Source organism: Cetorhinus maximus, chromosome 17 (genome assembly GCF_964194155.1).
Source record: "Cetorhinus maximus chromosome 17, sCetMax3.hap1.1, whole genome shotgun sequence".
In the NCBI taxonomy this organism is placed as follows: Eukaryota; Metazoa; Chordata; class Chondrichthyes; order Lamniformes; family Cetorhinidae; genus Cetorhinus; species Cetorhinus maximus.
In genome coordinates, this window is record NC_135895.1 from 23,615,914 (window position 1) to 23,885,960 (window position 270,047).

At 43.5% G+C, this 270,047-nt stretch overlaps 1 protein-coding gene across 1 annotated transcript; it reads right to left on the reverse strand.

Moving 5' to 3' along the window:
* Positions 1 to 53,126: 53,126 nt before the first annotated feature.
* On the reverse strand, positions 53,127 to 171,937 carry LOC144692735 (phospholipid phosphatase-related protein type 5-like). The gene is made up of 6 exons (XM_078561818.1): positions 171,734 to 171,937; positions 116,925 to 117,057; positions 94,605 to 94,858; positions 85,885 to 86,061; positions 58,959 to 59,093; positions 53,127 to 53,201 (listed from the first exon to the last, which is right to left on the reverse strand). Exons 1-6 carry the CDS (start codon positions 171,935 to 171,937, stop codon positions 53,127 to 53,129), a joined length of 978 nt encoding a protein of 325 aa, XP_078417944.1.
* Between the last annotated feature and the right edge of the window lie 98,110 nt (positions 171,938 to 270,047).

Below are 270,047 nucleotides of genomic sequence, written 5' to 3' on the forward strand. Positions count from 1 at the left end.
GGTAACTTACCAGAGGAAATGACCAGGATGAAGAGAGTAAAGGTTTTACCAGTGAGAAAGGCACCAAGAGTGGAAGTGAGAGAATGGCTGAGAAAATCAACAACTACAACAGTAGTATGATGAATGGAGGGCAAAAGACAGTGGGGAGTTTCATAGTGCAGTCACAAGTAACTTGGGGAAGGGTTATTTTCAGAGATGGATGGAGAGCGATTGGGTGTGAATGGTAAGCAAATTGAGGAAGAGGTCAAAGATGACCCTGTCAGCGATTGAGGCGATGGGACTAGAGGCCACGGGAAATGGCAAGATAGCCGTGAATATGAAGAAGAAAGTTTCCATGGAGGGAGAGGTTTAGTCAGGATAGGATTCTGAGGAGAGAGACCAAGAAGAGATGAGATTGAAATTGAAATCACTGAGGATTTTTTTTTATTCATTCATGGGATGTGAGCTTCACTGGCTGAGCCAGCATTTATTGCCCATCCTTGGTTGTCATTGATAAGGAGGTGGTGAGCTGCCTTCTTGAACCATTGCATTCCATGTGGTGTAGGTACACCCACAGTGCTGTTAGGAAGGGAGCTCCAGAATTTTGACCCAGCAACGTGAAGGAATGGTGATATATTTCCAAGCCAGGATGGTGAGTGGCTTGGAGAGGAACTTCCAGGTGGTGGTGGTGTTCCCATATATCTGCTGCCCTTGTCCTTCCAGATGATAGTGGTCTGGGTTTGGAAGGTGCTGCCTAAGGAGCCTTGGTGAATTCCTGCAGTGCATCTTGTAGATGGTACACACTGCTGCTACTGTGCATTGGTGGTGGAGGGAATGAATGTTTGTGAATGGGTTGCCAATCAAGCGGGCTGCTTTGTCCTGGATGGTATCAAGCTTCTTGAGCATTGTGGGAGCTGCACTCTTCCAGGCAAATGGGGAGTACTCCATCACACTCCTGACTTGTGCCTTGCAGATGGTGGACAGGCTTTGGGGAGTTAGGAGATGAGTTACTCGTCGCACGATTCCTAGCTTCTGACCTACTCTTGTAGCCATAGTATATATATGGCTAATATAGTTCAGTTTCTGGTCAATTGTAACCCCCAGGATGTTGATAGTGGGGGACTCAATGTTGGTATTGCCACTGAACCTCAAGGGGCAATGGTTGGATTCTCTCTTGTTGGAGATGGTTGATGGTCATTGCCTGGCACGAATATTTTTTTGCTACTTGTCAGTCCAAGCCTGGATATGTCCGGGTCTTGCTGCATTTGGACATGGACTGCTTCAGTATCTGAGGAGTTGCAAATGGTGCTAAACGTTGTGTAATCATCAGCAAACATCCCCACTTCTGGCCTTATGATGGAAGGAAGGTCATTGACAAAGCAGTTGAAGATAGTTGGGCCTAGGACATTACACTGAGGAACTCCTGTAGTGATGTCCTGGAACTGAGATGATTGATTGACCTCCAACAAACAACATTTGTGCTAGGTATGATTTTTGTTTATTCATTCATGGGATGTGGGCATCCATGTGTTCCCTGAAGGGCATTAGTGAACCAAATGGGTTTTTACAACAATCATTTCATGGCTATCATCAGACTTTTTTAATTTCAGATTTTTATTGAATTCAAATTTCACCATCTGCCGTGCTGGGATTTGAACCCAGGTCCCTGGAATACCAGTTCAGTGACAATACCACTATGCCGCAACCTCCCCGAATCAGTAGAGAGTTTTCCCCCTGATTTTCATTAAACCCAGTGTTGCTAGGGCTCCTTGATACCATACTTGGTCAAATGTGGCCTTGCTGTCAAGGGCAGTCACTCTCACCTCACCTCGAGAGTTCAGCTCTTTTGTCCACGTTTGAACCAAGGCTGTAATGAGGTCAGGAACTGAGTGGCCCTGGCAGAACCCAAACTGGGTGTCAGTGAGCAGGTTATTGCTAAGCAAGTGCCGCTTGATAGCACTGTTGATGACCCCTTCCATTACTTCACTGATGATCATGAGTAGACTGATGGAGCAGTAATTGGCCGGGTTGGATTTGTCCTACTTTTTGTGTACAGGACATATCTGGGCAATTTTCCACATAGCTGGGTAGATACCAGTGTTGTAGCTGTATTGGAACAGCTTGGCTCGGGGTGCCGCAAGTTCTGGAGCACAGGTCTTCAGTACTATTGCTGGAATATTGTCAGGGCCCATAACCTTTGCAGTATCCAGTGTCTTCAGCCATTTCTTGATATCACATGGAGTACATTGAATTGGCTGAAGACTGGCATATGTGATGCTGGGGAACTCCAGAGGATCCCAAGATGGATCATCCACTTGGCACTTCTGGCTGAAAATTGTTGTGAATGCTTCAACCTTATCTTTTGCCCCGTTGTGCTGAGCTGTTCCATCATTGCGGATGGGGATATTTGTGGAGCCTCCTCCTCCAGTGAGTTGTTTAATTTTCCACCACCATTCACAAGTAATGGTAGAGTGGGGATATGCCGGGTCATGAGGTTACAGACTGTGTTCGTGTACAATTCTGCTGATGTCCCACAGCGCCTCTTGGTTGCCCTGTCTTGAATTGCTAGATCTGTTTGAAATCTATCCCATTAGTACAGTAGTAGTGTCACACAACACGATGGAGGGAATCCTCAATGTGAAGGCGGGACTTCATCTCCACAATGTGCAGTGGTCACTCCTACCGATTCTGTCATGGACAGATGCATCTGCGGCAGGCAGGTTAGTGAGGATGAGGTCAAGTATGTTTTTCCCTCACCACCTGACACAGGCCCTGTCTAGCAATTATGTCCTTTAGGATTTGGCAATAGTGGTGCTACTGAGCCACTCTTGGTGATGGACATTGAAGTCCCCCACCCAGAGTACATTCTGCACCCTTGCCACCCTCAGTGCTTCCTCCAAATGATGTTCAACATGGAGGTGCACTGATTCATCAGCTGAGGGAGGGTGGTACTTGGTAATCAGCAGGAGGTTTTTTTGCCCTTGTTTGACTTGATGCCGTGAGACTTCATGGGGTCTGGAGTCGATGTTCAGCACTCTAAGGACAACTCCCTCCAGACTGTATACTATTGTGCCACCACCTCTGCTCGGTCTGTCCTGCCGGTAGGACAGGCCATACACAGGAATGGTGATGGTGCTGTCTGGGAACGGTATGATCCCATGAAGATGACTACGTAGGGTGTTGCTTGACAGCTCTCCCAATTTTGGCACTAGCCCCCAGATGTTAGTAACGTGGACTTTGCAGGGTCAACAGGGCAGAGTTTGCCATTGTCATTTCTGGTGCCTAAGTTGATGCCAGGTGGTCTGTCCAGTTTCATTACTTTTTTGAGACTTTGTAGTGGTTTGATACAACTGAATGGCTTGGTAGGCCATTTCAGAGAGCATTGAAGACTCTCTGGAGTCACTTGTAAGGCAGACCAGTAGAATTCCTTCCCTAAAGGGCATTAGTGAACCAGATGGGTTTTTACAACAATTTCATGGTCATCATTAGACATTTAATTCCAGATTTTTATTAAATTCAATGGCAGGATTCGAACCTGGGTCCCCAGAGCATTACTCTGAGTGTTTGGATTACTAATCCAGCAACAATACCACTACGCCATCACCTCATAAGAGAACAAAGAAGGAAGGGAGATAGAACATCTCAGTGGGAGACCTGGAGTGGGGTTTGAGGGATTGGTAGATACTGAGAATTTTAAAAGAGAATTCACGGGGTAGAAAAAGCTATGGTGAATAAAGGAGGAGAATATGTCAGATAGACTTGATAAATCGAATAAAAATGAGGTAGTTCTTCACCGAGAAAGGCGAAATTTACAATCCTGCTGTCCTAACCTTCTTACAGGTTAGTTACAGAGTTGCATTGATAAACACCAGATTATCCTTCAAAGGAAGATAACGATAACTGTGTTATAAAGGAGGCTTATATCATAAATCAAATATAATTAAAACATTCTTTAAAGAAAATATGGTTCAAAAATCTCGATAGTGTAAATTCTAAGAACAATAATTACCTTTAACTATGCTGAAGTGAATTAGATATCAAAGCTAAGGCTTAGCAACTTGAGGGGCGTAGCATCTGTGAGTGCAGATTTTTGTTCCTTGTTGCTATGGCAACTCATTTTTATTGTTGTCTTGGAAGTTTTACACATGTACTGAGGCTTGCAGTTTTCGATTAATGCTGGCACATTTTATTCCAATGTGACTAGAGATTTAAAGTACGAATTCTTAATATTGTTTAAGGTATATTGAAACCATCAATTTTGATGGTGGAAAAATTAAGCTTATTTGTTGTTTACTTAAGCAATTTTTTTTGATTGCGTATACAAATCCATAGTTTATCTCCTTATCAATTTGCCTTTTATGGCCAGTTGATGAAAACAGTCATGACACAGCTGTTTTCTGGTAATGAATTATATTGGTTAGTACTTGCACATCATTTGTCCCATGGGCTTATTTATGTGAATGGGTCAGTAGTCGTCTGAAATAAAAATAGCACACAACACAATTTCTGGATGTTAAACGTTGATGAAAACTGTGATTAAAAAGTCTATCAATATTTAAAAATGTCAGTTCAGCAGAAGATTGCTATTGTTCAAAAGCAATTGTGATTACTCAGGATTAATGCACGGAAATTTGCCAAGTTTCCAAATGCCAAGTACTAGGCATTCCTCAAGCAATGGCCTGTAAAGTGATCAAGAAACGCACTAAAATTGTTATAGGATGTGGAGCTAATATGAACAAAATGTGAAAACGTAAGTTAATGAAGCTTTGTTTGAATTAGCCTAAGCAATTGGGCTATGGGGAAAACAGCATTCTAAGCGAGCATGTTGGAAAGATAGACGCAACGTTGATTTTAAAACAGCTTATAACATTGCTCGAATTACACTCTGTCAGGGCCAATGATTTATTGTTATCATGGCAAAAAGGGGCAAAATCATGAATTCCATTTCCAAAACACTAGTAATAATGCTGCAATTCCATGTATTAAAAAGATGTAATTTGATTTGACCTCACTTGCCTAGGTCCTAAGCTCTGTAATTTCCTCCCTACTCCTTCGCCTCACTATCTTGCTTTCCTCCTTTAAGGCGCTCTTTAAACCTACCTCTTTGACCAAGATTTTAATTATCTACCTTAATATCTCACATGGCTCAGTGTCATATTTTTGTTTTATAATGCCCCTGTGAAGCCTCTTAGGATGTATTATTATGCTAAAGGCACCATATAAATATAAGTTGTTGTTGATGATATACTTGTAAATTGATTAGATAGTCCTTGAAACACCAGGAATCATATATGAGAAATTGGACTGACTCGAAAATTGTTAATTGACCTTTCCTACATTGGCTTTCAAATTAGGACAAATTTTGATGATTTGGCCTGTTTTCAATGTACCTAAACGCATTTCAAGACAGCTGAAACTGTCATTTTTTATCAATTATAAGTTGAAGGAACACATGACTGCCTGACTTGACCCAGTAAATAGGATCAGTAGGCCCTTCAACCCTCAGACCTGCTCTGCTGATCACAGATCATCTGTACCTCATTTCCATTTATCCACCTTTGCTCACTATCCCTTGAAACCCTTACCCAACAAACTTTATATCAAATCTTACACCAGATAAACCGGCTATTTGGTATAAAAGCAAAAAACTACGGATGCTGGAAATCCAAAACAAAAACAAAAATACCTGGAAAAACTCAGCAAGTCTGGCAGCATCTGCGGAGAGGAACACAGTTAACGTTTCGAGTCCGAATGATCCTTCAACAGAACTAAGTAAAAATAGAAGAGAAGTGAACTATAAGCTGGTTTAAGGGGGGGGTGGGACAAGTAGAGCCAGTGATAGGTGGAGATAACCAAAAGATGTCACAGACAAAAGGGCAAAGAGGTGTTGAAGGTGGTGATATTATCTAAGGAATGTGCTAATTAAGGGTAGAAAGCAGGACAAGCAAGATACAGATAGCCCTAGTGGGGGTGGGGTGGGGTGAAGGAATCGAAAAAGGCTAAAAGGTAGAGATAAAACAATGGATGGAAATATACTTAAAAATAATGGAAATAGGTGGGAAAAGGAAAATCTATTTAAATTATTGGAAAAAAAAGGTGGGAATCGGATGGAGGACAGAGTTCATGATCTAAAATTGTTGAATTCAATATTCAGTCCAGAAGGCTGTAAAGTGCCTAGTCGGAAGATGAGGTGCTGTTCCTCCAGTTTGCGTTGAGCTTCACTGGAACAATGCAGCAGGCCAAGGACAGACATGTGGGCATGAGAGCAGGGTGGAGTGTTGAAATGGCAAGCGACAGGGAGGTTTGGGTAATGCTTGCGGACAGACTGAAGGTGTTCTGCAAAGCGGTCACCCAGTTTGCGTTTGGTCTCTCCAATGTAGAGGAAACCGCATTGGGAGCAACAAATGCAGTAGACTAAATTGAGGGAAGTGCAAGTGAAATGCTGCTTCACTTGAAAGGAGTATTTGGGCCTTTGGACAGTGAGGAGAGGGGAAGTGAAGGGGCAGGTGTTGCACCTTCTGCGGTTGCATGGGAAGGTGCCGTGGGAGGGGGTTGAGGTGTAGGGGGTGATGGAGGAGTTGACCAGGGTGTCCCGGAGGGAACGATCCCTGCGGAATGCTGCCGGGGGGGGTGAAGGGAAGATGTGTTTGGTGGTGGCATCATGCTGAAGTTGGCAGAAATGGCGGAGGATGATCCTTTGAATGCGGAGGCTGGAGGGGACCCTATCATGTTTCTGGGAGGGAGAGGTATGTGCGAGGGCGGATGCGCGGGAGATGGGCCGAACACAGTTGAGGGCCCTGTCAACCACCGTGGGTGGAAAACCTCAGTTAAGGAAGAATAAAGACATGTCAGAGGAACTGTTTTTGAAAGTGGCATCATCAGAACAGATGCGACGGAGGCGAAGGAAATGAGAGAATGGGATGGAGTCTTTACAGGAAGCGGGGTGTGAGGAGCTGTAGTCGAGGTAGCTGTGGGAGTCGGTAGGCTTGTAATGGATATTGGTGGACAGTCTATCACCAGAAATTGAGACAGGGAGGTCAAGGAAGGGAAGGGAAGTGTCAGAGATGGACCATGTGAAGATGATGGAGGGGTGGAGATTGGAAGCAAAATTAATAAATTTTTCCAGGTCCCGACGAGAGCATGAAGCAGCACCGAAGTAATCATCGATGTACCGGAGAAAGAGTTGTGGGAGGGGGCCGGAGTAGAACTGGAACAAGGGATGTTCCACATACCCCATAAAGAGACAGGCATAGCTGGGGCCCATGCGGGTACCCATAGCCACACCTTTTATTTGGAGGAAGTGAGAGGAATTTAAGGAGAAATTGTTCAGTGTGAGAACAAGTTCAGCCAGACGGAGGAGAGTAGTGGTGGATGGGGATTGTTCGGGCCTCTGTTCGAGGAAGAAGTGGAGAGCCATCAGACCATCCCAGTGGGGGGTGGAGGTGTAGAGGGATTGGACATCCATGGTGAAGAGGAGGCGGTTGGGGCCAGGGAACTGGAAACTGTTGATATGATGTAGGGTGTCAGAGGAATCACAGATGTAGGTGGGAAGGGACTGGACAAGGGGAGAGAGAATGGAGTCAATATAGCAAGAAATGAGTTCCGTGGGACAGGAACAGGCTGACATGATCGGTCTGCTGGGACAGTCCTGTTTGTGGATTTTGGGTAGGAGGTAGAAGCGGGCCATCCGAGGTTGGGAGACTATCAGGTTGGAAGCTGTGGAAGGAAGATCTCCAGAGGAGATGAGGTCAGTGACAGTCCTGGAAACAATGGCTTGATGTTCAGTGGTGGGATTATGGTCCAGGGGGAGGTAGGAGGAAGTGTCTGCGAGTTGACGCTGAGCCTCTGCGAGGTAAAGGTCAGTGCGCCAGACAACAACAGCACCACCCTTGTTAGCAGGTTTGATGACAATGTCAGGGTTGGACCTGAGTGAACAGCAAGTTCAGAGAGAGACAGGTTAGACTGAGTGAGAGGAGCAAAGAAATTGAGACGACTAATGTCACGCCGACAGTTCTCAATGAAAAGATCAAGAGAAGGTAAGAATCCAGAGGGACGGGTCCAGGTGGAGGGAGAATATTGGTGGTGGGTAAAAGGATTCATTGAACAGGGAGAGGACTCCTGCCCAAAGAAGTGGGCACCAATTACTTCGCTGCTGCTTCATGCTCTCGTCTGGACCTGGAAAAATTTATTAATTTTGCTTCCAATTTCCACTCCTCCATCATTTTCACATGGTCCATCTCTGACACTTCCCTTCCCTTCCTTGACCTCTCTGTCCCAATTTCTGGTGATGGACTGTCCACCAATGTTCATTACAAGCCTGCCGTCTCCCACAGCTACCTCGACTGCAGCTCCTCATTCCCCGCTTCCTGTAAGGACTCCATCCCATTCTCTCATTTCCTTCGCCTCCGTCGCATCTGTTCTGATGATGCCACTTTCAAAAACAGTTCCTTTGACATGTCCTCCTTAAGACATAAGACATAGGAGCAGAAATTAGGCCATTCGGCCCATCAAGTCTGCTCCGCCATTCAATCATGGCTGATAAGTTTCTCAACCCCATTCTCCTGCCTTCTCCCCGTAACCTTTGATCCCCTTACCAATCAAGAACCTATCTATCTCTGTCTTAAGTACACTCAATGACCTGGCCTCCACAGCCTTCTGTGGCAATGAATTCCATAGATTCACCACTCTCTGGCTAAAGAAGTTTCTCCTCATCTCTGTTCAAAGGTCTTCCCTTTACTCTGAGGCTGTGCCCTCGGGTCCTAGTCTCTCCTACTAATGGAAACATCTTCCCCACGTTCACTCTATCCAGGTCTTTCAGTATTCTGTAAGTTTCAATCAGATCCCCCCTCATCCTTCTAAACTCCATCGAGTATAGACCCAGATTCCTCAAACGTTCCTCATATGTTAAGCCTTTCATTCCTGGGATCATTCTCGTGAACCTCCTCTGGACCCTCTCCAGGGCCAGCACAACCTTCTAAGATACGGGGCCCAAAATTGCTCACAATATTCTAAATGTGGTCTGACCAGAGCCTTATAAAGCCTTAGCAGCACATCCCTGCTTTTATATTCTAGTCCTCTCGAAATAAATGCCAACATTACATTTGCCTTCCTAACTACTGACTCAACCTGCAAGTTAACCTTAAGAGAATCCTGGACTAGGACTCCCAAGTCCCTTTGCACTCCAGACTTCTGAATTCTCTCCCCATTTAGAAAATATTCTATGCCTCTATTCTTCCTACCAAAGTGCATGACCTCACACTTGCCCACGTTGTATTCCATCTGCCACTTCTCTGCCCATTCTCCTAACCTGTCCAAATCCTTCTGCAGCCTCCCCGCCTCTTCAATACTACCTGTCCCTCCACCTATCTTTGTATCATCTGCAAACTTAGCCAGGATGCCCTCAGTTCCTTCATCTAGATCATTAATGTATAAAGTGAAAAGTTGTGGTCCCAACACTGACTCTTGCGGAACTCCACTAGTCACTGGCCGCCATCCTGAGAAGGACCCCCTTATCCCCACTCTCTGCCTCCTGCTATACAGCCAATCTTCTATCCATGCTAGTACCTTGCCTCTAACACCATGGGCTCTTATCTTACTGAGCAGCCTCCTGTGCAGCACCTTGTCAAAGGCCTTCTGGAAGTCCAGGTAGATAACATCCATTGGCTCTCCTTTGTCTAACCTACTCGTTACCTCCTCAAAGAATTCTAACAGATTTGTCAGGCATGACCTCCCCTTGATGAAACCATGCTGACTTTGCCCTATTTTACCATGCACTTCCAAGTATTCTGAAATCTCATCCTTAATAATGGACTCTAAAATCTTACCAATGACCGAGGTCAGGCTAATCGGCCTGTAATTTCCCATCTTTTGCCTCACTCCCTTCTTAAGCAGGGGGTTTACATTAGCGATTTTCAGGGCTCTCAACCGTGTCCGGGCCCATCTCCTGCGCATCAGCCCTCACACCTTCCTCTCCCTTCCAGAAACATGATAGGCGCCCCCTTGTCCTCACTTATCACCCCACCAGCCTCCACATTCAAAGGATCATCCTCCGCCATTTCTGCCAACTCCAGCATGATGCCACCACCAAACACATCTTCCCTTCACCCCCCCGGCAGCATTCTGTAGGGATCGTTCCCTCCGGGACACCCTGGTCCACTCCTCCATCACCCCCTACACCTCAACCCCCTCCCACGGCACCTTCCCATGCAACCGCAGAAGGTGCAACACCTGCCCCTTCATTTCCCCTCTCCTCATTGTCCATGGGCCCAAATACTCCTTTCAAGTGAAGCAGCATTTCACTTGCACTTCCCTCAATTTAGTCTACTGCATTTGTTGCTCCCAATGCGGTTTCCTCTACATTGGAGAGACCAAACGCAAACTGGGTGACCGCTTTGCAGAACACCTTCAGTCTGTCCGCAAGCATTACCCAGACCTCCCTGTCGCTTGCCATTTCAACACTCCACCATGCTCTCATGCCCACATGTCCGTCCTTGGCCTGCTGCAATATTCCAGTGAAGCTCAATGCAAACTGGAGGAACAGCACCTCATCTTCCGACTAGGCACTTTACAGCCTTCCGGACTGAATATTGAGTTCAACAATTTTAGATCATGAACTCTCTGCTCCATCCCCACCCCCTTTCCGATCCCCACCTTTTTTTTCCAATAATTTATATAGATTTTTCTTTTCCCACCTATTTCCATTATTTTTAAATGTATTTCCATCCATTGTTTTATCTCTACCTTTTAGCCTTTTTCGATTCCTTCACCCCACCCCACCCCCACTAGGGCTATCTGTCCCTTGCTTGTCCTGCTTTCTACCCTTAATTAGCACATTCCTTAGATAATATCACCACCTTCAACACCTCTTTGCCCTTTTGTCTGTGACATCTTTTGGTTATCTCCACCTATCACTGGCTCTACTTGTCCCACCCCCCCTTAAACCAACTTATATTTCACCTCTCTTCTATTTTTACTTAGTTCTGTTGAAGGGTCATTCGGACTCGAAATGTTAACAGTGTTCCTCTCCGCAGATGCTGCCAGACCTGCTGAGTTTTTCCAGGCTATTTGGTATAACAGGTTTGTGCCGCTACTAATGTTCCACATCCATCTCTTCCCACTTTACTTTACCTGGCCCTATCAAAATGTATTCCATTTTCCCAAATCTCGCTCTCTTAAAAAGAACCTATGCTATTTGCGTCAACCTTCTTGTGGTGAGTTCCACATTCTCATCACTCTCTGAATTTCTCCTGAATGCCTTTTTGGATTTATTAGTGAATCGTGTTTACAACTCCCCAACAAGTGGAAACATCTTGGAAAAATTAATCATAGTGTTGAAAATTTTCATTGACCCAGTATCTACTTCTTTTAGCATGTATCGGTGTATTCTAATCAAAATGTTTAAAATGATAAAATGATTCAGCAGGGTAGCTCTGGAAAAACTATTTCCTCCGGTGGGGAAATCCAATGCTGTAAATCCAGTTACATAATCTTAAAATTAGATCTCGGCTGTTTAGGAGTTAGGGTTGGGGTCATAATGGTTGACTGATGGTGCCCATTTTATATCATCATCCAAAGTTGAAATTCTCCCTCTGGATTCTTAGGCCAGGCTTTTAGTGCCAGAGCCAAGCAATGCAAAAATAGTCATCTATACATGTGGTGAATAAAATGCAAACAAACAGTACATTCACTACTGTCCATGGGCTACCACTCCTTTCCCGTGCTACCATTTTATACAGCTTTAACCACAATCAAATTTTGGATACAATTCCAGTTGATTTAATTTTATTTGCCCTGAGGAGTGTGGAGCTTTTGCCCTCGATATTTCTTAACCTGGTCTTTCCACTTTATGAAAACGGAACTATGTGTTTCTTCTAAAAATTGCAAAGATGTACAAGTGGTGCCCCTGAAAGGCAGCATTGATGCACTTACCAAAGCATTTTTTTATCTGAAGGAGTGAAGGCTGATCCAGATCTCCAAAGCTTTGGCCACGCTCCTGGTCAGGAGCTTACAGAGTAAGACTTCTAACTAAATAGCCTCAAGTAGATCAACCCAGTTCTTTCCTCTCATTGTTGCCTTTCTTGATATTCACCTGAATAAACTGTTGCCACAGCAACAATTTAAAGAAACAGTAACTCACTGGTTAACCCATGCATTGTTCTGGGAACATCACTTGTACAGTAGGCAGTGTGTGCAGGAAACATCTTACTACTTGGCTAACTTACTTGACCGTTGCAAATTCCCAGAAAGCCACGTTTGATAATGGCACACAGCATGCGAGAGGAGCAGTGATATAGAATATCGAGGAACTGGCCTCACCCTTGGTTGTGGGATCCTACTCTCTGGAATCCCCTCTCCGAACTTCTCTGCCTCTCCACTGCAAATCAAGCTCTTTAACATAAGCAAAATACTGTGGATGCTAGAAATCTGAAATAAAAACAGAAAAGGCTGCAAGCACCCATCAGATCAGGCAGCATCTGTGGAGAGAGAATCATTACCATTTCAGGTCACTGACATTTCATTAGAAATGAAAGACGCTAAAGACTAACTTAAAAGATATTCATCTCTGTGCATCTTCTGGTTATGATGAGAAAAGTCATCAAACCTGAAACCTATTTCTCCCTCCACATATTCTACCTGAACAACTGAATGTTTCTGGTCTTTTCTGTTTTATTCCATATGTTCTTTATATTATTAAAAGCAAAGTTGAAAATGTGTAAAAATAAATTAAAATCCATAGATTATATTTAATGTCAACTTCGTGCACAGAAAGCTATGGGAAAAGATTAAAGTGAACACCATTCTATCAGCTCAAAAATTTGCTCGAAACCCTTCAAATAGATGTTATCACACCCTTCTGGTCATTGTTTCAGCAATTGCATGGATCACTGACCATACCATCGTTCCCTCGGTATGTTTAAACACATATTACAGTTGCTACATGAAGGCTTTGCCAAACAGTTAACACCTTCTGGACAATGATTTATCCTGAATGCCATAATCAGGCTGTGTTTATATTGAAATAAAAACAGAAAATGCGGGTAGCACAATGGATTGAGCGAGATTCACTCCGGGTCCAGAACGTTGTCTTAAACTGATTTGATTTTCTCAATTAAAAAGAATTCTGAACCTGCTTCTAAGACATTTTTTTAAAAACTCTGAGCCTGTTCCCCTGAGAGTCCCACAGCTGGAATCGTCTGGCACTTCCAGCTGCCGTAGTTAATGAAAGGGGCATTAAAACACCTTTAGGAGCCTGGTTACTCCCTGTTTTAATCCTCTATTTAGCAGGGCAACAGGAAACAATGTAAAACGGAAAACCCCGCAAAGCAACCACATCCGTAAGAAAAGGCTTTAGGAGACAGAGGGGAGCAATGTGGACGAATCGGCAGCAAGTTAGTGGGAAAATAAGGACTCGCAGGTACTGGGACCCTACTTTCTGTATTTTAACTGGGGAACTCAGGCTGAATTACACGCCGAGCTGAAGTGAGCTGTAACAGGGACGCTGGTCGACAGATTTGAACAATTGCAAGTAGATAGGGTTGGTTGTTTGAACGTTTTCCCCAAACGCATGTGAAAGAATACAAGCTTCCTTTTTGTAATGTCGATGCTGGTCTGGTTTGCTTTCTCAATCTGCAATGTAAACACTGGGTGTGAAGCCAATTATTGTAATGTCCTGGCTCACCGGCAGAATTTTGTCAGCGGTTTATTTGGCTTATACTGAACGAGCAGTACGAGCGTCCTTCTTAGTCCATTAGTCTATTAATGCCAAAGTGCAAATCTATTTTATTAGAAATGTGTTATTTACAAAACAATAAATATCCAAGAGTTTACAAACAAGTCCGTTTAGAGCAGCAGCAATTATGTCAGGCGTTAACGGAATAATAATGCGAGTAAAACGTTATCGAAATGTAGAGTAATTAATCAGTTATCCGCTAAAAGATTTTTCGTGTAATTTAATTTAATGATTTAAAACGGCCACACAGTGAAGATTAGATGGGATCTGGGTATCTGAATACTTGGGTAAATGCGATTCGAGTTGTTTTCTCATGTGGGGAGTGAAGAGGTTGTTTGGGTCCATTCGGAAGTTTAATGTAAAACGCTTAGTGGAATTTAGAGTGCTAGAAATGAACTACAATGGAAGTTCTATAGTTTAAATTTAGACTCTTGGCCAAAGTATTCTAGAGGAAAGTAGAGAGATGTTCATAGAATTACTTTTAGAATATACAGCACAGAAACAAACCATTCGACCCAAGTACTCGGGGTCTGTGAGTCTCCTCCCATTTAATTTACCTCACGTCAGCCTTTCAGCATATTTTTTTTACTCCTTTTTCTCTCATGTACACATCTAGTTTCCTTTGGGGAGCATCCTAACTACTTGCTTCAACCACTTCTGCCACATTTTAACCACTCTGCCAGTACAGGAATTATCTGTATTTCTTTATTCGATGTCTTAGTGACTATTGTGTATTTCTGACAAGTTTTTGGTTTCTTCCACAAGTGGAAACAATGGGCAGGGTTTTTTCCCCAATTGAGAACAAGTCCCAATGCTGGAGTCGAATTCATGTTGCATCGGTGGCAGGCCATCCTTGGGGATTTTCCTGTTTGTAGCTGATAAGGGCTGGAAGGTAGCAGGAAGTTCTGTCCAAAGGAGGGTGCCATATTTAAAGACCAGTCTGCAGGCATCATACAGGCTGAACACATGGAGAACATTGGAGGGGATACTGATGAAAGCTGTGCAGGAATGACTGGAGTCAGAGGAAGGGTGGTTCTAATGTTTAGTGACACTCCTCTGGAGGTGCTCCTGTAGGCAGCAAGGGGAATGAGAGGTGCTTTTCCTCATGGGTGGGAGGAGGAGGCCAGTGAGCCTCATGAAGAAGGCAAGGCTGGAGGTGGCTGAGGAAGTCAGCAGCCCTGGGATGGTTGCACAAACATGACTGCAGTGCTGGAAGCATTTCAATAACCTGGTAAGGCCTGGCAAGGTGAACGGCATTCATAATAGCAAATTTGCAATTGTGCATGTCATAAATAGTGCCCATGAAATGTGAAGCAAGATGGCTGACCCATGCAACAGGCACGGCCAGGGATCAGCACCCACAGTGAGATGCAGGGCTGAATTTTTCCATGATGGCTGAAGTCCTGCCTTCAGTTCCAAAAGACCGCTCTTTGGCCGCAATCTGGACCAAGGAGGTATATTCCCAGCAGTGGTCAAATAAAATGGCCATCACCAGGATTCCCATCCCAAGTAAGGATAGCAGTCCACCCCTGCATGAGCTGCTGGCTCAATCAGAGAGTCAGCAGTTCAGCAACACCACTATTAGCAATGGCCATTGCTGGGATGGCAGCTACAAGGAGAGGGCGCCTCAATCGAAGAACAGTAAGTGCGATTGGGGGGTGGTGGGTCCAGGCAGGCAGGCCCTGGGGATTGAGGGAAGGGGATTGTGAAGTATAGGTGATGCCTTTGCCATGGGTGGCCATTTATTTTTATTCATTCACAGGATGTGGGCTCTGCGAGCTAGACCAGCATTTATTGTCCGTTCCTAGTTGCCCTTGAGAAGGTGGTGGTGAACTGCCTTCCATGTGATGTAGGTACACCCACAGTGCTGTTAGGAAGGGAGGTCCAGGATTTTGACAGTGAAGGAATGGCGATTTATTTCCAAGTCAAGATGGTGAGTGGCTTGGAGGGGAACTTGCAGGTGCTGGTGTTCCCATATATCTGCTGCCCTTGTCCTATTGGAAGTATTCATGAGTTTGGACGGTGCTGTCCAAGGAGCCTTGGTGTGTTTCTGCAGTGCATCTTGTAGATGGTACACACTGCTGCTACTGTGCATCGGTGGTGGAGGGAGTGAATGTTTGTGGGTGTGGTGCCAATCAAGGGGGCTGCTTTGTCTTGGCTTTGTCCTGGCTTCTTGAGTGTTGTGGGAGCTGCACTCATCCAGGTAGGTGGGGAGTATTCCATCACATTCCTGACTTGAGCCTTGTAGATGGAGGACAGGTTTTGGGGAGTTATGAGGTGAGTTATTCGACACAGGATTCCTAGCCTCTGACCTGCACTTGTAGCCACAGTACTTATATGGCTAGTCCAGTTCAGTTCCTGGTCAATGGTAACCCCCCAGGATATTGATAGTAGGGGATACAGTGATGGTAATGCCATTGAACATAAAGGGGTGATGGTTAGATTCTCTCTTTTTTGAGATGGTCATTGCCTGGCACTTGTGTGGCATGAATGTTACTTGCCACTTGTCATCCCAAGCCTGTGTATTGTCCAGGTCTTGCTGCATTTGGACATGGACTGCTTCAATATCTGAGGAGCTGTGAATGGTGCAGAACATTATGCAATCATCAGCCTTATGGAAGGAAGGTCATTGATGAAGCAGCTGAAGATGCTTGGGCCTAGGACACTACCCTGAGGAACCCCTGCAGTGATGTCCTGGAGCTGAGATGACTGACACCCAACAACCACAACCGTCATCTTTTGTGCTAGGTATGACTCCAACCAGCGGAGAGCTTTCCCCCTTATTCCTATTAACTCCAGTTTTGCTAGGCTCCTTGATGCTACACTCTGTCAAATGTGGCCTTAACGTCAAGGGCTGCTGGGGTACCTCAGCTGTTCATTGGGAGGCCCATAAAGGAGGGAACAATCTTCCCCCTCCACCATAGCCCCTTAGGTGTACCCATGCTGTAATCTGACCTGCCCCATGCCCACCCCCCCACCTCCCACCTGGTGTGGACAAAATGCCCATGAAGGTGAGAAGTCTTAATTGGCCACTTAAGTGCTTCAGTTGGTCTCCTGGTAGGTGGCATGTTTGCCAACTTTCTTGCTGCTGGCAAAATGGCATGGCAGCAGGAAGATGTTGGCTAGGCCCCCAACCATTTGCCTTCCCAAGCTATTTTGCCAGTCTTCCTGCCTCCACTGTGGCTATTATCAAAGGCCTGGTAAGATTTCAGCTGCAGAGTTGAGTCACACTGAAGGCCCTTGGTCAGTCAGAGGTGACTGATGCATTGACAAGGCTGAATGGCCACTTGCAGCAGACCCCCAGTAGCATGATCCTGGATGTGGGAACTGGCATGGGCTGATGAGTGCGGCTGGACTATGAGGCAAGAGCAACACTGTATGTACGTGCTTGCAAGAGAAATGTGCTCAAAATACCAGGGAACGGAGAACTGGAGGTGCTACACTGTCGGAACTCCAATGTAGGAGGCGATGGATATAGCTTCGGCTGCAGCATGACAACCTGTCACTGAGGACTAGGCCAGTATGGAACCCATAGAGAGTGTATAATATGATGGATGTGGGCATCAAGCCTTCTGACTTGTGGCCTTTGAATACAGGAAGCTCCAGATCAAAGACAGGCAGCAGCAGTTGTTTTGAAAGTGCTACATCCTAACATCACTCCTGTCTCTCCAGCAAGTCCAATAGTGGATGAGCAAAAGACAAATTCTTTGGTACCATGGACACTGAGGAGGAGGATCCACCATCTGAGGAGACAGTGTCACGTCATCCTAGTGCACCCTGCACCAGTGCAGATACTCTCATGTTGATAGGCATTAAGCCACAGTTAGAACAGGTCTAGGTATGGGTCCCATTCTCAGGGAACAATGAATAAAGGCCAATGGGAGAACCAATGAATTTTGAGTGACAATGCCAGAGGAGCTGCAACCTTAAGGGTCAAGGGCTGCATAAAAGTAGAGGATCCTTCATGAAGAGGGCTTGTATTTCCTCTAAGCACACAGGAGGAAGGCAACGGAAAACCACCTCATGTATTCTTATCCTATTCATATTACTCATTTCTCATTGAAGTGGAAAATGGGAGGTCCTTACAAGTAACAAGAGGAAAGCGCAAGAAGCACTAGACATGGAGAAATGTCCTTTGGCAGATCATCATGACATAGCAGGTGGTACCAGCTGGTGAGTTTGTCACAGATATGCACAAACAGCTAACGGAGGCAGTGACAGCTACTCCCTGTCAGAGGATTGAGCATGAGCTCAGCAATGCTCAGCTTCACACAGGTGCTGAGCTTTGGGAGTCATCAACAAAGCAGCAGACGCAGGAGCAGCATAAAACACTGAACATCTGTCAGAATTATGAGGCTGTTTGCTCCCTTGCGTGTACGATGGAAGTGTCCATGCCATGAGTGGCACCATGTCTCTGGTGTTTAAGCATCTGGCCTCCTCCATTAAGAGAGTGGCGACCCTCATGGAGAGCCACATATAGCAAACCACACAGTGGATGCAGAAGGTGTGCACCAACCTCCATAGTTTGGCCTCATCCAGTTGTGTTGAGTGATGGGTAGGCAAGATGGCCCTGAGACGCCTGAACCTGTTGCAAGGTGCTCAGCCACTTCAAGTAAGCAGGAAAGGGCAGGTCAACCTTGAAAGGTCGAGGAGCCTGAAGCCTGTGGGAGCACATCTCAAGGCATGCCTTGATTTCTTAGTAGATCTTCAGCCCCTTTGGCGATATGAACACTGCATGCACCAGTGATGATAGAGGTAGCCCCTGCACAGATGCAGATTGCTCTGAATGTGCGAGGCTCTCGCGGGCTCAGGCAACCAAAGGCCGTCTCTGTGCTCATTTCACACACTGGAGCAGCATGGGTAGCAACCTGCCTCCACATCAACTGCAGGTACCAGGAGAGCACGATGTAGGAGCACCTGGCAGTGTTTGCATAAATCCACCGAGTTTGTGCAAGTTTAAAGATATTGTGCATTCTATAGCAATTCATCTGTTCATTTTTATAGCAGTGGGCTATTACCAGATGTTGAGCTCTTGAGATGAAAGGATTGAAAAGATGTGCCCAGAATGAGGCCAATGATTAATATAGTCCTTGCAATGATTTAACAATGGGATCACCAAGATGGTCAGCGTGTTTAATGAAAGGCCCCAAAGACTACCTCGGGGAGAAAACTGAATCATCGCTAGGGCTGTTTAATGGTCATTTGGGAGAAATGAGTGAGTCACCTATCTCTCTGGCATGGATGTCAATGATTATTGACATCAGACCCATGGGTGCGTTTCCATTGGTCGCTTGGTTTTGACCCCCCTCCAACTCCAATGTGGTCATCATTCGCCAATACTATTCCCCTTGGGAGAGCACAGCAGACCTTCGTGATAGATGAGATCCTTGATGGGGCATATTACAGGACTCCCCCAGATCTCTCCAGCCATTGGAAGCTCATTTTCAAAAAGGCTTGTTCAGTGGTGGCCCTTGTAGTCACATGGCAGTGGTTGTAGTTGTCCTCTAGCTTGGTGGTGAAGTTCCACACAGATGTAAGCTGCCATATTTTTAGTGCATACCCCTTGTCACCCAGTATCCATCCTCAAAGGCTTTTGGGTGGCCTGAAGAGATGAAGTACCTGGGACAGTTAAAGGATGAACCAGTCATGGCAGCTTTCGGGGAACAGTGCACACAGCTGCAGGATTCTTTTGCGGTAGTCGCAGAATAAGTGAACGTTCAAAGGGTGGAACCCCTTCCTGTTATTGAAGGCTCCTTGCTGCTCTGCAGGAGTCTTGATGGCCACGTACATGCAGTCGATTTACCCCCTTCACCGGGGGAATCCAGCAATGGCGGCAATTCCTATCATCCTCTTGGCCTGATCGGTGCAATACCTGATGTATTGCCCTGCCCTCTGATACATGACATCCATCACATACTTGATGCAGTGACTGGCTGACTGGGAAATCCCACAGATGTCTCCTCTGACGATCCCTGGTATGAGCCTGAGGTGTAAAGGTTGAGCCCCATGGTCACCTTCACTGCCACAGGCAATGGATGACCATCAGATCCCATTGGCACCAACTCCTCCTCCAGCAGCCACACAGGTCTGCTACCACCTGCCTGGCTCGATGGCTGCCACTTCCAGCTAACACTCACCTGCCACTGATCTCTCCCCTCCTGTCAGCAGGTGGGGTAGTGGTGCTCCTGTGCACCTCAGGGAAAATATTTCAATCCACTTCACTTCAAATTGCTGTCACTTGGCCACTTAACAACCTCAGTTGTCTGCCCGCTGCCTTCTTGTGCCTTCACGATCCCACTGCTCGACTATCCCGGGTTTCCTGGCAGCTTGAAGACATCGGAGTTCCGCTCCAAAGTGTACCCTGCCATTTTACTGACACCCCCGCTAACTCTGGGACCGTCGCCATGGGGCTGGTAAAATGTCGCCCTTTGCCTCAGCACCTACTCTATCTAACCCATTCATAATTTTAAAGATCTCTATTGGGTCACTTCCAAGTCATCCCTCAGCCAAACGCTTCTCTGCCAGGCATTTATCTTTCCACTGCTGTGCAAAAGCACCATTAGATTTAAGTCAATCCTTTCATTCTGTTATATCTGCTGAATTGAAGAGAAACAAAGGGCTGGGTTTTACTGGGATGGCTGATGTTCTGCCACTGAGCTGAATGCCGTCAGCTACCCCACTCAGGAATGCAGCGGGACCTGGGGAAGCATATTCGTTGCGATGGTCAATTAAGAGGCCAGCGCTGGGCCATCGTCCCATTGAAGTACAGAAGTCCTGTCCCCAAGAACTGCCAGCCCAGTCAGAAGGCTGATAGCTCAGCAGACTCAACAGCATCACCGTTACCGGTGGCCATTGCTGAGACTAGAGCCGCAAAATGTCCGGGCACCTTTTGAAGAGGGGCAAGTGGGGTCTGGGGAGGCCAAGGCCAGGCAGGCAGGCCCTGGTGAATGGGATGGGAGAAGGTGGGGGAGGGGAGGTATTTCTCGGTGGACAAGTGATGCTATTACCGTAGAGGTGGCTGGTTCTGCTGGGGGGTGTGGGGGTAAGGGGGCGGGGGTGTGCTCTCTCTGATGGGCCATGGGATGCCCAAAATTGAGGGGCCCGCTGGGAGGTTATTAGGTTTCACTAGGCGGTCTCCCCAATGTGGACAAATTGCCCACAGAAGTGGGAAGTGTTCAATTGGGTTCCCAGCAGGTGGCTCGTCTGCTGTCTTTCCCGCTACTGGCAAAATGGCAGAACTCCCTTCCCAACAGCACTGTGGGTGTACCCACACCACATGGACTGCAGCGGTTCAAGAAGGCAGCTCACCGCCACCTTCTCAAGGGCAATTAGGGATGGGCAATAAATGCTGGCCCAACCAGTGATGCCCACATCCCATGAATGAATTAAAAAAAATATCGGGCATGCCCTTGCCAGCACCTTTCCCCACCATTTTGCCAGCCTTCCTGCCTACCATCCTGTCACCAAATGCCTGGTAAAATTCTGGCCGCAGGCTCCTATGGTATAAGCCACATTTTCCTTTAAAGCTGGCAGGGTTGAAGTTGGTCACCACTGGTAACGCATGATTGGCTGAGAATAATTCAGCAGCCCTTTTCATACTGTACCACGTTCTCTTTACCTTTGAACATTGTACTTTAAATATTTCCTTACAGATGGGACAGCAAACCTTTTTCTTATTCTCGATGGGAAGCAAATGACTATGTCAATGATGAAGGTAGGACAGAAATTTCCATTTTCATGTCATTATAAATTCCAACGACATTAATCTTCTAGCCCCTCCACTGGGCTACCTCCTCCCCAGAAGGAAAAAAACAGTAAAAACTGGGTCTGAACTGTTATTTGCTTCTGGGTCGCAAATGTCCAACTCTGTACTGGACGCTGTCTTGGACATGAGCTGACCCTAGAAATTCTCTTGTGTTTTATCAGATTGACTCACTCTTCCCTCTGGTCATTAGATTATAGTTTCAAACTCTTTCAAGTTATCAACAGTCACAGATTGCAACTCTTTTGAGTACAATCACAGTTCTTGGTTTTCCAGGAGTGGGACATGAACCCACAACCCTCTGATTCAAAGGCGAGGGTGCTATGAACTGAGCCACAGCTGACACCTCCTGATTATAGTTTCAAGGTGCACTCTATTACTTGAGCACATAATCTAGTTGACACTTTAGCAATGAAGAAGCACCACATTGCCAGAATTGCTGTCTTTCAGGTGCGATACTACAGAGGTGCTATCTACTTCTTGCTTAGGTAGATGTAAGAGATTCAATGGGCTGGATTATACACACCCCTGACAGCGAGTTTGAAGACAGGGGGCACATAAAATCCAGTGGACGGCCTTCCTATCTCCTACTTGACCCTCCTTCCCCCGCCCCTACAATTATACCAGCGGTGGGGGTGGCGTCAGCAACTGAGGCCCTTAAGTGAATAATTAATGCCCACTTAAGGGCCTCATCCCACTGTCACAAGATTTAACTGGAAGCAGGGGAGGCCCATGCCAGGCACCCAGCCTGGCAGGTTTCCCTGCATGGGCTGGTGGTGGGCGGGGTTGTCCCTCCTTAATTGGCCCCCTGAGAGTTACCAAGGAGTTACCCCTAAGGTTACCTCACTCCCACCCACACCTGGCCTCTCAAACCACGGCCTGCTGGGACCTGCCAGCTTGGCACTATGGAGACCCTAACTCAGCTGCTGGGCTGGAGCCAAGGCAGTTCGCCTCCTCGAGCCCCGAGTGTAGCACAGGCAGTGGCCACCCCTCCCAGTAGTGCTGCTGGTACTGGAGTGCTGCCGGCCTCTGATTGGCTGGCAGCTGTCTGAGGTGAGACTTCCAGTCAACTGGCTGGTAAATGGCTGAGGGGCAGCCAGTGTTCCCCTTGGCGGGCTCTTCCCTAACTTTTTAGCTGGGGTTTGCGGGGAATCCGGCACCCCATGACACTGTTTAAAGTGGATCAGGGAGTTCCCTTGGTGTCTGGACAGCATTGACCCCTCAACCCACACCATCAAAACAAATTAACTGGTCTCTGAGTTCATTTGCGGTTAAAGTGACCTTGCTGTGTGACCACTATGTTTGCCAACAAAACAACAGTGACTGCATTTCAAAAGTAATTCACAGAATTTTAATGGCACAGAAGGTGGCCATTCGGCCCATCGTGTCTGCACCAGCTCTACGAATGAGCATTATGACCGGGTGCCATTGCCCTGCCTTTTCCCTGTATCCCTGCACATTGTTTCTAACCAAATAATTATCTAATGCCCTCCTGAATGCCTCGATTGAACCTGCCTCCACCACACTTCCAGGTGGTGCATACCAGACCCGAACCACTCATTGTGTGAAAAAGTTGACTATGAAGCACTTTTGAAATATTTTGAGGAAGTGAAAGATGTTATAAAAATGCAAGTCGTTTAGTACTGTTTTGGCCATTCGTACAACTGTTCCGAGCCAGTTTGGATTGAATTATGGCAGTAGATGAAAATCAGCCTTGTGTCTTTACTATTTAAAATTCATCAACGAGATGATTTGTTTTGGCAGCAGGGTTCAAATGTCTCAATTAGAGTCAATTCTCTAATAGATGGGTATGGATTCTCTGTGAAGGGTGACTGTATGATATAAATTAAAACAAGCATTCTTTACACGACTCTTTCCTAATATTCCTTCATGCCCTACTGCTTGTTATTGTTAAGGAAATCAATACAAACTGGAATAGAAAGGGTGGCAGTTATGTTAGAGCTGTACCGAACTCTAGTTAAGACTCCATTTTGTGTACTGTGCTCAGTCTGGATGCTGTGCCTCAGCAAGAATATATTGACCTTGGATGGGGTGTGACACAGACTCATTAGAATGACACTGGGGCTAAAAGGGTTAAATAATAAGGCCAGAGTGCCACAGACTGAGCTTGTATTTCATTGATTATAGAAGGTTAAGGGATAATCTAATAAAGATGTTTGTGATCAAGTGAGTTGATAGGGCAGATGGAGAGACATTGTTTTTTTTTGATAGGAGAGTCTAGACCAAAGGGGAGCACTTTAAAATTCAAGCTAGGACCTTCAGGGTGTTGTCAGAAATCACTTCTTCACACAAAGGATAATTGAAATTTAGAGTTCTTTTCCCCCAAAATGTGTTGAGGTTAGGACTATGATTGATAGGTTTTTGTTAGAAATTAAGGGTTACAGAACCAAAATGGGTAAATGGAGTTAAGATACAGATCGTCCATGATCTAATTGGAAGGCAGAACAGCTTTGAGAGGCTGAATGATCTACCTCTGCTCCTATATTCATCTTTAGGTGACTATAAGTCAGAAAGAACTGGGCTATTATGCAAGTTTGAGATTTTTACGAACATATGAATTAGGAGGAGGAATAGGCCATTCGGCCCTTTGAGCCTGCTGCACCATTTAATAAGATCATTGTTGATCTGATTGTGGTCTCAATGCCCATCTGCTCAATATCCTTTGATTCCCTTGTTAGTCAAGAATCTATCTCCCTCTGCCTCAAAAATATTCAATGACCCTACCTCTGCTATTCCCTGGTGAGGAGAGTTCCACAGACTTATGACCCTCTGAGAGAAAAAAAATTCTCCTCATCTCTGTATTAAATGGGGGAACCCCTTATTTTTAAACTGGTCTCTCTCACAAGGAGAAACACCCTTTCACTGCCCACTCTGTCAGGCACTCTTGGGATCTTTACATGTTATAGGAGCACAGGCTTGTATGGGAGTGGTCCCAAAGACGCTATAAAAAGAAAATCTGTTTTCCTAGAAGTAAACAAGATTGGAAATGTTCATCTGGTATGTGAAGAGTGCTTCCATTTGAATAATGATGATGACCCTACAGAGTGGGCAATGTTATGTTTTGGCTCTTAAAAATTAATTTCTCTCTACGCACTAAAGTGGCACGAACAATGGTGTAGTTACGGACATCTGCTCAGAACAATAGGCATTGCTCTGCCAGTGTATGAAACAATTGCCAGTCTATTTTCTTCATTGTTTATCTTTGGCTCTCCTTCTTTTCTCTTGAAAACAGCAGAAATTCCTGGATTGTAGAGGAACTGGAATAGCAACATTTGGCCAACCCATCAGCATTACAATATCTGCTGTTTTACTCGTCAGCAGTGTTGATGAAGTGGAATTACTCCAGCTAATCATAGGCAGCAAATGTTTTCTGTTTGACTCAGCTGCATTCATACATGCACCAAGGAAACACTTGTCTAGTTGTTGTGTTTTATGCAGGAAGCAGATTCTTGTGTGAAATAATATGCTGTTGTGCATTAATAGCTAGTTACAAGTAAGTAATCCTATTGGTTGACTTACAGATGCTAATTCCTGCTGGAATCTTGTGTCTTAGATACTATCACTGTTGTTATGTAGGCAAACATTGCTTGACTATCTTAGGGACATTATGAGATTGTGAAATATGTTTTATAAATGCTGGTGTGCTCTTTTCTTCACTTGGATGGGTGGAGCCACACCACTCAAGAAGCTCAACACCATTCAGAATGGAGTAATGATTAACGCTAACCTACTAGGGTTGCTTCAACAGGCCCTGTAATATCTTCCACCAGGTTCTTTGGGCAATAAATATAGCTTAGCCAGTGTCACACACATCCTAAGAACAGATTTTAAAATATGGAGCAAGCAATATACACATTGAAAATCAACAGACAGCAAATGAAAATGAATGACCACTTAATATATTTTGGTGCTTCTTGAGGTGTATATCTTTCTGTTTGACTCAGCTGAGTTTACATATAAATGTCATGAGGTTGTTGACACATTATGTATAAAAAGAGACCTTGGTTTAGCATCTCGTCTGAGGGAAAGTGACCCTGATTTTTTTTTTATGTGGAAGAAGGAGAGGGTGCAGCACCCAGCATGTCTGAGGACACTGAGGTACTGCCAAACTTGACAATAAGACATCATTAGCACATTCTGGATGTCTTCCCCACCCGCCAATTGGACAGCATGGCCACTGCCCAGAAAGGAAGACCAGCAGCAGGATGCACCTGTCATGGAGCCTTGCGGGGACAGTCCCAGGCAATGATTAGGAGGGGGAGTGGTCAGCGATCATGGCTTGTGGGGAGCTGGAAAAGAGTGGTGGGCTGAGGAGGAGAGAGAGGATCTTGGGTCTGGAGAGAGGGGAGATTGCCAATCGGTCAGGGAAAAGATCAGCAGTGGGCACAGCAAAAGGCTTCCTTTAGGTGTTGAGGTGGTTGGAGGGAGAGGGGTTTGCAGGTAGAGCACTCCTCTTCTTCCCGGCCCAGGAGGAGAGCTGGAAAAGTTATCACCTCATGAAGTAGACAACTCCCTCCTCCCTTTTCTTGACTAGTTTCCTGACCCCTGAGACACCAGCAGCAGTGAATTTTAAATCGACTCTGCTTTGTAGTGTGGGAGCCCGGTTTAAATATGTTAATTAAATATCCCGCCTCTCCATGGCAGGATACTTGGATGTGACAAAATCCTTGGAAAAATGGTAACAGGCGTGATCGTGGTGGGTTAGAGTCACATTTCGCACATTTAATCATTTAATAGTTTAACCTTTCCCTTGACCCTCTTCCACCTGTTGTGGGTGATGGAGTGTTTGGGAAGGGACCATTAATATTGAGGCCACTACCTCCAAAAATACAGCACTCCCTCTGTACTACACAGAAATATGTTCCTAGAATAAATTCTGAAGTCCCAGAACATGTCTTCAACCCATAACCACCTGATCCCGAAGGGAGTGATACCAGTTGAGCCAAGGTGACAATATATGTGGAGATTTATCCAGGATTTTGTGTCGTTCCAGGAATATCAGCATTTAGTCCTATGTCATGACATATAAAATCATAGAACCATAGAAAAGTTACAGTACAGAAGGAGGCCATTTGGCCCATCTTGTCCATGCCAGCCCGAGGACACCCAGGTGCCCTTTCTAATCCCACCTTCCTGCACTCGGCCCATAGCCCTGCAGCTTACAGCACTTTAGGTGCAGATCCAGGTGCTTTTTAAAAGAGTTTAGAGTTTCTGCCTCTACCACCAACTTGGGCAGCGAATTCCAGACACCCACTACCCTCTGCGTAAAAAAGTTCTTCCTCATGTCCCCCCTACACCTTCTGCCACTTATCTTGAATCTATGTCCCCTGGTTCTAGAATTCTCCATCAAGGGAAACAATTTTATCCTGTCCACTCTATCTATTCCCCTCATAATTTTGTACACCTCAAACAAGTCACCTCTCAGCCTTCTTTGTCCTAAGGAAAATAACCCCAACCTATCCAATCTCTCCTCGTAGCTACACTTTTCTAACCCTGGCAACATTCTTGTAAACCTCCTCTGCACTCTCTCCAGAGCTATTACATCCTTCTTGTAATGTGGTGACCAGAACTGCACACAATACTCCAGTTGTGGCCTCACCAGTGTTTTATACAATTCCAACATTATATCCTTACTTTTATATTCTATGCCTCTGCCAATGAAGGAGAGCATTCCATATGCCTTCTTTACAACCTTGTCTACTTGAACTGCTGCCTTCAGGGACCTGTGTACTTGTACGCCAAGATCTCTCACTTCATCTACCCCTCTTAGTGTATTACCATTTATTTTGTAATCCCTGTAACTGTTTGACCTCCCTGAATGTATGACCTCACACTTCTCTATGTTAAAATCCATCTGCCCACTCCACCAACCCATCTATGTTGTTTTGGAGCCCAGGGTGCTTGCATTTTTCCAAGGTCTGCGAACAGTCTCAGGGTTAAAAATATCCTTTCTCATTCCTAGTCTATTGTCTGGTGTAAAAGGCAGTGCAGAATTTCTGGACAGTGAATCCTGCATGGTATGACGTTTTCATTGGAAAGTAGTTAAAATGACCTTTTGCGCCTCTTGTCAGTTTGAGTCTATACATAAGATGCTTTCAGCTTTGCCTAGGGTTGATGGCAACTAGCCTTGTAACAAAGCACATCTAATGCATGCCTCGCTCCCCGCCTGCTTACCACCTCATAAAGCTCCTCCATGCTTCTTGACTCAAAGTCGGGAAACCTGTCTTACAAATCATAGTTGCCAAGGCCTTACCATCATCGGCAGTGAGATTTAATGAGGTAAAGTAGCAAAGCAGTTTGTAAACCCATTTCAATTAACCGTTTGACTGCCAGGAGTGAAGTGACAGCATTCATGGCCAGCCATTTTTCTTTCAAAAAAGCTTTCAGCTTACACTGTGATAGTGAAACAAAGACTATTGTTTCTTCATTACCTTAATATAAACCATAACTATATTAGAAAATATTAATAAACAAAGTATGAAAAGTTAAATTAAAAGCAAAATACTGCAGATGCTGGAAATCTGAAAGAAAAACAGTAAATGCTGGAAAAACACAGCAGGTCTAACAGCATCTGTGGAGAGAAAGACAGAGTTAACGTTTTGAGTCCGTATGACTCTTCAGAGCTAAAGAAAATTAGAATAAAATTTAAAATTTAGAAAATTAGAGGATTTTTAGCTCTGAAGAAGAGTCATACCGTCTCGAAACATTAACTCTATCTTTCTCTCCACAGATGCTGTTAGACCTGCTGAGTTTTACCAGCATTTTCTGTTTTTGTTTATGAAAAATTAAACATTATTTTCAATATCCCGTATTTCCTTTATCCCCATTTCTGTTCTTCTCCCATCCTTCTATTTATATTTTACCTTTGACGCTTGTCTAATATTACCTGATTTTTTTTAATGGAAGGAGCTTTTTTTCTGTCTTCTTGGATGGGAGTTTAAAAACAAAACATTATTCTTTGATTTGCTGAAACTTGGCTTCAAAGGCTATTTGCTGTACCTGCAAATTGAATGCCAATAATCTCGAGAATCACCTTGTCATGTCACGTTAGTTAGTTAAAGGATCCCTATCACTGGATCAGCTATCTTATTAGTGGTCGTGGGAATTTTATAGTTAGTTCTTTTGCTAATTATTAAACAGCAGATAACTTTTCAGTGGTTAAATAGTCCTATTACAAAAAATAGCATACATCTTACATTTTTTTTTTATTCATTCATGTGATGGGGGCGTCGCTGACTAGGCCAGCATTTATTGCCCATCCCTAATTGCCCTTGGGAACTGAATGGTTTGTTAGGCCATTTCAGAGGGCATGTAAGAGTCAATCACATTGCTGTGGGCCTGGAGTCACATGTAGGCCAGACCAAGTACAGACAGCAGATTTCCTTTCCTAAACAGCATTAGTGAACCAGATGGGTTGTTATGACAATCAACAATGGTTTCACGATCATCATTAGACTTTTAATTCCAGATTTTTTATTGAATTCAAATTTCACCATCTGCTGTGGTGGGATTCAAACCCAGGTCTCCAGAGGATTACCCTGGGTCTCTGGATTAATAGTCTAGTGATAATACCATGACACCACCGCCTCCAGTGTAGGGCCTAGTTACTAAAGGCACAGCTGTCAATGGTGAGGAAAAGAGGCTGTGAAGAATGGACAAGGGACAAAAGTTGCAGGAACATAGAATTTTATAGGAGTTGTAGGTTTGGTTCAGGTTCTAGAAATAGGGAGGGGAAAGGCCACAAAGTCATTTAAACAAGAGGATGAGAATTAGAAGCATTTGAGGACAGGGAGCAAATGTAGGTCAGTAAGGAGTGGAGAGAGGTGAGCGGGACTTGGTGCAGGACAGGACACAGGCAGGAGATTTGGAAGAATTGAAGTTTACAAAGTGCAGAGGCTAGCAGGGTGCATCATTGGCTGTAAACTGCTTCTGGATATATGAAAGCAAGTTTGTTCTTTTCTAATTTGCATCTTTTCTCCCCCAAACAATAGTGTGGAGGTTTTTGGTTTGAATTTCATTAGCATTTGCTTATCACTTCAATGAATTGTGATTGTATTAAGTTTCCATTGTACATTTAATTGTAGAATCAATCCAGAAAAAGCTTTGAAATGGACACACCTTCATGTTTTGTTTCCACTGAACACATAATATATTGGAAACAAAACAAAAACAGAATTACCTGGAAAAACTCAGCAAGTCTGGCAGCATCGGCGGAGAAGAAATCAGTCAACGTTTCGAGCCTCCATGGCCCTTCGGCAGAACTGCAACATAGTTTCAACAAGGGAGAAATATAAATTGGTTTAAGGTGGGTGGGGGGCGGGGGGGAAGAGACACATTGAGGGTGTGGTGTGAGCAGATAATCAAAAGATGTCAGAGACAAAAGGGTCAAAGAGGTGTTGAAGGTGGTGGTCTTTGTCTGAGAAAAGTGCTAATTAAGAATGGAATACAGGATATTCAAAGTACGGCTCTAGTGGGGGTGGGGTGGAAAGACTAAAGGTTTTAGTTTTAGATTTAAAAATAATGGAAATAGGTGGGGAAAGAAGAATCTATATAAATTATTGAAAAAAAAGCGGGTGGGGGGGGAAAGAAACGGGGTGGGGATGGGGGGAGGGGGAGTTTAAGATCTAAAGTTGTTGAATTCAATATTCAGCCCAGAGGGCTGTAAAGTGCCTAGTCGGAAGATGAGGTGCTGTTCCTCCAGTTTGCGTTGGGCTTCACTGGAACAATGCAGCAAGCCAAGGACAGACATGTTGGCAAGAGAACAGGGTGGAGTGTTAAAATGGCAAGCGACAGGGAGGTTTGGGTCTTTCTTGCGGACAGACCGCAGGTGTTCCGCAAAACGGTCGCCCAGTTTGCGTTTGGTCTCTCCAATGTAGAGGAGACCGCATTGGGAGCAACGAATGCAGTAGACTAAGTTAGGGGAAATGCAAGTGAAATGCTGCTTCACTTGAAAGGAGTGTTTGGGCCCTTGGACGGTGAGGAGAGAGGAAGTGAAGGGGCAGGTGTTGCATCTTCAGCGTGGGCATGGGGAGGTGCCATAAGTGGGGGTTGAGGAGTAGGGGGTGATGGAGGAGTGGACCAGGGTGTCCCGGAGGGAACGATCCCTACGGAATGCCGTCAAGGGGGGTGAAGGGAAGATGTGTTTGGTGGTGGCATCATGCTGGAGTTGGCGGAAATGGCGGAGGATGATCCTTTGAATGCGGAGGCTGGTGGGGTGATAAGTGAGGACAAGGGGGACCCTATCATGTTTCTGGGAAGGAGGAGAAGGCGTGAGGGAGGATGCGCGGGATATGGGCCGGACACGGTTGAGGGCCCTGTCAACGACCGTGGATGGAAAATCTCGGTTAAGGAAGAAGGACGACATGTCAGAGGAGCTGTTTTTGAAGGTAGCGTCATCAGAACAGATGCGACGGAGGCGAAGGAACTGAGAGAATGGTATGGAGTCTTTACAGGAAGCGGGGTGTGAGGAGCTGTAGTCGAGGTAGCTGTGGGAGTCGGTAGGCTTGTAATGGATATTGGTGGACAGTCTATCATCAGAAATTGAGACAGAGAGGTCAAGGAAGGGAAGAGAAGTGTCAGAGATGGACCATGTGAAGATGATGGAGGGGTGGAGATTGGAAGCAAAATTAATAAATTTTTCCAGGTCCCGACGAGAGCATGAAGCAGCACCGAAGTAATCATCGATGTACCGGAGAAAGAGTTGTGGGAGGGGGCCGGAGTAGGACTGGAACAAGGAATGTTCCACATACCCCATAAAGAGACAGGCATAGCTGGGGCCCATGCGGGTACCCATAGCCACACCTTTTATTTGGAGGAAGTGAAAGGAGTTAAAGGAGAAATTGTTCAGTGTGAGAACAAGTTCAGCCAGACGGAGGAGAGTAGTGGTGGATGGGGATTGTTGGGGCCTCTGTTCAAGGAAGAAGCTAAGGGCCCTCAGACCATCCTGGTGGGGGATGGAGGTGTAGAGGGATTGGACGTCCATGGTGAAGAGGAAGCGGTTGGGGCCAGGGAACTGGAAATTGTTGATGTGACGTAAGGTGTCAGAGGAATCACGGATGTAGGTGGGAAGGGACTGGACAAGGGGAGAGAGAAGGGAGTCAAGATAACGAGAAATGAGTTCCGTGGGGCAGGAACAGGCTGACACGATCGGTCTGCCAGGACAGTTCTGTTTGTGGATTTTGGGTAGGAGGTAGAAGCGGGCCGTCCGAGGTTGGGCGACTATCAAGTTGGAAGCTGTGGGAGGAAGATCTCCAGAGGAGATGAGGTCAGTGACAGTCCTGGAAACAATGGCTTGATGTTCAGTGGTGGGGTCATGGTCCAGGGAGAGGTAGGAGGAAACGTCTGCGAGTGATTACTTCGGTGCTGCTTCATGCTCTCGTCCCCCCCGCCCCCCACCCACCTTAAACCAATTTATATTTCTCCCTTGTTGAAACTATGCTGCAGTTCTGCCGAAGGGCCATGGAGGCTCGAAACGTTGACTGATTTCTTCTCCACCGATGCTGCCAGACTTGCTGAGTTTTTCCAGGTAATTCTGTTTTTGTTTTGTTTTGGATTTCCAGCATCCGCAGTAGCTTTTAGCTTTTTGTTTTTACATAATATATTGGAACTGGATTCCATAGTGAGGTGTACATACTTTCATGTTTGACCTTAAGTTTGGTGACTTCAGAACCCTGACAGACTATAAATTCACTGTGCAGCTATATGTCAACATGAAATAGGGACCAATGAAAAAGACGGATCCTTCAGCTGGGACTGGTGATTGCTGAACTTACATCAAAGTCTCCAGCCACAATGTAATGCAATTAAAAAGGACAGGACTGTCAGCCAGTTTTAATTCAATCTGGCTGAAAAGCTGACTGACATCTGTAGGAAGTTAATCAAGTTAATTTCTAACCTGTGTATGTCAAGTTCAGTAATATAACTAATGATTCAAACAAAAAGTGAGCCTTATTACTCTATATAATGTTTATACATTAGTTCCTGTTCAAAGAGATTCTGTTGGCTTTTTTTAGTAGAATCAAAGAACCTAGTTTTATGATCGGTCAGTATGAAAAAAGCAAGTTACATATTTTGGCATCAATACTGATATTTTAAAAGAGGCATTCATAGCTATTCCTGTTGATTTATACAGTTTAAATCTATTAAGGTATGTGAGAATCAATCCTAGCCTTGGTCTTGAATATCAAAACTGTGCATTTCCAGAAGATGCTTATACAATTTGAACCAGAATGTTTATTTCTAAATGAAGATCCAACAACTGCAACCAATGAAATTCACTGATAATAGAAAACAACCTGAAGGTTATTTGGGAATAGCATCACAGGGAGTCTTTCACAATTACTATAATTGTAATCTTTCCCAAGAGCTCAGTGATTTTATCCTGTAAGTAGCTGCACAACGCAGACCAGGAAAGTCCTAGCTTTGATCCCTAATCATTCTATATATCGCTGTATTCAAGAGGGGTGACAGTAAGGGCTCTGCAATTCACCTCAGTGCTCCAACTTCAAGATTGGAAAATAGCCAGGATTCCTGGTTGTGAGCAGTTGCTGGTAATCCTTATGTGTGGTCATTGGTGAGGAGAGGATTGGGTTTGATGCCCCCCTGCCTCCTGTTAGAACACCTGACAACACTGACTGCCAGACTTGCACTTAAATTATGAGCACTTGCGCAAGGTAATGGAGGCTGCCAGTGCCTGTGAAACGGTACCCCAGCAAGGTGTCCACCTACCCACCGCGCCCCCGCCCCCATCAGCATTGGAATCTTTCTCTATGATTTTGTTACCTTCAAACTTGCTTTATTCAAAACTTTCCTCATTGACCTTGTGAGCTTCATCATTCAGTCCAATTCATCAATGCTCCTCTGCAAATATCCTGCCCTGCAATAGGTCTCTACTCGCCCATCATCCCTGCATTTGACAACATGGAATGACTCCATTTAGACCCCTAAAAAAATCATCATTGTTTTTGTTTGCTTATAAACTGCGCCCCCCCATTCTTAATTCAAACTTCTTCTTAAACTTCTCTGCCTTTTCACTCACTTTGCATTCCAAAGTTTTCTCCTTTAGTCACCTCTCCGTTTATTTCATCGCTGTTTGACATCTGTTTCTTCCTCTGTGAAATGTCAGAGGAAATTTTTCCCCCTTAAAGGTATTGGCCGGGATTTTCCGGCCCCAACGCAGGCTGGACCCGTCGTGGGCGAGGCAGCGCACCAGCCAGAAGCCCATTGACTTGCGGCGGGACCAGAGAATTGTGGGGGCGGGCAGGTGCGGAAAATCCCACCCGTTATTTAAATATAAGAAATTATTATTTCACTTGTTAAGAATTCTTTCCTTTTTAGGTTATTACCAACTGCAACCACGTCAACCACGTACACATCTGAAATGCAAAAACCTTGATGTGGAAACAATTATTATTTCATCACACTTGTTAAATACTACACATGGTTCAAGTAAGGAAATTATGCCGTGTATGAATGAGGAGCATTTCGGTAGCCCAGAAGGTAAGCGTTCTCCTTTACAACAAATTGCAGCCAAAGATCTGAGCAAGTGTGCTAATGATACTCTGAATACAACTGAACCGTTATCCAGAAGATGCACATCTGCATCTTCAATGAGAAAACACACAAATGGACAGCAAAACAGCAACATTCAAAGTGCATCTTGTTCCCACAATAAATGTGCAAAGCATGTGTTATCCATGCCAAGCCATTGGCTACTTGGCAGCCATTTGAAAGGTCAGGTATTGATGGATCAGGCGCAAGTAATGCAGTCAGGGTCAGCGGTTTCTGAGTGTGGTGATCATTGCAATAACAGCCACTGTAAAATCTCTTGCCAAGCTTGTGAACTATCAACAGCAAAGCAACTTGTGTTTAAATTGGAAAGGAGACCACCCAACTATTCAAAAATTGAAAGGAAAAATAAATGTTTGGAGGTCTGCAGTGAAGGGAAGACCAATTGGAAAGAAGAGCCCTTTCAAGTCAAAGGAACTGTTAGTAAAAAAAGGATATTAAACAAAGCAAATTATGGCATTGCATGTGGCACGACAGATAAAAAAAATAAAGATGGCAGTTATATAAGGGGAAGTTCTATCGACAAACAAATCAACAGTAAGAGCATTCAGGATTCATATAACTCTACTGCAGGTTTATCAGCAAGGTGCCTTACAGAATGTCCTCTACAGCCAACACTTGACTTGGCAAGAGACAAAATGAGTAGGCACTCATTTAAACTTGGCTGTGGCAAACACAATCAGACAAATTACATTCTTCAAAGCTTACCCAAAGAAGGAATGCAATGGAAACGTCAAAATTATCAGCTTCCTACAATCACCCTGATGGAAGATAAGAATCCATTAGCAGAATCACCACAATACATTGCATTGCCTGATCGACAGAGCTTTGGAGGAGCAAAATCAGTGGTAAACACATTTTCTTATTAATTTACAGCACAAATTGTGAAATGCCTCATCACAAGTGATCAATTCCTAGTCACTGACAAATCTCACAACTTATTTTTTACCTATTGTCTTTCTCTGACCTAAGGGCAGAATTTTTTAGTCAGCGAGCAGGAGTGGGACCCGCATGCTGATGTGTAAAACAACGCGGGGTAACGTTGGGTGGAACTCCCGGTGTCATCCCACGTCATTTACATTTTCAGCTCAGCGGGTGTGCAGCTGAGTCGGCTGCGCGCCTGCCAACGGCCTATTAAGGCCATTAAGAAACCAATTCAGCTCATTAGTGGACCTGTCCGCCCAACTGTAAGGTTGGCGGGCAGGCCGGGAGCCCAGGCGGGCTTGTGAAAAAACATGAAACCTCATCCACTGGTGGGATGAGGCTTCATGAAGGTTTTTAAATTTTAATGAAAGGTTGCAATAAAAGTTATGGACATGTCCCAACTCAGTGACAACGTCACATGAGGGGACATGTCAGGGAAATTTTTTTATTACCTTTCTGTCAACTCTTTATTTGGAGCCGATCTCCCTGAGGCAGCACTTAGCCTCAGGGAGGTCTGTGCGCTCCATTGTGCGCATGCACAAAAGAGCACACTCCCGGCTGAGGGAATCACCCCCCCGCCACCCCCCGCCCATACAGGGAGCGCATAGCGCTTCCTGGTGGATGTCATGCTGGGCGGGCCTTAAAGTGGCGCCCCCCACCCCCTCGACTGGGGGCGCTGATCGGGAGCCCACCCCCTCGTGCTCGCTCCCACTCTTCCAATGGGGGGGAATCTTTTCCCTATATATTTATATATATATATTATATATATATATATAGCATTAGCCTATATATCATAATTCTTTCAAAACACTGGTACCGCACTGGCACGGTGTGTTGAATGGCCTTTTTTTCTGTATATTTTACGATTCTATGCAGCATGGTGGACTATTTTAAGTATCTGCAACACACAGTGAATGCTGTTTTAATGGGAAAAATTCCCCCCACCCTGTGCGGGAGCGGGCGCGCCTCCGATTGGCGCCCACAATTGTTGGCGCATCACCATTTTACATGGACGGGCCAATTAAGGCCCACCCAGTGTGACGTCCGCCATGAAGCGTTATGCGCTTCCTGTGCGAGCGGGGGTGGGGGGGGGTGGATTCCCGCGAAAGAGCGCACAGATCTCCTTGAGGCTAAGTGCTGCCTCAGAGAGATCGGCTCGGAATTAAAATTTTTAATAGAAATGATAAAAAATATTTCCCTGGGACATGTCCATAACTTTTATTGAAAGATTTGATAAAACTTTAAATGCCCTCAGGAAACCTCATCCCGCCCGTGGGTGAGGTTTCATGCTTTTTCCGAAGCCCACCAGGGCTCCCAGCCTGTCCGTCAACCTTAAGGCTTGCCGACCGGAAGATCCTTCCCAATGACCTGCAATGCACAATGTAAAGCCTCAGTGCAGCAATCTGCATGGAATCAACTTTTATAAAACCTATTGAGGTTCCACGACCATGTGCAAACACTGAAGATTTCATGTTGCCATTTGTTATGCAAATCCTATTTCTTCCATGTCCATAATAGGATTCATAAGATATTAGATTTTTCTAAGAACACCATAATGTATAATTTTATCTACAAAATTTCCCAGGTTCTGATTGATAGCTGAAAGTGATGTACCTAATTAATTTTCACAAATGTGCACAAAGGTCAAACAAATTGATGACTATGACTAACAAATATAAAGCATCTCAAAAAGAGATGATATATTCTTTGTATTCTTTTTATGACTGCTTATCTGACATCCAGTACTGGACAAGCAGAAATTTCCTCGAATTAAATATTGGGAAGACAGAAGCCACTGTTTTTGGTCCCCAATCCAAACTCCGTTTCCTTACTCCATCCATCGCCCTGGCAACAGTCTTGGATTAAGCCAGTCTGTTCATAACCTCGATGTCACATTTGATCCCGAGATGAGCTTCTGACCTTGTATGCCATTACTAAGGCTCCCCATTTTTACCTCTGTTGTGGCGACGGACTTCAGCTCATCTGCTGCCAACTCCTTTGTTCATGCATTGGTTACTTCTAGACTCATCTATTCCAATGCACTCCTGGCTGGTCTCCCACATTCTACTCTCCATAAACTTGAGGTCATTCAAAACACTGCTGTCTGTGTCTTAACTCACAGCACTTCCCATTCCCTTGTGTTTGCTGACCTACATTGGTATCCAGTCAAGCAACGCTTTGATTTTAAAATTCCTATCCTTTTTTCTCAAATCCCTCCATGACCTCGGCCCTCCCTATCTCAGTAATCTCCTCCAGCCCCACAACCTGCCAAGATGTCTGCACTCCTCTAATTCTGGCCTCTTCCCAATTTTAATTGCTCCACCATTGGCAGCCATGCCTTCAGTTGCCTAGGCCCCAAGATCTGAAATTCCCTCCGTAAACTTTTCCGCCTCTCTTGTTTTCCTCCTTTAAGACACCCCTTAAACCCTACCACTTTGACCAAGCTTTTGATCGTCTGACCAAATATCTCCTTATGTGGCTCGATGTCATATTTTGTTTTATAATGCTCCTTTGAAACACCTTGGGATGTTTCATTTCGTTAATGCTGCTATATAAGTTGTTGTTGTTGTGGCAGTGTATAGGACCTTAGTTACTGCATTTAATGGTAAATGTCCATGCTCACATTTTGAAGCAGGTTAGTAGTGGCATTTCTGTGGCCATATAAAGGGGATACTGCACAAATGTTTTCCACTGCACAGTTACACTTTGCATGGTATACAGACTGTCGGTTGGTTTCCTTCTAATGTTGACTCCCCTGCTTTTAACAATTAGATGTTACATTACAATAACAGCAGTGCTTCTTTTGCATTTTATAAACAGGCTACAGCAGCGTTTCTTCCAGCATTCCGGCCGCATCCTTTTAAAAAACCACTTCAGCGAAATGAGGGGACCACAAAGTTTCAAAATCAGGCAAAATGCTTTCAAGTAATGCACATTAAAGTCCAGTTTATTAATTTGTATCAAAATTTCAAAAGCATATTTATGTCATGATTTTAATCAATTTTGTTCTGCTTTTGAATTAAAATGATGTATGTTCATTATTTCTTTCATTTGTGGACTATTTTGTTTCAGATTTCTATTGGAATATTTTTCTGTTTTGACGATAAATTTAAAACTGGTTAACTTCCAAATAAGAAAATGAAACAAAATATTATTTTAAAAAAAGAATTGTACATGGGTATCACATTTCTAAAGTATTTTAAACAAATATTATGCATGTATCTATTCTATAGAATGGAACCATATTAATTGAACTTAAACCATGGAAAATGCATCTTCATGTTGAATGTCTGGTAAAAGTGTTGTTTCTTAAAATTTGATTGACATTTAGATGCAGTTATGAGATCCACTTAATATCATATTAGAATTTTATAAATCATAGTTAAGTTTATAAATACAGAATGTAATGCAACATTGTGCATTGTTCGCTGATACGGAAGATTTATAGTTAATTTAATATCTAAATATTGCATTTTTATCTTGCAGGAAAATAATTCTATTAAATCGTGCCATTGCACTTCACACACACCAGATGGGCAGTCAGTTCAAAACATAGAGGTGGTACCACCTGAAAATCATATTACTACAGCTCAATTATTGCACACTTTCAGAGATGGAATGCATCAAAATCAGGATACAATCCAAATAAACAGGTATTTCTTTCAACTGTTTCAAACATTAGTCCATATATACAAATCTGTTGAATATCTATGTTGTCAACACGGCTGACTTGTTTTATTATCAAACTCTGTTGTTACATTTGTAGCCTTTTAAAGGAAAACCACAAGACAAAAGGAATAAACAGCAAACATCTCAAAGAAGCCTTATTTCTGTACTTAGAAAAGGCAAAGAAAATGCATTAAGCTGTAAACTGATAACTTTTAAAAAGAAAAATTGTATAATTGCCATAACCTTTTTTTTAGTGTCCAATAGTTATAACTTTTTATTTCAGTTCTTTTAAGAATTCCTTGGTGTATATGTATGTGTATTTGCATGATTTACTAGGTGAGATGTGATTGTAACATTAATACAAAGAAACATAAATAACACTTAAAAATGCAGACTTTACCTAGGAATTTGGGAGGAATATGAATTTTACAAGACTTGTGCATTACTATTCTGCATACCTGTCTCTCTTGCTGTATAGAACCCTGCTTTACTGTATATGTATGTGCAGGTTTGACTTTTCTTGTCAACATCTCCATTGATTTCTTTGTTTGACCTTAATAAAATCACTGTCAAGTGAACCACACAGAAATAAAAAGTTGCTTCAACAAATGTCACTATTGCAACTTTGAGAATGGCAGTAATCAAGATGGTGAAGCCCATGAAAATATAATGAGTTCCAACATAATTTGAATATATATTATGTAGCCAATAATAATTTTCAATCCTGCTGGTAAATTACAGTCAAGTGTAATTGGTTTTTGGAATAATTACTACATTGTAGTATGTTAAAATCATAATTTTATAAAATATAAAAATCTGTACCAAATCATACAAACAGTGGTTAAAGGATAGTGCATCAGTATAGTTTAACCATGCCCTGACTGTTCTCTTCTAAAGGCAGTGACATATGCTGGGGTTATTTTACCATGGGTATTGGTGGAACTCCTGTCCATCATTGATCTTTTGTCAACCTGGATAATGATGCTCAATGGAAAGTTAATGGGATGGAGGCATCAAAGCTGAGCCAAATCCTACTCTTTTCTAATGTCCACACACTAACATTATTTGAGATAGTCACTGGATAGCAGACAGAGCTCGGAGTCCTTTGCTGGTTTCCCTCTTCACCCCCAACCCCACATGCTAAGGTTAATTGTATCATTCTGTATCACTACCTCGCTAAGATCAGGGACTGAAGTGGGAATTGGTAGCACATCACCCAATTCATTACCGACTGAGTTGTTGATGGAGCTCATAATTATGATTCTTGAATGGTTATATATTCAATAGTTATGGAAATTCCAGGAAGGTATTTTAATATAACTTGTTTATCAACCCATATTGTTGAATGTTGTTAAGAGGACACATTGAAAGCAGAATGTAATTTAAATCGCAGTTACTTTTGTAATTGTTTTGGATAGCAAAACAATCCATCTCATTATGCTACTTATAAAGTTGTATTAACTATAAAATTTGATAAATAATTGCAGCCTTATTTATGTTTTAATGGGACAGAAGAGTGACTGATAGTTTCTACCAAAGTGGAAATTCAAATAAGGCAGTATCTTGCACAAGGAATTGTACAGTAAAAAAGATCCAACATATTTGCAGAATTAAAGTAAAGCCTTATTGTGTTGTTGTCCAGCTTTGAGTTACTTTTGCACACTTGCTGTAGTAACAGAAATAAAATTTACTGACATCCATAAGGACAAAGAATAATGAGAATTATATAAATCACAATGCTTTTCATGCAGTATTGCTTAACAAATATTCATTATTTCTTGCAGCACAAAGAATACAAAATAGGCATTTCTTTCAAAAAGATTCCTGTATATATTTTGTTTTTTTTTAAAAAAAGCATTAATTGCACCTGAAAGTTTAGGACAGCTTATGTGTTGCATGGTTTAGCAATAACCAGAAAGAATTGGAACATTAGTCTGTGCAAGGGAAAAAAACAAACACAGAAAATGCCAAATGTATACTTTCTGTCCCTCCAAAATGGTGCAATGTGCTTGAATTACTACAAATGCCCTGTTTACTACCAAAATCACTTTTAACTTGTGAAGGAATAACCAGTACGCTGAATATGTCATATTAAGTGAGATTGTATCTTGGATTTCATCCCAAATGTGAGCATTGAAAGGTAAATAATGAAGATGCCCAATGTGCAGACCAAGCTTCTGGTTGAGGATCATGTGACTTCTGCAAATGCGTGATTCTGAAAAATGGAAAATAGCGAACTTAATTCCATTATTACTGAGTCCAATGACACTTGTTTGATAGTTAGTTACTAAACAAGTTAACAGTCGCATCTTGCATTTAACCTACTTGCCATTTTTTAAAAAAGCATTTATAAAACATAAGTTACATATTTAGATCTGCTATATCAACCCACGCATTGCTTTTCAATGTGCTACTTCCAACGTTGATATAAATTCATTTGCTTGGAGACCTGATTCATAAATGAAAATTTTAATTTAATAAATGCATCTATAAATTTGCAGTCTACATGTAGCAGAAGGTAATACTGCTGTCTTTTTAACCTTTCATTTTTCAAATAAATAGGTTATCAAATATGTTTAAGTAACAAACAAAATTCTGCTGAATGTATTGACCAGTTTGTTAAAAATAGTGCATGAGAAATGTCTCCCTGGCTATGAGAACTATAGGTACAGATAATCTCTGTAAAATTTCTATTCCCATTTGGCACCGAAATTAGAGCAGTCTAGAGAATATCAAAGTGCTTCATAATTCCGATATGAAAACTTCAGATGGTCAAAAACAGAAGAGAAAATTAAGTAGCAGATTCAAAGGTTCCTAATTCTTGCAAGAATGCACTATAGATAGGGTGCCCACACAAGTTTCTGAGCTTCTTAATATCAAATATTAAATCAGATTATTGTGGGGGATTACTAGCCGAAGAATAATTCAGTCCAATGGATATTGTAAGGTCACCATTTTCATAGAAAATCCTTCTGCCTGTCATTCAAATGCTCTATACGCTTTGTCATTGAGGTTGCATAACCTGCCTGGTTCAATCTCCAATCAGTCCAGCTGCCATATGCCTGCTGAATGGCAATCTTATGCAATACATTCACCTTCCCACTTGAGGCTACTTCCATCAAAGTTTAAAATACCTATGTAAGGTAGAGGCGGAACTTGATGACAAGAATTCCAGGAAGTAGCTGAAGATTTGAGGTTTATGGTCATGATTATGATAAGCAACAACAAAATTGATTTCAGTTATAGTAGACCAGTTTTGGACTACTAGATTTATATTTCTTTAGATTCTTAATCTGTCCCATACAATAGACCATTTGTTTCAGGCTGGGTAATCTGCATTAGAATTTGTTTTAGGCTATTGACAGGAAGGAAAGAAGGCCGCACTATTAACTTCAGCACGATGTTATAATTCTGTCTATCTTTGCCAGATTCTCTGAATTTTAGAGATTGGAGGAGGATGTTAACATACTCCCTCCCCATCCTATGAAATGGCAAAATAAACAGATTTTGAAATTCAGGACCAAAATATGGCAGCTCTCTGTATTTGCTCCCTTTGATGACTTTACTGCTAAAGACTAAGATCACTAGTTCCATGCACAATTTGCTGATGAAACTGGACCATGTTCCAACTGAGTCAATTTTCTATCTAGCTGACAACTTGAGGCAGATATTGGAGCAGGCAACATGGGTTTGTACACTTGGACCTTCCGTCCATTTGCTTGAGGTACTAGATCACTAGTATAATATGTGCCAATCAGAACCTACTGAACTTTTCGGTGGAAAATTGCAATATTACTCTTGAATACCAACAGGTGCAATACTGAGTTCTGGTGGCTCTGTGGCCTAGGTGCATTAGATGCATAATTGAGCACGCTAACAAGGAGAGCATCTGTCATGGAAAGTATTTGTGATGATACACGTCTGCTATTATGTATTTCTAATTGTGTCACCATTGGGAGGTTTCAACAGATGAAGTACTTTGTACTGCCCATTTATTTCCCATCCTTAATTGTCCTTGAGAAGGTGGTGGTGAGCCAGATTCTTGAACTGCTGTAGTCCATGTGGTGTAGGTAACCCACAGTGCTGGTAGGAACGGAGTTCCAAGATTTTGATCCAGTGACAGTGAAGGAACAGTGATATAGCTCCAAGTTAGAACAGTGTGTGGCTTGGAGGGGAACTTGAAATGGTGGCTGGCTCCCATCTGGCAACACCTCAATTTTCAAATTCTCATCCTTGTATTCAAAATCCTCCATGGCCTCACACCTCCACATCTCTGTAACCTTCTTCGCCCAACATCAGGTAAATTTGCTGTCAAAATAACAGTGAGTCTAATAGTGCTCTCTGTTGTTTGTGTAAATGGTACAGCAGTTGAAACAAATGCATGTTAAAATGTCAATATCCAAAGGTTGCTGTCTGAGTTGCACCACTCTGACATTAGCTTTCAGAAAAGAGCACTTTGCTGTCTGCCTTACTATTGACCTGCATTGCATGGCATGAAGTTGTGTGTTTTATGCTAGATACCAACTAAACTTGCCACAGCAAGTTAAATTTCATAATTTCATGTGCAAGTGCCCTTTTCTCAATGTGATCATTGTTAATTACTACCCTCTCTGGTTGTGAAAATGAACTATTAGATGTGTGGAGTCTCATTTCTTCAGGTATTAATTGTTGTTGGAGATCTTAAAAAATGTCACGTTTAAAATTTGTTTTTTATCTTTCCTTTCTGTCTTTTTCCCTTTTAATGCAATCTTTATTTTCATCTCTTTCTGTGTCTGATTTGAAATTGAATTTCACTTGCTTTAACTTGCATTTCTTTCTCAGTTTTTGCACTGTTAATTTTGCAATGTTTCAATTTGATTGGCTAAAGAGATAGCCTATTCTCTCAGGTCCCATATGCCCAGTGTCCCTCACAGTACCATTTTCACCTTGCACTTTCAGCAACTTGTCAGACTAAAAAAACAAAATAAACTAAACATGCAAGAGTAAGTTTAACCGCCAGCAGGTGTCTTTAGATGCATTGCTTCAGCAAAATGGGAGCCTAAGAGTGTTTCAAATAAGAACACTGCTTATACTTTGTGCATTTCAAATAGTAAATGGGAAAGCTTATTGCGTGTAGCAATTTTGTACCTTAAGCAGGAAGAGGGACACTTTTGTTGATCATATTTTAAATTAAGTGGCCACTAATCATCAATATTCCATGTTAATTAACATAATGTTTTCTCCATTGTAGTGTAACTGAAACAGGCATTATGTAAGCCTGTCATTGACTTAAAATATGTTTGCAAATCTCCTTATAAAAATATCAAGATTAATTACTAAAATTAAAAGGCTACATTAGAACCAAAAGTTATATTTGCTTCTGTTAGCAATGAGCTTCAATTATTCTTGATAGCTGGTTTTGTGGAGGCCTGGACAATTTCATCATTCCCATTACCAATTCGCAATTAGTGCAATAAAAGGTTAGGGATGGCTGATTTACTTATCGCAGTAATAAAATTAATAAGCTGACTGTCCATAAAACATTAATAGGGTTCAGATAAATAAAACAGACCATGAGCACTCTTTTTAGGTAAATATCATATTTTATTAGTGTCACAATGGTTAACCTATTCATTGTTCTATTGTATCAAATATGACTTCTACCAACTCTTGTTTGTATGGTTGCCTTTTTGAAACACACACAACCAAAATCTCTTAAGTTACTTAGCTAGCAAATCAGCACTGTTCTTTCTGGCATTATTAAACTTAAAAAAAACTCAAACATATATAATTCTTTACTATCCTTTGTGCACAATACAAAAATGGAAGTGAACTAATAAAGCAAAACCTAAAGTACTTCACTGTACAACATTCATTGTTCCAAGATAAGGAGGCTGAACAAATGGAAACAAAAATGCCCTTGCTAATCGCACCTCAACTCATGCAGAATTCTTGATGTAAAATAACACTGGAAGGCAAAGATAATAAAGTAGAAATTCTGAAATACCATTACAGTTAGCATCAAGATCAAAATACTTTTCATAAGAGATTGGTGAAGATCATTGTTAAAGAGGAAGTTCCATCTGGCAATAATAATATCTATAGTGAATCTATATTTGTTTACAAATAATTAAAGAAAACATTTTTAAAAATCTTTCTTTTTATCATCTTTCCCCCATCAAACCTTTCAGGATAATCAAATGTGCAACTTAATCTGGAACTCTGAGAGCTGTTCTGGTCTATTAATTTTCAATATTTGAATGGTTTGCTTAAATTCATGCTACTTGTTTACATTGCAATCCAAGCGCTATGAATCATTCCCTATAGTAACCAATAGTATGGGTTAGACATCAGACTTGGATCAATATTATTATCGATCCCAGAACTGGTGTGCTCATGTTACCCAGGCTAGATATTATTGTCCATCTCAAGTATCAAGATCATATTAAGGTTAATTATAAATTGGGAGCGTGTCTTTGATGAGAAAGGTATGACACATTTCTGTAGATAATCCAGTTGGAAATTACAATAATTCATCAGCTGTAAAGCTATCAACTGCCGACTCCTATCACATGTATGCTGCATCATGGAAACCCATCAGATAGTAATCAGTTTTGGACTGATTTAATGACTCTGGAGGAAACAGTTCCTAATATATCTTCAATAATGGCTTCAAGATCAACTTCACTGTGAGAAATCTGATCTTTTTACTAAAACGATCAGTATTTCCTAGGAGGACTATAGAAAATCTATTCCAAAGTATTGCTGAAAAAGAGACATGTCTAAGCTTTTCATCTTGCACTCATCAGGACACTTGCAAGAATACCAATATAAGGGGGAAAACAACAATTTATACTGTATGTGAAGAGCATGTTGATTGGTTGGCAAGTGACGTTGCAATGGAGAATGCGCCACTGATGGTGATTGACAGTTAACTGCGAAGCATTGTTTGAAATTGTTTTGAAATTTAAACCAGCCACCAGAAGCATGGTGGCTTTTCAGTGGTTGAGGCACATTATCATTAATGTGACCAATTAAAAGCCAACAGTAACACCAATCATAATGTGCACAATTTATTTAATTCTTATTTAGTTCAAAGCAATTAATGGTCCATTCATAAAGATAAAACAGTAATATGATACATTCTAAATAGAATTTACTGTAGGCAGAGAATTAGCAGCTTTAGTTATGTAGAAAGTTTGGGGAATTTTGGACCATCTTCCTTGGAGAGGAGAAGGTTGAGAGGAGATTTGATAAAGGTGTTCAAAATCATGAGGGGTTTGGACAGAGTAAAAAGGGAGAAATTGTTCCCATTGGTGGGAGAAGCGAGAACCAAAAGATACAGATTTAAGGTAATTTTTTCTTATTCTTTCATGCGATGTGGATGTGGTTGGGAAGGCCATCATTTTTGCACATTCTAAATTGAACGAGTAGCTTGCCAGGCCATTTCTGAGGGCAGTTAAGAGTCAACCACATTGCTGTGGATCTGGGTCATATATGGGCTGGACTGGGTAACAATTGATGTCAGTTTCATGGTCACCATAATTGAGACTAGCTTTCAATTCTAGATTTTTTTATTAATTGAATGTAAATTCCACCAGTTACATGAACCCATGTCCTCAGAGCATTAGCCTGGGCCTCTGGCTCTCTAGTCCAGTGACATTACCACTACGCCACCATCCCCCCTGTTAATTATTAAAAGAAGCAATGGCAAATGCGGAAAACCTTTCACACAGTGAGTAGTTAGGATATAGAATGCAATGGTAGAGAGTATGCTGGAGGCAGGTTTGAGGTTTTCAAAAGGGAATTGGATCATTGAAAAGGAAAATATTGTAGGGCTATGGGGAAAAGGCAGGGGTCTAGCACTAGGTGAATTACTCTTTCAGAGGGCCAGTACAGAAATGACAGGCTGAATGGCCTCCTTCTGTGCTGTACCCTTTCTATGATTCTATGACTTGTCCTTGTACTTTAATAGATAAGATCTGGTACTGAAGGTTGCCGGAAGTGTGAGATGGGGATCTGAGTCAACAGGGCAAGCAATTTTATGGCGGGTGGGGGGGGATGTTTAACTACAAAATACAAGGTAGGTTTTTATGGGGGTGGTTCAGCCTTAAAAATTAGAATCCTGGCACTAACCCACCCGCTAATAGAGATAGGACGGTGGGTAGGCAACAAACCCACTCCAAAGAACTGGGTTGGCACTTTATTATTCTAATGAGACTGCAAGCCTCTTTGTCATTCAGCTTTTTGAATTTAACTGTTGAGCCTTGGGAAAGGACTGTCAGATCCAGGAGGTAAATGCCTTTACATCTTCCTGTTGGATCGAACATACAGCCTCTTGGACCTTACCCATGTGTCCTCTGACCTTCCCATAACCCCAGGCCTCTGACCTCCCCATGATCATCGATTCCCTCCCCTGACCTCTGAACTCCCCCCAACTTCCCCTCACCGAGGCCATCTACAGCTCCCATTTTATCCAAGGCTCCCCTGAGAACAACATTGCCCCCCAGGATCTGCAGTTCCACCCACTCCAGGTTTGAAACCTCCCTGCTGAGATTGCCCGCTCTCTCCTCCCAGGAATGACTCACACTACTGTGATCAGATCCCCCAGCTCATGCCCCCCAACCCCCCCAACTGATCAAGACTCCCCCGCTGGGACCTCTGGGCACAAACTTTCCTGGTCTTCCAGTCTCCAGCGACTCGAAGCCAAGCCTGTCAATAGAGCTGGCTTTTAGGTAGAGAACCAGTCAGTGATGTCACAGTTAAAACTCCCAGCATGCAAGGGAATCCCAACTTCCAGGTTCCTGCACCCACCTGCCCTCCAACACCATCCCAACCATCGCCCCACCCAATATGCAACAATTACAACCTGACCAATGATTCTCCACACTTGTTAACTTCCAGTACCAGAAGGGTTGTTTGGCAGTAATTAACACTGACACCATTTTAAAAAAAGGTGTTTAGACTGAAATGGGCAAGCCTCAACCTTTTGTGGTGAGTTTAGTTCATATCAAGCACAAGAACTTCATGCCATTCACTGCAATTGAATGTTGGGTTAGATAGTGAGATAGTGTTTTTGCTAGGCTGGAGCAGTGCATCTTGGAGACAAACTTCAGATTCATACATTTAAATAAGCACCTACCCTCACTTGAAGCCGCTGTGCAATTTGAGCATAAATAATAGTGAGTGCTGTTAACCTTGTAGTTTTGACAGGAAGTTCTGGATCAACACTTGTAGAGGGAAGTTGCTTCCTTATTTGAATTTATCTGCCTGCCTGGCACCACTATTAATGAAGGGAAAATGTTCATCTTCATTTCTTGGGTGGTAATGTGGCTTACCCATTATTTACCTGCACCAATTTTAATTTAATGGATCCACTCCCAAGTGATGAAGGTGAAATGTATCCCATATAGAACCACTAATTCAATATCAATATTGTTATAACTAGTTATATTAATAACTAGTTTTAACTTCCATTTAATTCTAATATCACTACAACAGAGCTAGGAATATAGTCTATATTATTTGTTACCATCCCTGTGGGGGAACCGTAGACCACAATAACCAAATTTACTAAATAACCCACAAAGAAGAAATTACCAACAAGGTTCCACTTTTGTTGTTTTTACTTAAACATGAATCAGTACAAATGCAAATTAAACATGAATTAACAGGCAAATGATATTTCAAATAAAAAGGTCAATGCCACTTTAAATAGTCGATACAACAAAGATACGTCTTATGCAACCACAAGCACCCACATCACTCCCCGCACGAATGTGTCACTATTTAGCTACACAGTTCCATAATTCTTTATTAGGCAGGGTCAGTCAGGAGTCCTATCCAACAACTGCTTTCACCTTCAAGTTTCATGGGTGTGATTATAATCAGCAAGGTACACTTCTACAAAACCCCTCTGCCTCAGGTCATGACCGTCCTGATCATGTAGCTTTCCAGAGTTCATTTTCAACTGACCAACCAATAACATCCCAGTTCACGGTTTGGCGACTTCTGGAAAACATCAGGCTCTTTAGTGTTTTTGAGCTATTTGCACAGCCTTTCATGGTTTTGACCTTTTTTAACCAGTTCGTACATTGCCTCTAAGCGCTCCTGTTTCCTTTTCTGTCAAACAGAAAAACGGACCTCTTCCTGAGAGTGATTTGCTTCTTAACCCTTGTAAGAGTTTGGCATGTCCTCTTTCTGTCTTTGTCTGCTTTCTCTTTGTGGCTGCATCTGGGCCTTCGCCCTCCACCTCCTCTGTTCGTAGCTCTGCTTTGTGTCTGGCCACATGGTATCTGTATCTTGACTTCCTTCCTGTGGTACTGCTTCCAGATCAAGGGTCGCCAGGTCACATGGACCAATATTTATTATCCAAGAAGGGTACAATTGATCCCTTTACAATTGATGCAAACTTGTAGAAGCCCTTTTCAAACACTTTTTAAAAATTACTGATTCTACAGACAATTTAAAGTAATTACAAATTTTCCTTAGTGTATTGCTTCTGGGTCAAAGGTCAACACATGGTCAAGAAATAGAACACTGCATGTAAATAAATTGAATGCAAATTGTAGAATTTTATAACACAGAAGATGGCCAACTGGCCTATGGTGTCTGAATACTAATTTACCATTTAACAATTTACAAATTTCTATATCTGCATTGTCGTTACACATACCAATAAAGGGGCTGTCGATATAGGCTGGGATTTTCTGGCCCCATTGCAGGTGGGACCCGCCGCGGGCGAGGCGACGCCCCAGCCAGAAGCCCATTGACTTACGGCGGGACCAGAAGATCCCAACGGCGGGCGCGTGCGGAAAATCCTGCCCATAGTCACTTATGCCCTGAAGTTATGCCATTGGATATTGGTTTACATATGCATACATAATGTGTTCATCTGGAATTCATCCTTTGCCTATTGTAGAAAATGTTAACTCATTTAATTTAAACAGGCTAACCCCTCTGCTAAATAGCACAGGCAAATGTTTCGGACAAACGTGTTGTGGTCATCCATTAGTATCCCACTGCATAATTTCAAGGCTTTAAATTATTCTGTACATATCCATGCTGTGATTATACATTTAATACCTATTCTTGCAAAATTTAGGAATATCCAACAGGTCAAAGAAGAATCCATCATTAATCAAAGATTTAAAAAAATGTGAAAACTTAAGAGGAAACTTATTGCTGTTGGCAGATAGTAGAAGGCGACCATTTAATGTGTTTGTATGGCATCCCTGTGTACTATTTTAGTGGAGGCAGTAACTCATCCAATACAAAAAAGGAACAAAAGCCCAGGAGCCTGTGTGAACATAGCATTGGAGTTTTCATAAATCCAATAGCCTGCAGCATTTTTATGTCAACAGTCTTTTTGTCTCGAGAAAAGGCAAGTCATGTGTACATGGTTTTCCAAATGCACTTATCATCTTTTTTGTGTCTTTAATTTTTCAGTAATTTCTGTCTGGGTGTTTATCTCTTGAACTGTGTTGGCTCTTGTGTCATATGTCTTCTCATCATCTCATTCATGCTTGTTACAAGGTTCATTGATAGTTCTGCAGTTGTAAAAATAAATGATCACAAAATCCCATAATCCTAAAAAAGGGTACTCTACCTTCCGTGTTTCGAATCATTCAAAGTCAAAGGTCTGCTCCCTTCTCCTCACTTCATCTCTCTGTGGTCCAGCAGTTGGATTTTTCTGCATGAGCGGTAGATTCAAAATGACGGTTTCTTTACTAGCTATCAGCACCAGAGGCAGTTAGCACAACCATTTCATTAACAGGGGGAGACAGCTCTCCAAATGGTGAAGCTGAAGAGATGCTCAATGGGAGTGTCAATTGCTATCACTAGCACCTGTGAAGCAATATCCAAAGTAAACCCAGGGACACATTTGCATTCAGGCATCAGCTGTCCTCTCAAAAGGACACTCCAGAAGGTGTAGCTACTTCAGTCTGTCAGGACTCCAGAGATGGAGAGAGAGACCACTGAGTGTTGTTAGTTATTGCATGAATTGCTTCTTCCAGTCCACCTGTTTATTGTGTTAATCCTTCAGCTGTTATGATTATCAATTTGAATCCATTTTATGCACAGATTGCTTGAATTTTCACTTTTTAAAATCAGTTTATCTACTCTCAGTGAAAATTATATATCTTTTAAATCTGTTGTCACATAATAGAAAAATATTCAACACCCAATCTCAACCCTTCTCAACCACTGTATCAGGATTCAGGGAATGAGATCCAGCCTTAACAATACTGTGATTCCGCCTCCCCCCCTCTCCCCAACTGACTGAAAGAACCCCTTGGTACCTTTAAAAGTGGATGTTAAGAAAAGTCAGTGGCAAACAATGGAAAGTAGTTCCATTTGCAAGGATAGTACCCTTGTAGGAGAAACTATTAAAAGGAATATATCTGGCTTCCTTTCAGAGCTGGAGCAGTGTTTGGAAGCTGTCGTCACATTAGAAATGGTCGCCTTCTAAATTCAAAGAGAAATGGTGACATTAATGACAGTTAGCTTGCAATTTCTAGAGCATTAGGCCTTTCCTGCCCTCATTGCAGTCAAAATATTGGCATAGTGTAGGCCCAAACCTCCATTCCGATGCTTCTTCTATTATGTTATCAGCCCTGGAACCTCTGCGAGCACCTTAGGCAAGTTTTCCATCTTAGAGTAATGAAAGGAGTGAATGCATTTCCCAATTTAGACCAGCTGGAATTATTTACCGAATGAACAGGAACCTTTCTGAACTTATGCCATCCTCAGGCCTGGGAAGGATAAGAAATTTACTTTTTTCCAGATTATACACAGGAAAGCCTAAACAAACTTAGAGACCATAAGACCATAAGACATAGGAGCAGAAATTAGGCCATTCAGCCCATCGAGTCTGCTCCGCCATTCAATCATGGCTGATAAGTTTTTCAACCCTATTCTCCCGCCTTCTCCCTGTAACCTTTGATCCCCTTACCAATCAAGAACCTATCTATCTCGGTCTTAAATACACTCAATGACCTGGCCTCCACAGCCTTCTGTGGCAATTAATTCCATAGATTCACCACTCTCTGGCTAAAGAAGTTTCTCCTCATCTCTATTCTAAAAGGTCTTCCCTTTACTCTGAGGCTGTGCCCTCGGGTCCTAGTCTCTCCTACTAATGGAAACATCTTCCCCACGTCCACTCTATCCAGGTCTTTCAGTATTCTGTAAGTTTCAATCAGATCCCCCCTCATCCTTCTAAACTCCATCGAGTATAGACCCAGAGTCCTCAAACGTTCCTCATATGTTAAGCCTTTCATTCCTGGGATCATTCTCGTGAACCTCCTCTGGACCCTCTCCAGGGCCAGCACATCCTTCCTGAGATACGGGGCCCAAAATTGCTCACAATATTCTAAATGTGGTCTGACCAGAGCCTTATAAAGCCTCAGCAGCACATCCCTGCTTTTATATTCTAGTCCTCTCGAAATAAATGCCAACATTGCACTTGCCTTCCTAACTACCGACTCAACCTGCAAGTTAACCTTAAGAGAATTCTGGACTAGGACTCCCAAGTCCCTTTGCACTCAAGATTTCTGAATTCTCTCCCCATTTAGAAAATAGTCTATGCCTCTATTCTTCCTACCAAAGTGCATGACCTCACACTTGCCCACGTTGTATTCCATCTGCCACTTCTTTGCCCATTCTCCTAACCTGTCCAAATCCTTCTGCAGCCTCCCCGCCTCCTCAATACTACCTGTCCCTCCACCTATCTTTGTATCATCTGCAAACTTAGCCAGGATGCCCTCAGTTCCTTCATCTAGATCATTAATGTGTAAAGTGAAAAGTTGAAATATCTGTATTTAACTCTATGCTTGTGGATAAACTGAAGCAGCCAGATGACATAATTTGCAAAATAGGAAATAGAGCTTCTGAGGAAGATATACGGGCTACGATAAAGAAACATGTTAAAGTGTCTCCCTATCAATAGGCCATAATCTTTTGTGATACACTGTCACACTTGATTGTATAGACAAGAATGTGGAAATCACAGATGGAGCTTTTGTGTCATTGTTGCTTTGTGTATATTCTGCTTGCACAACAACGCAACAGCAGAAGATCTTATGATACATTTGCCTTGTGACTGTGTCACAGATCATAGCTCTGAGTTTGACGGCAGCACTGTAAGACAGACTGACCAGAAGAAGAGGACAAAGCAGTCCACTTGATCGGCACTTTGCCCACTAGTCTAAACATCCACCACTGGCATACCATGTGTACTATCTACAGGATGCACTGCAGCAACTCGCCGAGGCTTCTTCGACAGCATTTCCCAAACTGTGACCTCCACCATCTTGAAGGACAAGGGCAGCCGATGCATGGTAACATCATCACCTTCAAGTTACACACCATCCCGACTTCATCATTCCTTCATCGTTGTTGGATCACAATCCTGGAACTCCATATTTAACAGCGTTGTAGAAATACCTTCACCATATGGACTGCAGCGATTCAAGGGCCACCACCACTTTCTCATAATCAACTAGGGATGTGTAATAAATGCTGGTCTTGCGATGTCAATATCTTAAATGAATATAAAAAAAGAGATCTGTTCTGAATCGTTCCTACCTGAATCCTGCATCTAATAATATGTTTGGCTCCCTTACCATAGTTGCCGACTATATATGCAGAGGAATAGTTACTATATATTACATAGGATGTACCATGTTTACTTTCAAAATTACCTCAAGTCTACCTTATTTATTTTACACAACACAAAAATGTTATATGACCAGAACATCTGCTCTGAAGGTTTCCATCTGCAGTCATTTTTTATTATTATTTTATATGATTTCAAAGGGGCCATGTCTTATAAATAATAAGTCCTAACCTACTGTATGGATGCCCAGGCTTGCTGTCAGGCATATTCAAAAATCAAGCAAGTGTAAGCACTAACATATGCTTCAGTCTACAAGCTAGTAATTTTCGTCAGTGGAGAGGTGATGGATATAGAATACCTAAATTGAAGCCCTCCACAAAGACCTGCGACAAAAATTAATACAAGGCATTTCAAGAAAATATACTGTTTATTTGTAAATTTAGTACTTACCCTGTCTTTATATTAATCTTTTCTTTAGTATATCACAAATTTTATTTCAAATAGTAAGTCTAACCAAAATGATCACCAGAAGAAAAGGAGTTTCAAAAGTAGTGAGTGACTCCCAAGCTCCCTTTATTCCACATCCAATACTATTGCGGGATGACTGTCGCTACAAAGAATACAACAGGTCAAGGAAAAGGCTGACTACCATCTTCGTAAGGCAACTAGGGTTGACCAATAAATAGCATGGTTCAGATCCCATGCCAAAATAAAAAAATATGAATTTATATGTTTGTGCTGGGAATCTGGCAGGGGTATCTTCTTGAATTAATTAATTTATTGTGTAAGCATGATTCTAACCCACTTCAGACATCACAGTGTATCGCTAGAATAAACTTCAATTTAAATTAACTTCTGTTTTGTGGTTATTTCAGTAGACCTTCATAATAGGGCTCTCAATGTTTACTTAGGACTGGCCAATACAAGCCAGCAGTACAGAAGATGACAACAGCATTGGTAGAATAACAGGAATGGACTGCAAAGGAATATAGTTTATCACCCTATTGGGAGGTTAGTCCCTATTATATCTAAACGGCCTATTCCTTATTGCTTTAGTTCGTGCATGAAATGGGATGTTCGCAAGCAGCACACACCAGGGGAGGTCAGCTTGAGGACGACATGAAATAGGTTCTCAAGCCCAATCTTAACGGCCTGAATTTTACCCTTGGCCCATGACCAGTTGGGAAATGGGCCCCTATCCACGATCAGCCCCCAGCCTCGATTTCACACTGGCTGGCCAATTAAGTCCCGCCCAGCGTGAACCGTGTCTTCTCAAAGGTCGGGAAGGGGCGGGCGGGGGCTTGTCAGCTGCCGCGTCCAATGGTGATCTGGCAGCCTGTTTAAAAGCGGCACAGGCAGCTCTTTGAAGGCTGCCAGGGAAGAACATATCTTCTGCAGTGTGAACACTTGCCCCCAGAGATGGAAGGAGGAGGCCACCGCACTTAACAAAAAGAGCTTGGGAGGAGGTGTCAGAGCAGGTCAGCAGCCATGACGTTGTGCGGCGCACATGGGTGCAGTGCCGCAAAAGGTTTAACGACCTGCTGCGCTCGGGAAAGGTGAGTACCATGTTGGCATGGATCAGTGTGGTGAAGTGTTAAGGTCCGGCCGACCCCCAGTGGAGTTCAGGGGTGTTAGAGTCTGAGTGCCAACTGTCAATGATGCCAAAGCTGGTCAAGGGGGCAAGCCCTGGCTGCTTGGACTGAGTGCCTTATGGCTCGAGGGCCATGACTCGGATGTGCCCTGCAAGGTGTTCCTCAGGTGGGGTTGGCCAGGCTGCAATGGCACTGCAGGTAGAGAGTGGACTAATCAATGCTCCTCTGTCCTTTCAGGAGAAGATGACCCATAGCAACATTGAAAGGTCAGGGACAGGCGCAGGCCCCCCAAGCTTCCTAATCCTATCCAGATTTGAGCAAAACGCCTTGGAGCTGGAGAGGCACCAGGCACTTTGGTCAACCAGCTGCGGAGAGGCTGGGGTGTCAGATGGAGGTAAGTGTGCAGTGCACAGAGGTGAGAATTTTGGATGGTGCAAACATTCTTGTGTAGTCTCATTATTGAGCAGAGCCTCAAAACTGGATTCCCCATTGATCATTGAAAGATGATGGCACTATGATGTAGATCTCCATTGTCTCACCAGGATGCCTGGCATGCACAGTGACAGTGTGATGGCTTAAACTAATGATATGCTGTTCTCCCTTAGATTCGCCAGCACGCACTCAATTGCAGGACCCCGAAGATCCACCCCTGGTACCAGAGGACCACCAGGCTTCACATGTACCTCTGTCACACCCGCTCGCTGATCCAGGCACTAGAGCAGATACCAGCACCTTGGTGGGCGTTAGATTCTCGGCTAGAATATCGGAGAAAGACGGTGAGGATCAGGCAGAGGTAGAGAATGCCCAGGGTGCCAGCAGTCGGAGGACTGCTGGAGACCAGTACAATGCTGAATGAAGGCAGATGCTGAGCCTCTGGAGTCATCCATTAGGCAGCAGATGCTGGATGTCTAGTGGGACGTGTGGGAGGATCTGGCGGAGAATGAAGGGTATGCATGCCATGGTCTCTATTGTGGAGGCGTTGACCCTCAAGCCGAGTGCACTGCCTCCTCCATTGAGAAAGTGACAACTCTCATGGAGAGACAGCTCCAGGGACAGAATCAGGGGTTCCTGGGGTTGCGCTCGGACCTGCAAGCCCTCACACAGGCAATGACCTCAGGTGGTCAGTGCCAGTTTGGGAGATGGATGAGGCACCCAGTATCCCAGCTAGGTGCCTGTCCATCAATGGCGAGCAGGGAGGTCCAGAGCGACCTCAGCATGAGCTGCTTGTCATCTCTGCAGGCTCCTCTCAGGGCGCTCTGGAAGACGGCAGCAACTCCTCTGCCCCTGTGCCAGTGACCGTGGCATCTGATGACGTTGCGATGACTGGGGAGATGCCAGCTGTGGCAGCCGTTCCCTCCCAGGCAGGGCCAGCACAGGCTCCACTGGCCAGAGGATGACTGCCAAGGTCATCAAGGTGAGCAGGACATCAGAGTCAGCAGGCCGCCTCCAATGCCGTTGCCAGCAAGTGGGGGGGCACCAAGACATAGCACTCAGAAATGTAGTTTGAGGCACCAAGAGCGCATGAGGTACTTTTTATTGGTGATCTTCTGTTGTATAATGTTTTGTTTATGTTTTCTGGCCTGGAAATAAAGACCAGAGAAGGTGATGTTAATTTATTTGGATTGTCAAAATGAGATAAATTTTGTTTTTGTCCTAATGGCTTGAGTATGCTTCACCTTTTTTTTTGGTGCAGGGTACGCCAGTATGTAATGCTGGACGTGAGTGGCTCTAATCTTTATTGCACAGGCACTGAGTGAACTTAGGGTTCAAATGAAAGGGACATTTCAGATATCTGACATGGAGGCAGCTGCCCTGGCATGAGATGGAAGCAGGTCTTATGGCAGCTTAGCTGAAGGAGCATTGGATCAAAGCGTCCCTGGTGTCCCTAACTACCCCCCTGCTCTGGGGGGTTTTGTAGTGCTACCCTGAATGGCCCAGGCATCGGAAGCGCATCTTCAGAAGATCTACGGTCCTCTCTATCACCGCCCTTGTGAAGGCATGACTCCTATTATAACGCTGCTCTGCCTCTGTTCTTGAGCAGTGGAGAGGTGTCATGAGCCACCTCTTCAACGGATAGCCCTTGTCACCCAGTAGCCTTCCATCAAACCGGGCTGGAGCACTGAATAGCCTCGGCACCTGGGAGTGCCTGAGGATATAAGCATCATGGGAGCTGCCAGGGTACCGTGTACAGACTTGCAGAATCTGCATCCTGTGGTCACACACTATCTGGACGTTCATCGAGTGGAATCCCTGCCTGTTGGCGAAAGCACTTGGATGACCCACTGGCGCCTTGATGGCCACATGTGCGCAGTCGATGGCACCCTGGACCCGGGGGAACCCAGCAATCGTTGCAAAGCCTCTGGCTCACTCAACCTGGCTGGCCTCCTCCGTACGGAAATGAATAAATGTCATTACCACCTGAACAGAGCTTCTGTCACCAGCTTGACGCAACTGTGGGCAGCTCATTGGGATACGCCCCAAAGATCCCCCACTGACCCTGGAAAGAGCCAGAGGCATAGAAGTTGAGGGCCACTGTGACCTTCAGAGCCACTGGCATGGAGTGTCCACCCATGCAGTTGGGGGTGATCTCAGGCCCAATCATCTGACAAATGGAGGTCATGGTCTCCCTGTTGAGGCAGAGCCTCCTTCGGCACTGCACCTCAGGCACATTGAGGTAGCTGCAACGCTGCCTTTAAACCCTGGCAGCAGGATAGTGGCATCTTCTGCGGCCCCTTCTGCCTTGGACTACCTGCTGGCCCTGCGCCCCTTGTGCCTGTGCCCCTCCTCCCACAGCTCCCTCCCCTGGAAGCTGCATTGGGACACCTGGCCTCCTCTCCCTTCTGCCCCTCTCTTCCTCCTCAGAAGAGGTGCCACCAGTGGAGACCACAATCCCCATTACCAGGGTAACAGAAGGTTGTCTGATACCTGGAAGGGTCCACACTGTCAAAATCCTCCAGGGGCTTTAGAAACACCAATAAGTCCTGAAATGAAGCCTAGAAATGCTAAGATTGAAGCTCGGAACAGGGATAAAGCTGTCAAGTACAATTAAGCAACCAGCAGCAAACTATCTCCTAAACTTCTCACTACTCACATTGGTAATGCTGCTGAACCTTTTTATCCCGCCCTTGGATGGGGTTTTGTAAAATGTGGGCTGCCCATTTTGCCCGTGCGACAAGCGTGGAATCACATGGTCAACGTAAAATCGGGTTCTATTGCGTTTTTATTGGCCTTAAGTGGCCTTTTAATTGATGGCGGGTGCTGCTCCGACACCCGTGCGTGTCCGCTGACCTGAAGATTGTGAGCGTGCAGGACGACGTTGGGTTGCTCGCCTGACGTCTTCTCCCACTATTTTATGCCCGATTGGTTCAGGCGCGTGCTGGCCCGCAAGGTGTAAAATTCTGCCCAATATTTCAGATGAGTTGCAGGTGCCTGTTGTGCCTCCAGAGGCATCTCATCCATGTCAAGGGATTCAATTTTGGACCAGTTGCCTTGTCGGCAGCAGCCTTCAGATAAGTGCTGGGGTTCAAAGGGCAGCCATGGGCTGACAAAAGTTCTCAGGCGTACTGTGGGGCCTTGGAAGACATATTTTCTAAGCAACCTATCCAATACTTTCCCACAATTAAGCCTCAACTCGCTCCTGAGATCCCTTATCGACCCCCGCCCATTCAAGTCTTTATGAAGTTCCATTGTGCTTAATTATTAACTGCGGTTCCTGTTGGTACAGTGCTGGTGGAAAGTGAACCAGGGCCCATAACCTCGGTCCAATGTGCCTGCTGATTTTTATGAATGGAGTAGAACTTCATCCTCTGCCAGAATGCTTACTCAAAGCTGAGATGCCTTTCCATCTCAAGAAAACTGTTGACAGGAGTGACTCCTGAGTATTTCTTAAGGAATTGAGGTGGTGCGCACACCCAGATTCTTCAATAATAACATGACTCCCCAAGTCTAATTCGTCAGTCTGATGCTCAAATGGTAAAGACTCCCAAGACTTTAGGAAAAGAAGAATGCTTACTTTAAGGAACAATACAGTTACATAGAAAAATTGCCATCCTAGAGAAGGTAACACATTTTAAATGCATGTTTTAATTTATTTTGAAAAAGAATATTCTAGTAACATACCTGCACAGCACTTAATTTTCCTAACGGACTTTCCACATGTGGTAGAGTGATCAAAGGGATGTCAGTCACGTTGTCAGGCTGTAGCTTTTCATTTACTGTATGTCTTCCCTTAAAGTTATGTACCACACATGCAACCTTTTCACATGTAAAAAAAAAATGTAACAGTATAAATTGTAGCACCTAGGTTAAGAGGTCAAGTCTACTAAAATTGTTCTTACAAATATATAAGTAGGTTGAAATTAAAGAAGACCAGTGCTAATTTTTCTTTAAGTGCCAGCTATGAAAAATATACGCTTGCATATTGGAGCAGCATGGGATTGAAACTGTCAGCATTTCCATCATCACTCCTTTGAAGCTGACAACAACTCCTGGAGTCCGCACGTGTGCAGTTAAGCATGGAAATACAAAAGTTGTTGTCAATAATTCTATGCTTCTCCATGGGGTGCACTGTTGAAGTCTTGTCTGACTGCAATCAATTAAAAATCACTGAGCTGACGAGAACTTCCTCCTTTAAGATATAATAATACTGAGAAATTCCCAGGAAATTCCCAGGAAATTCCCAGGAAAAGTTTATGCCTTGTTAATGAGCTGTAACTGGGCTTTTAATTATGTACTAAGTCATAACTACTGCTAAACAACCTCTCTGGCCCTGGAAAACTAATTTTATATTTACGCAAAATAAATTTTTCCATTCTTTTACAAATCCCAAGTTTTTAATATAATAATTTTTTTCACAAGTTTGTTGTGATATTTCAGCTTCTAATATGTGTGTCACAATCATTTATCTCTCTGTAGAAAAATATAATAAACGAAGGACAATCAGTGCATGTTAATGACTAGTTTGCTGTCTGTGAGAATACTTCAATGTGTTTAGCTGCTTACTCTGCTTGATGACATCAATGTTGCTGGATGCTTAAAAATCCCCTTGACTTGGACCAGATTCAAATTAACATTGGGAAAAGCCACAGAGATTGCTAGATCCTTGTGGGCAGCTTTCTTCAAAGTCAGAGGTACTGTCACTTAGCCGCTGATTGCAACATTTGGGCCATTACATTTTTTTATTGCTGAGATCAATTTCAATCCTTTGACACATGGGCATTTATCATGGTGACTTTCTGCTCTTTGGTTGCAGGGTCTAGCTGTGTAATGGTAGGAACGCAGGTATGAAGGTGAGAGGCTAACAACAAATATATAAAACACAATAGGATGAGAAGCGCACATAATGGAGATTGATGGTTAGGCATCGGAAGAAAGGGTTTGTGTGGTTGGGTAATTGTAAGCTTAGAAATGGGAGAGGAATAGTTAGAAGCAATGTCGAGATATAAGGGTCAAAGTTGGTCCTCCTTGTGCCAGTTTTCTAGGCAAAATATGAGGGGCTAAACAGATTCATTTAAAGCTATGCCCTGCAGCTAAAGGTTACCTGAAATACACCTGATACCATTTTGGCCATGTTTAATTTTTAGGCATCCTGAGCCATTGCTTTAGACAGGTCCTAGGTCCATTGTGTGTGCTAAAGAGGATACCAGCTATTTGAGGACTTCTCAGCCACTGTGGTCAGCGGTGAGTGTAGTAGGCTTTGGGGCTGCTCTACATGGTTTTGGTGAGATTCCTGCAGGCTAGGAGCCATCTGCCACTGAAATTTACCGTTTAAAAAAAAATTTACTTCCTACAGGGCAGGATTTTCTGGATGGCGAGGGGGTGGAGTGGGAGCAGGCATGGACTCGATCGCCGTTCGCGATCGGGGTCTGCACCGCCATTTTACATGGGCAGGCCAATTAAGGCCTTGGAAAGGCTGCTCTCAATGGCTGGGCGAAGGGCTCTGCAGAGGGGCAATGGAGATGGTGCAAATCCGGAGGGTAGGCCATTGGGGCAGGCCAGGCCGGAGGGTAGGCCATCGGGGCAGGCCAGGCTGGAGGGTAGGCCATCGGGGCAGGCCAGGCCGGAGGGTAGGCCATCGGGGCAGGCCAGGCCAGAGGGTAGGCCATCGGGGCAGGCCAGGCCAGAGGGTAGGCCATCGGGGCAGGCCAGGCCAGAGGGTAGGCCATCGGGGCAGGCCAGGCCGGAGGGTAGGGCCAGTGTGCCCCTCATTTTTCCGATGACTGCCTTGCTGCCCTCCTCGAGGAGGTGGCAGCACAGCGGGAGGTGCTGGTTCCCCAGGGCAGAAGGAGGAGGCCCCCCAACATGATGAAATGTGCCTGGGAGGAGGTGGCAGAGGCGGCGGAGGTGGTGAACTCCCACGACGTGGTGAACTCTCACGACGTGGTGAACTCCCACGACGTGGTGCGGCGTACCTGGATCCAGTGTCATAAGCACTTCAATGACTTGTTGCACTCTGTAAGAGTAAGGACAATGTTGGCATTGGTCACTTAACCCAGCACTGACCAGCAGGTCAGCTTTCAGTCCTGCTGCTATCTCCCCCACCCGCCTCCAAAAGCTGGAGTGTAGTGACTGTATTGAATCATTGATGGCATGTGCACTTTACTGGGTGGGCCAGCAGATATTGCCCATGCTGAGGTCACCCTGAGAGGGTGGTGAAGAGATGGGTTCTGCGCCCGCAGCATGTGGTACACTGAGACCCACATGACTGTTATGGGGGCAGCCTGGAGAAGCTGCACCTAGGCGCAGTGCTGGAACTCCAGGACATGTCCTAGTCAGGGTGATGAGATGCTGGGAGGGGAGCTTCAAGGTGGCGTGGCACCAAACCATCTGCTGCCCTCTGTGCTCCACGTGCTTGCGCCTCCTTGCTATGGAAGGATATACCGTGTGGTGCCTAATGTGATGTAGGCAGCATGTGTCCAAGAGGGGTGGTGGGGGGGGGCAGGGGTGGCAAGGGCCTAGTACCTTTGTGTGAGTGTTTGGCAGCAGCTACAGGGTGAGGAGACACTGGAGCCCTGATGTGTCCCACTCTGGTTGGGGTGGGCCGAGTGCGAAGAGAGTCCATATACAATTTGCACAAATCAATGCTCTTCTTTCATTTTCAGGAGAAGAATGCTCATAAAGCTCCAGAGCGGGTGAGGACTGGCGGTGGCCAGGCGCAGTTAGCCATTCTCAGCTGGTTTGAGCAAGAGGCCCTGAATTTGGAGAGGCGCCATGCGCCCAGATCCATTGGTGTCGGTGAGGCTGGGGTGCCACTGCCAAGTCGGTATGCCCAGCAGTGAGCCCAACAGCCATAGCAATGCTGAATGTTAAGTGATTTAATTTTGCAACATGGCTTGACCATTGCTTTGGAAGGATGAGTGCATAATGATCCAGGGGACAGGGATGCACATTGACATTGTCTCCATGTTAACTGATCCAATGTCCTTGTTCTTCCTTTCAGCATCAGTGGAGCAGGGCCAGGAGGAGGAGCAGCAGAGGTCCCCTCTCACACCTGAGGGCCCTGAAGTCTCACCAGCGTCACATCATCTCTGCCAGGCAGGCACCAGTGTAGATACTAGCACCTCGGTGGGAATTAGAACATCAGCTAGTGGCCCAGGGTATAGTGGTGAGGGCATTTCACCATTGCTGGAGGAGCTGGCAGAGACAGAGAGTGCCCAAGGCGCCAGCAGTGGGTGGACTGCAGGGGACCAGGCACATGCTCAGTCGGTGCCTGATGTTGTGCCTCTGGAGTCGTCCGCGATGCAGCAGCTGCAGGAAATGCGGCCGGGTGTGCGGGAGCATCTGAAGGAGATACATGAGGCTGTGCTTGGCTTGGTCTCCGTGGTGGAGGTGTTTACACGGACGATCGCCGAAGCAATGAGCCTCATGTCCGAGTGCCATGCGTCCTCCATGGAGAGAGTGGCGACTCTCGTGGAGAGGCTCCTCCAGGAGAACAATCAGGGCTTCCTGGGGATGCGCTCTGACCAGCAAGCCCTCACATCGGCATTGACCTCAGCTGGTCAGTGCCAGTGTGGGAGATGGTGTGGGCACCAAGTTTCCCCACTCGGTGCCCATGCATCCATGGTGAGGTCTGAAGCGACCTCACGTCGGCGCAGCAGCTGCCTATTGTCTCTGCGGTCACCTCTCAGGGCGCTCTGGATGAGGGTGGCAGCTCCTCTGGCCCTCCCCCAGTGAGTAGCATCCGGTGAGGCTGTAACGACTGGGGAGATGCCAGCTGTGGAACTGGAAGATCCCTCCCAGACAGAGCCAGCACAGGTTCCATGGGCCAGAGGACGACCGCCAAGGTCATCGAGGTCAACAGGACAGCAGAGTCAGCAGGCTGCCTCAGATACCACTCCCAGCGATGGGGCACCACCAAGACATAGCACCCAGATACGTAAATATAAGTACCTTAGGCACACCATGGGTTTATCACTGGTGCTTTTGTGTTGGCCCGAGATGAGGTCTTTCTGATTTGCTTTGAATTGGAATACCCTTGTCATTTTTTTGGCTTAAGTTTTTTTGCCTGTGATATTAAATTCAGACATGTGACCATGGCTGAGGGTGCCTCTTTTCTTCTGCATGTGTACTGTTTCCAAAAATGTTAGGAGTGCTTTGTGGGATATTCAGCTTTATTAACAAGGCCCTTAGTTATTGTTCCTAACCTGGCAGATTTGGCACTTAGGTATCGAGTATGGAGCCTACAGCCCAGGCTTGCCCTGGAGGTCCATATATGGTGTGCTGGCTGTAGGTTCTTTGGATTAAAGCCTCCATGGAGTTCCTGCCTCCCTGGAGTATGCCCGGGTCAGAGTCTACCCCATCAGCGTACTCCTGTGCATGCTCATCCTCGGACTCACTGTTGGACTCATCGTGTGCAGCTGCAGCCACTGTGTCAACATCTTCATCATCCACCGCGTCCGCCCATTTCCAGCGCCAGATTTTGGAGAGTGCAGCATGCAACCACTATCAGTGACACATGATCTGGGGGATACTGGACTGTGCCCACTGAGCGGTCGAGGCAGCAGAAGCACATCTTGAGAAGACCGATGTTTCTCTCCACCACAGCCCTTGTGGAGGCGTGGCACCTATTGTACCACTGCTCAGCCTCTGTTCTAGGATGGTGGAGAGGCGTCATGAGCTACCTTCTGAGGGGATAGCCCTTGTCACCCAGCAGCCATCCATCCAGCCGAGCTGGAGCACTGAAGAGCCCCGGCACCTGGGAGTGTCTGAGGATGTTGATGTTTTTTGAGCTGCCTGGGTACTTTGCACAGACTTGTAGAGTCAGCATCCTGTGATCACACACTATCTGCACGTTCATGGAGTGGAAGCCCTTCTTGTTGACGAAGGCACCGGGCTCACCTGCTGGCGCCTTGATGGCCTCATGTGTACAGTCTATAGCACCCTGGACGCGGGGGAAGCCAGCAATGGCCGCAAAGCCTCTGGCTCGCTGTGTTTGGCTTGCCTGGTCCCAACGAAAGTGGATGAAGGTCAATGCACGCCTGATCTGAGCATCTGTGACCTGCTTGACACAAGTGTGGACAGCTAATTGGGAGACACTGCAAAGATCACCCACCGACCCCTGGAAGGAGCTAGAGGCATAGAAGTTGAAGGCAGCTGTGACCTTTCGAGCCCTGGCATGGGGTGTCCACCCACACTGTTAGGGGAGATCTCAGGCCCAATCGTCTGACAGATATAGTTGACTGTCTCCCTTGAGGGATGGAGCCTCCTTCGGCACTGCACCTCAGACATACTGTGGTCGCTGCTTTGCCACCTGCATACCCTGGCAGCAGGATAGTGGCATCTTCTGCGGTCCCTTCCGCCTTGGTCTACCTCTTGGCCCTGCACCCCTTGTGCCTGCACCTGTCCTCCCAAAGCTGGCTCCCCTGGAGGCTGAATGTGCACTCTTGGCCTCCTCCCCCTTCTAGCACTCCCTTCCTCCTCAGCGGAGGTGCCTTTGTGGACAGTTCGGCTCCCATTCCCAGGCTAAGGGAAGGCTTTCTGAAGTCTGCAGGCCCCAAAAAAGATTCCTCACTGCAGAGTGCTGACCTGAAGGTTAAGAGTCTAGACAAAGCAGCTGGTATGCGTTTTGAAGTATTGCAGATCACACAGGCAAGTTCCAATAACTTTGAAAAATCAATACTTGAGAGAGCATGCTTGCAACCCGAGCGAGCCTCCTTATCCCACCCGTGGATGAGGTTTATCAAATGTGTCCTACTTGCCTGCCCGTTGCACCCATGCGCCGACCTGAAGATTGCACGGGCGCTGAAAAATCGGCATCGATTGGTGAGTCAAGGGCCTTAAGTGGCCCGTTAATTAATGGCGGGTGCGCAGTGGAGATCATCGCCCGCATACCCAACAAAATATTGTGATGGCGCGCAGTGACGGGATGCTCGCCTGACGTCACCACGCGTCATTTTACGTGCAGACGTGCGTGGCCCACCCCCACACGGCAACGGGAAAATTCTGTCCATGGAATCGAGAGAAATAGGAATGTTCCTCCCAATGCCACAGCATTCCTGAGGGCCGTGTGAGCCCACGACTGCTCTCCTCCCCATTCTTCTACATTATAAGAATAAAGAAGCCTGGATAAGAAAAGTCCATTTGCCCCATCAACGAAGTACATTTATAAATTCTCTACCCATATTGGAAACATAAATAGAGATTACACAGCACATTTTTCTATTCACACAAATCCTGCATTTATAACAGTAATAGTTGTTGGATTAATGGTATATTGTTGAAATATTTAAGTACTGAATTTCCACAGCATTTCAAAAAGAAACTTTAACGAGCTTTGAATATTGAAAGAAAATAATATTCTGTGATTATTATTTGACTCTTGATCGATTTCAATTTCATTTAAAGGGATCAGTATTGTTTTTAATTTCAATTAAGGGGACAGGGCCATGATAAATTTCCATTAGTATAGCATTTACTGAATAAAATGCAAAATTGAAAGCATGCCAGATTAAAGTTTCCATTGCTGAAATGCCTAAAAGTACATGCCTAGAGGGGCTATATGTTGAATTGATTTAACTCATTCATTTATTCTTTCTAAAGGTTATTGGCCAAATTTATGGTTATGTTATGGTTACTGGACTAGCCATATAAATACTGTGGCTACAAGAGCAGGTCCGAGGCTAGGAATCCTGTGACGAGTAACTCATCTCCTGACTCCCTAAAGCCTGTCCACCATCTACAAGGCACAAGTCAGGAGTGTGATCGAATACTCCCCACTTGCCTGGATGAGTGCAGCTCCCACAACACTCAAGAACCTTGACACCGCCTAGGACAAAGCAGCCCGCTTGATTGACACTCCATCCACAAACATTCACTCCCTCCACCACCAACACACAGTAGTAGCAGTGTGTATCATCTACAAGATGCAGTGCAGGAATTCACCAAGGCTTCTTAGACAGCACTTTCCAAACCCACAACCATGATAAAAAAAAAGTTCCTGTTCGAACACAATTTATACGTTTAAGAATACTTATTTGCATTTTTTAATATTAATTCAAGGGCATTGCTAACTAGGCCAGCATTTATTGCCCATTCCTAATTGCCCTTGAGAAGATGGTGGTGAGCTGCCTTCTTGAACTGCTGCAGCCCATGTGGTGTAGGTACATCACAGTGCTGGTAAGGAGGGAGTTTGTGGATTTTGACCCAGCGACAGTGAAGAATCAGCGATATATTTCCAAGTCAGGATAGTGAGTGGCTTGGAGGGGAGCTTCCAGGTGGTGGTTGTTCCCATGTGTCTGCTGCTTTCTAGGTGGTGGTGGATGTGGGTTTGGAAGGTGCTGCCTATGGTTAGTATGGGTATTTCATCACAAAGCTGCCTTGAGCCATAGTGGATGGCTTTAGAGGGGTCAGTTGTTGGCCATTATTACAGAAGAGCCAACCTCGGCACTGGTCTTTGTCGTGGAAAGTTTAGAAAAAGAGAATCCTTGACTTGAAGACCTATAATCATATTAGAACTAGATATGTTACCATGACACAGAGTAGAAAAACAAACTATAAAATAAGAATATGCCAGACTTCAGATCTTACAGCTACAAGATTCAAAGCTGGATAATAAATTGGGTAGATATATTAAAGGAAAAACTACAAACAAAACAAAAAATGAATGATTTTAAAGATCTGTCCAGGTGGGTGTGTGTTGAGTGTATACTGTATTGAAGGTTAATATTGAGCATCAAAATGAACAGTGTTGACCATGGCTCACTTAGTAATGTTCTTATTTCTAAGTCAGAAGGCTTTAGGTTCAAGTCCCATGTCACAACTTGAGTTGCATTACTAAGTTTATCCAGTTTTGACTCTTGTAGCTATAAGATTAGATTTCCTGAAGTCTGGTATATTCGTATTTCATAGTTTGTTTTTCCAGCTATGCTCTAGTAACACATCTAGTTCTAATAAGATTATAGATCTTCAAGTCAAGTATTCCCTTTTTCATGGAAAAAGACCAGTGCAGAGGCTTGGTCTTCTGTAATAATGGCCAACAACTGACCCCTCTAAAGGCATCCACCATGGCTCAAGGCAGGTGTGTGATGAAATACCCATACTAACCATAGACAGCACCTTCCAAACCCATAAATGCCCCCATCTAGAAGGCAAGGGCAGCAGATAGATGGGAACACCACCACCTGGAAATTCCACTCCAAGCCACTCACCTTCCTGACTTGGAAATATATCGCTGTTCCTTCACTGTCGCTGGGTCAAAAATCCTGGAACTCCCTCCCTAACAGCACTGTGGGAGTACCTGCATCACAGGGACTGCAGTGGTTTAAGAATGTAGCTCACCGCCATCTTCTCAAAGGCAATTAGAGATGGGCAATAAGTGCTGGCCTAGTCAGCGATGCCCACATTCCGTAAATGAATGAAAGAAACCCCTTCTGTTCCCAAAACACTTTGATTACAGACAGTAAGGGAAAAGGGTACAAGGGTTTCAGTTCTCTCCTGACCCTTGTTAGAAAGTGGAATGCCCTACCAGAAGCAATGATGGAAGTAGAATCCATAACAGCGTTTAAAATGTAATAGGATAAATATTTGAGAATGAAACCTTTAAAAGGGAATGGGGAAAGAGCAGGAGAATGGGACCAAGTAAAGAAAGCCAGTGCAGCTGCTAGAAAGAAAGTTGGTAAATGATTTTAGAAGAAAGAATGATTTTTTGTGTGTATATATTGTGGCCAAAAGCACCAAGTGGAAGCGGATCGCTTACATATACGAGGTGAGACAGGAGAAGTAATTTTTTAATATAATAACTTTTTGGTAGTTGGTGGGCTGAGAAATCCATCTTTGGTCATTGGGAAAATAGATAGCATTGAAGTCACTTAAAATTTGCATTGTGTGAAAATGTGTAAGATAACAGGTTCAGTTGGAACATGTCCAAGAAACAAGCAAATGAGATTGGAACAGATGGCTCCTTGGCTGAATTTTTCATACCTCAAGTACTGGAGTAACGTCAAATGACTGGAAAACAGCTAATGCTTTCCAGCTATTAGGAATATGATCCTGGGAATTAAAAAGTTATTAGCTTGACATCTACGGTAGGCAAAGCACTGAAATTTATCATGAAAGAAGCAATTTGTGAATACTTAATAAAAGTTAAGGCAATAATTCAACCCAGTGTGAGCTTATAAAATTCCAGGCCATGACAACAGATTTACTGGACTCCTTTGAGAAGGTTGTAGGACTGGTGGCTAAATGCAAAGTTATATATCTCAACTATCTGATGCCATTTGATTAGGTGTCTCACACAACACTTATGGACAACTAATGCTATTGAGAATGCCATAAATTTAATCATAAATCAAATAGGAAACAATGTTGGTGATCGATGTTGGTAGTTTTCATTGGACAGTTGTAATCAGCAGTGTCCTAGGTTTCAGCCAAAACTCTGATGGATACTGTTACAGACAGGAGGTGGTTTAATTTAAACAGCCTTGATTTCTCCTCTCACCATTGTAAAGGAATTTTTTCCCCCTAATGTTACTGTGGGATACTGAAGCAGGCTTATGGGGATTGTTTGTATGTACTTTTGTGTATGTGTGTGCGCGTCTAGTTTAATTAAACTGCAGACAGTCAGACTGCAAGGTTTGAATGATCAAAAGAGGTTAAGTGTAAAATAGGCATTTGAAATTGAGATGGGTAAGCTAGGATGAAGTCTCAGCAGATACAAAGTGAGTGGAATTTGCATTGTTAGATAAATTGAGAGGTTGTTTGATTTTCAAAGGGGCATGATAAGATGTTTACAACTGACAAGATAAATAAGGCAAAGTTATGAAGATTATTTTTCACTAAAGTGCTGGCCATAATGACAACATGAAAGATTTTTATGTTCTGGAAAAAGTAATTTCCAAAGAAAGGTTGAAACAATGGGATTTACGGATCAAAGAGGAGAAAATATATTTAAAGAAAGATGGAAAGTTGTGTATGGGAGTGGCCATGTGAGATCTTGAAAGGTGCACTGTGTGAAACAGACTTGTGGAAAAAGATTCTAGCCACCCTGGAGAAGTTTACTGTTCCAGTAACCAAGGTTGTGTTAAAAGCCTTTGGAGTTCCATTGGCGAGTGAGAGGGAGAGAGAAGCTGTGAAATAGCAACCTTATAGCAACAGTGGGTGCTTGTAGTAATATTGCTGGATGTTTTATGGATTAAGAATCTATTTGGACTGTTGCCTGAAAGGGGTGTGTAGTTGGGAGTCTAATTAAGTAGAAATCTTGTGAGAACTGTTATAAAACTAAATATAACTGTGTAACTGTAGCCTTGTGTTTTTAAGTTTTTCTTTTATTTTGTTAATAAATGTTTTAATTTAATCTTTAATATCGCAAAAGGTGGTAGTGGACTCACTACTTCTGACTTCAGTGCACAAACCTTCTCGAAATAAATACAAATTTCAAGATTGTTGTGATAGCATGGCCAAGTTTCCCTTTGGAATTTGGTCAGCCTGGCAAATACCACCTGCCATATCATAACACTACCCGTCCATAAACAGAAAGATGTTTTGATTTTGATTTCCCTCTTTATAAGCAGTGGCATATTTCCCAATGCCTCTGTTATGGTGTGATCTAATTTTGATTAATAACTCCACAGCAAGCTTGAGATAAGGTACACTAAGAGGGTTAGTTTATTTGCACACACTCAAAAGGTGGTGGTGGTGGTGGTGGTGGTGGTGGTGGTGGTGGTGGGGGGGGGGGGGGGGGGGGGTGGGGGGGTGGGGTGGGGGTGGCAGTGGTGGTGTTGCTACATAGCCCCTGGTGCATTCATATAATAAAAGAGGGATAGAGAAGGACAAATTCATAGGGCAAAGACACAGGATAAAGAATTATTGTTTCACTTAAGTGCAGAGTCCAGAATCAAAGTCCATAGGTGTATTCCTTCACAGAAGTTGACAGGCTGAAGACTGATGCTGGAAAATTCACTTTTCCTGTAGAGATGACTTCCATTATGGGAAAGGCATTAATCTTGCAGGTGATGGTACAGAAGATTACAAGTACCAGAATAAACAGTGTAAATGGGGGCCAGACATTCACCCTGAGCCCTTGTTCTGAGCTACTGTTTGCTAAACAGAAGATGGCAGACTGATTGGCAGCATAGCAAGATAGTGTAACTGATTCTCCCAGCTAACGGCATCATGAGACTTCCACCTCTCCACTTTGGCTTTGACAAAGGATGTATATTCCTTTGTGTGGATTCTTGAGATTGTTGATGTTTCAAGCATTAAAAATTTCAAAGGAGGTTGCAGGGTCCTTTGTCCCAGAAGGCTAGTACTCTCAGTTTAAAACAGCAACAGGAGAGCAGAGATTTTCACAGAGTAAAACAGTGAAAGGAGAGCTGGGAGTTTTACAGTTTAAAACAGCATGAGAAGAGCGGGATTTTTACAGTGTAGAATAGCGAGAGGGGAGCCGGGACTTTCACAGTTTAAAACAGCATGAGGGGAGCGGGATTCTCACAGTTTAAAACAGTGAGAGGAGAGCCGGGATTTTCAGTTTAAAACAGCGTCAGGAGAATGGGATTTTCATAGTTTAAAACACTGAGAGGAGAGATGGACGTTCACAGTTTAAAACAGTGAGAGGAGAGCCGGGAGTTTTACAGTTTAAAACACCGTGAGGAGAGTTGGATTTTCACAGTGTAAAACGGCGAGAGGAGAGCTGGAACTTTCACAGTTTAAAACAGTGAGAGGAGAGCCGAGATTTTCACAGTTTAAAACAACGAGAGGAGAGCCGGGATTTCTACAGTTTAAAACAGTGAGAGGAGAGCCAGGAGCACACAGAGAGCGGACCTGTGTGAGAAGGGCACCGGCGGCAGGAGATAAAAACTGGTGGCAAAGAGTTCCTTCAACCTCTTTCTACCTGCAAGGGCTGAAGTGTGACGTCACAGTAAAACAGGTAGGTGATTGGTGGGCATCTCTTCCCTATCTCTTTTGATTGGCAAAGTGATTTAAATCAGGAGACTTTATTGTAGCTGAAGAGTACAGTTAAGAAATTCACTTTTAAAATATTTAACATCTAAATTAATTAATGAAATAGAATAGAGATGGCTGGGCAGGCGATGTGTTGCAGCTGTAGGATGTGGGAGCTGGTGGATGCCAGTGCGATCCACGGTGACCACATCTGCAGCAAGTGTTGGCTGCTCGAGGAACTTCAGCTCAGAGTTCATGAGCTGGAGTCCGAGCTGCGGACACAGCGACACATCAGGGAGGGGGAGAATTACCTAGACCCTGTGTTTCAGGAGGCAGTCACGCCCCTTAGATTAATTACATCAAATTTAGTCCATGGTCAGGGACTGGAGGGTGTGACTGCGAGTGAGGCAGGAATGGGTATCCAGAATTTAGCTTTGGAGGAGCCGCAGCCAGTGGCTTTGTCCAATAGGTATGAGGTTCTTGCTCCCGGTGCGGACGAAGGCAAAGACTGCATGGGGGATGAGCAAACTGACCAGAGCACCGTGGTATAGACCGCCATTCAAGTGGGGGGAGAAAAGAGAAATGTAATAGTAATAGGGGATAGCACAGTTAGGGGAATAGGTACAGTTCTCTGCAGCAAAGACAGAGAGTCCCAAAGGCTGTGTTGCCTACCTGGTGCCAAACTTAAGGACGCCTCTTCTGAGCTGGAGAGGAACTTGGAGTGGGAGGGGAAGGATCCAGTTGATCGTGGTCCACATGGTACCAATGACATAGGTAAGACTAGGAAAAAGGTTTTGCTGAGGAACTACGAGCAACTCAGGGCTAGATTAAAAAGCAGAACCACAAAGATAATAATCTCCGGATTACTACCTGAGCCATGTACAAATTGACGTAGGGTAAATAAGATTAGAGAGGTAAATGTGTGGCTCAAAGATTGGTGTGGCACCAGTACTGGGGAAGGGGAGAGTTGTTGCGTTGGGACGGGCTTCATTTGAACCATGCTGGGACCAGTGTCCTGGCGAATTGTATAACTAGGGTTGTAGATAGGGCTTTAAACTGATTAGTGAGGGGGCGGGTTCAATTGAAGGGATGTTTAGAAAATCAAAAATAATCGAGAGAGCAGAGGTGCAGGGTAGTGAAATAGGCAAACGATAATCAAAGTGTGACAGGAAGGGGAGAAAATATAAGCAGAAGGGTGCAGCAGAAATTAGAACCAGAATGAGTAATAATGGTAAAAAGTCAAAGCTTTATCTATATGCACACAGCATTTGTAACAAGATAGACGAGTTGATGGCACAAAAGAAATAAATGGATAGCTATGTGACTTGATAGCTATTACAGAGACGTGGTTGCAGGGTGACCAAGACTAAGAACTCAATATTCAAGGGTATTTGGTGTTCTGGAAAAATAGGCAAAAAGGAACAGGAGGTGTGGTAGTTTTGTTACTAAAGGAAGGTATCAGTGCGGTGGTGAGTAGTGATACAGATGCAACAGATTGTGATGTGGAATCAGTTTGGGTGGAAATAAGTAATAGCAAGGGGAAGAAGTCACAGGTGGGAGTTGTCTATAGGCCCCCGAAGAGTTGCCTCACTGTAGGACAAAGTATAAATCGGGAAATAATGGAGGCGTGTAAGAAGGACATTACAATTGCCATGGGTGATTTTAATCTGCATATTGACTGGACAAATCAGGTTGGCAGGGTTAACATGGAAGGCGAATTTGTAGAGTGCATCAGGGATTTTTTCTTAGAGCAATACGTTGCAGGATCTACCCGGGAACAGGCTATTTTAGATCTAGTAATGTGTAATGATGTATGATTAATAAGAGATCTTGCAGTTAAGGATCCTCTAGGGGGTAGCGATCACAACATGGTAGAATTTCAAATTCAGTTTGAGGGCGAGCAACTCAGATCTCAAACCAGTGTCCTCAACTTAAATAAGGGCAATTACAGGGGTGTGAAGAAAGAGTTGTCTAAAGTGGGCTAGGAAAATAGGCTAAGGGGAAGGTCAGTGGATGAGCAGTGGCAGACATTTAAGCAGATATTTTATAACGCTCAGCAAAAATTTATCCCGGTCAAAAAGAAGGACTCGATGAGAAGCATGTGGTTAACAAAGGCGGTCAAGGAGAGTATCCAATCAAAAACTAAGTCATACAAAGTGGCAAAAACTAGTGGTAGGCCAGAGGATTGGGAATTTTTTGGGAACAAGCAGTGGATGCTTAAAAAGCTAATAACGGGGGAGAGAATTGATTATGAAAGTAAATTGGCAAGAAATATAAAAACAAACAGCAAGAGCTTCTATGGGTGTATAAAAAGAAAGAGAGTAGCTAAAGTGACCGTGGGACCCTTGGAGGATGCGACTAGAGAATTGATAACATGGAACAGGGAAATAGCAGATAATTTAAGTCAATATCTTGTCTTCACGGTGGAGACACTGTAAACATTCCAAAGATATCAGATAAGCAAGGAACTAATAGGAGGAAAGATCTTGTAACTGTCTCTATCGCGAGGGACAAGGTATTTGAGAAACTAATGGGGCTAAAGGCAGACAAGTTGCCAGGATCTGATGACCTACATCTAAGGGTTTTAAAGGAAGCGGCTGCAGAGATAGTGGAGGCATTGGTCAAAATATTTCAGAACTCACTGGATTCCGGGAGGGTCCTGGCAGATTGGAAAACCACTAATATGATGCCCCTGTTCAAGAAGGGAGGAAACAAAAAGCAGGAAACTATAGGCCAGTCTGCCTAACATCTGTTATTGCTAAAATGCTAGAGTGCATTATTAAGGAAGAAATAGCAGGACATTTAGAAAAGTGTAACACAATCAAACAGAGTCAACATGGTTTTGTGAAAGGGAAATCATGTTTGACAAATTTGCTAGCATCCTTTGAGGATATAACAAGCAGAGTTGATAAAGGGGAACTGATAGATGTAGTGTATTTGAATTTCCAGAAGGCATTCGATAAGGTGCCACATAAAAGGTTATTGCACAAGATAGGATCTCACGGTATTGGGGGTAATGTATTAGCATGGATTGAGGATTGGTTAACACACAGAAGTCAGAGAGTTGGGATTAATGGGCCTTTATCAGGTTGGAAAGACGTAACTAGCGGAGTGCCACAAGGATCAGTCCTAGGGCCTCAATTATTTACTATCTTTATTAATGACTTGGAGGAGGGGGCGGAGTGTAATGTATCCAAATTTGCTGATGATACAAAAATAGGTGGGAGGGCATGTTGGGATGAGGACATAAGGAATCTGCAAGGTGATCTTGACAGGTTAAATGAGTGGGCAAAAACTTGGCAGATGGAGTTTAATTTAGGAAAGTGTGAGGTCATGCACTTTGGTAGGAAAAATCAAAAGGTAGACTATTATTTAAATGGAGAGAGACTCCAAAAAAGTGCAGCACAGAGGGATTTGGATGTTCTTGTGCATGAAACACAAAAAGTTAGCATGCAGGTACAGCAAGTAATCAAGAAGGCAAATGGAATTTTGACCTGTATTGCTAGGGGGTTGGAGTTTAAAAATAGGGAAATCTTGTTACAACTGTACTGAGTGTAGTGAGGCTGCACCTGGCGTACTGTGTACAGTTTTGGTCCCCATATTTAAGAAAGAATATACTGGCATAGGAGGCAGTTCAAAAGGGATTCACTAGGCTGATTCCTGGGATGAAGGGGTTGATTTATCAAGAATGGCTAAACAGGTTAGGCCTTTATTCATTAGAGTTTAGAAGAATGAGGGGCGATCTTATTGAAACGTACAAGATTCTGAGGGGACTTAACAGGGTAGATGTTGAGAAGATCTTTCCACAAATGGGGGAATCTCAAACTAGGGGACACAGTTACAGAATAACGGGACACTCATTTAAAACTGAGATGCGAAGGAAGTCTTTCTCTCAGAGGGTAGTCAATTTTGGAATTCTCTACCTCAGAGAGTTGTGGCGGCTAGATCACTGAAAGTATTTAAAGAGAGGGTAGATAGTGTTTTGAAAAATTGGGTAGTTGAGGGCTATGAGGAGCTGGCACGAAAGAGGAGTTGAGAGCCATGATCTTATTGAATGGTGGGGCAGGCTTGAGGGGCCAAATGGCCTACTCCTGCTCCTATTTCTTATGTTCTTATGTTCTTCGCTGGCCAGGCCTGGCTTATGAAATGTAGATGGCCTTTGTATAACTCACTTTGAATTTTGTCTCTGCCGTCCACAGGGTCATTAGCGTCTCTTCAGAGATGATGGGGGCAAATTTCTCTGACACTGCTAGAAAGTTCCTTTTGTTTTGGGTTACAGGCAGACATAGCTTCAGCCTTTTTAAAGTCTTTGTCCTATTTTTAAAATATTAGAAAGTAGCCGTGAAGGTATATATATATATTTCATAAAATTATAGTGTGAGGTCTTAGCTCTGTGATAATACTCAAGTATTTTCTGCTGTTCCTCATGAGTGCCTATTGTATGTAAAATGCCTCAACCTGGCTGATGATACCAAATTGTATGGGAAAGCAGGTTGTTCAAAGGAAAGTGGCACAATTCGGTGAACTTTTACAGAAAATTTGTAACAGGGCAGGTGAATCACAAATAGGATATAAAATATGAAAAAATGGAGCTGATAACTAAAATGGTAAATATGGCTACATAATAAAGGAATAGAATTAAATAAAGTTAGCCAAAAAAAAATTCCAAATGCAAAAGTGTCGACGTGGTGGGATGTTATCATAGATTATGGCTAAAGGTGCACAGAATCTAAATTTGTAAGCTATTACTGACATTAAGGGTATTGACGAGAGAATACCCTTATAATAGTCAGGTGCCGGCATCATAGCCATGAAAAAGTATAGTGGTAATGGAAAACAATCAGTGAAGCAACCCTCTTGATTGGCACCCCATCCACCTTAAACATCACTCCATCCATCACTGGTGGCTGCAATATGTACCATCTACAAGATGCACTGCTGCAACTCACCACAGCTACTTCAACAACACCTTCCAAACCTGAAATCTCTACCACCTATAAGAAGGCAGCAGGTGCTTGGAATCGCCAGCGCCTGCAAGCTCCCCTCAAAGCCACACACCCTCCTGACTTGGAAATATATCGCCATTCCTTCATCGCCACTGGGCCAAAATTCTGGAACTCCCTATAGTTAGCATTGTGGGAGTACCTACACCACATGAACTGCAGTGGTTCAAGAAAGCAGCTCACCTTCTCCAGGGAAATTAGGAATGGCCTAATTAACTGCTGGCCTAGCCAGCAAAACCAACATGCCATGAATAAATCGAAAGTTCCTGCTGCTCTGCTTGCTGCTTCAAGAAAACTGCAGCTGCTTTTGTCTGTTAGCTTGGGGTAAAGAGACTGCTTATGAAGCAATAAATTATACTTTTTCTATGGATCCTGAAGTAGATTTTATATCGTGAGAGGTGTACTGCGCTTAATTTCTCCTGGGAATGTCTGTCTGCAATTACAATCTGTGCTCTGCTATGTAACAGGTCAGGATTTTCACCATTTCCACCAACATGCTTCAATTGATTTAACTAAATTGTACTGCTCTCTGCTTATCTTAAATCAGAGTATCACCAAGAGAGTTGGATGTAAAGGAGCATGCATGACAACATCTGCAATTGTTGGTCCAAAATGAAATCAGAAAGGAGTGCAATTGCAAAAATGTCTTGCTCTTCACATCACTTAGGGGAGGATTGTTCCCTTGTCAGGTGGGCTTGGCAGGGGACGATCGGGGCCGGACTGTGATTTCACGCTGGTGGGCCAACTAAACATAAAACGTGAGCGAGCGCTGCCTGTGTCGGGCGGGGGGGGGAGGAGGGCGAGCACAAACCTTGCGTATGCGTGGAGGTGCGCATGGGAAAAGCTCCCTAAAGCACAGAGCTGCGTGAGGGAGATGAACAGTTTAAAACATCAAAAATAAAGATTTTTTAAAATGTTATAAAACATGTCACCTCATGAGCAGGGACATGTTATGCATGACATTTCAAAATTTTTACTTAATTTTTAATTGCTGTTGGAAACCTCATCCCGCACATGGATTAAGCTTTCCTAAAAAATGCAAAGGCCGCTTGGCCTTTTTGCCTGCCCACCAACTGTAAAGTTGGACGGGTAGCGAAAAATTTGCTCAATTACCTTATCAATGGCCTTAATGGGCCTTTTAATTGTCAGCCAGCACACTGCCAATTCTGGCGCGCGCCCACCGAATGAAATATCGCTCGGACGTCATTTTACGTTAGGTCAGTTCGGGCACGTGCCTGCCCAATGAGCTCAAACATCTCCCCACAATTAATTTAAAAATTTGCATTGAGGTGTTGGAATGTATAACAGTTTTGAATATTGTTTTTACATGTAAAAGCTCGGCTCTAACTGGATGAAACTCTCTTCTCAATGAGAGAACCTCGATTTGACAGATACCACAGTTAGCATTACTGTGCATTAGTGTCTTTGTGGTAACTCTGAAATTGCAGTATAACCCCCCATGGGGCAGAAATTTACACTGATCAGGTGGGTGTGCGCCCACCCCGATCCAGCAGGAAATCACACCAGATGATGTCGGGCGAGTGTCCCAACGTCATCCCCTGCTCGCGTGATATTTCGGTCGGCAGGTGCATGCAAAAGTTGGAATGCGCCGGCCAACAATTAAGAGGGAATTAAGCCCATCAACGACGCAATTGTCTGCAAATTTTCATTGCTGTTGGCGGACGGGCAAATCAGCCAGGCAGGCCTTTACATTTTTCACCAAACCTCATTCACGGGTGGGATAATGTTTCCGTGATGAAATAAAATATAAATAAATTTCTGTGGACAGCATTTTCAGTAGCTAGATTTTCAGGTGATTTATTATGATGCAGCGCTGAGCTTCTCAGTGCACGTTTCACGCTGGTTGGCCGTTAATTGGCCAGCCAGTGTGAAATTACAGTCAGGGGCTGATCGCGGTCAGCGGTCTGTTCCCAGGTCAATCCCAGGCCCACCGACCTAAAAATTCAGGCCCATTATTTGACCCTGACTTGACTATAGAGAGCATCAATGTGAGATGCGCTGGAGGAGGCAGTCTCACACTGCTTGGGTTTTTAATACTGTGTGTAGCATAATTCTAAGTCACTAATTTATTTTGCTCATTTTTGGGAAATGTGTGTCACTGACATGGCTATCATTTATTGTCCATCTTTAGCAACCCTTGAGAAGGTAGCAATGAACCATCTTCTTGAACCATATAGCCATAGAAGGGTTACGGTGCAGAAAGAGGACATTCAGCCCATCATGTCTGCACCGGCAACAAAAAGAGAAAAAAGAAATTAGACGTTGATTTTTAATCCCACTTTCCAGCACCTGGTCTGTAGCCTTGTGGGTTACAGCACTTCAGGTGCATATCCAGCACCTCTTAAATGAGTTGAGTGTTTCAGCCAAAATGACCAATTTAGGCAGTGAATTCCAGGCACTCACCACCCTCTGGGTGAAAAAGTTTTTCCTCATGTTCTCTCTAATCCTCCCACCTTAAATCTATGCCCCCTGGTAATTGACCCCTCAGCTAGGGGAAAAGGTCTTCCTCGTCTACCCTACCTAGGCCATTCATAATTTTGTCCACTCAATTAGGTCAGCCTTCAGCCTCCTCGGTTCTAAGGAAAATAACCCTAGCCTATTCAATCTTTCTTCATTGCTGAAATTTTCAAGCCCTGGTACATTCTTGTAAATCTCCTCTGTACTCTCTCCAGAGCAATTATGTCCTTCTTCTAATGTGGTGACCAGAACTGTACACAAAATTCCAGCTATGGTCTAGCCAGCGTTGTATACAGTTCCAGCATCATATCCCTGCTTTTATAATCAATACCTCATCCAATAAAGGAAAGAATTCCATATGCTTTCTTTACCATCTTATTCACCTGTCCTACCACCTTCAGGGACCTGTGGACATGCACTTCAAGGTCTCTCACTTCCTCAACTCCTCTCAATATCCTCCCATTTATTGAGTATTCCCTTGCTTTGTTTGCCCTCCCCAAATGCATTACCTCACGCTTCTCTGGATTGAATTCCATTTGCCACTTTTCCGCCCACTCAGCCGAACTATTGATATCATTCTGGAGGCAACAGCTGCTTCTTCACGATCAACAATGCGGCCAATTTTTTGTCACCTGAAAATTTCCCAATCATGCCTCCCACATTTAAATCCAAATCATTAATATATACAACAAACAGCAAAGGCCCCAACACTGAGCCCTGTGGGATGCCACTGGAAACTGATTTCCCCTCGCAAAAAATCCATCGACCATTACCCTTTGTTTCCTGTCACTGAGCCAATTTTGGATCCAACTTACCAGCTTCCCCTGTATCCCATGGGATCTCACTTTTCTGACCAGTCTGCCATGCGGTAATGGTACTTCCACAGCTGTTTAAATAGTTCTCAGGCAATTTGCTAAAACATTGTGAATGATTTTTGAACTTATAGTTGATTTTATTGTTTCGAGTGCAGATGCTTCAGCCGCATTCAACAACTTTGAAGATTTAAAGGCCAGCAGGAGAGCTCTGCAGATGCTTGTAAACATGCAGAGCGAAGAATTCCAATATAAGCAGAAACATAAACAAGGTCCTGTCCAGCTATTGCCAATAACTTCAGTCCATTATCTGCCGTATAAATGCACTAGTAATTCATTTCTGGCTGGGTGTAAGTCTTCAGCAAATAGCTTGCCTTAACTTCACACAAGTTGGAGTTAATCAAAAAACTACAAGGTTGCCTGATGTTGGGAAATGGAAAAATTACATTGTTGCAACAGCATGTCCAACAGTGAGATTAAACAACACTGTTGTGGCAGCTTGAGGGGAGCTCTAACATGCATTTAACCTGTTCTGCACCTAATCTGATGCTGATACTAAGGATTATTTAACTCAGTTCACAGGATAGATATTATTTATAGAAGCAAAATCCATCAGATGTTGGGAATCTGGAAGAAAAACAGAAAATGCTGGAAATACTCAACAGGTTGCTGGACCGCCCTGAGATTCTGCTTGTCTGTCAAACACTGAGCTCTGCAGCTATAATGGCAGCGGTCTGAACCTGCAATGGTAGCATCAATTTCTGAGCCTCCACTGCAGCATGGAGATATTTAGGTGATTTGTACCAGTGTTGCAGTGGAAGCTGAGGTGTCATCGATTAGACCCTGTATCGTGGGTAAGTCAGCAAGCGCTGCATGGAGTTTCCCCCCACCTGGCTCTGAGCCCTGCATTGAAGCCCTGTATTAAGTTGGAGCTGGGCTCCTCCATGCTCCTTGCAGTGACAACAGGCTGTCTGGTAGGGCAGACAATGCACCACGCATCTCAGTGTGCATGCTCATCAGTTCAGTGTTCTCCTGTAGGTTGCTCCATCAAAATCCTCACCTGACACCCCTGCTAGAGAACTGATCCGTGACCTCACTTTCTGGGGAGCTGGTGCAAAAAGGTCGGAATTTTCTGGCCGTATTGGCATATGGTGTCATGGCGGCGGGCTGGGGGTGGGGGGCGGGGGGGGGGGAGGGGGGATGTAGGGGGACAATATGGAGAGACAGCCAAAAATTGGTTCCACGCCGTCATGAAACCAGTTTGCGATCGTCCGCTCCACTGGTCACTGGCTGCTGCACATCGGGAACCTAATTTCAATACTTTAGCATCTCATTATAAGCCCCGCTCACCGTAATGACCCCCCCCACCTCCACGCTAGATCACACGGGCACCACACCGACGTGTTTCACAACTGTACATAAGCGGCATGCACCTGGCGAGCTGCACTTTGCTCAGGACTTCGAGATCTTTTCGCCTACCTCTCTTCGGGCAGCGCTCGAGGTCATCAGTGCCAGGCTTCGCAGGCAGCACCACATCACTTTTAGGGAGGCTCACCAGCTAGTCTTTACCTACCAGACCAGCCATAAGGCTTTTCAATGGCTGCAGGGCTAGGACTTGTTTGGGGAAGGGGGAGAAGTGGCCTCAGGCAAGGGAAGAGGCTTCAGGATGAGGGCTGTACTGGGGAAATGGGGTATCCCAGGGTGTATGTGGGGGCACATATTGATCTGTGCAAGTGGCTTCAAGATGATGAGGGTTAAGGAGACAGTCTCCAGAGGATATGAGGCCAGATAGAGATGTGAGGGTGTGTGTGAGAGAGTGAGTGGTGATGTCCCTTGAGCTGGTAGTGAGTAAGATGGCAGTGAATGTGTGATGGCCTTGTGAGTGTGTGAGTTTAGTGTGATAAGATGGTTGTCTTACCCTGGCAGATCATTCATCTGTTTTCTGCACTGGATGGCCGACCTCTTGTGTGCAGCGTTGGCACTGACCACCGCTGCCGCTGCCTCCCAAGCCGGAGTCGTGCAGCCAGTATGGGGTTAGAGGGCATCACGGTGGGCCTCCACAGCATCTAGAAGGCATCCCAATGATGTGTCATTGAATCAGAGGCAACATTCTTCTTGGTTTTTGTGCCCATGTCTTCCCCGGAGCAGTCCTGGGCTGCAAGCATTGAGAAATGTGCGTGTGGCAGCAATGTAAATGTGGCACCCTGCATGAGGAATTGGTAAGGTAATGGCATTGAGGGGAAATTGGGAGGCCGCCCACCAATGAGATGGCTTGTTTCCTGTGGCTGCATGATTAATGAGGCAGGAATGGGACAATATGGTGCGAAAATCCACCATTGCGGCTGGCGGGTGAAACAACTTTTTCCCCACCCGCTACTGCACTTTATGCAAATCTGGGACAATTCTGCTCCAAGTGTCCTTTCTCCTGGCCTGGCTGGAGCCCACTTGTGCCTGCTGTCTCACCACATGCAGAACCTGACTCTATACTACCCTCGAAGGTATCTGCAGTGCTTGTGATTGTGATTGTCAGATCAATTGATGGTGCTTCCTACTCAGAACCCTGTAGCAGCTCTTATCACAGAATCTCACAGTGCAGAAGAGGCCCTTCAGCCCATCGAGTCTGCACTGACATGTGAGAAACACCTGACCTACCTACCTAATCCCATTTACCAGCACTTGGCCCATAGCCTTGAATGTTATGACATGCCAAGTGCTCATCCAGGTACTTTTTAAAGGATGTGAGGCAACCCGCCTCACCCAGGCAGTGCATTCCAGAATGTCACCACCCTCTGGGTAAAAATGTTTTTCCTCACATTCCTCCCTAAACCTCCTGCCCCTCACCTTGAACTTATGTCTCCTTGTGACTGACCCTTCAACTAAGGGGAACAGCTGCTCCCTACCCACCCTGTCCATGCCCCTCATAATCTTGTACACCACAATCAGGTCGCCCCTCAGTCTTCTCTGCTCCAACGAAAACAACCCAAGTCTATCCAACCTCTCTTCATAACTTAAATGTTTCATCCCAGGCAACATCCTGGTGAATCTCCTCTGCCCCCCCTCCAGTGCAATCACATCCTTTTCCATGTGGCTAGTCAGGCGGTAGTTCTTAGGTATCTGAAAGCAGAAGACTAGAAGGGAAGTACTGGGCGAGGGAAGAATAATGGGTGTAAAGAAAGATCTATGGTCACACCATCTGGAGCTTGCACTTCATGCCAGATAACAGGATGAGTTTGAGGCGAGAGTCAGTAATGTCCATGAGACAGGAACATACCATCATCCTCGATGTTCTCAGCAACACCTGATTCAATGTCCTCGGTCACAGCTGGGCCCCGTGATGTGGAGCACCAGCTCATCCAGTGGGATCAGAAGATGAAGGCACGACTGTCCCCACTTCTTCTCTGCTGCTCTGCTGTTATGGGTCATCTTGTTTCGTACAAGAGAGGGAAGAATGCCAGTGAGTGTTTTGCAGTGTGTTGTGATGATGTGCCGACCATAGCTGAATAACTGGGTGTATGTGGGAACAGCAAGAGGTGGCTGTGAGGCTGGCAGCAGCGGTAGGTGTGCGAGCTTGATGTGGATGCATCTAAATGGTTTTAATGAGTTTTAATTATGATGGGTGAGTGAGGGGGCGGTGGTGGATTGAGCAGCATGAGGAGATGTCCTATGAAGATTCATTCCATGACATTGACCACGTGTGAGGTCATTGAGCTTTTTACAACACTGCTGCTATGTTTGAGAGAGGAGATTCCTTCCATGGACTTCCTTGGCCACCTGCTCCCCTTCCTCTCTCAGCGTTTGTCTTAGGGGCCTCCTGGCCCCCTGTGGAAATCTGGCTTCTCTCCTCCTTTGTATCTCCCGTACTAATACCTCCAGCACCACATGGGAAAGCCTCTGGGCACTTTTTCTGTTCTACTGATCTATTTGGTGTGCTTCGACTGGTGACCGCTTCCTTCACAGTCAGTATCAGCTTTTGTGCAATAAGTGCAGCTTCCCTTTAAGAGAGGCAGGCTGCCTTTAAGATGTGAAGACTAACTGAAATATGTGCTAGCCATGCAAGCTGTATGGCCCTTTGCTGAGTGGGCAGTCAGCCAGCAGTGCATTTAGCAATGGGCTGCATGCTGAAATCATTGTCTCAGCAGCTGCTCATGACCAATCTGACCGGAATGAAGGGGTCTCAGGTGAATCCTCCGTGTCCCCTCCTCCTCTTCCTTCCCCCGAGCTGGTCTCCAAGTGCCTGGTGGCAAAGACTGTGCCCTCACGATAGCAACGTTGTTCAGGATACAACAAACTTGGACACACTCAGGTGAGCACTGGAGGACTCTCGCTAAGTGGTTCAGGCAGCGGATTGCTTCAGGAATCTGATGATTTGCTCCACAATATTCCTTGTGGCTGCATGGCTCTGCTTGTAGGTACATTGTCCTCCGAAGACAGAGGGGAGTCATGTGCCAGGCATATAGAAGGTGTCTCTTGTCATTAAGTGAAGTCTTGCTTCAAAGAGGGGCTGCAGCTATAACCCCCATTCTAACAGGTTTCCTGTTGGACAGGGCAGAAAACTCTTCCGACCTCCCTGTCAGCATGCATCAAATTCAAAAAGTCACCAAAGCTCTTCCAGGAACACACCGCAGTAACTCTACAAATTGTGCATGAGCAATAATATTTCAAAAGCGCCTCAGATGCGAGTTGGATGCCTGGCCCTTTAAACAATGCCAGTGGAGGAGGGTTGGGGGCGGGGTACTTGTGCATGTTCAGCAGTGAGTGGGCGTTGACTGCACCTGCACATGCCCAAATTGGCAAAAGGTGCATCAAATCAGCCAAAGAGGCAGATTGACGTCACAATCTGCCCACTCTGCGTGTCTCTGATGCATGCACAGCATGCCCACACTGACTCCCTGTAGGCCATGGTGTGCTACTCTGGCCACACCATAGATGGCAGCATTCCAACTTCCATTTTCAGCTTCTCTCACTCCTGTAGCGCCAACTCCACTGGAGCTACAGAGCCAAATTTTTGTAACCATAGACTTTCTCTTAGCTTTCAAAGGATTCATCCAGCAATTGTCCCAAAAATTTTAAATATTACATTTAAGAATGAAGTAAATTCAGAATGTGTAGTTCTGTGTATTTCACCCAATCCTTTATTTACATAACTCTCTTGTGTCATTGAGAATTACTGGATCTTTTAAAAGTTGTAAAACACATTTCCTACTCAAATAGGTTAGCGTTGTTCTCATCCAAAGTTTAAACCTCCCTTAAAAATACAAAGATCTGTAATTCTATTGTTTTTTCTACTTAAAAGACTTAGTATATGCATTGATTTGTGTCTTTGCATAATACTGTTTACGTGTAAATTTTTTAATAATTTATAGTTTCACTAGCATTTCTTCAGCATTGACAATGTAATTGTTGCCCTTGACAGTATTGTTCACATGAGCTATTTTCATAATTACATTGGTTATGTTGGGGTTTGCTCTTCCACTGCAGCAAGAGTTTAACTCATGTCACTCTTGTTCTCAGAATATCTATCACAGATACCACACCTGAAAACAAAATCATGCTGGCATATAAGCCAATTAAATATTAAAAATAATTCAAATAGATAGCATTGAATTTACTGCTAATACTTAAGAAAAATACGTACAAATCGAGATATAATTAGAACAAAAGGATGCAAAAACACTTCAGATTTCACACTTTTGGACCATTTCTAAAGTACATTTTGTCATTTGTGTGTCATGTATCATCTTCAATAGTAAAATGAGTGTTATATACCATAGTTATCCAGCATTCTTACTCTGCTCCATAAATTACACCTCTACATTTGCTATTCTGCATAACTTAAGCAATGTATATGTAGTAGTAACACATTAATCATTTAAATTGCCCTGACATAAACTGAAAATCATACTTTAGTATGGATCAGTGCATTAATTAGATTAAATCACATTCAGTAGAAACATTTCTAGAATCTTATTTTGTTGTTAATATCTTGCATTTCCAAATAAGCCAATTGCTACTAAAAGATGACTAATGAGACAGCGTGTGGAGACTAATGAAAGTCAACAATAAGAAACATTGCAAATATTGAAATAAAATATCACCGATAGAATGTTTAATTTTATATAGACATAACATTGTTTATAACATAATAATCGGCTTAGACCCTTCAAATAGGTGCAGGTTAAGTGTTTCCTGCTTGTACTGACTGAAATGGATTGAAACCTCTTGATTCTCAAATTTTTGAAAAGTAAACAAAAAGTGAAGAACACAACGAAACAGATGAAGCCTTGAATAATGAATGTCTGAGTACTGCCTCTTGAGAAACAATGTTGTAACTTATGTATCGGACTGATATGTTATTTAATTATTACAGTATTTACTTACCAAGAACACTCCTACAGCTGTTCCTATGATGAATCCTGCTACAACATCTGACCAGTGGTTTCGATATTCCGCTACCCTGTTTATTCCAGTCAGAAATGCCAAACACATGAGGCTCAAACAGAGGAGAGGTTTTGCAAGTCTTGTCCCATTGGCCTTCACAGTACATGTGATATACATCTACAGTTACAAAGAGAATTAAATTGCAATCTTAATTTTTTTTTATGTTACAATGATTACATGCTCTGTTTACAATGCTTTACCCAGAGACTAAATCTCCTTACAAGTTGATTATTTTACCTCCCTGTCCAGGGATAACTGATTCAACTGTGCATACCTTGCAAATGCGATTATTGTGGAGATTGGAAAGAAAAGATAATAGGGGAATAACTGCACACTTTTTCAATGTTAAAAATAAATGTAATTCAATCAGAAAACACTGGAAACACTCAGCAAATCAGGCAGCATCGAGCTGGAGCATTGGGCGGAATTTTCCGTGCCCGCTGGTGGCGGGCGTGATAGGTGGTGCGAGAAGACAATATGGCACGATCGGTTTCACGATGGCAGGAAGGCAGGTCCCGATTTCCCGCCACCGGTCATCAGGAATCTCATTGTAATACATCAGCATATCATTATCAGGCCATCCCGCCAGGCACTTGCATCCCCGCTGGATCGTCCATCAACGTTGGCGGGAAAGCATGCCAACGTGTTTCACAACAGCACAGAGGTGATGTGCTCTTGGCGGCCTGCACTTTGGGTGAACTGGAGGTGAGTGCGCAGCAACGTTCTGTAGAGCTCGCCAGGGTCGCCTGTTGCTTTGTAGGCTTCAGGGACACTGGGGTGGGGTGGGTCAGGGTTAAGTGGTGCCCTGCCTCTGAGGCGGCTTTTGAGGGTGAGGGGGAATGGGGGGGCAAGTGCAGCCTTGTCGTTGAGGCGACTGGTGGCGGTGGGGTGGGGTGAGGGGGGGGAGGGGGGGCGTGGTTGTGGGGGTGCAAGGGCAGCCCTGCCATTGAATATAGCACACAAGCATTCAGGGTGGGTGAGGTTAGTGGCCACACATTCGGGAAACCTGTAGAAAGTGACTATTCCTCTGCAAATGAGACAGTTTAGGCGCAGCCACATTGATATGATTAGAGACAGACTCTTAGCTTATCTGCCCACTCGGGCAACGCAGAAGCATCAAAGTGCCACCAAGTTCTCCAGAGCGACCCACCCAACCACCCGGCACAGATTGCAAATTCATAAGCACTTTTGTGGACTGCAGAGCAGTTGGACTGCACACGTTGTACAATCTCCTTGCTAAAGCTGGCCATGGAGCAGTCACTGGTGGAGGTGCTCACAGCCTCTTGCAATGTCAGTATCCTGGTTTGGACCAGTCTCCCCCATGGTTCAAGCTAACAGGGCAGACATGCAGCGCACTAATCTCTGGTCATCCAAGTGGTGGCCTGCACTCTCTGGGAAGCATTAAGGGGTCGTCACACTTTCACACTTAACCAGAACAGGTTCTTAGTACACCCATGCTAACCACGTGTCTCCCTCTTTCATCCTGCAGGAGGAATACATCAGGGTCATGGAGCCTGGTGAACTAGCTGTATGCCTGATGGCCCACGGAGAGCGAAGAAGATGGAGGAGAGAGCGACTGAGGCTCCTGGCTGTGCAGAGGCAGGAGCAGCAACCTCAGGAAGAAGGGGTGGCTGGGGCTCCCACACACACTGCCCAAGAGCCACAGTGAGCCATCGCAGGCCAGCACCTAGTGACACCCAGGTCCTATAGATGCCGCCTTTCAATCCTGCAGATGACTGACAACCTGTGTCTCTGAAGATTGCGATTGTTTAGGGAACTGGTCGCTCACATCTGCCACTTACTGCAGGATTTGGTGCCACGGGGACGTGGAGAGCATCCGCTGCCAGTGGCTGTGAAAGTGACCCCTGCGCTCAATTTCTATGCTTGTGGCTCCTTTCAGGGCTCCACAGGTAACCTCTGTGGGATGTCTCAAGCTTCGACCCACAAATGCATCCATGAGGTCACAGATGCCATCTTTGCCAGGGCACACAACTTTGTGCATTTTGCCCAGGGTCAGGACAGCCAGGATACAAGAACGATTGGATTTGCCCAGATCTCGGGTTTCCCACAGGTGCAGGGTGCAATTGACTGCACTCATGTAGTGCTCAGATTTCCAGCACAACACACGGTGGACTTCATCAACCACAAGGGCTTCCATTCGCTCAATGTGCAGCTGATGTGCGACCACCAGAAACGCATTCTGCAGGTCTGCGCATGGTTTCCAGGGAGTGTGCACGACACCTACATCCTCGGCCGGTCACAGATCCCTGGAATCTTCCAGGGTCCACAGAAGCTGCAGGGATGGCTCCTCGGGGACAAGGGCTACCCGCAGGGCACGTGGCTGATGACACCCGTGTGGCCTCAGACTGCTGCAGAGCGATGGTATAATGAGGCTCATGCTGTAACTCGTGCCTTGGTGGAGTGACCATCAGTCGGTTCCAGTGCTTGGACTGGTCTGGTGGAGCCCTGCAATACGGTCTGCAGAGGGTGTCATGCATCGTCGTCGCCTGCTGCGCCCTTCCACTCGAATGGGGAGATGAGCTGGCTGAGGAGGGGATGGAGGCGCTGCATGGCTCCTCCAATGAGGAGGACACCGATGGGGGTGAGGCTAAGGAGGTCCTCAGAGGCGACAGTGATTGGGATGGGGCTATTACACTGGCTAGACAAGGCAGGGATGCTCGGGTGGCCTTCATAGCTGCTAGATAAATGGAGGATGATGACGACATGCAGTGAGGTGACCCCCATTTTTCCTCACATCGCATTTGTGAATGTTTGACTCCAGTCTGGCTTATGGCAGCACGAATACCCTCTGTGAGAATGCTCCTGTCATGGGGACGCAGTGGAGGCCCTAATAGTCGCTTGATTGCAGGAGGATGATGACGACATACATTGAAGACACTGTATAGATCTTCACATAGCCTCTGAGAATGTCTGACTCCTGTCTGGCCAAGGGCAGCTCACTTGCGCTCCATAATCAGGGTCATATCATAGAGAAGCAGCCATTAAACTTCAGAAGCATCTGTTGCTGTGTCCACCTTCAGCACCTGAGCCCTTCAGGGGCTGGTGCACAGCATCTCTGGTCACAGATGCTGAAGAGATGGGGGCCAACCTCTCCTTAAAGGTGCTGAGAGCACACAGAGAGAATGAGAGAACTCTGTGGCATCTGCCCGCTACATTCTGGAGCAATGACCAGCACCGCCAAGGTGCAGGCATCAGTAATGTTTCCAGGGAGTGTGAGGTTGGACCATCACTGTGGTCTAAAGGATGCACAAAGCACAGGGAAGGGGCCCTGAACTGAGACACCTGCCTCTATCTTGTGCAGAAAGGTTTCACATCTGAGTGGCAAGAACACTGCTCATCAGAACAAGGAGCCATAGGCAGGGAGACATTCTCGGGAGTTTATTTACAATAGTGAACAGTATGTACACGTGATTAACACCTATGCCCAGGCTGTGCAACTAATTCTCCTTAACTATCTTAACCCTGCCGCTACGTCTTGGTGCTCCCTGGACATCCACAGCAGAGGTGGAAGCAGCCTGCTGACTGTGACGCCCTGCCTGTGATGACTTTGGTGGGCGTCCTCTGGAGGGCAGAGACCTGGAAGGCTCCAGCTTGCTTTCAGGGTCCTGCTGTGTGGCAGTGGCACCCTCCTTGGCCTGTGCAGCTGGAGCGGCTGAGATCAGAGGAAGAGGGGAGCCAGATGGGCCAGCACTCTCGGTGTCATCTGGACGGATGGGCCTGGAGTGTGCACCTGCTGATCCTCCTCCCTATGGGTGCCCGGGGGCCCCAGGCTGACTCCTTGAGGAGCAGGGGAGCTGGAGTGAGATCAAGCTGCCCGACACCCCTCTCGTGTACACACTGTTGGAGGCCAACTATGGTATGAATGATGGTGTTGAGACGGCGCAACAGTGCAGGAGCGAAGTCCTGGATCAAGGTCTCCATGGTGGCCGCCATCCTACCAGTGCTAACCTCCGTGCATTGGCATGCGGATGCTATCACCTCAGCCTGAAAGTGGACGGACTCCTCCATCGTGCCTTGCAATCTGAGAAATGCAGCAGACATCCCTTCATGTTGTTCCCTAGTTTACCTTTGCAGCTCCAGCAACTGTGACATGACTGAGTCCGGAGGCTCGTCTTCAGAGGCAGACTCAGCAACGTTCTGGCCTCCAGCAATCCTCTGGGTGCCGGGGACCTGGGAAGTCCCTGCCTCCGCCTGCTGTGGATCAGAAAATGCAATGTGCTCACCAGTCCATGAGGACCTTGTTTTTGGGCATTCCGTCACTGGTCTGCAACCTCTTCCCCTTGTTGTGTGCTAGCTTGTCCTGCATGGATAGTGATGGAGAAACTGTAAGCAGGACGCCTGCCAGGCCAGATGATAAATATGCCTGGCCTGTGCGGGTGGTGAGCGGTCCCATGGATGAGATGAGGACAATGATGGTGTGTGTGAGAGAGTGAATGGTCATGTCCCTTGAACTGGCAGGGAGTGAGGGCCCTGTGGATGCGTGATGGGTTTGTGAGTGTGTGTGTTAAGAGTGATGAAAAGAATGACTTACGCTGATGGAATGGAGGAGATCATTCAACATGTTGAGGCACTGGGTAGCTTTGGTAACGCGTTGACGCTGACCACCGCTGCCACCACCTCTCAAGCCAGATTGGTCATGTTGCTGCCCATCCTGCGGCCAGAGCGGGGGTACAGGACATCCCGGCGGGCCTCCACGGCATCCAGCAGTTGCTCGAGGGATCCGTCATTAAACCGGGGGTCTGCAGTCTTCTTGCCTTTAAGGGCCATGTCTCCCGGGCAGCAGTGGTGAGCTGGAAGCAATGAGCGCTGTGCTTGCAGCTGGCCTTTAAACATGGCGTCTGGCGTGATGCAACGGCAGGGTGATGGCGGGCAGGCGAATGAGGAGCCCGCCCGCCATGGAAATGGCATGTTTCCTGGGAATGCATAAATAATGAGGCGGGCTCAGGATGACATGGCGTGAAAACCTGCCATCGCCATTGGCGTTTTACCCGCCGACTACTGCGGGTAGTGCAAACTTGGGAAAATTCTGCCCGTTAACTCTGTTTTCCTTTCTCCACAGATGCTGCATGACCTGTGGTGTTTCCATGACTTTCTGTTTTAATCTCAGATTTTTAGTATTTGCAGTAAAATATTGTTTGCTTCATGTATTAAATGTGTTCCTCACATAGTGATGTGACATATTGATTCATTGATTCATTTTATGTGCTCTAATAAATATAAAATGCATGGTATAACTTTTGAGTTGGTTTAATATTTACCAAGACACTTTTCCATTTGTCTATATTTGCCAATTCTATGCACATTGTTTGAGTGCACATCCCTCAATCTCATAATTTACATATAAATAGTAGAGAAGTAAGATTGTAATGCATGGCAATAAATCAGAAGGTAAAGACTGGTGACAGTTAAGAAATAACACAGTTCAACTGACAACCGTCGGAATATTAACAGCAAATGACAAAAGACCGCTTCACCAACTTTGAACTGAAAGTTATTGTGACAGGGACAGTCGAAGAGATATTGCAACAAAAAGTATAAAATGCAAAGTCTCTTTGGAAACTGTCCAGTCATATTGCACAAATAAAATTCACATTTTCCACTACAGATGAAGTGGTGAAACAACTTCAGGTGGAGATTAACTTCAAGTGGCGGAGCTGGTAGAAAATGGAGGTAGGTGGCAGAAACTTCATTTTAATAAAATCGAGTTCTTACTTCATTAGGCATGGGCAAAAAAAAAGCAGTGCCAACATTTGTAAAGCAATTCAAATGTCTTTTCCCAAGACAAAATTAATGTGATGAGAAATTTGAATGTTTTCTTCACATTTTATAAAATACAAGCAAGATGCACTGCAGGAATTCACCAAGGCTTCTTCACAGCATCTTCCAAACCCACAACCACTACCATCTAGATGGACAAGGGCGGAAGATAGATGGGAACACCACCACTTGGAAGTTCCCCTCCAAGTCACTCACCATCCTGACTTGGGAATATATTGCCGTCCCTTCACTGTTGCTGGGTCAAAATCCTGGAACTCCCTTCCTAACAGCACTGTGGGTGTGCCTACACCACATGGACTGCAGCAGTTCAAGAAGGCAGCTCACCACCAACTTCTCGAGGGCAACTCGGGATGGGCAATAAATGCTGACCCAGCCAGCGAAGCTCACATCCCGTGAATGTATTAAAAAAAAATTTCAAACCTGCTTAATTCTTGAGAGCTTCCTACATATAATTCAATCTAAACAAAATTAGAGAACTTGGAAGGGGAAAAAAAATGTCTTTTTAGTGGAGACAACCCCCCCCTCCCCAAATCATCCCAATACATTTTCATGCCAACTTAACATCTTTAGGACATTTAAACATGCTTTATATACAATAAATCATTGTTAGATTGTGGGTGAGCATGGTAGCTATCCAGTGCATTGCAAAGTTTCAGGAAAGAAAAAAAAAATGAACTGTCCATTTATCATTATTTAATGGAGTGAACTGTGAGGGAAACTGATTTCACAGACATGTAGCAAGAACATCAAATCAGCTGTTGTGGACAACTATTACAACACTGAAATAATTTACCAGCCTGCCATTGCATCTCTGGCTGGATTATGGGCAATCTCATTGGAAAAAGTCAGGGACATGAGTATTGCAGGGCCCTGATCACCTCTCGGAGAACCTGATTGGTCTTGAAAGGGATAGACCTTCCGTTCGACCCTTACAAGGCCAATGGCACCAAGGAGCGGAGCACATTGGCAGGGACCCCGTGGCAATAGTTTCCACTTCCTCAGTTCAAAAGCATATTACCGGAGACCAATATAGCCAGTGAGATGAGGCAACCAGTCTCCAAAAAGGCTGGAAATACTCAGTGGGCCAGGGAAAATCTGTGGACAGATAGAAATATGGTTAACATGGGATTTCCATACAGGACATAAGATAAACTTTCCATTGGCATATGGGTCGGTAACGAAAGGACACAGATTTAACAACCGGCAAAGGGGCTAGAGGGGTGGATGAGGAGAAATGTCTTTACACAGTGAGTTGTTAGGATCTGGAATGGACTGCCTGAAAGTTCAAGAAATACATTTATTTACCTGTGAACCTTTTATGATTATTTAACTGAATATTTGTCACTTCTTTATCTGGTGTGTTCCCTTCTTTTCCAAGTCAGCTCTCTTTTACCACTTTTAAAATAGGTTTCCTGTTGTGCCTTTACCATCTTTGCTATAGCTCTAAACATTTCTGGAATTTCCTACCATGCTCGATGTAATTTTATCCCCAAGTTTTGATTGTACCAGCCGTCATGAGGATATGCCGCTTTATTTCTTGAAAATACGATTTTTCAACTTTCAACTGACTATGAATTTTGCAATTAGAACTGAGACAGAGCAAACTGATTAAAAATGCAAAGCCACATTCCAAGGTGAAGGTGAGAAACAGACAAATCACTGTCAGGGGAGTGTGAAGAGAGAGACATTTCCTATACCCATCGAAACTCATCACTGTCTAAGGAACAGGCGTTAAAAATGCAAAGTACTGGATATTGAAACAATGGCTGCCACAGACACACACACACCCAAAACCTCTTGAAAATACACAATAGATGAAGTATTTCAAGGCAAGGCTGTCCAGCCACTTGAGAGAGATTGCAAGTGACACAGGTGGTGTCGAGAAAGTCTTCAGCAGAGGAAACAGGCTGAAGGCTGCTCTCCCTCCCTCTTTCTCTCTTTTGGAATAAGAGTGTTGCCAATCTGAGAAGCCCACTCCAGTGAACGAAGATCTAATAATAATTGCAACCATCTTCTACATCTGACTGCACCCAAGAAACCAACTAACTCGGCTGCAACATTTAAAATCTACGCCTCAAGGACAATCAAAGGACACTTAGCCATATATTATTTTACCTTTTTTTTTATTGGACCGTAACTCCCCTTATTTCTGATACCGGTGTGCGTATGTGCATGGGCCCGAATGGCTGCATGAGGGCCGAATGCTTGACTTCAGGTTTTTCTTATTTTTCCCGGATTTAGTGATTAATAAATTTCCTCTTTCCTTGACGCAAAAAAAAACTTGTTTGATTGGCTCCTTTTTTGCCCCCAGCTTAAATAGTTAAATACATTCTGATTTGGAAAAGGCATATCCTAGCGAAAAAGGAACTGAAACCTTTGTTGTAACCAACCGAGGAGGTTGAATAGAGGGGAACCAGTTCATCCCTTCTCACCTGGTCGTAACACAGTCATAACATTTATGAGCTTCAAGGATGCTGCAAATGCCTCCTACATTTCCTTTCAAATTGACACCTATATAAGGCAAACAGGTATAATATACCTACTGAACTAAGCAATGTTGGTAAAATCATTAACATTGCCTCCTTCGTCAAAATGTATCAGTAAATTTCAAAAAGATTAGGACATTTCATCAGGCACTTAGAGTGAGTCTCATTGGAGTAATAGCTTAAATCTAAAAATTCCATGGTGTAATTCTACATGTGATTTCTTTTCCATTTTTTGGCCAAAGCTTTGCTGTACGTTTGGAGCTACCTTTGATCATTTCCAGTGATTGCTTGAGCTGATGGATACACATTTTAAAACAAAAGTCACTGCTGCTAATGACTGTAGTCAGAATGATAGGATGCAACAAATTTACTTACTGCCAGATACACTGCTGCATACACACTTAAAGCGGCCTCTTTGGATGGGAAGCTTTTCCTGGCTTTTGTAATGGTGTCTATGTTGCCAGTGCAGGCCTCCTCGCTGTTGATGAATTGCACAGATTCATGCTGACAGCCCAGTGCTGTGTAATTGGGTTTACAGACTGTGAGAAAATGGGGGGCTAGATTTCCTGTCACCACTTGCCCAGCATTTACAAATATATCTGTGGCAAAAAGTCCAAATGCATAAACTCCTGGGAAAGAAAACATACCAAAATATAATTAGAAAACAAAATATGTTTGACCTAAAATCTCAAACAAAATAGTTAATCTGCATATGCTTTTATTAAATGTACAATTTTCTCTTAAAAGTTCAGTTTAGCTAAACAAGCTGGACATGTTACTCTGGATTTGGAGGTTCTCTTCATCATTTGATTGCTGTTATTTGCTTCTGTGTCCCTAACAGGTAATGTCATCTTCTTTGTGTGCAAGGTATGTTGTCACGTCATAATTAGACTAACTAACTGTCTGGTGAGCTTCAAAGTTGCTCAACGGACATTCCATTTGAGTGACTCTCTGACCAGTAATAGCGAAAATAATAATAATAGTTACATAGGCAGAATTAAATTGGGGACGAAAGGTAGCCATATGGCAAGAAACTTCTAATTGAACCTTAACCTAAACTTGTCCATTTAGTTGTTTAATAGGACTGGGTGTAAGGAGGAATGCTTTTCACAGGTTAAGAGAGTGTTGGCAGGGGGAGTGCATTTGTGCTAATTAAAATAAAGGAATGTTGGAGTTGGGGAATTAACACTTTCACTTTTTGTATCCCAGGTCCATGTGGGCGATTAAATTTGACATGGCACTGCTAAAGGCAAGGGAAGATTCATCCCACTTTGGCCCAAAAATATGCTCAACCTCAACAAGAGCATTCTTACAGGAAAGATCAAAGTTAGCTAACATAAATTAAGGTATATCCATTCATATCCATTCTTGAAATAATTGTGCTCAAGCACACAGGTTTTTCCTGCATTAATAGGAAAACATTGGAGTTATAATTGGTGTTAAACAATGGCACGAAATGGTTGATAATGAATCAGCAGCGTGTTTAAACCCTGCTGATCTAAAGTACTGAAGGAGGTGGCTGTAGGGATAATAGATGCATTGGTTGTCCTCTTCCAAAATTTTATAGATTCTGGAATGGTTCATGCATATTGGAAGGTAACGCATGTAATGCCACTGTTTAAGAAAGGGGAGAGAGATAAAACAGGAAACTGCAGACCTGATATAAGTAGTAAGGAAAATGCTAGTGTATTATAAAGGATGTGATAACTGGACAGTTAAAAAATAATGGTAGGATTGGGTAGAGTCAACATGGATTTATGAAAAGAAATCATGGGCAGAATTTTCCCCCTGTTGGGGGGAAGTTCAAGAGCGCGCGTGTGGAGGTGCGCCTCCAATCGGCGCCCATGATCGGGAGCGCGCCGCCATTTTACACGGGTGGGCCAATTAAGGCCTACCTGTGCGGGCAGGCGAAAGAGCGCACTCATCTTCCTGAGGCTAAGTGCTGCCTTAGGGAGATCAGCTACACAGTAAAAAATATTAAAAACAGTAAAAAAAAATTCCTTAACATGCCCCCTCATGAGACACTGTCACATGAGTTGGGACATGTCCATCACTTTCAGTTTCACTTTTATTAAAAATTTATAAACATACAGGAAACTTCAGCTCCCTCGTGGATGAGGTTTCGTGCTTTTTCCAATGCCCGTCAGTGCTCCCGGCCTGCCCGCCTACCTTAAGGTTGGACGGGCAGGTCCACTCATTACATTAATAACATTGTCAATGGCCTCACACACGCCCCCCCACACGCCGACTGGGAAATCCTGGCCCATGTTTGTCAAACCTGCATTTTTTTTGAGGGTGCAAGCAGCAGAATAATTAAGGGAGAACCAGTGGGTGTGATGTATTTGGATTTTCAGAAAGCTTTCGATAAGCTTTCGATAAGGCTCCACAAAAGAGGTTAGTTATCAAAATCTGAACACATGGGATTTGGGGTAATATACATGGATTGAGGATTAGTTGAAGGATAGAAAACAGGAAGTAGGACTAAATGGGTCATTGTCAGGTTGGCAGGCTTGACTAGGGGGTACTACAAGAATTAATGCATGGGCCACAGCTATTCACAATCTATATCAATAATTTGGTTGTGGGGACCAAATGTAACATTTTCAAGTTTGCTGATGACACAAAACTTAGTGGGAGTGTGAGTCGTGAAGAGGATGCAAAAAGACTTCAAGGGGATTTGGACAGATTTAGTGAGTGGGAAAGAACATGGCAGATGGAATATAATGTTATATTGTGGGGGAGGTAATGGTGCAGTGGTATCCAGGGACCCAGGGTAATGCTCTGGGGACCCGGTATCCAGGGACCCAGGGTAATGCTCTGGGGACCCGGTATCCAGGGACCCAGGGTAATGCTCTGGGGACCCGGTATCCAGGGACCCAGGGTAATGCTCTGGGGACCCGGTATCCAGGGACCCAGGGTAATGCTCTGGGGACCCGGTATCCAGGGACCCAGGGTAATGCTCTGGGGACCCGGTATCCAGGGACCCAGGGTAATGCTCTGGGGACCCAGGTTCTAATCCCGCCACGGCAGATGGTGGAATTTGAATTCAATAAAAAAATCAGGAATTCCAAGTCTGACGATAACCATCAAACCATTGTTATAAAAGCCCATCTGACGCACCCAGCCCCGCCACCCTTTAGGGGAGGAAATCTGGTCTGGCCTACATGTGACTTCAGACCCACAGCAATGTAGTTGACTCTTAAAATTTCCTCTGAAATGACAAAGTCACAAGGAATGAAACCAGATGGACTGGATTCAACCCTGCAGAGTACTCCTTACTAACGCGCCAAAATTGAGAGAGCTGCCTCACAGGTTAGTCAAGCAACAGCCTGACATAGCCATCCTCATGGAATCATACCTTGCAGAGAATGTCCCAGACACCACCAACACCATCCCAGCAGAGGTGGAAGTACAGGAGGGAGTTGCCCTGAGCATCCTCACCATCCATTAAGTCTCATGGCATCAGGTCAAACATGGGTAACGGAAGCTCCTACTGATTACTACATACCACCCTCACTCAGCTGATGAATCAGCGCTCCTCCATGTTGAACACCACTTGGAGGAAGCAGAATGTACTCTGGGAATTCTTCAATGTCTATCACCAAGAATGGCTCAATAGCACTACTGCTGGCCGAGTCCTAAATCCAACCCGGCCAATTACCGCCCCATCAGTCTACTTTCCATCATCAGTAAAGTAATGGAAGGGGTCATCAACAGTGCTATCAAGCAGCACTTGCTTAGCAATAACCTGCTCACTGACACCCAGTTTGAGTTCTGCCAGGGCCACAGCTCCTGACCTCATTATAGCCTTGGTTCAAACATGGACAAAAGAGCTGAGCTCCTGAGGTGAGAGTGACTGCCCTTGACATCAATGCCACATTTGGCAGAATGTGTGGCATCAAGGAACCCTGGCAAAACTAGAGTGAATGGGAATCAGAAGGAAACTCTCCCCCTGGTTGGAGCTATACCTAGCACAAAGGAAGATGGTTGTGGTTGCTGGAGGTCAGTCATCTCAGCTCCAGGACATCACTGTAGGAGTCCCACAGGGTAATGTCCTCAGCCCAACCATCTTCAGCTGCTTCACCAGTGACCTTCCTTCCATCATAATGTCAGAAGTGGGGATGTTCGCTGATGATTGCACAATGTTCAGCACCATGCACAACTCCTCAGGTACTGAAGCAGTCCGTGTCCAAATGCAGCAAGACCTGGACAATATCTAGGCTTCAGCTGGCAAGTGGCAAGTAACATTCGCGCCACACAAGTGTCAAGCAATGACCATCTCCAACAAGAGAGAATCCAACCATTGCCCCTTGATGTTCAATGACATTACCATCACTGAATCTCCCACTATCAACATCCTGGGGGCTCACCATTGAAAAAAGTCCAGCCTTGGTGAGACTGCACCTTGTGCATTGTGTGCAGTTTTGGTCTCCTTACCCAAGGAAGGATATAGTAGCCACAGAGGTAATGCAGTGATGGTTCACAAGGCTGATTCCTGGGATTGCAAAATTGTCCTAGAGTTTAGAAGAATAAGTGGTGGTCTCATTGAAGCGTACAAAATTCTTGCAGGGCTCGACAAGGAAGATGCAGGAAGGATGTTTCCCTTGACTGGGGGTTCTAGAATCAGGAGACACAGTCTTAGAATAAAAGTTAGGGCATTTGGGACTGAGATGAGGGGGAATTTCTTCACTCAGAGGGTGGCAAATCGTTGGAAATCTTTACCCCAGAGGGCTGCGGAGGCTTTGTCCCATTGTTTCCCATTGATGCTGAAATAAGTTGTTCTATTGATTTCCCCCCTCCCAAAAATGTTTCCAGTCCTCTCTTCAAGGTGCTGCTATAGGCCCACGATCAGTATCTCTCTCCCCTATCAGGTTTTCAGCCCTTTCAAATGGCAAGCTACCTGTAAGCAGCTTGATAACTGCTAGTGGTTTCTCTCCTGTATTTAAATGAGCTCCAATCACAATTATCAACTGGGCTTCTTAACAACAATCATGGGGTGAGTGGAATAGGCAATCTGCCCAATCTGTGCTACACATGACAATCACCCACTGTATGTTAACACTGCTTACTATCTTTATACAGCCTTACAAACTAACCACAGTTGTGGTCTACTAGAATTAAATTTATTTATCACTGATTTTCTGTTGGCTTTTCAATTTGGAGCCAAGCAGATGCTTTATATTTACATTTCATGTGCTCAGGTTCTCGTGCTAGTGGAAGCCAGCTGCTCGTAGTGACTAGGCTTAATTCATTCTGTAGAGTTTGTGCATGTGGGAGGGCAGCCAGGCTGGGAGATAAGAAGTGCTGGAGGGAGAAAAATATCCCAAAACAAGGATGGCACTAAGCACAGACGCACACACGTAATACTGATTTATTCTTCTGGCTGGCGGATGACCAATGTAATTTACAGCACATATGCTGCCTGGAGTCTACTTGGTTCACTGATGGTGCTATTGCCTCTGTGTCAGAAGGTCTTAGGTTCAAGCCCCACTGCACAGTGATGTGCATGAAAAGTAAGATGGTATTACTGTGCTTCCAGAGGTACACTTTCAGATGAGGTGCTAAACCAACCTTCTGTGCACCCTCTCAAATGGACATAAATGCTTCCATGATGGTCTTTTCTTCAGGGAAGGGCGAGGGAGTTGTTCTGGTCAACATTTATCCCTCAACCAACAGCACCAAAAACAGAGGGTCTGGTCATTATTGCATTGTTGTTTTTGGGACCTTGCTGTGCACAAACTGGTTATAGGTTTTGCAACACTGCCAACACTTCAGAAGAACCTCACTGGCTGTGAAACACTTTGTGACATCCTGACGTTGAGTGAAAAGCGCCATATAAATGCAATTTCTTTCTTTACTGGGAGGGAGCTGAATAACATCACCTCTTCTTATTTTTCGGATGCCGAACTAAGGGCTAGATTTACCGGCCCCAACACCGATGGGGCACCATAACGGCTCTCCAAATTTTCCTGTCCCACCCACGGTGATGACCACCAGTGTCGGAGCTTAAAATCCCTCCCTTAAGTGTGGGTTGTGGAAAAAAGAGAATGATGAACAAAATTCAATTCAACGTTAAAATTGATGTAAAAAATTTTTATAATTCACTTTTAAATTTACAAATTAATAAACTGTACCATTTTTTCAGAGGTTTGTTTTTTTTCTCACACAGACTTAGCAAATGACATTCTGCCATTCGTACAGCTTACAATATATTCCATTTGATCAAAACTTTGACCTTCAAATATACCATCTTTCTTTTATATCATGGGAAATAGTTCCTAATTTGTACAGGTATGTTGAAAGGAAATATTACGTAAGATATTTGTAGGCACAAAATATTTAGAAGTTTTAAGCATGTGATACTGAGGGGGATGAAGAGATGAAGTCACTTGATCTCTTTCACCTTATTTCACTTCTCCACAAGTCCCCTGGTGAACAGCAGTTGAACCCAAAATCTATGCTGCCAGTGCTGCAAGCGCTGCACCCTTGAAGGTGCCATTTTTTTGGATGAGACATTAAAAATCTCATTAAATATATAAGATCTTATGGCACTCTTCAAAGAAGAGCAGTGAAGTTCCCCCAATGTCCTAACCAACACACATCCCTGAACTAACACTTAAATCAGATCATCTGGTTTCGCTCATTGTTTTTGCAGGAGCTTGCAGTGTGCAAATTAGTTGTTTTGTTTCCTACGTTATAAAAAATACTTAATTGGTTGTGAAGTGCTTTGGGATGTCCTAAGGTATTGAAAGATGTTATATAAATCCAAGCTCTTTATTTCCTTGAGGCCTTGATTTAACCCTGGGCTAGTTTTCATTGGGAGAGCAGTGACATAAGTTAATGTTTCATCTTGCGTTCGGGGTCTAGATGGGGTTTCTTTTGGGTTGCCTGTTACCCTAAGAATGTTACCATGAAAACCATTCTTGTTTATTTACAGATCTTTGTACATGTCAGTGCAGTACACGAGGTTATACTTCTGCTTCACACCAAATCTCAGTAACTTAATCATGTGACATTGCATCATAGTTACATCAGTAGTTACGTGAGTATCAGGTTCTTCTGATGTTAACCCTTTGCCCTAAATTTCCCCCCAAGTCTTTATTCCAACTATATATATCCGCCCACGTCTCCCCACAAAGTCTCAGACTTCACAGGGTTAGCCTCTGTGGTGCCTTGACCAATCTCCCTGACCTAGTCCTGATTTCATTTCGAGGTCCAGGATGAACTGCGCTCTCTTGTTGTTTGATAGGAGATATGGGCGGTTATAGAGTTTCTGCTTGCTTCTGGTTTCATGTTTCCATCTGGATCTAAATACTTTGCCCACAGTTCTATTGGTTTCCTTCCCAATGATATCAATGCTCTTCGGTTCCTATGGATATTTCCCTATTCTGTCTCAACTCTATAAGATTTCGGTTAAGGAGTCCTTTCTATTATAATGCCTTCTTTCTGTTGATCTTGTGTCCACACTCTCTCCCCGGGCTGTAGCACCTTCCAGTCTCATTCTCTGTGTCTGGCGTTGAAATTATGAACTTGATTGTCTTCTTGTTGCTCCTTATGCTTCCTAACTTTCTCATGATCATCTGGAGTAATGTCAGATTGAGGTTTTTGTTGTAGAGCTGGAAATTATGTTCGCAGCCTTCTTCCCATCAATGGGTGGTGAGAACCTGTTTTTTTAACAGTGAGCTCCTATAGTTAAGAAGGGTTAAGTTAACAGGAGGGATTTTCCAGCCCCGACATCAGCTAGATGGGAAAATTTGGAGAGCCGTTGACTTTTAACGGCTCTCCAAATTTTCCCGGCCAGTGCGCTACAATGCCTGTTGGTGTCCGCGCTGGAAAATCCCGCCTAATATCTCCATTCTTTTTCATTAATTCCTTAAATGTTTGAACTCCTCTTTCTGCTTCTCTGTTCGACTGAAGATATCTCGGTGAATTAGTCACATGCATGAAACCATATTCCTGCGCAAAGTTGTGGAACAGTTCATTAGCAAACAGTGACCATTGTCTGACACCACAATGCCCGGGATGCCATGTATCATGAAGATTCTTTTTAGTGATCTAATGACTGCCTCCACTACAATGCTGTGCAGTCTACTCAATTCAAACTATCTTGTGTAGTAATCAATGACGATGATGAAAACTTTGCCGTTGAACTCAAATAAACCCATTCCCAGGAGCTGTCATGGCCTCAAGGGAAAAGTGGGGGTTGCCAGTGATTCACTCTGCTGTTGGCTATTCACTGCACAGGAATGCAATTTGTGATTAACTCTTCAATGGAGTTACTGGTGACTGGCCACTAGATTGACTGATGGGCTTTTGCTCAGCATTTCGCTATTCCCAAGTGACTTTGATAGATTTTTTGGAGAATGTCGAGTGGAAGTATTTTAGGGATGACTAGTCTGTCATTAAAAACTAAGAAATCATCAATGATAGTGATCTGATTTCTCTGTTCGAAGTACTGGTGAAGTATTGGGTTCTTAGGAGTATATTCCGGCCATCCATTCTGGCAATACTCTTTTATTTGGATACATTCATCATCCTGCTGCCGTGCTTGCTTAATCTCTTGTGGCTGGTAAATGTTTAGCAATGAGCGAGGTATATGCTTCCACTTCCTCAATAAAATTAAAATCTTCCAGTTGACTCCTTCTACTGGCATTCTTGATAATACATCTGCTGTTGTCTGGTACTGCCCTTGAATGTACTCAGTAACTGAATCATATCTCACGAGTCTCAGTCTAAAATATTGAATCCTAGGCAGCATTTTTGCAAATTCCTTTAGGTTGAGAAGAATAACCAAAGGCTTGTGGTCGGTTTCAATTTTAAACCTTAATCCCATGACATAATCAGAGAACTTCTCGCAGGCCAATGTGGCTGCTAATGCTTCTTTCTCAATGGCTTCATATCTTTTCTCTGTGTCCTTGAGAGATCTTGAGGTGCAATAAATTGGTCTTCTTTTTCCATCTTTTTAAACTTGAAATGGCACTGTGCCCAAGCCTGTAGATAATGTATCTGCCGCTACAATTGTTGGCAATTCTGGACTATAGTGCACTAGAATTTTTAACGATTGTTGCAGCTAGGTTAAACAAACAAGAATAGAAGAATTGGGATGTTGCCTAGCAACAGGGGTCCAAAGGGGCATGTCCCCCCCACATTTCTCTATTTCAATCAACCACGCTATCTCGATTAATTTCTTTTGCCTATCCGGGGTGACATTAGGAGATTTTTGATCTTGTCAAAAGTGTTTTGCTGGTCCGCGTTCCAACACCGCTGTTGACCTTGGCTGTCGTAACAGCTTATTGATTTCCACCACGTTTGGTAGGAACTTGCCTATTTGGTTGGCCATCTCAAGGAATCTTTGTAATTCTGTGATGGTTCTAGGCTGCAGAAACTCTCTAATCAGTTTGCCTTTCTGCAGATCTGCAGTAATTCCTTAAGCTTGAATAATGTGCCCTAAGAATTTTATCACAGGCTTTTCAAATTCACATTTGTCTTTCAATGTCAAACATGCTTCTTGTAGAACCTTGACGACTGCTCTCACTCAATGTCCCCTTGATGAACCGTGTATGAGAATATCATCCTTATGGCATATTACTGCTTCCATGCCTTTAAGGGGCTGAGACATCATTCTTAGGAATATCTCAGATGCAGAAGCAATCCTGAATAGTAACCTGTTAAAGCAATAATCACCAAATGAGGTGATTAAAAGTAGTTAATAATCTGGATTCATTGTCCAGAGGCAACTGCCAAAAGCCTGTTTGTATTCAATTTTGTGAAGAGGGTGCTTTTTGCTAATTTGGCGAGACTTTCATCCACTGATGCCATCAGGTGGATCTTTTGCTCTACTGACTTATTTAATTGAGTCAAGTCCACACAGATTCTAAGTGAACCATTAGGCTTTGGTACTGTGAGCATTCCAGAATACCACTTTGTCAGCATGGTTAGTAGTGAGATGATCCCTTGTTCTAACATGTGTTCAATCTCACTCTTGACTTTGTCCAAAATTGGGTGAGCGACCTTCCTCACTGTGAAGAGACACATAGGTTTAGCATCTGCCCTTAGCATTAATGATATTCTGCCTCCAGCTTTCCTCAGTCTGAAAGTAGGGATGGAAATTCATTTCTGAATACATTACTGGGCTGCTCAAACTTTGTAAATCAGCCTCAGCTGTAGGCATGCTTTTCTACTCAATAATGATGACTCCTTGTTCTGTATAACATACAGGGGTTCAATAATTTTCTTATCCTTGTATCTTAATCTCGCCAAGTGTCGGTCCATTAGTTTCAGTGTAGTCCATCTTGCAACAGAATGGAGGATGGCTGTAATGTGCTATTTTTAAGCCACTTTACTTAACCAGATGGTCCTGAAACACCTCTGCCAGTATCCAGTTTGAATTCGGTGGGGTGGCCACCAACTTCTAATTTAATGCTCCAATAATTATTTTCTGTTTTGTTAACTTCTTCTAGGAAGGATTTTTTTTCGTGGTTCTTCCACTTCTTGGATTTGATTTGGCCTTGTTGTTTTCTCTTTCTTCTTGTGAGTTACTTGCATTTTAGATCCACAGATAATTTTAAAATGCCCCAACCTTCCAGAGTTGTGGCACTCTGCTCCCTCTGCTGCGCATTCTTCCATCTTCTGCAAGGCTTTCCCACCACACCAAGGGCATTTAAAGATGGCAGTTGATGTGCTTTCTGCTGATTTAAATGCTTTTGCTTCAATGTGCTTTCTCTTTTCTGTCCGATATATTGAATGGTCTCACGCATCCTTTCCCAATGGACACCACTTTCCCCATGAACAACCATTCTGTTTTGCTTCCTAAGCTCAGTCTGTCACAATATTTCTACTGCCTTTTTGAGAGTTAAACCTTGCTTCATTTGCAATAGATGTGATAGGGTTTCACCCAACTACTACACAACCACGTATTAATTCATCTCTGAGGGTCCCATAGTTGCAATTTTCTGCTAGCCTGTACAGGTCATTTATGAATGAATCTATGCATTCACTGGGATTTTGTTTCCTCTTATAAAATGTTGCTTGTTCGATGGTTACATTTTTTTGGACATTGAAATATGCATCGAATGCCTGGAGGATTTCATCGTGTGAGCTTCAAGTCCCATCAACTCCCTATCATCTGCAATAGTTCCTATTGCATAAAGTACTGACCTCACCCTTTTGTTCATTCTTATGCAAACCTGAAGCTGCTCTGTATCTAGAGAATCTCTTCTTCCACTTGTCCCAGTGTCAAGCCTGTTGCGAACCTTTATTGCTTCGGAAAGGTTCTGAGAGTGGCAACCTGGACTCCATGATTGTCCTAAGGTCTAGATCTGTTTCTGCTCCATCGTTTGGCTTGTAGGTTGTGATCTGTACTTATTGCTGTCTGGGCTCTGGGCCTGTGCATCAGCCTGCATCCCATTCACTCATGATGCTCTGTTCTCAGGTGAGTCTTCAATCTTTTTTTCTTCTTATCCCTTTTCTAAGGATTTGCAGTTCTTTCAGGTCTGCAGCCTTCACTTGGGAATTTTCTGGGTCTTTTACGCTCTGTCTGCTGTCACCATGTTTTGTCTTACATTTGGGGTCTAGATGGATTTCTTTAGGGTTTGCCTGTTAAGCTAAGAATGTTACTACAGACTGTTATTTGTAAAAAAACCATTCTTGTTTATTTACAGATATATCTACATCTATGAGGTTGTACTTCTGCTTCTCACCAAATCTGTTACTTAATCATGTGACATTGCATCATAGTTACATCAGCAGTTACATCAGTATCAGGTGCTTCTCATATTACCCTTTTACTCTCCAGTTAATAATACATTCGCTGCTCCAGAACACAGCCAGGGATATCTTAGTTCCTGGTCTTCATTTAACTTTCACCAACCAACCTCCCAACATGTGGTGAGTGGGGCACAAACCTTCAGCAGAGAAGATTTCCTCATGGGATCCAGGGGGCACTGTTAGGGCGGGTAAATGACATGGGTGAATTTGGACAGAATTTTGCCGTCGGCGAGCAGGGGGCGGGGCCTGCTTGCCAATGCGTAAAATGATGCGGGATGACATCAGAGGGGAACCCCCGACGTCATCCCACCCCATTTAAATTTTCAGGAAGGCGGGGTCACAGCCAAATCAACTGTGCATCCGCCAACCTGTCAATGGCCAATTGAGGCCATTGACAGGATAATTTAAACAAGTAAAGGACCTGCCCGTCCAACCTTAAGGTTGGCGGGCAGGCCAGGAGCCCTGGCGGGCAATAGAAAAACAGGAAACCTCATCCACCGGTGGGATGAGGTTTCATGTCGGGATTTAAAAAGTTTAATAAACTTATAATGTAAATTATGAACATGTCCCATCTCATGTGACATTGTCACGTGAGGGGGACATGTTAGGGAAATTTTTTTTCTAATTTTCATATTTTTAGAACTGTCAGCGATCTCCCTGAGGCAGCACTTAGCCTCAGGGAGATGTGCGCTCTTTTGTGCGCATGCGCAAAAGAGCGCACTCTCGCTTTTGGGGAATCCCCCCCTGCCCTCATAGGAAGCGCATAGCCGTTCCCGTCGGGCCTTAATTGGCCCGCCCACATAAAATGGCAGCGGGGCCCGCTTCTCCGGCAGGGATCTGCTCCCCACCCGCCGGAGATTGGGTCGGGCCCACTCGTCCGGCAGGCAGAAAATTCGTCCCTTTTAATACGGTATCCACCCACCTGGCTTCCACTGGGTGGAATTTACCACCGGGGATTGTTACTTTTGCTAAGTTATTTTTAAAGGGTAGCAATAATGGCTTTGCTTATGATCTTGCCACTCTCAAAGATAAAATAACAAAGCCGAAGAAAGGTAGTCTTTTCTAGGTCTTGAACATAACATTGTATTATCTAACGGCAGCTCACTGCACAGCAGCAGCTATAAGAAATTGGTTGATTTGAAATCTCCATGGAAACGTTAACTGTGTCCAACTGATGAACTCCAAAAATGCAAATGCCCGGAGAACAAAATATGACACAATTCTGTTTATGGGCAGAAAAGAATTTAGCATAAATATTACTCATGCAAGTAAATACATTTTGGATATTTTATCTACATTTCACTTGCAGATGAAGATTGTGAGTGTAAAACTACTTGCATGAATATTTTCACTTTGGAATGAGAGTAACACTGTTCAAAACTGATTTTTTCAATTAATTGTTGAACAACATCTTATCGGAGGTGATATGTGCAAACACAAAAACAAAATTGTGAATTTCTTTTAACCTTAAAATGGTTATTTTTAAAAAGTGCTTTTAGTATACTTTAAGTCGAGTTTTCTTATATTTCTACTTCGGACCCTAATCAAGGGATTTTCAATATTTTCCCTCAATATTTGTGGATCAAGTTACAATATAACAGTGCAGCTAGTTAGAGACCAGCATTGTTTTAATCTATGGGAAGCAAAGGTTAGACAAATCATAGGAAACTCCAGAAATCACCATTATTTTCCAATACTGTGCTTTTCAACAAAGAAAGACCTGTTCATTTAATTATTAAACTGCCCCCATGCACCATGCAATTTGGTACTGAGCTGCATTGTACAGGATCTCCTCTGTACTGGATTAGCTGACTATGATTGGGGTGCTGGAGAAATCTTACAATGGACCTTAGTGTTCCTGGACTAGGGAGAGGAAAAGTCAGCTTGGGTTCCGGCTTTTGATGGCTATCCCCTCACCCCACCTCAGGAGAGTGTATGCCCTCAATACCCCAGATCCAGCATGACTGCGATGCTGCCTTTGGTCAAGTATATTCCAGGTTGCATCAGTGATAAAAGTTATACCAGTGAGAGTCCCCTGATAGCAGAGCAATCCGCTAGCAAATTTGTTGCTCCCCCATGGCGTAGAATAGCACTGCTGATAATGGCAGACTTGCTACAACCTCTAGCTTCTCACATCTGAATTAAATGAAAGAGCAGTGCAGAGAAAAAATGGCTAAGGGGATAATGAGAAATGTGGAGAGAAAAGAAGAGAGTAAGCCACAAATATTGCCAATTAAATCTCACTTCTATTTCCACTTCTGCTTTATCCACTTGAAATGAAATCATTTTGAATATGCATATACATTTTGAAAGCTGAAAAGGACATTCTGCATTCAAAACGTTGTCCTTAAAACTTGCCTATTATTACAGATGTCACACCATTAAGCCATGACATTTTTTGACATAATCTTTCCAAATAGCTTATGAGAGTCTTCTAGATAAATAATCCATTACCATTAAAATCAATTTCCAAGCTAATGCTTATTAAGCTTCTGACAATCCTGGATGGAATAATTATTTAACACATCCCAAGTGCTTTTTCGGTCAACAAAAGAAGCAGGAGTAGGCTGAGATATGTGCCAGCTAATGGGTATTAAACAGAGAGTCAGTTTTTTGACATGTGTCAGTTTGTCAGAAGTCACAAGAGTAATCAACTTTTTTTTTACTGAGATTGGAATTGTCAATATTAACAAATTAAATTAGTTGGAAGGTAGGACTGTAGGGTTTCAGAATCAATCCAATCATTTAGGGGCAGAGTGGAGGTTTTCAAAATTAATTACACACCTGTATGCGAACATGTACGAAATGCTTTTGAAGATAAACCAGCAGTTTCTGTAAGTTGCACTTACAAATACAGCTATTTAATATTTGCTCCCAAATAATAAATACATTGCTAAAATGCAGCTTTTCAAAAAAAAATTTCATTTCCTGCAATGATAGTCTTGATTTTAGCTCTCAGCGGGAACATAGCACAGTGAATTTCCTGTCCTTTTGGGATAGGTAGCACGGAGGCTAACAATTTGGGTTTATTAGCATGGCACATGCCAACCTCCAGCCCACCAATTAAAATTGGATGCCTGGAGGCCGTCATGTGGGACCCAATGGAATGGACCCCAATACAAGGTAAGAGCTTGTGAATTCTGATCATAGGAAGAGGGTTGAAAGCCCAGGGCTGGAGAGGCTCAGGATTTCTTTATGGGACTTAGAGGAGCACTGTTTCAGGCTTTGTCAGCTGTTTCTAGCAGGTTTTGACCTTGTGGAGAAGCTACCACTGTTGCTCTGCTTGTCCGCCAGATTAAATGTCAAATTGGACACCGAGTGCATTATCAGAGCGAGATCTTCATACCTAAAGTGGAGTCCGTCAACGTGGGCAGGCATCCTCGCAATGTAAGATGCAGTTGGCCATACCAGGATGGGGAATGAGTGGATAAATGCTTTGATTCACTTTAGCATTCCCAACCTCCCAACCACTGCCACCAGCCTGTGTTCTATTAATGTCGACCCTGAGCTTCTTTGGAGATACTAAGCTGTTTTCTTAGATGAAGAATTATTTTCTTCAAGGCCAGCCACAGATGCTTTTTGGAGATATGTATGAATGCATTAACTGTCTATATTTGAGCATCCTGGGTTAGAAAATAAAATAGAGTTGGCAATGGGGTTGAGTTTTTCTGGGTTTAAGAAGTTGCACTAAAGCTCTCATTATTTACAATTATGTACAGCATACTAATGTGCTGTATACTGCAGATTGAAGTGGGTTGTGTATTTCAGTTATGTTCTATAATATTGAAATCTAATTGAAATTTGTTTAGCTGTCCATGGTGGAGGACACTCAGTTACCAAACTGTAATGAGGAAGACAGCCTGTAAATCTCAAAAGCATATTGTTCAACATCCACTGTAGATATGTGAAGAGTACCTCTCCTCAGGTACTGCCTGCCTGTCCTTCAAATCTGCCGTCATCATCCCCTCCTCAAAAACCCAACTCACAACTCCTCTGTCACTGCAGTTACTGCCCCATCCCCAACCTCCCTTTCCTCTCCAAAATCCTTAAATGTGTTGAAGCTTTCCAAATCAGTGCCCATCTTTCCCAGAGCTTTGAATCTCTCCAATTAGGTTTCCACCCCAACCACTGTAATGAAATGGCACTTATCAAATTCACAAATAACATTCTACATGACTGTGACAGTGATAAACTATCCCTCCTTCCTAAACTATTCCTGTCTGCAGCCTTTGGCACACTATCTTCAACAATTTTCCACTGTCATCCAGCGAGATGGGACTGCACTCACATGATTTATATTGTTATCTATTTTGTCATAGCCAGAGAATCATTTTCAATGGCTTCACTTCCTGCTCCCACACCGTTACCTCTGGTGTCCCACAAGGATCTGTCCTTAGGCCCTCCCTATCCCTCATCTATATGCTGCCCTCTGGCAACATTATCTGAAAACATAATGCCAGTTTTCACATGTACGCTGACAACATCCAGCTTTAAATCAGCATCACCTCTCTCGACTCCTTCTTTGTCTCTAAATTGTCAGAATGCCTGTCTGATAACCTGTACTGGATGAACAGAAATCTCCTGCAACTAAATATTGGGGAGACTGAAGTCATTGTCCTCTTAGCCATTGGCTCCATCACTCTCCCTGGCAACTGTCTAAGGTTGATGTTCACAATTTTGATGCCATATTTGATCCTGAGATGAACTTCTAACCAGATGTTCGCACCATCACTGCAACCGTCTATTCCCACCTCTGTAACATCACCTGATTCTGCCTCTGCCTCAGTTCATTTACTGCTGAAACTCACATTCATGCTTCTATTCCCTCTAAACTTGACGATCCCATTACATCTCTGATTGGCCTCCTGTTGCAAACCTGAGCTTATAAAAAGCTCTGTTGCCCGGGTTCTGACTCACACTAAGTCCAATTCACCGATGCTTCCTCTAACTTATGTTTGCTCTATGCGGACAGCTTGTTGTACTGCGCAGTCCGTTTAAAATTGATAGTGGCCATGCACGCGCACATTTTAATGGCAATAGAGCTTGTGTGCTGCCTGTTTGCTTCCTGCACAGTTCGTTCTTGATTGTTCGACAGCCACACACCCCAACAGCTTAGACGGAATATTGCTGTTGACCCATCACCTCTCGGTTTGCTGAAAAGTAGGGATATTTTGCTACAGTTGCACAGGACATTGGTGAGACCACTTCTGGAGTACTGTGCACAATTTTGCAGGGTCCTCTTATTTAAGAAAGGACATAATTGCATTATAAGCAGTTCAGAGAAGGTTCACTCGACTGATTCCTGGGATGAGGGAGTTATCTTACGGGGAGAGGTTGGACAGGTTGGGCCTGTATCTGTTGGAATTGTGAAGAATGAGAGGTGATCTTATTGAGACATAAGATCCTGAGGGGACTTGACCGAGTAGATGCTGAAAGGATGTTTCCCCTTATGGGAGAGACTAGAACTAGGGGACACAGTTTAAAAATAAGGGCTCTCCCATTTAAGACTGGGAGGTGGAGAAATCTTTTCTCTCAGAGGGTTGTGAGTCGATGGAGCTCTCTTCCCTAGAGACTGGCGAAGGCAGGGTCGTTGAATATTTTTAAAGCAGAATTAGATAAACTGTTAACTAACAAGGGAATCAAAGGGTCAGGGGTAAGCAGGATAGTGGCATTGAGACCACAATCAGATTAACCATGATCATATTAAGTGGTGGAGCAGGCTCGAGGGGCCAAATGGCCTACTCCTGCTCCTAATTCATATATTCGCATGTAATATGTTCATATGTTTGACCTACATTGGCTTCTGATTAAGCAACACCTCGATTTTAAAATGCTCATCCTTATTTCCAAATCCATCTAAGGCCTTGTCCCTCCCTATCTCTATAATCTCCTCCACCCTACAACACTTCAAGGTACCTCCGCTTCTCCAATCCTGGCCTCTTGAGCATCCCTGATTTTAATTGCTCCGCCATTGGTGGCTGTGCCATCAGATTCTAAGGCCTGAAGCTCTGGAACTCCCCCTCTAAACCTCTCCCCCTCTCTTTTCTCCTTTAAGACTCTCCTTAAAACCTACCTATTTAACCAAGCTTTTGATCATCTGCCCTGATATCTCCTCATGTGCTGGGTGTCACATTTTATTTGGTAATGCTCCTGTTAATCACCTTGGGACATTTTACTATACTAGAGGTGCTATATAAATGCAGTTTGTTATTATGAATCAATAAAGAGTATATCAATTTGCAAATCCTAGATAGTTCCCCCTCACTGCACAAAATTTATCGCTTTTGCCTGTTCCTTAAGCTAATTTCCATACACCTTTTTTTTTAATAGTTGCTCAGTGCAATGTTTTTATTCAAATAAAAGATTTTCTCTTTTGACAAGGTTTAAAGAGCAAAGTAGGCTAGAAATTTCTTTGGCAATAATAGCAGATAAATAACACTCGTCTGTCCATTATCTTAACATGTGCCAGTTTACATTAAATGCATTAAGCATTAATCTGCTATTATTGTTAGCAGGAGTCTCCACCCATGTGTTAATAGGCTTCAAAACAGAAAATATGTGAAATGCCCGACAAGTTTAAAAGCTGAAAACAAAGATTAACAATTCGGAGTGGCCTCTCATTACAATGGTTTTAAGATTTTGGCCCGAAGTTGCACAATGACATAAGGGCCTTAGCCAAAATCGTGCCTGAGTCATGATTCCTGAAGTCCCACCCCTGAGCCTGGCACCCACCATTTTCACAGGTGGAAAATGGGGGTGGGTTGTAGTTTGTACATCTGTGGTTCAAGAAGCAATCTGCACGTATAAGAGTGCAGCTGCGTTCAAACAGATCCAATTTTCATTAATGTGATGTCCAAAACATGACTTGTGGGCTTTAGATATTTAAGCAAAAGGTGTAAAGCTGCTGGAGCTATTTGGAGAGGTGGGGTACCCTTTTTGAGAGGTAAAGTGACCCTTTGCGAGAGGTCAAGTGCCTTTTGGGATTGTTAAAAGTAATCATGAAAGTGCATGAAAAGCATATAAACTCAGAGGAACTGTCAAGCTATCAAGGCGTTTAAATCCCCAAGCCCTTTAAATTTTATGGAAAAAAAACAGCTTGCAGTTGAAAAAAATCCGTGCTGGCAATTTCACCAGCTGTCCACTGACATGAGCCGGAGGATTGTAGGATTAGTGCTGCATGACTGATTCTACAATCTATCATTATCACAGTGGAGAGGAGGGGGTGCTATAAGTTCACAGTTTGATTGATAGCTCCAAGTGGTTATAAATTCTTTGATGTGAGGCTATGAAGACAAATGTTTGCTTTGATAAGGGATTAAGAACTTGAAGAAAATATTTGTTTCTATAAGGGTTTAAGTGCTGGAAGGAAATGTTTGTTTTTATAATGGATTAAGTACTTGTGGTAATTTAAATGTATTGAATGTTTTTTTTAAGATTGAGGGTTTTTTAATCATTAAGCTCTCAGTAGGCATTTAGAACTCTATTTTATTTCAACTCAGCATGGATCCTGATGTCTGCCCATGATGGATATTGGATCAATTGGCATGGAGGGTGTGAGGGTGAAAGAGTGGTGGGTGAGGGACATGAGTTGGCAACAAGTTGGCATATGGGTTATAAAGGGCCATGGGGATGAGTGGGGATCATGGGTTGATGTGAGTTGGCACTAAGTTGGCATAGGGGCTATAAAGATGCATGGGGCTGAGTAGAGAAGCATAGAGGGTATCGGGGCCATGGGGCTGGACAGAGGTATGGGTTGGCATGGAGGTATGAGAGGCCTTGGGGGTGGGTAGAGAGGCATAGGTGGACATGGAGGGTATGAGGGGCCATGAAGGTGGGGGCATGGATAGGGCATGGGGAGTGTGCACAAGGGTGAGGGGGATGAGGGTTAGAGGGCATTTTTTTGTTTTTTTTTACTGATGGGACAAAGTCCCGGAGCACTGAGGCTGGCCTTTTAGACAGTTGGCTTTGCACTAGGCAGCCCTGTGGCTGCATACACACTGTTGGAGCAGGCCTGACTCCAGTTAGCCCCAACCCATCCCAGAATGAAAATCTGAGATTCAGGACACTTTTCCCTGAGTCGGGTTTGCGGAGCGGGGAGCTTTCCCGATCTGCCCTCCCAACTCAACAGCTAAAACCTGCTACTTTAAGCAGCACATTATCAATTCAAAAAATTTCAGCACTGTCATGGGATAAGGACAAATGCGATAGCGAGCTGATTTTGTCTTTTCAATGGAAGAAGATAATTGCAACCACATTCTCTACATAGCTGATTCACAATACAAAAAATAAAGGCAGCACTTAACGTCATTTAAAAACACAATGGCTTTGAAATTATGCTGCGGAATACAAGCATTTGAATGTTTAATGCTCTTATCTGAAACATTTTCTGCTGCTTTATCAGAGGTATTAGTCCGAATAAAATATGTGGTTTAATATCTCTTAAAGAGGTGGACAGGCAAATTTCAGAGAAATTGCTCAAAACAATTGTGTACTAATTTACTCTACAGTCTGAATGCTGTAGTCAATATTTGTTTTATTATGTAACAACAGTGAACGGCGGAGAACAAGGTTTGGCAGACTGAAGAATATAGATTTTGACCATCCTAAGTGCTCAATATGAATCAATGACAGCAATGTGTTCCAAAGTAGAATGGCTTTCCTTCTATAATTGGTTCATGTTCAGTCTCTGAGAGTGCCTTTGATATATTTATAAACTGTATCTTGTGTTATCAGCTGGTAGCAGCCATTGCCGTCATTAAGATTACCACCTGCCAATGCCTATTTAGTGAGAAATAATATAAACCGTTCCCTCAGTATAATGTCTTTTCAGCCAATCACTATTCCTATTACAGTCCAAATATAAAATGCAAGTTTGGGCATGAAGTCTGTCAATTGTGAAGATCAACAAATTTCAAGTTAATAGTAAAAGTGTGCCCTCTGGTAGTCTGTACTCTTTCCAAAAGCTACAGTCTGTTCCTGGTGTCAAACTGTTTTAACAAGGCAGAAACCTGTTCAAATTGTAGCCATTTCCGAGAGAGATTTAACTTAAAGGTTTTATGACCATAAAATGCATAACAATGTTTAATGTTTTCTTACTATTTTAATTCATTCAGCAATACAATTGAATGAAGTAAAAACAGGAAATGCTGGAAAAACTCAGCAGGTCTGGCAGAATCTTTGGAGGGAGAAACTGAGTTAACGTTTCAAGTCCGTATGTCTCTTCTTCAGAGCTAAAGAGAAGCAGAAATATGATGGATTTTATACTGTTTAAGGGGGGGTGGAGCTAGTGGAACGAGATAGGAGATCAGGGATAGATGACAGCTGAGGCGAGATTGACAAAGATGTCAGGGACACAAGACGAAGGGAGTGTTGATGGTAGTGATAAAGAGTAAAGAAGGCGCTGATAGTGGCATAAAGGTAAGATAGCGGAAGGTAGTAGCCGAACAAGGGTCAGCACTCTGAAAGCAAAACATAAAAACAAGTGACAGATGGCCCTCTGGGGGAAGGGGGTTTTGGGGAAAAAGGATTAAAAAATGAACAAATAAACGAAAGAATAAAATAAAATTAAAATAAATAAATAAGTAAATAGATGAATAAACATAAATAAATAAATAAAAATTGGATTTAAAAAGGGGGTCAAGAAGGAGGAGAGAAGTTGGTGAACTCAATGTTAAGTCCGGAAGGCTGTAAAGTGCCTAATCAGAAGATGAGGTGCTGTTCCTCCAGTTTGCGTTGGACTTCACTGGAATATTGCAACAGGCCAGGGGCAGACATGTGGGCATGAGAGCAGGGTGGTGTGTTGAAATGATAAGCGTTGGGTGGGTCATGCTTGCGGACAGACCGAAGGTGTTCTGCAAAGCGATCACCCAGTCTGCGTTTGCTCTCCCCGATGTAGAGGAGACCACATTGGGAGCAGTGAGTACGATAGGCCAAATTGAAGGAGCTGCAAGTGAAGCACTGCTTCACCTGAAAGGAATGTTTGGGGCCTTGGACAGTGAGGAGGGAGGAGGTATAGTGGCAGGTGTTGCACCTTTCGTGATTTCACGGGAAAGTGCCGTGGGAGGGGGATGAGGTGTTGGGGGTGATGGAGGAGTGGACCAGGGTGTCACGGAGGGAACAGTCCCTATGGAATGCTAACAGAGGGGTGAGGGGAAGATGTGTTTGGTGGTGGCATCATGCTGGAGTTGGCGGAAATGGCAGAGAATGATCCTTTGAATGCGGAGGCTGGTGGGGTGAAAAGTGAGGACAAGGGGGGCCCCATCATGGTTCTGGGAGGGAGGGGAAGGGGTGAGGGCAGAGGTGCTGAAGATGAGTCAGACACGGTTGATGGCCTTTTCAACCTTGGTGGGGTGTGGGGGTGGGTATCCTCGGTTAAGGAAAAAGGAAGACATATCAGGAGCGTTTTGGAAGGGGACATCATTGGAACAGATGCAACGGAGGCAGAGGAACTGAGAGAATGGGATGGAGTCCTTACAGGAAGCGGGTGTGAGGAGCTATAGTCGAGTTAGCTGTTGGAGTTAGTGGGCTTGTAATGAATATTGATGGACAGTCTATCACCAGAAATGGAGACAGAGAGGTTAAGGAAAGGAAGGGAAGTGTCGGAGATGGACCATGTGAAGGTGATAGGGGGGTGGAAATTGGTAGCAAAATTGATAAATTTTTCCAGGTCCAGATGAGAGCATGAAGCAGCACCAAATGAGGGTATGTTTGATGATTTTGTACATTCCACTAGATAATATTCATATTATTAATTTGTGAAAATTATATGGTTGGCATATTTTAAAGGGTGCCTTGAATACAATTAGAAAGGAAATACAATAATCAAAGGGCAACAATGTGACATTATGTATTGTGCATTTTTAATTTAGAAAATGTTAGCCTTGCAAATAGGCATGCTTTTTCAGATAGAACTTTAAATATCACTCTTACCAAGGAACCTAACCGTTCTGCGCACCAATGGATTGATGTAGCAACAATCTCCAGTTATTATGGTCTTCTCACGACTTCCAAACTCCTTAGTAGCTGATTGAAGGAAAAATACAGCCACTTCTCCCACGATCATCTTTCAAACAATAAAGAGATTATTGCATTTTAAAATTAGCACAATGAAACATGGAAACTGTAACACACATGCACTGCCATCGATTACAGATTTGTTTTGGTTAGCATCGAACTGAATCCTCTTATTATTTCACCCCTCTCCTAACTATACTCAGTTCTGCTGAAGGGTCATGAGGACTCGAAACGTCAACTCTTTTCTTCTCCGCCGATGCTGCCAGACCTGCTGAGTTTTTCCAGGTAATTCTGTTTTTGTTTTGAATCCTCTTCAGGTTTGCTGGCACATTTTGGCAAGGCTAATACATTCATTGCCGATTAAACCCAGTCACAAAGCAATGAATCAGACCATCTTTGCTCATGGATAATACAGTGGTATACAGCTATGTTTAGTAAATACATCACATATATTAAATATATATTATTTTAACCAGATGTAATTGTGTATCACTATTATTCACCAGCAAAGATCCTCTCTTACAAATTTGTGCCATCCTAAAGACACAAAGGAATACCCTGTACTGGATTTTGAAGTCTTAAACCCCTAGTCTACTGTTCATAACCTTGACCCCCTACACTGCTACCTGGAAAAACTCAGCAGGTCTGACAGCATCTGCGGAGAGGAATACAGTTAACGTCTCGAGTCCGTATGACTCTTCAGATTTCCAGCATCTGCAGTTTTTTGCTTTTATCCCCTACACTGCTGTCTGCTAGTTGTGCAAATGATACCATCTAACAAGCAAACTGTACAATTGTTTGAAATACTTTAAAGCTACCTCTTCTCAGCACCATTATAAAAAAATGTAACCAGCTCTGACAAATGTTCTAAAAATGTGCCACTTACAGCGAAGCAACAAAATGTTTAACCTAATGGTATTCAATATCCATTGCTATTGCGTGGCCAATTGACTACCAGCAATTGCCAGGCAGCAAAATGGAAATATGATTGTCAGTGTGAGAGGTTAAATTGTAGCACATTTTAAAGTGAATCTGTAAGGAAGAACAAAGTCTATAATTTCCCCCCAATTGTTCAAACACATTTTCTGTCATAAGTTTAGTCTGGCAAAGTTTACACATTAACAGCCTACTTCTGCATCTAATTGTGCAAATTGTTGAGAACAAGTTGTTGAAGCCTGCATCTCCAACCTCAACCTTAGGGTTGCAACCTTCCTGGATAGTCTGGGAGTCTCCCAGGACGGATAATAGGTCCCTCTGGAGCTGCTGCTAGCATCAACCTATGAGAAAAGTTCATGTGTGTGCAGTTTGTACATGCGTACCATTTTGGCTGTCTTCATTTGTAGCCCTTGACCCCAATCCGTGTCGCTCAATGCATTGTTTTTTTTTATCTCTCTTCTCCCTCCCTCAGTCAAGTACTTGAGTCAGTGTATGTCTCTTAGTTTGTGTGCATCTGTCTCATTTTGTTTTGTATGATAGTGGTGGAGAAGCTGCTGCACAGAGAAGAAGTATGGAAGTAGAAGGAAATAGAATAGTATCAGCACATCCAGGACAAAGCAGTCCACTTGACTGGCACACCATCCACCACCTTCAACAGTCACTCCTTCCACAGCCAACTCTCAGTGGCAGCATTGTGTACTACCTACAAGATGCACTACAGCAACTTACCAAAGCTCCTTTGACAGCACCTTCCAAACCCACCTCAAGGGACAAGGCTAGCAGACGCATGGGAGATCCACCACCTCTAGTTCCCTTCCAAGCCAACGCCACCCTGACTTGGAACTATATTGCCGTTCCCTCATTGTCGCTGGGTCAAAAACCTGGAATTCCCTCCCTAACAGCACTGTGGGTGTACCTACACCACATGAACTGCAGGTGTTCAAGAAAGTGGCTCACCGTCACCTTTTCAAGGGTAATTAGGCATGGGCAATAAATGCTGGCCTAGCCAGCAATACCCAAATCCCATGAAAGAATAAATATTAAAAAATTGTCACAAAGCAGAGAGAGGTTTGCAAAGACCAGAGTCAGGACTGCATGAAAGTCAGGAAAAACTATATGGAGCACTACTTGAGGATAAATATTAACTACCATCTGCCTGCATGCAATCTCAAACTTTTTTCTCATTCATCAATAAACCTGTGTTATTTCAAGGGTTTTGGTGTACCGATAGAAAGGCCTTACAGTGCCAGCATATAAGTAGACCTTCAACAAAGCCAATGCTACTTGTGGAGCATCCATCATGTTTTCTGGCACTACCATTGTGCTAAATAGGATAGATTCAGAACAGAATCCTTCAGCAGGGTCCAGGTACAGAGGTTGTTGTGTTTTATGCCTTGGAGGTATGCAGAAAAGACACCAGCTTCAATGTCTAAACAGGAGTTTTATTTACAATGCTTTTAAAACGTCTGCTCTCATGCTTGCAACTCCCGGCTTTTAGTTTAGTTTCTGTTTGGCTGTCACCACACCCAGGCTTGACTAAAAGCGCACAGAAAACAGTTAACAGACACACAAAATCAAATACCAAACAATTGAACAATTGAGTACGACACAGGTCATTTATAGATCATGAACAAGTGCAGAATTAATTAAAAAGGCTAATGGAATGCAGAACTTTACATCTAGAGGAATAGAATACAAGGGGGTAGAAGTCACGCTTCAGCTATACAAAGCCCTGACTGCACCTGGAGCAGTTCTGGGCACCACACGTTAGGAAGGACATAAATTGGCCTCAAAGAGTGGTAGATTTACTAGAATGATACTTGGACTCCATGAGGAATAAGATCTGAGGAGAGATTAAACAAGTTAGGGTTGTAATCCCTGGAATTTAAAAGATTAAGGGGTGATTTGATCAAGCCCTTTCAAGATATTGAGATAGGGTGAATAAAGTGAAACTATTTCTGCAGGTTGGGGAGTCTAGGGCTAGGAGGCACAGTCTACAAATTAGAGCCAGATCTTTTAGGAGTAAAATTAGGAGGCACTTCTTCATGCAAAGGGTGGTAGAAATTTGGGGCTCTCTTCCACAAATGGCAATTAATGCTAGATCTGTTATTTCTTTTAAAAATGAGATTAGCCAAAGGTATTAAGGAAAATGGGATACAGGCAGGTATTTGGAGTTAGGTCACAGAGCAGCCATGATCTCATTGAATGGTGGAACAGAGCCAAAGAGTGAAATAGCCTACTCCTGTTCAAAACTGGACATCCATGCAGCAGAATTGTATACCACCACCATTTGTGATCGGATGGCCTAGCATATCCCTCACACTACAATTATCATCAAGCCAGGGTACCCTGGCTCAATGAGAAGTGTGGAAGAGAATACCAGGTGCATCACCAGGCATTTCTAAAAATGAAGTGCCAACCTGGTAAACATTTCCATCTTCAATAATGATGGAACCCAGCTTGTGAATGTAAAAGACAAGGCTGAAGCGTTTTCAACCATCTTCAGGCAGAGGTACCAAGCCGATGATCCATCTCAGTCTCCTCCTAAGGTCCCCACCATAACAGAAACCAGAATTCCAATTCAATTCCATCCACACGATATCAAGAAATGGCTGAGCACACTGCAAAAACGATGGGACATCGATAATATCCCCACTGTAGTACTGAAGCCTTGTGCTCCAGAACTAGCTGCTCCTCTAGCTAATTTGTTCCAGTACAGCTACAACACTGGCATCTACCTGACAAACATAGAAACACAGAAACTAGGAGCAGGCGTAGGCCATTCGGCCCTTCAAGCCTGCTCCGCCATTCATTATGATCATGGCTGATCATCCAACTCAATAGCCTGCTCCTGCTTTCTCCCCATATCCTTTGATCCCTTTTGCCCCAAGAGCTATATCTAACTCCTTCTTGAAAACATACAATGTTTTGGCCTCAACTACTTTCTGTGGTAGCGAATGCTCACCACTCTCTGGGTGAAGAAATTTCTCCTCATCTCAGTCCTAAATGATCTACCCCATATCCTCAGACAGTGACCCCTGGTTCTGGACTCCCCCACCATTGGGAACATCCTTCCTGCATCTACCCTGTCTAGTCCTGTTAGAATTTTATAGGTTTCTATGAGACCCCCCTCATTCTTCTGAACTCCAGCGAATATAATCCTAACCGACTCAATCTCTCCTCATATGTCAGCCGCGCCATCCCAGGAATCAGTCTGGTAAACCTTTCAAAGTGGAAATTGGTCAGGTTTGTTTGGGCCACAAAAATCAAGACACATCCAATCCAACCAACTACCTCCCCATCAGCCTACTCTCAATCATCAATGATGGAAGTGATGGAAGATGTCATTGACACTGCTATAAGGTAGTGTTTGCTCACCAATAACCTGCTCAGTGATGGTCAGTTTGTGTTCTGCCTGGAACTCGCCTCAAGATCTCATTATATCCTTAAGACCATAAGACATAGGAGCAGAAGTAGGCCATTCGGCCCATTGTGTCTGCTCTGCCATTCAATGAGATCATGACTGATCTGATAATCCTTAGCTCCACTTTCCTGCCTTTTCCCCATAACCCTTGATTCCCATACTTATTAAAAATCTATCTATCTCAGCCTTGAATATACTTAACGACCCAGCCTCTACAGCCCTCTACGGTAAAGAATTCCACAGATTGGCTACCCTCTGAGAGAAGAAATTCCTCCTCATCTCTGTTTTAAATGGGCGACCCCCTTACTCTGAGATTATGCCCTCTGGTCCTAGACTCTCCCAGAAGGGGAAACAATCTCTCAGCATCTACCCTATCAAGCCCCCTAAGAATCTTATATGTTTCAGTAATGTCTTCTCTCATTCTTCTAAATTCCAATGAGTACAGGCCCAACCTACACAACCTCTCCTCATAAGAAAATCCCTCCATCCCCAGGATCAACCTAGTGAACCTTCTCTGGGCTGCCTCCAGTGCCAGTATATCTTTCCTTAGATAAGGGGACCAAACTTGTTCACAGTATTCTAGGTGTGGTCTAACTTGTGCCTTGTATAGTTTTAGCAAGATTTCACTATTTTTATACTCCATTCCCTTTGAAATAGAGGCTAACATTCCATTTGCCTTCCCTATTACCTGCTGAACTTGTATGTTAGCTTTTTGGGATTCCTGCACAAGGACTCCCAAGTCCCTCTGTGCTGCAGCTTTCTTCAGTCTTTCTCCATTTAAGTAATATTCAGCTTCTCTATTCTTCTTGCCAAAGTGCATAACCTCACACTTTCCCACATTATATTCCATTTGCCACGTTTTTGCCCATTCACTTAACCTGTCTATAGAGTCTGTAGATTCTTTGTATCATCCTCACCAGTTGCTTTCCCACCTATTTTTGTGTCATCCACAAATTTGGCGATAGTACATCCATTTCCCTCATCTAAGTCATTAATATATATTGTAAATAATTGTGGACCCCAGCACTGATCCCTCTGGCACTGCACTAGTTACAGGTTGCCATCCCGAAAATGCCCCCCATATCCCAACTCTCTGTCTTCTATTAGTTAGCCAGTCCTCTATCCAATGCTAATATATTACCCCCAACACAATGGGCTGTTATCTTATTAAGTAGCCTTATGTGTGGTACCTTATCAACCGCCTTTTGGAAATCCAAATATATCACATCTACTGATTCCCCTTTATCTATCCTGCTTGTTTCTTCCTCAAAGAATTCTAATAAATTTGTCAGGCATGATTTCCCCTTCATGAAGACATGCTGACTCTGCTTGATTATATTATGCATTTCTAAATGCTCTGCTATTACACCCTTTATAATAGACTCCACATTTTCCCAATGACAGATGTTAAGCTATCTGGCCTATAGTTGCCTGTTTTTTGTCCCTCCTTTTTTGAATAAGGGTGTTACATTGGCAGTTATCCAATTCTATGGGACTTTTCCAGAATCTAAGGATTCTTGGAAGATTACTACCAGTGCATCCACTATCTCTGCAGCTATTTCCTTTAATATCCTTGGACAGAAGGGCTGAATCCAAGAGGAGGGGTGAGAGTGATTACCCTTTGATCAAGTTAGCATTTGAGCAAGTGTGGCATCAAGGAACCCAAGTAAAACGGGAATCAAGAAGAAAACTCTCCAATGGTTGGAGTCATATCTAGCGCATAGGAACATGGTGGTGGCCGTTGGGCACTGATCATCTCAGCCACAGGGCATCACTGCAGGAGTTCCTCATGGGAATGTCCTACACCCAACCATCTTCAGCTGATTCATCAATGCCCTTCCATCCAACATAAGGTCAGAGGTGGGGATGTTCGCTGATAGTTACACAGTGTTCAGTTTGGGTGCCTGCATGCATTAACAGCTGAAAAAAGATTCAGGCTTGGGCTGTAAGTCACAAGTAACATTCATACCACAGAAATTTCAGGCAACAAACATCTCGAAGAAAAGTGTATTTAGCCACTCTGCTTGATATTCAACAGTATTATCATCACTGAATCCTCCAACATCAACACCTGGGGGTCAATATTGACCAGAAACTTAAGAGGGTTAGCCACATAAATAATGTGGCAGAGATTGGGTATTCTGCGATGTCTGACTCACCTCATGACTCCCCAAAGTCTTTCACCATCGATAAAGCACAAAGTCAGGAGTGTGATGGAGTATTCCCCCCTTGCCTGGTTGAGTGCAACTCAATAACACACAAGAAGCTTGACACCATCCAAGACAAAGCAGCCTTCTTGATAGGCACTCCCATCCACTGCCATAAACATTTGCTTTTTCCACCATCAGTATATTGTGGCTGCAGTGTGTACCATCTACAAGATACACTGCAGCAACTTGGCAACACTTCTTTAACTCCACCAGCTAAACCTGCAACGCCTACTGCCTGGAAGTACAAGAGCAGCAGATGCATGGGAACACAACCACCTCCAAGTTCCCGCCCATGTCAAACAGCATTCTGACCTGGAAATGCATCACCATTCCTTCAGCGCTGCTGGATCAAAATCCTGGAACTCTTCCCTCAAAGTACCTTCACACATGGACTGCAGAGGTTCAAGAAGGAAGCTCACCACCACCTTCTCAAAGGCAATTCGGGATGGACAATAGGTGCTAGTCTTGTCAACCACACCCACATCCCACGAATGAATTTTAAAAATCTTAAAAGTAAACATTTGCATTTATATTGCACCATACTGCATCATTGAAATCTTTCAAATCAATTCTCAGTGTTACTTTGTGGGGATGCAGTGGGGAAAAGGGGGAATTGTAGAAATTGTTTTTTGTATGCAGATACAGCAGTCTCAAACAGGCAGTGAGATTAATATCCAGTTAATGTCTTATATGGTGATACTGGTTGAAAGACACGTATTAGCTAAATAGTACCATGCAATCTTTAATATCCAGTGGATATTATAGAATGAAGGCAGTTTATTGTCTCAAAGGATGGCATCTTTGCCTTTCCAGAATATTCTCAGTACTGCATAAGAGTGTCAGTCTAGGTTATACGTCCAAGTGCCCGTGTAGGGGGTTGAACATGCAACCTTCTGGTCCACTGCTGAGAGTGCACCAAGCTCACTTAGCAATTGTCATCTTGGAGAAATTTCTCAGTCAACCAACTAAACTAAACTTAATTCTTTGCTAATAAATAAAAGCAAAATATTGCAGATACTGGAAATCTGAAAGAAAAACAAAAAATGCCAGAAAACTTCAACAGTTCTGGCAGCATCTGTGGAGAGAGGTACAGAGGTAACGTCTTAAGTCAGTATGACTCTTCCTCAGAGCCCCTGACGAAGAGTCATACAGACTTGAAACGTTAATTCTGTTTCTCTCTCCACAGATGCCGCCAGACCTGCTGAGTTAATTCTTTCCTTGAAGTGTTGCTACATAAAAAAAGTAATGTCATAATATTGGATTGATCGGTTGATGCAGAGTGTAAACTGCTGTGCCCAAGTCAACATTTATACTTTGAAGACCATTGAAAATCTCCAGTGCATTGCACACATTCATCCACATGGCAAAGCAGCTTCTAGGCTTCATGCATCAGCTAAGCACTTTAAATACACTATGGTTTGTTACCATCCCCTCAGGATATGAGCATCTTAATGGATCAAATCACAGAAAACGCTCTCACTTGGCAGTGCATTAATGCTTTTTAGTTTCTGAAGGTGGACAGAATGCATTTTAGTCAAATTCCTTCTCCTCATGTTCTTTAGATTTAAATTCTGGCCTGAGGTTACTGAGTCTGAGTATGCATCTTGAATATGAACTGATGGTTAAGAGTCTAGATTATAAGATAAAGGTATTCCTTGGCCTTGTTAGCTGTCGAAGCATTGCATTGGTCTTCAGATCACATCGCTGTTCAGTTACTTAAGATGCAATCCATTCAACAGCTGCCAGATCCATTATTTTCTAAATGGTAAACCTGTGCAATGTAGAAAGCCTTGTTAAATGCAATAGAGCCCTTGTAGCTTTTGCACAGGGAAGATCTTAAAATAGACTGGGATAGTAACAGTATAAACAGTGTAATGCATATGCATTAATTTAAAGGGACCACACGTTGAAAGAAAAGGGCAGCACACAGCAGCTGAATTTTAAAGGGAACAACTGCAAACTTTGTGACATTGCAGGCAGATACTCATTATTTTCTGTCCAGGGCTGATTTCTCAACATGCACAACATGGACCTGTGGGACTCCCCAGTAGAAGGGGGGTAATTGGAAAATCAATTCTCATATCAAAATCAAAAACTGGCGACAGTGTGTAAATTTTGAAGCTGGATTTATGTAAATTAAAATGATAAACCATTCTATTTCCTGAAAGTATAAGTGATTTTCCGAATGATTCGTATAAGATGGCATACAGGCAAGAATCATTTTCTATTTTGGCACTTATAAATACAACAGTTATTGCCTGGATCTGCCTTGATAAGACAGGGAGACATGAAAAATGACAATTTATTATCTCAAAGCTGCAGAAGGCATTGGACCATTGAACGATACAGCGCAGAAGGCCCGTCATGCTTGTGCTGGCTTTTTAGTAGAGATATCCAACCTCTTTCCCTATAGTCCTGTAATTTATTTCTCTTTAGGTACTTATGCAATTCTCTACTGAATATTACAATTCAATTTGCTTCCACCACCCTTTTAGCCAGTGCATTCTGAATCATAATAACTTGCTGTGTAAAAGAATGTTTCCTCATGTTGCTTCTGGCTCTTTCATCGAGCACCTTAAACCTGTGTCCTGGCTACCAACCCTCCTACCAATGGATGCAGTTTCCACTTACTTATTCTATCAAAACCATTCATGATTTTCAACACCTCTATCAAATCTCCTCTTAAGCTTCTTTGCTCTAAGGAGAAAAATGCCCCCAGCTTCTCTGGTTCTTCCATATAATTAATGTCCCTCATCCCTGGCACCATTGTAGTAAATCTCTTCTGCATCCTTCCCAAGGCCTTAACATCCTACCTAAAGTGTTGTGCCCAGAATTGAACACAATACTCCAGTTGAGGCCGAACCAATGTTTTATAAAGGTTTAGCATAACTTATTGATGTTTGTACTCAGGTCCTCTATTAACAAAACCAAAGATCCCATATGTTTTTTAAATGGCAGTTCAACTTGGGCTTCCCTCTTCAATTATTTGTGTACACACACCCCCGGGTTTCTCTGTTCCTGAATTTATCACTGATATGCATTACGTTTCATCTGCCTGCCCATCCCTGAAGCCTGTTACTATTCTCCTCATTATTTACCACCATTGCTGACTTTCAAATTATGTCTTGTATACCAAATGCCAGATCATTAGTATGTATCCAAAAAGACAGCGAGCCTAATATCAGGCACTGTATACCTCCCTCCAGTCTGAAAAACAACCATTCAGATCTACTCTCTGCTTTCTGTCCCTTCACCAGTTTTGTATCCATGCTGCCACTGTCATTTCAATCCCATTAGGTTCAGTTTTTCTGATGTAGTGCTTTGTCGAATACCCTTCAAAAGTTCCTGACAGAGGTCGATAGATTTTGGTACTAAGGAAATTAAGGGCTATGGGGATAGTGCAGGAAGGTGGAGTTGATGTAGAACATCAGAAACATCAGCCATGATCATATTGAATGGCAGAGCAGGCTCAAAGTGCCAATCAGCCTGCTGCAGCTCCTTTGTCTGATGTTCTTATGTTTTTATATTCAGCTTGGTTCTCTATTGTACTATGAATAATGCAATTGTCATGAGCCTCCTTTCTCTTTTTAACCTTTGCATCCCTAGTTATCGAGGATGCTCCAGCTTTCGATGCACTTCCAATTCCCCTCATCGGTATATGTCGATTCAGTATCTGAACCCTTTCACCTTGGACATTCTCCCATTGTTTAATTATTCTTTTGCCTTCCAATTTTTGTTTCCAATTCACCTGGGCCAGATCCTTTTTTCATTTCACTGAGGCTAACCCAGTTTAAGCTTGATTGTACCTTGTTCTTTTAAAAAAATGTATTCTGCCATGGGATGTGAGCATCGTTGGAAAAGCCAACATTTGTTGCCCATCCCTAATTGCTCTTGAACTGAGTGGCTCACTAGGCCATTTCAGAGTGCAGTTAAAAGTCAACCACATTATTAACCTCATGGGAATGAAGTGACATTACTATGGGTCTGGAGTCACATGTAGGCCAGACCAGGTAAGGACGGCAGGTTTCCTTCCCTAAAGAGCATTAGTGAACCAGATGGGTTTTTATGACAATCGGTTTCATGGTCACCATTAGGCTATCTTTTAATTCCAGATTTTATTAATTGCATTGAAATTCCACTAGCTGCCATTGTGCGACTTGAGCCTATGCCCCAAGAGCATTAGCCTGGGCCTCTGGGTTACTAGTTCAGTGACATTACCACTATGCTTCCACCTCCTCCAATAATTAGCCTAATAACTATTCAAAATCTGATGATATTATAATCCGTGTCACCCAAATATTCTCCCACTGAAACACACTTGGCTTGGCCCACTTCATTCCCAGAACTTAATCCTGCATTTCGGGCCTCATTGACCTGGAAATACACTGATCAGGAAAGTTCTTTTGTATGTATTTCAGGAATTCCTCTCTCCTTTACTCTCTGCCATTAGTTCCAATGGTCGGGATTTTCCAGCCCCATCATGGCTATTCGGCAGCCCAGCCAAAAGTCAATTGATTTTCGGCAGGACCAGAAGACCCCGGCGGCGGGCAGGGCCGGAAAATCCCACCCAATGATTTCTATGTGGCAGTCGATTTTCCGATTACCTGCTTCTGGTGGAGAATCTCGTGGACTGCTGTGCATGTTGGGAAATCAGCCCTGGGCAGGAAATAGCAAGCGTCTGCCTGTAATGTCGCAAAATTCGAGGCTGGTGGACAATGTTCCCTTTAAAATTTAATTGTTGTGCACAACCCTTTATTTTCAGTGTGTACCTCTCTGAGTTTTTTGTGCACCCCCGCATGTGTTATTTATCACAGAGTGAGTCCTGCACAACGCTTGTCTGGCTACATACAAACATGTGGCTCCTCAATCCTGCTCAGCCACTCAATAAGATTATGGATGACTGATTGTGGCCTCAACACCACTATCCTGCCTACCTATAAGAACATAAGAACATAAGAACTAGGAGCAGGAGTAGGCAATTCAGCCCCTCGAGCCACCATTCATTACGATCATGAATGATCTCATTTCGGCCTCAACTCCAATTTCCCACCCTCTCCCCATAACCTTTCAACCCGTTACTAATTAAAAATCTGTCTATCACCTCCTTAAATTTATTCAGTGTCCCGGAATCCACTGCACTCTGAGGTAGTGAATTCCACAGATTCACGACCCTTTGAGAAAAGTAATTCCTCTTCATCTCTGGTTTAAATCTACCACCCATTAGCCTAAAACTATGGCCTCTCATTCTAGAATGCCCCACAAGGGGAAACATCCGCTTCACATCTACTTTGTCTATCCCCTTTAGCATCTTATATACCTCAATTAGATCTCCTCTCATCCTTCTAAACTCTAGCGAGTATAGGACTAAACTGCTCAATCTCTCCTCATAAGACAAGCCCCGCATCTCTGGAGTCAATCTAGTGAACCTCCTCTGAACCGCCTCCAGTGCAACTACATCCTTCCTCAAGTAAGGGGACCAAAACTGTGCACAGTACTCCATGTGCGGTCTCACCAATGCTTTGTACAGTTGCAACAACACTTCCCTATTTTTATACTCTATTCCTTTAGCAATAAATGCCAAAATTCCAAATGCCTTCCTTATTATCTGCTGTACCTGCATACTAGCTTTCAGCGATTCATGCACGAGGACACCCAGATCCCTCTGCACGGAAACATTCTGAAGTTTCTCTCCATTTAAACAATAAGTTGCCTTTTTATTCTTCCGACCAAAATGGATAACCTCACACTTATCCACGTTAAACTCCGTCTGCCAAATTTTGGCCCATTCGCCTAACCTGGCCATACCCATTTGTAAATTTCTTATTTCTTCATTGCAACTTGCTTTCCCACCTATTTTGGTGTCATCTGCAAATTTAGCTATAGTACCTTCTATCCCTGAATCTCAGTCATTAATATATACTGTAAATAGCTGGTACCCAAGGACCGAACCCTGTGGCACCCCACTAGTTACAGCTTGCCATCCAGAATCCTTTGATACCCTTTGATTCCCTTGTTAGTCAAGAATCTATCTACCTCTACCTTACAAATTTTCAATGCCTAGGTTCTACCACTCTCTAAGGAAAAGAGTTCCACAGATTCATGATGCTCTGAGAGAAGAAAATTCACCTCATCTCTGTCTTAAGTGGAAGGCCCCTTATTTTTAAACTGTGTCTCCTAGTTCTGATCTCTCCCACAAGATTGCCACACAACTTGACAGAAACATTGCTGGTGGGTGAGGTTTTCAGTAGGCAGTGTGCATTTAGGAAATTGGCCCCATGAAGAAAAAGAAGCCCAAAATTTAGATCAATTTATTGTTTTAATTCTATTCATCACTAGTCTAATCATTTTGTATTCGTTACTGATAAGCGTTACCCAGGTTGTTGTCCGTTCATTTCTGGTAACAATTATTCAAGAGAGTTATCATATTTCCTTCTTAACAACAAAAGGAAATAAAATGTTAAGAACTCTTGAAACTACAATATACATTATGTGGTATGCAGTTAAATTTTGTTAATCCATTCGTAGAAGCCTAATTTGGAGACTAAAACCAATAGGATGATGAGACAATTCATTGTATTGTAAGGACAGGCAGAGGCTGTGTCCTTGCCTCTGTTTCAAGAATGGGAGAGTTAGATACAGGAGTCATACACTTACAAATTTATTAAGGGTTAAATAAAACTACTGACAACACCACAAAACTCTTGTTACAGTCAGTGAACTCAACTTTCTAAATCTGCTTCTCGCTTTGTGTTTCCTCTAACTTCACTTTACAACCTCGCCCTTTTTTTGTATCTTTCGAACTACATTACACACATTCAATGACCTTTACACACTCTGCACCAGGCCATCTTTGATCCTAGAGGCTAGGAGAGTTTAGGTTAAGAATGGATAGAAAGCAGCGAGGCATTTGAGGTGAATCTTGATAAGTATAGAAAATAGAAATTAAAGGAGGGAATTGGGAAAGAGTGAGATGAAGTAAGGTGGGAGGAGGCTCATGTGGAGCATAAACAACATCGGCTTTTTGAGCAGAACAATCTATTTCTGTACTAGAATCCTATGTACTCTATTATGGTTACACTGCAGATAAGTTAGTTTCTCTGCCTGCATAAACTGTGATAAGATTCAGGATTAAATGTTGTCACGAGGCTATGCCCCTTTATTTCTTGAAAATATTATTTTTCAATTTTCGACAGACTGGGAATTTTGCAATTTGAACGGAGATAGAGCAAACTGCTTAAAAATGCAAGGCAACATTCCAAGGTGAAGGTGAGAAACAAACAAATCACCTCAGGGGACTGTGAAGAGAGAGACATTTCCTATAATCCAGGCACCCATCAAAACTTGTAACTGCCTAAGGAAGAAACATTAAAAATGCAAAGTACTGGATATTGAAACAATGGCTGCCACAGACACACATCCGAAACCTGTTGGAATTATGCAATGGTTAAAGTATTTTAAGGCAAGGCTGCTCAGCCACTAGAGAGAAATTGCAGATGACACAGGCTGCGTCAAGAAAGTCTTCAGCAGAGAAAACAGGCTGAAGGCTGCTCTCCCTCCCTCTCTCTCTTTTGGAATAAGAGTGTCTTCCAGCTCAAGAAGCCAGCTCCACCAGAAACCTACCAGTGAACTGAGATCTCTTAATATTTACAACAACTTCTACATCCACATCCAAGAAACCAGCTAACTCAAATCTGCCGGAGCATTTTTAAAACTCTACCCATCAAGGACAATCAAGGGACACTTAACTGTATATTCTTTTTCTTATTTTTGTTGGACTCTAACTCCCCTTTTCTCTGATATGTTTGTGTTTGTGTATGTAGGCCCGAATGACTGCAGGAGGGCCGAATGCTTGACAATGAGTTTTTATTTTTCTCGAGTTTCGTAGTTATTAAATTTGCTCTTTCTGTGACTCAAGAAAGCCTTGTTTGATTGGCTCCTTGTTGCTCACAATTTAAATAGTTAAATACGTTCTGATTTGGAAAAGGCATATCCTCATGAAAAAGAAACTTTAACCTTTATTGTGACCAACTGAGGAGATTGAATATAGGGCAGCCAGTTCATCCCTTCTTACTTGGTCGTAACAATGTAAACAATATTTAGCAGAGATTGAGGCTTGTTGTGAAAATTGCAACTGTCAACAAAGTTCTACAATCTTTTTAGCCTTGGGACTTAATACAAAATGGATCCCTCACTTATGAAATGGATTCTTCACTTGCTCTTGATCCATTAACTCATTTAACAAAATAAAACACGATGAAATTTTGCCACCTAATGTTTTAGTGGAGACAGTTGACAATAACATATAATTCAGTGCGGAATTATCCTGCAATTTAGTCATCGGAGTGATTGTGTGCAGTCAGGTCACTATTATTAAATAGCTATTACACAGTAATATGTATTAAAGTGATCATGTGCAGCTGGTTCATTGTACATTAAAACTTTCACTTCAGAGGCTGGTGTTGATCACATGCAAAGTGGAAATTATTAACTGGCTTTTTGGACTATAGAGAAAAAAATGAAAGCATGGCACTGGACTTTTGTCTTCAGCTCGGGAACAATGAATTGGGCTATTTCCCATCATGGTCCGAACTTCTGAAAGTCAGCTCATTCACCTGGCACTTTGGTCTCTAGGTATCAGGTGTGGGCTGACTTTGGGTCCGCTGCCTCTCTGTTTACCGGGACTTTGGCCCAGTTCAATTCATAGTTGTTAGGCCTTCTAGCCCTCACATCTCACCCCTTCATCCCTACTCATTCCCCATTCCCCCTCCATGCCCTCTCATATCTCCCATGCCCCCTCCATGCCCCCATGCATCCTGCTTACACAGTATCCATTAAGGATAGAACTCATGAACCATATAATAATATCTGGCAACTTAATCAACAGAAGCAGACTGAACAGATGACCAGACATTTAACGTTAATTTATCTGTTTTGCCACAAGGCCTCATTATGAATGCTTGACTGAGCTCCAAGAATGACTAATGGGCCCAGCCAGGCAGGGGTTTGTTTACACAGTTACAAAGGCTTGCTTTGTTTGATTGACAGCTTTATTACCTTGTAATATCTTTATCTTTGTTTCAAGTGGGCTTTCAATACCTGTGTGTTGATTTGGTCAGGAGTAGATGTTTCTTCAATGGGAATTTCATTGGTTTGTTGACAGTTTAATGAGATGGTAAGAGGGGAAATTATTTTTCAAAGGGAATGTTGAATGCCTGATTGTTTTTTATTTATTTCATGAGCATTTCAAAGACTTACCAGTGTTGTTATATGGTTCATTGGTTTTGCACCTAGTGGGTAATGGAAGAGTGCTTCAAAGACACAGCAGATGTCAGGACATTAAATCAATGTCAAAATTAAACCACAGGGTCCCCTACATACATTCATATCTGATTGTCCATACTGTAGAATGGGGAAGAGGACTTTATCCCCTGGAGAAAGGACTCTAATGCATCTGAACCTTTACACAGTGCTGATCAATTTAATGGTCTCTGATCTTTTAAGGACAAAACCCTATGATCAATCACTGCATTGAAAACATAATTAAATTACCATAAACCAGTTGAAGTTGGCAAGGGCTTTTAAACCTACTTGTCAATAGGTTCTCGGTTCCACAGTAGACTTTTCCCCTAAGGTTCATGAAGTGACTTACCTGGCGTGATTCCCAGAGCCTTCAGGGGCCCACCCGCTTACATGAAAATAGCATTGCCAAGGAAATGTGAATTTTGAGCAGGCATTTAAACAACGAACCTGACACCACTTTGAGTGAGTGTTAGGTTGCCGTATTTCCCAACGCAGAGGAAATGAAGGGTGGTGAGAATCAGAGGAGAAATGTAAAAATATGGTCCATCCACACCTTCCATTTCGGCCTCCCGACACGGGCTTGGTCAGCATTGGAAGACAAAAATTCAGCCCCTGATGTTTGGTGCCCACTTCACTAAAATGGGATTTGGAAACAAATGAGTGCATTGTTTCTTTGCTATGTAAGAAACAACTGTAAAGGCTGGTAATGTAGAAAAAGAGTATAAATTCCCAGGCTTATGGACAAATGAAGCATTAATTAATGAAATCTTGATTGGTTATATTTTTTGTAATCATATGCATCACCTAAAATAAATCTAGTGTTACAGTTTATCAATTGGTAATGCTGTTTATGCGTTTGACCAATTCAAGGTCACTGCTCTATAAAGGACAATTTTCACACTACCAGCAGCTGCTGGTTCCATGAACAATTAAAGCACAAATTGCTATGACAGCAATAATCAATTTTTGTGTAGTGTTTTAGGGGTCAATATCCTGATGGCAGGCACTTTAAACATTAATGTAGTGCAGAGTGCATTCCCATCCTCAGATTGCAATACTGCAATATTCAATAAATTGCATCTGAACTTAATCTGACAGTAAGATAGGAACCAAACCAAGTGTCAAATGGAATTATTCATGTCTACCACTTTAACAAACAAGAATAAAGTACATAATCCACGGTAATAAACGTAACACGGTAGTAAGGCATGCAAAATGGAGTCGAAGACTAACATATGAATGTAAAATTTTACATGAAATGAACTACAAACTTTTGTTAAAATAATGCATCAAATTCAAAGACACTTCCATAGGAAATCAGACATTACCTATCCTAGAAGAGGGGAAACATTCTTAAACCATGATATCTCGTAAAATAAATGAAATGTCAATGGCCTTAAATGGTTGGCAAGAATAATTTTTAAATATCTCCTTATCCAGTAGTTTGAAGGCACAGTTCACATTGTGTCCTGTAATCATCTTGCTAACAGTTTATAAGGTCATTAATCCTTTTTTATTACTCATTCAGAGGTTGCAGGCTTCGCTGGCTGGGCCAGCGTTTATTGCCCATCCCTAGTAGCCCTTCAGAAGGTGATGGTGAGCTGCCTTCTTGAACTGCTGCAGTCCCTGTAGTGTACGTACACCCACAGTGCTTTTAAGGGAGGGAGTCCCAGGCTTTTGACCCAGTGACAATGAAGGAACAGCGATATATTTCCAAGTCAGGATGGCGAGTGACTTGGAAGGCAACTTCGAGGTGGTGGCATTCCCATCTATCTGCTGCCCTTATCCTTCTAGATGGCAGTGTGGTCATGTGTTTGGAAGATGCTGCCTAAGGAGCCGTGGTGAATTCCTGCAGTGCATCTTGTATGCACTGTAGATGGTACACACTCCTGCTACCGTGTGTCAGGGATGGAGAGAGTGAATCTGGTGCCAATCAAGCAAGCAGCTTTGTCCTTTGTTCATTCATGGGATGGAGGCAATGCTGGCTAGGACGGCATTTATTGTCTATCCCTAATTGCCCTTGAGAACTGAATGGCTTGCTAGGCCATTTCAGAGTCAAACACATTGCTGTGGGTCTGGAGTCACATGTCAGCCAGACCAGGTAAGGATGGCAGATTTCCTTCCGTAAAGGGCATTAGTGAACCAGATGGACTTTTACAACAATTGTTTCATGGTCATCATTAGACTTTTAATTCCTAACTTTTTATTGAATTCAAATTGCCATGGTGGGGTTCAAACCTGGGTCCCCAGAGCATTACCCTGAGTCTCTAAATTACTAGTCCAGTGATAATACCATTACGCCACCACCTCCCCTGCACTCAATTGTCCATGTATGTGTTCCTCAGCTGCATCGGTATGGCACAAGTTACCCTGCCCTGCATTTCTACTTCATCCAGTTGTGTCTTGTCAATGCCTCAGGTTAGAGCTATCTAAAAGGGGGATATCAAGCAAGCACAAGAAGATGTCAAATCCATGGTGAGATGGGACGAATATCAATAATTGAATATATATTATCAAGGACTTTAGCTCCATTGTGCATGTAGACTGAAGGGCATGAATGTAAATGCTACTAGAACCATTTATTTTAGTCAGGTTAACATTTCTGCTAAAATAGTGGAGAAAGGAATTTCAAGGTATTAACTATTTATAAACTATTATTCCACACCATAATTTAAAAGCAACCATGTTTTATTGCACTCTTTTTCAGCTTCAAGAGGCTTCCTTACGATACAATGGAACGTGGTGATGTAAGTTATGAAAGTCACGTACAAGAATGCATGTACTTGTTGAATTGCTAATACCTCTGCTTTGTTTCCTAATGAACACTTTGAGGGTAAAATATCACCAGCAAAAATGGGTGCATTTGGTTTGTTTGGGAGTTTAAAATGTTAAAAACCTGAAGTTGGAACCCAACCCACCTTAAATCGGCCAGCATTTAAAAAAAATGCTTGTGGGGTGTGAGTGTCACCGGCAAGGCCGGCATTTATTGTCCTAATCGCTCTTAACAGGGTGGTTGTCAGTCATCCTCTTTAATTGCTGCAGTCCATGTGGTGTTGATACACCCAGAGTGCTGTTAGGGAGCAAGTTCCAGGATTTTGACCTAGTGACACTGTAGAAATGTGACATGGTTCCAGTCAGAATGGTGTGTAACTTCTGGTTTTATCAGAGATGGGAATAGTGGCAGGTGACCAATTCACTCTGAGAAAGTGGGCCAGCTGTTGAAACATTTTAAGGAGGCTGCATCCTTCTATTTTTTTGGTGTTTCTAGTTTTAACTGATGCTGGCTGGGGTTCCTGAGCATTGTGAAACCCAGCAGGTAAAAGGAGACAAGAAGGATTGAATCCATCAGTGAAGTGACTTCACACCACTGCTTGAAGGCCAACAGAAACAGGAATGTTTTTTCTAGCCTCACCAGATCTACTTATGAACACAGCACCACCACCCCAGCCCAACTTTGCAAACTCCGCCCAACATTGCCTCATTACTAACCCTAATCTTCCCTGAAATTCCTGACTCGCCCTCTGAGCTCACCATCTTGCTCCTGATCTCTGATCTACCCCGCGGTCACCAATCCGTGATTGGCTGTCCTGTTCTCCCTCACAATCTCTGGCTTTACCTCGAAGACCCATCACTCCCCAATCTCCGGCCGCTCTCTCATCTCCCCTGACACACCCCCCAATCTTCCCGTGACACCCAGTGCTCTTTAACACCCCTTATGTGATCCCTACCCCTAACAACCCTTTAACTTACCCACTTCTACTGCTGCCTTTTATGGAGTCTTCCCTGCAGGCAAGCGGCCAAATCTGCCAAACAGGCTTCTGGATGGGGAATTTGTTTAAAGAAAAACAATCGCACTGCACATTTGGGAAAGCCCACTCTACTGGGCTTCCTGACCATAACTTCTTCCAACCACATACTCTGAAATTTTGCTCCAGTGAATATTGGGGCCTTTAATTGCAGGATGGTTAACTACTTACAAATAATATAAATAAAGTGCACTTCTAAGTTGCTTGGATAACTCACAACACAAATAAAATTATGATATGATGATTCAAAGTGCCTTAAAAATGTTACCCTGTGAATGAATATCAAGGCTAATTGAATGCAAATTCTTTGTATGCTGCTTTAACAGGATTTATCTCATTTACAATGTAGTAATATACATTTATAATAATTTACAACGTTAAAATAGATGCCAAATTAATTGCATGATTGCTATAAGTGTTGATTTGTAATTATGCTGTATGACTAAGAGTTTAACCTTTTATAAACTCCTTAAAGAGAAATCTGACATGTTTTTGTAGATTTATCTTCAAAAAATAATGGCCAGTAATTTAATGTCAGAAAAACTCTACTATGTATCAACAAATGCTATTGCAAATTTGGGTAAGGGCAGATGTGTGGTTAAACTTAAATATCCGAAAGTTGATGTCCAAGTAGGGTTGGGAAAATGGCCAATCACTACTAGCTCTTCATTAAAATGCATTGAATTGCATAAAGTTACTGTATTTGCATGATCAATATGAACCACACTCAACACAGAAAGTCTTGTCTATTACAGTGTAGTAACTCTTTTAAGGACATGGTAATTGTTAGTTACTGTCAGTCAATTTATCAGCCAATGAAAAATAACTATAACAAAGGTAGCGTCTCATTTGTCCAGGTTTTAATTGTTGTTGGCGATTTTAAAAGTGTAAAATTTTAAATTTATTTTTGTTACTTTGCCTTTTTATCTCTTCTGTCCCTCTGTCTTTCATAATTCAATTTTTCTTTCCCTCTTTTACTCTTTCTGTACCCGATTTTGCATTGAATTAAAGATTCCAATTTATACTCCCTGGTTCAAACTCTGCACTATTCATTTCACAATCCTTCAATCTAATTGGCTAAGGAAATGCACAGTTGCTTGCCCTAGTCATAGGTCCAAAATGTGTTACTTCCTTACTCTGAATGCTGGAGAACTTCCACCAGTGGTGTCACCTTTGGATACCCAAAGTCAAGTGAGAAGGCAAGTAAACAATCTCCAGCATCCTCACCAAAACCAATTCCTCCAGCGTTGCAACCATGATCATGCAAAATCATCTCTGTTGGTCTGAACACTGCATCTGCATGCCAAATAATCAGATTCTGATGCAGATCCTCTTTTCACAACTTAAGGATTACACCCGATCTCGAGCTAGGACAGAGAAACCATGTTAAGGACACTCTGAAGGCCTCATTGAAAAGGGGACAATAGGCATCAGTGCGTGGGAGTAACATGCCACACACCATAACATAGGGCAGTGCCTCATCCAGCAAGTCGCAATGCAGCCAGAAACTGACTGAAATAACTCTGTTACAGAGAAGCAATGAAAGCAGAAGGAGCGAGAGCAGAAACCTGGCTCGACAAGCCTCCCACCCCCCACTACTCTCTGCCCAAAGATCTGTGGCTCCAGGATTGACTTGCTGAGTCACCTGAGGATGCACAAATCATGAAGCCTGGCAGATGACATCTTGGTTTTGAGGGGCTGATGACAATGATAATGTACCAAACAACAAAGGGCAGAATTTTTCTTGCCCTTTGGCGCCGGGTGTATTTGGCAGCATGAGCGGACAAATGACGAGAAGGCCAAAAATCAGTTTCACAATATTGTGAAACCAGTTTATGATCGTCCGCTCTGCCTGTCAATGGTGGGCCGTGTTTCCCGCCATCAGACGTTGGGAACCTCATTGTAATACATCTACAAAGCAGTATAAGCCCAGCTCGCCGGAATCACCCACGCTGGATCATCCGAGCACATCGGCGTAATTACACATCAACGTGTTTCACAACAGCAAATATAAGGCGTGCACTTGGCGGGCTGCACTTCGAGGGGAACTTGGAGGTGAGTGCACAGTAATGTTGCACAGCGCTCACCAGGCTTTCATGCTGGACCTCAAGGTTGAAACTGTGCATTCAGGCAAGTCACTTTTCCCCGGCTGTTGACAGTGTAGTGCCAGGGCAAAGGCTGCCCTGTGGTTAAGGCGAGTTGTGGGGGCAGGCTATGCAAGGGCTGCAATGGGGTTGAGGTGCCTTGGGTAGGGCAAGGGCTGCACTGTGGCTGAGGTGACTGGGGGGATGGGGCAAGGGCTTCATTGTGGTTGAGACGACTTGGGAGGGGGCAAGGACTGCGCTGTGGTTGATGGTAGTGCACAAGCACGTGCAGGGTGGTGGGGGAGGGGAGCAGACATGCATTAGGGAAACTTTGTATAAAGTGACCGTTCCTCTGCAGCTGAGACAGTTCAGATGCATCCACATTGACAAGCTTGGAGTCGGGCCTCTAGCTTATCTACCCACTCAAGTAACACAGAGGCATGAAAATGCTGCCAAATGCTTCTGAACTTTTCAACCCTCGGGCACAGACTGCAAACTAATGAGCATTTTATTGGGCTGCAGAACAATTGTACGACTGAGCACATTGTACAATTACATTGCGAAAGCTGGCCATGGAGCAGTAACTGCTAGAGGCGTTCACAGCCCCTTGTAATATCATCATCCCGGTTTGGACCAGTCTCCCCCATGGTTCAAGCTAACAGTGCAAGTTTGCAGTGCGGGTTAGGAGAATGCTTGCACCTGAGCTGAGAGCACAGCATGCAGTCCAGTGGGCAAAGCTGCCGGCAATCGGTCAGGTGGAGTGGGGCGGAGGTGGGTGGGGTTTCGGGCAGCCATGCAGCGCACTAAACCTTGGCCATCCAAGTGGTGGCCAGCACCCTCTGGGATGTGTTAAGGAGCATTCAAACTTAACCAAGAGGGGTTCTTAGAACAACCAAGCTCACCGACGTGTCTCTCTCTTTAATCCTGTAGGAGAAGTACATCAGGATCATGGAGCCCGGTGACCTAGCTGTATGCCTCGTGGCGCACAGAGAGCAGAAGTGAAGGAGAAGAGAGCGGTGCCTGGCAGGGCAGAGGGAGGAGCAGCACCCTCAGGAAGAAGGGTCCTTGCACACGCTGCTGAAGAGTCACAGCGAGCCATTGCTGTTTGGTGCCCAGCTAGACCCAGGTTCTATAGACACTGCCTTTCATTCCTACAGAAGCCAAGAAGCAGTGTCACTGAAGACTGCACATGTCTGGGGAGCAGGTCAATCACATCTACCAGCTGCTGCAGGATTTGGTGCCACGGGGACATGGAGGGCAACCACTACCAGTGGCCATGAAAGTGACTGTGGCACTCAATTTTTATGCCAGCAGCTCCTTTCAGGTGGCCTCTATGAGATATCGCAAGCCTCCACCCACAAATGCATCCATGAGGTCATAAATGCCATCTTCGTGAAGATACACAATTTTATGCATTTCAGCCAGTACCAAGAGAGCCAGGATGCAAGAGTGATTGGATTTGCCCAGATCTCTGGTTTCCCACAGGTGCAGGGTGCCATCGACTGCACTCACATGGCACTCAGGTCTCTGTTGCAACAAACGGTCAACTACGTCAACCGCAAGGGCTTCTATCCGCTGTATGTTCAGCTGGTGTGCGACCACCACAATTGCATCCTGCAGGTCTGCACACGGTTCCCAGGGAGTGTTCAAGGCTCCTCAGTCAATTTCAGATCCCTGACCACTTCCAGGGTACACTGAAGCTGTAGGGATGTCTCCTTGGGGACAAGGGCTACCCGCAGAGGACGTGGCTGATGACACCCATGCGGTGGCCTCAGACTGCAGCAGAGCGAAGGTATAACGAGACTCATGCTGCAACTTGCACTTTGGTGGAGCAAATTATCAGGATGCTGAAAATTAGATTCCGGTGCCTGGACTGATCTGGTGGAGCCCTGTAATATAGTCTGCAGAGGTTGTCACCCATCGTCCTCACCTGCTGCGCCCTTCACAACCTGGCGCTGCAATGGAGAGAGGAGCTGGCTGAGGAGGAGATGGAGGTGCTGCACGTCTCCTCCAATCAGGAGGACATCGATGGGGATGAGGGTGAGGAGGTCCTCGAAGGCGACGATGACGACGATGAGGCCATCGCACTGGTTATACGAGGCAGGCAGGCTCGGGAGTCCCACATAGCTGCTAGATTTGTGGAGGATGATGATGACGTGCAGTGAGGAGACCCCATAGATCTTCACGTTGCATTTGTGAACGTTTGACTCCAGTCTGGCTGATGTCATTGCTCATACCTTCTGAGATAATGTTCCTGTCATGGAGGCACAATGCAGGCCCTAATAGTCACTCGATTCCAGGAGGATGATGATGACATGCAGTGAGGACACTACATAGATCTTCACGTAGCCTTTGTGGATATCTGACTCCTGGAGTCACCTGGGTGGATTGCCCCGGGATTCGCACCTGCTGATCCTCCTCCCTATGGATGCCCGAGGTCCCTGGCTGATTCCTTGAGGAGAGGGGGTAGCTGGAGTGAGATCGAGCTCCCCCTCACTCTTTTTGTGTACAGACATTTGAAGGTTCAGCCCGTGTAGCAGCGCAGGACCGATGCCCTGAACCAAGGTCTCCTTGGCAACCGCCATCCTACCATTGTTGACCTCGGTGCATTGGCATGCTGATGCTATCACCTCAGACTGAAGGCAGGCAGACTCCTCCATCATACCTTGCAATCTGAGGAGGGCAGCGGACATCCCTTCCTGATGTTCCTGAGCTTGCCTTTGCAGCTCCAGCAACTGAGACATGACCAAGTCCAGAGGCTCATCATCTGACTCGGACTCAGCAGATTTCTGGCCTCCAGCAGTTCTCCGAGTGTCAGAAACCTGAGAAGTCCCTGCCTCCACCTGCTGTGGCTCAGAAAGTGTTATCTGCTCACCAGATTGCGATCCTAAGGCTACTCTAAAGCTAGGTCCAGCGAGATGCATGTCTCTGCACTGGTGGAGGGTATGGGTGAGCAGTATGATGAGCCTTCAATGAAGGTGCCTTCAGATTCCTCTTCAGATGTTTCTTCAGGGCTCGAATGGAGCCCCTGGGTCATGGACTCCCTTAGCTGTTTCCCAGGTGTGCCTGTGAAAGCAAGGAGAGATAATTAGTGCATGGCACTGGCCTGTGAAACAGGACACATCACTCATAGCATGGTTGTCTGATGGATGTTGCACTGCTGGATCTTCACTTGGTTGAGCACCACTGACTTCACCGTCAGCACAGGTATGACCCAGATCATCACCGGCTAGCTGGATGGCTCTATTTTCAAAGTCCGTGAGGACCTTGATTTCAGCATTTCTCCACCAGTCTGTGATCTTTCTCTCTTGTTGTGTGCCATCTTGTCCTGCATGAATAGAGATGGAGAGAGTGTAAGCAGGACGCCTGCCAGGCCAGATGATAAGTATGCCTGACATGTGTGGGTGGTGAGTGGTCTCATGGATGGGATGAGGACAATGAAGGTGTGTGTGAGAGTCAATGATGATGTCCTTTGAACCGGCAGTGAGTGAGATCCCTGTGATGGGTTTGTGAGCGTGTGAGTTGAGAGTGATGAGAAGAGTGACTTACTCTGGTAGAACGGAGAAGATCATTCACCTTTTTTTGGCACTGGGTGGCTGTCGTTTTTCGTAGGGCATTGGTGCTGACCACCGCTGCCACCGCCTCCCATGTTGGATTGATGATTTTACCGCCCCCCCTTGTGGCCAGAACGGGGCTAGAGGACATCATGGCGGACCGGGCCTCCACTGCATCCAAAAGGTACTTGAGGGATGCGTCATTAAACCGGGGCTGGGGATGGGGATGGTGCTGGGGGGGCTGCAGTTTTCTTGCTTTTGGGGCCATGTCTTCTTTGCAGCAGTCCTTGTCTGGAAGCACTGAGATGTGTTCATGCCGCTGCACTTTAAATATGGCGCCTGGCGTGATGAAGCAGCGAGGTGATGGCGTGGCGGGTGAATGAGAGCCTGCCCGCCATCGAAATGGCCTGTTTCCTGGGAATGCATTGTAATGAGGCGGGATTAGGATGGTACGGCGTGAAAAACCACCATTGCGGCTGGAGGGTAAAACGTCCTTTCTCCCGCCCGCTACCACACTTAGTGCAAATCTGGGATGATTCCACCCAAGGTATACCAATTCCTGAATGTGCATTTGGTATGCGGCCACACCCAGGATACAATGCTGCCAAATCCCTGCTATACTGGCAACAGTCACAAACTACTCAGCATGTGCCAGTCAGCAGCTGCACCATCTTCAAGATGAACTGGAGTGTGGATATTTGGTGGCAAGGGCTACCCTGTTTACATATGGTTCATGACTCCCCTCCACCAACATGAACAAGACTCATTCAACTATTCACACATTCTCTGGGTTTTATATATGTATTTTATGTCTCCAATTTCTCTCCTCATACCCATTCTTGTCTTACATTATTATCACTTCTGTCATTTAACCATCCCTTGTTTTCTGCTTAATCCCTTTATAGCACATTATTTTCCTTATTGTAATTTAACTAATGCTAACAATGCTGTCAGCATGGCCTGCAGTAGCTCAAGAAGCCGGGTCACCACCATCTTCTCAAGGGTAACTCAGGATATGCAATAAATGCTGGTCTTGCTAGCTATGCTCCCATGCCATGAATGAATAAATATTGTGCTAATAGTCATTTGGTAGTATAGAACTTGATGACTGCTGAAAAAAGAGACATGTCTAAGTTTTTTGTCTTGCACTCATCGGGACACTCGCAAGAATACCAATATAAGGGGAATACAACAATTTATAAATTTTTCCCCATTCCATTGCTCTTATTGACCTGTTCAATGGTAATATATTTAATTTCTGATGAAGTCCAAAGGGTTGTCACCTCTGGTCAGGTGTATTCTTGTGGGTTTCATTATGTCTTCCCACTTTGAACCCACATTCCTGCCATTGGTCCATCATCAGGTGATCTGCCCTTGCCAATTGGTAAGGGAACAGACTCTTTGTTATCCAATTGGATTAATCTTGATTGTCAGTGGAACAGCTTTTTTTCTCCCATCACCAATATATTTACAACTAATAAATTAAAGTATTAGAAGGAAAAAAGCACAATTTTGTTTAATGTCCCTAAAATATTCCTCCTTGTATCGTGGAGATTAACCTTCAATTTCCAGAGACTCCAAAACAATCCAAGAGGATTGACAACCCTTTGTATATCTGAATTTTTTAAAAATTCAGATCATGATATGTAGGCATCACTGGCAAGGTCAGGATTTGCTACCCATTTCTTACTGCCATAAGAGTCAACAACATTGCTGTGGCTCTGGAATCACATGTAAGCCAGACCAAGTAAGAATGACAGATTTCTTTCCCTAAAGGACATTAGTGAACCAGATGGGTTTTTACAACGACCAATTGTAATTTAATGGCTACCATCACTGAAGCTAGTTTTCAATTCCACAGATTTTTTTTTAATAAATTGAATTTAAATTCCACCAGCTGCTATGGTGGGATTTGAATCCATGTCCCCAGAGCACTTATCTAGGCCTCTGGCTAACTAGTCCAATGACATTATTGCTACACCACTGTCTCCCCTTAAATCTCTGCTTTTCCTTTCCTGATTTAACTGCTGCCTCACCTGCTGAACATTTCCAGCAATTTTCATTTCTTGTTTCTGATGTCACTGATATCATTTGTACTATTGCTTTTGCATTGCTTCAGGAACGAGTCTCCACCATCAGCGCTGCTACTGATGACTGCCTGGATCCCATAACTGACTGCCAGGATCCAATTTATCAGGCTATTTATTTCATATGAGCCATTATAACCATCATCTTCTGCATGGATTCCATTTATCTCTTCTTAGAAACTTGCAGTGACTATCAGTGTGCCCATCTATCCAGGTGAACTGCAAAATGGTACCAGGTTAAAGCTGCTGATTTGCACTTTTTGAATCTGGAGAAATAAAATTTTGGCAGAGACAGGAAAGGGTGGGATAATTTATTGTGTGTAGCCATCTGTAGGGGATGGAGGAGGTTCAGTGTGAGTAATACTTGGGATCTGTGCAAGAATGCTACTCATCATGCATAACACGACTTCTGTTTTCTCTTCCTTCCCATGTTGCATTGCTTACCTATGTGTCTAGGTGAGAATTGGTTCAATACTTAATACAGAGAAACTCTGCAAATATTCCCTAACTGAAACACCTCTAATTTAGAATTTTTAATTTAGATTGTTTTTTAAGTGAGTATGCATGTGATCTATGAAGCCACTTGAATATTTAAGCACTCTCCAATATACATATTCAATGTTGGCTTGGCAACAGAGTTTTCATCCCAGAATGATAACCAGCTGCAATGCAAGTAAGGCATTATAGTATTAGTAAATGGCATAATAAGATACGTTAAGTGATAATTATCCCATCAAATCTAATGTCCTGTTTATAATGGCTTTAAAATGCAACAGGTCCTAGTGATTGCTGTCCACCCTCTCTTCCAAGAAAGTGCAGTTTGTGGGCCAGCGGTGATGAATGGCCTGCAAGATTCTAGTTAACAAACAGTCTAAGCTCTTTCAATTGTAATTTGCGAGACAGGAGAGGACAGAAATTGGAAGCAATCTATAAAGTCATACAGCACAGAAGACAGCCATTCAGCCAATTGTGTCTGTGCCAGTTCTTTGAAAGAGTTATCCTATTTATCCCACTCCCCTGCTCTTTCCCCATAAGCCTGGATTTTTTTTCCTTTGCAAGTATATATCATCAACATCCTGGGGTTACCCTTGACAAGAATTTTAACTGGACCAGCCATAATAAATACAACAGCTACAATAGCAGGGAATTTTGCAGTAAGTAACTCAGCTCCTCACTCCCCAAAGCCTCACCACCATCAAGAAGGCACGAGTCAGGAGTGTAATGGAACACTCTCCACTTGCCTGGATGAGTGCAGTTCCAACAACGCTCAAGTAGCTCAACGCCATCCAGGAAAAAGCAACCTGTTTGATTGACATCCCATTCACCAGCTTAACTGTTCACTTCCTCTATCACTGGCATACTGTGGCAGCAGTATGTACCATCTGCAAGATTCACTTCAGCAACACGCCAAGGCTTCTTTGACAGCAGCGGCAAAACGCATGACCTCCACCAGCTAGAAGGGCAAGGGCAACAGGTGCATGGGAACACCATCATCTGCAAGTGCCCCTCCAAGCCATACACCATCCTGATTTGGAACTATATTACTGTTCCTTCATTGTTGCTGGGTCGAAATCCTGGAACTCCCTTCCTAACAGCACTGTGGGAATACCTACACCACATGGAGTAGCAGTTCAACAAGGTGGCTCACCACCACCGTCTCAAGAACAATTAGGAATGAGCAATAAATTCTGGACTTGCCAGTATCAGTCATATCCAAAGGGTGAATAAAAAAAATCCAAACATACACACAAAATGAAGTAAAAGGATATGGGTTATTGTGTGGGAAAAAGGCATTGAAGTGGCTGGTCAGCCATGATCATATTGAATGGCAGAGCAGGCTCGCTGGGCTGAATGGCCTAGTCCTGCTCCTCTGTTCCTATGTTCCCTATGTATATGCATATATGATGAAATTGAATTCTCATAAGACATTATAAAAGGAACAGAAATCACAATTCAAACAAGAACTAAAATATCCAAAGGACAGTAAATAAGTAGAATATAATTTAAATAAAACCCCTTTGTGATTTGAGCTCATGAAGCATGAAATATACAAAGAAGGGAAAATCCAAGGATCAAAGAGTTTATGGCTCTCATTACACATCTCTAACAAGACTATTGATGTCAGCAGCAGAAGCGTAAAGCAACTACGGATTTGGGTAGTTAAAATTATTTTTAGCCCTTTATATAGCACCTAGCAGATTGTTACCACAAAATTAACTTACCATAAAGTTCTGTGTCACTGTCAGACATATACTTACAGATACCTTGTCATAAATTCCACAAAGATAGAAATTGCATATATCTCCTTATATGGATGCTGTGTCAAAACCCAGCTCTCATTGCATTAATTATTAAAAATTATATTAAATAAATCATGTAAACTCGTTGAAAGGATCCACATTTAAGCAAGTATAAATTATGATAGCCAGATCAAGTCAAAAGTCCAACTATGTAGAAAGTTGTTCCATGTGCAAATCTTGTTTGTATCAGTTCTTGAATTATATTAATATAGGTTGACCTCTGAGAAACATTCCCATTCTATAATTATCATGTTTTGAACTCAAAACTTCCACCTTACTAAAGTATTCTAGTGCAGAACTAATAGCGCGCACAACCTTTAACCCAGACAGATCACATCTTTGTTAAACTCAGTCACTTAACAAGATTATGTAAGTAGGAAACTGTAAGATAGTAATCCTATCAAGGTTCCATTACTATAAATCCTGTATTTTAAACTGCCATTGACATGCAGAAAAATCAATAACAGCAATTTAAATGAGCACCACTTGTGTCTATGATTGATATTTATATTCACGGTTATACCTGGACACTTACCTAGAAAACTGTTTTGTGACAGATTGTTTATTCAATGTTACTACATCAATTAAACATTTGAAATCTCGCTTTTCTTGAGTGTCAGATTTGGCTCAGTTGTAGCACCCCTGATATAAGATACATTTTTGATATGAGATTACAAATCATTCTGTATAACTACATTGTTGTGCCATAGTAGCTTCATCAAGTGACATCACTTGATAGTGCCATGCAAAACTCATTAATGAAGCATCTGTCAGCAGAGTAACAATAATAGGATTATTAGCAGGAGGTTCTTGGAAAGAAGAATACAAAAAAACTGGACTCTTGACTTCCACAGAGATAAAAGGGTGGGAATCTGGGAGTTACAAATGGGAAGAACCGAGTTTTGTAATAAAAGCTTCTGCGGAATCCTGATTACCTTTTGAATAACATGCATAACTTCAAACTTGCTTCATTTAGTTTTGCTTGCCAAAAATCTGAGGGAAAACTAACTTGCTATAGTGGAGACAAAGACAGAGTTAACGTTTCGAATTCGGAATCGAATCTGAAGAAGAGACATACGGACTCGAAACGTGAATCCTGTCTTTCTCTCCACAGATGCTGTCAGACCTGCTGAGTTTTTCCAGCAATTTTTGTTTTTGTTTCAGGTTTCCAGCATCTGAAGTATTTTGCTTTTAACTTGCTATAGTGTTTTATATCAGTCAACATTCCCAACCAAGTTCCTAGGGCCCCATGAAATTTGTAGTTTCCTCTCATCCACCATCCTGTTGATTTATGTTTTTTCTTTATGGCACCTACGTCCCCATTCAACTACATTTTAAATTTCTCCTTTGGTTCAATCAATACTTTTCTGCATACTGGAGTAACTTGTTAACAAAACATAAACTAGTGTTTTCCTGATAAACAACATAATCTTTGTATTACAATATTTCATACTTGTGTCATTGTGAGCCTTTACACAAATACCTTCTTTTTAGTAGATCGAGTTTTCTCAGTTTTACAAATAGCTGTTCATCTTTTTCCATTATTTCAAGTGACAACTTGTATTCACTGATCTCACATATGACACTGTTAACATACTTTCCCTCCTTTGGTCATGCATTCTGTCGCTTCTATTGTAACCTCCTGCAGTGCAGATCCATTTTATAATCTCTTGTAACTTATTTCAGCCAAAACATTCATCTGTGTTTCCATATCCAATTAAAAAGTATCTTTGGAGAGAAATACAGAGTTAGCGTTTCACGTCCTATTGACTCTTCTTCAGAGTTCTGAAGAAGAGTCATACGGACTCGAAACATTAACTCTGTCTTTCTCTCCACAGATGCTGTCAGGCCTGCTGAGTTTTTCCAGCATTTTTTGCTTTTGTTTCAGGTTTCCAGCATCCACAGTATTTTGCCTTTGTTGGTTAATGCCATTATACTTATATTGAAAACTAGATTTGAAATCTGGATTTTCCATCTTCCAGCTTGCCATCATGATCACAAACTGGAATAACAAATTCCCTTGTAATATTCACTCTTGTTCATTCACTTCCAATATTTAGGACTTTCCCTGTGCACTCCGCAAGATTTGCTCCATAGTTAAACTGTAGGTCTTTCTCCTGTTATCAGTTTGTTTAATACAAAGCTTTCTTCTATCCTGTATCTACTCTACTGTTGCTTAGATAGCTACCTTGTATAGACAACATTCCTTATTCTCAAGATACTCTGTAGATAATCCTTTTTGCATAAACTTGATGAGTAGCTGCTTGTGACTCTATATAGTCTCTGCCGTTTACACTGTCCTTACTTATCAGGTGCAGTTGCTGCTTTTATGAGTATAGAAAAAGGAGGGGAGTAGCTAAAGTAAATGTGATCCCTTAGAGACAAAGAAGGAGAAATTGTTATGGGGAATAAGGAAATAGCAGCGATGTCAAACAAATATTTTGTGTCTGTCCTCATGGAACCAAGGGACATGGAGAACGGGCAGGAAAGTGCTGATGAGATATGTCATGAAGCTATTAATGTATATAATATTATTGGAAAATATTTTTCTTTTAAAATAGAGGTTTAGTCAGTGGGTGTGTCTTAATTGGATTAAAGCCAGCTAGCCTGGGTGCTTTGATGTGTACTAGTTTTGAGATGTAAGTGAGGTAGAGTGCATTTGCATTTTTTGAATAGAACATTCAAGAAGTGGGGTGAAACCTGACCCCCAGCTAACAGAGACCAAGCAATATGTTTACATTACTAATAAAATTGATACTATGAAAGAGGTTTTATTGTTAGAAGAGGTGGAGTTCAAAGAGTCTGGTGATACAAAGAGGATTTACATTCAATGAGTGTGCTGGATATAACTGATAGCAGTTTTGTGTGTGCAGGGCAGAGGCAATGTAAGATCAAAGCAGCTGTAAGCCTACAACTGTCTCCACAGGAACCAAAGTGAAAAGAACCTCATTTTGAATTTGTAAGGTGAAAATTCTTTGCCTGGTGTCTGTTTAAGTCTATGGGTTGCTGTTGCCTTAATGGAGATTAGTTTAGGAATTTGTTAATAGTTATGATAGCTGTAATTTATAGCCATGTATGTGTGTTTAATGTGTTGTAACTTAATAAAATGTATAATTTAGTTTAATGTAAAACCTCTCAAGGACTGGTGATCTGATTCCTGAATTTAGAGTTACACCTCAAACATACCACTTAAAAATATAGGTCATGACAGTTATTTAAAGTTTCCCTCTGGGATTTTTAAAGAACTCAGCTTTACTAACTATTTTCTTATAACACTATTGGGGGCTATCCTGGGATAAAAACATTTCTAATTCCTTGATTGGTTTGGAATTGGTGAATCTGTATGAGAAGCACTTTGAATTCAGAAGTTGGTGAGGTATTTTAGAAGTGATGAGACTGCAAGATGGCTTTGGCAATTGCTAAAACTTGTCTGGGAGTAGAAGAGACAACTCTGATTGGGTTGGAGAAAATAACCAAATGTAAGTTAACAGAGTTGGCAGATAAGTTAAAATTGGGGTTACCTGAGGGTGCTAGGAAATCAGATATAGTTAAAAGTATAGCACAGCTTCTACAGTTGGAAGTGAAACCTGACACTAGTGAGTCACAGCTAGAGGTAGTGAGGCTTTAGTTGCAAATGAAAAAGCTTGAATTAGAAGCAAAGGACGGAGAAATGGCTTTTCAAAGGGAATTAGAAATTGGGAAGATAGAGAAGGAGGAAAGAGAAAAAAAAAGACAATTCCAAATGAAAATGTTGGCAGTTAAAAAAGAGATGTCAATAGGTGAGGAAGGATTTATCTCTAGAGTAGAACCCAGTGGGGAGATATTTAAATTTGTACAAGCTCTTCCAAAGTTTAAGGAAAAAGATATTGAAGCATTCTTTATTTCATTTGAGTAGCTAGCTAAAAAGATGAAATGGCCACAGGAAGACTAAACGTTATTTTTACAGTCTAAGTTGTTAGGTAGGGAATTTGAGGTATATGCTTCGCTATCAGAAGAAATGTCGGTGAATTATGATGTGGTGAAAAAGACTATTTTGAGTGCATATGAGTTGGTTCCTGAAGCATACAGGCAGACATTTAGGAACATGAGAAAACAGCCTTGGCAAACTTATATTGAGTTTGAAAGAGTAAAACAAAGTAATTTTGACCGGTGGATACGGGCGTTAAAAATAGAAACAACCTATGCAGCTCCTAGGGGAGTAATTCTTTTGGAAGAATTTAAAGATTCAATCCCTTCAGCAGTGAGAACTCATGTGGAGGAACAGAGGGTCGATACTGTAAGACAAGCAGCAGCGATAGCTGACGATTATGAGTTCATTCATAGAGCTAAACCTTTTTTTGTCACTCTTGAAAATTGGAAAAGGACAAAAAGTGGGAAGGTGAAAGGAAGGCAGCTAGTCAGGGAAGAGAAGGAGTAGCTGGAAGTTCCCAGGGAGGTTTTCTTAGGATAAAAAGGAAGGTGCTGAAGATAGAAGTGCTATTCGAAAATTGAGGTGTTTTCATTGTAATAATGTGGGGCACACAAAGTCAGTGTGTTGGAGATTGCAGGAAAAATCTGTTGGAATTATTGGGGTACAGGAATGCTCTGAAAGTAAAAGTACTGTGGGTTCTGAGGTTCAGGCACAGGAGAAACCAATGGTTTGTGTACAGGTGAAACAGGGAGAATCAGTGAAAGGTAAAGAAGTGGGAATGTGTTCACAGTTTACTCAAGAGAATTCTGAGGAGCAGGTTGCAGAAATGTTTAAAGATTTTGTATATGAAGGGAAAGTCTTTCCATGTGTACAGGGTGCAGAAGGTAAAGATGTTAACATTTTAAGAGACACAAGGGCTAGTCCATCATTAATGTTGAGGGATAGTGACATTTGTTGTTCAAAGGGAGTATTGAAGGAGAAGGTAATAATAAGTGGGGTTCATGGAGATGCTAAATCTATTCCGTTGTGGAAGGTAAATTTAAAGAGCAAATGGAAGACAGGTGAAGTTATAATTGGCGTGATGGAAAAATGCCCATTGCAGGGGCTCAATTTATTCTGGGTAATGATATAGCTGAATTGCAAATTTGGGTGATGCCTATGGTAGTTGAGCAACCTGTAGAAGTGTTTTCAACAGAGGTCTTACAGAAGGAACATCCTGGATTGTTTCCTGATTGTGTTGTAACGAGATCAAAGGCTCATAGGGAAGAACAAGGCAAATGAGGTAAGGAAGCAGTTCAAAGGCAAGAAGATGGTGTCGAAATCTAAATAGCTGGCACTGTGTTTGATAACATTGTTCCGGAGGAAAGAATACAGGACAGTTCAGCCGAAATGTTTAACTCAAAGAGTTAGTGGAATTACAGAAAAATGATTTGCAGTTAAAACAGTTATATCAGAAAGCTTATACAGAAACAGAAGCAACATGTATTCCAGTATGTTATTATCTTCAGGGAGGTATTTTGATGAGAAAGTGGAGACCGGATCATGTCTCAGCAAATGAAAGCTGGAGGGAGGTGCATCAGATTGTTATCCCAGTAGGGTACAGAAATGAGATTCTGCGGATTGCTCATGAAATCCCAATGGGGGCATTTAGGAATTGGGAAATCACAGGGAAAGATACAGAGGTATTTTTTTTGCCCAGGATTGCATTGGGATGTAGTCAAATTCTGTAGGACCTGATATACATGTCAAATAACAGGAAAACCACAAGCAGTGATTAAGCAGGCACCTTTAATCCCAATGCCAGCATTTGAAGAACCTTTTACCAGGGTCATAATTGATTGTGCAGGACCCCTTCCTAAGACTAAAAGTGGAAATCAGCATTTATTAACAATAATGGATGCATCTACCAGGTTTCCTGAAGCAATGCCTTTAAGAAATATTACAACTAAGAAGATTGTTGAAGAGTTAATTAAATTTTTTTACAAGATATGGTTTACCTAAGGAAATACAATCAGATCAGGGGGTCAAATTTTATGTCACAGCAGTTTAAGGAAGTAATGAACAGTTTGGGGATAAAACAGTTTAAGTCAACAGCTTATCATCCAGAGTCACAAGGATCTTTGGAAAGGTGGCATAAAACTTTAAAAACTATGGGAAAAATTTCCCCTCATTTGGGGGGAAGTGCGGGAGTGGGCGCAGGAAGGTGCACCTCCGATCAGCGCCCCCAGTTGGGGGCGCACCGCCATCTTACGTGGGCGGAACAATTAAGGCCTGCCCAGCATGACGCTATGCACTATGCACTCCCTGTGTGGGCTGTGGGGGGGAGAGGGGGGGTGCGTGGGGGGAGGGATTCCCTCAGCCGAGAGTGCACTCTTTCAGGCATGCACGCAAAAGAGCACACTGATCTCCTTGAGGCTAAGTACTGCCTCAGGGAGATCGGCTCCAAATTAAAAATTTTTATACAAATGATAGAAAGATTTCCCCGACATGTCCCCTCATGTGACACTGTCCCGTGAGTTGGGACATGTCCATAACTTTTATTGAAGCCTTTATTAAAAATTTAAAAACCCTCATGAAACCTTTTCCCACCCGTGGATGAGGTTTCATGCTTTTTCTGAAGCCCGCCAGGGCTCCCAGCCTGCCCGCCAATGTTAAGGTTGGAAACCAGATGGAACACAAAGACTGTGTGTGGACTATTGAAAAGTGAATGTGGTGACAAAAGCAGATTCATATCCCATACCACGGTTGGAGGATTGCATTGAGAAAATGGGACAATCAAATTTATCACAAAGATTGACTTGCTAAAAGGATATTGGAGGGACTGTTGCTGGAGAGAGCAAAGGAGAGATCAGCTTTTGTAATACCAAATGGACTATATCAGTTTAAAGTCATGCCATTGGTATGAAGAATACACCTCAGACATTTCAAAGGCTGACAAAGTAATTGCAGGTCTGAGGAATTGTGCTGTTTATATTGATGATCTAATCCTTTTCAGTCAGATGTGGGAGAAGCATTTACAGTATCTGGAAGAATTACTCACTTGACTACAAGAAGCTAATTTGGTGATGAACTTGGCTAAAAGTGAATTTGCAAAAGCGCAAGTTATGTATCTGGGTCATACCATTGGACATGGTAAGGTGGATCCAAGAGATGCGAAAGTCAAGGCTATCATGGATTCCCCAGTGCCTACAACAAAATGAGAAGTTTTGAGAGTTCTGGGCATGAGTGGGTTTTACTGGAAATTTGTACCAAATTTTAGCCAAGTGGTTACTCCACTGACTGAACTACTAAAAATGATCAAGAAAGAACAAGAACTGGAGTGTCAGAAGTCATTCGATTGTTTGAAAACTGTATTAATTACGACACCAGTTTTGGCAGTACCCAATTATACTAAGAAATTCAAGTTGGCTGTTGACACAAGTGATATAGGCATTGAGGCTGTACTGTTACAAGAAGATGACATTGGAATTAAAAAACCGATAGGGCATTTTTCATGGAAGCTGAATGTACAACAGAGAAGATATTCGATGATCAAAAAAGAGACTTTGAGTTTGGTGTTAGCATTGCAGCATTTTGAAATTCATGTTGCAAACAATTCATCAGAAACAATTGTTTATACAGACCTTAACCCTTTGAGGTTTTTGGACAAATTTCAAGACAAAAATGCAAGGCTTTTGTGGGAGTCTATTGTTACAACCATTTAATCAATGGATTATTCATATTTCTGGAAGAGAAAATCTGTTCGCAGATTCGTTATCAAGAGTTTGAAGCTTAAAGGGGAGTGGGATATTTTTTGAAAAACCTAGACACTGACCTGAAATGATTTCTGTTGGTACCAAGGACATCTGTATATATATATTGTTATGTTAATGCATGCAACTGGTAATGTAATAGTGTAATAAGTATTAGGAGATAGTGTGAGATGGGTTATTAAAATGAAGCCGTATTTTAGAATTGTGACGGTTCACTTTTCATTAGGGAGGGGGATCTCATGAAGCTATTAATGTATATAATGTTATCGGAAAATGTTTTTCTTTTAAAATAGAGGTTTAGTCAGTGGGTGTGTCTTAATTGGATTAAAGCCAGCTAGTCTGGGTGCTTTGATGTGTACTAGTTTTGAGGTGTAAGAGAGGTAGAGTGCATTTGCATTTTTTGAATGGACCATTCAAGAAGTGGGGTGAAACCTAGCACCTAGCTAACAGAGACCAAGCAATATGTTTATATTACTAATGAAATTGGTACTATGAAAGGGGTTTTATTGTTAGAAGAGGTGGAGTTCAAAGAGGCTGGTGATACAATGCGGATTTACATTCAATGAGATGTGCTGGATACAACTAATAGCAGTTTTCATGTGTGCAGGGCAGAGGCAATGTAAGATCAAGCAGCTTAAACCTGCAACTGTCCCCAAAGGAACCAAAGTGAAAAGAACCTCATTTTGAATTTGTAAGGTGAAAATGCTTTGCCTGGTATCTGGTTAAGTCTATGGATTGCTGTTGCCTTAATGGAGATTAGTTTAGGAATTTGTTGAAAGTTATGATAGTAGTAATTTAATGTGTTTAATGTGTTTAATGTGTTGTAATTTAATAAAATGCTTCATTTAGTTTAATATAAAACCTCTCGAGAACTGGTGGTATGATTCCTGAATTTAGAGTTGCACCTCAAACATACCACTTAAAAATACAGGCTATGACAGCTGTTTAAAGTTTCCCTCTGGGATTTTTAAAGAACTCAGCTTTACCAACTAGCGTCTCCTAACAGACAGAAGTCTAGCCATGATCAAATTGAATGGCAGAGCAGACTGGAAAGGGCCGAATGGTCTACTCCTGCTCTGATTTCTTATGCTTTTATGTTCTTATATCAGGCAAATGGAGCTAACTATTTGCCATTTCCACTGAAGTTAATTACAGAGGCGTTGCTTAAAAGACGTTTGGGGGAATTTTCCTAGGGACATGGAGGCATATTTGGAGGTGGGGGTGGGGAGACCTAGAGAATCAGGGAGAAAAAAGATTAGTCATTTCCCCAATGTGTTCCAACCTCTTCAAGCTCTTCCCAGAGGAAGTTTCGGTGCAGTGATAGCAACCCGCCCAGCTGTGGCGGGAAACCAATGAAGACATATCAGCAACCTATTTGCATCGATCCTCTGGTAAAAATGAGATTTGCCCAGCATGGCACAGGCCCTCTGCTGTGTCTGTGTTGGCCAGGTAACAGGAGGTGCATGCAGAACAGGAGGCTGGAGCAGCACGACAAATAAATTAAACCACATGCACAGCAGCAACGTTTCTCCTTGCACACATGATGAAGGCTGCCAGCGGGCCTTGCTGACTCACCCACACATCTGTACAAGCTGCTCACCACCCCTAATTGGACAGGCATCCCAGAGGCGGCATCTTAATTAGGTGCCTCCTCTAAAACTACCCTGGGAGGCACACTGCTGCTGTGAATACAAATGGGACCAGAAAATTGTCCTGCTGAAGAGTTTTGAAGTCCGGACAATTCAGCCCATTAAACACTCTGGCTGTTTCAGACAACGGGGGAGCAGACTTGTTACATTTAGAGATTCTACAATAGTTGAACAATACCTTGTCATGAAAGCTATTTCTAGTTGAGAGTATCGAAGTTTCTCCACTGGCCAAAACTGTCCATTTATTTTTGAGAGGACAATTTTACTTAAAAAGCTGTTTCCAAGTCTGGATTTAGTGTGTGTTTAACGATTTATTCCCCCTTATTGGATTCAAGTCATTATTGCTCATTGGAAACTTTAATCGACGCAAACATAAACATTACTGGGCTCTTCAAAATTTTGCTAACAGAATTGGCAATTTTACCATCAGCTTCTTATAAAGTGGAAACTTATAAAGTGCAGCAACACTACCTGCCCATTATCAATGGCAGGGACTGTACTAGACTTTTGCCACGCTCATTATTTCAGATTCGGGTTGCCACTGGGCAATCGCAGAAGTTCATACCCAATTAACATCAGGACATGGAGGGCTGGAAGACACCATCCGGCCAGTTCCAAACTTTGAAAAGTACTTTACCCATCATATTCCTCAAGGATCTTCTCTGCCAAATGGCCATTCATTCTGCTCTTGAATTCACTGACACTATCGACCTCTATTGTTTCCCATATCCACCATTCACCTTGTAAACTGTCCGTTATCTTTCCCCGTTTTGAGTTCGAGTCAATGGGTTGGATTTTATGGGAGGTGGGGGTGTGGATTTCTGGCCCCCACCAGTAGGAAGGAAAGTCGGCTGGCAGCCAACGCACCTGAAAATTGCTCGCTCCGTAGCTATAACACCCCTTGCCAGCAGGCCAAGCTAAGTGAGAATGGAACTTCCACCCCTCTGGAAGAAGATGTCCCGCCCTCAAGAGATCCCAGCCATTCAGATTGGCCAGAAGCTCTAGGAGCCATGGCAACATTCAGAGCTAAAGAATGGGCATTGCTGGGACTGCAAGGAGGACCAGGAAGAAGAGTGATGACTGCCAGAGACAGGTTAAGTCCTGGGCTTTTAGGGGAGGGAGGATTACGAGAGCCAGGGAGGGAAGAGAAGGGAATGGGGGGCTTGGTTTTGGAGGGCAGGAGGTGAGGAATGAAGGGAGGTGTGACATCTTGTGGGGGTGCCCTGGAGTGCCCCTCCTTCCTGGCCTTTTTCAGCCTGGCCTCAAAATGCATACAATACATTCCCGCCTGCCTGCTCAAGCCAACCATATTATGGCTTTGGCAATGTAATATCCCTGGCTTAGTAATAAGTCCAAATGACCTTTAATTATTTATTTAAATATGGTGGGTGGGCTGCCGATTTTGGCCCCTGCCCACCTAGGACATTGGATCACAGCTCTGGCATCACTGACAGCTGGCCCTCAGACTCTAACGCCCTTGAGCTCCAAGGGGGGACGGCCAACCCTTAACACTTCACCACACTGACCCACGTCAACACGGTACTCACCCTTTCTGAGCGCAGCAGGTCATTGAGCCTTTCCTGGCACTATGCTTATGCACGCCACACAACACCGTGGCTGCTGACCTCGGCTGCCACCTCCTCCCAAGCTCTTTTTGTCAGCTGCGATGGGCTCCTCCTTCCATCTCCAGGGATGAGGGTGTCCCTCCTGGTAGCCACTTCGTCCAATAGAGCCGTGAGGCACTCGTTCGAAAACCAGGGAGCCATGTGCCTACCCAATCTGCCATCCCGCCTGGCGTCTCCAGCCGTTGTTGAGGCCATAGCTTCACTCCCCAGAATTCAGAAGATATGTTCTTCCCTGGCAGCCTTCAAGGAGCTGCGTGCGCTGTTTTTAAATCACCTGCCGGATTGTCATTGGACCCGACGCCTGACAGGCCCCCACCCCCACCCGGCCCTTCCCGACCATTGGGAAGACACGTTTAACGCTGGGCATGCCTTAATTGGCCAGCCAGCGTGAAATCGTGGTCGTGGGCTGATCACAGGCGGAGACCCGTTTCCCAGCCAGTCCCGGGCCCGCTGATCGCGCGCGCCCACCAAGGGTGAAATTCAGGTCCAGCTCTTTCTGGTTGTTGTAAGGGTCAATTGTGAAAGAACTTGAGGAACCTCAATATTGTTGCTGTGAGATTCAATTTCACTTCACACTCAAAGTTCAACACAAATTGGCACTATATTGAATATCTGTGAGAAAAGCTATAAAAATTAATTGGCATGAAAAATGGTAGAAGAAAATCACACTTGTCTAGTAAAAGGTGCTATTTTGAGATTGTGGCTGAGGCATCCAGATGCCTTTCAGTTTTACTCTGTATCTGTGCATAGAGCATTCCTGCGGTTGATGGATTTTGACTGAGTAACTTTTCCTCATTGCTGACATTTCTCACGTTGGTGAACATTTAGAAATCAAGTATATCTTTGCAGAAATAACTAGGAAGTTTCTGAACTTATATGGTGCCTTGTCAAGCCTTAGGAAGTATTTTAGATACAATGACTTATGTTTGAACGGCAATCACTGTTGCTAAGCAGGCAAACCCAGCAATTGTCCTATAATACCTCAGCAGCAATGAGAGGAATGAGTTAATCTATGCCAGGCTGAGGTGAATAAGGTGAATGATAGAAGCTATGAGGCCTGAAGGCCAGAAAAGGATCAAGATGAAAGGGCGAACACAAAAAAAAATTCAGAAACTAGAATTAACTCGAAGGATTGTCTGCAGATGAACAGAGAAAATAAGGCAGCAAAGCAATTTTGAAATGTTAATATGCATAATCTGCATAGATAATCAATGTAATTTACTGTGATTCTTCACACCGCCTAACATGTTTCCACTCTTCCATATCATGCCTATTCTTTCAATTCTCAACAAAATATGTCTATGCGTCTCCCACCGATTCCATTGTACTCTCCCCTTTCTTTCTCTGTGTCTCTTGTGCTTCAGTGCCTTGCAACAGATGGAACAAGAATCTATAATTTATTTAAATATACAGTGGATGACTTGTCAATGAATTAATCTAGTTGGGTCATTGGGGAGTCTCGTACATTCACGGCAGTTGTTTCTCCTCATGCTCTATTGTTAACTCATGAGATCTGACTGATCTGAAATCTATGGTACTCAAGTAATGGCTGGGCTACAAAAGATAAGGCTCCAAATTTTCCAAATTGGCAGGCATCTCCTGAGAGGTGGAGCTTCTACCCAGCATGGAAGTGCTGACTTGGGCCCTGAGTGATTTTCTATTCTAGGGCAACTATCATAATGATTAGTCTACTAAATATTAGCACAGTTGATTCTTCAGCCATTTTTGGCCTTGCCCACACCCTCACCACCTCCCCATGAATATCAGAGCTAATCACACTCTAAGGTGGATTGTTCCCCCTTACAAACTTTGGACAGTTCAATTAGTTGTGGGAGGAAGGTATCTGCCAGCCAACCAATGGTCATGGAGGGAGGCCCTGTCTATTTTGAGGACCAAATAATTTTAGCCTTTACCCAGCGGGCTGCGGACGGAAATCAGTGCCCGACAATATTGGGTACAGACTCACTTCCTAGTCAGAGCAAGGAGAAGCCTGCGGAGGTGGGGTCTGATCTCATGGTGGGCACAGTGACAGTAACCTTAACAGGTGTAATGGAACCTGATGGAGCATCCCTCATTATGGTGAAACCTATCTGTGGGCTCTTCTTCAGCTGGACTGCCAGTTACAGGACAGAGGCACTGCACAATCTCAACATAAATCTGTCCTAAAGTGACAAACCAGGTTCTATGTTGAGAATCCATATTATCCATATAAGAATGCATACCAAAAGACCCTGACTCAGGTAGATGCTCGAGCTGCCCAGCAGTTGGCCCAGAGGAAGATTGCAGTGTTCACAACAATGGCATGTCATCGTCCACTAATTCTGAGGCATTATTGCTCCATTCCTACTGTTGCCTAAGCTATGTTGAAGCTAAATGAAAAGCTGAGAGGCTTTTTACTGAGGGAAAATAAATTCAGTGTTTGTCTTTGTAGCTGTAAATAACAGGAACGGCAGCTGCTGTTTGCTTCTTTCTTGGCTGATTTTCTCTGGGATGAAGTTTAAGCAGTTTAATTCAGCCGTTGATAAGAATGAAAATGTAAACATTATCGGAAGTTAAAAATAAAAATTGTTCCGAGTGTGTTTTGGAAACATTTGGAAGGCCTGTCAGAAATCCTGTCTCATAATGCATAGCACTTAGTTTACAGTCAGAAATTCCTACTGGGGCATGTTGGAAAATTGTGCATACTGCACAAGCTCAGAGCAAACAAATTAATGGTTCATGTGGTGCTAGAATGGATACGCCCAAGGTCAAATATCAGGTGGGCCTCAGGTGTCGTTTGCATGAGATTGATGATTGGCAAAAGGCTGCTGGACATCGCCAGAAAGCACACTAGTGAAATTGAGCATTCTTCAGTAGGAGCTGCCAGAGACAGAGAGGGAGGCAAAACAATCAGAAATGAGGAGTAATCAGGAGAGGGAGGGGGACAATCACCAGGAGAGGGAAAAGGCAGTGATTGGGAGATGGAGGGAGGTGATGGTCAGGAGAGAAAAGGAGGCAATGATCAGAAGCGAAAAGGTGCCAGTGATCAGGAAGTGGTAGGGTCAGTTATTGGGAGAGGGAGTGGGGCAGTGATCAGGATAGGGAGGGGGCACAGCAGTTGGGAACTAGGAGGTGTAAAACTGAGGAATCACAGCTGTATTATACATGTAATTCTACTGCAATTATTTTACAAAGGCCCTTCCATTGTGAAATCATAGAATGCTACAGCATGGAAGGTGGTCACTAGATTATCTGGTCCATGCCAGCTTTTTGGTAGAAAATTGGCTATCAGACTATTGGGAGCATGGGTACAGGAGTTAGCCATTTAGCCCCTGAGCCTGTTCTGCCATTCAATGTGAGCATGGATGATGTATGACCTAACTCCATATACCTGCCCTTGACCCACCTTTGGTTAACAAAAAATCTGCCAATCTCAGAGTTAAAGTTTACAATTGATCTAGCATCAATTATCCTTGGCAGGAGAGATTTCCAAACTCCTACCACCCATTGTGTATAGAAACAGTTTCCAATTTCACTCTTGAAAGGCCTGACTCGAATTTTCAGACTATGCTCCCAAGCCCAAGACTTGATCCCAAGCTAGTGAAAATAGTTTCTATCTAATCTTTTTTGTTCCTCTTAATGCCTTGAAAACTTTGATCAAATCTCCTTTGCGATCTCCTCAGGGAGTGGAACCCTAATTTGTGTAATCTCTCTTTGCAATTTCTCTGCATTCTCTCTAAGGCCCTGATGTCCTATCTAAAGTGTGGTACCCAGAAGTGAACAGAATACTCCAGTTGAAACCTAACCAGTGTTTTATAAAGGATTAGCAACACTTCACATCACTTGGAAGCAAAACCTGCCTCAGAGAGCTACAGCTAATCTGACTGGCTGGCAGCTTTGTAGTTCCAGCAGTATCAATGGCAGCAGTGGATAGAACTGGGACATGCAGTCCCCAGATTCTAAGTCCCAAAGTCCAGACAGGTAAGTGCAGTGGGATCCCAAGGTGGGGAGGAGAGGAGAAGCCTCGGTGCACTGGGAAGTGTAGGCTGGGGGTCCTGATGGAGAGGCCCGGGGGATTGGGTGGAACACCCGCAGGGGGAAGACCTGGGTGAGGGGGGAGCCCTGATGTGAAATTGGGGCCCTTGAAGGTGGCACCCTCCCCTTCTAGCAGAGGCCTGAGCGATGTGACCTGCCAGGCTTCACCCTGTCCCTGAACTCCTCCCACCAGCCTCAAAATTGAGGCCAGGTTATAAGCAGCCCTTCAGTGGCCTAAAATTAGCCACTTAAGGGCCTCCACTAGGCCGAGGGCAGCCCTCACCCTCCCCACGCGAAATCTCAGGACAGGCCGGGGGCAGGCGGGAAGGCCACTCAAGGAATTTTATGGACTCCTCTCCACAAACCCACTGGGAGGGGGTATAAAATTCTGCTCCAGATGTCGCAAAATGCTTTACAGCCAATGAATTACTTTTAAAGTGTCGTCACTATTGTAATGGAGGAATATGACATCTCCTCATTCTTCTTTTCAAAATGTATTTCTTCATGCTTCTATGCATTAAATTTCATCCATCATGAATATGCTGATTTTACTGGCCCTGAAGGCTGTTACTATACTCTTCATTGTTCATCTCCTTTCCAAGATTCATACGTTCTGCAAATTTTGAAATTGTACTCTGTGCACCGATCAGTAGAGAAACCCGCTGTACCCTCCAGTCTTAAAAAACAGCCATTCACCATTATCTCCTGCCTTCTGTCCCTTCGCCAATTTTATATCCATGCTGTCACTGTCTCTTTAATTCCTGTGGGCTTCAGTTTTGCTAACAAGTGTATTATTATGTGGTACTTTGTACAACATACATAACACCAACCACAGCACTAGGGGGAGGCAGTATATAGTGGCATTGTCACTGGACTAGCTTTCCAGGGATGCAGGGTAATGCTCTGGGGTCCTGGATTTGAATCCCACAATGGCAGATGGTGAAACTTGAATTCAATAAAACCTGTAATTAAAAGTCTGACGATAACCACAAAACCATTGCCAATTATCATAAAAACCCATCTGGTTCACTCATTCCCTTTAGGGAAGGAAATCTGCTGCCTTTACCTGGTTTGGCCTACATGTGAATCCAGACCAAAAGCAATGTGGTTGACTCTTAAAAAATGCCCTCTAGACAAGAGCAGTAAATGTTGGCCTAGCCAGTGGCTTCCATGGTTGAATAGAAAAAAACCCTTCATGAACCTTATCTGTTACATCGTCAAAGAACTTAACCCAGTCTAAAACCTGATTTGCCTTTTACAAATCTATGCTGACTTTAATTCATTAGCTCATATTTTTCCAAATGCTGATTTATTTTGTCTCCAGAAGTTGAACAGCACCTCAGCTTCCGACTAGGTACTTTACAGCCTTCCCGGCTGAATATTGAGTTCAACAACTTTAGGTCATGAACTCTCTCCTTCATCCCCACCCCCTTTCCGATCCCCCTTTTTCCAATAATTGATAAATATTTTTTCTTTTCTCACCTATTTCCATTATTTTTAAATGTATTTCCATCCATTGTTTTATCTCTACCTTTTAACCTATTTCGATCCCACAGCCACCCCACCCCCACTAGGGCTATCTGTCCCTTGCTCGTCCTGTTTTGTCTATGACATCTTTTGGCAATCTCCACCTACCACTGGCCCTCTATCCAGCTCTACCTGTCCCACCGCATCCCCCCCTCCCCTGCTTAAACCAGCTTATATTTCACCTCGTTTCTATTTTTCCTTAGTTCCGATGAAGAGTCATACGGACTCGAAACGTTAACTGCACCCCTCTCCGCAGATGCTGTCAGACCTGCTGAGCTTTTCCAGGTATTTTTGTTTTTGTTCTAGATTTCCAGCATCCGCAGTATTTTGCTTTTATCCCCACCATCAATGTTAGGTTGACTGGCCATAGTTGTTGCATTTATCTCTCTTCACTTTTTTATCCATCGGTGTAACATTTGCAATCCTCTCTAGTGACACCACTCCAATGTCAAAGAGCATTTGAAGACCATGGCCAGAGCCTACACAATTTCCACCCTTACTTCCTTCAGTAACCTATGATATATATGTCAGATGGAGTGACTTTTCTACTTTGGCTCTACCAACCTTTTAAGTACCTCCTCTTTATCCACTTTTGTCTTATCCAATTTCTCTATTCCCTTCTGCTTTGCTGCCACATTGACAGCATCCTCTTCTCTAGTGAGGACAAATGCAAAGTATTCATTTTTGCTCCACTCATGCCCTCTGCTTCCTCAAAAAGATCCACATTTTGGTCCCTAATTAACGTCTTTGACTACCTTTTGATTATTTCTATGTTTATAACAGACTTTTGGGTCCCTTTTTATGCTAACTGCTAATGTTTACTCATATTCTCTCTTCTGCCTTCTTATTCCTTTTTTTAGATCTCTTCTGCACTTTCTATAATTAGTTTAGTTTTCTATCCTATTACGAACCGTATAATCCTCATGAGCTTCCTTTTTCTGTCTCAGTTTAACCTCTTTGTCATCAATCATCCAAGGAGTTCTAGCTTTGGATGCCCTTTCACCCCTTCATGGGAATATGTCCATTCTGTATCCAAACTATCTCCTGTCTGACTATATGAACATAAGAAATTGGAGTAAAAACCTGCTCCGTGATTGGGATGCTTTCCTACATAAAAATGCTATATAAATACAAGTTTTTGTTGGTGTTGATAATCTCAGGAACCACTTGTGATCACATAAGCCTTTCCCTAGTTGTGATACCATGACTTAGTCAGATGAATAGAGCTGCAAAGTATTTTCTGCTATATTTAATAACAACAGGAAGTGCTTCACTATGGTTAATGGAAACTTCCATTTTACAAGTTGGTCTTCAATTTTGAAATATGATTATAAAGGCATATTAATGCTAATGAACAATTACTGTGCTATTGGTAAAAAGCAATCATCGTCTGTAACCTAAGCATTTTTGCTTAATGTTCACTTGTCTTTGAATGAAACACTTTGTCAGGCATAGGTAAATAGAGAATAAAACTGCAGGTTTGTAGGATACAGTGATCCTGAAGGTTTGGCTTTATATGCATGGTTCTTAGAAGTAGCATTGCTGAAATAGCTAATACAAGTATTTTAAATAAAAAAAGAGCATCTTTGCAAATATAGTGGAAAATTGAGAACTTTGGTCATTTTCGATCAAATGTTTACTAGGCTTTACATGAACCAGTCATAAGGTTAATGTGTCTGAGAAATTCTTACATGACCTTCTGTTACTGTTAAGGAACAGATCTACTTATTTAAAGACCTAACTAGAAAGGTACCACAACCTCTAGCAAACAATGGAAATTCTATAGTTGTAGATGGATAAACCTAGTCCTTGTTCACTGACTTGGCATGATATTGTTGATTCCAATTATTTTTGGAAAAATATATCATTTTGTTCCTTGCATGGTGTTCCATGTAAAAGCTTCAGTTTTATTATCTACATACAATTAAGGAACTACACAAAAATCTGTTCCTCCTGCTATTCATTGAAAGGAAGACAGAGAACACTTGACAAACAAGATTCCTGGCTGGCTAGTAATGAGCAACTGGAGCTAAAGTAAGACAATTTATTTTGTTTTGCCATTTTACTAAAAAATAGGTTTTGTCTTGGATTTTGTTTCCATAATCAAAAACAAATATTGTTCATGTAGAAAATCCCATAGGTATTTTGTTATTTTACAGCCCAAGAAAAATGACAACGCATGTCAAATATTACAGGGTGTTTCTTTGCCAAACAGTACAAACGACATGCTTTTGGCAACATGTTGAATATTTTCAAATTATAACAAGTATCTCAAAAGTATTTAATGTGCAGATGTGCCATTTAAACTCTGAACAATTAAACTTTTAGATACATAAAGTACTGAGATACCCTGTCATTTTAAGATCATAATTGGAGAATCTATGGTTTCTTTTCAACAGGTGACATTTGTATATATAGTTTCATATATGAGGTGGGTGATACAATCAATTTTGGAGCACTCATTTTTGAGAATCTTCACCTTTTTAAGGCATTGTAGAAAACAAGGCTCTTATGTAATGCCAGGGAACAGGCTACAGTACAAACTAAATAAGCAAAATTGGAACACATTTTAAATTACAGCAATAATTTTTATCTTTCTTAAGCTCTTATTCAAATCATATAAATGTATTCTACTGGGAGAGCTTGTAAAGATAGCATTCACAGGGTTAGGCTTTATGTGCTTGGAAAAGGTGTTCAACAGTTGGAAAAAATATAGTGCTTTAGAGCTGATTTTCAAATGGACACATTGAAAGCTCTAACAAATTGCATACATATGAAATACACATAAACCCCTCCAGTAACAGCAGGTTTCCCATATTTTGACAAAGATGATTTTAATTTATGGCTGGTAATATTGTAACTTGGCATTCTTTTGGCTATTATGATTAGAATCTTCCAAAATAAATTCCTTATGGTGTTTTACGAATTTGGCCCTTTCATGCTCAGGTTGTAGGCATTGCTAGCAAAGTTGGTATTTCTTGTTCATCCCTTGTTACCCTTGAGAATGAAATAAAGGACCTTCTTCTTGAACAGCTGCTGCCCATGTGATGAAGGTGGTCCCTGCAATGCTGGATGAGGTGCCATTCAAAGGGACTGTTTGGCTGGATAGTGTCAAGCTTCCTGAGAATTGTTGCAGCAGCACATATCCAAGCAAGTGGACAGTATAGAATTGTGTGTACTATAGTAGGTTAACAATTTGGTATAAGTAAAGAGAGTCATGGGTGAAATATAGGGAGATAGTATCTGAACAAAAGCCAAACAGCTTGTATGGTGGACAGGGAGATTGAGGTTAACCTTCTAGTCTGAGACTTCTCTATAATCAGATGGTCTAGCAGAATCAAATACAGCTGTCGTAGATGCAATTAACAGTATTCCCTGATCTAGACCTTAGGGATCTTAGATGAAATCTGTACCACATGACTTTAAGTCAAAATAGTCGAGTGGGGAGTGAGTTAGCATAGAATAGGTTAGTCTAAGTGTAGGGAAATGGCACTGGGAAGAACAAGAAAAATAAGTTAAAGTAATCTTAAGTAAATGACAAGCGATAGGACCATGTGTTTAATGGTTTTACACAGAGACGAGTCAAGCAATATATTGCAGAGCTGAACAATTCTGATTTCCCTGTGAGGAGCTGTTGGAAGGGTTAGCAGGCTGATTATTAACCTGTTGAACCACACCATGAGTGCTCCGTCTGTGGCAACCAAGCCCTGGTGGGGGCTTGAACCCAGAGTTTGTGGGTCAGATGCAGGGCACTACCTACTAAGTCACAAGACCTCCTAGCACTTGTATGCTGCTAGTGTTACCTCATGTCATGATTTTTTTTTGAAAAAGCATGTTCAGGTAGAAGTGCAAATGCAGTCTGCAAGGTATCTTTGGAGGGCACTTCTGATCAAGGACTTACCTAGGTTGGTCCTGGTCCTCAATGGGTACTCCACGTAGACATATCAAATACTTACATGCTTGCTTGTAATCATATACTAGTTCAAAAAATCTTGAAGGTTAACTTGTCTTCAGAGTCTGAGCCTTTCTCAAGATTGGACTCGAGAAGTCCTACAATACTGTGGAGGTACACAAGCATTACTGCTTCTCCTAACTCCACAGCAACATTTCAACCATTTTCCTTCCCTAAACTAACCATTTGATGGTAGCACCCACTGAAGAATCCTGAGTTGAGCAGCCCTGGCGCCTGCTCAGTTCACCACAAGCCATTTTCCAAGAGGAGTCAGAGGTATTGGTTGTGCGGTTAAGCAACCATGGCCATCAAATTGAGGTTCAAAGCTAAAAGAAATGACTTACACAAATGCAAGGAAAAATGAAACGCTGACTGGCAGAACTATACAAAGCATCATAGGGATGCAAAGAATTAGTAAGAAGTGCAAAAGTGGAATCTGAAAAATCGTTGCAAAAAGCATCAAAGCTAATAGAAAAAGTTTATAGAAATAGACTGAGCAAAAGAGAGCAATAAAAAAGAATATGGGACCATTTATGATTGATGCAAGTGAGACATTAATTCACCCTAAAGGAATAGCTAACTTGTTAAATTAATGCATCGAGGAGAATAAAACACCAGCAGTGAACCTAAAAATAATGGGGAGAAATTTTAATGTAAAGTAAAAATGATAAGTGGGAACATACAGGCACTTAAGATAGTCAAATTTTCAGGATGTGATGCTTTTCACCTCAGGGTGTTAAATGAAGTAGGTGAGGAAATTTCAGATACATTAGTCATAATTTTCCAAGGCTTTCAAGATTCAGGAATTGTGCCCTGGAACGAAAAATTGCAAATGTCATTCCATTTTTCCTTTGGAAAGGGAGGAAGAGACCAGGAAACTACAGATCTACCATTTTAACATCAATTGCGATCAAGTTACAGCAATTTACAATCAAAGGTACAGTGGCTAAGAACATGAGCAAATATTAACTGATCAAAGGGAGGCAAAATGGATTTGTAAAGAAATTTTTTGAGAAAGTCACTAGTGTGATAGATAAGGGAGTATCTATGCATATTGTCTATATGGACACCTGGAAGACATTTGAGAAGGTTCACACAAGTGATTATTATCAAAAATGGAAGTACGTGGAATTGGAAGTAATTTCATGACATGGGTCAGTAATTGATTCAAAGCTAGGAGAAGGATGATTAAAGGGTTAATTTTCTGATTGATGGAAAGTAATAAGTAATGTTCTTTGGGGATCTATACTGGTACATCAGCTTTTCCCCATATATTTTAATGAATTGGATGGAGGAGTACAGAGCTGTATATTCAAGTTTGCAAATTACAATAAGCTAGGAGGCATAGTTGGTTGTTTGGATGGGAACCTGTAATTTTAAAGGATTTAGATAAACAAAGTGAGCTAGAAAACCATGACGGGTGGAGTTCACTATGGGGAAGTGTGTGCTCAGTCACCTTGGAAACTGAGAAAGATGATTCAGGGTATCATCTTAATTATGAGAAACTGGGATCTGTGGAGGAGAAAAGGGATGGATGTTGGTGTGCATGTGCATGAATGACTAAAAGTTAGTGCACAGGTACAATTAATAATAAAAAGGTATGTTGGCCTTTATCTCCAGGAGGCTGGAGTACAAAAGTAAGGAAGTTACTGTTCAGATGTTCAGCGCCTTCATTAGATCCTGTCTGGAGTATTCTGCTTTGTGATAGAGGTCGAACCTTCAAAAAGAAATATTGGCCTCGGAATGGGTACAGTACATTTCATCAGAACAGAAAGAGGGATTAAAGGGTTAAATTATAAGGAGACAATGCATAAATTTGAAGTTTGAAAGTTGATCCAATTGAGGTACTTGAAATGATAAGGAGAATTGATAGGGTAGATGCAGAGAAACTGTATCCTCTGGTGAGAGAATCCAGCACAAAGGAGCATACCCTGAGAATTAGAGCGTGATCATTTAAGACTGAAATCAGTAAGCCCATTGGCACACAAAAGGTAGTGAAAATCTGCAACTCTCTCCCAAAAAGGTATTGAGGCTTGGCCGACTGATGTTTTCAATAAGGAGACTGACAGACTTTTGTTAGTTAAGTGTATCAAGGGATATGGATTAAAGGTGGATAAATGAAGCTGAGGTACAGATCTATGATCTCATAGAATGACAGAATATACCTGAGAGATTGAATGGCCTACTCTTGCCCCTCCATTTTCTAGATTAGGCTCTTTATTAGCATAAACAAACAGCCTATTGTCATTTTTAAATTGCTGCTTGGCGCACCTAAAGAAAAGCCAAATAAATTTAGCAATGGCCCAAAACACTCGCAGAGAACTGTTCCACTGCTAAATTTGCCATTACTTTGCCTATTTTTTTACTTGATAACAGATGCAGCATTCAGCAATTTCTACCCCAGAAAAATATCACAGGAACAAAATATCACATTTAATTTGAAAAGGACAATTTCTGTATTCCTTTTTATTCTCTGAGATTCCCTTATTGTGAAACCCATTGCTTTTCTTGCAATCGCTGTAAATTGGTTTCACTGGTTTGGTCTCAGCCAAAAGCATTCAACAAATATGTGTAAATTTAAGAATTTGGGGCCTTGTCCGCTATGAAAAGGTCATGTGCTCTGCTTCAACTAAATTTCAAAAGGTATGATTTCCCCTTTTCATAAGCTTATCAGAATAAAGACGGCCTCCAAATCCTATTACTTTGATAGGGGATACTTGTTCCAAATCCACAATGTAACTGTTATTTTAGAAATATGGTAACTTAGTTATAACTTGTGGCTTCACATTGCTCCGGCACATCTCTGTATAACTCTATAATATTAATCTCCATAAGTGATACAGCACAGCCCCTAAAAACAAAGGTTGCAAAAAAAAAGATTGTGTTGTGATTTCTACACAATATAGCCTCTTCCACTTCAAATATTAACGTGCACGATCTCTCGTCTCTTGTGTGAAGGCAACGATATATTGTCGTGTTTTTTTTAAACCAACTCACCCAGTGTGCAAAAATAGCAATAAAAACTAAACAAGTGATGTAGCTATTCCAGATCGATTGCTTATTTGATCTGTTCTTTCTTCCTTTATCATTCCGCCTGTGGCACTTAATTCAAAGTGACAACTGGAACCGAATTTACTAGCGCTTGGGTCAATAACTGTTGTATTCAGGATCCATCTATAATAAGTACACGTATCTTGTTCTAACCCCCTGGTAGCTCTCTCCCCCCTCTCTTCCCCCTCTGCCAATCAAACATCTCCCACAAAACCGTCTCGCCAAGCGCTTAGCAGCTTGTCAACGGCACCAAGAAGGATTTTTTTGGGGCTAGGTCTTGGAATTCAGCGGGGACTGCCATTCAGCAGAAAAATGAGAGGAGCGAATACTTCAGAAGCTCAGCGCTCCAATCTCTGCCTGCAATAATTGGTCTGGCTTTCCTTCCACTTTTTAAAAGTGACATATCGAAACGCTACCACCCTGCCCTCCAACCTCCCCAACTGCAACGGACTAGAAACAGAAAAGCGCTCGATTCCCCCTTTTTTGTTTCCAACGGCATCGTTTTTTAATTCAGTAATCAGCAGCACCAGCCCGCCACTCGGTGTACAGGGATGCTCCAGTGAAATCCTGCTCTGGTGAATTTTAATGTTAAAGGCCAGACTGCTCTATTCATTCACAACTCCGCTCCACTGAAGGCATCAATGCCAGGGGACTGATGGGCCATCCTTGGGAGACATTCTCAGTCCTTAACCTCTGGGGCTGCTGCTTCCATTTAAAGCTGTAAACGGCGTTTGGACCTCGCGCAGAAAATGTTGGGATAGTTTGAAAGGGATTGGAGAGCTTTGGGGGCAAATCCCTAGCACATGTCGTAAACCCTTGCTTCATCTCGGACGCCTGTTAAACAAAGGGGGGATCCAATGCCTATCCTCCGCTGATACAAAATGCGGGTCGAACTGTCAATAATAATTGACACACACATACACACACACACAGATACACACACACACAGATACAGACACAGACACACACACACACACAGATACACACACACACAGGTACAGACACACACACACACACAGAGATACAGACACAGATACACACACACACACACACAGATACAGACACAGATACACACACGCACAGATACAGACAGATACTCACACACACACATAGATACACACACAGATACACACACACAGACACAGACACACACAGATACAGACACAGATACACACACACAGATACAGACACAGACACACACACACACAGATACAGACACAGATACACACACACAGATACAGACACAGACACACACACACAGATACAGACACAGATACACACACACAGATACAGACACATACACACACGCACAGATACAGACACAGATACTCACACACACACATAGATACACAGACAGATACACAGATACACACACAGATACACACACACACAGTCATGTACAAAACCCACTTGCACACAACAGAACGACGCAATATATAACACACACCACAGTAGAACTCGATGCTGGAGCTTAGGGCAAGAACTGTCTCCCCCTGCGCCTTAGCTTCTGCAATCCTATGACATGTTGCGAGAGGCCAACTTACCATAACAGGGGGGACTCCGGCCACTAGGGAATAGAGGAGAGCTGGTGGAATGGCACTGCTTTCATCGGGTCCAGGGTAGGGCTTAGTGTACGAGCCGTCATGGCAGAAAAATCCCTGGACGTGAACGTTGAAAGTGTCCGTGTATTCGAAGTAATAAGCCAACATGACAGTCCCTGCCATTATTACCAGCTGGAAATAAAGCATTGTCGTGGAGGAAAGAGGGTGGGTGATGGGAGGGGGGCTGCTGAATAATAACAACAACAAAAAAAAAATAAAAAAAAACAAAATTCCTTTTCTTGTTGTTGTGTGATTTCTGTATAATCCACACTTCAAAAGACACGGCAACTATCGCTCCATTCACTTGCAGGATTTGCTAGGCAGATCTCCGCACCCAGTGCCTCATTAAAGCGGCTAATCCATTCAAAAAAGGACTGAACTGCCCGCACATTGTACACATCCACCGCCGACACCAGTTCAGTGGTTGTCGCCGTGCAAGGCTTAAAATAAATTAGGGAAGCGAGTTCAGATCCAAGCCTTGACTGTGGGAAGGGTGAGAGACCCCTCCTCCTCTTCTCGCTCTCTGTCTCTCTCCCAAATACTCCGGGTATTCAGTGAACTGGACTGATGTTCCCTGGTGCCTTCAACATTTGGTTAAACACGCCACACACACACACACACACACACATAAAGCAGCCTCGAACCGATTCGCCAACATTCCCCCAAAAGTTCCATTGAGGCGGATGGGCAGATTGTTTATTTTTTTGCGCCCGAGCTGTTTGCGCCGATGAAATTGATCAGAGGCTTGGAAACCGACACTGGGGCATCTCTGCCCACCAGCCGGAGAGGTCCCACTCAAGGCTGGGGGGAGGTGTGGGGAGATGGGAGAGCACTCCCTCAGTTGCACAGGACCGTTATTTGCTTTTCATTGAAACAGTTCTGATCGTTTCTGCATGTTAATAGTAAAAAAAAAATCAACCCACCCTCCTCCACAACCCCGCAAAATGATAGTGTTCCGCTGACAGAGCTGCATTGATTGTATAAAATTGGAATATTTCCAATAAGAGACATTTTCTTCGCACTGGCAGTGTTTTTTTAATCCTTAACAAACTAAATACGTCACTTTGTTCGCAGACAATTGGCAAACTAGGTAGTCTGGCAAACTATTGATGAAACATTGCATCATCAAATATAATCACCACTGATGACCTCATAAACATCTACTGTAAAAAAGAAACAATGTTTGTCTCCTTGTAAAATGATCATTGTACGGTAATGCAAAAATAATAAACATTCAACTATTGGATTAAAGTCAAGCCTAATGCAGTTTGTGACACGGGAAATGCAAACTTTTCTGAATTCCTGCTTTCTTCAGTACCCCCCCCCGCCCCCCCGCTAAAACTGTTCACCCCTTTTTGGCGTAGAGTTCCAATCGCCTCAGGTTCCATTTTGTAACTTACCCAAGTGGCCATTAATAGTGAGTGACAAAGCGTGACATCCAAGGTAACAGCCTCTGCTCAGTGGTACCATTCTCTCTGCCACATCAGTAGCTCGTGGGGTCAAACTCCAATCCAGAGATTTCAGCCATAGTCTAGGTGGATAAATAGATTAGCCATAGGCATTTCCCTCCATTGGAGAGAGATAGTTTCTTATAATATATGGACACCACTTTGCAAGCCTGGGCCAAGGTGAGAAAAAACACCTCCATACCATAGCTGGTCTGGGGATCGAACCTGCATTGTTGGTGTTATTCTGCATCACACTCAAGCCATCTAAGTTCACCAATGCCCTTCTTCAGTGCTGTACTGATGAAATGTGGTGCTGTCCAAGGTGCTACCCTCGGGCGATACATTAAACTGAGTTCCCATCTGCTCTCTCAGGTGGTTCTTAATATCACACGGCACTACTTGAAGTAGAACGGGGGAATCCTGTTGAATATTTATCCCCTAGCTGACATCCCTCAAATAGATTATTTGGTAATTTTTCTCATTGCTGTTTGTGTCAAGTGATGTTGGCTTTGGAGTTTCCCTCCATTACACCAGTGACTATACTTCAAAGCTACTTTATTAGCTGTGAAGTGCTTTGGGGCATCCTGAAGTCATATCCAACATTCATACACAGGGACTTCAAGCAGGGCACGTGCTTGAGTGGGAAATTTGATCCAATCCTGAGACACCAAGGCTGTGATTAATTAACTCAGCACCAATAAGAGATTGAGCCTGTGACAATTCTGATCAGTATGGCTCAGCTACTACCGCATACACTCATTGGGAGAAACTCGTCTGGAATGCATGTTGGGTAGGAAGTGGGACTGGCATGTGTTGTGTCTGTCCAATGGCTTCAGATAAATGTTCATGGCTGAGCCTGATCTAAATATTTTAGGCAAACTGCCAACACAATGAGCTCACTGAGGGGGTTGGAGGTGAGGCAGGGAAGTGGGGATGCAGATAATCCTGTAGCCCCTCTGTGGCACCAAGATATGGCCTCTTTTCCCTCCTTTGTTAGGTGATATATGATATGTATATATGATATATTTATATGGGATGTGTCATTTACAAAACCCATCACCGAAGCCAAATATGTGATGAAAATTCAATTTCTTCTTTCCTGCCTTCTTGTGCAGATATGATAATCTGTCACCCCAAAACTGTTGGACATATAGTTTGTAAAATTAGCTGTGATGATCTAGGTAAGAGTACGAACGGTTTTAGAAGAACAGAAGGTGGGAGTAACTCTCATCTTTTTAGTATTGCCCTAGGATGTGCTTAGGACAGAATTCACTTGTATATCAGACCTCCATGGAGCCATGAAATCTCTGTTTGAACAACTGAAAGCTCTAAAGACGTAGGTTGATTGTCAGGTCAGGTCAAATAATGAGGACTGATACCTCCGTATCAGCTGTATCTTCTTATTCTCTGCCTTCTTTCCTTGTCTCTGCATCTCTTCACAAGAACAAAGCACAAAAGGTTTTATTAGTAGTTTATGCATTAGCATGCTTAATTATTAACCTGCTATTTTTAAGACCTGGTTCAATCAAGTCCTTTCAATGCCCACATGTTGCTCATAAAACTTCAATGTAAAACAGTATCACTGTGAAACTTCCTGGTTCACAAATTTCAACTCTGGTGTGTGCACTGAGTTTACTCAAGGATAAACTGGCAAGAAAAAATAAAATGTATTGATTGTTGCAATCCCTGTGAGGAACCATAAACCAAAATATCCAAATTTACTGAATGGCCCCAAATGAAGAAATTAGCAACAAAATTCCACTTTTTGTAGCTTTTACTTTAAGATGAATCAGAACCAATGCAAATTACAACTGAATTAACAGGGAAATGATATTTCAAATGGAAAGGTAAATTTCACTTTTAATAGTCAGTACAACAAAAATACATCTTACGCAATCACAACCATTCATATCACTCCCCAACAAATGCGGCACTACATAGCTACACAGTACCACAATATGCTGTTCTTTATTCACACAGGAGTTCCGAATGACAACAGCTTTCATCTGTGAATTTTACGTGTATGATTATCATCAGCAAGGCACACTTCTATGAACTCCCTGTCCCTTGGGTCATGACAGTCCTGAAAGTGTAGCTTTCCAGAATTTCTTTTCAACCGACCAACCAATAATACTGGCCGCTTTTGGAAAAATACCGAGCTCCTTAGTACCTCAGAGCTATTCACCTACCTTTCCAGGTTTTAAATCTTTTTAACTAGCTTGCACAATGCCTCCAAGCGTTCCTGTCTTCTTTTCTGCCAAGCAGAAAAACTGGCTTCTTTGTAAGAGCGATTTGCTTCTCTCCTCACAAGAATTCAGTGGGTTCCCCTTTCTGTGTCTGTCTGCTTTCTCTTTGTGTCTTTATCCGGACCTTCACACGCCAGCTCCTCTGTTCGTAGGTCTCCTTTGTGTCTGTAGCTCTCCTTTGTACCTGACCACACCGCAACCCTATCTTGATTTCCTTCCTGTTGGTACTACTTCTAGGTCAAGGGTCACCAGGTCACATGGACCAGTATTTTTTATTATCCAAGAAAGGTCCAACTGATCCCTTTACATTTGAAACAAACTTGTAAAAGTCCTTTTCAAACATTCTTAAAAACAATTACAGATTCCATAGAGATTTAAGAAAAATTACAAATTTTCCTTGCTGCCTTGCTTCTGGGTCAAAGGTCACCACATGAGTGTTAAATATAATTGCAGGGTAAGGACATTCATTGTAACATATTGGCCAGGATTTTCCAGTGGTTGGGCGAGCTCGGCGGGTGGGCCCGGGAGTGGTTGGGAAGCCGACCGCCGCCCACAATCAGGCTCCGACTGCAATTTCACGCTAGCTGGCCAATGAACACACACTGCAGCGCTCAGCGCTGCCAGGGCAGGGGCAGGAGGAGGGCGAGCACTGAAGTTTGCGCATGCGCCCGTCTGCGCGCAGTGAAAGCTCCCTGAGGCACAGAGCTGCCTCAGGGAGCTGAAGATTTTTATCAATATAAATAAAGAATTTTAAAATAACAAAAACATGTCCACTCATGTGACACATGAGCAGGGGCATGTAAAGTACGACTGCAAAAAGTTTTCTTTTAATCACTGGACGAAGCCTCATCCTGCCCGTGGATGAGGTTTCACCAAAAAATGCAAAGGCCGCTTGGCCTGTTTGCCCACCTGCCAACCAAACAGTTGGACAGGCAGCGAAAAATTCAAGTCAATGAGTTCCTCAAGGACCTTAATGGGCTGTTTAATTGTCGGCAGGCATGCTGCCGACCCTTGCGCCCGCCCGCCAACCGAATATCATGTGAGTGCGCAATGACATCGGGACGCTCACCTGACTCATCGCGTGTCATCCTATGCTCATTAGGGTCAGGTGTTCGCCCGCCTGACGAGTGCAATATTCTGCCCATTATGTGTGCATGTGTGTGAGCTCCAGTTTGCTCACAGAAATGTATTTACAGATAAAGAAATAAATACACTAGAAATAACAGTTGCTATGTTTACGTAACTACTTTGGCCCTGCAATTCATTGGAGCTGCTCCCCATCACTGTAACTTTACCTCATGTAACTGGCATTTTTGCTGGACTTCCCCTAAAGCTGCAGTGGTGCATTCAGGCCAGTTCTGAGGAATTTGGCTCTGCTTATTGCATTCCATTTTCACTGTTTAGTATGTGCTGGAATTGGACAGGTGATATGGGTAAATTAGCTATGCAAAGTCTTACTGCTCCATCCTCATTTAATTCCTGTCTGCCATCTTAACTGGACCATAGGTCCTTTGATGTCATTAGGATCCTGAAACTATTTTAACACCAACTGAGCAGGGCAGCTGCTGCTGCAATGCTCCACTCAGTAAAATCTGGCAGAAAGCATTGGCAAGTCAAAAATCACCCTTGGATCCCACAAGGATTGCTCTCATGCCCTTCCTGCCCATGAAACAACCTAAATCCCTTCTCATCCCACCCCATGTGACTTGCCTGGGTGTCAGGAGGCAGGCAGCTGGCAGGGTACAAGTGAGGCCTGGACGTTTAAATAGTGCCAGCCTCAAACTGATGAGAATGGAAAAGTTTGATGTTCGTCTCATCCACACATGCCCAAAACCCATTCCCTTTTTATATTCTCTCTTTGGAGTTAGCCTATTGACAGTGAGATTTCTGCCCATGCTTAAGCCCACCAAAGGGGTACTGTGTTGCTGCAGGTATCTGTGTTGGGCTGAATAAAAGTGTTTTTCCTCTCTTTACTTCTCTTTCTGTACCTGATTTGGCATTGAATTCGCTAGGATGAAATTGGTCTATGTCAGTAATATGAAACGGGCTCCTAGCGAATGGACAGCCTGTTATACACAGAGTCAGTTTTAATTTTCTAGTGGCTTGGAAAATATCGCCAAGATTATTAATTTCAAATCAATCAAACCTGACAGTGAGATGAGAAAACGAGTTGCAAAAAGAGCTTGTTCAGAAAGTGCTGTGAACTCCAGCACAAAGAAGAATGGATGTGGTGAAAAATTGACTGCCAGTTCCCTACGAGCTCATTTCATGTTGCTGGTTTCAATCCTACCTACTCTACTTCACCCTCCTTCTCAAACATTCCCCTGTTTATTTCTCAGTTGTTGAATGACAATGGTTAAGGAGATAACCAGTGTGTCCCATTGTTCATCAAGGTCCCAGATGCCCTGTTGCCCTCGCTGTGACATTATCAACTTGCATATCCAGCAACCTTGTGGCCAAAATTTGTAAAACCTAAATGTGCATGAATCAGTCTAACTAGCATACTGTGAGTTACCCCGTTAGAGCAAAATCTCGGCCAGCGGATAAGTCAGGAAGAGCATGTTAAATGGCCTGTATCTGTCTAAGCAACACTAGCCATCTGTTGTTTGCAGTAATTATTAGTGCCCAGTATAACGATGGTGCAAGTTACAGGAAGTGCATTGTATACTGTCACTATTTCAATACTGCATCATTCAGTTACATCTGCATTTAAACAGGTGAATGTATCCCAGCCAAAGGAAAATCTGATGTAGTGAAAATTGGTTGGGACCTAGTGCAATGGATTCTTGGCTTATTTACCACCACTGCACAGTCTTGCTAGAGAGGAACAACAGCTCTCTTCAATAAAATGTATATGGGTTCTTGTAATAAGCTTGGAATACAGGGCTCATTTCTTGTAAGAAACAGTAAACTTTATTTACAGGCTCCTGATGAAGCTACATGCTTGTTCCTAGGCCAAGGCTAGAAAACCCCGCCCCTAAGATTCCCCACGCTTAGAGCTGATTCATCTGTACAGTCGCACGATCCCCATAACAGTAAGAAAAGTTTCAACTTACAATTGCTATAGTCCTAGAATCCCAGAGGTCATAATGCCACTAGGACAATAAATCTGGTAAGTCTTGGGCTGGCGGCCGAAAGCTCGGGCTTGGCAGAGTTGTGCCCCAATCCTGCCACAGTGGATAGTGTAGACCCATGCCTGCTCAGGGAAGGCCAGGCTACTCAATTCAAATACAAACTTTTTTTTTCATCCTCTGTGTGTATATGTTTGATTGTTTTTAGAGAGTTGTGTTGCATGGTATTACCATCGTGCTAGATGGGATAGATTTTGAACAGATCTAGCAACTCAAAACTGGGCTCCAAGAAACGTTGCGGGCCATCAGCAGAAGAGTTGTACTCAAACACAATCTGTAACCTCATAATCTGGCATATCCCCCACTCTACCATTGCCATTAAGCCAGGGGATCAATCCTGGTTCAATGAAGAGTGCAGGAGAGACTGCCAGGAGCAGCACCAGGCATACCTAAAAATTAGGTATTAACCTAGTGAAGCTACAACAAAGGACTACTTGCATGCCAAAAAGCAGAAGCATCAAGTGATAGACAGGGCTAAGCAATCCCACAACCAACGGATCTAAGAAATCTAAGCTCTGCAGTCCTGCCACATCCAGTCATGAATGGTGATGGACAATTCAACAACTCATTGGAGGAGGAAGCTCCAGAAATATCCCCATTCTCAATGATGGGGGAGTCCAGCACATCAGCACAGAAGACAAGGCTGAAGTATTTGCAACCATCTTCAGCCAGAAGGGCCAAGTGGACGATCCACCTTGGCCTCCTCCTGAGGTCTCCAGCATCATAGATGCCAGTCTTCAGCCAATTTGATTCCTCACTCCATGTGATATCAAGAAATGGCTGAAGGTACTGGATGTTGCAAAGCCTATGAAGCCTGGCAACATTCTAGCATTAATACTGAAGACTTGTGCTCCAGGACTAGCTGCACCCCAAGCTGTTCCAGGAGTGCTACAACACTGGCATCTACCTGGCAAAGTGGAAAATTGCCCAAATATGCCCTGTTCACCAAAAGCAGAATATATCTAACCTGGCCAACTATCGCCCTATCAGTTTACTCTCAATCATCAGTAAAGTGATGGAAAAAGCCATTGGACGTGCTGTTAAGTGGCACTTACCCAGCAATTATCTGCTCACTGATGTTCAGTTTGAGTTCCGCCAGGGCCACTCAGCTCCTGACCTCATTACTGTCTTGGTCCAACCATGGACTAAAAAGCTGAACTCAAGAGGTGAGGTGGGAGTGACTGCCTTCAACATCAAGGAGGCATTTAACCGAGTGTGGCATCAAGGAGCCCTAGTAAAATTGAAGTTTATGGGGATCTTGGGAAAATGTCCCATTGTTGGAGTCATACCTAGCACAAAGAAAGATGGTTGTGGTTGTTAGAGGTCAATCATCTCAGTCCTGGAATTTCACTGCAGGAGCTCCTCAGGGTAGTGTCCTAGGCCTAACCATCTTCAGCTGCCTAATCAATGACATTCCCTCCATCATAAGGTCAGAAGTGGGGATGTTCGCGGATGATTATACAATGTTGAGCACCATTTGCGACTTTTCAGATACAGAAGCAGTCTGTGTCCATAGCCAGGAAGATCTGGACAATATTCAGGCTTGGGCAGATATGTGTCAAGTAACATTTGTGCCCGGCAATGACCATCTCCAATAAGAGAGAATCTAAACTTTGCCCCTTGATATTCAATTACATTACCTTCGCTGAATCCCTCACTGCCAATGTCCTGGATGTTACCATTGACCAGAAATGAACTGGACCAGCCATATAAATACTGTGGCTACAAGAGCAGGTCAGAGGCTGGCAATTCTACAAAGAGTAACTCACGTCCTGACTCCCCAAAGCCTGTCCTCCATCTACAAGTCAGGAGTGTGATGGAATACTCTCCATTTGCCTGGATGAGTGAAGCTCTGGCAACATTCAAGAAGCAGGACACCATCCAGGACATAGAAGCCCACTTGATTGGCACCCCATCCACCACAATAAGCATTAATTCCCTCCACCACTGACGCACAGTGGCAGCAGTGTGTACCATCTACAAGATGCACTGCAGAGATTCACCAAGGCTCCTTCGATAACACCTCCCAAACCCTCGACTTCTACCATCTAGAAGGACAAGGGCACCACATGCAAGTTCTCCTCCAAGTTACACACCATCCTGACTTGTAACTATTTTGCTGTTCCTTCACTGTTGCCGCATCAAAATCCTGGGGATTCCTTTCCTAACAGTTCTGTGGGTATTCCTACAACACATGGACTGCAGCAGTTCAAGGAGGCAGCTCACCACCACCTTCTCAAGGGAATTCAGGGATGGACAATAAATGTTGGCTTATCCAGCGACACCCACACCCCATGAACAAATAATAAAAAATGTATTTTAAATTATATTGTCTGAGCCATTTTTTTCAAATTCATGCTCAGCCTGTCAATTTGTCCAAATTGAGTATCTAGCCAAAGCTATCAGAAACAGCAAACTCAAGAGAAGTATTTACAGAAAAGCACAAAGACATAACATTCAACTTCATAATTGCTCCACATTCCAATGTCATCACTAGCCTAGATCTTCAGTTCCTCCTCTATCCATCATGCTACCTACTGATTAAAGTGTATCTCTAGGGAGGTGGTGTTCACAGGCTTGTTGCAGTATGGGGTACCAGCATGCTTAAAACAGAATTGGGGCTTCCATTTCAGCCTGTTCTTCATCTGCTTGCACAGGCCCTTGGTCCGCAAATAGGTGTGCCTAACAAGTGGCCCTTTGAATGAAGTTTAAATGTTGTACAATGTGGCAGAAGTATTAGGAAATGTATGTCCTGATTTGCATTTCAATTTCATAGACAACCAGGCCTTGCTGCTGGGAAATAGCTTGAACCCACAAAAAAATGGGTGGACAGAGGAACAAGTTCCCAAGCAATTTTTTTTGTCTCCAACCACTTGAACCATCAGCAGAATAATAGGCAGAATGCCTATCCCACTGTTTCTAATTTATTACTTTGAATTACTTATTAAAGACAATCCCAGAGAAAAAAATAACAGGAAAATTTAATTTACAATGGCCAAGAAAGTATATCAAAATGCCTTTGTTTTGGGCATTTGAAAATTACATGTAAAATTCCTTTTGCAATTCGTTGAAGGTTGCAACTTAACCCTGCCGCCCTTTGATTGAAAAGAAAGAATGGCAGTTCAAAGCTATCCCTTAACTCTGAATAGCCTTTCATATTTTACAGTACTTACAGCTGGTTTGCTCAATACACTGATTCATCAGTGCTACCACAATGCTGAAGATGCTACCACAATGCTGAAGATTTATGCCAATACTTCTAGATAATGGCATTTCATATGGAATCTCCCATATTCCCTCTGGGCTATATTGAAGGAAGCCACCAGGCCTGTTCAAGCAGCAGAAGTATTCGTCCTCTCAATGTGATCAACACTGTTTGGCCAGTGAAAATGGGCTTCTGAATGGAGTTATGGGTTTCAGGTCTTATTGCCAGATCAATACTGGGTTGTGACTGTCTCCTTAAAGAAGTACAGCCTCCTTATCCAATTACTTTATGCAGTGTGTAACTCTAGGTCAGCCTCAGGATTGAGCGATGGCTGTGCGCTATCTTTCTCCTTCCCTGTGGCCTTCTTGCAGCTGCTAAGCACTATTTTTGATGTACTGCCTTTTCACCCTCTGGGAATATATTTATTTGGTATTCCATGCATCTCATATTTGAATATTTCTCACTGCTGATCCGTCAAGCTGTTTGCTAACCTCTCTGCATGGTTGATTTGATCTTTTCTCATTGAATTTTGCCTCTTTGCAGCTCAGCATTCTTATTTTGAGTATCTTTTTTTCTATTCTGGCATTGAACATAACAATGTCCTGGCTATTATTTCCCAACTCTTTTCATTCTCTCACATTGGATAATTGCCCCACTTCATTTCGCAGAATGAGATTAAGCCACTTTTCTTTCCCTTGTGAGATGAAAAATATACTGATCTAGGAAACTCTCCATGATGCATTCTAAATAAATTCCCCATACTCATTGCATGCATTCCAGCCTATCTTGCGATAGTTTATATCATCCACCATCATTGCCCTGTTGTTCTTATGAACAGGCCACATATCTCCACCACCATCTTATATCCACTATCTTATATTGGGCTTATCAGCCATCTCACAGCCTATCGAACCAGAGTGGAAGCAAGTCATCCTCGATCCTGAGGGACTGCCTAAGAAGAAGATAACCAGAAGGTCATGCATCAGGGCTATGAATCCTCTTAGAGAAAAGTCAGCGATCAAATAATTATATGGGAGAACACAACAACATGCCTTAGTATAATATGTACAGATTCATGGACCAGGTCAACAACTTTTCAACCAGGGCAGCAGTTTCAATGCAAGAGCTGGAGTACGGAAAGCAGCCAGCCTGAACATTCTGTGCTCCTCTTTCCAATGTTTGTAAACACTAGCACAGCAACAGACATCCCAGTGGTTGCAGTTGATGAGTTTTAGAAGGTAGCCTCTTATGTGTCACCGTGCATAGATGAGAGGGCCAACTGGTAGTGGCTGGAGAGCAGCATGAATCTGCTGCCTTTAATGACTATGTGGATGGGTGGGACCTTGGGAATTGCAACAGTGCAGGGAAATGGGTCATTACTGCTGTTGTTGTTCAGTGGGGCAGAAGGTAAAAGTGCTGACCTGTTCACCAGTCATCAGTCTGATACATGTGTGAGTACCATTTTGACTGACACTACAGGTGATAACCTGGAAGGAGCATGAGAGTAGAAAAGTGGAGGGTAGTGGTGTTCATAACTGCCACTAGCATAGCTATTCCCAAGCCTGTGCTTGGCTACAGATAACCTTGCAGGAGCCTATATAACTATATAATTAGCTCTGTGCTGACTTGGGACAGTAGAGGCAGTTACATTTAACCACTGCCAAATTAATGAGCCAAGGCCTGAGGTATGATTGGTGGCATAATGGCAGTTCAGCTTGGTGTCTACAGATCTCCTGGGCATGCTTTCTATTAACTTGTTCCACTTGATATTGCAACTGTAGTGCCTTAATTGCAACCCCTATCATTCATTTTTAAATTTCCTGACAACCACCATGAGTCTATGCAGTGCACAGCTGGATGGTTTGCTATTCTCTGAGTAGGATGAAACTAATTCCTTTTTGTGCCCATTTTTGCCTATAAAGCAACAATGGCTGCACTTCAAATGTTCAGCAGTGTTCAAAAACACTCCATTTGGGTTTGAAATGTTTTAGGGTGTCCTGAGAATATGATAAGGCGCTAGCTAAATGCATGTTCTTTCTCTAAAGTACTAAAGCCATTGGGAAAGAGAAAATAAAAACATTCATTAAAAATACGCCTGCCCATGACATCATTGTGATCATATTAACCACTGGCCTGACCAAGGGCTGTTCAGGGTTGGACTTGTCAGCTAAAGTTGGTGGCAGCAAGGATCCTGGCCACAGGGTGTTTCTTATAATTATTTTTAAATTCTTATTTTTATTTTCACAGGTCCTTAAGGCCTCCATCTAGCCCGGGGCCCCCGCTCTCCCCTGATCACAGACACGTTGACTCTCACTACTTCCCAAATCCTTACTAACCTTTCTGGGGATGATTTCCATGGATCCCTGAGAACAGCCTGATGACCACCACCCCCACTCCCTAATACTAAATATCAAACTTGCATGTCAGAAGATGACATGTCACTCCTGCTGGCTTTTGGTAGGAGTCAGAGTTGGAGCATTTAAATGAGGCTTGGGAGTTAAAATGTCCCAGGTCCGATGCTTCAGAATTTCAAATTTGAGATTGTCTGTGCACAATGCCATATTTAACTTGATATGAAAGAGTGTGATGTGAAAGTGCAACTTGGAACAAAGATGCCAGTGTTGTTGCTATGGTGCTACTATGAGACACTGGAAAACAAACTGCAACAGCATTGAAAAAAATTAACTGAAAGCAGAGTGAATGTATTCTTAAGTATATTTTAAGGCAGCTATGATTTCACCAGAGGAACTGATCATGCAGTGCATACTAAATGGTACCTGCTTCATACACTGCCTGATTCTGCTACTGAACTAAAGGAAATTAGGATTTTTATTAATTAAGAATGAGTCCAACTGTCTGGAAACCCTAGCTATCATACTTAGAGTAAGAGCAAAGGTATTTTGGTCAGCAAGCACAAAGGAACTTACACATGATGAAAATGAAATGTTCTGCCTTTTAAGATGCTTTGCTCACTTGAGGGGGCTGCCCAAATTCTGAGGTTTACATCTTATCCAAGATTATGCTGAGTGCCAATACTGTCTGCATTTTGCCTCTACATGAATTAAGTAAATTGATGATTTTAGCTACAAAGAAAGTCTTTTTAAAATATCTACATTCTGCCTTACTCTTTCATTTCCCAACCTAATGAATGATGAAATGTTATGTAAAATGGTTGTCAAACTGTGTTTTATTGCTGTGCTCAAAATGGATAGCTCTTCAGGTATGCTGGATCTGGGAAAGAAATATACTGTGATCACAATGGTTTTAGTAATTGGTTTGACAACTACTGTTTGCTAAGGCTTGCATTTCATAAATAAATGCTGTATGACAATTATGCTGAGCCAAAAGATGATATTGAGTGTCAGGCTAACAAAAGAAGCACTTTCCTAATGCCAGAGGTAATTTTCACAGTCACCTTTTCAACAACTTCCAGTCCCTTGCTAAATTCACTGCAATATTTAAGCAATGATAAATCTCCCCAATTCATTTCATAGTAGTAGCTGTTGTGTATGGAAAGACATCACCAGTACAGCTTTCTGGCATCTCCACAGTGCCAGAACAACTGAACAACAACAACTTGCTTTTATGTAGCAGCATTAGTGCAGTGAAACATCCTAGATGCATCACAGGAGCATTAAGAAGCAATAAAACAAACCAAGCCACACAAGGAGATAACTGAAGAGGTAGGATTTAAGGAGTGTCTTATGAACATATAAACAAGGAGCAGGAGTAGGCCATTCAGTCCCTCGAGCCTGCTCCACCATTTAATAAGATCATGGCTGATCTGATAGTAACCTCAAATCTGCCGATAACCTACCACCCCTTTGCTTACCAAGAATCTATCCACTTCTGCCTTAAAAATATTCAAAGACGCTGCTACTATCACCTTTTCAGGAAGAGAGTTCCAAAGAGTCACAACCCTCTGAGTGAAAACATTTTGCCTCATCTCTATTTTAAATGGGCGACCCCTTATTTTCAAATAGTAGCCCCTAGTTCTAGACCCTCTCACAAGAGGAAACATCCTCTCCACATCCACCTCAGGTTCTTATAAGTTTCAATCAAGCCACCTCTTACTCCTCTAAACTAATGCGGATGCAAGCCTATTCTATCCAACCTTTTGTCATAAGACAACCCACCCATTCCAGGTATTAGTCTGGTAAACCTTCTATGAACTGCTTCCAATGAATTTACGTCCTCCCTTAAATAAGGTGACCAATACTGTACACTGTCTTAAAGGAAGCAAAAGTGATGAAGAAGTGAAGAAGTTTAGGAGGGAATTCCTGAGCTTAAAACATGGGCCAGAATCTTTGGGTTGGCGAGCAGGTGTGGGCCCCGCTCGCCGACAAGTAAAATGACGCGCGGTGATGTCAGGCGTGCATCCCAATGTCACCGTGCGTCATTCAGATCTTCAGTTCAGTGGATGCGCACCGGAGTTGGCTGTGCGCCCGCCAAACTAGTCAAAGGCCTATTAAGGCCATTTAAATTCCAGTTAAAATAATTAACTGAGCTGCCCGTCCAACCTTAAGGTTGGCCGGGCAGGCGAAGAGTCCAGGCGGCCTTCGCATTTATCATGAAACCTCATCCACGGGCGGGATGAGGTTTCAGGAAGGTTTTTAAACTTTAATAAAAACTTTTATTAAAATTCACAGATGTGTCCCAGCTCATGTGACACTGTCATTTTACTTTAAGACACTGTCACATGAGGGGACATGTCTTAAATTTTTTTTTCCCCTTTATTTAAGTTTTTAAAAATCAAACTAATCTCCCTGAGGCAGCTATGTGCCTCAGGGAGATTTCTGCACACTCTTGCGCGCATGTGTGAACGAGCACAGGCCCCGACTCAGCCTCCTCCCCCCCGCCCACACAGAGAGCGCAAAGTGCTTCTGGGTGCGTGTCACGCTGGTTGGGCCTTAATTGGCCCCCCACGTAAAATGGCGACACACAACCAATCGCGGGCAGCAATCGGCTGCGCATCTGCCCACACCTGCTCCTGCCCAAGCTCCCCCCGACGGGGAGAAAATTCTCCCCATGAAGCTGAAGGCAGGAGTGTGAATGGAGAAGCGATGAAAATCTGGAATGTGCAAAAGGCCAGAATTGGAGCAGCTCCGCAGAAGCCTAATTGGGTTGTAGGCTGGATGAGGTCACAAAGATAGGAAGAGTTGATGCCATAGAGGGACTAGAAAAGAAGGGTGAGAATTTTAAAATGAAGCACTGCCGGGCCGGGAAGCCAGCGAGCGCAGTGGTGATAGGATCATAGAATCATTGAAAGTTTACATCACAGAAAGAGGCCACCCAGTCTAATCCCTCTTCCCAGCATTTGGTCCATTGCCCTGCAGGTTACACCACTTGTGGTGCATACCCAGGCACCTCTTAAATGAGTTGAGGGTTTCTGCCTCTACTGCCCGCTACATCCCTCTGGGTGAAAATAAATTCATCACCTTCCCTCTAATTCCTCTACCGACCACTTTAAATTTATGCCCCCTAGTCACTGACCTCTCTGCTAAAGTAAATAGGCCTTTCTCATCCACTCTATTCAGGCCCCTCACAATTTTGTACATCTCAATCAAATCTCCCCTCAGCCTTCTCTGTTCCAAGGAGAACCACCCCAGCCTATCCAATCTTTCCTCATAGCTGCAATTTTCTAGTCCTGACATCATCCTCGTAAATCTCCTCTGTACCCTCTCTAACGCAATTACATCCTTTCTGTAATGAGGTGACCAGAACTGCACACGGTACTCAAGTTGTGTCCAAACTAATGTTTATATAGCTCCAGCATAACCTACCTGCTCTTATACTCTTTGCCTTGGCTAATAAAGGAAAGGATTCCATGTGCCTTCTTAGCCACCTTATTGACCTGTCCTGCTACCTTCAGGGGTAGGTGGACATTCACTCCAAGGAGCATAATGGGTGAACAGGACTCAATATTAGCAGAACAATACTTCACACTGAATAATAAAAGAAGTACAATTTACATTGAAAGAGGTATAATAAATATTAATTTGTTTTCCTTCTCCTTGTTAACAATATTCCACCTCCCCCTAATATTTCATTCGGAAGCTTTGCTTGTTCCAGGGGTAAAGTTTCACCCCCAAGCATTGGCAAGTTTACTTCCTAAATCCAACTTCTGAGCCAGCATGGTGAAATGGAGATCTGGCAACAGTAATGCTAAAATAAAAATGAGTAAAACTATGGACCAGTTATTCTGGCTGGTCAGTCATCAATGCCTTACATTATCACTCACCTGTCTGGCTTAGATATTGAGTTATCAAAGAATAAACTGGGCTCAATTCCCATCACCAGGTATGTCATTTTGTAACTAATCAATCATCCACTCCTAAAGAGGACATTCACCTTTGGCTTGGTAGACAACTGCGAAATGCAGGTTTGAGTTCCCAATTGGAGAATAGCAGGTACCAAAACAATTTCCCCAGCTAACCCAGGTCAAACGTATTTGACATTTTGGAAGGACAGTAGGAAAGGAAAAGAAGGTCTGATAGCTCTCTTAATGAAGAACGAGATCAGTACAATAATGAGAAAATATCTTGGCTTAAATGTAAAATCAATTTGGGTGGAGATAAGAAATAGCAAAGGAAGGAAGTCGCTGGTAGGAATGGTTTATAGTCCCCCTAATAGTAGCTGCATAGTTCCACCAGGGCCACTCAGCTCCTGACCTCATTACAGACTTGGTCCAAACATGGATAAAATAGCTGAACTCAAGAGATGAGGTGAGAGGGACTGCCTTCCACATAAGGGCAACATTTGACCAAATGGAGGAGCCCTAGCAAAACTGGGTCATTCATTTTGGGGGCAGGCAGGAAAGTCGAGTTAAGACCACAGTCAAATCAGCCAAGATCTTACCGAGTGGCGGAGCAGGTTCGAGGCACCGAATGGCCTATTCTTGCTCCTATTTCTTATGTTCTTAATATGTTGACCGGCACCACTCACTGTAAAATGTGAGACTGATTTGCCATCGCGTTGCTGAGCACAAGATGACCAAACATCATCCAGCAACAGGCCACCCGCTGGGCCTGAGGAACTTCAGTAGCCTGTGGTGACCCATATTCTACAGCGCATGGTGAAGCCAGGTAGTTGGTATGTGGAGATCCATTACCAGTTCATGATTCCTCATTCCTCATTCCTGCCAATTCCTCATATTCCCTGCCACTTGCCTTTGGATGAGAGTTGTGGGGTTCAGTCGATAATTAGAAGAGTTTTCTGGACTTGAGGTGGAATCTCAGGAAATTCGGAAGATTTTCATTAATAGTCAGAGCTGAGTGTGTTGGGGCCTGGTTGTATTCTCTGATTATTGCTCTTTCTCTTCTGACAGGTGCTAATAAGATATGTGTGAGCCAGATGTCAGTGTTGGTTGCAGCACCTCCTGTGATGATTCACAGCTCAGTGATGAGTTCTGCACCTGATGTGTATTCACCCTTCTTGCCCAACGAAAGCGCACAAAATTCAAATGCTGCCCAGCACAGTGAAAAGATTTAGCCATGCAGAAGGGACAGTTTTCTCCAATTGTTAATAGCCCATACAAAACAGTTTGTAATGTGCCAACCATGGGCATATACCAAGCTTACTGGTCACCAACTGTTTAACCCAGGTACCCAAGCAAGTGATTTTGTCAAACAGAAGTGCTTATTGTGAAAAAAGCAAAAAACTGCAGATGCTGGAAATCCAAATCAAAAATAAAAATACCTGGAAAAGCTTCTGTTGAAGAGTCATACGGACTCAAAGCGTTAACTGTGTTCCTCTCCGCGGATGCTCTCAGACCTGCTGAGTTTTTCCAGGTATTTTTATTTTTGTTTTGCTTATTGTGAAACTGGCTTCCCCATAATAAAGGTGCTGAACAGCAGGTCATTTTATAACCTTCTTCCCCTATTGTAGCTCAGGTTGAAAAATGATGCTAGGTATGGGCAAGATCAACAGTGGGAGATAAAGAGAAACCGGATAAGAGTAATTAAAGATTAGAAGATAAATGAAGCATTGCGGTAGTTCAGAAACTGCAAGTTCAGCAGATACTTCAGAAATGATTAAGGGAGTTGGAGCTTTTAAGCTAAAGGCTTTGTGGTGACGAGGAATACTGAACAATGTAGACAGGCTGAATGATTTGAAAGGGCAGCCACAGAAGTATGGGGTAAGTATTTACCTGCATTATCAAAGGCTGCTCTTATCAGCTGTGTCCCTCACAAGTATTAGCTGAAATACAGAATGCTATTACTTCTGAGACATGGCCAAGATAGTTACAGGGAGATGGAGACAGCACAGGTCTGGCCAGTTTTGCTTTTGGGAAACTTGGAAGGATGGATTTCCCTCAGGTCTTGCCGAATTTAATGGCAGATCCTGATTAACACATTTTTGCCTCCATTCCCCAGTTGTAGTTACCCAGATTGGTGGTGGGTAGGCTTTCGACACTGGACTGAAGTTGGGGAGCGAAGAGGAGGGAGGGAGGGATTGGAAAGTCGAGAGAAGCGGAGTGGGAGGAAGTGATCAGAAAAGCCAGGGTAGGGTGGAGATCAGAAAAGTCGTTGGCTTTGATCAGAAAGGCCAGGTAACTAGATTGGAATGATCTGGAGGAGGGAAATTGGAAAAATCAAGAGAATGCCCCAGGCTGAAGCTAGGGAGTGCATGAGAGGAAGGGAGAGGTTGGATAGACTGTGGAGGATGGGGAGATTGAAAAGCCCAATGGGGGTGAGGGCTGTGGTGGAGAGATCAGAGGGTGTAGTTGGGGAGCTCTAGGGAGGGAGGGAATGATCAGCTAGACCATGGAGGATGGGGAAAATGCAAAGGCCAGGTCAGTGAGAGATTGCAGCCAGCAGGGACATGGCAGCTTAGAAGAATTGTGGCTTGGGAGTGGGTGTGACCACAGGAGTGGTTTACAGTTAGCCATGCTGGACTGGGCAGAAGCACTCCTGCTCCTCCTGGCCCACAAGCTATGATGAAAAAACACTTAACTGTTGGATCAACAGTCTTCGCTTCCCTTTTGCTTGCTGAGGTTTCCTGAGATCTGGAAACCTTGGTGGTTAGTGTAACATTTAAAACAGAGGTGAAATTTGAAGCATGCCCCTCCGTTAAAATATTTAAATGTGGAAGCCACCTCCTGGGAGCGGGTTGGCTGCTTGCACTCTTCCCACCTCCCTTAAAACTGAAAGTGCTTGGGTTTGAGACAGGCTGGTTTTGGGTTTGAGATTTGTGACATTTTTACATTCCACTCGTCCCAATCCCAGGCATTTTTGGGAATTAAAGCTTTCCTCATGGGGGCGGAGGGAGAAGAAGTCTCTGTTAAGTCACCAGCCTAAAAATTGCTCAAAAATAACAAACACAATAAAAGCAAAACCCTGTGAAAAGACATTCCTGTTGAAACCCATTGTAATACCTGTCAGTAGTATAATTTAGTACTGTTCCTACAAGTTTCTTTCATTGTCTTTCCACACACGAGAATGAGCAAAATAGATGCAGTGTTTATTTCCTTTGAGGATGAACTGCGGTTTTGCCTGATTATTTTCTGTAAATGCAGTAATTTATAATCATCTCATAAGATAGGCCCTAAACGTGGTAATTGCTGCTTGAAATAACAAGTTGAACTCCAATGGTCACAATTTATTTACTGAGGAACTTGAGTTCATATGTGTTTTGTCAGAACTTAACCTGGAAATACTGTAGTTATATGAAAGTTTTTACTACTGAAGCATTTTAAGAAAATGTACTGCACAACAGAAGACCACTGATGGGACCAAACGCTTCCTCCATCCAATGTAATTTAAGTAGCATTTGAAGTATTATATTGACTTCTAACAGAGCAATAAGTTTTTTGTCTGCAAATATCAAGAACTGGTCATTATCCACCTTTTATCACGAGGCTTGTTAAATAACTTGTCATGTTGCTTATAGGACTGAATTTACATTCTAACCATAGCCTTTCTGTTATGCAAAAATAATGCAAATCTATTTAAAACTTAACTAATACTTACTACATGAAGCATCAGAACTTTGCTTGCAAAAATGCTGACTGCTACTTTCATTTAAAATATATCCCCATAATATTTACCCTACTAGCGCTACTGCTAAATTCTTTTTTAAAAGATTACCATCCCAAACTATGGCAACCTGCTACTGTTTTTCCTCAGAGCTTAGGGAGAATTAACCTGTGATGAAGTGATTGGTCTTCTTATGCTGTAGGAGTATAGATGATTGAATCAAATCCAAATCACTGTCAGTGTTAACAGGTCCAGGTCCCAGGGTCTGTGACTTGCTGTTGGAACCAAGTATTTGACTTCATTTATATGAAAGTGAAGTGTGCATTCATTTTCTGTGGTTTCCAGCCCAGCATGCTTGGGGATACACGCGCTGAATTTTTAGAGTAAATGTGAGAGAGTAGTGCATGGCAAATGATCAACGGTGATAGCACAAGCAAAGAATTCCCTATTCTCGGATGGCACCTTATGATGAGTTTGGCCTAAGCTTCCTTAATTTCTACTAAAATATGAAAAAGGGATTTGGAGGTGTGGTAGATTAGGCCTGAAGCCTTTAGACTCTGATAGCGAGGTTCAAATTCAATCCAGGTTGATGGGCAAAAGGTTTCTTCTGCTAGATGTAAGGCCTCCACGTAAAATACTTTGTTAGTTTCAATCCAGTTCGTAGTGGACATCCCCCACAGTACAAAACTATCCCTAAATGGAAATCCTATTCAGAAGCACCACAGAATAAATGTTGTAGGCAATGGAACATTGTCGCTGATGAAATAGAGGATACCTTTTGTGATTGGATTTGAGCTACACTCTTGGGGCGAAGTAAATAGAGATTTACTCTGTGTCTAACTGTGCACCTTGGAGCCTTTGATGTTCACCTTAAAAGTGTCTCAAGTTCAAAGCTAATCTCCCTCACTTCAAGGAGCACAAAATTCACTAGAAATTGTATTTGCTCAGCTCCCAAGTGCTCAAATAGTCTGAGGTCTAGACCATACTTATAATTGTTTACTGTGAGGGTGCTCTAGCAACAACACTTCCCTTTAAGTTCAATCTTTCTAAATCTCTAGTAGATGCTCCTGTGAGTTATCAAGTTCAAAAAAACCACCAGGAAATAACTGTCTTTCTTCTTTTCAATTTTTTTTGACATTTGAAGTGTGGTGCCTAAGGTGTGATGGATGTAGCCAATCCACAAAGCTTTTAAATGTATTGACAGTTCTCTCATGGCGTTGCTGAAAGCGAGGCAGAGGATCTATTAAAATGTGAGCTGGAATTTTATGGCCTTGTCGCGGTGGGGACTGGGCCTTAAAATGCAGTGACTTATTCTACACTCCATTGTCTTCAGTGGGACTGTAAAATTCCACTGGTGTAAAATTCTGCCTGCGATGTCTAGTGTGTGTTGGTCATAGCGTGACAGAAGTTTGACACTTACATTGTATGCTATCTTTAGAGCAAAGAAAATCAACTGAGGTGTCCAAAATTATGGAGGATTTTGATGGAGTGAATAAAAAGAAACTGTTTCCACTGGAACCGGGTTGGTAACCATGGGACAAAGATTTAAGATAATTGGCAAAAGAAGCAAATGGAAAAATGAGAATTATTTTTTAAGCAATGAGTTGTTGTGAATTGTAATGTAATGGCTGAAAGAGTATTGGAAGTAGACTCTACAACTGGATATATACTTGAAAAGGAAAGAAAAATGCAGGGCTAAGGGTAAAGGGGAGGGAAGTGGGGCTAATTGGATAGCTCTTTCAAAGCGCCGATACAGGCACAATGGGCTGAATGGCCCCCCTTCTGTGCTGTATGGTTCCATGATATGGAGGGATTTTAATACATTATCATTTATGTAGATTAGTATTCTTCACTTACTGATGAAAGAATGATTTTAACAACGAGTAGTCCTGGGCGACTCCCAGATTACACTCCAATCTTTTGCAGATGAGTGGCATGCAACAAGCTAAACAAATCAAATAATGCAGGAGGATTTAGTGCTCATCAAACTGTTCTTTTATTATCTGCTCCCTTTATAATCTGTAGCTCTGTCTGCCTCTCACTCTAACAAAGAAGCAGTTTGCACAGGTTACTTCCACAGCCTAATAAATACCATGGCCATAGGAAAATCCAGCTAAACTAATCAATATTATTACAGATGGAAGGCTAGGGCACTGCATCATTGTGTTCTCCCTGTGTAGTTACCATATCACAATTAAAATCAAAGCTGGAAAAAGTTACTTAGCAACAATGATGTGTTCTCTACCAGCTGGTACTTGCTATTTTCAGCTCTGACAGTGAAGTGGGTTTTTTTTTCAGAATATCTACATACATACAGAGAAAATATAGAGATTCTGTATAAAATATTTAGGATTTCAGAGAATATAAAAACAGTCTGAAAATCATTTGTGCCTGAGAATCATTTGGTATGCCAGATATACTCCCACATTGTTAAATTAGACTGGGTGGCATTGGGCTGGGAGCACTTAGCTAGCCGCTGTCAATTACCAGCTTATCAGCCTCCTCTAAAGTTGGGACTGAATGGTAAATGGTAGGTACAAGTAAGAGGCCTGTCATGCGACAGTGATTTTCAATGATCAATTTTCATGTGTAAATGAGTAACATAAAAAAAAACAGAAAAAGGAGAGAGGTCAATGTGGGTAGGAACCTCTCTGAGAAAATTAAAATAGAATCCTTTCCTGGGCCTGAACTTCACGCTTGGTGTGCTTGTGAAGTCGGCGGGCAGGAGCCTGTCGGCCACTGGGTTCAATGGCGACCTGGTGGGGGATTCAAAAGCAGCAGAGGCAGATCCCTGAAGGCTGCCAGGGGACACAGGGGAGGCTGTCAAGTTCGAGGAAGAAAGGTTTGTGTGGAATAGCAATGGCATCTGCACGCCAGGTGGGAGGGTAAGTCTGGTGGGCACCCGCCCCCACCACCGCGCCCCCACCCACCCCACCCCACCAGTTTTCGGATGAGTGCCTGGGAATCCTTGTGGAGGAGGTCAGTGCCAGGCGAGCTATCTTGATACCCATGGATGGCAAGAGGAGGCCACCACACCTCACTAATGAGGCATGGGCAGAGGTGGCAGCCCAGATCAGCAGCCATGATATTGTGCAGAGTAGATGTTGTACAGTGCCACAAAAGGTTCAATGATCTGCTGTGCTCAGCGAGGGTGAGTACCGAGTCGGCATGGATCTATGTGGAGAAGTGTTAACAGATGGTTGTCCCCACATGGAGCTCAGGGGTGTTAGAATCTGAGTGCCAACTGTCAATGACATTGGCGCCGGCCAAGGCAGTGAGTTCTGGCTGCTTGGCCTGATTGCTTTGCAGGTTGAGGGTCACGACTCAGATGTGCCCTGCAAGGTGTTCCTCAGGTGGGGTTGGCCAGGCTGCAGTGGCGCTGCTGATAGAGAATGGACTAATCAAGGCTCCTCTGTCTTTTCAGGAGAAGAGAAGCCATAACACTATCGAGAGGTCAAGGACAGATGGAGGATTCTGACAAAGTACGAGATGGATGCCCTGGAGATAGCGTGCCAATGCCTAGCTCGGTCTACTGGTTGTGGAGAGGCAGGGGTCTCTACAAAGGTAAGAGTGCAGTGCATTGATGTGAGAGTGTCGGAGTGTGCAAACATTGTTGTGTTGTTTCATCTGAAATGGAAACCTCAAACCTTCAGTCCGCATTGTTCATTGAAAGATGGTGGCACCATGATGCAGGTCAGCATTGCCTTACCAGCCTGCCGAACATGCACAATGACAATGTGCTGACTGATACCACAGACATATCGTTTTCCTCCCCTAGGTTCAGCACCCAGCAGAAGATTGCAGGACCCCGAGGAGCTAGCCTCAACACCGGAGGACCAGTGCCCATCAGATGCACTTGCATCACACCCCCTCTCTTCACCAGGCACCAGCACAGATATAAGCATTAGATCTTTGGCTACAACATCAGTGCACAGTGAGGAGGGCACGGCACACTCGGATGAGGAGTTGGTAGAGACAGAGAGTCCCCAGGGCGCTGCCAATTGGAGGACTGCTGGAGACCAGGACCATGCTGAGTCCGAGGCAGATGATGAGCCACTGGAATTTGCCTGGATGCCCAGCGGGATGCATGGGAGGATCTGTCGGAGATTCCGGAGGGTTTGCGTGCTATAGTCTCTGTCATGGAGGAGTCCATGCAGAGCATGAGTGCTATGTTGACCCTGAGCACCGAGCGCACTGCCTCCCCCACTGACAGAGTGGTGACTCTCATGGAGCGGCTGCTCCAGGAATAGAGTCGGGGTCACCAGGGTTGCACTCGGACCTGCAAGCCCTCACACAGGCACTGACCTCAAGAGGTCGCTGCCAGTGTGAGAGATGGGTGAGGCACCTAGTATCTCTGCTAGGTGCCCGTCCATCAATGGTGAGCAGGGAGGTCCAGACCGACATCACGTTAGTGAAGAAGCTTCATGCCATCCCTTCGTGCTCCTCTCGGGATGCTCTGGATGGAGGCAGCAGCTCTTCCATCCCTCTGCCAGTGACTGTGCCATCTGATGCTATGACGACTGAGGAATGCCCAATCATGGCTCTGGGTGCTCCCCCACAGGCAGTGGCCATGCAGGCTCTGCTGGCCAAAGGACGACTGCCAAGCTCATCGGGGATGACACGACACCCGAGTCAGCATACTGACCTCAATGCTGCTGCCAGCAAGGGGAGTCGGGAGTGGGGTGGGGGTGTTGGGGGCGGGGGGGGGCACCAAGATGCAGCACTTGCAAACATTCTTTTAAATCACCATGAGCCACAAGAAGGACTTCTCATGGGTGATCTTCCATTCTGCCATTATTTGTTAAGTTGTTCACTGATGTGACTGTTAACACATTATAATGTTATGTTCATTGACTGTAAATGCCAATAGCATATAAATTTTGCTTTTGTGCTAATGGCCTGAGTATGCTTCACTTATTTTACAGGTGCAAGGCACGTCAGTATGTTAAGCTGGATGTGAGTGGCTCTAAACCTTATTGCACAGGTACTGAGTGGACTTTGGGTTCAATGGAATGGATCATTTCAAGCATCTGGTAAGGAGGCGGCACTCCTGGCATGAGGTGGAAGCTGTACCTTGGCAACCTAGCTGAAGAGGCGTTGAATCAAGGCCTCCCTGGTGTCCTGCCTCCCTGAAGGTTCCAGAGGTCAGCCGCCACGTCCTCACCATGTTCTTCTCGTGCTCCTCTCTTGATCCACCAACTGGATTCATCCTCTGTGCCCTTTGGAGCTGCCTCAAGATCCTTTTCCTCCGGTGGGTCCCCCCCTTGCCAGAGCCAGATTGTGGAGAGTGCAGCATGCAACCACTATAAAAGACACACTCTCTGGAGGGTATTGCAGTGCTACCCCTGAACATCAGGCATCTGAATCTCATCTTCAGCAGACCAATGGTCCTCTCTATCATCACACTTGTGGAGGCATGACTCCTATTATAACGCTGCTCTGCCTCTGTTCTTGGGTGGCGGAGAGGCGTCATAAGCCACCTTTTCAATGGATAGCCCTTGTCAACCAACAGCTATCCATCCAGTCGGGCTGGAGAGATGACCAGCCTTGGCACCTGGGAGTGTCGGAGGAAGTATACGTCATGGGAGCTGCCTGGGTATTTTGCACAGGCTTGTAGAATATGCATCCTATGGTCACAAACTATCTGCACATTCATGGAATGGAAGCCCTTTCTGTTTACATAGGCACCCTGCTAACCCAATGGCGCCTTGATGGCCACTTGAGTGCAGTCGGTGGCTAACTGGACGTGGGGGAACCCAGCAATCATAGCGAAGCTGCTGGCTTGCTCAGCCTGGCTGTCCTCGTCCATCCGGAAATGAATAAATGTCATTACCCACCTGAACAGAGCTTCTGTCACCAGCTTGATGCAACTGTGGACAGCTGACTGGGACATTCCACAAAAATCCCCCACTGACCCCTGGAAAGAGCCGGAGGCATAGAAGTTGAGGGACATTGTGATCTTCACAGCCACTGGCATGGGATGTCCACCCACACAGTTGGAGCTGATCTCCGGCCCAATCATCTGACAAATGAAGGTTACTGTCTCCCTGGAGAGGCGGAGCCTCCTTTGGCACTGCACCTCTGATGAGTTGAGGGAGCTGAATCCATGCCTGCACACTCTGGCAGCAGGATAGTGGCATCTTCTGCAGCCCCTTCTGCCTTGGACTCCCTCCTGGCCCTGTGCCTCTCCTCCCATGGGTCACTCCCTTGGACGCTGCCTGCAGACACCTGACCTCCTCTCCCTTCTGCCCCTCTCTTCCTCCTCAGAGGAGGTGCCACCAGTGGAATAGACAATCCCCATTACCAGAGAAATAGAAAGCTGTCTGGTGACTGGAAGGGTCCACATGGTTTAAATCCTCCAGGGACCTTGGAGACACCAATGAGTCCTGAAATGAAGGCTAGCAATGCAAAGACTGAAGCTCAAAACAGAGATAAAGCTGTCGAGTTTCACTAAGCAACCAGCAGCAAACTATCTCCTAAGCTCCTCACTACTCACAATGGCAATGCTCCGGACCCATTTTATCCCACCCTTGGATGAAAATTTGATAAAAATGGGCTGCCCGCCTACCAGTTTTGCCCATGCGATGAGCGCGAAATCGCACAAAAAACGTAAAATCTTAGTCAATAGGCTTTTTAATGACCTTAATTGGTCCTTTAATTGTTAGCGGGGACAGCTCTGACTCCTGCGCGACCCTGCTGACCTCAACATTGTACAAGTGTGCGATGACGTCGAGACGCATGCCCAACGTCATTTCACGTAATTTTATGTGCCTTCGGGTCGGGCGCGTGCCTGACCTTGGAACATAAAATTCAAGCCTTGAAATATTTCTTTAAATAAGCATTCTTGTTAACAAGTTCCCATCAATATTCCTTTTTATCCAGAAGGAGATGGACATGTGTAGCTGGTTTTCTTCATTTTGATATGATGCTTCTTCCAAACTATGTAGTGACGGTGCGTTGGTTGAGTTATCAGTGGGTTTCTATACAGATTAAGCAGTGTCAGCCCTGTGTGCAGTTAGCCTGAAATCCATTCTGGTTGTGGGGATTTGGGATGATGGGTTGGCTAACCCAAATCTAAGCCTGGAAATTCCTGGTGAGCTGCTGCATCATGAGCAATGTCCCTTCCAAGCCTACCTCATGGGAAAAGCGAACAACTTTGCAGCTAAGTAGGGGCAGATACTTTGGTTAAATGATCTTGAGGTTTTACTTCTTAAGGCAGCTTGACACATTTACTGGTCTGGGAATGGGAGTGTGGACCCAATTCCGGCAGGAGATGCTCAGGCTTTTCGACTTACCCTTGGTGGAATTTTGCTAAAGGAACAGAAAGAAACAACACCACCCAAAATTGCATTACCACAGGCCAGGAGTTTCTAAATAACAACTCCAGCACCCAACCATCACCAACCACCCCCTCCCCCACATCCCCCCCCCCCACCCCCCTCCCCCCAACCCCCCCACCCCAAGCCCTAATCCCTGTCCTGGTGCTTCCACGACTCCAACCACAACTGAGAAGCTGTGACCTAATATGTAGAACTGTATATGTGTGACTTTATTGTGAACACCTTCAATTGTTGTGTTATCATACAGTGTGTGTATCAGCTGTGTTTCAGATTCCTGTCTCTGAGTCAGAAGGTCATGGCTTCAAATTCCTGTACAGAGATTTGATCACGTAATCTAGCCTGACACTTCTGTGCAGTGCTGCGGGAAAGGTGCCTTGTCAACAAGATGTTAAACCAAGGTTCCATCTGCCCTCTGAGGTGGATGCAAAAGATCCAATGGCATTATTTCATTACACTCTTCTGGCCAGTATTTATCTCACAACAAAATCACCATAACAGATTATCTGGTCATTACCTTATTATTTTTGGGACCACCCTTTCTACACGACTACAGTGACTTCATTACCATCTCATTGGCTGTAAAGTGCTTTGAGACGACCTGAGGATGCGAAAAGCGTTTCTTTAAAAGTTTCTTTCTTTTACTACATTTCAAAGAATGACCTATGAGAACATACAGAAGTCTAGCACAAAGGAATGTATTTTCCTGTAAATTTAGTACATCTACCTACAGCCATCCAATATTGTTTTATCTTCCAACTTCTAACAAGGAATGTTCAGCTTCCAATAATGAGATTTACCAGTTTTCGGCATAAACTGCATAAACTCTTGGTGCCTTTGTATTAAACTTGTGTAATACAAATTTGATGTTATGACTCTTTCAGAGATTCTCATTCCAGTTTGGCCTGGTGGTCAGGGTGGGTTCCAACTCTGAATTTCAGTTCTGTTTATATTCCGTGTAGTCAGTGCAAAGGATGGAATTCTGCACCAGTGCTACAGTTGCAGGGTATAAGTATTCTTTCGTTTGCTTTGCAGAGAAACAAAATTTATTACGACATTTAGAAAAATGCATTACAGGTCCAACTCTTAGATGTGTTGGTTTCTGGCTAAAGTATTCACTGCACAAAGGGTAATTTTGATGCAGCAAAATTAATAAAGAATTAGAAAGTGGAGTCAAAAAATTGTTGTGTCAAAGACTAACACATTAAACAAAATAAATCTAACTTAACACTCTGAGTTGAGTGATTTATTGCTTTAACCAAGAATCAATGGCCGTGGCCTTACCTGAGGCATTACAAAATATACATTGATGTGAAATCTTATTTTGGCAAAATCTCTGCTGGAGAAATAAGATGTGAGCTGCAAATTCCAATGAAACTGCTTTAGTTTCCACTGCTACAGGATTTATCAGTATTCAAACAAAGAGAAAAAAGTACAGAGTTCTCCTGGGGCAAATTTTAAACCCTTAATCATCCAACTTCTTCCAACATGATATCTCCAGCTCCATAAAGGCTCACACTGGAAACAAAAAATTCCACTGATGTTGCAGGCTTCTGTCTGATAAGGCCCTGATTTAAGAAAACTATCAATCTTTCTCCTTCAGATACAGAATGACACGCTGTGTATTTTTGACATTTTCTATTTATATTTCAGATTTCTAGCATTTGAATTTTCTACCTACCTTAATATTCACTCTCTTGCCTCCTTTCGCTGTAGTATAGTGTCACCTCATTGATGGAAGGAAGTATTGCAATTCATTGTCAAAACATGCGCAGGGTTCCACAACTTCAGAGTTGCTTCGATGCAGTTTCTGAGTTGTAGTAATGCTAAAGTTACAATTTAAATCTGCAGACTTGGCCCAATCTGATTCCAAAGCGAAGTCGTGTGAAAATCTCAGTGGGAAGTAATCTCACACCATTTGGGTTTGACACCATATGGAGTGCAACTTAAAAACAGAAGGAAAGACTTGCATTTATATACCACTTTTCATTACCTCCTGACATCCCAAATCGCTTTGTGTGCAGTGTCAAATGGTGGGAATGAAGAGAAGAGGAATTCCTCTTTGACCACCTCCTTGACACTTCTTAAACTTAATTTAGAGTTAATTTAAGAATCACCGATTGCTGACAATGCCACCTCCATTCTCTAGCCATTTAAACTTTAATTATGCACAACGCTCCAACATAGGAAGAAGAATTGGAAGCCTAGCTAGGCAATGCAAATTGGCCTCTGCCTGGCTGAAACCAATGTTGCAGATATAACTTCAGCATTCAATGCAAGCGCTTGTTTGGTTCCCACAGCTTGTGGCTTTGATTTGAATGATGCCTGATGCTGTACTTGGCTTAGGCTGGCATGGACCTGACTGCAGAGCATTTGACCTATCAAGTTGCCTACAATTTTGGGTATATATTGAATGTCTCCCTTAATAGTTACTACATAATGACCAGGGAGGAGGCGATGTTGTAGTGGTGTTGTCACTGGACTAGTAATCCAGAGACCCAGAGTCCCATGCTTTGGGAACTTGGTTTGAATCCTGCCACGGCAGATGGTGAAATTTGAATTCAATAAAAATCAGGAATTAAAAGTCTGATCATGCCACCTCCACATTGTTGATTGTCACAAAAACCCATCTGGTTCACTAATGCCCTTTAGGGAAGGAAATCTGCTGTCCTTACCTTTGTCTGGCCAGACCCACAACAAATGTGGTTGACTCTTAAATGCCCTCTGAACAAGAGCAATTAGGGATGGGAAATAAATGCTGGCCTAGCCAGCGATGACCACATCCCATGAATGAATAATTTTTTAAAAAAAAGAGGCCCTGATTTCTATTCCCAGGTGGGGAAGCAGCGAACTGAGCAGGGCGGCCATCTGGGAGCAGCAGCAGGCAGGTTCACTTGATTTTAGTGACCAGGCCTCATTAACATGCCACTTGTCAGCCTCCGAACAAAATGACTGGGAAATCAGTGGGAAGCAGTCAACAGGAAGTAACTGTGCCAAACAGGAAGTGTGTACTCGATGCATGTCTTCTGATGTATCATAACTTTAGATAGGTAGTTTCACTTTACAAATGTGAACTGAGGAATTTATCATGGAACGCTGACAAATCGTAACAAAAATGTGAGGGGTAGAAGAAAGGTTTAGCAGGCATGAGGTAGAATTTTCCCCCCATCAGGGGGGTTGTGCAGGGGTGGGCGTGGACCCGATCGGCACCCCCAATTGGGTCCGCGCCGCCATTTTAAGGCCTGCCCAGCGTGACGCGCACCCGGAAGCGCTGTGTGGGCGGTGGGGGGGCGGGGTTCGCTGAGTCAGGAGTGCAGAAATCTCACTGAGGCACAGAGGTTCCTTAGGGAGATTAGTTTTAAGTTTTAAAAGGATTATAAAGTGGAGAAATAATTTTTATGACATGTCCCCTCATGTGAAACCGCCACATGAGCTGGGACATGTGCATTAATTTTAATAAAAATTTGTGTGAAAATTTAAAATCATTCATGAAACCTCATCCCGCCTGTGCATGAGGTTCCATGAAAAATGTGAAGGCCGCCTGGGTTCTTCGCCTGCCCGCCAACCTTAAAGTTGGACGGGCAGCTCAGGTAATTACTTAATTGCCTTTTTAAATGGCCTTAATAGGCCTTTGACAGATCGGCGGGCATGCAGCCGACTCGGTTGCGCACCCGCTGAACTGAAAATCTAAATGACGCACGGTGACGTTGGGACACACGCCCAACCTCACCGCGCATCATTTTACACCTCGGCCAGCGGGCCCACACCCACTCGCCAAGCTGAAGATCCAGGCCATGAAGCTCAGACATAGAGATTTACTTTGTTATGTTCATAGTGCAATTATTTAATTAATCCTGAAACTCCCTCCCTAACAGAATTGTGGGTGTACCTACACCACTACCACGGTTCAAGAAGGCACCTCTCAAGGGCAATTAGGAATGGGCAACAAATGCTGGCCCAGCCAGTGCCACCCACATCCCAGGAAAGAATTTTTAAAAATTATGTTTATTATATTGCCATATTTTCTGTTCTAATTTAGCATGACCTTTTAAGTATATGCTGGCAAAACATTATAATTGCACTATAGATAAACAGCACAGAATTGAGTCATTGCCTTTAAAATGGCACATTAAAATGGCTTGTATTTATATTTCCGTATCACTGGCAGAGGAAAATTTGTGTATATTATAGTGGGGCTTGGGTAAGACACATAAAACCAGCTTCAATGGCATTTATGATGTATGTTTTTATTGTTTTAGGGCAATGATCATGAAAATATCTCCTTAAACTCCCTCAGTGTGTGGGAAAATATTATTTTGTGATTCTGAAATAAAAATAAATCTGAAATGCATTTAAAACAGAAAAATTTAGTAGTGCGAGCTTTCATTTCACATCACCAGTTAGAGTTTTGTTCAGGGCATTAAGGCCTGAATTTTCAGCTCGGCGGACAGGCGCGATCGGTGGACCCGGGAGCGGTCAGGAAATGGACCACCGACTGCGATCGGCCCCCGACCACGATTACACACTGGGCGGCCAGCTAATGGCCAGCCAGTGTGAAACATGCACTGAAAAGCTCAGCGCTGCCAGGGTGGGGGTGGGAGGAGGGCGGATGATTTTGTTTCCGTGGGCGCAGGCGAGCGCTGAGAGAAAGCTCGCTGAAGGCAGAGAGCTGCCTCAGGGAGCTGCAGACCCGAAAACCATGAAATATAGTTTTGAAAATCAGGAAAAAAAATGTCCAAGCCTCACAATCAGGCACCTGAACATAAAGATGATAAAAGTGCTGTCCGCAGATTTTTATTTTTATTTTATTAAATGACGGAAGCCTCATCCTGCCCTTGGATGAGGTTTCATGATAAATGGAACGTCGGCCTGGCCGATTTGCCCATCCGCCAACCGTAAGGTTGGGCGGGCCATGAAAAATCGGACACAATTGCGCCGTTAATGGGCTTAATTGCCCTCTTAATTGTCAGCTGGTGAGCTTCCGGCTTTTGCACGCGCCCGCCGAGCGAAATATCACGTGAGCGCAGGATGATGTCGGGACGCTCACCCGACTTCTTTTCACGCAATTTTACATGCGATCGATTCGGGCATGGCCCACTATGGGACATAAAATTCTGCCCCAAATTTAAGAAAACACCTACTGCACCTTTGGCAATGCTCTGGTTTTTTTGTATATAATTTCCTTACTTACACTGTAAAGGGATGAGAATATAACCATATCTACAAGAGTAGCCAAGTTAAACCATTGTTATTTCATTAAAAACAAAACTTTGGTAAATACGTAGTGGGAACATAAATGAAGAGATCCACACTGGCACATTGGGTAGCTTCCTATCAATTTACTCTGATTGGGTGAGTGAGAAATCATACACAAATAATTTTTGGATCTGCTAGAAATATGTTCCCTAGCAATGACCATTTTTCCCACTGGTTCGAATTTATGGATGAAATATTAAAAGTCTTCATGGTTTCATGATCTTTAGTACTTACACAATTAATCAGAGGAAACAGTGATCGTACTTTGATTTTCTGATCTAAGAGATTGCTTATGATGTTTGACAGCTTCATGTGAGGCTTAGACAGTCCATGAGAGAATTGATATAATGCGAGTAATTTCATTGCTGTAGTGTTTCCATCCCTCCCTCCTCCTCAAACTTAAAATAAAAAGAGAGGAAGAGGCAGTGGATTTTAAAGAAAAAGCAGCTGATTGGTGAGTAAATTCTGGGAGCAGACTCGGAGGGAGGAGCACCTGAGCGGTGAGTATAAATCTAGCTTACCTCGGGGATTCGCGGCCTTGTTTTCAGGGAGCAGGCTCGGAGGGAGGAGCACCGGAGCGGTGAGTATAAATTTAGTTTACCTCGGGGATTCGGGGCCTTGTCTCCAGGGAGCAGACTCGGAGGGAGGAGCACCGGAGCGGTGACCACGGGGCATAGAGCAACTGAAGCCAAAACTGAAAAAGTGACATCACAGGAAAGCTGTGACCTGATTGGTTGGTAGGAAATCTGCACCAAATTTGGAAAGAAAAACACTGCAAAGCTAATTAATAAATTAATTATCTAAGTCGAGATGGCTGGGCAGGTGATGTGCTGTAGAGGTATGATGTGGGAGCTGGCAGATCCCATTGCGAGTCGCAATGACCACATCTGCAACAAGTGTTGGTTGCTGGAGGAACTCCGGCTCAGGATTGATGAGCTGGAGTCTGAGCTCCAGATGCTGCGGCACATCCGGGATGGGGGAGATACCTGGATGCTTTGTTTCAGGAGGCGGTCACACCCGGTAGATTAATTACCTCAAGTTCGGTCAGTGGTCAGGGTCAGCAGGGTGTGACTGCAAGTGAGGCAGGTAGAGGGATCCTGTGTTCAGGAACAGAGGAGCCTCAGCTCTTGACCTTGTCCAACAAGTATGAGGTACTTGCTCCCTGTGTGGATGATGAACAGGGCTGTAGGGAGGATGAGCCAGCTGACCACGGCATCGTGGCACAGGAGGCCATTCAAGAGGGGGGAGCAAAAAGACAAGTGGTAGTTGTAGGGGATTCTATAATTAGGGGAATTGATAGCATCCTTTGTAAGCAGAATCGAGAGTCCCGCATGGTATGTTGCCTGCCCGGGTGAGGGACATCTCTGACCGGCTTGAAAGGATATCGGAGAGGCAGGGGGAGGATCCAGTTGTTGTGGTCCACGTCAGGACAAATAACATAGGTAAGACTAGGAAAGAGGACTAGTTTGGGGATTAGCAGGAACTAGGAACTAAATTAAAGAACAGATCCTCAAGGGTTATAATCTCCGGATTACTACCCGAGCCACGTGTAAATTGGCATAGGGACGCGAGAATAAGAGAAGTAAACACGTGGCTAAAGGAGTGGTGCGGGAAAGAGGGGTTCCATTTCATGGGGCACTGGCATCAGTATTGGAACAGGAGGGATCTGTACTGTTGGGACGGTCTCCACCTGAACCGATCTGGGAGCAATGTTCTAGCGTAAAGGGTAAATAGGGTGGTCAACAGGACTTTAAACTAGAAAGTGGTGGGGAGGGACGGGTAAAACTCCAAGAAGCATGACTAATGGGAAACAAAGCAGCAGGTTAGCGTTTGGGGATGTGGATTCAACTTCATGGAAAATTATGAAAAAACTGAAAAGAAAGAAGAGCCCAGGAGAGGCTATTAAAGTCTCCAGAACACAAAATAGGATAGAGTGTTTGGAAAGGGCTAGGGATATAACTTCAAACACATCAGATAAAGGGACGACAATGAGAAAGGGGACGGGAAATACAGGACTGAAGATGTTGTATCTGAATGCACGCAATACACGAAATAAGGTAAATGAGCTTGTGGCGCAGATTGAAATCGGCAGGTATGATGTGGTGGGCATCACGGAGACATGGCTGCAAGGGGATCAGGACTGGGAACTAAATATCCAAGGGTATACATCCTATCGAAAAGATAGGCAGGTTGGCAGATGGGGTGGGGTTGCTTTGTTAGTAAGAAATGAAATTAAATCGATAGCAAGAAATGATGTAGGGTCAGATGATGTAGAATCTGTGTGGGTAGAGTTGAGGAACCGCAAAGGTGAAAAAAACCATAATGGGAGTTATGTACAGGCCTCCGAACAGTAGTCAGGATGTGGGGCACAAGATACGCCAAGAGATAGAAAAGGCATGTAAGGAAGGCAAGGTTACAGTGATCATGGGGGATTTAAATATGCAGGTAGACTGGGAAAATCAGGTTGGTAGTGGATCCCAAGAAAAGGAATTTGTGGAATGTCTATGAGATGGCTTTTTGGAGCAGCTTGTGGTGGAGCCCACTAGGGAACAGGCAATTCTAGATTTAGTGATGTGTAATGAGGCAGATTTGATAAGGGAGCTTAAGGTGAAGGAACCATTAGGAGGAAGTGACCATAATATGATAGAATTTACCCTGCAATTTGAGAGGAAAAAGCTGGAATCAGATATAACGGTATTACAGTTGAATAAAGGCAACTACAGAGGCATTAGGGAGGAGCTGGCCAGAATTGACTGGGAGATGAGCCTAGCAGGAAAGACAGTGGAACAGCAATGGCAGGAGTTTCTGGGAGTAATTTGGGAGACACAGCAAAAATTCATCCCTAGGAAGAAGAAGCATACTAAAGGGAGGATGAGGCAACCATGGCTGACAAGGGAAGTCAGGGACAGCATAAAAGCTAAAGAGAAAACATACAATGTAGCAAAGATCAGTTGGAAGCCAGGGGATTGGGAAGCCAACAAAGACCAACAGAGGACAACTAAAAAAGAAATAAGGAGGGAGAAGATTAAATATGAGGGTAAACTAGCCAGTAATATAAAAGAAGATTGCAAGAGTTTTTTTTAGATATACAAAGAGTAAGAGAGAGGCAAAAGTGGACATAAGGCCGCTGGAAAATGACGCTGGAGAAGCAGTAGTGGGGAACAAAGAAATGGCGGAGGAACTGAATAGGTACTTTGCGTCAGTCTTCACAGTGGAAGACACGAGTGACATCCCAAAAGTTCAAGAGAATTGGGGGGCAGAGGGGAGTATGGTGGCCATTACCAAGGAGAAGGTGCTAGGAAAACTGAAAGGTCTGAAGGTGGATAAATCACCTGGACCAGATGGATTACACCCCAGAGTTCTGAAGGAGATAGCTGAAGAGATAGTGGAGGCGTTAGTGGTGATCTTTCAGGAATCACTGGAGTCAGGGAGGGTCCCAGAGGACTGGAAAATCGCTAATGTAAACCCCCTGTTTAAGAAGGGAGTGAGGCAAAAGATGGGAAATTACAGGCCGATTAGCCTGACCTCGGTCGTTGGTAAGATTTTAGAGTCCACTATTAAGGATGAGATTTCAGAATATTTGGAAGTGCATGGTAAAATAGCGCAAAGTCAGCATGGTTTCATCAAGGGGAGGTCATGCCTGACAAATCTGTTAGAATTCTTTGAGGAGGTAATGAGTAGGTTAGACAAAGGAGAGCCAATGGATCTTATCTACTTGGACTTCCAGAAGGCCTTTGACAAGGTGCCGCACAGGAGGCTGCTCAGGAAGATAAGAGCCCATGGTGTTAGAGGCAAGGTACTAGCATGGATAGAAGATTGGCTGTCTGGCAGGAGGCAGAGAGTGGGGATAAGGGGGTCCTTCTCAGGATGGCGGCCGGTGACTAGTGGAGTTCCGCAGGGGTCAGTGTTGGGACCACAACTTTTCACTTTATACATTAATGATCTAGATGAAGGAACTGAGGGCATCCTGGCTAACTTTGCAGATGATACAAAGATAGGTGGAGGAACAGGTAGTATTGAGGAGGTGGGGAGGCTGCAGAAGGATTTGGACAGGTTAGGAGAATGGGCAAAGAAGTGGCAGATGGAATACAACGTGGGGAAGTGTGAGGTCATGCACTTTGGTAGGAAGAATAGGGGCATAGACTATTTTCTAAATGGGGAGAGAATTCAGAAATCTGGAGTGCAAAGGGACTTGGGAGTCCTAGTCCAGGATTCTCTTAAGGTTATCTTGCAGGTTGAGTCGGTAGTTAGGAAGGCAAATGCAATTGGCATTTATTTCGAGAGGACTAGAATATAAAAGCAGAGATGTGCTGCTGAGGCTTTATAAGGCTCTGGTCAGACCACATTTAGAATATTGTGAGCAATTTTGGGCCCCATATCTCAGGAAGGATGTGCTGGCCTTGGAGAGGGTCCACAGGAGGTTCACGAGAATGATCCCAGGAATGAAAAGCTTAACATATGAGGAACGTTTGAGGACTCTGGGTCTATACTCGATGGAGTTTAGAAGGATGAGGGGGGATCTGATTGAAACTTACAGAATACTGAAAGGCCTGGATAGAGTGGACGTGGGGAAGATGTTTCCATTAGTAGGAGAGACTAGGACCCGAGGGCACAGCCTCAGAGTAAAGGGAAGACCTTTTAGAACAGAGATGAGGAGAAACTTCTTTAGCCAGAGAGTGGTGAATCTATGTAATTCATTGCCACAGAAGGCTGTGGAGGCCAGGTCATTGAGTGCATTTAAGACCGAGATAGATAGGTTCTTGATTGGTATGGGGATCAAAGGTTATGGGGAGAAGGTGGGAGAATGGGGTTGAGAAACTTATCAGCCATGATTGAATGGCGGAGCAGACTTGATGGGCCAAATGGCCTAATTTCTGCTCCTATGTCTTATGGTCTTATGGTAATATCTTTATGCACTTTTGGCAAGCTGAAAAACATTGGATTCTGCAGAAATTTACTTACAGCGTGACTTTAGCCCTCTGGTATTTGGTGAATCAGTGGGATTTATTTAATGCAATATATGTTTCAATATGGACCATTATTTAAGGGACCCACATATGTTCTAATACAAGGTATTTGTTCATCGGAAGGGCTGTATTGATTTAACTGAGTTGGTAGCTATGTAGGCCTTTTCTCCCTCTTGTTGATGAGATTTTGTGTTACTTCTCTAGTGACTGGTGTTGAATTGTTTAGATAACTGAAGCTTATTCAGCCCATTTGCCAATACATCTAATTTGACAGCATCAGACATATGGGATTGCAGTAACAAAGTTTACTGCTTTAATATCTTTTGATATTAAGCCTTAGTTGTTAACTAAACATTACTTTTTAATAAACATGTCAGCTATTTATGCTTCTAAATGATTAATTTGTTTCTTTTTTGTGTAATTTGTCGCTATTTGCATAATAATGTTTATGGGTTGAGACTCTGTGCAATTAGTCTGATACATTCAGATTGCCTCTCTTTTGTCATTGAAATTTTTAAGTAAATACTTTCGGATAAGTTATTCAAATCTGCCCTGTGGTAAACTTTGATCCTTTGTTTGACATCATGTCCATTGTGTTTCAAATGATTAAAGTGGATGACAATAACTGTAATGCCTTTTGGCCTGTCTTACATTCTCTTTGCTCACATGTTATTTGTTGGAAAAATTGAAACTAAATAGGCATTGTTGGTGATACTTATCATAATCATTGCATGTTGAGACTTATAAAGCTCTGGCCTCAACATTAATCCACCCTCGCCTTATCTCCATCCTCCCTGGCGGAATCTTCTATGCATAGTAAAACTGGGGCTAATCCAACCCAGCTAATTTCCCACCAGGTTAAGATTACCCTCTTGGTTTCAGTTGCGTTTGGCCACTTAAAGCTAAAATGCTGGTAGAAACTATGTGGGATATAACCAAATTGAGAAGGTTGCACTTGATCCTGCCTCAGCTCAGCTGCCACTCAAACTCCTACCTGGCACGTTCAGTAAACTTGAGCTTGCCCAAAATTCCGCTGCCCTTATCCCAACTCCCATCAAGTCCCATTCACCTCATGCCCACTGACTTATGTTGGCACCTGCACCAGCGACAACTCAATTTTAAAGTTCTCATCCTTGATTTTGAATCCCTCCATAGCCTTCCTCTCCCTATCTCTGTGACCTCATCCAGTTGGCCCCGCCTTCACCTGCATAGACCCTAAGCTCTGGAATTCCTTCCCTGAACCTCTTCACCTCCCTACCTCTCTCCTTAAATCTACCTTTTTGACCAAGCTTTTGGTTGTTTGCCCTAATGGATTTGCCTTGGATTCAGTGTAAAATTTTGTCAGATTAGGCTCCTGTGAAGTCCCTTGGCTCATCTCTACCAAATATCATGACTGGTACCCGGTGGAGGCCCCCCCAATTTGCTACAATCCCGGGCGAGATACCCCAAATTGTTAACTTCCCAAACGAGGGACCCCAAACCTGTTATGCTCCCAGGTGGGGAGGAATGAGCTGGCTCCCCTCCTTTATTCAACCCCCTCGGTTGGTTGCAACAAGCTTTAATTTAAAAGAGATCCCTTCCCTTGTGGATACCTTTTCCTAGTCCAAATGTATTTATGTTTTAGAAGAAGCCAATTTCTTGAGTCAAAGAAAGGGTAAGTTTATTCGTTACTAAAACCTTGAGAAAAAGGTAATAAAAACGCAACACACATACACACAGATCAGAAATGAGAAGTTGAGTCCAAAAGTAAAAGTCAAAAGAGACATACAAATCAGTCTTTGGCTTGTCCGTGATGAGTAGACGGTGAAACATTACGGCTGTTAAGTTGTGTGATTCAGGCAGAGCTGACTTTGGCAGTTGAGTAGTTGGTTTGGAGGCATTTGGTTTTCAGGCTAGTTGAAGGAGCTTTCCTGTTTCCTTTTTGACTGTGGCTTTGCTGGCTTGCCTTCAGCCACAGAGAGGGAACGATAGACTTTTACTTGCAAGCTGCAGGGATGTCTAGTTCATGTTCTTCTGCTGTGACCTTCACAGCACACATTAGCACACCAGAACTAGAACATACAGATCAGGTTTGCAGTTGGCTTTTTAACCCCTTTTCTTGTGTATTCCTGGAAGGGAAGAAACTTGTCTTTTGCCCAGAATCTGTTTTCATTCAATTCAGACGATTTCCACATTCTGAGATATAACTCAACAGGAGATGGTTTCTGCTGAGATGTGGTAATCAGTCTTCATTGTCTCTGCAACCTCAGGAGATTAAAGTTCAGCCTTTTGCATTGTATCTCTTCCTTTGAAATGTCTCTGGCTGAAGTAGGTCTTGACACCTCTTCAGATGCAACATTCCATGTTCTCTCTGGGCTAGTCGGCCAAGTATAATCCATATAGGAATTTTCCAGAAAGTGGTTACTTTACATTCTCAACCAGCTTTTGCTTGTAGGTCTTTTCAAAAAACACATGTCTTACTTAAAAAGTTCAATATGCCTGTAAGTAATCCGGGACTGTGACCCACTGTCATGACACAAGTTATTGTTGTTGTTGCACAGGTGACCTTCACATGGTTTTAAAACTTTAAAAGCCCGATTCACCAGCCATAGAATATATTTCTGAGTTTAAATACCCCTTTACATCCTCATTTGTGATGCGTTAAGAAAATGGCAAGAATGTGTAAAGTGTGTTTAGCTGGCATGAAAAACATAGCTAAATTATGACTGTGGTAAAGATCCTATCTTGGGACCTTCTGTCTCCCCCTACTCCTGGGAGTGGAAGTCAATGGCAAACCGCCACTGACAAAAACTGTTAAGAAAACAGTTCAGGATGAAGCATTAGCAATAAATGAACCTGTCTTTGGGCAGAACACACATGAATGAGTGAATGATGATCTGATAATACTTTTCAACAGTCTAACAATCCACTTACCTAATAATCCAGTTCAATGATCTGGATACAGAGTTCATAGAATCATAGAATCTTACAGCACAGAAGGGGTCTATTCAACCTGTCATACCTCTGCCAGCTTTTAGAAAGTTGTGCAGTTTAGCACTACACTCCAGCTTGTTTCCCATAGCCCTGCAAATTTTATTTCTTCAAGTACATTTCATGTTCAAGTGCCTTTTGAAATTTCCTATGGAATCTGCTTCAACAATCCTTTCAGACAGAATTGGTGCATTCTAGATCTTAACAACTCTCTGTGTGGACAAATTTCTCTTCCTTTCCCTTCTAGTTCTTTGGCAATTATTTTAAATCTATAACCTCTGGTTACCAACCCACTTGTCAAAAGAAAACAGTTTCTCCCGATTTGCTCCATCAAAACACCTCACAATTGTAAATACCTCCATTTAATCTCCTATTCTCCAAGAAGAAGAATCCCAGCTTCTCCAATATTTCCACATAACTGAAGTACCTCGTCCCTGGTACCATGCTGTTAAGCCTCCTCTGCATTCTTTCCAAAGCATTGACATCTTTCCTAAAGTGTGTTGCTCAGAATTGCAGGCAATGTTCTGGCTGAAGTCTAACCAGTGCTTTGTAAAGGTTTAGCGTCACATCCTTGTTGTTTGTGTTCAATGCCCATATTAATAAAGCCAAGAATCCCATAAGCTTTCTTAATCACTTTGTTAACTTGCCCTACCATCTTCAGAGATTTTTGAAATTGAACCTCAAGTTCCTCAGCGCACTCCTCTACCTCGCAGAGGCTGAGCATCAACTCGCAGACACTTCCTCCTACCACCCCCTGGACCATGACCCCACCACTGAACATCAAGCCATTATTTCCAGGACTGTTACTGACCTCATCTCCTCTGGAGATCTTCCCTCCACAGCTTCCAACCTGATAGTCTCCCAACCTCGGACGGCCCGCTTCTACCTCCTACCCAAAATCCACAAACAGGACTGTCCCGGCAGACCGATCGTGTCAGCCTGTTCCTCCCCACGGAACTCATTTCTTGCTATCTTGACTCCATTCTCTCTCCCCTTGTCCAGTCCCTTTCCACCTACATCCGTGATTCCTCTGACACCCTACATCATATCAACAATTTCCAGTTCCCTGGTCCCAACTGCCTCCTCTTCACCATCGACGTCCAATCCCTCTACACCTCCATCCCCTACCAGGATGGTCTGATGGCTCTCCGCTTCTTCCTCGAACAGAGGCCCCAACAATCCCCATCCACCACTACTCTCCTCCGTCTGGCTGAACTTGTGCTCACACTGAATAATTTCTCCTTAAACTCCTCTCACTTCTTCCAAATAAAAGGTGTGGCTATGGGTACCCGCATAGGCCCCAGCTATGCCTGTCTCTTTATGGGGTATGTGGAACATTCCTTGTTCCAGTCCTACTCCGGCCCCCTCCCACAATTCTTTCTCTGGTACATCAATGATTACTTCGGTGCTGCTTCATGCCCTCGTCGGGACCTGGAAAAATTTATTAATTTTGCTTCCAATTTCCACCCCTCCATCATTTTCACATGGTCCATCTCTGACACTTCCCTTCCCTTCCTTGACCTCGCTGTCTCAATTTCTGGTGATAGACTGTCCACCAATATCCATTACAAGCCTACCGACTCCCACAGCTACCTCGACTACAGCTCCTCACACCCTGCTTCCTGTAAGGACTCCACCCCATTCTTTCAGTTCCTTCACCTCCGATGCATCTGTTCTGATGATGCCACTTTCAAAAACAGTTCCTCTGACATGTCCTCCTTCTTCCTTAACCGAGGTTTTCCACCCACGGTGGTTGACAGGGCCCTCAACTGTGTCCGGCCCATCTCCCGCGCATCCTCCCTCACGCCTTCTCCTCCCTTCCAGAAACATGATAGGGTACCCTTTGTCCTCACTTATCACCCCACCAGCCTCCGCATTCAAAGGATCATCCTCCGCCATTTCCGCCAACTCCAGCATGATGCCACCACCAAACACATCTTCCCTTCACCCCCCCCGGCGGCATTCAGCAGGGATCATTCCCTCCGGGATACCCTGGTCCACTCCTCCATCACTCCCTACACCTCATCCCCCTCCCACGGCACCTTCCCATGCAACCGCAGAAGGTGCAACACCTGCCCCTTTACTTCCCCTCTCCTCACTGTCCAAGGGCCCAAACACTCCTTTCAAGTGAAGCAGCATTTCACTTGCACTTCCCTCAATTTAGTCTACTGCATTCGTTGCTCCCAATGTGGTTTCCTCTACATTGGAGAGACCAAACGCAGACTGGGTGACCGCTTTGCAGAACACCTTCGGTCTGTCCGCAAGCATTACCCAGACCTCCCTGTTGCTTGCCATTTCAACACTCCACCCTGCTCTAATGCCCACATGTCCGTCCTTGACTTGCTGCATTGTTCCAGTGAAGCTCAACGCAAACTGGAGGAACTGCACCTCATCTTCCGACTAGGCACTTTGCAGCCTTCTGGACTGAATATTAAGTTCAACAATTTTAGATCATGAACTCTCTCCTCCATCCCCACCCCCTTTCCGATATCCCCCCCCTTTTTTTCCCAATAATTTATATAGATTTTTCTTTTCCCACCTACTTCCATTATTTTTAAATGTATTTCCATCCATTGTTTTATCTCTACCTTTTAGCCTTTTTTGATTCCTTCACTCTACCCCACCCCTACTAGGACTATCTGTAGCTTGCTTGTCCTGCTTTCTACCCTTAATTAGCACATTCCTTAGATAATATCACCACCTTCAACACCTCTTTGCCCTTTTGTCTGTGACATCTTTTGGTTATCTCCACCTATCACTGGCCCTCTATCCAGCTCTACTTGTCCCAACCCCCCTTAAACCAGCTTATATTTCGCCTTTCTTCTATTTTTACTTAGTTCTGTTGAAGGGTCATTCGGACTCGAAACGTTAACTGTGTTCCTCCCCGCAGATGCTGCCAGACCTGCTGAGTTTTTCCAGGTATTTTTGTTTTGGATTTCCAGCATCCGCAGTTTTTTGCTTTTATCCTCAGCTCTTGCTCCCTTTAAATAAAAGCTTAGATTTTACTACCTCTCCATGTTTTCCTTCCAAAATGCATCATTTCACATTTATCCACTGTAAATTGCATTAACAGATTGTCTATGTTCTTCTGAAGCTTGCTATTATCTTCCCCATTATTTACTAGATTGCCAAATTTGTAACATACACAAACTTTAAAACTCTACTCCCTAAACCTAAGTCTAGGTCATTTGCGTGCAACAAGAAAAGCAATAGTCCTAATAGACCCCTTGGACACCATGCTACATACTTCTCTCCAGTTAGAAAAACATCTGTTCATCACTACTCTCTGCTCCCTAGCCCTTAGCCAATTACATTCTCAAGCTATCACCAACCCTTTAGTCCCATTTGCTTTTATTTTTTGTATAAACCTGTTATATGGATATTTCATCAAATGCTTTTTAAAAATTCTTTCACAGGGTATGGACATCGTTGGCTATGCCAGCATTCATTGCCATCCATAATTGCCCTTGAGAAGGTGGTTGTGAGCCACCTTCTTCAACTGCTGCAGCCTATATGATGTAGATATACATACATACCCATAGTGCTGTTTGGGAGGGAGTTCCAGGATTTTGACCCAACAACAGTGAAGGAACGGCAATATAGTTCCAACTCAGGATGGTGTGTAGCCTGGAGGGGAACTTTCAGGTGGTGGTGTCCCATGTGTCTGCTGTCCTTGTCCTTCTAGGTGGTAGGAGTCATGGGTTTGGAAGGTGCTGTCAAAGCAGCCTTGATGAATTGCTGCAATGCATCTTGTAGATGGTACACACTGCTGTCACTGTGTGTCGATGGTGGAGGGAGTAGATGTTAAAGGTGGTAGATGGGCTGTCAAACAAGTGAGTTGCTTTGTTCTGGATGGTGCGAGCTTCTTGAGTGTTGGAGTGTTCTTGAATGTTTTGCAAGCCCTTATATACAAGATATATTGCATTACTTTCATCAACCTTGTCCACTACTTCATCAAACAAACCAAGTTGGTTGTCCCTTATCAATCCATGCTTCACGCGTGAATTAATTTTGTCTTACATAATTGGCCGGGATTTTCCGTGCCCGCTGTTGTCGGGCGTGCTTGGCAACGTGAGCGGACAATGTGGCGGGAATGCCAAAAATCGGTTCACCACATTGTGAAACCAGTTTGCGACCGTCCGCTCCGCCCACCGATGGCAGGTCACGTTCCCCACCATTGGATGTTGGGAACCTCATTGTAATACATCAGCATGTCATTATAATGCCAGCCCGCCGGACTCATTCCACCCCACCCCCCACTCCACCCACCCTTTGCTGGATTGTCTGCCCACATCAGCAAGAAAACATACCAACGTGTTTCTAAATAGCATATATAAGGCGTGCACCTGGCAGGCTGCACTTCACTCGAGATGTCAAGGCTGGTGGCCAACCTTTCCTGTGCAACATTAGCACTGATCACCACTGCCATCACTAACCAAGCCGGAATGATAAGGTAGCTGCAGATCAGAAAACTGCAGGCAGCGTGCCTACAATTTTACAGTATGGGGAGAATTTTCCCCATGTCGGGCGGGCTGTGAGGGAGCGGGTGCGGGTGGGCACAGGCCCGATTGCCACCCGTGATCAGGTCCACGCCGCTATTTTACGTGGGCGGGCCAAATAAGGCCCACCCAGCATAGTTCATGACTCCTATGCGTAGTGGGAGTGGGCAAATGGTGGTGGGTGTGCTCAGACTGCCAGATCCAATGGTGACCTGGTGGTCTGTATAAATAAAGGCCTGGCAGCCTTGGAAAGGCTGCTCACAATGGCTGGGAGAAGGGCTCAGCAGAGGGGCAATGTGCATGACGCAAGTCCGGAGGGTAGGCCATCGGGGCAGGCCAGGCCGGAGGGTAGGCCAGCAGGGCAGGCCAGGCCGGAGGGTAGGCCATTGGGGCAGTGTGCCCCTTGTTTTTCCGTCGAGTGCCTAGCTGCCCTCCAGGAGGAGGTGGTAGTACGGCTGAAGGTCCTTCTTCCGAGGGATGGGAGGCGGAGGCCTCCCCACCTGACCAAACGTGCCTGGGAGGAGGTGGCCGAGAGCGTTAGCCTCCATGATGTGGCTCCAATGCTGCAAAAGATTCAATGATCTCCTGCACTCGGGAAGGGTGAGTACCATGTTGCCTCAAGTCACTTAATGCAGCCGTCACCCTTTTCCCCCAACTACACCGCCCCCCCCCCCACTCCTGGCAACTCTGAGTACAGTAATGGCATTGAATCCCTCATAGCGTGTATCCCTCGCTGGGTGCCCATGCTGGAAGAGCCCACACGAAACATCACTGATGCAATGAGCCTCATGGCTGAGTGTCATGCTTCCTCTATGGAGAGAATGGTGACTCTCATGGAGAGGCTCCTCCAGGAGACTAATCAGGGCTTCCTGGGGTTGCACTTGGACCTGCAAGCGCTCAGAGCGGCATTGGCCTCAGCTGGTCAGTGCCAGTGTGGGAGATGGTTTGGACACCAAGTATCCTAGCTCAGTGCCCATCCATCTATGGTGAGCAGGGAGGCCTAAAGCGACCTCACGTCGGCACAGCAGCTGCCTGTCGTCTCTGCGGGCTCCTCTCAGGGCGCTCCAGGTGAGGGCAGCAGCTCCTCTGCCCCTCTGCCAGTGACCATGGCATCTGATGAGACTGCGGTGACTGGGGAGAAGCCAGCTGTGGAACTGGCTGCTCCCCCAAGGCGGGGCCATCAAATGCTCCGCAGGCCAGAGGACGTCCGCCAACAGGACAGCAGAGTCAGCAGACTGTCTCAGATGCCAGTGCCAGCGAGGGGACATAAGCGTAAATTTAAGGCACCTTAGGCACACCACGGGTTTCTCACTGGTGCTTTTATGTTGGCCCATAGTACTTTGTGGAAGACTTGGTGTGATGTCCAACACCATTTTTGTTTTGCTTTATGAAGTTACATTTTTTGACTCAATAAATTTTGACATGTTGCCATGTCTCAGAGTGATTCCTTACTTCTGCAAGTGGATGGGAAGCCATGATGTTATGAGTGAGTTGTTTGACATTGAGATTTATTGACAAGGGCCTTAGTTAATGTTATTATCCAGCCTGATTTAGCACTCAGATATCGAGTGTGGAGCCTGCAGCCCTGGCGTGTGTTGAAGGTCCATCTGTGGTGTGCTAGCTTGGATTAAAGCCTCCCGGGTGTCCCTGCCTCCCTGGAGTATGCCCGGGTCAGCGTTTACCCCCTCAGCATTCTCCTGTGCGTGTCATCCTCGGACTCACTGCTGGACTCATCGTGTGCATCAGAAGCAACTGCGTCTACGTCTTCGTCATCCACTGTGTTGCCCCTTTCCAGCGCCAGATTGTGGAGAGCGCAGCATGCAACCACTATCAGCAACACACGATCTGGGGGGTACTGGAGCGCGACCCCTGAGAAGTCCAGGCATCGGAAGCGCATCTTGAGAAGACCAATGGCTCTCTCCACCACAGCCCTTGTGGTGCCGTGGCACCTATTGTACCGCTGCTCAGCTGTTCTTGGATGGTGGAGAAGCGTCATGAGCCACCTTCTGAGGGGATAGTCCTTGTCACCCAGTAGGCATCCGGCCAGGCCAGAGCACTGAACAGCCTCAGTGCCTGGGAGTGTCTGAGGATGTAAGCATCATGGGAGCTGCCTGGGTACCTTGTACAGACTTGCAGAATCAACATCCTGTGATCACACACTATCTGCACGTTCATGGAGTGGAAGCCCTTCCTGTTGACAAAGGCACCGGGCTCACCTGCTGGCGCCTTGATGGCCACATGTGTACAGTCTATTGTACCCTGGACGCGGGGGAAGCCAACAATGGCCGCAAAGCCTCTGGCTCGCTGTGTCTGGCTGGCATTGTCCCAGCGGTAGTGAATGAATGTCAATGCACACCTGAATACAGCCACTGTCACCTGCTTGACACAAGTGTGGGCAGCTGATTGGGAGACTCCGCAGAGATCACCCACCGACCCCTGGGAAGAGCCGGAGGCATAGAAGTTGAGGGCAGCTGTGATGTTTAGAGCCACTGGCATGGGGTGCCCACCCACACAGTTTGCAGAGGTCTCAGGGCCTATTATCTGACAGATGGAGGTGACTGTCTCCCTTGAGAGATGGAGCCTCCTTCAGCACTGGGCCTCAGACATATTGAGGTAGCTGCTTTGCCGCCTGTAAACCCTGGCAGCAGGATAGTGGCGTCTTCTGCAGCCCCTTCCGCTTTGCACTTCCTGTTGGCCCTGCACCCTTTGTGCCTGCGCCTCTCCTCCCAAAGGTGGCTCCCCTGGAGGCTGAATGTGGACTCCTGGCCTCCTCCCCCTTCTAGCCCTCCCTTCCTCCTCAGAGGAGGTGCCTCCAGTGGAGAGCACAACTAACATCCCCAGGCTAAGGGAAGGCTTCCTGAAAGCTGCAGGCCCCAGAAGTGATCTTTACTGTAGAGTCCTGACCAAGGTTTTCACTCCTGTCCTAGCAGCTGGTATGAGTTTTGAAGTTTTCCTGCTCACACAGGCAAGTATAGTAACTTTCACACTTAAATACCTGAAAGATCACATTCGCGACCCCACTCACCCCTTTTATCCCACCCGTGGATGAGGTTTATACAAATGTCTCCTACCCGCCTGCCCGTTGCGCCCGTGTGACATCCTGAAGATCGCATGGGCTGCAAAAAATCGAATTCAATTGCTGCCTCAAGGGCCTTAACTGGCCCATTAACTAATGGCGGATGCGCCTCTGAACTTATAGCACGTGCGCGCCTTCCCAAATATCGCAATGATGCATGGTGACGTTGGGACGCTCGCCCGACATCACCGCGTGTCATTTTACGCGTGGCCGTGCGGGGTCCGCCCCCACATGCCAATGGGAAAATTCTGCCCCATGAGAATTTTAAAACACTTACAGTAATTGAATGGCAATGGTACCCAATGAAATCAAAATTTGCAAATCATGGATCACCAGCTTTGTTATTTCTTCATAGCAACTTTGGAAGACAATAATGGATAATCGGGGAGGCACTACAAATTCAGACAGTGTCCTAAGATTGTTTCTGTGTTATAATAAGCTTGGCTCAGTTAGTGGCATGTTTGGCAAAATGAGTCAGGATGATGTGGTTTCATGTCCCACTCCATGAATATATAGTCTAGTCTGATGCCTCAGTGAATTAGTGACAGAGTGTGGTACAGTTTAATGTACTGCCCCTGTGATAAACCAAAACACCTTAAACCTGTTTCAGAGAAAAGATCCTATGCCATTATTTATTTTTCCACTCTGCCTGGATAACTTTGCTCCCTCATTCATCAGCAAAACTAAATTACCTGGTCATTCAATTGATTAAAATTCTCCTTCTTGTTTGCAAATTCCCCCATGGCCTTACCTGATCCTATCTCTGTAACCTTCTCCATCCCTACCACCTTCCAAAATATCACCATTCCTCCAATTCTGGCCTCTTGCGTATCTCTGATTTTCATCACTACCATCAGTGGCAGCTGTACCTCCAACTACGTCGGCTCTAAACTCTGGAGTTCTCCTCTTGAACCTCTGCGTCTCTGTCTCTCTATCTTCCTTTAAAACACTCCTTACCTCTTCAAAGAAGCTTTTGGCCACCTGTCCTAATGTGATTTGGTGTCAAAATGTGTTTGCTAACTCTCCTGTGAAGCACATTGCAATATTTTACTACAATAAAGGTGCTATGTAAATGCAAGCTGTTGTGGCTGTTCATGGAAGCTTGCTGTGTGCAAAATGGCTGCCACATTTGTTTATGTAGCAGCAGTGTTTGCATTTGCAAGTAATGCATTATGTGTGAAATGCTTTGAGTTGTTTCAGAGATGTAATAAGATATTATACAAATGTAAATATTCCCTTCCTTTCTTTAAATGTGCTTGAGTGGCAAGCTCCCAGGTATATCTGAAATTTCCCATTTGTTATATGAAATAATGAGAAAGTTTTTATTTTAAAAAATCTTATATTATGCCATAAATCGGCAGGCAAGAAGGGTGTTGGCAACAAAGAACCCTAACTCAGTGAGATTACAATGAGGTTACAAAGGCAGGATCACAATAATATCTGACAATAGAGGCATAAAACTTATTGGAAAATAAACTATTTTTTTCATGAAAAGAAATGTGTTGCTCCCTGTTGGCACAGTTTTCTGAAAATATCAAAAGAATGTAAGATATAGGAACAGGATTAGACCATACAGTCCCTCAAGCCTGCTCCACCATTGATATGGCAGATTTTCAACCTCAAATCCACTTTCCCAGCTTATCCCCACATTCCTTAATTCCCCTTAATTTGTCCTAAGTCTATCGATCCCATTCTTGAATTTAACCATTGACTAGTCCTCTGGGGTAGAGAATTCCAAAGGTTCTGAACCGTTTGAGTGAGGAAATTATTTCAGAGGGAAAATGCTTGCTTACTCACACTATAATTTGCCTCAATACTCCCATATTAAGGAGAGGAAAATCAGCTAAAGCTCGTGGAAATACTCAACTGGAGGTCAGATGGGGGCAAGAATGGCTTCGGCCATAGTTCTTCCAATAACCTATCGACAGTGTCGAGGTTTAAATTCCAGTCACTTGGATAAAGTACCTTAAGGTGCCCAGCATCACTGGAACTATAGCCAGCAATGGATCAGATGGCTGCTTCTTCTGAACACTGTTCTTTTCAGCTATTAAAGCTTGGAGCTGCTGCTTTCTTATGCAAATATTTGCACAGGGGGATTTTAAGGCCATAATGAGACTGAGGCCATATATTGTGTGATTTCAAAATTTCATAAGAAATTTCCAACATCTGCAGTATTTTTCTTAAGTTCACTTTCGCGTTTTCCAAAATGAGCTTGAGATGAAGCGGAATTCTAAAAAAAAAAATGTAAATATGCCCAAATAAAAGTGACATAAATATTTGCTTACTAAAGTCCTACAGAAAAACTTGGAGAAGCTGGTGGAAGTTGGGTTCTTCTTCTTATAGAAGGAAAGGTTAACGGGACATTTGATAAAGGTGTTCAAAATCATGAAAAGCTTATATAGCGTAAATAAAGTTTCCAGTAGTAAAAAGATCAATAAGGACACAGGTTTAAGATAATTAGCAAAAGAACCAGATGGAAGGTGAGAAGAATTTTTTATGCACCTAGCTGCCATGATCTGGAATGCACTGCCTGGAAGGGTGGCAGGAGAAAATTCAATACTAATTTTCAACAGGGAATTGGATAAATATTTGAAGGGGAAAAATTGCAAGGCTGTGGGAAGAGGTTAGCAGAATGGGAATAAGTGGATAGCTCCTTCACAGAGCTGGCCTAGGCACTGTAGACTGAATGACCTCCTTTGGTGCTATATAATTCCATGGGAAGCATTTCCGAGCACGTGTCATGCCGGGTGGGTCTTAATTGGCCCGCCCACGTAAAATGGTGGCGCGGACCCGATTGGGGGGGCGCTGATCGGGTTCATGCCCGCTCCCGCCCACCCCACCCCGCACAATCCCCCTCATGGGGGGAAAATTCTGCCCCATGATTTTATGAAATGAGGGTCATTCTGACCAGAGTAATATCCTGTCGCTTAAGGCAGGGTAGTATAATCACTAAACATGTAAATTATATGCAAATACGACTGTTCGCAGCTCTCAGTGGGCTGCTTGTGCTTTGCGTTCATTGCTTGTAATCTAATCCTCTCAGTTGGATTACTGTCATGTAATGCAGATTTAACTATAATTTATTCAGGTAATATATTCTTTAATTGTCAGCATTAGTATGCATGTGAAAGAAATGCAACGCTGGAAACATGCTGAAGAATTGCAGTTATGTTCCAGACTAAGGACTCAATTCTCAAAGCCTTTTCTGCATTTTAATTTGTGCTTTGCAGAGTGCAGAATATTCATTGTTATTTTCAGGGTGCTGTTGAATTTTGATCAAGGGCCATGAAATTCATTGCTGTAGCAGCAGTGGGGGCCATGCTATGAAGGCCTAGTGCTGCCTTGCTGTGCCATGATGCATTGTTGGCTAGTTCTGCATGGCCCACACAGTGATCCATCAGGACAAGTATGCATGCGGGGGCATCCCCAGCATATCAGAAGGCACCTGTGAGTGTATGCTATCCTGACAGCACACGGCCCACCTCTGCTGAGACACCAGAATACCAAATTTGGACTGCACAGGTCCAGGCAACAAATTTGTGAAACACTCAGCAGACAGGAAGAAGGAAGCTCCAAGATGAGCCCTGCATTTGTCTTCTAAAAGGTTAGGTACCAAATTTGCAGTCACCAACTGTCTGGAAGTACTCTGGAGTGTTTTTTTGAGGTGTTGGAGTGAGCGCTTGGATTTGTTGGTGAGTGTTGCTGCATCATCCCGGGGAATGGCAGAGGAACGGGTGGCCTGTCCACACCCAGGTTGGAACATGTATGGGAGCAGCAGTGGTCATTCCTCTGGGTCTGCAAACGACAGGAAGATGGAGCAGAGGCTGCAGACAAGGCATCGCCTGCACACTGCCCTCTGCCAACTTGGAGCTGGCTTGCTCCAGGCTCCGTGGGATCGACCAGAGGCGGTCTGGCAAGCCAGCCGATGCACCCATCACTTTGGTATGCATGCCCATCAGCGCTCTCCTCTATCCCGCCCCATCAAGGTCCTCATCTGAATTCTCTGCAGCAGATTTGTTCTGTGACCCCTCTGGAGCTGGCAAACAAACTGTTCTTTACCCCTCACCTGGCTGTAGCTCACTCATGTCTGGTGACTCACTATGTGCTGATCCCAACTCTATACCAGCCTCTATGGTACATCAGTAGCTAGAGGCTGCTAGTGTCAGATCAAGTGATTGGGCCACTTTATCACTGCTGTGCTATTGCTCTCCCTTTCCCTCTTGGGGCTCCTATGGCTGGGCAGGCAGCAGTTTTTGGGCATCTGGAAGGAGGAAATCAGAGAGGAAAGTTGGGTTGAGGGAAGAGGGTTACAGTGGGAAGCATGAGGTCCCTGGTCATACCAATTGCAGTTTGCACATGGATGAGGATAAGCTGTGACTTGAGAAGGGATACAAGGCGGGAATATAAGGTCATCATTCATGTTTTCAGAAATGCTGGATGACATGGGCTCTGTCACTGCTGGTCCCATGATGTTGAGAGTCATCTCCTCTGTCGGGCTCATGAGATGCAGATGCCCTTGTCCATCCCCCATCTTCACCCCCCCCCCCCCCCCACCCTCTCCTCCCCACCCCCCCACCGCCATTTCTGCTCTCCTCGCTTCTAATGTCTGCCACCTTGTCCTGCAAGAGAGAAGGAAGAAAGTCAGTGAATATATAGCGCTGCGTTTGGGTGATGTTCTTACCGTTACTGAATAGCTGGAGGTATGTGGAAGCTGGGATAGGTGGGTGGCAGCATTAGAATATAAGAGCATAAGAAATAGGAACAGGAGTAGACCATTCAGCCCCTCGAGCCTGCTCCGCCATTCAATAAGATCATGGCCGATCTGCTTGTGTTTCGAATTCCACATTCCCATCTACCCCCGATAACCTTTGATTCCCTTGCCTAACAAGAATCTCTCTACCTCTGCCTTAAAAATGTTCAATGACCCTGCCTCCACTGCAGAGAGTTCCAAAGTCGCACAACCCTCTGAGAGAAAGAATTTCTCCTCATCTCTGCCCTAAAAAGGTGACCCCTAATTTTAAAACAGTGCCCCCTAGTTCTGGACTCATCCACAAGAGGAAACATCCTTTCGACATCCACCTTGTCAAGGCCATTCAGGATCTTGTACACTTCAATCAAATCACCCCTCACTCTTCTAAACTCCAGTGGAAACAAGCCCAGTCTGTCCAACCTTTCCTCATAACACAACCCACTTATTCAATGTTTCAATCTGGAAAAACTCCTCTGAACCGCCTCCAACACATTTACATCCTTCCTTAAATAAGGAGACCAAAGCTGCACACAGTATTCGAGGTGTGGCCTCACCAACGCCCTGTAAAAATGAAGCATACCACCCTTACTTTTATGTTCAATTCCTCTCATAATAAAGGGTGGCATTCCATTAGTCTCCTTAATCACTTGCTGTACCTGCATACTAACTTTTTGTGACTCATGTACTAGAACACCTAGATCCCTTTGCACCTCAGAATTATGCAGCCGTTTTTGATTTAAGTAATACTCTGCTTTTTTGTTCTTCCTGCCAAATTGAACAACTTCACATTTTCCCACATTAAACTCCATTTGCAAATCTTTGCCCACTCACTCAACCTATCTATGTCTGTCCGCAACCTCCTCATGTCCTCTAGACAACATACTTTCCTACCTATCTTTGTGTCATCTGCAAATTTAGCTACCATGCCTTCACTCCCCTCATCTAAGGTCGTTGATATAAATTGTAAAAAGTTGAGGCCCCAGCACAGACCCCTGTGGGACTCCACTCGTCACATTCAATCAGAAAAATTCCAATCAGAAAAAGGCCCATTTATGCATACTCTCTGTTTTCTGACAGCCAGCCAATCTTCTATCCATGCTAATATGTTACCCCATACACCATGCGCTTTTATGTTCCATAATAACCTTTGCTGTGGTACCTTATCAAATGCCTTCTGGAAATCCAAGTACAGAACGTCTACAAGCTCCCCTTTATCCACTGCGCATGTTACTCTTTCAAAAAACTCCAATAAATCAGTTAAACATGATTTTTCTTTCACAAAACCATGCTGACTCTTCCCGATTGCCTTGAGCCCTTCTAAGTGCCCAGCTATAACCTCCTTAATCATCGATTCTAACAACTTCCCCACGCCAGATGTCAAGCTGACTGACCTTTAGTTTCCTGTTTTCTGCCTCCCTCCCTTCTTGAATAGAGAGGTTATATTTGCTACTTTCCATTCGGATGGAACCGTTCCAGAATCTAGCAAATTTTGGATTGGTGAGTGTGAGGATGAGGTGGTGTACTTGGTGGTTAAGCATAAGTTTGGTTGCACAGAACTTGAGTATTGCTTAAAAAAGGGACATGTTGAAGCTTTTCGGGTGCAAGATGGAAAGTTTTGACATGTCTCTTTATCCAGCAATACTAACGCATAAATTCTAAGTGCTTAGGAGTGCTGATCCGTGAGTGGCGCATTGAACAGTGTGTTGGGCTGCTGATGTGCTGAGTAGGAGATGTCATATGAAGATGCATTCGATGACCTTGGCCATTCATATGAGGCCACTAGATTTCTTGTGGCACTGCTACCAGGTCTTCAGATCCGGATGCTGCGAATTATCCTCCCTGCCCATCTGCTCCCACACTCTTCTGAAGATAGTCCTTGAGGACCTCCTGGTTGCCCGACAGGACCATGGCATCTCTGCTGCTGTCCAGGTCCATCACTAATGCTTCAGGTGCTTCATCCATCACCCCGGAACCCTCTCTCTGCCCTGTCCAATTTTCCATCATTTAAATTCCACCATTATTATTTAGTGCAATAACCCTTTAAGAGAGACAGCCTGCCTTTAATAAAATCAGTCTGGCGGCACCACATGATATTTGAACAATGCTGTTTGGCCCCCTGCTGGGCGCAGAGGCAGCCGGCAACTCAAAGGAAAAGAAAGCAGCATAGGATCTGCTTAGCCACACATGACAATCATGTGGATAATGTGGGTACACCAAATTTATGTGCTGCCCACTGTTTCAGAACCAGGGCAGGCAGGTTGTGAGTTGGGATCCCTGTGCATAAAAAATCGGCCACATGAATTTCCAGCCCAAAGTGTCTGAGCACGTGCATACGCACGCTGCACCATTCCTTCCTTCTGCCCAAGAAAAAAGAATAAAATAGAAAGGGATCGGAAAATAAAACAAAACAGTTGTGCTCATTTGTTTGCTGATGTCATTTCAGAGCACACATATATCAAAGGCAGGGCAACACCATTAATTTTCATTTAATTCCAAACTTGACATACAATTGCTTGCATTTCTGGATCTCTAATGTGCTATTTCTGTCGTGGTGCAGCAGATTCAATGTAGAAACATCAACTTCAATCTCAGATTTCAGCCAATGCCTTAGTAGAATCAAGCTTGATTGATTGGCAGGATCATTACACATGAGCAAAACAAAAACAGAATAAAATCAACTTGTGGTGTAAAAAGCCATAAATCCAAGAATGAATAGGGCAAAGAATGTCTCCACCATGTTGAATAAACAGAAAGTCTAAAGGACCTGTATATTTATGCTGGGTGATCTATTGAATGAGTTCAGGGTACCTCTGCATTTCATTATAACATCTGATTTAGCTTTTTACATGAACATTGAAATAACTTGAAAAAATAGTTGGCCCTGTTCAGAACAATATCACTAGGCACATTGCCTTATATCCACTTCTATCTTTGTCAGCTGTCAGCTGTGGATCTGTTGGTAGCATTCTCATCTCTAAGCCAGAAGGCATGGGTTCAAGTCCCACTGCTGCAACTTGAGCACAAAAACCTTGGCCAGCACACTAGTGCACTGTTGGCGGTGCCATCTTTCAGATGAAATGTTAAACCAAGACCTTGTCTGCTCTCTCAAATGGATGTAAAAAAAATCTCATAACAGTATTTGAAGAAGAGAAAGGGAGTTCCTCTTAGTATCCTAGCCAATATTTATCCCTCAACCAACATCGCTAAAACAGATTATCTGGTCCTTATCACATGTTTGTGGGACTTTGCTACGTGCAAATTGGTTCCTGGGCTTCCTGTGCTGCAGCAATGATTACACTTCAAAAGTATTTCATTGGTAATAAAGTATTCTGGAATATCCTGAGGGCATGGAGGGTTCTGTATAATTGAAAGTTCTTTTCTTTTTGGTATTCTGTCTTAGAGCTTACTGTAATACTTCATCAACTGACATGTTGAATACCTCTGCAATACTTGCAAAGGAGTTTTAATTAATTAAGTTTCAATCTAATTATCATGGAGTGATCACAGCCTTAAGAGGGTATTCCTACACCACATGGACTGCAGCGGTTCAAGAAGGCAGCTCACCACCAGCTTCTCAAGGGCAATTAGGGATGGGCAATAAATGCTGGCCTAGCCAGCAATGCCCACATCTCATGAATAAATGAATTAATTTTTCAAAATCCAGTTTTGATAACCAGCCTTATGTTATCCCATGCTTCTGAAGTATAATAACATCTTCACCAAAGTGACTATGGCTATATAATGTTCCTTAAATTTGGCTGAATTTCAGGATCACATTCATAAATCTCTGCATAGTGTGTCATGTGGACATTTAAAAGTAAACTAAAAATATCATAAATCAAACTTTAATGTAAACAATTAATTCTGTAACTCATGCCTGTTCCTCTCAGACAGCATACAACAACTTATTATTTAGTTAACATTACAATAATTTTTAAGATTCATGATTACAAGGGCAACATTAATCAAAGAATATTAGTTGAAAGAGTTTTCTTGTACTTTCATTGTGCAACACAAGCACTAGTTCACTACTTTTAATGTTGTTGTAAACCTATTGACATAATGTTTTTTGGAGTATTATAGCATTTAAAGCCACACAAAAATTCTGCCTTTCACAAAGGGCATGGAAAATGATTCATGTCAATCACATAAACCAGTGGCAGAGCCAGATGGAGGAATCATGAACTCCCCAATGACTTAGAGGTTAGCCAACTGTGTACGTGAGGACTTGGCCAATAATGATTGCAAATACTTTATTTACTAAGCCTTTAAATTTATGATTGTGATTGTGTTGTGGTTTTGAGATTGATGCAAACAGCAACATGATGTTGGAAGGAATGGGTGTGTTTGTGCTGTGCCAAGTCAGCAAAATCTAGACTTCAGCCACCCTAATCCGCTGACATCCTCTCCCCTGACATAAATTGCACACTTCCCTTTATATCAGCAAATTCTAAATGCAGTCTCCTCGAGATATCTCCAGAATCTTTGCTACACATTGGTTCATTGGCTTTTAAAAAATATTCTCATCTGTTGTCCGGGTTTGCGCCATGATGGAGAGGATCTCTGTCATGGCAAAAATAGCGGGAATGGCCGTAAATCCTAAGTCTCACCCTCAAACATGGCATGTCCTGTTTTTACAGGGGTGGGACTTTATTCAGGCCGGTGTTCGCACATACATGTTTTATGGAGGCAGCTGGGCATTTAAATTATCAGCTGCTTCTGCTGAAGTGGGGTTTTGATGGGCTAGGAGTGTGAAACCTGGCGTGTGCAGATTAGAACAGGTAAGAGCTGGTCTGAACTTAGTGGGTTCACTTGGATAGCCAGTTACTCCTCTGGATATGGTCCAGTGACATCTTTGGGAGAGGTAAGGCCCTCTTTCAGGTTGTTAAAAGGAAACATGATTGTGAGTAAAAAGTGTAAAAACCCATTGGAACATTCAATGCTGTAAAAGAAGTGTCAAGCTGTAAAAGGGGTGTCAAGCTGTCAAAGAATTGTCAAAACCCATTGGAACTGTCAAAGCTATCAAGGGATTTAACTCTGCTGGTCTTTAAATTTAAAAAAAGAGTGGAATTCAAAAATCAGTGCTTGATATTTCATTCTGTCTGTTGACATAAACCTCAGGGCTGTTATTATAGGATTTGAATGATTTTATAAACTAACATTATCACAGTAGGGTGCCTGTAAAGCGAGAAATTTGATTGACAGCTCCAAGTGGCTATAGAATAGAAATTTTTGCTTTCATAAATGATTAGTTGAAGGAATCTCTATGTATTGGATTTTTTTGATCAATGAGAGTGTTTTTTGGTTTAAAATAATGACATTTTATGTCAGCATGGCTTCTGAGGTTTTCCCATGGTAGATGCTAGGTGAGGTGGTATGGAGGTGGTAAGGGCAAAGAGTGATGGGTCGGGGATCATAGTTTTTTAAAATTCAGTCGTGTGATGTGGGCATCGCTGGCTAGGCCAGCATTTATTTCCCTTCCCTAATTGCCCTTGTTCAGAGGACATTTAAGAGTCAACCACATTGCTGTGGGTCTGGAGTCATATGTAGGCCAGGCCAGGTAAGAATGGCAGATTTCCATTCCTAAAGGACATTAGTAAACCACATGGGTTTTTATGACAATCGGCAATGGTTTTGTGGTCATCATCAGACTTTTAATTCCAGATTTTTTAAATTAAAATTTCACCATTTCAAACCCGGGTCCCCAGATCATTACCCTGGGTCTCTGGAATTCTAGTCCAGTGAGAATACTACTATACCACCACCTCCTTGGCATGAGTTGGCACTAAGTTGGCATAGGGGCTATTCAAAGGCAATGGGGGTGAGGGGGGGCCTTAGGGAGGCATAGGCAATATGATGGGCCATGGGATTGGTAGAGGGGCATGTATTGGCATAGGGTTTGAATGTCCAGCATGGAGGCTCCACCCATTAAAACCATGCAGTAGTGCAGAAGAGACCTGAAAAGATGTGTTGATATTATTTTTTGTGGGACCAGAAGGTGTGGAGTACTCCACTGGAGTAATTTGTGCTATGAGCCCTTGGGCACCTGGCCCCCTCCATGAACACAACATTCCCGGGATACTAAAATTTTCCCGCTGGTCAGCCTCTGTGGTGCCCAATATGACATCGATGTGGAGCGAGTGGCCTGCATTGGGATGCCCCTCACGCTGCTCAATGCATCACTCACCTATCAGTACTCCCAGGTGCTCAGGACATATGCTAACAACCAAATACTCCAAATACTGTTAATGAGGCCTGGGCCATGAAAAGACCGGGCAATCCTACCACAATTATAGGTTGGCAAGCTCACCCAACAGTTAAAATCTACTCTATATCAATAGATTTACTCTTAATTTTGAAAACATTTTGACCCAAAACTGACTCAGAAGGCATACAGTTCTTCCATATATTCTCACAGGTTGAGCAATCTATGCAGAAATGGGGAAGGAGGTCATGGGGGTTTACAGCACAGAAAGAGGCCAATAGGTTCACTGAGCCTGAACTGGCTGTTTTCTAGAGCAACAGTTGCCTTGCTCCCTCCTCATAGCTGTTTATTGTCATCTGCTTCTAATATTTGTCCACTCTTCTATTAAGACAAGAAAAAATCTCCCCCTCAACCACTTCATGAGGTAACGAAGTCCAATTTGCAAAATCTCTCAGCATAAAAAAATTCTCTTAGCAAATGACAATGTTAAATTAATGATCTTTCATCACTGACTCCACTACCAAATGAAATAGTGTTTCCACAGTCACTACAGACAGTCTTCAACATTACAACATTCGAGTTATGACGAACGACACTTATGACGTCTATAAATTGGCATCCCGTTTTGACTTTCCCAAGTTGGTTTCGGCCTTACGACACCATGCCAATGAACAAGTGCGCATTGACTCAAGGTACTCAATTTCTGTTCCATTGCCATTAGTACAGTACTGTACCATATTTCTACATGTATTTTTAGCTTATTATGTGACTTTTTTATGTCAATATGGTTGCTATTAACAATAAATACATTAATGTTAATATAACTTGTCTATAATTGATTGAGTACAAAATTCTGGGTTATTTTGGTGAAAATAAGGTATCGGGCCTTGGTTCAGGAGCCAATCCCCCATTTATAAGATTGCTCTTATTGGAAAATCGATTCCGAGTTACGCCGTTTCGACTTAAGATGCAGTTTTCAGGAACCAATTGTGTTGTACGCCCGAGAACAGTCCGTAATACAAAATTCTTCACAATTTTAAAAAGAATCCTTATTAATCCTCTTTATCTTCTTTATTCCATTGGAAATAGCTCCACTTGGAATCATTTACACTTTCAGCACAGATAGAGGCCATTTGGCCTGTTGTACCTATGCTGGTTCTTTGAAAGAATAGCTTAGTCCTATATCTATGCTTTTTGCCCATAAAGTCATAAGTTCCTCAGCCTCAAGTACCAGTCCAAATCCCTTTTAAAAACATTTATTGTAGCTTCAATCATCTTTTCAGGTTAAACATTCTAGATCCTGGCAATTCTCTGAGTGAATACAAAATCTCCTCATCTCCCCTCTAAATCTTATCCCAATGATTTTAAATCTATGGCCTCTGGCTATTGACCTACTCAACAGGGGAAAAGGTTTTCACTATCTGTTCTATCAAAATCTCTCATCATCTTACATAAATTTCTCCTCATCACTATATTCTCCATCCCTGGAAACATATTAGTGAACTGCACTGTATCCTCTCAATGACTTTAATGTCCTTTCTTTTATGATGCATCCACAGTTTCACACAGCACTCTAACTATGGTCTAATAAACATTTTGTACAAATGTGCCATTACTTCTTTGCTTTCGTGTTCAATGACCCTACTAATAAAACCCCGAATGCTACTTTGCATAACACATTCCCTCGCACTTCCAGAGAATTAAGTAAACCAGTTCAGCAAGCCAATTTTATGCCCAGGGGCCACGTTGAAAATTGATCCCATTGTTTCGTAGTAAATTACAAGTGCACAGTCCACTGAGTTGTCTATGTTCTATCAAGTCTTTTACACAACTCCTCCAATTTCTTAGTTAGCTGTTGTCAGCAAATTTTAATATTGAGCTATACGCCTAAATTGAAATCATCTATCACATTATCTTATACTATAAACCTGAATTTTTTGTAACTGGTACTCCTGTGAGACACTTAATGAGCAGTGTTATTTATGAAGGCATGTGTAGGGTTCTGGGAGGGAGGTGGAAGTTTCACTTGACACTAAACGATCATTGTGGGACACCATCCCTAAGCTACGTTGTCTGGCAGGCAGTTCAACACATCACTTGTGAACATGGGATTATCTTTATTAATTAACATTGAAAGCAGCACTAACTTGTTTGCTTGGGAACAAGTAGCGATTGCTTAAATTGTGTCAAAATGTTTCATTGTGTCACTTTTTTTAATTCAATCATAGTATGTGTGGCTAACGTTGGCAAGCCCATCATCAATTGTCCTTGAGAAGGTGGTGGTGCGCCACCTTCTTGAACCGCTGCAGTCCATGTAGTGCAGGTACACCCACAGTGCTGTTTGGGAGGATTTTGACACAGGTCTGAATTTTCACACAGATGTAGAGGCTCTTCATCCTTGCATAAATGGCTCGAGGCCTGAATCTGTAAGTCCTGCCCTAAATCCAATCCCCACTATCCCACTATTTCTACGGGGGTGGTGGGGGTGTGGGGTGGGTGGCGGGGGTGGAAGCGGGGAACGGGGACAGGTTGAAGCATCTGTGATTCATGTAGGGAGCTGCATATGCCTTCAATCTGATCTGATTTTTGCAAGGAGGAAGTGGGAAATACAACTTGTGCACATTAGACCTGGTAGCAGAAAATCTAAACTTAGCAGAGTTCTTTGTAGAAGTAGGATACACTTTTGGAGATGTAGAGTACCCCTTGGAAATGGTCATGGGTGTCAGGAAGATATAATAATGCTCACAATGCCTTTGGAAAAAAGAGTAATAGTGGGATGTGTCTATGTGTGTGTGAGAGAGACTTAATTGAATTAGAGACAGTTAGGCTGGGTGCTTTGATGTAAGAAGGAAAGTTAGGTTTGAAATGTTAATTCAGTAAACATGGGGAAGTTTTAGAATGTGAAGGGTAAAGGGGGCAATTTGCATTTTTAAACAAACTAGTGTGGCTTGAATTCAAAAGTGGGGGTGTAAGGTCTACCTAGCCATCAGAAGTAGTAAGAAATAATGCGCTTATTTTTTTCCCCAAAGATTACTGGTAAAACTTAGTGCTATGAGAGACTTTTATTATCAGGAATGTAAAATCCAAAGACAAAGTGAAACAATGGGTATTTGCATTCAAAGGGGAAAATATGAATAAAGGAATGAAGACTGTGTGTAAGGGAAGGCAGTCTAAGATTCAATAAGTGTGAAACGCCTACAGCCTGTATGTACCGAACTGCTGCCTTCAGGGACTGAAGTTAAGAGAACTCACTTTGAATTTGACAGCTCAGAGTATCATTTACTTTGCCTGGGTCTTTTAAAAATATGTGTCTTATTGTTGCCTTAATGAAAGTATAACTGGGAGTCAGATTAAATAGGGGATTTAGAAGTTATCATAGTAGCAATTTGTAGATCTATGTATGTAGTTAAAGTAATTTCTTCTATTAATAAATGTTTAATCTAGCTTTGTAAAAGCCTATAAGGCTTGGTGGTCTTATTAGTATTGAATTCAAGGCACGCATCTCAAAATTGATACAAATTGCTAAACAAAGTTGTTTCGAGTTTCCCTTGGGATTTGAACAACTCAGCATTTAACATCGGCTGTGCCATAACATAGTTGGGTGCTCTTTGGGTGATATATTTGAAATTCCTTGATTGGGTTGCAGTTGGTGAATCTTAAGGTTATGAGTGCGAGAAGCACTTTGAATTCAGGAGTTGGTGTGAGACTTTAAGTGGTGAGACTCAATATGGCTTTGGCAGTTGCTCAGACTTGACTGGGGGTTGAAGTTGTCACTTTGGTTGGTTTACACAAGGTAACTAAAGTTAAGTTACTGGAATTGGCAAATAAATTACAATTGGGGCTACCTGCAGGGGCTAAGAAAGCAGATATCATTGAACGTATAGCACGGCAATTAAAGTTGGAAGCGATACCTGAGACTAGTGAGTCAAAGCTGGAGGTAGTGAGACTTCAGTTAGAAATGAAGAAGCTTGAACTTGCACAAGCAAATGAAATGAAAAAAACTTGAGCTAGAGGCAGCAGAAAAGGAAAGGGTATTTCAAAGGGAGCAATCGGAAAGGCAGGAGAAAGAAAGGAAGTTGGAACTGGAATTCCAGGTAAGAGAGAAGAATAAAGAAAGAGAGGCAAGGGAAAGAGAGAAGGAAAGGGAAAGGGCAAACTAGCTTAAAAGGCTGGAAGTTGAAAAAGAGACTTCAGATTCTGAGGAAAATTCTGATAAGGAAAAAAGCTACACCCTAAAATGGGGAGATGTTTAAATTTGTACAAGCTCTTCCAAAGTTTGAGGAACGAGATGTTGAAGCATTTTTTATTTCATTTGAGAAAACAGCTAAACAGATGAAATGGCCACAGGAAAACTGGACGTTGTTGTTATAATCCAGGTCGGTGGGTAAAGCATATGAGGTTTATACTTCACTGTCAGAAGAAATGTTGGTGAATTATGATGTGGTAAAAAAAGGCTATTTTGAGTGCATATGCATTGGTTCCTGAAGCACACAGGCAGAAATTTAGGAATATGAGAAAACAGCCTGGGTAAACTTATACTGAGTTTGAAAGAGTGAAACAAAAAGTAATTTTGGCTGGTGGATACGGTCATTAGAGATAGGAACAACATATGCAGCTCTTCGAGAGGTAATTCTTTTGGAAGAATTTAAAGATTGATTTCCTTCAGTAATGATAATTCACGTGGAGGAACAAAGGGTTGAAATGGTAAGACAAGCAGTAGGGATAGCTGATGATTATGAGTTAGTTCATAGAGCTAAACCTCTTTATTGTCACCCTTTTAAATCAGAAAAGGATAGAAAGTGGGAAGGTGAAAGGAAGGTGGGTAGTCAGGGAAGAGAAAGAGTAGGGAGAAATTTGAAGGAAGCTTTTTCTCAGAATAAAAAGGAAGATGTTGAGGGTATAAGTGACATTCGAAAATTGAAGTGTTTTCATTGTAATAAAGTTGGACACATAAAGTCAGTGTGCTGGAAATTGCAGGGAAAATCTGTTGGAATTATAGGGGTGCAGAAAAGTTCTGGAAGTAAAAGTACTGTGGGTTCTGAGGTTCAAGGCAAAGGGAAAAACAATGGTCTGCGCACAGGTAAAACAAGAAGAATCAGTGCTAGGTAAAGAAGTGGGAATGTGTTCACAATTTACCCAAGAGAGTTCTAAGAGGTAGGTTGCAGAGATATTTAAAAATTTTGTATGTGAAGGGAAAGTTTTTCCATCTGTACAGGGTGGAGCAGGTAAATATGTTAAAATTTTAAGAGTCACTGGGGCTAGTCAATCCTTAATGTTGTGGGATAGTGATATTTGTTGTTCAGAGGGCGTATTGCAGGAACAGGTGATAATAAGTGAGGTCCATGGAGATGCTAAACTTATTCTCTTGTGGAATGTAGATTTCAAGAGTAAGTGGAAACAGGCAAAGTGACTGTTGGAATGGTAGAAAATTGCCAATTGCAGGAGTTCAATTTATCTTGGGTACTGATATAGCTGGATCACAAATGTGGGTGATGCTTATGGTAGTTGAGAAGCCTGTAGAAGTGTTTTCAATAGAAGTGCTGCAGAGAGAGCTTCCTGGATTCTTTCCCGATTGTGTGATAACAAGATCACAGGCTCATAGGTTGAAACAAGAAGAACAGGAAGCTCAAAGGCAGGGAGAAGGTGTGGAAATCCAATTAGCTGACACTGTATTTGATAACATTGTTCAGGAAGAACATCTGGAAAACAATTCATCTGAAGTGTTTAACTCAAAGCAGTTGGTGGAGTTGCAGAAAAAGGATTTACAAATGCAACATTTATATCAAACAGCTTACTCAGAAACAGGCAAAATGTATTCCAGAATGTTATTACCTTAAAGGTAATGTTTTAATGAGAAAATGGAGGCCTTATCATGTTTTAGCAAATGAAAGCTGGAGGGTGGTGCATCAGATTGTAATACCATTTGGATATAGAAATGAGGTTCTGAGGATAGATCATGAAATTCCAATGGGGGCTCATTTAGGAATTGGAAAGGCACAGGCAAATGTACAAAAACATTTTTTTTGGCCTGGATTGCATAGGGATGTAGTCAAATTCTGTAGAACATGTCACATATGTCAGGTGATAGGGAAACACAAGCAGTAATTAAGCCAGCACTTTTAATTCAAATTCTAACATTTGTTGAAGAACATTTTACCAGGGTCATGATTGATTATGTAGGACCCCTCCCTAAGACTAAAAGTGGAAATCAGTGTTTACTAACAACTAACTACTAGGTTTCCTAAAGCGATACCTTTAAGAAATATTACAAAAAAGATTGTGGAAGAGTTAAATTTTTTTTTACAAGATATGGTTTACCTAAGAAAATACAATCAGATCAGGGCAAATTTTATGTCACAGATGTTTAAGGAAGTAATGAACAGTTTGGGGATAAAACAATTTAAGTTAACAGCTTACCATCCTGAGTCATAAGGGACTTTGGAAGATAGCATTAAACTCTAAAACTATGATGAGACCGTACAGTCAGGATTATACACAGGATTGGGGTGGAGGAATTCCATTCTTGTTATTTGCTATTAGGTACGCTCCTAATGCATCAAATGATTTTAGTCCTTTCAAACTAGTCTATGGTCATGAGGTAAGGGGACCATTGAAATTGATTTATGAGAAATTGGTGGGTCAAAATTCAGAAACTACCCTCCTGGGTTATATATCTAACTTCAGAGAGTGATTGGACAGAACATATGAGTTGGCTACGGAGTATTTAAAGATATCACAGCAAGTGATGAAACTGAAAGCAGACAGGAAAGCTACAGTTCAGAATTTTGTTGCTGGAGAGAAAGTGCTAGTTCTGTTACCAGTACCGAGTGACTCATTAAAAGCAATGTTTAGTGGGCCTTACAGGATTGAAAAGAAATTGACTGAAGTAAATTATTTAATAAATACTCCAAATGAAATGGAGAAGCAGAGGGTGAGTCATGTAAATATGCTTTAAAAGTACTTTGACAGGGAAGAGGACCAAAATGAGATGTTCGTGGTAGTGGATAATAAGAAAGAAGCAGAAATGCAGGATTCTGAAATTGATTTTCTTCTAATCAAATTGGATAATGAGGGGGTACTTGAAAATTTACAAGTAATATTGAATTACCTTCCAGACAAGTGTCAAAGTGATTTGGAAGTGCTACTGCAGTCACACAAAGCTATTTGTGGAAATAAGTGAGGAAGACAGATTTAGCTATACATGATGTGTCTGTAGAAGTTTCATTTTTGGTAAGGCAACATCCTTATAGATTAAATCCGGCAAAGTTATCACAAGCACAGGAAGAAATTGACTTCATGCTTCAATATTATATAATTGAGCCTAGTTGCAGTAACTGGAGTTCACCTATTGTACTGGTACCGAAACCAGATGGAACACAAAGACTGTGTGTGGACCATTGAAAGGTGAATGCGGTGACAAAAGCAGGTTTATATCCCATACCAATGTTGGAAGATTGCATTAAGAAAGTGGGACAATCAAAATTTATCACAAAGATTGAATTGCTATAAGGATTTTGGCAAGTACCGTTATCAGAGAGAGCAAAGGAGGTATTGGCTTTTGTGATGCCAAATGGACTATATCAATTTACAGTCATACCATTTGGCATGAAGAATGCACCTGCGACATTTCAAAGACTGACAAACAAAATAATTGCAGATCTGTGCAATTATATTATTTATATTGACGACTTGATAGTTTTCAGTCCTACGTGGGCGGAACATTTACAGCCTCTGGAAGAATTGTTTTTTCGATTACAAGAAGCTGATTTGGTGATGATAAAAGTGAATTTGCAAAAGTGCAAGTTTCGTATCTAGGCCGTATCGTTGGACATGGTAAGGTTGCTCCGAGAGATGTGAAAGCCAAGGTGGCCATATAAATACTGCGGCTACAAGAACAGGCCAGAGGCTAGGAATAGTTAGACGAGTAACCCACCTCCTGACTCCCCAAAGCCTGTCCACCATCTACAAGGCACAAGTCAGGAGTGTGATGAGTTACTCCCCACTTGCCTGAATGAGTGCACTCCCACAACATTCAACAAGCTTGATACCATCCAGGACAAAGCAGTCCACTTGATTGGCACCACATCCACAAACATTCACTCCCTCCACCATGAGGTTACAAATTGTGTTTGAGTGCAATTCTGCTGCTGCTGATGGCCCACAGCGCCCAGTGTTGAGTTGCTAGATCTGCTCGAAATCTATCCCATTTAGCACAGTGGTAATACCACACAATACAATGGCAGGTATGCTCAATGTGAAGGCAGGACTTTGTCTCCACAACGACTGTGTGGTGGTCACTCCTACCGATACTGTCATGAACAGACACATCTGCGGCAGGTAGGTTGGTGAGGATGAGGTCAAGTATGTTTTTCCCTCTTGTTGGTTCCCACACCAGCGACCGCAGACCCAGTCTAGCAGTTATGTCCTTTAGGACTCGGCCAGCTCGGTCAGTAGTGGTGCTATTGAGCCACTCTTGGTGGTGGACATTGAAGTCCCAAACCCAGAGTACATTCTGTGCCCTTGCCACCCTCAGTGCTTCCTCCAAGTGGTGTTCAACATGGAAGAGCAATGATTCATCAGCTGAGGGAGGGCGGTACATGGTAATCAGCAGGAGGATGACATGAGACTTCATGGGGTCCAGAGTCTATGTTGCAGACTCCCAGGGCAACTCCCTCCCAACTGTATACCATTGTGCTGCCACCTCTGCTGGGCCTGTCCTGCCGGTGGGTCAGGGCATACCCAGGGAGGGTAATGGTGGTGTCTGGGACATTATCTGTAAGGTATGATTCTATGAGGGTGACTATGTCAGACTGTTGCTTGACTAGTCTGTGAGTCAGGTCTCCCAATTTTGGCACTAGCCCCCAGATGTTAGTGAGGAGGACTTTGCAGGGTTGACAGGGCTGAGATTGCTGTTGTCATTTCCAGTTCCTGGCTCAATGCCAGGTGATCCGTCCAGTTTCATTCCTTTTTTGTGACTTTGTAGTGGTTTGTTACAACTGAGTGGTTTGCTAGGCCATTTCAGAGGGCATTTAAGAGTCAACCACATTGCTGTGGGTCTGGAGTCACATGTAGGTCAGACCAGGTAAGGACGACAGACTTCCTTCCCTAAAGGACATTAGTGAACCATTAGTGAATCATTTTTCTATTAATAAATGTTTAATCAAGTTTTATAAAAAGCTATAAGACTTGGTGGACTTAGTACTATTGAATTCAAGGCATGCATCTCAAAATTTATGCAAATTGCAAAACAAGTTATGGCAGTTGTTTCAAGTTTCCCTTTGGGATTTGAACAACTCAGCATTTACCATCAGCTGTGCCTTAACAGTGTGAGACCTTTGGATGAGGTAAGGTGTCCTTTGGCAGAAGTCAAGTGCCCTTTGGGATTGTTAAAATTAGACATGAATGTGCATAAAAAGTGCATAAACTCATTGGAACTGTCAATCTCATTGGAACTGTCAAAGGGAGCTACCAAAGGGATCTGTCAAAGGATGCTATCAAAAGGAGATTTCAAAGGGAATTGTTAATCTGTCAAGGCATTTGCATCTTGCCTTTAAATATTTGGAAAAAATCAGTGCTTGCTTTTTAACTCTGTCTGTTGACATAAGCCTGAGTGCTATTATTACAAGATTAATGTTGCATGACTGATTTCACAACCTTTCATTATCACTGGCTGGTGCCTGTCAGTTCACAGTTTGATTGACAGCTCCAAATTCTTACCAGGTCTTTGAAGTGTGACTATGTACACAAACCTTGTTGTTTTAAGGAATTAAAGGAATTTAAATGTAGTCAATGGGTTTTTATCAATGAGAACTTTTTAAAATAGCGAATTCATCATTAGACACTTAAGAACTTTATTCAATCTCACCATGGGTCCCGAGGTGTGCCCATGGTGGATGATGGGTGAGTTGGCATGGTGAATGTAAGGGAAAAGGGTGTTGGGGGGCTATGGGTTGACATGACTTGGCTCTAAGTTGGCATATGGGTTTTTATAGGGCCATGGGGGATGGGTGGAGAGTCATAGGTTGGCATGGAGGGTATGAGGGGCCATGAGGGGTGTGTGGAGGGTAATTAAGTGGCATGGAGGTTATGAGGGGCCATGGAGTGGACATATGTTGGCATGGTGAGTGTGAAGGGATATGGAGAATGGGTAGAGGGGAATAGGTTGTCATGAAGTAGATGAGGGGCCATGGGGGTGTGTGGAGGAATGAGGTGGCATGGTTTGCATGGTTGGGGCATGGGAAGTGTGTGGAGGGTGAAGGGGTGTGAGGGGTGAGGGCTGGAGGGTTGTTTTATTATTGTATTCTTTTTCTCACAGTACGGAGCACTGAGGCGGGCCTTTACTCCCAGCCTACCCCCACACTAGGCAGACCCTGTGCTCCCTCCAAACTGTTTCCAGGCACAGCTTGACTGACTTCCATTTCACCCTGGCACCCCATAATGAAAACCTGACCATCCGGAACACTTTTTACAATATCGGATTTGCAGAGCCGGTAATTATCCAAGTCACAATGTTGTGTGATCTGGAGGGGATATTAAGCTTCTTGAGTGTTACTGAAATGGTGCTCACCCATGCAAGTGGAAAGTATTCAATCAGAATTCTAACTTGTACCTTGTAGATGGTATAAAGACTTTGACGAGGTGGGGAAGGGAGTGCTGTCAGGATATTACCTGGATTATTACAGATTACCCAGTCTCTGACCTGCGCTTGTCACCACGTTATTTATGTGGCTGGTATGACTCCAGCAGTGGAGAGCTGACCGCCACCACCCACCCCCCAACACCCCACTCTGCCACCGATTCCCATTGACTTCAATTTTACTCGGGCTCCTTGAAACTTTGCTCAGTCAGATTCTGCCTTGATATCAAGGGCAACCGCTCTCACCTCATCTCTGGAATTCAGCTCTTTTGTCTTTGTTGGGGCCAAGGCTGCAATGAGGTCAGGAGCTTGGCATCAATGAACAAGTTATTGGTGAGTAAGTATCACTTGCTAGCAGTGTTGATAACACCTTCAATCACTTTGCGGATGATCGAGAGTAGACTGATGGTGCGGTAATTGGCCAGACTGAATTTGTCTTGCTTTCTTGTGACAGGAATACCTAGGCAATTTGCCACATTGCCAAGTCAATACAAGTGTTGTAGTTGTACTGGAATAGTTTCACTAGAGGAATGGTTAATACTAGAGTACAAGTATTCAGCACCACAGCCAGGATGTTGCACTCAGCTGTTTCTTGACAACATGCAGAATGAATCAAATTGGCTGAAGACTGGCATTTGAGATGCTGGGGACCTCAGGAAGCCAAGATGGGTCATCCACTTGACACTTCTGGCTGAAGATAGTTACAAAGGTTTCATCCTTGTCTTTTGCATTCACATGCTGTGCTCTGCTATCATTGAGGATGGGATATTAGTGGAAACTCCTGCTCCTCCTCCTGTTAGCTGTTTAATTGTCCACCACCATTCACAACTAATGTGGCAGGACTGCAGAGCTCTGATCTGATCTGTGATTAAAGGATCTCTTAACTCTGTCTATAGCATGCCATATCTGCTGCTTAGCATGCACATAGTCCTGTGTTGTGGCTTTACCAGGTTGGCGCCTCAGATATATTTGGCATGCTCTTTGACATTCCTCATTGAACCATAGTTGATCTCCTAGCTTGATGGTAATGATAGAGTGAGGGATGTAGCTATCAGGTTACAACTTGTGGTGGAATACAATTCTGCTACTGCTAATGATAGCCCAGTTTTGAGCTGCTGAATTTGTTCTGAATTAATCCCATTTTTTAGCATGATGGTAGTGCCACACAACACAATGGACAATTCTTCCGCATGTAAACTCTTCTTAACTCTGCATAAGAAAATGATTGTCAAGTAATATTTTATGTGTTTCTTTAAATGATGCAAGATTTTATTCCAAGCGCCTCTCTTAGTGTTAAGATAAGGCTTTGATAGGTACAAAAGGAAAGTCTATTTTTTTTTCAGTAGAGTCATACAATGCAAATTTCTACACTTGTGACGTGTAGCATGATTTGCATCCTAAATATTGTAATTCTAAGCAGGCCTGAGGCAGGAACAGGCTCAGACTGAATCTATGCACTATCCAATCTGATTTCACTGAGGTTAAAATAAGACAGTGCAGTGTTTTCTGGACTTCTGTTGATGTGCATGTGATAACACAACCTTTCCACCAGATGGCAAAAGATTCCAGACAATCAACTGATAACATCAGTGTCTGATAGGACAACCTTTTCGCAGCGTGTTGACACCCAACGAGTATTTACAGTGCAGCTTCCTATTTATTAAAACAGCCATCACCAACCTTTTATTCAGTCCAGCTTCAGGTTGTACTGATTGTTCATGTGCAGTACACGCAAGATGCTTTACACTGCAAAGTCAATTTAAAAATCAAACTATTTAATGCCTCATTATGAAACACGTGACATTTCACTTCAGTTACAACATTGTAATACATAAAGTTGCAGCCAATTCACACCATGCCCTTGTAAGGCCATTGCTGCTTGCCACAGTCAGTTCTCGTCTATCAATTAACTCATCATCTTGATTCTCGGCCAGCATTTTTAAAATTCTGAGCATGAGTTCAATGGAGTAATCTCTTAACAATTTTTATCATGATTGAATGCAATGCACAATTCAGATAATCGTAAACTACTCAAGACTTAGAGCCGGAAGTAGTAGGAGTGGAGGCAGCGGACAGAAAAAATTGAGCTGACGGCCTGTGTGTGGGCCTGATGTCTTCGGAAGGAAACTTACGCTGGCCGGATTTTATGGTCCTGCCGAATCCGATGGACTTCTGAATAGCTCGCCGCATTTTATAGCCACGCCCCTGCCATGACGAGGCCGTAAAATTCTACCCTTGTTTCCAACCCAGGCGACACCTCTACCAATCAGAGGCCAATTGCCAACCAACCGGCACTCTCTTCTCATACAGTATAAATTGTTGTATTCCCCTTATATTGGTATTCATGTGAAGTGTCCTGATTAGTGCAAGATGAAAAGCTTTGACGTCTCTTTTTTCAGCAGCACTAAAGTTCTGTACTACCAAATGACCATTTATTTACATACCGTTTGCAAAGGTTAAACAAGGCCAAGACATAGCTAGAGCTCCTTCTCTAAGATGCTTCTCAGTCGTCTTCTCTCAGTGAATGACATCACTGTGACATAGATCCTTATGCAAATGCCCAGTCGCTATTATTAGACAATATTCAGTTCCATTGACTTTGGACTGAACAGACTGGGGATGCTGAATGCTCTGCTCCTGTCCCTGTGTTCCTAACACAATATCCCCTTGATAGTGGAATTCCAAATGGCTTTTCCCCGACTTCAGTTTCATTAGACAGCAGACTTATGCACAAATGCTGGAGGCTTAATTAAAGCTATTTCACACACTCCTGTTAGATATTACATGGACTTCTGACAATTAGTCTTTCATTTTCTTTTATATAGGTTTCCCTCTTTTTAATATGTAAATTCTATTGTTCCAAATGTTTTGAAACTGTATCTTCCCCATAACATAAAAACTTCCAGTTTGCCACTATTACCAGTAACCTTTGGGAAAAATAAACACATCCCTTAGCCTTGCTTATCTGGCTAGTTGTAAACAGACTAAAATCCCTTTCAAATCCAAATCTCTTCATTTATCTAAAAAGGTAAATTCCCTTCATACCTTACATGCTAAGCCAGCATCCATGTTTACTCATTAGCATGTCAAACACCTAGCTTCTTCTGATGATTTAAAGCTTGCAGTCTACTTGACTGCAAAATGTAATTAAATCACACACAGACCCAACTATACTTACCCCCATAAACCTACTTTACAATAAACCAGAAAAATATTTTTTAAATTATTATACTTTCATCATAGTAGTACAAGGTGGAGAGAAACCCCTGGTGGCAATGGCCACCCCCACAGCACCTCCTTGATGCCCAGCAAAGGGCAGTTCTGAATTCAGCAGGAATTGTAGTGAAATATTGGGCATGATTTTGCCATTCTGCCACAAAGCAAACCTACGTCAGATGGGGGGTGGGGGGTGGTGGGGGGAGGGGTGGCTGTTGAGGAGAAGAGGAAGAGGTGTCCAGAATTCTGTAATTGTGACCTGGATCCCACTGGCTGCCATTTTGACTGGCTTGGGAAATGTGGCGAGTTGTGACCTGACATACAGGAAAAGTGATGTTGGAACTTCCATATTGCTGCCAACCTCAATTTTGTATTTCCTGGAGTTTGTAATTTTCAGTGAGGTTGGTGGGTTTTGAAGCCTGTGTGACCACATCAAGTCAGAGGGATAGCAATCCATGGGGGAGCCTATTTTGGAGTCGGGAAACTCTTGACAGGTAAGTTTAAAAGTTGTTGATAGCTCCATGTGTCATAATTAGATGTTATGTGTTAATCTAAACATGTTTTAAAGTGGTGTTTGATGATAGGACTTTGCACTGAAAAGCTAAATTGATAAATATTATGGAAGTGTACAGATGCATTAGAGTACACCATCCATTGGATAAAGTGCTCCTCTGCATTCAACAGTATTGGAATTCAGATTTTGATGTGTCAATGGGACCCTGTGCTTTAATCTTTACATTGATTCACAGACCAGCCATCGGTTGAGCATTTTAAATAGATGGACAGATGGCTGGCTTCTTTGACAGTGCAGCCATCTGAAACAGTACAACAGGTGACCATTTGTTCTACTAATTAAAGGGTTTTAATGTATTCAGCCCTAGAGATTTGTTGACACAAATGTGCCATGGGATCCCAGTATGAATTCTTGGTTAAGCTCCAAACCTTACTAATGGATTCAGTTCAACAGGAGTTGTTTACACCACTGTCAAATGGACTGTGAGCTTTGTTTTGATTGATACCTTTATGAGCAGTTAATAGGATTATATTTTTGGAGAGATTTCCTAAAGGCTGTTTGTTTATTTTGACAATGCGCTTAAGAGGAGTAAGCATTTTTCAAGTGGATTGAGAATGGCAGTGTGTTTGATTGACAGTTTCATGAGTTCTGAAAAATATTACATATCTTTGGAGGGATTTTTAAGTGACTGTTTGTTTAGTTTGTTTTATGAGCATCTCAATATTATTATAGCTCTTGTAAGTTCTCTCTGCAGTGGACACTGGGTGTGTGAGCATCAGAGTATGGAGTGTCAGTGAGGGTTAAGGGGGGGGTAAGGATTGAGGATTAGAGTACCTAACACAAGTACAGAGATGGGCTGATGTTCCAGTGAACAAAGGTGGGCATTCTAACCTGCTCACCTCGGCATCTGCCCGCCTCCATTCCCATCTCAGGCCTGCTTCGAGAGGCAGTGGCCCCAGCTCTAGCCTGTCCCTGCCACTCCACCATGAAAATATTGGGCAGGAATTGCCACTCAGGCGATGGGATTATGACATCAGGAAACAGCCTGACTTGCAATTCCCGCCTCAAAGGGGAAAATCCAGCCATTAGGTGCAATTCTACCTTATTACTTGTTTATTGTCTACCAAATAATGGCCTAAACACTTACATTTCCTATGATTAGGGATTTGTTATGTAGAATTACAATACCTGAGATGCAAATCATGGTACAAGTGTAGAAATTCGCAGGTTTTGCCACGAGATGTTGGGCTTGCACCAAATCACTTGTCTTGGCTATGATTGTCTTTGACATAATAGAGTATAGAATGGATTACTGGGCTTAGCAAGAGCACTGGTGGTTGAAATCCAGTTCAGTCAGGCTTTCCAAATATATGCAATTGGTGCAGTATTGCAATAAATCCTTTACTTTCCTTGTATTCTCCAGCACTCACAGAGATTAGTAATGCTGTCATTTCAAGCCTCACTGAGTCCAGTATATCTGCTACATGATTTTATATATTGGATTGCATTTTTCTATCAGAAGGATGAACCCTTTACTAGGAAATTTTATCTTCTGGGTCTATTTCTCAGATAAATCTCACACCACTTTGGTTTAATATAAGAACATAAGGCATCGGAGCAGAATTAGAGCCTGTTCCACTAGTCACTAAGATCATGGCTGGACTGATCTTGGTCTCAACTCCATTTTCCTGCCTATTCCCCATAACGCTTGGCTCCCCTATAATTCAACAGTCTGTCTATCTCAGCCTTGAATTGTGTCATAGTCTTCATAGCTTTCTAGGGCAGAGAATTCCAAAGGTCCACTTCCCTCTGAGGGAAAAAATTCCTCTTCATCTCCGTCTTAAATGGGTAACCCCTTATTTGTAAACTATGCACCATAGTTGTAAATTCCCCCTTGAGTGGAAACGCCCTCTCAGCATCTACTCTGTCAAGCCTCCTTAGAATCTTATCTTGGTTAGTTGGATTGGAATAAAAGATTGATAGATAAAACAGTAAATGAGCAACAGGGTGTCTTCAAAGTGGAGAAATTTTATTTACAAACTAAACAGAGGAAAGCGAAGGACATCCAAATATAGAGCTTCTTCAAAGATTAAATTGAAATTTGGGTTCAGAATTCATTGGGGAACCAATCTGAATATTAAAAAGTACAAGGATAATTGAATAGGAAATAAGGGAGGAACAGAGAGTTTATGAGATTTAATGGCTAATATAAAAGGGAGATAAAAAATCATTTATAAACATATAAATAGTAAAAAGGTAGTCAAAGGTAGAGTTAGGAACCAACAAGAAGATCATCTTGTGGCGTAGATGGTATGATTGAGGTATTATATGAGTACTTTGCATCTGCCTTCAATAAAGAAGAGGATACTGTCAATGTTCCAGTAAAGGAAGAGGCAATAGAGAAATTGAAAAAGATTAAAATAGATAAAAGGCAAGCAGAACTCAAACTTCAAAAGTCACTCAATCCAGATGCGATGCATCCTAGGTCGCTGAGGAAAGTAAGGGTGGAAATTGTGAAGATCTGATTACAATTTTCCAATGATGCTTAGATATGGGAATGATACCGCAAGAGTGTAGGATAGCGTAAGTTCCAGCCCGGTTCAAAAAAGGGGAGAGGGATAAATCCAGTGCTGTAGGCACTACCCATAAACTACAAGTTAGTTATCCCAAGTCAGCTGGCTGGTGGTGAGGCTTTTAGAGACATTAATCCAGGAGAAACATTAATTGGCAATTGGAACAGTATGCATTAATAAACAAAAGATGGTATGGATTTGTTAAGGACAATTCATGTTTGATGAACTTGATCGAGTTCTTTGTCAAAGTAACAGAAAGGGTGACTGAGGTTAGTGTGGTTGATGTCGTTTATATGAACTTTTAAAAGATGTTTGATAAAGTATCACATAAGGCACCTCCTGACTCCCCAAAAGCATGTCCACCATTTACAAGGTACAAGTCAGGAGTGTGATGGAATACTGCCCACTTGCCTGGATAAGTGCAGTTCCCATAACACTCAAGAAACTAGACACTATCCAGGACAAAACAGCCCGCTTGATTGGCACCTCAGCCACAAACATTCACTCCCTTCACCACCAACGCACAGTAGCAGCAGTGTGTATCATCTACAAGATGCCCTGCAGGAATTCACCAAGGCTCCTTAGGCAGCACCTTCCAAACCCACGACCGCTACCACCTAGAAAGAAAATGGCAGCAGATGCATGGGAACACCACCACCTGCAAAGTCCCCTCCAAGTCACACACCATCCTGACTTGGGAATATATTGCTGTTCCTTCACTGTCACTGTCACTCCCTCCCTAACAGCACCGTGGGTGTACTATAGCACATGGACTGCAGTGGTTCAAGAAGGTGGCTCATCACCACCTTCTCAAGGGCAATTAGGGATGGGCAATAAATGCTGGCCTAGCCAGGGATGCCCACATCCCATGAATGAATAAAATTAAAGTAGACACTTAAAAAAGTTTAAGCCTATGGTATTAGAGAGTCAGTGGCAATGTGGATACAAAATTGGCTCAGGGACAGGAAGGAGAGAGTAATGCTGAGCAGTGGTTTTTCAATCTGGTATACTTTGGTATCCCTGGGGGTCAGTGTTGGGACCATTGTTCTTTTTGATATATATTAATGACCTGAACTTGGGAATACAGGGCATAGTTTCAAATTTTGTAGATGACACAAAACTCAGAATTTGGGGAAACAGTGAAGAGCATGGTAGCAGACTTCAGGAGTATATGGAAAGAGGAAAAATAGGCAGACACATGGCAAATGATATTCAATGCAAAGAAATGTGATCTGATTCATGTCAGTAGGAAGAATGAGGTGAGATAATATGAATTAAATGGTACAATGTTAGACGTGGTGCAAAAACAGAGTCATCTGTGGGTCCACACCTTTAAAGGCGACAGGAAAAATTGAGAAAGCCATTAATAAGGCATACCGGATACTTGACTTTACAGAGGCACAGAGCACAAGAACAAATATGTTATACTAAACCTTGACATAACATTGGCTCCACCCCAGCAGGAATATTGGGCACAACTTTAACTGCTAACAGGAGATAAGCTCAGATCTGCGTGCAAGGTTATAACCAGGGCCAGGGAGAGAAATCTTGGGGCCTGGTGCTTCTCTTGTTTCCGGGCCCCTTATCTACCTCTCCCACTTTAACCTTCCCTCTTACATCCTTTGGGTGCGCAGAGTTGGGAACCATAGTTACGGGTAGAACTGTTTTATATAGGTTTAGCAAAACTTCTTGGCTTTTTTACTCTATGCCTCTATTTATAAAGCCCATGTTTCCTTCTGATACACTCTACAACCACAGTTTTGTCAGACAATTACACAGAGCTTGCTCATTTATATTATACAACTAGCTCTGCTTCTTTGAGCCTGGCCCTATGTAATATCCAGCAACTCTAAAAAATTGAATCTCACAAGCACTGCAAACAATAATCCCATGTACAAATGAGAATATCTTGAACTAACAGTGACATATTTGATTGGTTCATGACTCCTGGTTTGACTTTTAAGTTTAAAAATGGCCAAACCTTCCAGTGAATTAGCATCAATCTATTCACCTGCAATCATGTGCTTTTTCTATCCACACAAGTGGGCTTTGTTAATAGAAAAGTTACACTTTGCATTGAGTGGTAAATATTTTATCAATTGAAACTAACTATACTTACAAGTGCCGAGCATGGTGCATATAATAGGAGAACAAAGTGCTGCAGATGCTGGAAATCTGTAATATAAACAGAAAATGTTGGAAATACTCAGCAGGCCAGGCAGCATCTGTGGGGAGAGAAACAGAATCAACGCTTCAGGTCCACAATCTGCACTAGTTCTGATGAAGATCACTGACCTCTGTTTCTCTCTGCACAGATGCCCCCAGATGTGCCGAACATTTCCGATGCTTCCAATTTCTATTGGAGCAAAAATAGCCCCTTTTATCCAGCCCTCCAAAAAGCAATCAGATTTCTTGTGAGCCTTCAGCAAGAAACTCAGCAGCAGCTGCCTGGGATCTCATTTGGCACAACAGTAAACACGAATTTAAAAATAAAAGTTAATGAATGAAGAAAAATAAACAACTGGCAGAGCAAAAGAAAGCCAATGTCAAAGCAATAAATTAATAACTTTTAAAAATGAGTAATTAATAAAAATGACCATTAAAAAGTGTCAAGCGGCACAGCTAACTAATGAAATCTTTTTTGCCTTTTCACTTAAGAAGCAGAGTTAGAAAGAGACAGACTAGACCCCAAGTCCTGGTCACCAGGGAAGGGGGAGGGGACTAGGACTGAGCTAAGGAGTTGGGTCTAACTAACACTGATCTTGCGTTTGCGTCTGATGGTGTAAACCCCGAGCTGGCCCCGGTGGAATTCATATATAAGTGGGAGTCGGAACGGTTGCCTTTCAGCCTGGGTTTTCCTCCTTACCTGGCCCTGTGCTAGGATAGTTTTTGGGGAGGGCAGAAGAGGAGGGCAAAGGTCTGTGTGTGTCCTTACACTGAACAGCTTCTGTGTGTGTGTGTGTGTGCCCAGCTCACTCCCAGTCTCAGGGCTCTCTTTTTCCCTCTCATTCTTATACACACTCACATTCTTTCACACCATCACACTCACACATATTCACTCACTTACTCACATGCTCACTGTCACATTCACTCTCATGGTCACTCAATCTTATACTCCCACACTCACTCACATATTCGCTGTCACATTCACTCTCACTGATTCTTACATTCTCATTCTCACTCACACACTCACTCACTTACTTACATGCATACTCACTCACATACACTCTCACTCACACACACTCACCGTCACTTTCGCTCTCATGCCCACTCACTCTCACACTCACTCAGTCACATTCACTCTCACATTCAATCACTATCACACTCTCATGCTCATTCACTCACATACTCACTGTCACATTTACTCACACTCGCACACTCTCACACTCACTCACTGACTCACTGTCACATTCACTCTCATGCTCAATCTCACACTCGCACTCACTCTATCACACTCCTATGATCACTCAATTCCACGCTCTCGCACTCATACTCACTCATACTCTCATACTCACTCACACACACACTCACTGTCACATTCACTTTCACGCTCATGCTCTCACAGTCACTCAATCTCACACACACTCACAGCCACTCACTCTCACACTCACTCACTCACTCCGGAAGGTTTAGAGATTTTATTGCTGAGGAGGAATTCGGGGAGGCTGTGAAGGTGACAGGATGTGTTTACTCCTCACCCTGTCTAACTCTCCAGCTGCCTGGTTGCGCTGTTGCTGCAACTGTCGCTTGTCCTAGCCTCCCCGGCCTGTTTCACCATCTTAAATCCAGTAGTCCTTTAGTAGGCCAGTACCTGTGCAGGGGGGCGAGAGCACGGTCAAGGGCAGACCATATCACCCAGAATGCACCCTGGCTGTCAAAACAAATGGCCGAGCTGAGTCAGTATCCCGCTCCAATAACCTCTTATGCTACAGAACTTTGCTCGGGAGCGGAGTGCCCACCATGTGCTTGGTTGCGAGCACATTGTGGCGTGAGGCAGCCACTTGTGACAGGAGCGGTGCTGCCTGAGCCCAACCCCCACAAAGGCATGTGCCCCAGCGATTATCACCACGTGCACGCGCCTCTCCCGGGCCCCTGGTTATAACCCCAAAAAAGTGGCTTCAGGTTGGGAACCTGACATGATCCTGCTCACTTCCAGGTATGACCTGGGTGGGTTTTCAAGTGAGTGGGGAACCCCAATGTAGCTGTGGGGACAGTCATTGAAATATGCAAACTTTGAATTTAACTTTGCATTCTAAATTTAACAGCCAGCCCATGGGTTTCCCAAGCTCTCTGCATCTTGCCAAGGTCAGCGAGGCATGTGCCCAGTCGGGTGTGCTTCTTCAGTGAAACTGACAGGCCGGGAAGTCTTCAAACAGTGAAACTGAATAACTGCCGCTGTGCCTAGGTGAGATGTTGCTACTCACAGCACTTACACTGAGTGTTCTCTTACTGTTTGATAGCTGATTTCCAGCTTCTTGGAAGTCAGTTCACATGTCCTGGACTTCACTCACTGTGGTCTGCACTTCCCTAGTGCCAGCCTTCGCCATGGCATGGGAACAGTTTATGCAGCTCTACCTTGCATCTCTGATTAGGAACTAGAAGAGCAGTAATGCCAACAACAACCAGGGCCTGTACAAGAGTATTAGGCATCCTAGGTGAACATTCACTCCTGCGCATCCGCCTGCACCACTCTCCCTTCCTCCCCCCACCCCCACCACCCACCGACAATTAACTTTCAAAAGCGAATATAGTAAAATGGAGCTAACATTTGCTCCTCATCAGTCCCACACTCACACGACCGCTAAAAATGGTGAGACTCACGGCTAGTTGTTACCCGCGGCCTGCCCTTGTTCCGGTGTCATCCTCCCACTTGCCTGCAGCACCATGTTCTCTCACGCCGCTCATTAGATTTGCGTGCTCCTGCACCTCTCGTGAGACCTCAACACCTACATCGCCTTGAGGTCGCCCAGGAACTTTCTGAAAACTCTGAACCCTTAGGTCGCCGGCATTTTTGATTAACTGGAGCCATCCATTCTCCACACATTAGTCGATCGGTGAGCACGGACAGGATGGGGAGGTTTTCATTGGGGGATCAGTGAGCACGGAGGGAAGGGGGGTTTGTGATTGGTGGATCAGCGAGCACGGAGGTGTGGGGTTGCTGTCATTGGAGGTGAAACGAGCAGGGGTGGGCGGGGCTGGAAAAGAGTAGCTTCCGAAGACTTCAGAGTTTTAGATCCATCTGCGGAAACTTCAGGCATTCATGGCAAGTTGCTCATTTCAGCCATTCGGAGAGCCAGTGACACACCCCTTTAAAACATTTTTGAAGCTCTATGTAGTCTCAGTGTTTCTCCCCACCTCCCCAAAATTTTGCCGCTCTTAGGCGGCCCACTAATTTGCCTAGTGGTTGCACCGGCCCTGACAACAACAGCACCAGGAGCAACACCAGCAGCAGCACCGACTGTCTTATCCTCAGCCACGTTCTGATCCACCGAGCGGAGGGAATGAGCTCAGTAATCCAACCTGAAGGAGGTGAGACCCCCTTTACAATTCCCGTAGAAACTGATAACTTTTAGAAAGATATTCGAATTTCTAGGGGCTGACTGGAAGGATCTCGGGACAGGATTTCAAGTTTTAAGACTTATACTGTAATAAACAGACTAAAAACAAAAATATCTAAGCGCTATTCAGTCGGTAATTTATACTCCAAGCTACAGATATGATCCATCATTTAACTTACAAACTGACCAAAACTCCCCTTTGATGGTTATAATTTGTCCTTTAAGTGAACACTTCATTCTCCATCTTCTCCATCTCCTGATGGCTTGCTTAATTTTTCCTTTTCAAGCCAGATAACTTCTAATCCTCGAGCTGACTCTCATGGTGAGGGTTACCCTGGAGATATCTCACTGTGGCCAAAGCTAGGCCAATCTTCCAGTTTCATTCAAACCCACATGAACTAGATCGCCTCAGTCCAAGCGCAAGCTTCCACCCGCATTCTGCATGGTAGAATTGAGACTGGCCACCTCTATCTCTTTCTGTTCTCTCTCTCTCTCTCACTCTCTCTGATTTTTGCAGAAGGACCCTGTCTGTGAGGTTCAGGGATATCTTAACAAAGCCCTGTAAGCTGATACTGAAATGCCTTTCTATTGCCTGGTCCCCTCTCAAAGCCAACCTCTATGGCAATGTGAATCACATGGGCCTTGAATCCAGGTAGAGATGTTGAATAACTATCTTCTAAGCCCCCAATTTAATTCTATCTTTGAATTAAATAGGCAGTTTAAAGTACAACCACTTACAAAACCTGACACTCCTAACATCTCCCAGTAACTTGAATGCCAACAGTCTATCCACCATCAATACAGGTCATTGTTAACGGGTGTAAATATCTTACACCTTCTTCCCAGTAAAACAACCTGCACCCCCTCCTCCCCATTTACCCTTTAACAACCAAGCCATCCAAACTTGTTGTCGGGCAGGATTCAGAGCAGGTCACATGACACCTTTCATTCCTCTATTCATTCTAAATTAAAGTGACAGTTCCAAAACATAACAATCTTACAAATTTCATATTAGTAACACCCCAACAGAAGGTCTACAGCCAGAGAATCAGTTCTCTCAAGAAGTGCGAGCACCAATGTTTCAGGAGGCTCTGGTTTTCACACCACGTCATTGCTGACATCTGAATTCTGCTGGGACAGGACTTTCTTTTTAGTGGACCAGGTGAGCATGCATTACCGGTGGCCATCAAGGTGGCTGTCACTGAAAGACCATCCGGCTGCCGATTCTCTGCCTCTCTCTGTAGTTCCGTAAGCCAAGAAGCCAGAGAGTTGTGGGTGTAAAATGGAATGTGTGGATGGATGGGAAAGACAACAGCTGTGGAGGCTGATTGTGAGCCATGGGTGCGAGATGGCAAAAAGGTGAGGCTGGGTGTGAGCACTGGCTGCTTAGATGGAGATGCAAGGAGGTGCCTTTGTTGTCTTGGGGAATATTATGCAGGACAATGCTGTGAAAATCAGAGTTTGGGGGTTGGCACTTGAAAGTGTTATGCCAATCACCTTTTTCTGCCCTTCTGAGGTCATTGAACCTCTTGGGGCACTGTATCCAGATTTGAGGGACCACACTTCTGCCACTCACTTCCTTGGCCTCATCAATCCACGCCTACTTGTATTGAAAGGCTAGCCTCTTCCTCATCTCCTTGGCAATCATCTTACTTCAGTCCTTCATATCTTGCAGGTCCTCAAGCTAAAAGTCTGAGACCCAGAGGAGAAGCCTTCCTAGGACCATTTTCCATTCCTATGGTTGTCGAAGCCAGAGGAATCAATGTACAGCTCAGCCATTCAGACCCCAGCCAGGGTCACTTTATCTAGAAATCCTTCTTTTGACAAATTTGGTGCAATGTCTTCCCTGCCATCTCTGATTGGCCAGGAAACCTGCAAGTTGGATGCTTATTCCCTTGCTGAGTTAAAGATCCACAGCAATGCCCATGGCAATTGCAAGTGAGTTCACAACCTGCTACCATCCTCCCCCACTGTATGCAAACCAGTTTTGTTAAGATTGAGTGGGACATTTGGCTAATTTCATATTGAATGAGTCAGTTAGCTACAAAGACATTCATTGTCACAACCTCTCAAAGTATGAAAGCCACCACTCAGGATGTATAATTTTCCTAGCCACTCAACCTATTTGGAAAAGGGCTTTGGACTTGAAAAATGTCACATGATGAAGCAGCCATGCTGTTTGCTGTTTCGGTTTGCTTTTTAAAAACAGCAGAAGCTGTTCTGCAGACAGAGTTCCATCCAAAAGCCATCAAACTAGTTGTTAATCATCTAAGCAACCAAAGTAATAAACAGCAATACCTTGAAAGTGGGAGAAGGGCTCCCATCAGCCTGTTCCAACTTTGAGTTCATGTGAGAACCAGCTTCCCGGAAAATTGAGTACACGAAAACTTACAGCTTACTGAGAATACTTTGTTTTTCAAGACCTTCACTTCAACTAAAGCATCAGTTCATTTAAGAAACTACAGGCCAGCCACAAAGAGACTGAGGCAATCGTTATATTGTTTTATCTTCAGCTGTATCATATCTTTGTGTGTGTGAGTCGAGTGAGTGAGACGTTGCATTTTAAACCTCCGGGGCAAGTATGTGGTGATAAATAACCTTCTTAATTTTTAAAACCTCACAAAAAACTCGCTGCTGGGATTATTTAAATTGGGACAATCACTCTGTTCAATTCTGGGTACCACACTTTATAAAGGATGTCGAGGCCTTGGACAGGGTACCAAGGGGGTTTACTAGAATGGTACCAGGTACCATGTCCCAGTATATTCTGAATTTCAGACTAATCTTTATATTTTAAAACAGGCCACAAAAGACTACAAAAATATGGCTGCTTGAGAATCACCTGACTTCTCTTGTGGATTGAAACTAGTCCCAGTCTCAAGAGGGAACAAAAGGAACCTTCCAGACTGATGTTGACTCAATGCCTTTTCCTGAAACCAATTCAGAAGGGTAATTTCAAATTGAATGGGTCATTCTTCTACCAAGACACTCATTGTCTCAACCTCTCAACATATGAAAGCCACCACACAGGATATATAATTTTCCCAACTACCTACTTTATTTGGAAAATGACTGGGCTTGAAAAATGCCACATGATGCCACAGCTATACTTTCTGTTTGCTTTTAAAGAGCCTCAGAAGCTGTTCTGCTGATAGAGTTCCATCAGAAAGCCATTGAGCCAGCTGCTAGTCATCCAAGCAGCCAAAGTAATAAACAGCAACACCTTGAAAGTGGGAGAAAGACTTCCATCAACCTTTTCCAACTTTGAGTTCACGTGAGAACCAGTCTTTTGGAGAATTGACTACAAGAAGCCTCACAGCTTTCTGAGAATACTCTGCTTTACAAGATCTTCACTTTAATTAAAGCATCAACTCGTTTAAGAAACTACAAGCCCGCCGCAAAGAGACTGATACAATCATAAATTGTAATTGTATTGTTTTACTTTCATCTGTATCTAATCTTTGTATGTGTGAGTTGACTGAGTGAGACTTTGCATTTTAAACCTCTGCGGCAGGTGAGTGATAATGAATAACCTTCTTAATTTTTAAAACCTCACAAAAAGCTTGCTGCTGGGATTATGTAAATGGGGCAATCAATCTGAGGGTAGGAAAATACACACCTTTTACATACAAACATATTGATCATGGGCAATAAAAAGGAACACATAAACTTTGTCTGTGACACAGGGTTGAAAGATTTCATCTCTGTGGAGCATCTAGTGAAACTAAGTTGTCTCCTTTGATCACAGAGGCTAAGGAGAGATTTGATAGAGGTGTTCAAAATCATGAAAGGTTTTAAAAGAGTAATTAAGGAGAAACTTTCCAGTGGAAGAAGGCTTGGTAACGAAAGGGCACAGATTTAAGGTAATTGGAAATTTAACCAGAGGTGACATGAGGGAAAAAAATGCAGTGACTTGTTATGATCTAGAATGCACTGCCTGAAAGGATGATGTTAGCAGATACAAGAATAAATTTCAAAAGGAATTGGATAAAAACTAAAGTGAAAAACCAGGAGGCTATGGGGAAGGAACAGGGACTAATTGGGCACCTCTTGTAAAGAGCCAGCACAGACAGGTGAAAGGCTTCCTTTTGTGTTGCATCATTCTATTATTCTATAATAAAGATTCTCTTCTTAAAGATTTGAAGAGAATTACTTTGACTACGTTATTATGCCCAAGTTTTCCCAGACTGACATTAATGTAAAATTTCCTTGTACCTTGGAGCTTAATATGGTGCGTGGTGCAGACACCACAGACTCAGTTTCTGACAATAATTATGGCATGGAAACTCCACTATTTTGTGAAGTTATTGTATATGCATAAACATAAATTTGATAAGCCTGGATTTCAATGATCCTTAGCCAGCATAAACAAGTCTCATCTTCACAGGGATCTAAATGAACTTAATGAGTCAGGACACCATGTGGTTTCAATTGTTTCACTTTGATTCCCAACTATGTAGGGGCTATGCAGATGGACAAAAAATTAGGAATGCACTTACATTAAATAGGTATTTGCTCATGCCAACATTCAAAAGATCTGCCTATCATATATGTTAAATGAATTATTGTTTTTGGCAAATCTCAGGTAGTTATTGCAACATGTATTTGGCTGAACTGATGTTTGGACCTTAAAATTAACTGGCATACCTTAGAAAAAATCAAGAATGATTTTAGTCTTCTAGGGGCCAGTTAGTACTAAGAGTATCAGCTGGAACCTTTGACATTATGATCAAACTCTTCACAATAAGCTGCAAGCTCGATTCATTGTACTTTGAACAGGAACTATTAGGAAGAAGACACTCAACGTCCCTCCTCCAAAATATAATTTTAAATGTTGTTAAGGTGGCAATTGCAGCCTTTTGGAATATGAATTGATAATTAATGGAAAGCCAATTGTCAATTCCCATAAGAGCTAATGCAGTGTTCTCATAAGCAACATAAATTTGGAAAAGATTAATTGCAACAAATTTACATTCTGTCCATTTGAACTCAGCCAGGTGGTTCATACATGATAACCAGGAACCCATTATTTTTATCAAACTTTCTTAAACAAATCAAATTAGCACCATTGGGGATTGAAGGCAGTTGTGGGGAAGTGGACAGAACATAGATATGGCTGACTTAGAATGAAAGGTTAGTTATGCTAATCGAAAGAGAGCAACAGGCAATACAAAGCTGCACCTAATTTTAATATTTCAACCTACTGTAGTTTAAACACAAGGTTCCCTGGTGTATCAATGGCTTGTCTTATTTATCTCTATTTTCTACTTTAAGGCAGGAGCATCATGTGATATTAAAATTTCATGCCATGCACCACGGTTACATCTGTAACACATTGATTACAAATAGAATTGGTTGTTTAATGCATCACGCTGTGACTTTTGGATACAGTGGGATGTTTGTGCAAGCTACATAATCTCAGAAAGAAAGCTTGACATATGGGATAATGGTTCCCGGTTTGAATAGATTTTTGTACAGGTACCCAGCGCTCATACTACGGTTATTGAGATTAACTCCAAAAAGGAAACAGGGTGGAAGAAAAAGCAAAGTATCTGTTGCGTCCATGAAATAATTGTCCCTCTATACATAGAGATGCAACAAATAAATCATACTTAAATATTGTATGCAACTGTTAGACAATTGCAATGTAACAAAGCATTTTTAATGTTTCAGATAATAAGCATTTTTGCCCCTCTGTGAAATAATTGAAATTATTTAATACAAGTGGTGCTGCAACTGCATATAATCTATGGGAGAACTGTGGACATATTTAATTGCTTCATTGCTGAAATTATTAGCAAAGCACAGCAGGACCTCAGACTTATAATAATCACTCACTCTGTTTCCATTAGTGCAGTGGAGCATAACACCTTTGACCTCAGGGTGTTAAGGTCTCCTCCTTTACTTGCCAAGGACAGAGCAAATGATGATCTTAGTAGCAATAACAATTTCAAATAGTGGAGGATATTGATGCTGCATGAACAGTGATACTAATTCTCAGGGAAGGATGTTGTTTTTGGGTCAATTAGCACCTTTAAAAGTGAGTCGTTAGATCAATATTTGTTGACAAGGGTGAATAAAAGATTATTTTCTGAAACAGTTGCTTGTGCCCAGGTGGAGCTTATTGTCTGACAGACTTGCTTTCACATATTGGATGCAGAATTCAGCTACATAGCCATTGCTTTATTAAGCTTTCTTAAACAAATTAATTTAGCTCCATTGGGGATTGATGGTAGATGTGGGAAAATGGACAGAACATAGATATATATGGCTGACTTAGAATGAAAGGCTAGTTATGCTAATCAAAAGAGAACAACAGGCAACACATAGCTGCACCTAATTTTAATATAATATTTCAAACTACTGCAGTTTAAACACAAGGTTCCCTGAAGCATCATGTAATATTAAAGCTTAGTGCCATGAACCAGTTACATCTGTAACACATTGATTACAAATAGACTTGGGGGAGAACTTTCTCCCCGTCATGCGGGCTGGGCGGGAGTGGGCGTGCAGCTGATCGCCGCCTGCGATTGGCTGCGCGCCGCCATTTTACGTGGGCGGGCCAATTAAGGCCCGCCCAAGAGCACAGAAATCTCCCTGAGGCACGGAGCTGCCTCAGGGAGTTTAATTTCGTTGTGAAAAAATGAAGAAAAGATTGTTTTTTTAAATTATTCGGACATGTCCCCTCATGTAACAGTGTCACATAAGCTGGGATATGTCAATGAATTTCACTAACAATTTTTATTACATTTATGAACCCTTCATGAATCCTCATCCCGCCTGTGGATGAGGTTCCATGAAAAATGTGAAGGCCGCCTGGGCTCTTCACCTGCCCACCAACCTTAAGGTTGGACAGGCAGCCCTGTCAATTGTGTCGATTAGTTTTTAAATGGCCTTAATAGGCTTTTGACAGTTTGGAGGGCGTGCATGCCTGCTGAACTGAGGATTGGAATGACATGCGGTGATGTCGGGACACATGCCCGATGTCACCGCGTGTCATTTTACGCATCAGCGCGTGGGGCCCGCCCCCACATGCCAACCAGAAGATTCAGGCCTTGGTTGTTTAATGCATCACGCTGTGACTTTTGGATACTGCGCAAAATTCAGCTGCATTGGGACCGTATTTTCAAGGCTATGGGTATCATTTTTGGTGCAATGTGGTATCCGTGCTGCCTCCAAACATTTCAGGTTGAATTTGGTTAGGGTAACAGGGATCCCAACAATCGGCTGAAAAGCCATGGGCAGCACCGCCTCAGCGGTCTGGGGGACCTCTCCAAACGCATTTTAGGCCCATCTAGCAACTAATCAGTTGCCGCTGGGGCTCCAGCCCCTTTAAAAGGTGGGGGCCCACCTCCAAGAGTTGGCAGTCAATTGGAGGGCCGGAAGCTCTTCAGTCTCAGCGGTGCCACCGGAACAATTGCTGGATACTGTAAAAATCTGCACTCCCCTTTCAGCTCTAGTATCCACAGCTATGATGGCAGCAGTGTGAACCTGCAAAGCAACAACCTGAGCTTGCATGTCGTCAGTCTGTGTTTCCATAACAGCACTCAGATATTGGGATCCACTTTTACCTATCTGGAGGCTGTTGCAATATGCTCATCTCTAGTGCAGTGCAAATCCCAACTGAGCCAGGGAATGGGAACACCCAATGTGGGAGGTTCTCACCACTGGCTCCACTGCCGGGAAAGATTTAAGGGGAGACATTTGTTTGCGTAGCACCATTTCTAATATCGGTTTCTGGAGGCAGTTAATACAACAGGCTGCTCTACCTGCACGGCCCACATGGCATTCTTCCTTGCTATCTTTGAAGACTGCCACACAGCACACAGTAAACAGGTCATGACACTGCTTGCCCCAGTGAATCAACATATGTCTGCATAGCACCCAGTTAAATATTGGGAAGACTGAAGCTATTGTCTTCAATTCCCACTTGCTCATCACCAATTCCATCCCTCTCATTGACGACTGCCTGAGGCAGGCCATTCAATTTGCAACATTGGTGTCATACTTGACCTTAAAATGAGCTTCAAAACATTTTTCTGCACTGTCACTAAGACCTACTATTTCCACCTCTGTAACTTTGCCCATCATCACCCCTGCTTCAGCTCTTCTACCGCTGAAACACTCATCCATGCTTTTGTTACCTCCAGACATGACTATTTCAATGCACTCCTGACTGGTCTCCCACAATCTACCCTCCATAAACTTGAGGTCATCCAAAACTCTGCTGCCAATGTCCTAACTCGCACCAAGCCCCACTCATCATCACCTCTGTGTTCACTGGCCTACCTTGACTCCTAGCTAAACACCTCAATTCTAAAATTCACATCCTTACTTTTACATCTCTCCATGGCCTGGTCCTTCCCTATCTGTAATCTCCTCCAGCCTCACAAATCTCCGAAATACCTGTGCTCCTCTAATTCAGGGCCCTTGAGCATACCCAATTTTAATCACTCCAGCATTGCTAACCACCGTCTTCAGCTGCCTAGGGCCTAAATCTGGAATTCCCTCCCTACGCCCCTCCACCTCTCAACTCGCTTTCCTGCTTTAAGACACTCCTTAAAACCTACCTCTTTGACTGAGCTTTTAATCATCTGAATCAAAGATCTCTTTACGCGGCTCAGTGTCATTTTCGTATTATAATGCTCCCATGAAGCACCCAGGGCTGCCTTTTTAAGTTAAAGGTGCTACATAAATATAAGTTGTTGTTGTTATAGGGCAGGATTTTCCGCTCCCACCATGGTGGGAATTGTGACAGACGGGGGTATTGAATTTGGCGTGATGGGTAAAGTCAGTTTCCCGCCGATGGGTAATTACTTTGGAGTCCTGTTCTCCCGACTTTGATGCGGGTTGAAGGCGGCTTGAATTTCCCGCTGATTTATGTCAGGAACCATACGTACATCCATTTGCATCTCATTAATGCTCATTAAAAGGCTAACTCACTGGAATTACGGTTCCTCCTTCAAATTAAGTGCCACACCAACAGATAATTAGAACTGTCTGTTTCCCGACTGTACATAAGTGGTGTGCACTTGGCAAGCTTCAGTTCATCAATGGCTTCAGGGTATGTAAACGCTGCTCTTGCCTACCTTTAAGAGCATCACTGCGAGATTTCGGGAGCTGGTATAACAGGCAGCTCTAAAGCTGGAGAGGGGAGGCAGACTTACAGGGAAAGTGGGGGGACAGTGTCTGGGGAAGTGCAGGGGGGGTGTATAGGGAAGAGGAGTGTGTCCAGGGAAGGTGGGGGTCTGTCTGAGGAAGGGGGAGGGTGTCTTAGAGGGCACAGTTGGCCGTGTCAACAGTGGAGTCCTGAGGGGTAGGAGGGAACAGTCATAGTCAGAGCGTGAAGTGGGATGTGGTCGGGCGGCAGGTTCAGGGTAAGAGTCTGGTAGGTGAAGGTCTCATCAGCTGTGTCACGGAGGGGGACAAGACATGTGGCTCAGATAATGGGAGGGGGCAGGGTCAGGGTGGGCATGGCGATGGTAATGGGTGTCAGCTCTGAGGGGAAGAAAGACATGTGTAAGTGGATGGTTATAGGGTCCAGGGTAACAGGGCGACTTTCAAGACACATGGAAGGGAGAGGAATGGTGATATTCGGTGGTTCAATGGTGATGGGTGGAGGTTGGTGGTGACTTTGGGAGGGTAGAAGGTGGTGGAGTGCGTCTGAAAAGTTATGTGCACCATTTTCTCCAGGCTGCTCTTGACAACACAGTTGTACGTGTGAATCCTAGAGGTGTGAGGAAGGTCATTTAGCGTGGGTGGAGTTCAAGGTCAGCACAATTGGCCGACTAAAGGGGCACCCTAATAATTCGGGAAGACAGTGGCGTAGTGGTAGTGTCACTGGATTAGTAAGCCAGGGACCCAGGCTAATCCTCTGGAGATATGGGTTCAAATCCCACCACAACAGCTGGTGGAATTTGAATTCAGTGAATAAATCTGGAATATAAAGTTAGTCTCAGTGATAGTGGCCATGAAACCATCTTCGATTGTCACACTTCGATGGTTCACTAATGTTCTTGAGGGAAGGAAATCTGCCATCCTTACCTGGCCTACATGTGACTCCAGACCCACCGCAATGTGATTGACGCTGAGCTGCTCTAGCAAGGTCAGTTCAAGGGCAATTAGGGATGGACAACAAATGCTGACCGTGCCAGCGGCGCCCACACCCCATGAAAGAAAAGAAAAAAAAATTACGAGGCAACTGGATGTCGAAGATGCTCACTTGTGCTCTTACCTGTGGTGAAGGCTGCATTGCAACAGGTTTGTTCCTGAATCATGGGTCTCATTCCAGCAAGGCTGTGGAGTTGCCGTTCATCCTGTGCCATTTGCCATCAGCTGCAGCCAGAGGCAGGGATGAATGGGCGGAGGGAAGTGGATGCCTCCAAGGAGCACAGCTGGTGGAGGGCAGCCAACTCACAGCACCAAATAACCATCTGCCTGGACGAATAGTCATGGCTCACAAGCGGGATCATGCAGTTAGTCTTCTATGCTACCAAAGCAATGGTCTCTCTATAGAGCTTCGAGGGTGGCGGAGACAAGTGGAAAAGTGACAACATGAGGCTTCTTGCACATGGCTCTCATCACCCTGGTCAAAGAGCAATCTCTCCACACACATTCATGTAGGAGTGGGAGGAACACCCACCTCTGATTCCCCAGGATGTCATTTACCTGGAAGGAGTGGGGGCAGGGATGCCATGCATAAGAACATATGGAGCACGAGTAGGCCACTCGGCCCCTCAAGCCTGCTCTGCCATTCAATAAGGTCATGGCTGATCTGAATGTAACCTCAACCCCACTATTCCCTTTAACCACATCTTCAATGACCTTTCACCCCCTTGCTTATCAAGAATCTATCTAGTTCTGCCTTAAAATTATTTAAAGACTCTGCTTCCACCACCTTTTGAGGAACAGAGTTCCAAAGATTCACGACCCACTGAAAGAAAAAATTTCTTCTCATCTCTCTCTTAAATGGGTGGTCCCTTATTTTAAAACAGTGTCGAGATGGAGGCCAGGTGAAGGGCTTAGCACTTGCCTGCTGGCTTTGAGGTGGAGGGAAAACTGTAAAGGGCAGGTACACTAAATGTATCACTTCAATTCATTCATGCATCCACTGAGGCGTGAATGATGCAATCTGCAGTCAGGGGTGTGATGGAGTACTCTCCACTTACCTGGCTGAGTGCAGCTCCAACAACACTCAAGAAGCTTGACACCATCCAGGACAAAGCAGCCCGCTTGATTAGCACCCCATTCATAAAGATTCACTCCCTCCACCACCGTCACACAGTGGCAGCAGTGTGTACCTTCTACAAGATGCACTGCAGGAACTCACCAAGGCTCCTTATACAGCACCTTCCAAATCAATGACCGTTACCATCTAGAAGGACAGGGACAGCAGATGCATCGGAACACCACCATCTGCAAGTTCCTCTCCAAGTCACACACCATTCTGACTTGGAAACATATCACCATTCCTTCACTGTTGCTGGGTCAAAATCCTGGAACTCCCTCCCTAACAGCACTGTGGGTGTACTACACGGACTGCAGCGGTTCAAGAAGGCAGCTCACCACCACCTTTTCAAGGGCAATTAGGGATGGGTAATAAACACTGGCCTAACCAGCAACGCTTACATCCCATGAACGAATAATAAAAAAAAATATTCATTGAAATGTATTGTATGAATAAGCTGGGCAGCCTTATATCTTGGAGAAATTAGTGTTGTGTCAGCCATTAAGTGAAAAATCTCAGAAATCCAACAGATCATTGTGAAACTTAGAAGTGAAAGCTATCCTTATAAATGTGTGTTTAATGAGCATGGAATACATCCTATAATAAATAAATTATATTTTCTGTTCTCCATCTGTCAACTAATATTGCAAAAGTACTCCTTTTAGATTATGTATAAGGAAATCTCTGTACCATAAGACCATAAGGGATAGGAGCAGAAGTAGGCCATTTGGCCCATCAAGTCTGCTCTGCCATTCAGTGATATCATGGCTGATCTGATAATCCTCCACTTTCCTGTCTTTTCCCCATAACCCTTGATTCCCTTGCTGATTAAAAATCTGTCTATCTCAGCCTTGAATATACTGGAGCGCTTGGCTATTATTAAACTGAACTGGATAACAGGGAATTATTGCACAATTTTAATATCCCCCCTGGCAATTTATAGAGAAAATGGAATTGTTTTGAAGACAAAAGGCAATTAAAAAAGTATCATAAATTCCTAACAGTAACCCCAGGAATATCACAGAAAAACAATGATTTTTCAGTGTCAGGTTAGTTCATAATCACACGAGCAGCAAGCTACTTGAAGTCACAAGAGCTGAACTCAGGGATAGTGCAAAGCTGATTCACATGGTCTGTAGCATCCCTGGTTTTCAGAATATTAAAAGCTGTTCATGAGCACATGCAGAAATCATCTCTTACTGACTGTTCAAACTACCATATCATGGCTGAGTGACTCACATGTCATCAACCGCAGCATGAGTGAAGAATTAATCTAGGGATTTAGATTTGGTAGAAAATCACAGAGTAAATCTGCTGGGGTTGGAGGGCACAGTGACACCAAGAGGACAGATGTTTCAGTTGCCAGGAGGCTGTACTCAGGGCAGATGACAATCCCTACCTGGAACTTCTACTTCTGTGACCCTACCTGCCCCCCTGCACCTTTACTTCTCGCCTGGAAAGCGACCACATCTACAGAGAATGGGTGGCATGCCCCTCGCGGGCATTTTATTACTGAGTATCTAACACCTCCCAGATAACAAAGGCCCAGGCCATCCAAATAGCTTCACAATTGAATTATGCCCTAGGATTGTGCACATGTCCTTGCTATAACCTCAGGAATAACTACAGCTTGTTTGGGGAGCATGCAGCGAGAACAGGGAGGGGAGCAAATAGTAAGAGAGGGTAGAGATTGTGTGGTGGGAGCTCTGTAACGGGGTGGAGCTTGAAGTGCACAGTGCTGCACCTGGGTGCAGATATAGGGGTATTTCTGGAATAGTTAAAGTCATTCAATCCAATTTGTGCATCATAGTTCAGGAATGAAATAGATTCCTAAGGTAGTAAACAGTCTTCTTCAAACTGAAATATTAGTTGCTGAGGTAGGTGAAATTAAGGGCAAGTGCATGGAGTCTGTCATGTTGGGTGCGGGGGGAGGGAACAAAGACAATGGCTTCAGGCTTCCCACTCCTTAACTGGAGAAAATTGTGGCTCACCCAGGACTGGATGTTGAATCAGCAGTCTGACAACAGGGAGGCAGTGATATAGTCGAGAGAGGAATTGGAGAGGGATGACTGGGTTTCAACAGCTTACATGTGGAACCTGACTTCATGCTTTCCATGCTCTCATCAAGGGGAGAGGGTGAGAAGGACAGGGAGGGATAATGCACCATGTTCATAGTTACAAACACCACTTAAAAGTGATTGATTAGGGCCGCTTCAGTGTTGTGTTGGGGGCAGAAACCCGAGTGGAGAAATTAAAACATGTAGGGACATGGGTTTGGGAGGTAACGCCCAAGGGCTGGAGTAAAACAGGAGGTTGGAGATGGGACGGTAGTTTGAGAAGATAGGAAGGGTGAAGGTAGGATTTTTGAGGGGTGACTGAAAGTGGCCGTTTAGAAGGACAATACCTGAGGAGAAATCTGTGGGCCTGGATAATGTATAAATCTTAACTTTCCAGCTAATAATGTGAAATGTCAACCTAGAAATTTGACTGACAATTCTGGCATCAAGCCTGAATAAGTTTATTTTCATATCAGCCTAGCTAACTTAATATCACTGCCCTGTGATTATTGCCTAATAGCAGAGTGCTATATCATTTAACCATGCAAAACAGCCATTTCGCTTAAACTGGCCTTGGTCTCACAGTCAAAATGGACAATCCTGTATTTTTCTCAGTTGGTAACACCACCAGACCACAAAAAATGACAACATATACAATAGGCAAGGAAACACTACATTTCAGGTGAGTAAAGCCTATTGCGGTCAATCCTTTCTCCATAATGGTATTGCACTCACCCACCTTCTGAAATAAAAATATTCACCAAACAAATCATTAGAAAGAGCTAAATTGGCTTGTGAATGAAATGTAATGCTTCCAACTAATTTTAAAGGGGTTTTTGGTAGCATTAAATGGAGGGTGGTAGTGGGCATAGGTTATGCTGGGTACTTGAATTATAAATTAAAGGCAGAATGTACAGTTGTATTGCTGGCAGAATTTCCTGTGCACCAATGAATAAGATAACAACAGATGGTGGCATAGTGGTAATGTCACTGAGCTAATAATCCAGGGGGTGATAGCTAATGCCCTGAGGACATGGGTTCGAATCCCACTACAGGGACTGGTGGAATTTAAATTCAATTAATAAATCTGGAATATAAAGGTAGTCTCAGTGATGGTGACTATGAAACTATCATTGATTGTTGTACAAACCAATCTGGTTCACTAATGCCCTTTTAGGGGAAAGAAGTCTGCCATTCTCACCCAGTCTGGTGTATATGTGACTCCATGCCCACAGCAATTGACTCTGAAACGGCCAAGCAAGCCACTCAGTTTCAAGGGCAATTAGGAATGGGCAACAAGTGCTGGCCTTGCCAGTGAAGCCCACATCCCATGAAAGAATAAAGGAGATCTGACCATATCTGTCACTCCCAACTGATCTGGAAGATAAAACTCATTTATAAAAATAAACGTTAAGAGAGAACGTGACACCTGAAAGCTCCCATTAGCTTTTTTCGACAGTGCACTGTTAAAAAACTGGAAACATGGAACTAAATAACGAGAACAGGAAGTTGAGAGACATTAAGAGGAGCTGGTGATGGAGATGTGAAGACATAAAACATGACAACGCCATTATCACCACCTCAAAACGAAGTACAATGCCCGGATACAATACAGTCCTTAAAATAAAAATAATGTCTTACCCTTACCCACCTCTCATCTGCAGACATTCTCTTGCTGAGGAGGAAAGCACGCTTCCCCACCCCACCCATTTAATGGACTCAAGATTAGAAATCTTTCTCATGGGTTAGTTTTAAAACTTCATCAATTACAAAACACCGTCAGGCTTCCTAACAGAAAATGTATTATCGTCCCACTGATGGAGAACTGGGCCTGAGCATCAGATTTTGAAGAATGCCGGGAAGCCATATTCTTCAAAGTCTTAAAAATGAAATAACTATTCTCCTACCAACAACCAGCAATGACATAAACACTATACATAGATAAGAAAGTGTTTATATCATTAATGTTAGACTTTCTATTGGTGAATTTTATCTGCTGGGGCTTTATGATCAATATTATTCTGTGCAAATATGATGCCCAATAACTTGCCACGAGTAACTTGTAGCTGTGAATATGAAGGGTGAAGACCACTTCAGAAAGCAATGTGTGCATGTTTGGTGTGAAGGGCAGGACTTCATAAGGATAACTCACTCCTCAGGAACTACCCTTCTTTAAAGAAAAACACTTCTGGGCCTCACTGACCATAACCAATCTTATGGTTGAAATGCTTCAAAAATGGTACGTGATCTATTTGCAGACTTTGACTTGTGAAAATGGGGGAACATGTGGTTTTCGAAGCGTGTGTAAAAGGACTTTAAAAAGACAGGCTATGTATTAATGTATGTCTCAAATTGCAGTTGGAAGTCGGATTAATGAAGCTTTATGATTTACACACACGAAGAATGTTTTGTTTTATTCAACCACAAGTTGTGATGTAAGTCCTTTTATCGATGCGCTCCTATAATTTTGATTCACTTCTCTTTTCTAACACATTTAAGCTTTTTCAGTTACATTGATCACAAGAATTCCCCAAGATATTGGGAAGGATGGGTAAACTCAAACATATTCAAGGTGCGGGAAATCCAGGGGTAAGGATTCATCCTCTGGTCGCTACATTTCCTTTATTAGATGTTTCTGGACTTCCTAAAGACCCCATTTAGGATTTCAGTAGAGACACTGGAGAAAATGAATTATCATGCACGCTAGACAAAGCGAGCATTAAACTTGTGACCATCTTTCGTACGACTCATTGTTCCTTTAAAATAAACATGCCTTCAACTTCTTACGCCCTTAATAAGACGTGTAGCCTTGTTGTGAAAATGGTGAGGAATGTTTGTCACAAGAGTGAGGCAGATGACCGCCGGATTTTAACCCTGTGCGAGTGGATGGGTTTTGAGGGGAAATCTCGACCGCTTTTGTGTAGTTTGCTCAGACCACAGAGGGAAGGGTTGCCAAACTTGGAAAGGTGCCAATTTTCTAATACAAGTCGACTCGCTAAGGATTGAACCCCAAAGTAAATATATATATGATCAATAATTGCTGCATGCCGACTTGACATGTCCCCTAGATATGAATAGGGACGCCTAATTTTCTATATACTCGCGGATACAATGGGCTTGCTTCTTTTGCTATTGCTTGCACTGGAGACCATGCCGTGTCACCGAAGTGTTAAAATGATAGTGTGGGAGGCACATTCGCTGCGCGGTAAAGAAACTTCGGTCGGGCCCGGAAAAACCTGAGTTTGAGATTCACGCTTAGATGTTCTGGGAAGCGCTTACTTTGGAATGCAGGGATGGCACAACCAGCCTTCAGTGTGCATCCCGCGAAGAGGGAAGATCTGAAGCTGTTAGGAAAAAAACTACGGGCGCGGAACTATTTCAGGGGAGGTGCTGTTAAATCCCATTCATT

Coding starts and splice junctions, on each gene's coding strand:
- LOC144692735 (XM_078561818.1), bottom strand. CDS start 171,937: ATGCTTTATTTCCAGCTGGTAATAATGGCAGGGACTGTCATGTTGGCT. Junction 117,058..171,733: donor CCGGAGTCCCCCCTGTTATG/GTAAGTTGGCCT, acceptor ATTGTTTGAAAG/ATGATCGTGGGAGAAGTGGC. Junction 86,062..94,604: donor ATGCAGCAGTGTATCTGGCA/GTAAGTAAATTT, acceptor TTGTAACTGTAG/ATGTATATCACATGTACTGT.